Here is a 288,358-nt window from a genome sequence, read left to right as displayed (position 1 = left end):
AAGCCACTTCATGATAATGTTTTCATTGGCATACACGCCAAGTCTGATAAACCGCTTTTATGTATCTGTCACAAGGATAAAGTGCTATGTTGAAGTCAAAGCAGGCTAACACGCTGCCACTGGGCCTTGTGTGGGAACAGCTTTCTCGAACACAACCGGTGGAACATGATTCATGCTTTGGGTCCCTATATAAGCTGGGATTCTTCTAAATGCAATCTCAATAAAATCAGATCATTTTTCTCGCTTTCGCTGAACAAAGATCTGAGGACATCCCATTACGGGTCACGTCAGAACGACCTTTCATCCGACCAATCAAAGCGTCGCTTACCAGATCATGAAAGTGACAGTCGGAATGTGTTTTCTAATCATGCAAACTCGAAAACGATATTCCAAACGACAGTTACTGCCCGTACGACTGATTCCGTCAAAATTATCCTCTATCTCTCGCTTCCGTGGGATAAACAATTGAACGGAGGAGGCGTTGCACAGTATGTGGGAAGCATTGCTATACAATCTCAACCCTATATTAGACATTCCGGAATGTTCGTTTGTTCAGTTTTAATTGAGAACTGGGTCAACATATTTTTCAAGCGTAGTCTGAAATGGAAGTCGCCAGGTTGAAACGAGTGCCGTAAAGCTCGAGAAAGCTGCTTTCTAATTGGCTGATGTCGACTTCTTGTTAGACATTTCAGTGGTCGGTCAAAGTTTGCGAAAGGTCGTTCTGACGTGACGCGTATAGGGATGTCCTCAGATCTTTGTATAGCGGCAGCGAGAACTCAGATATGATTTTAATGAAGTTGGTTCTAAATGTTGGTTGATGTTCATAGTCTCATAGTCTCTATTTTGAGCCATAAGTAATACTATTGTTTGTGTTAAACTGTTTGTTTGGCAAGAATGTTTTGTATATTTTGTGAATATAATTGCAAAGTACATGGTGTAAGAGTACCTGTCCAGACGGTTCAATATCTTCTGCACAGATGGCATGTGCATGCTCGTGCACGTGTAATCCCGCAACTTACTGCACGTCATTTGAATCAGAGTGAGTGAGTGAGTTAGGTTTTACGCCGCTTTTAACAGTATTCCAGTTACATCACGGCGTGTCAGCTTAATGTGGGAGGAAAGCCCGAAGTGATGCAGGTCTCAGACGTTTACCACTTCGGTGAAACCCACGAGCACGGGTATGGTGCTGACAAACCTAGAAACATAATTGGGGCGAATCGGGATTCGAACCCACAATCATAGGTTTCTGGCTTGTCCAAGGGACGCAACTCTGCACAACAAATCGCGGCGCCTTAGACGACTGGGCCACCCGTGCCCCCCATTTGAATCAGAGGCTAGTGTAATGTTTTGTGACGAATTGAGACAACGCTCGACTTCCGTGCCCGAAGGAATGGAGTTTGAAGACGTCCTAATGGCCGTTTCATGGACGTTGACGTCGCACAGTATGATCGCCTTGGGAGTGGGTCCATAAGGGTATAGGATGGTATCACAATGACTGTCAGAACTGCACTTCATATTGTCTATGGCAGAGTCACAGTCAATACTATCGGAACAACATCATTGCACCTCTCGTGGTGGCATTTGTACAACGTGTCGAGCAACGTTTCATCTTTCAAGATGATAATGCACGTTTTTATCGTGCCAGGATTGTGACCCAATTCCTACAACAGCAAAACATCCATGTCATGCCATGGCCAGCACTCAGTCCTCACGCCTTTCCCCCACTGAACACTGATGAGTGGAAATCATGAGTCAAGCTGACATTGGTCCACTCATCAGAAGGATGCCTCGCGCATGTCTGCACAACAGAGGTGGTTTAATTCAGTGTTAGCAACGTTGGCTGCCAAATGCAAATTTCGAATTTGACCCCCAACCTCTTTAACGACTAAATGCGCCATCATCTCACCACGGCAGCCATTAGAACCAATTAATTCTGATCGCCTACTCCCTGGCAGATATGGCCATCTCATTTCCATTTTCCAATACCATATAGATCAGAAGATGTCTTGATGATCATCCAGACTAGCCCCTACGTTTTACCATAGTATATTATTGTCACAGTAAACTACGGTTATAACGAACGTAAGGGACCACTGATATTAGTTCGATATAACCGTAGTTCGTTATAAGCACATATACAGCATAAATACAGCAAATTGCCTGGACAAAAATATTCGTTATATCCGTCAGTTCGTTATAAACGTAGTTTACTGTATATATCCAAGGGAAATATAATTCCAGCAATATCTAGCAGGTGACTCGTGGTGTTATCTGACCCCCATTGACAGTGTCAATCAATTTGAGATCGTTTCATACCCTATTTACATTACTGTTGGTTCATATATATTTAAGTTATTATTCGTATTTAAGTGCATAAAGAAAAAGGTTAATAAACACCAATCAGGATGTTATATTATATATTATGAGTTGAAGCGTGTGCATTATCAATACCAACATTATCTTGTGCGACACCGTCTCGGTCGGTGTCGGCCGTCAATTAAAGCAACGACGTGACACATCTTTACAACATTGTCACAATGGCTCTAAACAGAAAATAAAGTATTCTTGCTTTTTGTTATGATCGACAAAAATGTAACGCGCTAATGTTTGTTAAATATTTAGATCGGAGATGGCTATGGATTTGGGAAATCAATAGCTGTTCATTAGTGGTGTTTATCTTGCATTTCAAAGTCGGCCGAGTGATGCTTAAAAACTGACTTCATGAAAGACACACACAGTAGAGTGACACGTTCATGTCCTTAGTCTCAATCAGAGGACATTTGAGATGTGAGTACGTTTCGTGTCGGTGCAGATTGAATATCGTGGCAAAGAAATGAACAAATATAACTGTTGTGTAAGACATTCGGTTGAAATGTATCAATGCTTTCAAGGCATTGTTACTTCTACTTACGCGGTAAAGCTTTGAGACAAGAAGTCGTCGGGACCGGAAAAATATGTTGTCTTGATATATACTCTTCAAAAAAAGAAACTTGACATAGATGTAAGACCACTTTTTGCCAAATATCTAAAATAATGACATTAAATGAGAACCAAATAAATCAAACAGAAAGATGATGTGTCTATAATTCACGAAAACACATGCAAAGCACATAAACGTAGCGTTTGGGGATCAATTTTACAGCTTCATCCAAACGCAACCGCCTGTAAAAAACGTGCAGCACAGCATACTGCATTTGGGCATGCAGGCTCCCCTGCTGAATGGGTTTAAAAATCCACATCAACGGCTGTTCATACTGTCCTTATAACGGCAGTAGAGGCGGTGTCAGAATGCCAAGACTGAATGCAGCTCAACGGAACAACGCCATTGGGAGATTACAAGCTGGAGCAACTCAGCAAGGAGTGGCCAGGCGGCGTATCCAGACAGACAATCTCCGCACTGTGGACCCGATACAACAACACCAACAGTGTTGACGACAGACCAAGGGTGACAACCCAAGCACAAGATCAATACATCCGGCTGCGACACCTCCGAGACCGCACTACCACAGCCACGTCTACAACCACACAGATCCCTGGGGTACGCAGAATATCAGATCAAACGGTACGCAACAGACTGAGGGAGGCTGGACTTTTTGCACGAAAACTTGTTCGACGTCATGTATTGACCCCACGTCATCAGGCGGACCGTCTGCTTTGGTGCCAACAGAGGGGTTAGATGGGCACGTGCAAGGTGGAGAAATGTACTGTTTACTGACGAGTCCCGTTTCCCTACTCACACGTGCTGATGGGCGCGCACGTGTCTACAGATGTCGGGGTGAACGTTACGCCCCAACTGTGTGCAGCAGGTTGTCCCATTTGGCGGCGGGAGTGTCATGGTATGGGCCGGAAATCATCACGGTGGTAGAAGGCCTCTCGTGCATGTGGCAGGTGGATTGACAGGTGTGCGTTACAGAGACTTGATCCTACAGCCTTACGTTCTTCCTCACGTCAACGTTCATGGCGGACAGTGCCAGCAGGACAACGCTCGACCGCATATTGCACGTGTTTGTCAGGACTTCTTACAGCACAACAACATCCAGACATTACCTTGGCCAGCCCGGTCACCAGATTTGTCCCCGATTGAGTATCTGTGGGACGAGTTGGATCGACGCGTTCGCAGAAGGAATCCAACGCCCCACACACTTCCGGCGCTTCTTGATGAACTTCAGCATGAATGGCAGCACATCCAACAGCGTGTTATTGACAACTTGATTGCATCTACGGGTCGTCGGTGTCAAGCGGTGATTGATGCACGTGGTGGGCACAACCGATACTGACATTTTCTGTACCCCTGTGACATTAACTGTATCGTGCACGTGTGTCTGTCTAGGTGACACGATTAATGTTTTGAACATTGTGCACATTGATCTTCAAACAGTGTTTCAGTTATGGTTTCTGTGTCCTATTTTGAAACAGTCGCATTATTTTACATTTTGAAAGTCAGTGTCAAGTTTCTTTTTTTTTGAAGAGTATACATATATACCGAGTCCAAGTTCGACATTTGTATGTTTCAGGAATGAAGTGAACATATAATTTTGTTAGTGTAGTATGGTAAAATTACCATATTGTACTATTGGGACCAGTGAGTGAGTATGGTTTTACGCCGCTTTTAGCAATATTCCAGCAATATCACGGCGGGGGACTCCTGAAATGGGCCTCACACATTGTACCCATGTTGGGAATCGAACCCGGGTCTTCGGCATGACGAGCGAACGCTTTAACCACTAGGCTACCCGACCGGCCCACCATCAATCTCATCAAAATCATATCTTTGTTCTCGCTAAACAAAGATCTGAGGACATCCCATTTCGGGTCACGTCAGACCGACCTTTCGCGAACTTTGACCGACTCATGGAATGACTAACATGAAGTAGACAATAGGCAATCAGAAGGTAGCTTAATCGAGCTTTACGGCACGAGTTTCAAACTGGCGTCTACGCTTTGAAACATATTTTGACACATAATCGATTAAAATATTAAAAACTGAACAAAAGAAAATTCTGGAATGGCTAATAGATGGTCTAGGTTGTATGAATACAGACATAAAGCCCATAACTGTCGTTCGGAATACCCTGTGGGGTTTTTTCGAGGTTGCACGATCGAAAATCAGATTCCAACTGTCTCTTTCATGATCTGATAAGTGATGCTCTGATTGGTTAGATGAAAGGTCGTTCTGACATGACCCGCAATGGGATATCCTCAGATCTTTGTTGAGCGGTAGCGAGAACTGAGATCTGATTTTAATGAGATTACGCCACTATTGAGACCAGTACAACACAACGATTTAAACACGACATGAACCTACCCTAATTTACGAGGGTCTTTATATCTGTCAAAGGCCTAGACGTTTTAACTGGTACCAAAGGTGAAATGTAGTGCACTATTTTTTATAATGAGAACAATAAAATGAGAGACACAACAGATTATATGTTAGCAAAGTGAATTTTAAAAGTTTTACATGGACGGCCAAGTTGATCAATAAAGGATTCTGTCGTTCCCATCGCCTCAAATGATTGCTGTTGAGACTTGGTAGTATTTATTGTTTATTTGTTGTTTAACGCTGCATTCAGCAATATTCAAGCTATGTGACGGCGGTCTGTAAATAATCGAGTCTGGACAAGACAATCCAGTGATTGACATCATGAACATCGATCTACGCAATTGGGATACCATGACATGCACCAACCAAGTTAGTCCTGCACCATGACCGTGGAATATATTTATTTTATGAACAAAAATAATCTAGAAATGCATACAAAAGCAAGTCTAGCCAGCTCAAGCTAGCTCTATTCTGAAATCAGCATAGGGAATTTTTTTTTTTTTTTTAAGAGTCAAGAAGGATATTGTGTAATATAAGATTTCAGAAAATAAATGTTAGTCTACAACCAAGTCAGCAGGCCTGACCACCTGATCCCGTTAGTCGCCTCTTACTACAAGCACAGGCGCCTTTAATGGCAAACATGGGTTGCTGAAGACCTATTCTACCCGGGATCTTCACGGGCCACTTGGTAGTAACGGCAGGCGATTCCCAGCCTCCATTAAACCCACTGCACTCTTTCTCCTGTGTTATGACAAGTACCATGGACCTATTCGCCACCATGGCTTCGTTCTTAAAATGGCGTCACCATCCCAATCCCTCCTGTCTCAACTTACGCAGCAGTTATGTCGCCATTGAGAGTAATTTCATTGCATGGGTATTGTTATCTTTGGTAGGTGTTCTAGGTTCACACCCTTTACATATTATAAGATGGTGATGTCTTCCCTAATCCATCAGTAGATTAAACTATCAATCGAGAACAGAACTTTCGTTTTGTAGTTTAGACAAGTCATTGATCATGGCCAGTCGGCTAAGAATGTTTGACCAATACAACAGCGGGTGAAGCGCTTCGGGGCAATGGATTGATGATCGGTAGCTTTTAACTTCTTCTTCTTATTATTGATTCTTAATTATGACGCTGGTGGTGAGGGTTGTTTCCCTTGTAACTGGCAATGGTTGCGAAATCTGGTTACGATAATACTTCTCAAGCTATGTCTGGTGTGACTGCAACATAACACTTTCCGGGATGTCGTAAGTCGAATGAGAGTGAATATAAAATATCAATATTGCAGTTTAATGTCGGCGGGAGATGCCAATAACAGATTAAACACATTACCCTTATGAGGGGAATCGAAAGCAGGTCTTATATATGTCAACCATTAGTCTCCCCGACAACCGTAAGTGTAGGCTGATTGAGTAAGCTAGTTTTGAGGCAGTCTTGAATAGGAGTTCATTTGTATCACTTAAGCCCAAAATGATGCAGGTCTACAACCACTTTGGTGAAGGACATATGTACTACTATAAACACGTTAAGAATCGCCTATTCTTTCTTATTACCATCGGTGACCACTAAATGGATCCTTTGGTTTGTAGTGATGACCCACCACACCATTACACTCCCACCACTACAGAACTGAACAACACAGCAACATTCCCCCCAGCGCTGAAGGGCATCACTATTGTCAAGAAGAAACCATAGCCAAACATCAATGGCTTATTTTAAATGTGATTCTGATTTGTGCACAGTAATTCTTTTCTATTGGTATATTTTATCACCATGCTTATCATGTATGGCAACTTGAAAACAAACAGGAAAGTAGATGCGTAGAGTTTGTCTTGCACCATATTTCCAGGTGAGACATGTTTGTAGATACGCTCTGTTAAGCTTAACTAAAAGTTCTCACACATTATGGGAGCAGTTTACCTGCAAGGAGCTTGAATTGCACATATTGCCATGAGGGCAGAGAATATTCATAACAAACAAGCATTTCATTGAATCAAATTTAATGAATCTTACAGTTTCAAATTTTGCTACAAGCACTGAATTGTTCAGAATATATAACAGTGAATAGGAAAATAAATATACAAAGTTCAGTAACCAGGCATTATCATCTGCAAAATGGAGAACTACAAACAGGCAGCAAAATAGGAGGAGAGCGTGGAAGAAAGAAAGAGTTTGATGGCTAAATTAGTCACAAGTGTAGCAGCTTGTCTCGTGTAGATTGAGACCATTCAAATGTCAATGGTAAAGATACCCACACAAATCACATACATTAAAATATACAGCTCATTCTCCCAGCACTGACGGAGTAAAATCAACAGGACGGGCTGCTGAAGCAACTAAAACAGCTTACAATAGAATTGTCATACGAGTGGGTTACGAAAGTTGGCAGCTCTCCCGCCGTCTCCATTCCATCCAACTGCCCTGTATAAACATTGTTTAGATGCAGTATCTACTTCCAGTTTAAAGCAGGTTATGCCATTCCCTTTCTAAAATGTTTTATACACTGTATATAAACCACAGATACATTCCATAGGACAAGTGAAATACACACAAATACAGGTAACAGATAGTGATATAGTCCTCATGTCACACGAGTGTGGGCGTGTCACAGAGAATCAGGACCAGATGGCAAGACTGCAACCCAATGACCACACTCAACTTCCACCAAACATCTATAATGGGATTAGTTACGAACTTTATTGATAATTGATTACCAGTTACATTTCTTTAACCCATAGACACTATTACATACCTTGCCAAACATGGTTAATATGACATCCCTAATTGTTCCATCTGGTCTGTTTGGTGGAAAGATTAATTGTCCTCCAGCTAGCCCTGATAATGTTTGCTTTTATCACTCAGAGAATGAAGCATTAACAGTTTCGAAAGTCAATAGTATCAATGACACTTCAGTTTTACATTTTCAGGAGACAAATATCCAAATAGGATTCAACCTGAGAAAAAAATCCATACTAAATGCATTTTGTTGTAGTTTGGTATTTTTGAGTGAGGCTCATGTGTTGAGAGACGGAAAAGAAAAGTATCATCCACAGAGTAAAAAAAACTAGTCGGTGAACTACAGTACCTGAATGAGGCCAGGACACACTATGAGCAAGAGTTGGTATACAAAAATTTTATACAACTTTGGTTGAATGCAACATTGATTTGTCACTGAATTCAGCAATACAAGCAGCCAACTACTGTTGAGTGGAACCGGCTTCACAACGCAGACTGGATACCGTCTCCAACACTGCCAGGTGGGTACACACTGCTTAGTCTTCACACTGAAGATGAGGTACAAAACACACCAGCCGGGGCTGGTACCTTGTGACACAAACTACAGCACAAGCACCCATTTGAAGAAGCACTGGTGACTATCTATCTCAGACAGCTGTTTGAAGTATCTAGTACTGACTAGCCTTTATTTTGGTACAGGTGCTTACAGTGACCATGTCCCTAATGATGAACAGCGCAAGCAAGGGATCCCTTGCCATTACACAGGATAGATGAAGATGTGTTCAACTGCTAGACAAGCTGCGTACATATCAGGATTACATTAAAAATGATTGTGTTTGGGAAGGTTAGCCTCAGCATGATACTAGTTAAAGAGGTTAATTAATCTCTTAAAGTAATTTCTTCTTACATTTTATTGTACACATGACTCATGTTACTTAAAAATAATATGAAAATACGCCAAGCAATCCTTGAACAACGACTGAAGGCAGTTGAATGACAGTATCTGGGCATCAGCACAAGAGTTTGTTGTCATTTTCAGCCATAAGAACATCATCAAGAAAGGCTTGTCGAATTTCCTTAACAAGTGCAAGGTGTAACAATAACATATGTAACAGTAAGCACTGGGATCACAAAGAAAGAATTGTGTTACAGCAGGCCAATCTAACCAGTCTAGTCTTTAAGGCTTTAAGGCTGTAAGCTCTTTACTTGAACATGCAAACCAGGTCAACCTATTTACATGCAGACAATGACACTCAATAGCCGTCCCACACTGGAGCACTCCATGTGAAGTGCCTATGGACATGCTACCACACCTACACCTACTCAAGCACTGAGATCACAGTTCTTCTCTTCCATATCTTCTGTCAGCAGAAAGTATCCAGTAACGCATTTGTGAAATTTGCGTACAGGTTAGTGTCCAACACAAAAACAGTATTAATCTGTCCATAGATACAATTTGCAGGATGAAGGCAAAGGTTGGCATCAGGCCATCGGGCGTCCAGGCCAACACAGGCTGCTGTCTAGATGACACAGCAGCATCAGCATTGAGCACTATAGAAAGCAGGTCATGTGTTGCCCTGGTAAAGCAGCCCAGGTATCTGTGAGTAGCAAGTTTGTTCGTCAGCCTGTCAGTGTAATAGTTCAATAGATTGGCGACTGGGAGGAAATAGTCAGTTTGTGTGTCACAGACGTGTGGGTGTGTGTATGTATCATCATCTTGCTTCAGTACTCTTCATCTTCAGGGTCAACCAAGCCATCATCCTGACCCTCCTCTGGGGGTGCAAAGCCGTCCTACAAGATACATCAAGGCATCAATTGAAAAATTTATTAACAAGTGTAACACAACTTATATGTATAGGACTACAGGAAAAAGTGATGCAACATACAAACACAAATGCAACACAAGAATATGACATACTGATTTCAGGAAACAAGTTTCAGAATTCTTGTATTTCCTGAGCAAGATCGAGGGGGATACATGTAATTTCTCTAATACCCATTACTTCTTAATCTTTTCAAGCTCCCCTAGAGATAATTGCACTGATGAAGACCGCATTCAAAGTAAACCACAATTGTCGAAAGACGTCAACAATCTTCAGCAATGTGCAGCTATGACTTCGTCTCTAGTGTAACGTCAATTCGACGTTACGTCACAATAAGATTCGAATGAGGTCAACAATGCCATGCAGATGACTGAAACAATAAACTGGTGCGCGTGAAGTGATATTCGCACTAGAGCACACAAGAGTTTTAGGAACTCGGTTGTTTCCAACCCTATGGGTAATAAAGGAGCATATGATTGAGACAAGTGATACATAGGTAGAATAAGACTAGGTGTTTTTATTCAGTGGTTTACGGATTCCTTACTACCAGATAGCCTTAGGGAGGTCAAAATTAATATAAATATGTGTACATGAAGATGTTTTAATCTAAATGTTTGGATATATTGTTCATATTGTGAGTTGTTGTAAAGTGAGAAAAAAAAAAGAATTATCTACAGATCAACAAAATTCCTTCAATAGGGTAGGAATACGTCAATAATATTACATCTTGTTATATCACAGCAGTCTGTGAACAATCAATTAGATTCAGCCACTGACAGGTTCCACAGAAAGAAAGTTTCCTGGCCATTTTAAACATTTTATAAATTTATCAACACATCATACCATGTCATACTTTGTCCTCTGCAGAATTTAATGTTATTTTCTTCCAACAGAATCTGCTTCTTACACTTAATAAAGTCGTTTCAATGTGTCATTGGACATGTTAGATGAAGTAATATTTTACAGCAATGTCTGTCAACAAGAGGACACCTTGTTTGGGCTACCAGAAATGTATAGACTAAATATCTGATAGGCGAGTTGAACTACCTAGTTTACTCCTCGAACGCTGCATGTGTGTATGTGTGTATGCATGTATGTATGTATGTGTGTATGTATGTGTGTGTGTGTGTGTGTGTGTATGCATGTGTGTGTGTGTGTGTGTGTGTGTGTGTGTGTGTGTGTGTGCGTGCGTGTGTGTGTGTGTGTGTGCGTGCGTATGTATTTATTTATGTATGCATGTGTGTATGCATGTCTGTATGTATTTATGCATGTATGTATGTATGTATGTATGTATGTATGCATGTGTGTGTGCATGCCTGTATGTATGCAGGTGTGTATGCATGCATGTATGTATGCATGTATGTATGCATGTGTGTATGCATGCAGGTGTGAATGCATGCATGTATGTGTGTATGTCTGTCTGTATGTATGCAGGTGTGTATGCATGCATGTATGTCTGTCTGTCTGTATGCATGTGTGTGTGCATGTCTGTATGTATGCAGGTGTGTATGCATGCATGTATGAAAGTATGTCTGTCTGTATGTATGTCTGTATGTATGCATGTGTGTATACATGTGTGTATGCATGCCTGTATGTGTATGCATGCCTGTATGTATGTGTATACATGCCTGTATGTATGCATGTCTGTATGTATGCATGTCTGTGTGTACGCATGCCTGTATGTATGTACGCATGCCTGTATGTGTGTATGCATGCCTGTATGTGTGTATGCATGCCTGTATGTGTGTATGCATGCCTGTATGTGTGTATGCATGTCTGTATGTGTGTATGCATGCCTGTATGTGTGTATGCATGTCTGTATGTGTGTATGCATGTCTGTATGTGTGTATGCATGCCTGTATGTGTGTATGCATGTCTGTATGTGTGTATGCATGTCTGTATGTGTGTATGCATGCCTGTATGTGTGTATGCATGCCTGTATGTGTATGCATGCCTGTATGTATGCATGCCTGTATGTATGCATGTATGTATGCATGACTGTGTGTATGCATGCCTGTATGTGTGTATGCATGCCTGTGTGTATGTATGTGTGTATGCATGCCTGTATGTGTGTATGCATGCCTGTATGTGTGTATGCATACCTGTGTGTATGCATGCCTGTGTGTATGCATGCCTGTATGTATGCATGTGTGTATGCATGCCTGCATGTGTGTATGCATGCCTGTATGTGTGTATGCATGATGTACAAAACTAAAGACAAAGTTTCAGATAGTAAGATGTACTTAATAATATGTTTGTTTGATGTTATTATTTATTATTTATGACACTTATGTTTACATACATTATTCATCCAGGGTTTCTTGCATGGACATGACACTAGCAGTCCTTGTAATCAGATGATGACCAATGTTGTACATAGTCTTTAAAGTTCATAAACATTCTCAAACAAATTGTTTCATGATAAACTTTTCCCATTAACTTCCTTAGAGCAACATAAACACAACATAACAATAAGCAATATATGCAAGAATTTCAATTTTATAATTGATTTGTCGGTTGAAAACATTTCATTTTGTACAAATACTGTGATGTCTACGCAATCCTGTTGGGAAACATTCACTTTCTCATGCAGTGCCCAAACATCAGGATTCTATATCAAGAATGAAAACTGTAGGTCATGGCATTACTTGGATGTAATTCTTTAAGCATGGTTCATACAGAAATTCAATAACCTTTTTATGGCTTTCTAAAAACCAAAATATGTATTTCCAAGGGTAAACATTGCTAAAATGGCAGCTTTTTTTAAAAGAAATGTTTCTGTCGTGATAAGAACGGAACGCTATATGCTATACATCCGAGGTTCCTAACTGCTTGTAACATTGTGTGTTCTATCCGAATGTTAAGGCTGAAACCTTTGATATGGAAATATTAATCACGCAACTTTCATTGTAAATTCTTGAAACGAAACCTTACATACAAAATTCAAGGACTCATTTTACATTCGTGGCTAATGAAGAATTTTTTAAAACCATTTCAAGGTATTGTCACAGTTAAGGCCTTTTCAAGATGAAGTATCTAAATTAAGGACCTATTTGAGTCTGTATGAACCTTGTTAAGAATAACTGTGACTGGCTGCAGTGCAACAGAGCAGCCTGTCAAGCTGGCTCTAGGAGCTGTCTACGGTCAAGCCTTATCAAAAGTTTAACACATTAGCGAGGATCAACTCACCGCTTCCTACACCAGCAACTTCTCACTTCCGACAGGTGTATGGTGTTAGTAAACAGAAACGGCTATTAATATGGGTGGCAACAAAGTATGTTTATGTATTTATGCAGGAGTAGTATCATACTTGTTGTTTTGGTAGAGACTAATGTTTCAAGGAATAACGACAGCTGACCACCTGGAATATTTTACTGGTACAAACTTTGACTAGGGTGTCCCGTGTTGTTGAATCTTTGACTAGACATACAGTAACAATTATTACTTCTTGTTCCTCTAAGCTGGTTTCTTTTCGCACATTCTATTTGTTTTCCCCCTTTCTTTTTGTCCCAAATAGAAATAATATATTCATTTTTGGTTAGTGTTTTTTTTACTGAAATTGGTCTATCCGTAAACCAAGAAATAAAACATCCGTCTCCTAATACAGCAATAGTTCACTTCTACATGGTGTAATAAAGGGTCATGTAGAGCTTCTAGTGAGTGAATATTCACACCGCAGGCAGCAATATTCCAGCTATCTTACGTCGGTCTGTAAATAATAATAGGGGTTGACAAGGCATCTAAGCTGATGGGGTGAAATGACACACAATCAACTAGATGACTAGATCCTCACTACACTTGGCCCTTACAACAAGTATGGGGTGATGGGGACTTATTCTGGGCTGGAATCCGTACAGTGTTATCACTTCAGTATAAGAGTACAGTGTAGTACAGAAATAAATGACTACAAAGTGTAACGGTATATATAGGAATATATGACGTCTTCAAAGTGTCTACAGGATTATATGACTTCTACAAAGTGTCTACAGGAATATATGTATAATCATGGTACCTGGTAATACAGGAATATATGACATCTGTGCAGAGTAGTGTATAGATATATGTGATAAGGGATGATATCAGTTGAATACAGGTGTATACTGATGATTTCAGGAACATAGGTCTCCAAGTAAACATGAAGCATAAATGAATATGAGATTGAGCAACTTTCAATGATCATGAAGGTATGAGAACTTAACATAACAGTTATAGAAGAATAAGTCATACACATGATTCATGATTTAACCGTATGGAAATTGTAAACATTAACAAGAACCTAATCGAGTTATAAAACAATGGATCAGGCATTACTACTTACCCACTTGCCTACTGCAATGCCTTACTAGACAATAGGTAGCCTTTGGGCAAGAACATAATTCAAACTTTGTGACACATATCATTTAACATTTATCATCTGCTGAAAAATTACTTATTACTTGTTATATGACAAGAGAAATTGTCAACGCTCCCTGATTTCTCACCTCTGTTGCATACAAGATCTCAGAAATTGACTTAATAACTGGATCATCATCAATATGGTCTTGGCAGATGATCTCAATGTCGCGCAGCTTGGCGAAATAGAAGTCCCTCTCCTTCTCAAGACCTTCCACAGTGAGTCGGAGTTCCGAAATCTGAAGTCGAATGTATATCATCAAGCATACATGGTGACACTGGACAAGCTGGATGTGAGTGAGTGAGTGATTGAACAGTATTCCAGCTTCGTGTGGAAGGAAGCCCAAAGTGTCACTGATGATAGATGTTCACCACTTTGGTGAAAGCTACTTCCACAGGTATGGTGCCGACAAACCAAGGATCATAATCCAGGCAAATGCTGGATTTGTACTCAAGACCATTACATTCTGGCAGCCGAGGGACACAACTCTATACAGCGAGTTGAAGCTCCTTTGGAGACTGTTCAGTACAGTAGACTGTCTAAATCATCACCATACAAGACGGGCCAAAAATCCCGGTTAAGACAGTGGACTTTGTCAATTTAACCGTGGCAATTAAGCAGGCAGACAGACAGACAGTCAGATAGAGAAAGAGAGAGAGAGAGAGAGAGAGAGAGAGAGAGAGAGAGAGATATGACATACATTTGCCTCCAAATCAGCAATCTTGTTATCTTTGTTGTCTTTGCTGCTAGCATGATTGTTCGCAGAGGGCCTGGCTGCAGGTGGAGCCACCCTTTTTGTTGTTTCCGTCACTACAAGGCAAGTGGAAGAAGCCATTTACACACAACTACCACAATGCTACAACTTGAACATTACAATAGTCACAGCTCTAAGATTGGTGAGTAAGTGAGTAAGAGTTGCGTTTAGCGCCGCTTTTAACAGTATTCCAGTTATATCACGGCGTGTCAGCTTAATGTAGGAGGAAAGCCCGAAGTGATGCAGGTCTCAGACGTATACCCCTTCGGTAAAACCCACGAGCACGGGTATGGTGCTGACGAACCTAGATACATAATCGGGGCGAACCGGGATTCGAACCCACAATCATAGGTTTCTGGCGTGGCCAAATGACGCAACTCTGCACAATGAAGACGACTGGGCCACCCGTGCCCCTGCACTAAGATTGATTGTCAACAGGGCCCGGAACTGAGATCAAGATCCAGAGATCCACATTACTTCGCTTTTATTAGAATCTGGCCACACTCAAATGAAGGTTTCAATTTGTACATAATGTAAAACATGTTAAACATGTTCTGGGAAAATGATATCGATAAGTTCAGTACTTTTAAAAAATAATTGATTTAGTTCAGGGATGGATGGACAGAGAATAAATATACAATGACAAAAGATAGAAGTAGAACTAATTAAAATCTTTGTCACTTTACTAATTAAAGCGAGTAAGGGACTCTTACATTTAGCACATGAATCTAGATAATGATTTAAAGTAATTGTGAAGTCTTCACTACTCACTTGGCTTGGCTGTCTTGACTGTTGGGGACTGTTTGGTAACCCGGGGTTTGTTAAAGGCACTGCCCTTTGGCCCACTTCCAAGAGATTCACCGCCTCTAGCGTGGACGGGATCGTAATCACGCATGTCAAAATTTGCATCAAAAAACTTTTTGAACCATTGAACAAATTCAAAGTTATCCTGGAATTTTCCTTTCACCAATCGATCTACAGGAACAATCTGAGAGAAAAACACAAAAAGGTCATAAAGGAATAGGCCAACAAAAACAAGGTATTCAGTTGTACCCTAACTGACATGGTAAATACAGAATGAGTGAGTGAGTATGGTTTTACACCGCTTTTGGCAATATTCCAGCAATATCACGGCGGGGGACACCAGAAATGGGCTTCACTCATTGTACCCATGACGGGAATTGAACCCGGGTCTTCGGCGTGACGAGCCAACGCTTTAACCACTAAGCTACCCGACCGCCCCCAAATACAGAATGAAAAGTAGATGGCTCGTTCAACAGAACTACAGATACAATCTAAATAATAGCAATATTTTAAACTCATCTTTTCATAATCATTACAATAAGCCATGTTACAAGAGGCATTAAATACATTACAGTGTGAAAAGACTGAATTGTTCTAAACAAAGCAGTATATCATTGTTGATTTCATGTGATATATTATGTATAACATGCCATCAGGACCAACTTTTAAGATGCTTTATATTATTGCCGACATGCCTGAAACAATGCACAACCAATGAATGATATACATAACATATACAATGTACAGTCTGCAATGAAGATGATGAGAGTTAATGTAATACACAGGAAGCAAAGAGCACAGACGAGATGACAAACAATACATGAGTGAACATGACCTCCAATGAGTGGAACACAAAGCAAGGCTAGCAAATAAGTGTCATTTTGAAACCACATAAAGTACGTCAAAAGCAGAGAAACATGGACGGAGATTGTAATTATTACTGTTAAATAACTTCATTAGACAATGCAGCTCACACTATTATCTTCAATGATGCCATATTTCAGCAGTTTAGTTACTATCATATCAGGCCAAGATGGCCAAACTGTCACAACCTCCAGATACTTTCATGGGATTTTACTGTTCTTCATTCACTTTCAATAATCATGAAAAGTTGACAGGTGAAAATCCTTTGAAATCAGATCTACAATTTCATACAATTTCCCAGAAAACAAAACCTTTAACTGTAATTCTTACATTTGGAATATGAAGATGACAACACACTGTGGACTGTGAACCATAAACAAACTATCTATCACACACACACCCAGAACTATTGGTTTCCAATCAAGTGGTCCAGTTACCCGAACTCACATCTGCAGGGTCAATGATGAGACAAGATGGGGCTCTGAGGCTCACCTTGCAGTCACATTCATCTCATTACTGCTCATGTTCTTACAAACTCTTACAAACCTATAGCCTTTTGTAATGTAGGCATCCTTCTATCTCGTAATGACCTCTTGGGAGGTTTTACTCTTTCCTAGAAAGACCTCATCCCGGATATGAGGTTTTACTTTTTGCTAGTAAGACCAGATGATGTGAGTAGAAGATGGAATTTGGGCTGAGTGTTTCAAAAAATGTTCTAGAATCGAAGAAAAGAAATGAAACTTTTCACTGTGGATGACGGGAATCCAACCTGCAACCTAACATATCGTGTATAGTTTTGTAACCCACTGTTCTCCCACTGAGCCACCGGGGCAGGTGTTGTGCATTGTTGTGAGAATGTTCACTTTGAGATGTCATGACTTAGTTTTGTCTATGGTGCAAGTTTCTCTCGCAAGTTTTGATCGCATTCCTTTTTTACAATATTGTTTCCCCATAAGATGTTTCCTCTTTTTTTTACTGTTATTTCTTGCATTTGGACGGTTTATAAATGAGATAAAGCACTCCTCAGTCATGGCCAAGGAAGTATTGCCGATACTCTCTTGCCTCGGTCTTACTTCCCCGACCTCAACCTCAGAGTCGTGCATTAATCCATCACATACATCTTACATCTTTTGCACATGATAGCACATTATTACTTTTTAAACTTACAATTAAATCATCATCAAAACATTAGCAAAGTTTATGACTGAATAAAAGTTGGGTGTTTTTTTTATATATTTGTATGACATAAATGTATGTTTGGGTCTGACACAAGTTCTTAATATTTAATTTACAGATGGATATTTCAAACAACATTCCATGGCTTATGCTCACGACAACCTCTGGCCGAAGTGAACAAACTGTTGACAGGAGGCAGAGATTCAGGGGTCAAAACTGCCATCCATTACCCAGCACAGTATCCTGCATCAGCTAGCTGGACAAGCAACTCCACCACAGGAACTGGACTGTCATACAGTTCCCTATGTCAGCAGTCAACTTCTCACTCAAGGTTTGAAACTTCCAGTGAGAGGTCTCTGGTCCTGGACCAAAATTTCAAATTTTTTCCTGTCATCACGGTCCCCAAATTTTAAAACTCTGTCTTAACCTTTATTTTTTTTTGTACTCTTAGACAATGAATGAAATTAGTGTGTTATTGAGAAGATCCAGTGGTCTTTTCAGACAGTCTCTATGATGAACTTGCAGAGGTAAGTCCTCTGGTTTGTGTTTGAAATGAAACAATCTTGTCATTGGTTGGAAAGGTACACACACAAAATAATTTAATAAAATAACAGGTTTGTGCATGTTGATTCAATATTGAGCAGCTGTTTTAACCCCTGACTCACTGACATTACAGGTGACAAGATGCAAAAACTTGATGAATCATTACACCATGTTAACTGATCAAACATCAAAACATTTCTCAAAACTGACCAATTGAAAAAGATCCTCCCAGAGACACCAATAACTAACTGACTCTTCACAATGATCCACAAAGATGATCCACAATGATAAAAAGCTTAAATTTCAAAATGTGCATTGACTGAGGTGTGAACTATGTCAGAATCAAAACATGTGAGGGTGGGGGTGATCTGCGAGAGAGGTGCAAAAAATGTTCAAAACATGCAAGAAACAACTCACTCTTGGACTTGTACTACAAGACACTGACACAAGCAGTCTACCGACAGTGACAAGACAAACAGCCAGCTTACCAGCTTCACTTACCTTGTCTACATTCATCTTTGTGAACGACTGTTGCAAACACTTGAAATTGTTTATGTATTCATGTTCTAATTTTGTATTGAATTTTATCCTTTTCATCTGAACTGACCCTGCAAGAGGAAAGACAATTCCTCCTTTAGCAAAATATCAAACCTCTAAGTTGCTGTCACAAACATCACGTCCTCAAACTGGTCTGTCCATAGCTGACATACAGATGTGCACATGGTAGTTCTCAGTGGACAAGGAAGTATCTGGGGGACCAGGGGACCAGGGCAGCAGGTACTGACAACCAACACGTACACCTGCAGTCAGCTATATCCTCCCATGCTTCATGTGGCACAGTATTTCAAACATGAGGGACAAAGAGACAATTTCTGGCTTTATCATGACAGTGGAATAGTTTCTGATCTGGTGTCCAGATGTATCATGCGCAGGCGGTCATCCCAGCAGGCTAACCAATACATGTTAGTATGGACAAGTCGTGGCCCTATGAAACTGGAGGAGTGTTTGAGGTCATGTGGTTTGAGAGAGCATACATCATACACACTATATCTGCGTCAAAGATTAGTAGTGGTGTTAGTTCCTGCATGCATCAGAGAAGTGGGTAGAGGAGGTAGGAGGAGTTGTTGGGACCAGCACCCACTTGCACAAAGTGATCTTTAGCACAGTTTGTCAGTCTATGTTAAAGTAAGGGATTAACCATCATTGTAATGCTAAGATTGCTTTGTGCAAGTTGGCCCAGTACCATTGACGGAGAGACACTAATATGCACAGACATTGAAAATATCAGCAACGAATCTCATACAGTGCCACTAAATAGTGATACTGTTGAAATATTTTTGAGACATTAAATTACGAAAGCAGTTTATCACAACAATCTATAAGCAACATGTTGCCATTCAGTATGTTCAGTGCTATGCATGTCCAGTCCCTGCCAACAGGTATCTGGTCATCCCAGCGTTAAGAGGGACCTAAGCATTCAGTGGATCATGCAGTAAGCTGCAAATAAAACAACAGTTAAGGCCCACTGCAAAATGTGCCAGTCGTAGTCACATCCGACCCGTGTGCAAGGCAGTTAAGGAGTCTCATGAGGCAACTTGAGTTGCCTCCCCTGACCATCAGGTCAGACATCGTGTAAGTCACCTTGTCGACACCATTCTTCTTAAAACTCCCTTGCAGCAGCTTGAAATTCTGAATGGCTTCATGTTCTAATTTGGTGTTGTATTTGACTTTCTTCAAGAGAATAGTGCCTGCAATAGGGAATTCAGTCACAAACAATGTCACAAGCAGGACGGGGACACACAACATCACCTGTATATATGGGCTTACACCTCTGTATTATACATATATTGAATACACCATATAGTACACCTCTTACCCATTCAATAAATACAGTAATATAAAGGAATATAGTACAATACTTCCAAGTCTTACCTCCATATATGAACATGAGAAACCTATCACAGACATTTTCTTACATCATGTACATTGTCTCGGCTGTTCACATAAGTTAGTGACTATTCAAGTTATGTTACAAACACTTCCTTCATAGAGTTGCAGTAATATTTTCCAAAAGATCTTATTACTATGAACACTACCCCAACATATTCTCCACTTCCTTACATGTAAATCAATACTGTATTCGTGTTCCGGTTAATAACTGTAATACTTTAAAGGGCAAGTAAAGTGAAAATTGCGATTTTGCTGCGAATATCAATTTCACTTGATGCATTCAGAAAGTGAAAAATTCATCATATTCGTAGAAAGTATTTAAATGTTCAGGTGAAAGTGCCGAGATCACATGCTCTCTAATTGGCTTACAAAAAAACTTATTTGGGGACATGGCCTAAAGCTACTGGCGCAGCGGAGACAACTATTTTCATTGGCTGATATGTTTGCTGCATTCATCTATTATGCAATTTTTATCCATTATACATATACTGTAGTAAAACACCAGCTGACCTCGGCCCTATTCCACACAATAAATGCATGTCAGGGATTAATCCCCTGCGAAAACAACTGAAGGCATCTTCAGTGTTGTTACTAAGGTGACATAAATAGTGGACAAAGTAATCAAATAGATGAGCAGACAAAAAACCTGTGATGTATTAAAAATCTGAAGCAGAAACAGGCAGACTGGGTGTCAGCCCAATCGTCATGATCACGTCAAACACCAGAAACCCCAGTAAGGAGAATCCCATCAGTGGCAGAATTTTTCGTTTGGGGGACACCAATTTGCCTGTCGTTTTTTATTGACTGTTGTACGCTATTTCCATTTTTCATATTTAATTTTGGTCAAGCCTTTGTGATTCAATATGTGTTAATGTTATAAAATCTGCAATGTTGCCATGTAGACTAAACATGCCCTGTAATATTGGAGACAAATCTCAAATAATCCAAATGATAAGAAAGCGACATCAATAAGATGCAAAATTGTTTAAGGCCGATGGAGATGTCAATGTGCATACACACAATGCAAGGAGCATATAGGAAGAACAAACATCAACAAGACACAATCACAGATGCAGCTTAACTGGGAAACAAAATGCTTGTCAGATGTTGATCTACATGGTAATTTATTCATAGCTTAAGAAATCCTAAAGAAAACTTAACGTAACAAATCCCACTGGTTCACAATTCATTTCTGAACATATCCTTACATTAATCATAATTTTAATTGTTACATTAGCAGCATCAGTAAATGACAAAACACACAATGTATTGATAAAATTATTTGATATATATTTATCCTCATTTTGAAGTTCATAAACTAAATACAAAAAATGTGATATTACAGTGCTGTTTCCCTGGCAATACATTCAGCTACTGTCACATTTTGTTTTTAATTAATTGAAATCTTGTAAAACCAAACAGAAAAATACATTCAGTAGAATGAAAGACAAACGAGTCTTTTTCATAACTCCATTATTTAAGATTTAGGATTCAATAGACAAATATACTATGGCAAAAAATGTCAAATTCTGGAATCCCTCATAATTTCTGACATGATAAATACAAATGGTTAATCTGTGTTTAACACACTTCCAGTTGTTAAAATAACATAAGGTTGGAGGAGCTAACAGTAAACCAGATCACTGCCCTTGTCTAACTCTTTAAAATTATGATTGATATAGGCACAATACGCATAATGAGGATGAGGACAAAAAAATATATTAATAAATGTAAACTTTATCCACAATAATAAAATATTTTGGGTTATAACTTTTTTAAATTTTAATAGCATTTAGTCATTTTGGTGGTTTCATCTAAGCCGAAAATGCATAACTTTGTGCAGTGAGCAATGAGACACATGGGCTAACCTAATCTTTCAGTGAATGTAGCGGACAAGTGGTTAACTTCTTCCTGCTACACGACCAAGATAACCTGCTGATACTGAAGGTTTGAGTTGCAGCTTTGATGAGGTAGTGAGTTACACTAATGAGTTTGAGATAGCAACTCCCTTGCTTGCTGTGGCAGGGATTGGTCGGCCACTGAAGTTCAGACAGCCCCAGTGGGAATGGGTGGAACTGCCATGCTATATAATGACCGGCCCCACTAGGGGGCAGTTTACACACTATCACAACTTCCTGCCATCCACTGGCAGTCGGACTTACTACATACTTCCTGATATTACTGACGGAACCAAGGCAAAAATGTTTCACTCATAAAGGTGGTTTTGTACTTTGGGCATTATTATTATGTACAGATTAAAATAAAAAATGCAGCAAAGAGGGTTTGGGTGATCCTGGCACAGTCAGGATGGTTAGGCTTTATCATCAGCTCAGGGCCCTTGCCCCCTCTACACGCAGCCCAGAGAGCAAATGGGACTTCTCCCAGGAAGCGCTGCCAAGTCAAACCCACCCAGAACTTTTCGGAGAATGTGAAGACTCCCCAACACTTCAGCCTTCTGCATTACCCATTTGTCAGAGGGGCTGTATTCCTGGTAGCAAACCTGGGTATTATGATCATGATGATGATGATGATTATTATTAATGTTATTGATTTATAATATATATCCAGCATTTATGTTCATTAATCATGTTAATACTAATTCCAACAGAGTTGATAATGGGTAAAACTTTCTGTATTGCCCACTGGTTCGAAAGAGAAGTCAACCATTAAATTGGGATTGATCATGATTAAGCATAGACTGCATTTGTTATCACTCAGTATCCCACAAAGGAATAATAATAAGATTTGCAAATGATACTTCCCTTGAATCAGCAATACAGACTGTCACATACCGGATCATAAAAGAAACACCATTGAGAACATTTTTTATTCAATTTCTTGGTTTTAACTGAAATAAACTAATCATGCTAATAATCAATTAAACTGAACACTACTAAGAGTGAGTGAGTGAGTTGGGTTTAACACCGCTTTTAACAGTATTCCAGTTATATCACGGCGTGTCAGCTTAATGTGGGAGGAAAGCCCTAAGTGATGCAGGTCTCAGACGTTTACCACTTCGTCGAAACCCACGAGCACTGGTTTGGTGCGGACAAACCTAGAAACATAATCGGGGCTAACCAGGATTCGAACCCACAATCATAGGTTTCTGGCGTGCCCAAGGGGCGCAACTCTGCACAGCAAATCGCGGCGCCTTAGACGACTGGGCCACCCGTGCCCCCGAACACTACTAAGAGTAAGAACAACATGCAGATGAAGTAGCTTAAACTGAATTGTGACCTGGTAACTTCCATACAGTGTACAGTACTGTCTGCCCCATATATCATGTTTATTACAGTGCCCCTGCCAGACTTCATACCAATGACTCTTTGACATCTCTAAGGAAACTGCCAAGCAGCCAGTATCTTGCTGATGTTTATGGTAGCAGCCTGTCATGTTATGAGTGTTAGTCAGCTATACTCTACCCAGGAAGTGCAGTGAGTAACTAGTGGCTGTCAAACTGACTCCATCTAACCTGATCACCCCTGTAATTCACTAACTATTAATAGGTCAAGGAGGATTCTACTCTTAATGGAATCACTATTTTGGCCATACATCATTTTTTTGTTGGATTTAAAAAGTTGTGGGGGGGGGGAAGAAGAAGATAAGGGAGGAGAGAAAATCATGATGACAAGGTTTTTAATACCGCTGATGGTAGATGGTAAAAATAATTTCTATAATAAAAATCATTCAAGGGATTCTTAATGAATAAAACTGAATTTTTTTCACCAATTAATTAAATCACCTTTTCAATCCAAATCAAACTTTAAACATGTTAAAGATGACAAAAAAATCAAGTCTTTGAATGGCATTTAGAAGTGATGCACAAAAGGAAGAGATTTATGGATGTTGACATTCTCTTCCTTATGATTAAAATATCCTGTTCAATTCATTCACTAACAAAATCCATAAACAGCAAAAACAAACGTCCGGCCGTAGTCTGGGCTATAAGTGACCTGACACAAGGGTGTGAGTCATGCTCCTGTTTTACCTGGTACCTGACAGCAAATACAGAATCCATCTAATTATCCAATTAACTCCCAGAACGTTAAAACCATAAACAATGTTTCATTCACATGTCTTCATGTTTAACTTTTCCCTTGCTCCTTGTATTCACCTCAGACAACCTGATTTTTTTTTACTAGGCTTCCCATGAATGTTATTTGTCATGCTGAATGATTAATCATGCACTTTCAGGCAGTTGTGCAAGATACCTCAGGCAAAAATAATCACAGACATTACAAAAGATCATAACCATGATAACAAATTAATAAAATAATTGTTTTAACAATATTATACTAACACTCTAAAAATATACAAATTGTTGTGTACCTCTAACATGTTAAAAATTGTCAAATGTCTTCTTGTGTTTCTTCAGTTTATTTAAGAATTGATGTCACTATTTTTAGTGTTTTAATATGGTGGAATAAAAGTTTAAAAAAATGAAATTTTTATTAACTGTTATTCAATATGATTGGGAGTCTATTCATTTACATCCCTGCCAGCATGTATGAACCTCATACCTGCACATGGTGAATACAACAGCCTCAAAATGGTGAGTGAGTGAGTGAGGTTTTACGCCGTTTTTAGCAATATTCCAGCAATATCACAGCTGGGGACGGACACCAGAAATGGCTTCACACATTGCACCCATGTCGGGAATCGAACCCAGGTCTTCAGCTTGACTAGCTAACGCTTTAACCTCTAGGCTACCTGACCGTCCCGCCTCAAAATGGACCTTCCTTGGACGCATATACATAGCATGCAATCCGGAGTAGAATAGGTCTTCAACAACCCATGCTTGCCATAAAAGGCGACACTGCTGGTCGTCAGAGGTGACTAATGGGGTCGGGTGGTCAGGCTCACTGACTTAGTTGATGCATGTCATCATATTCCAATGGTGTGGATTGATGCTCATGATATCAATCACTAGATTGTCTGGCCCAGACTCAATTATTTACAGACTGCCGTCAAATAGATGGAATATTGATGAGTTGGGTCTTAAACAACAAACAAACATCCACTAGCCTATCCAATGCAAAGGTTTCTTCTTAAAAATACTTCATTGAGAGCAAGGCCCTGAAGTAGCACCAAGATTGGTCAGTGACCAGGGCAAAATAGCACTGTATGTTCAATACTACAGGATTTCACTGTGAACAGCAGCTGATGTAACCTCTGGCAGCCGAGAAGCTATGTAACTTGACAACACTACATGAGATATCACTACAGATATAGTCTGGAAGGTAATTTCAGGTACTGACGTTTACTACAATATCTGAAAAACTATCTGACCTCCTCCAGTCAAAGTTGGTATGAGATTATTAAACAGTCATACATAACTGGATATTACATTTAAAGACAACCGGTGCATGAATAAAAAATCTGTCTATTTGGCTATCACTATATTTCATTAACAACCAGACCTGTTCGTCATGGGTGGAACGAGCATTCATTGAAACAGCCATCTGTATATTGCTACCCCTACTCACAGGGCCATATGACACAGTTGAACCAATCAATTCAACTCGAAAGGGTGCACTGGCAAAACACACGTTGAGACGCCCAACGCTAACACCGTATTCGTGCGTGCATGATTCCTGTGCACCCATCGAGTTGAGTTGATTGGTTCAACTGTGTCATATGGCCTAGTTTTTCAGATATTGTAGTAAACGTCGGTATCTTAAATTAACTTCCAGACTATAGGTATTGTTGATTTTGTCCTGTAATGCAATAAATACAACTACATGTAGTGTGCAACTACATGTGGCAAAAATTCATCCAAACTTGTTCCATATTTATTATTTAAGTTACCTTGTAGATGATGAATAGGAACTGATTTTCTTGTTCATAAGTAAATCTTATACATGATAAAGGGTGGTTAAAAGATATTCATGTTATGTGTGTCAATTCCTAAACTATTATTACTGCTTTCATAAAATTTGCAATATTCAATTATGTCCACCAGCATAAAATACATAACACTGTAATCTAGCGTAACACTCTGAACCTCTCCATATTACATCAATAGTAAGTCACAGGTTTTAATGAGCATCAACAAAATGTTGACACTTAGAGAGCATCAAAGGGGCCTTGAGGTTTTCTTCTGATATCTTAATGTTAATCTCCATCATCTTTCCTTTTAACATGAGAGTGTATCCATTGACTTCTATTATTAATTGTCACATTGTAACTGAGTGGAATCGTTATTTCTGCATTCTGAATTAAATTTAAGGTAGACTGCCACACCCTTGGTTTTCATTTAAGTTTACAAGGCGATCGGTAAATAAACTTGATAACAAGTATATGTACTATATACCCGAAGGAAATATACTCTACTGAATATGTCTCTACACAGACTAAACAGAGGCAATACATACATGTGTAATCTGGGACAAGATGGCTCAGGAACATCAATGACATGCAGCTTACCTTTCTCATAAGTTACATAGACAACAAACACAATACTCACAATGACAGTACACATACGTAATAAATGTGATGCGGTGTATCATTAGTTGTAAATCTCAGAGTCTAAACACATTTATCAAGGTTCATACAGATATGGAACAATTCAAGGCATTTCAAGGATTTTTAGTTGGTTTATTACCCTTGGTCTGTCAATATATGTTTTTAAATCAAGCACACTATATATTAATCGTAAGACCTGAAAAGCAGTATGAACATCACAAATTTTCCAATAAGACTTATTTTCACAACCAATAATAAAATGCATTAAGTCAGTGAAGAATTTTGAATACATATACTTATATTAACAGGTATATCATGTATATATGTACAGTCCTTTTGTACAAATTTTTAGGCTTTTCAAGCTATTTGTGATTTTCAAGGCTTTTCATGGCTGATATTAAAAAATAATCAAGGCTTTTCAAGAGGGGCCTCAAAATACAAGGGCTTTCGAAGCCTGTATGAACCTTGTTTATACATGGAAGAATGAGTGAAAAAAAATCAATTAAATGATTTTCATACATTGATATTTGTAGAACATGTAGAAAGACAACTATATATGACAACCACATGGTATAAATCTATCTGCACACAGAATGTACAATAAATTGATACTTTGGTCAAAGCTTACTAGAGGCGTTTATATTTATGACAGTGTGTTGCACTTATCAATGAAGACGATATGCCCTTGGATCCAGCTGTCTCATGACTCATCCATGTCTAGGCCACATTCTTCACTGCATAGAGATGTCTAAGCCATATATTCATAAACATTCAGGACCAACATTCATTTATCTGCCAAGCAACTATAAACAACATTATCATATTTATAAAGACACTTCAGCTCAGAATGGTCCTCCATGGTATATCAACCTGGACAAAATACATTCTTCTTTGCTACTAGATTGAGGTGATTTTTCAGGCACTCATCATGGCTTCGTCATGTTTATACATATTAATAATATCCTGACAGTTAAGAGGTCAAAGGAAAGCCTAGAGCTACTACAGTGTCATTGTGTGACGATAACTCACCTGGAAACATCATGTCCATAAACTGGCAATATGAACTACCTGAAAGGAAAGAAAGCATTCAGTTAAGCATCTACTGTTTGTATAGAAACACATGCACAAAGGTTTGCATTGCCTATTTAACCCAAACTGTCAACAGCCATTCACTACTAAAGGAGGTGAAGTAATGTCATGTTTGCACTGCAAACAAATGTTACCCATGGTCTTACAAACAGACAAATGACAGCTTTGATTAGAATGGATTCATTGAAAGTGTTTGTAATGTGATACTGTCATCTACACCATGCATGTCCTTTTCTGAAGGCTTGTAAATGCATCGACATAAATGACACATACATATGTGATATTAGGTAGTCTTGTAATGTTTAACGGAGGTTTAGTTGGTCGGTCGGTTGGTTTGTTGTTTAACGCCGCACTCAGCAATATTCCAGCTATATGACAGCAGTCTGTAAATAATCGAGTCTTGATCAGACAATCCAGTGATTAATATCATGAGCATCGATCCACGCAATTGGGATCGATGTCATGCATCAACTAAGTCAGCGAGCCTGACCACCCGATCCCATTAGTTGCCTTTTACGACAAGCATAGTCACCTTTTACGGCAAGCATGGGTTGCTGAAGACCTATACTACCCCGGAATCTTCACGGGTCAACAGAGGTTTGGAACCAGACTGTGTGATACATCATGTTTCATAGCTGGCCAATGGATAGCATGACAACATAAACCATTGAATACAGATACAGTTTGGGTACAATTGAAAAATAAGTGGTTTTCAGTTTAACATGTTTAATAGATCATTATTATTCTAGATGCTGTGATGCCAGTATCACATAGGTGTTTCAAGTGGAAAAAATATTTAGGGTTGTCCTCTCATAAACATTCCCGTTCACTGCTCCAACTGGCATGTTGTGGCCATGGGTATGTTGGGAGTCGCTTAGCAAAATATTTAGTGTCAGTCTATCGCCAATATGAAATGGACCATTCAAACACCATGGCCATATTGGGAGTCGCTTAGCAACATATTTAGAGTCAGTCTATCGCCAATATGAAATGGACCATTCAAACACCATGTCCATATTGGGAGTCGCTTAGCAACATATTTAGTGTCAGTCTATCGCCAATATGAAATGGACCATTCAAACACCATGGCCATATTGGGATTCGCTTAGCAACATATTTAGTGTCAGTCTATCGCCAATATGAAATGGACCATTCAGACACCATGGCCATATTGGGATTCGCTTGGCAACATATTTAGAGTCAGTCTATCCCCAATATGAAATGGACCATTCAAACACCATGTCCATATTGGGAGTCGCTTAGCAACATATTTAGTGTCAGTCTATCGCCAATATGAAATGGACCATTCAAACACCATGGCCATATTCGGAGTCGCTTAGCAACATATTTAGTGTCAGTCTATCGCCAATATGAAATGGACCATTCAAACACCATGGCCATATTGGGATTCGCTTAGCAACATATTTAGTGTCAGTCTATCGCCAATATGAAATGGACCATTCAGACACCATGGCCATATTGGGATTCGCTTGGCAACATATTTAGAGTCAGTCTATCGCCAATGTGAAATGGACCATTAAAAAAACCAAACTCTATACGTCAAATTTTCAAAGACATGACAGATATGATGACATATCATGCAAAATTTGAAGCAATATTTGTTTTACGCCAGGTCACATACCTCTTTCAGTAAAAGTGAATTGAGAAGCACCACAAACCATGCCACTGCTTTGAAACCTTGTTGTATGATCAAGTTTGGTTTAACATCGCTGATAACAGTGTTTCAGTATGGCATTGCCTGTCAGGTTAAAGAATGTCCAAAGTGATGCAGCTCTTAAACATTTACACATTGGGAAAAATAATTATCTTGTTGAACTTCATATTTTTCTCTTTGTCATTATCATAAAATTAGTTATAATTATTTTGACATAACTTGGTCATGTTTTAATTTGCTGCAGACCTGCAGACATCAGTTTCTTGGCAGACCAAGAAAAATCCCACATACCCGAGATAACTGACTGAAACACAATTATCATTTCATTAAGCCTAAACAAAAATAGACGTCACAACTGAAAATAATTTCAGTACATGGAACATGAATGAAAAGACACACATGATAGACAGTGCCAGTGTCCGAAATAACTGCCTGTCTTCTGCATGAATTTTCTTCTACCTGCCCGATTGACAGATATTGTTTTGACTCCTCGTGTATTCAATTTTAGCTTAACTCCTTGTAGATTCTCAAGTGAGTGAGTGAATATGGTTTTACGCCGCTTTTAGCAATATTTCAGCAATATCACGGCGGGGGACACCAGAAATGGGCTTCACACATTGTACCCATGTCGGGAATCGAACCCGGGTCTTCGGCGTGACGAGCAAACGCTTTAACCACTAGGCTACCCGACCGCCCCAGATTCTCAAGTAATTGTTTGCATTATTTCAACTGAATCAAGATGCTATTTGTCTCTTATATTTTGCGATTTTTCAATATTTAAACTGTCTGAAACTGGGCAGGTTACTTTGACAATGGGCAGCAACACTTATGGGTCACTTGCCCAACTGTCTTGTCATGCTTGTTGGGTATTAAAATTATTTCAAACACTGGACAGTGCTCATAGTAATTGTCACAAACATTTTCAACTGGGAACATTCAGCATTATGATATTGATAATGGGTTGCTATGCACATTTACACTGTATCATTATATAATCAATGCATATGATGTTGAGGCCACTGCAGCAGACCCAGTTTCAAACCCAGAGTACAAACAATAATGTATCCTGAATGTAATAGAAACTTCCTTCTGTTTTGCATACTGCCTGGAGAAGTACAAAGAGAGAGCAGTTGGTTGCCGGGGACAACCTAAGCCACACATGGACACTGCCAGTGTTACTGTGACAAGGACAGAAACAGAAACAAACACTGGGCAGCATGGGTGTGGCTGTCTGTAAAAGGAGTCTTCCAAAGAGACAATCAGTGAGATCCAGCAAACACTCATCCCACACAAATCAATACCGTCTGCTGCATTCATTACGTCAGACAGAATGCCTTAAATGGGGCTTCTCAAAGACGTCCATATTAAACTATCACACTTGTATTTGTGTGTGCTTATATGATGTCGGCATGGCCAGGGAGAGGTAAGGCAGTGGTTTTGCAGAGACATATGGTATTCATGATTTCATCAAATTTATATCTTTAACAAATTTGAAAATATATCTGTAGACATTTTAGGTGATAATCAGTCAATGTCCTAAAAAAAAAAACAGATCTGAAACCATATCTAAAGTGAGTGAGTGAATGTTGTTTTACACAAAATCAGCAACGTATAAGCTGGAACAAAAGAGCCTTTTACATCAAATTGGGACAAGGTAAACCAATGGTTGATAGTAGAAGTAACACCCATCACATTGGAACATGGTGACACACAATCAGTCAGGCCACATATCTTATTCAGCTCTATCGAGCACACTATACCTTTTCCTGTTGAAATTCCGGGTTAGAACAACAACCATGCTTGTCCATGAGGCTACTAGATGGATCATGGTTGGTTGGTTGGTCGGTTATTTTACGCTGCAATCGTGTCTGGACCAGACAATCCAGTGATTGATATCATGAGCATCAATCCATGCAATTGGGATCGATGACATGCATCAACCAAGTCAGCGAGCCTGACCACCCGATCCCATTAGTCGCCTTTTACGACAAGCATGGGTTGCAGAAGACCTATTCTACCCCGGATCTTCACGGGTGAGATCATGGTCAGGATGGTAACTTGGTTGATTGTGTGTAGCGTGCAATGTTGCCCATCATTTCAATCACTTGTTTGTCTAGTCCAGACTGAATTATATACAGGTTTCCTTCCTACAGGTCCAATAGCTAGAATATCGCTGAGTGTGGTATTAAACTACAAACAACTATACCCTATATTGATCAAGAACCTAAGATGGAAAATAAAACCAACCTGAACAGAGTTCCTCAATTTTTGTGTAGTTAGCTTGTAAAGTGTCATTGACCCAACCAATGATGTCATGCCGGCTCAAATTTTCCGCTGTGGCACTTGTGTTGTACACATTTACAGCCATGTTGAAAGCTTTATTGTCTGCAAACATAGAATCAAGAACATGAAAAAAACAGTACAAACATTAATACATTCAAACATTGAGCTATTACCTGACTACCATGGTTACCGGCACCTGATCATCCTGATAGCCACAGAATGGGATCAGATCAAGCTAGATTATTAACTACCCGAATTTAACACAAACTGGGTGATAGCAACAGCCTCATGTTAGTAGTGGCTAGACTCACATGTAATAAATGAAAATACTGGGAAAATTCTTGTTCATTTCTAAATCAACAGCTGTTTTTCCTTCAAAAACAACACAATTTGAGCTCACTGCGAATCAAAACTTTCAACTTTGGTACATAATGACATTTCACACTGTGGGTACAACACTGAATATTCAGACATAAAATATTCTGACATTAGTGATAAGAGCAAGTGTGGCTAAACTCCACAACACAGTATTGCATCAAAACCAATCTCTTAACAATGGGAACCGTTAAGATCTGGGGTAGAATAGGTTTTCAGCAACAAGCTATTCTTGCAGTAAAAGACAACTATGCTTGTCAAAAGTCCTTGGACGCACATACATAGCACGCAATTCGGAATAGAATAGGTCTTCAACAACCCCTGCCTTCCCTAAAAGGCGACTATGCTGGTCTTAAGAGGCCACTAATGGGATTGGGTGGTCAGACTCGCTGACTTGGTTGTTGCATGTCATCATTTCCGAATTATGTAGATGAATGTTCATGATATCAATCACTGGATTGTCTGGTCCCGACTCAATTATTTACAGGTCGCTGTCATAAAGCTAGAATATTGCTGAGTGCAGCGTTAAACAACAAACAAACAAATCTTAACAATGATCAATGTTGAAGAACAGCCCGAAGTGATGAGTGTAAGCATCTACCAATTTGGTGAAACCCATGAGGGCTAACAGCAAGGACCTTATTCCTGTGATATGCTACAATGTGCACTTGATGTGAGGGTGAGGTGACATTGGGTTTAAAGATTATTGCAAGTCTGGACTAATTCTGGCTTTACAGTGTGAGTTTTGTTTCAACAGAGAGGCCTGCAAAGTATCCAGATTAGAATATCTTTGATAATAGCTGGTTGCACACTTTGCAATACTTTGCTCATAATCCAATATGTATCACGATAACTGCATGTGCAATCTTTCTCATAGACAGGATGGCCAAATACCTGGCATACTGACATGGCTCATTGAATGAAATATTTCCGTTTTCACAACTAATATTCACTGCTAATTAGTGTTTGGTGTAACAGTTAATAAAAGAAACATTTAAGGTAGGAACCGATATGTTTTACTTAGGGACCAGTCCAAAAGTTTGATCTTAATTCTCAGAAAAGTTGAATTCATAAGTTTAGTGGTCTCTTTTGTCAAGCATTCTTATGTTTGCACCACTTTATCAGAACTTTCATCGACTGAAATTTATTTACTTAGTGTTGAAAATCACTTGTAGAGTTTTTAAAGATCAAATCGGCAAGTCTATATTACTCACTGCACTAGAAAGACTTACTACCAGTATTGGCGATGACAAAACTCATGAAAAGACTGGATGTACTTAATGACAACTCCTAAAAGCATATGAATAGAAATGGGATCTGTGAAATATGATCAGAATTTTTGCTAAGTTTAGTATACAAAATAGAAATGAGGTCAGTTCATTTTGTCAGATGGAAAACTTACACAGCCATTAAACCTCAAACCCTTAAACTTCAAGAGAATTTTTTTTCCCAGCATCAAACTTTTGAAGTGGTCCCTTAGTGTGCGACTGTGATCAATACTTGTATCATGTGTATCGATACAATAGTTATACAGATGACAATCATTTGGCCACTATTTGCCATGTCTTGGAAAATATCCTGCCGGAACTTACCGGTGGATTGTATGCTCAGATTCCAGGACAAATTCAAATGTAATTTAATAAATTAATACATGGCTCAATTTAGCCATATAAAACATGCGCCAATGCAACCTATTATCAAGAAATGCAACCTAATATTGATGTCTACTTGCGTCAAGTACATGTAAACAAAACTTAAATTTGTGTCTGATCAACCCTTACTTTTCACACATCGATCTTTGAACACATTCAATAGCGCTTAGCTTTTATTAACTATAATTTGTCACGCTTTCTTTGGTGTAACATCAAACTGTGAATACTTCCAAGAATATGTGCACATGTTCCTATAATGTTTGACAGCAATACCCAATTTATGTAAAATCATGACAGTCATCAGAGATCTCAGATTGTATGTATTTAGATTAGTTTATGCATCTGTTTTTCAATTTTGATAAACTTCTGAGACCGGGTGCAACCTGGTTTTGTCTGGTGCAACTATGTTTTAATGTCAACATGCACCTGGTGCAAGTTAAATCAATTTCCTCAAGTCGAGCCCTGGCTATAGCAAATAAATGTCAGCATTAGTCTCCAAAATTAATGAAAAATACAATGTCATTAAAATCGTCTTAGTGCTTGCTACCGCTACACGAAGATCAGACGATGACAACATCCCATTACAGGTCATGACAAAACAACTTTTATCCAACCAATCAAAGCATTGCTTACAAGATTGTGAAAGTGAACGTCTGAATGTGTTTTTAATCATGCAACCTCGAAAAGGTTATTCTCATTCCTAATGACAATCAGATACTGTATGGCTGATTCCATCAAAATCAGATAATACTTCAACATTTGAAACAGAAGAGAAGGAAAGTACGGCCATGGCCATCTCTTAAACATTATACAAGATAGCACAATTTTCATTTTATGTGCTGTACAAAAAAATAAACTGCTGCCATTCAGCAACTTACAAAATAGGCTACAAAATCGATGCTAATTTATACACCCAGTCTATAAAGCGTATCGGAATGAAGCACGCCACCAGCGCATACACAATCCCTACATTTGCAATAAAAACGTGTTTGTCTTCTGCAGAATTTTGTTACATTGTTTCCCTTCAGCGAATTCAGGGAAAGGAACAGATCATAACAATTAAACTTGGTCAATACAAATTAAAAATATGAGGTAAAAAAACACTAGACATGATCATTTACCAATTACATTGTATTTCCCGTTCTGATAGGCATTGGTTTATATGCAGAGATTAAGATTACCGTGTGTATTTTCTCGTAAACTAAGCCAGAAGTAGCAATCAGCTGTACACACGTTTCTCGGAATCTATCAGTGATTTGGTTAATAACAACCCATAATAGATATATAACTTTAAAGAATTTTGATACAATAATCGAAAGAATTGAATCTGAAACTATTATTTTATTTGGAATAATTTATTCCTATATCAGTGTTCCCGCTGGCTTTGGAAATTGCCAGTCCCCACTCATTTTTGTCAGTCCCAACTTTCAACAAATAAAAAACATATGAACATGATGAAAATTACCTGGTTTTAATTCCCTCAACATCATTCACACAAAGTCCAGTCACAAATTTCTCCTTTTTAAAAATATTTTTACACTAAGTTGCTAAAAATGTATATTTAACCTCAAAGCAAGACAAAAAGTTATTTCCTTGCACTAAATTTGACTTCATTTGAAAAATATACTTATATGAATATTGCCGATGTTTTGTTCAACAAGAGAGATATATAAGGTACTCTATTTGCCGGTCCATAGGGACTGGCAGTCACATGAATTGGTCCAAGCCTAATTTACCGGTTACAAACTGGTAATTACTGGTAAACCGTAACACTGCTATATCATACAATTTTACTGTACACATTTGAAATAAATTAATAACCATAAGCGTAGCACTTTGGTAGAGCTGAATGCAGTTGCCGGATATTTTTTTGGTATGGAATAATTTGACCTATCAACGTTGATGCGCCCACTCTCGCGATAGTGAAAACTAAGTTGACATATAATTGTCAAACTACAACAAATATGACTTTCAGCGAGTCAAGGTATGGCATTTATGATAGATATATTTATTCTCTATCCACTAAAGTTCGTTTCAAGGCGTCAAAAGCGGTAATCTGACCATGGTTGCTGGAAATAACGGCGAGTTGTGCAATCTGTACAGAAACCTCCAAACCGGCTACCGCTTCTTCAGCTGTACGTCTGGGGACACAGAGAGATGGCTGTAGAGTTTCGTCATCTTCATCTTCCTCATCATCATCACCACTTGATTGGGCGTCATTGATCAGCTGATCATCAGTTTTGTTTTCAGTGATCGGAAGGTCGTCGTCACAGGTGGCCCAAAGTTCAACTGAAGTCTTATCGACCCCGAGGGCTTCTTTGCTGGCATATTCTCTGCATTTCGCAACAGCTTCGGTGATGTCTGTTTTGGTGAAGCCAATGAAATCGTCATCAAAGGCATTGCCCAGTCCTTTTCGCCAGCAATTGTCGATAGTGCTCGTTGCACTCTGATTCCAGACGTAATGCGTTGTGAAGAGTATGTCTTCCATCGTGACTGTCTTAATGTAATCCGTTTGGGGCATAGCAGAATCTAGCAAATTGCTGATCAGTTTCCTCTTGCAGTGTGATTTAAACGCTTTTATTATTCCTTGATCCAAGGGCTGTATGATTGAGGTTGTATTTTTCGGCAGTAGAAAGGCCTTGATTTTGCCGTCGTGTGAAGTCAACGTTGTGGCAGGGGGGAGGGCTGGGCATTTATCCAAAAGCAGGATTGCTTTTTCTTTAAGTTTTTGTTGTCTGAGGTAATCTCTTACGGCAGGGATGAAATTCTTAAAAAAAACAGTCTTTGAAAATGTATGCCATCATCCACGCATTCTTGTAGCTTTTGTAGACCACTGACAACGTGGAGCGGTTCACGTGGTGGAGGGCACGGTGGTTCTTCGATGTTCCTATAAGTGGCTTCAACTTATGATTCTCGGTCTTGTTACAAACAAGGAGCACTGTAACACGTTGCTTGGCCTTCTTGAAACCTGTCTTCTGCCTGGGGTCTTTTTCTCGGCGAGAGTCTTGTCAGGGAGCATCCGATAGTACAGGCCAGTCAAGCCAGATTAATTGGTTAGATACGGTTACTTGATCCGAATCAAAAGGAATGACCATCGTGTTGTGACAGCAACTACATGTGAGTTAACAGTGTCGCCTCAAATTGGACTGCCCACTAATTAAGAATATGAACTTCGCTTTTGGTTCTCTTTTATTGCATGCATGCGCTTCTAAGATCAAAGGATGTATTGTGTGAAAAGTTAACTAGGAGAACAATCGTATTTCCGGGACTTGCCGCGAATGTTTTCAAACAGATTATTAGAACTCCATTCAGCAATAAACGGTTGATTATGCAATGAGAAGCGTTATGTGCAAATGAACAACGAACAACAATACAATCATGTCTGTGTAAAACTCTCAGTATTAAAAGTTTACATAAATTTTGGGAGCCATGCGTTACCATGCGAAACAACCAAGTTAGCACTATAATGAGGGGTGCAATAACGAGGGTACACTGTATCTCTGATTCTCAATACTGTAGATGTAACAATTTTACTGAATTTATTAGCTTGATTTTGGGCAAGTACATTTTAATATAGGGCAAGTAAGAATGTTGGTCATACTTGCCCTTGGTCAAGTAACATTTTTCATAAATTTTCAACCCCTGGTTTAGGCAATCTGTTTTATTGAGGCCCAATGCGGACTCGGGTCATACGCTTTGACCTACTTGTAATGACTTTTCAAGTGGGAAGAAGAGTTTGAAGAGCAAATCTGTCAACATACGACCAAGTTGCAAGTACACGAAGGACAGGGCCACTCCTAGTCGACTTAACACATTCCTCTCAACTGTGACAAAAACATGTGATATTTGGCAACTCGGCTGTCATTCACGATGATTCTGTATCTCTCCAACTGACAATTCTACAAATCCAGAACAATTTTTTATACTGCGGTAATGATTTCACACCATACCCTACTCACGAATGTGTGATGAAATAATCATGTTACCAAGGCAATAATAAATTCATTTATTTGGTCGAAAAAGAAGTCTAAATATTCCTGCTGCAATCCCGCCGGCATGACTGAGACGCGCAGTCTGCAACTTCACTGAAGTAATTTCGATCTAATGGGATAATAAACATCAAAGGAGACATTTGTAACTTCCAAAAGGTACAGGAAAATATCAAACGGGTATTGAATGGTCACCGAAATCACATTACCACAGAATGAATCATATAATCAAATTACGTACCCGCTTTCACGTCAGTACCAGCTAAACTTCTAGTCTGTCTGTGTGTCGTCGGTTTTAAAATTTAGGTCAATCCTAAATTTAGGAGTGATAGAAATACGGAACTAGAATTTATGCGGACCTCAATTTAGTGTTGCGCCTGAGTCAAATATATGAGGCCACAAAAAGTTAAGAAATGTTCAACACTAACACATATCAATTATTACAATTGACATTTACCAAGGAAAATGAAACATGTTTACGTTAGGCAAAATAAACGACTGCCGCAGCCTTACAGAATAATCATGACGTGAGAGTGAGTGAATATTGTGTTTAAACCCGCTGTGTGTACAATGGGATGAAAGTCTAAAGTGAAGCAGGTTTTGGAAGTTTACTACTCCCTTGATGATGATGATGATGATGATGATGATGATGATGATGATGATGATGATGGGACACGTCATAATATTTGCTGCAGCAAAGTGTACATTGTCACAGCTGCGGTCTCAGACACCCCGGTATATATGATCTCTACACGAATACGTTCCACTCTCGATATAATGTTAATTTGGAGCACTGATAACACTGATTCTTGAAAAAAAAAAGTTTATTTTGTTTTGTCTTCGGGGCTAAGATGAAATGATGCGCCAGCAGTTGCCAGTTAGGGTATATTATGTTGTGCGATGTTTTTTCAGTAACTTGAAAAAAAAAGAAGAAGAAATAATCGTTTGAAATGTTGGTGAATTTAAATTAATTTTAACGCTATAGCAAAAGATACGCATCAAACAATATCTTGTCCATTATCTGATAAAAGCAAAATGTACAGACGGTTATGGGGTTCTTGATAAGCCTTTGATCTAGCTTATATAGCATTCATAATTTTCTTCTGGTCTAACAAAAAATGTTCAAACAAAGGAAAATATGAAACCAAATGAAAAATGTTTACTCTAATGAAAATGGAGATAAATAACTGTAGAAGTGAGGGTAATATGCACAGGCTGTGGTTGGTTCTTTTTTTCCATTATTTCTTAATTTGGATACATATCTGCACGTGTACTGGTAGAACCATATGTATGTAAATATATTTTCTCAACGAATGGTGATGTGTATTACACTGGATAATCGGGGGTGATAGTGCCTTGCCAATATGGTCGAACGCCGATTGTGACTGAAGCCACTCAAAAAGCAAACGACTAACTCAAATGTACGATGCATCAAAATGTTACTTGTGTTTAGTCTTATATTTCGTTTCGTTTTTGAGTTAAGATTTTGTTAAATAGGCTGACTCATATTTGTTAAAAACACGTTCATATAAATTGTATTATACGTATACATATTAGAATATCGTGATATACTCTGAAAACGCAAATACCGGCGTATGAATTGTTAATTTTTTTTAATAATGTTAACACCGACACCGGTAATTTTGTTGCGGGATTACACCGGAAGTATCAAGAGTGCTGTCTCACTTCAACATTTTGCATTTTGATTCACTACGGTGCCCCGATAAAAGTGAGAATGGAGTTTTTGATAGGGATCCAAGGGAAGGATTTCATTCTGACAGCCTGTGACATGGTTTCTGGAAGAAGTGTCATTGCCATGAAGCAAGGTATATTTGTTTGTGAAAGCATCAACCGGGGGATCTGCGTTTGCTTTTTCCTCCAGGGTCCATACCACATTTTGTCTTATGCATCAATTTTCTATTTTGCATGGTTTCTCCACATACAATCACGGCAGTTTAACAATAACGTGGACGAGGTCAGGTGAAATAGAAAACGGTGTTGGTCCAAAACGTTAGAAACGGTTTGAAGTGTATACATTACATCGTACGGATACTAAACGATCCGTACCCACGGAGATTCTCACCCAGCGAAAATGGCTAACCCGTCTCTAAAATTCTCCTTCTTACCTGTTTTGGAGCATTCGTATATGGCAGACCATTACCCAAGACAACAATGCAGTTTACCGGGCGCAGCCCAAGCTCTACCATCCACTCAACTACCACACTACAGTGCTACCGCTGTCTCACTATAGATGCTACCGCTATGCCTCATGCTCCGGTGACTCTCGCTTCACGATCCACCACCCGTTTTCCGTCTTAGGGAAACTTACACGCCTTTACAATCAAACCCCCCTTTTCAGTCTTATGGAAACTTACACATCTTTACGATCCAACACCCCTTTTCGGTCCCTAGGGTTAGCTTTTTTTGGGCAAGGGTTAGCCATAATTTCTTACCTTTTCAAGCGGTAATCCGATTGGTCGGTCATGTTTGACATAAACAATGTCGGGTGTGGTTTTAAGAAAAGATTAATGGGACAGTGGACAGTGACGTCACACGCATGCACAATTCATTGTTTTCTGAATTACGCATGCTTGTGAATGGGGTGCTAATGACCCGTTAAACGAGTACTGATTATGTGTGATAGCGCTCGTGGTCCAGTGGTAGAGTGTCGGCTAATCATGCTAATTAACGCATTAATTAGCCAAGGCGGTGAGCCGGTGAAGCACGTTCAAGTCCCCACAGTGTTCATTGGATATGAAAAAGTGCACCCAGTAAAGTGCACTACTCCCTGTTTTGAAGCAAGATGTTGGAAACCGGATTGCTTTATTAGGTTTAGACTATGAAAACGTGTTTCTAATCATTTATTCAACACAAAATTCTCATTAATTCTTACTGGTGAATTGGTGAATGAACAATCAACCATTTAACTCAATCAGTGTCTGTTATTTGTCATTTTAGTCCTTAATTTGGCTTGTCACTGGAGATCATAGCTTCCGTTAGCTGAAATCTCCCTCGCTGGTATTTTGACCAGGTTCTGAACTGTTTGCCTTGGTATGACAAATCATGTATATTTTCATTGGATACTTATTCCCTTTTCGGGGTACGAGTCATCCAGTTGATCAGGTACGAGTGGGTATGGGTTATCCAATATTTGGGTTTGAGTTCGTCCAAAACGCTTGTGTACAGATCTCCGTGGGTACGGATTTTCCCATCGAACTTATGTTGAGACTGGATACATTAAAACATCTAAACTACATGAAAAGGGCATCAACATATCTGCACATTTGCTGGTTAAGTGGAAGGTTTTGATAACACTGCAGTTGGCAACAATGCTGTTAACTTGGAACAGCCTATATATATCGCTATTTGAGGTTGCGGACTGTGACACTTGTTTCATAGATTAACTCATTAGCCTAGGTTTACTTCAAGCTGACAATGTAACGGTTTCCAATCAAGCAACCCTTCACGATCCTTGGGGAGACTAGATGTTCCATACTAACTGATACAGTTAAGTCCCGTTAATCTGACATCGATGGTTGCATATGATTATGTCGGATTAACGAGTATGTTGGATAAACGAAATTTAGTAGTATTAACTACATGATAGATAAGGATAGATAAGGATTCAAACACGTTATAAAAAATATATAATAAATATTCATATTGTTATGTTTCACTGTTGGCGAAATATGTTTTCTAATCATGCAACCTCTAAAGTTTAACACAAAACAACTGTTACAGACTGTCTGACCGATTCAAAATACTTTAAAAAGCATAGTCTGGAAGCTTAAGCATAGCTTAAGAAAGCTGCTTTCTAAGTGGCTAACCTCGACTTCCTGTTGGTCATTTCATTGGTAGGTCATACTTTCTGGTAATGGGATGTCCTCGTCGATAGCGAGAGCTTGTATCTGATTTTAATAAGATTGTGGTAATCTTATCATGGGAATTATCCTGTTTTCTTTATTTAAAGCATTAATTGTTTATTGTTAAGCAAGTTTATCTCTGCAGCCGTTGTAATATGCACCTACCAGCCGATTCGTCTGGCATCAAAACACGGGCTGTGTACTCGCGGGCAGATGACCACGGAGTACGCTGATCACTGTTTGGGATTAACGAGACTGATTAATGAGTGATTTTGTTAAATCGTTGCAAATTAGGTGTGTCGGGATCGGAGTGCGAGACTGTCGGATTAACGGGTCTAAATAGCACTGATTTAATCGGTTCCCATCATTAGTGTCGGATAAAGCTGATTGTTGGATTAACGAGTGTCGGATTAACGAGACTTGACTGTATTTGCACCAAATGGAGATTGCCAACATGTATCTGAATTTCCCCGTCTCTGCCATCCCAGGTTTTGAGCATTCGTAATTTGTTTACTCGTTGACAAATTTGAATGACCCGCACACAAAAGAGTCAGTTTAAATCATTAAAAATGATTTTGCTGATAATAAAGTCTGAAAAAGTATAGGTATATTTGAAGCATATACATTATATATCTGTCCATTGCTCATTTATTAGAAGTAATTACGAATCTCAGTGTAATCATTGTAATCTGTCATATTCTACAACTTGTTACTATGTTGTTTTTCCAAATCTTTAACAGGTCAAGGTTGTGATAATCACAAGTATTGAATGGAGTAGTCTTTCTCCTCAACCTCCATTGATGTTGTTTGAGTACCATGGTTATAAACTGGTTTACAAACAACATGAATGAAATTCGCAGACTTCCACATGTTACAGGCAGATGGCTTCATCATGCTCATGGATTCAGTGAAATAATTTTGATATCTTGACACAACTTTTAAATTGCATTTTCAGAGCTACAGATAAACAACGTATTTGCATAAAATACACCCCCCCCCCAAAAAAAAAACTCAACCCAATTACTCTCAATTAACCAGCGTACAGAAACGCATGCAGTAAACAGGTAAAGGAAAAACTCAAATGTATGAAAACAGCCAGTGTAAATACCCAGTAAAGCTTTTTCAGCATGCATACAAAGGAGCCAATTTCCGAAACACAATTTCCAGCTAATTTACTTTCCGAGTGAAGCCGTCATCATGGTTATGTACATCTAAAATATCATTTCATTTTCTTGAAATCTAAAAATGTTCACTCTTTGGGGCAAATACCCTATAGAGTCATGAATAGATGAGTGAAAAATATTGCTTACCCAATGAAAAATGTAATAACCCAATTAAAATAGAAATATTAGAGTAAAAACGAAATTGCTCAAAAGTTATCTGGAGCTCTGATTATGGAGCTGTAGCATCCAATGAAGATGGAACTGACTTGTGGGTTGCAACTGTTTTCGATGCAACATTTTGGTACAGCGATTTCTGTTTTGGTCTGATGGCTTCCACTGCTTTCAGCAATTCTTGACCAAGGATACAAGTTTGTAGTGCAACTCACTCTCTGTAAGCCCACACTATATCAACTGATTATTTTTCTAGTACTACTTTGTACATGTTTAATCGGTCAAATGTTTCAGATCATGACAAGATGCACAAGTTGAGTGACAAACTCCTCATGCTGGTGACTGGAGAGTCTGGGGACACAGTGCAGTTTGCAGAATACATATCCAAAAATATTCAGTTGTACAAAATGAGAAATGGTATGTTTTTCATGTTTGCATGGAATGATACTTTAATAACAATGCCAATGTCATATTAATGGCAGCTTTGTCAAATAGGATTCGGATCAGGTTTTCATTGTTATACTTATATTATGCATACCATATTTCAAATATATCGTTGACAGCGTTGTCTCAATTTTGACTGCGCAGTCAGCAATGATTTATATAAGGTACATGGTATGTTTTCAGGCAGTCAGTATGTTACAATGACTTGAAAAGTGTCTTTTTGCTTTTGAACACAAAGGCATTGGTGTGCATATAGGTCTTATTAAATCTGTTTATGACACAGTGTTGCTGTAATACTTCTTGTCCCATAAGTCAATACATTATTTTGATCATGTTTAGACGTCAGCAAATTATTGTTACAAGCCAAAGGCACATTGATGACAGCATGAATTGAAAATAAACAAATTGAAATGACTGAGGTCAGGGAGTAGGGCCTACTTACTGAATTTACAATTTGCTAACAATGGTTTTCAGACCAAACCAATGAACAGTTGGTACAACATATTTAGGATGTTCCTTGATTTAAAACCATAGCAAATCACATTGACATGATTAACATGAGGTCTCAGCAAGCTACAGGGATGGAAAATAATAAGGGAATGCATATTTCAATGATGTTTGTTTGTTTGTTGTTTAACGCCGCACCCAGCATGTGAACATGTGCATCATCAGACTTTACAAAATTGCAAGTTAATTGGTAGCGTTACGTCCAGAACATCTATACAACAGGTCCCAGCAAACATGTCAGTATGGCAGCCAAGATTTACATCAGTGGTGTCATATGATGTTCAGCCGGCCAGGTTCTTTCTGGACCATTCACATGGTCGGAGTTGCCTTTGGTAGCCAGTGTTTGAATCTTAAAAACTGCTAGACAGGTACGGTTGGAAATTACCAAAATCTACAGAAAGTAATGCTAAAATTAGTAGAAAGTATTTAGCACATTGAGTATGTCAAGTCTGGATTTTGATTTAGTTTACACCCAACATTAAAGTAACAACTTTGATGGGTTTTTTTTTGCAGGATATGAATTATCTCCACATGCGGCGGCCAACTTTACTCGCAAGAACCTGGCAGACTACCTAAGAAGTTCTGTAAGTAACCCTGGTATCAGATGCTCTATAGTAAAGTAGTTTGTATAGTGCTGTATAAGGCAACTGTGATGATGTAAATGACTGATTGCTATGATAATTAGAAAATATTACAGCAAAACAATGGCTAATGATGAAAGTGTACAATCTCTACCTATTGTTCTTGGGTTTCTACCTTCCTATGCACATTCATTGCCATTGCTTCTTCAATATATTGGTGTGGCTCAGTCGTCCAATGCATCGTAATTCGCTGTGAATCCCAAACAGAAACCTACCTCACTCACTCACTCACTCACTCACTCACTCTTCAATATATCGGGGTGGCCAAGTCCAAGGCATCGTAATTCGCTGTGAATCCCAAACAGAAACCACTCACTCACTCACTCACTCACTCACTCACTCACTCACTCACTCAATATATCGGGGTGGCCAAGTCCAAGGCATCGTAATTCGCTGTGAATCCCAAACAGAAACCACTCACTCACTCACTCACTCACTCACTCACTCTCTCAATATATCGGGGTGGCCAAGTCCAAGGCATCGTAATTCGCTGTGAATCCCAAACAGAAACCACTCACTCACTCACTCACTCACTCACTCACTCACTCACTCACTCACTCACTCACTCTTCAATATATAACCAGCTGATTATAGTCTTTGGGCACTATTTTTCACAAACACATTCTTTGTCTCTGCCTAAGCATTGACTATGAATAATAAGATCTTTTATTCCACAATATTCCTGCCCAGACTCCGTACATGGTGAACATGCTGATTGCTGGGCATGATGAGGACGAGGGACCTGTGCTGTACTTCATGGACTATCTGGCGTCTCTCAACAAACTGCCATTCGCTGTCCATGGTTACGGCAGCCTCTTCACCATGAGCATCATGGACAGATACTACAAGAAAGGTACTGTCTCTCCAACTAAACTTCTTTTGATTAGAACTAGAAAGTCTGTGCTGTCAGTTTACGGAAAGCTTTTTGCGGTGAGTGTTTTTGTGTGTGTTTTCATCCATGGAATATGTACAATCCACAGGAATAACTACATTATGCACAGGGGATTTATGGCAGAATCAGATGTTAATTGGAGCTACAGTCTGTTAATGAGCAATGATATAAGCAACATATCATAATATCATTATGTTTTTTGTTTCAGAATTGTAGGCCATCTAGCCCATAATTCACAAACAATTACAAAAAATATATTAATGAAAGTCCCACCTTTATGCATTCAATGCATTACTATCAATGTAAGCATGATAAATTATCAACAAAGGCTAATAATTCACATAGTGTTTTTCAATTCGTGTTTTTCTCACATTGAAAGCGTAAAATATGTATGCACCTTGTTTCCATGCATGTTAGCTATTACAAATTTAAATGATAGTGATGACGTTAAAATGTCCTTTCACATCGCTAAAATACTGACTCTTCAAATTGTCATACAAAGAAGGATAGATCAATAAAAAATGTTCTTCCTCTTTAATATCTTTCTTTAAACAAACATTCTACAAGATGAACAATCTTTCTTCTTACAAATTTTATTCCCATTGTCCAGACTCATTACGTTAATTATGATTTCCACAATAGAATTTACGAAAGCATTTGTGGAATAACCCAACCAATATTTATTAGATACTGTTCTGGTTGTAACACACATTTATACTATTCATAAAATCTTAATTTTACTTTTACTTTTTATTAAGCCAATTTGGACATGATGCATATTTCAATCGTTTAGAAAAAGAAACGAAGTAATGGCCATGATTTCTTCATATGCCTTTGACCCATCATATGTTATTAATACTTAGGAACAGTATCAAGCCTATTGTAAGGGCTCAATAATTTCATTTCTTCCAAGATTGGCATCAGTTGATCTCAGTAACAGGATTTTGAGATGACGTTTATGCTTGTGTATGTTTACAGACATGAACCAGGAAGAGGCGATGACCCTGTTGCAGCAGTGTATTGATGAGGTGAGAATGGTGTTATTTCAAAAGCCTTCCTTGTACAGTGTCACATGCTTCATTAGACTCGGCCAATGAATAGCCAAGCTCCTCACAGTGATACTACCAATGCCACCAGTCAAAACTCCAGACTGTGGTGGGTGGCCACAACCATGCTTGGAGTAAACTCGCAACCAACTGACCGTTATGTTTTCAAGCAAGTGGTGACTGTCGTGACGCCGAATACTCTTAGCCCAGCTTAATAATTTTCTTTTGTTTGTCAATTTGAATTTTGCCCCACACTGGTGGCGGTGATGTTACCGAGAGGGTAACAAAGGTGTCGTGTGCTGTGATAACTTGATGAATAGCATGTAAAGGGGGGTAACTATTGTCATTCCTCTTGGTTATCTCCCTTATTTTAAACCAAGATGACTATTTCAATCTGACTCCACAATTCAGGTAATGTCAGTCATTGTTAACTAAAGTTTGTTATCCCCCGCCCCAACAAAGTTCCGATGTCCGTGCATCTGTGTGTGCGTGTCCCGAAATCGTTTCCGGAGCATAGCTCAAACCGTTTAATATTTTATAAATTTTTATTTTTGATGTTTCCATGGCAACAAGTTAAATACTTTCTTACAAAACTTTTTTTACTTAGTGATAAGTGTCTTCAATGGGGACAAGTTTTCTCAAAAACTACTGATGTTACATGAATTAAACTTTGCAAGCTTATCTAAGAGAATCTTTACATATCAAGACTGAGTTCGAAAATTGGTGCCATAATTTATTTATTCCAGCTAAGGGACCTTTCGTTTGTATTAATTTGTAATCTGAACAGATTTTCTCAAATGTTCAGATAACATATGAAGCCATCCTAGTGCTTATGACTTCTTAAGGCTTAATGGGACACAGAGCTCTGTCCCTTGAGCACACCTGAAATCTCTGATTTTGTTTCTAGGTTTCTCAGCACCATACCCGTGCTCATGGATTGCAGCACATAAAGGTTACACGCCATGGTATAACGGGAATATTGTTCAAAGAGGTGTTAAGCCAATCTCACTCAGTCATGGCAGGGGATAGTGATAACGCTGTTTTCTTGTTCCAATTTACGTTACCATTAGCATTTAAGTTAAAGTCATTCTTCTTTCTGTTTAGGTCCAGAAGCGATTCATCGTCAACTTACCTAACTTCAGAGTACGACTTGTGACAAAGGAAGGTATCAAGGATCTACCCATCATCAAACCCAAGCCCCTTGTTGTGTCAAGTTGATCTCCTTCACTATCTGCATCATTATTCTGTGTTTCACCGGCCAACTCCCAGATGACTTGCTCCTTCAACATGACAGTGTATCTTTATTTGTTGACTCGCCTTGTTGCTGTGTCGAGATTTAGAAGTGCTCATCTCCTGCTACAGTTATGCTTGGACATAACGTGGCTTGTAATTTCTCACCAAGGCAGGGAGGTTCTGTGGGAGTTGGCTTTAAGCATCACGGTCAATGTCAAATGTCAGAGACCAACCTATTTACATATTCAATGTACATTCATAGTTATGTCACAAGACGTAAGTTGTGAACTGACTTGTTCATTGACAGAAATAAAATGTGAAAACTAATTACTAGTGTTTATTTTGTGTTAAGCTAGACAGACTCTAATAGGAATTCCAGTGGTGATACAAAGTTTTGAGTGCATGTATAGTTTGTGTATTGTGATGTGTACCTGATGACGTGAGCTTATGTCATGGACTACTTGTCTGGTGTCAGTCAGTGTTGGTGTCTGTAAACATCTTCCCCCCTCAGAACCGCCTCCGTGGTGTAGTGGTAGAGCGGAAGGTCCGGGGTTTGATCCCAGGCCGTGTCATACCAAAAGACATTAAAAGATGGTACTTGTTGTTACCCTGTCTGGTACTCGGCATGAAGAGGTGGCTAACGAGATCAGGTGGTTAGGCTCTATGGCAAGCTGTTTTCACATTCATAACGGAATTACTGATATCTTCAATTGTTTAAAAGATATTTTGAATGGAATTGAAGATATCTTAAATACAGATAATTGTAGATATCTGCAATAAAATTTAGGATATCAAGAAATGAATTAAGGATATCATGAAATGAATTAAGGATATCATGAAATGAATTAAGAATATCACAAAAGGATATGGTGAAGCTTATTACTGGTATCTTAAATTCAGTTAATGATATCAAAATATGATTTAAAGATTCCAAGAAGTCGTTATGATATCAGTTATTCAATTCCTGATATCTTAAAACTAAATACAGATATCAATAATTAATCATTTATATCTTCAATTGTTGCCATTATTAAAGACTTCAAAATTAAAGTTATCTTCAAATACTTCCATCTGTTAAGTACTGTGGGTTATGTTTCTAACCATGGTGGAAAATTTCTTCACACAACCACTTTTTCAAATTGATCACAGTAGACATAGTCAACACCTTAACTCCGCGAATTGCTTGGCATGCTGTTACAAGTTCCTGCACAAGTTGGGCATGGTTTGCCGCCATTTTGGAACCCGAAGAATTTATGGATATGTAGCCAGATCGGAAGTATTTGAAGATATCTGTAAATAATTTTCTGCACTTTTGGAGACCAGAATAATTCTTTTGCCGTTCCTTCATGTTTCTTAAATTATATTACAGATATCAACAATTGATATAAGGATATCTTCAAAATTATTAATGATATCTTTAATTTGAATTTTTATATCAGTAATGGTCAGAATGGCCAACATTCCTCAGTTATGCCCCTTTACTACTTCGCCAATAGATGGCGCCAAACGCTACGGTCCTGCGCGTACTTCCGGTATATTACGCGGTTCATAGATATTTGCACGACCAACAACTATAACGAAGTATTTACGATGCCTTCGACGTGCTGCTGTGTCCCGGGATGCTGCAATCGAGGTGGTTTGTCGTTCCCGAGAGAACCCATGTTGCAGAAACGATGGTTGATTGCTGTTCGGAGGAGCGACGAATCAAACCAAGGCAAGATGTGGAAACCGTCACCTCACAGTGTTGTGTGTCATTCTCACTTCAGACCGTCTGATTTCATTGCTGTAACTAGTTATGGTAAGATATTTGGGTAACTTGTTATGTTTCTATTCGTTGGCAGATTTAATTAACGTGCATGCCAATTATATTTGTTATATTTTCTTGCATTGAAACTACGAAGAGGGTTTTACGTGACTCAGAAATGTGTATCCAGTATGCAGAAATGTGAAGAATGGACGCAGACAAAATAGAATATGTTCCGTCCCGCGGGACACACGTATTTCCACAGATAGTTTGATATTGTCATTGAGTTAAATTGAGTAAAGATTCTTAAAACTTCGAAGTGTGGGATTTTTTTCACAATAATTTTAGTTCAGAGTAGGCGAGTAAATTGGAGTATTGGCTAATTCTAATGAAATCACGGTTATGTGTGTTTGCATGTGAACCTATGAGTATATTTCATTGTTTTTTAAAACCCAGATAGAAATAATGTGTCTTTTTTGCCTTACTATAGTAGCCATTTTTTTGCCAGTCAGTGCTCATGGTGATGTATAGGTTTGACCCTCATATATTTCATGCAAGGGCCTTTGAAATCAATTACTGGGGGTCTAGTGCATACCCAGTTAATTGAGGTAAAACCCTGTTTACCACCATTATATTCCTGTTTATGAAGTTATTGATGTTTGATCATAACCCATCTTAGTTTTCTTCTTTAATTTGTTGAATTGATGTTTACCAGGAATGTCAACACATATTTGACGTTTTTGCCTTTAATGCATCATGTTACATTTTCCTGCAGGTGCTTGTTTTCCACAGAGATGAGGCACAGATGATTCAAGAATACAGGTTCATGTTTGTTCACTTTTGATATGTATTTGTCAGAACAGTGTCATGTGTACGTGTTGAACTTGAAGACACTTCTCTGTATCAGGCATTATATGTATGTAATGTTGAGACTATATCAGCTAAATTGTCAGCTAATTTATATCATAATTTTCCTTAATTTAAAAGTTTGTTTACTTTTCTAATGTATTGATGTGTATCACTATTATGTTCATAATGTGACAAAACATAGCGTGCCCATAGAAATTTTTTTCTTTCCCTGCAAATTAACTTAAATCTTATCATAAAAAGTTATCTCACAACTGGTAGTCAAAAGATTACACAATATCTGTTTGGAAAATAATAAACTACTGCTGTTTTTCCCAGGGTGTACACCTCTGAGGAAACAGAGAAAACCAGATGCTGTACCATCAATCTTCCCCTGGACTGAATCAGCCAACGCACTTGAGGCCGATGGAGGCTTAAGGAAATCCCGCATTGAAAGGCGTGAGAACAAAAAGAGGACATTTAAAGCAATGGATACAGATTGTGATATTGAATGTGATATCAGTGAGGTAGCTGGGGAGGAAATAATTGACAATGTTGAGTTTGATGACATGAATACCGACCTAAACATTTGTTCTGCAGATAGTGCAGAGGTTGAATATGAAAGTACATCAGCTCAGACAGACAAATTTCCAATGCTTTCAATACAAAGTATTATGTTTAATGCTGCAGCAATTTTGTTTTATACAGGACTGTCAAACTATACAGACTTCACCTTTGTACTTGCAAGTTTGGGTCCGTGTGCATATCACCTAAATTATTTGTACAGCAAAGTTGACAGTATAACTATCAGTGTGGAAAATCAATTGCTTTTAACACTTATGAAACTGCGCCGACATAAGACTAACTTTGAACTTGGTCTTCATTTTGGAATTTCAGAGAAAACTGTATTAAATGTATGGATCACCTGGGTAAATTTTATGTATAGACAGTGGAGTGAGCTTGATAACTGGCCAGAACGAGACTTAGTGCACTATTTTTGTCCTTCTGATTTCAAATCCAAATTTCCATCCACACGAATTATCATTGATGGTACTGAATGCCCTATCCAGAAACCAAAACGCCCCATAGCTCAGCAGTCTACCTACTCAACGTATAAAAATCGAAATACTATCAAAATACTTGTTGGATCCACACCAGGTGGTCTTGTGTCATATGTGTCTCCTGCATATGGTGGCTCCACAAGTGATCGTCAAATAGTAGAGCGTAGTGGTTTGACAGTGATGTGCGACCCAGGAGATAGTATTATGGCCGATAAGGGTTTCAACGTACAAGATATTTTTGCACCAAAAGATGTTACCATTAATATGCCAACATTCTTCTCAAAGAAAAACCGTATGTCTGGCAAGACTGTTATGCGTGATAGGAAAATATCAAGCAAAAGAGTTCACATTGAACGTATTATTGGTCTGGCAAAAACATTCAAAATACTTACTGAACCTCTTAACAGTTCAGAAACCAAATTAGCCACAGAAATAACCACTGTTTGCTTCATGCTTTGTTCTTTCAAGAAGTGCATTGTTCCCTCTACTTGCTAATCATATTGGTTAGAAAATCATTAAAAATATCTTTCATTCCAGTCAGACGTAGGGTATGGAGATTTGTTTCTAATTCTTTCAAAAGGGCCTGTTATTTGCGTTTGCTACATGATTAAAATTAATTGTTGCTAAATATTCATGAGGATAAAGTTAAATGTAACATGTTATAGATTATGTATCATGTTGAGACTAGAATGGGAAACTGTGGTCAAAAAGCAAGTTTGAAGCAAACTTACCATTTATGCAGCCACAAACAATCAGAGCTTTTGTTAATATAATGCTAAACTTCCTGTTCAGTGTGGTGTTAAACCCATCTCACTTACTGAATTTGTTTTAAATTTATGACATCAGTAACATGAATTTAAGAATGTTGACAGTATTGTGCGTATTGTTACATTTTGCGTACTGTTACATTATCCCCTGCCACAAAGTGGGAGAGACACATTATTTGTCCGAGCATAATTCGGAAACTGTTTCATATGTTATTATGAAACTTTGCACATGTATCAAACACAAGTCGAACTGGTGCCTTTTCCTGTTTTCCATGGCAGCAATTTGGATTAAACCCAAATACTGGTTGCTTCTATTTCACAAACTTAAAATCTGTATAAGTTGAAGTGTATATTTCTGGATCATATATCCATCCTTCAATGGATACATGTTTACTGAGAAACAAATTGTAATTAATTGTCCTAAGTTGTGTTTAAGTCTGTTACTTTGTGCATTGTGGCTGTAATGAGGACAAAATTCTAATGCGTCCCATGGCTGTGTATTCTTGTTTCATATGATACTGGCAGCAGCTAGACCGGTCCAGATATCTGGCACATCTTAGTGTTGTTGCTTCAGCTCTCTCAGATGTTATAAAAGGCAATCATGACAAGCAAGAAGTCAATGACAATGTTTTTTTATCATTCCCTCAAACAGTTCAGCTGCAGATAATAATCACATGACAGTTGTAATTCTTCAGATACAGAGCTGAAGGAGTATGCTTCAAGCAGTGATGATATTTATGAGTATGGACACTGAATTGTGATTATGTATTGCACTGTAGCTTCATCTATATTTAAATATTGTGATTATCCAACTATTAACTACTGGAGTAATTAACAGATGGTTGCCATCGTCACAAAGTGAGTTAAAAGTTAATGTCACATCAATACTATTTCAGCCATATAGCGACGAGACCAAGTTGATGTACACAATTTACTCATGAATGCAAAGGTATATTTAAAAACAATTTTAAATACACATTTGGACATAACAATATCATTTATACAGTTTTAAAACATGGGTTATAGGCCACCAGAAACCAAAGCTAGGCCACCTCGCTGGGGATCATGGGGACTTACAGCACCTCTGCTTCCTGCACGATACACCAGCAGGATTTATGTCATTAACTAAGCCACTGGTGGTTGTGCTCAATACTAGCCAGTCAGCAATGAGCTGGCTTAAAACACTGGTTGAGGATAGTTACATTGATTATTATAGGATTATGTGTCACACGGTGGGGGTGACTTCAACCTCTTGGACAGAGCCTTCATTAATGTCAGTTGATTATAGCATCACATCAAATTTGAAAACAGGCAATTAATGATTCACATACATATTTAGATTAATTTTTTTTACAGACCATTTATTCTTTCAAGTAGTTGATAATGAGGTGCCTGGTCATATAGTACTGTAACAGTAGGTACTAACTGTGACATCAGAGATTGTATTTATTTAGACTAGTGAATGCATCCATGTATGGGACCAGTGTGTATGTTGTGATATTTAGATTATCCAACTATTAACTACTGGAGTGATTAAAAGATGGTTGCCATTGTCACATAGTACTGTAACAGTAAGTACTAAATGTCTTAATAGACATCTGAGATTGTCATGGTTGTATTTATTTACACAAGTGAATGCATCAGAGTTCAACCTGGTTTTGTCTGATGCAACTCTTTTCATGTCAACATGCATCTGTTGAAATTTCATCCTTAAATGGAACCCTGCAAGTCTTTTCATAACTATTTGTTTGTGAATGTCCATATATGCAGTATATAATATGTTCAGCATAAAACATTGAGACTACAATTCTGTCGTTCTTGTTTATAGGGCTCATGACCATTGACACATGAGTATCAGCATCTGAAATTTACCAGGAATACCTGTCATAATCTCTGAAATAGAATTTGTCAAGAAGTGCCTTTTTGAAAAAGGTGTCATAAAATGCCACAAGTTTTTCAACCATAGATTCAATGAAATGATCATCTCGGGATACAGTAAAATATTTCAAATCCTTCATCGTGTATACAATAAAAATGCACTGTTTTCTACCAGTACAGTAGAGCTGCCCTTGCACTTGAAAGAAATATGGCTTGCTTTTGTCAAGGGTAAGTTTTCCCTCAGATACCTTCAAATAGGGAACAGTTATCTCTGAGATTAGGCGGTCTTTAGATGCAAATGGACATTTCACTTCAATGGTAGTATCATCACCGAGAAGTGAATCTGGTGAAGCTGCGAGAAATGGATGAACATCTGACGCAAACATGCCACATGGTGAGGTTTTGAAACCACTTGACCTTTCAAAAGCTTTTATTGCCACCTTTTCATATTTTCTGCCATGTCTAAGTGGTGGACTTTGAATGTCCTCGAAAGGCTTAGTCATTGATCTAGCAAGTTTATGAAAATCAGTTTTGTCTGTTGCCAAACAAATTTTTCCAAAATTGGAAGAAGAAATTCTCTTTGTGTGTTCAGTTTTCCATTCCTCGCTCTTAGACTGTTTACGGGTTATTATTTCAAGGTTGGTTTTATCCATATCTGATATTTCTGATATATTCTGGGATTTCAGGTATTGGTCAGCTAAAGATAACTTAAGATAATCATGATCATGATTAACAGCAAATGGATTTGCTGGAGGAAACATTTGAGAAACTGGAAATGTATTGACACTAGGGTGGTTTAACCAAACATTGCGAAAAAAGTCAGGGTAATTTGGCACTTTGCGATACTGAACTGGTCGTGGGTCAAATATAACATTCAGTTCACTGTTGCATAAATCAAGGTCAGTCGCCTTTATGGGACTGCCTTTATAGGGTTTACTTTTATGAAAGGTTTGCAATCTTTGAGTACATGTTTCTTCAGTTAAAACATCGCCAGTTGTTGAAAACTTGTGCATAGCATATAACACTGCACAAATATGTTTGCAATGTCCTGATGGACCCTGGCCTGCAGCACACTCACACTGCCCCTCCACAACAGAACCATCGTCATCAATTGCAATATCGACTTTGTAAGTCACATGCTTCTTCATTTCAGCACGGCACTCAGACTTCAGGAAACACATGTTACCTGGTTTTGAATACCGAAAAAAATTCAAAAACCTACTAGTGTACAGATTTTTTGAACTTGAACCAAGTTTCTTCTGAAAAGGCTGTAAGTAATAATTTATAGCTTCATATGCTAAAAAAGGAAGATGACTGTCACCATTTACATCCCTATAAGTTTCGACTGGGGGCAGTGTCATTTCGAACTCGGCTTCAAGTTCTGTTTCTTTCCCAAAATTGCAGTTTCGGTCATAGCTCTCGAGTCTGAAAAACATTTGAAATAAACAACTGTAAAAGAAAGAACCTGATTGAAAAAAAATGACTGTAAAATATATGGACTATTAAATTATTTTTGGAGTACACAAATGTCATAGTGTCCATTTTGTCAAAAAGTACAATTATTTTAAGAACAGATCCCTGTAACTCCAAAGTCAACAAATCAGTATTTCTGTCAGTAAGGAAGCTTAAGCCATCTCTGCATTATCAGTACTAAAACAGTAATAATATCTTTACTTGCACTTCAGTAATTGTATATAATTTTTTGTTAGAAAACAAACAACATATAATAATATGGATATTAATGTTAACACAAGAATAAGACATTGTGTCACAAAATATAAATACATGCAGTGAATAAGGACTCTCGATGTGTTTGCCTTCGACCGGAATCGAACCGATGTCTAAAGATTACTCTGTTAGACTACCATTCAAAAGCTTCATTACATCTAATTTTAATATTAGAATTAAAAACGTTGTTATGCACATCAAAGTATGGACCCATCATACTTGTGAAGAAATAATAAATGTGTGAACCTTTCACACTTGTGGATGAAATAATAAATGTGTGAAACCTTTCACACTTGTGAAGAAATAATAAATGTGTGAACCTTTCACACTTGAGGATGAAATAATAAATGTGTGAAACCTTTCACACTTGTGGATGAAATGATAAATGTGTGAAACCTTTCACACTTGTGGATGAAATGATAAATGTGTGAACCTTTCACACTTGTGGATGAAATAAATGTTCTAGGTGAAACGATACAGGGAGATCACATCACAGTACATAAGGTCACCTTTTTATGTCAAATTGTGTGGAAACTTCTTGACTAAATATTTCAGAGCAGGTTCAAAAGGAAATTTCTAGTTGTGAATTTGAAATGCTAATTACATAATATTTGCAGTATTTGACTGACACTTGGGTGTCATAAAACAAGTAGTAAGAAACTTAATTTAGCAAGTGTAAAAAAGTACTGTGTATCATGCATGAAAACTTGATGCACCAGTGCACCAATGTATCGTTTCAGTCCTAATAAATGTGTGAACCTTTCAAACTTCTGGCTTAAATAATTAAATGTGTGTACCTTTCACACTGAGGAAATAAGAAATGTGTGAACCCATCACACTTGCTAAAATGAATAAAAATATATGAAAATCTAAACACACTCACTGTAAAGGACGATGAACGTGATAGCCCTCAGTCTTTCTTCAGCCATCGGATGGTGCAGAGCTCAAGCAATTTTTAATGTTTTACAAATATTTCAGAACCTACCTCACGCTTTGTTACATCATGTTTTGGCCACAGATGAATCACAATTCCAAATATGTGTATAGAAACGAAGAAAGGGACGGGGGCATTATGATTATTTAAGATACATATTTGGGGACTTGTCATTTATTCGGGGGGGGGGGGGGGGGGGGGGGTGGATGTTAAGTAAAATGCGATGCAGTCCTTAGACCGCTTCCAAGATAGTATCTGCTTAAATTCACTATGTATATTTATATGTATCGAAGAACGATGTATTATTGAATAATTGCCCAAATAATTATAGAATCTATGAAACCGGAAGTTATCCCAACCTCATGTAAAAGGGTGTTATATTTTGTACACTGCCAGTGAGTCATTAATTCGAAGAATAAATTATTGTGACTGACACTTACCTTCCGTACAAGATCCGTGGTTACCGCTCTTTCCCTTGTCAGTGCATCGCAAAGCGTCCTTAAACGGGGACATTTTGTTTACGTGAACGAAAACTGAAGCACTTATGTTGTCGGCACTATCGCCTCGATGCTTACGTTATTTGTTTAGCGATCTCAGTTGTCTAAACTAAACATATGTTCTACCAATGACGATGATACCAATATTGCACTGTGTATTGTGACAAAATGGGGAATAATTACTGTTACAATCTTATAAAATAAATGCTCAGTAAGAAATGACGAGGAATAGCAATATTAGAAACTTACCGTTCTATCAGATCAATTTTTCGTCCTGACACTCGAGCACCTCGTGCTTTGAGCTCAGTCTTCAGTTCGGGCAACTTCCAGCTTCCGTAATTCATGATAGAAATAGGCCTTCAAGTACTACCGGCTGTTTACAGAAACGCAAGTGGGTCAATGTCGACTGAAGTTTATATATTCCCGCGGATACAACGATGAATGTGGGACCGTAACTACCGCAGCGCCGCCAAGCGGGCAAGGGGGCGCAACTCCAGGAATGTTTGCCATTAATGATATCTTAATTGAATTCAAGATATCTAAAAATAAGATATACATATCCACAAACACAGATATCATTAATTTGTTTTTGATATCTTTAATTCAATATAAGATATCTGTATTTGTGGATATGTATAACTTATTTTTAGATATCTTGAATTTATTTCTAATATGATTATGTACAGTAGGATGGTAATTGTTTAATGATATCTTAAATACATATAGAGATATCACAAAATATTTTGTTGATATCACAGTAACACTTTAAGATATCAGTAATTGTATTTTTGATATCAGAAATGAATTCAAGATATCTTTATATATTTTTTGTACCCATGGTATCGCATGTCACATTCGTTCTCATACACTGCACATGTTTATTTGCCACACTGTGTAGAAACGCTACCACCCTAGCTTGACTGCTCAGGAAGACACCATTTTGGGCTATTCTTTTTGTTACTTTTGTATTTTCACCCATTATGTGTCTATCTCTCTATAATATTGTATTATGCTTGTCGTAAGTCACGATCAACGGGATTGGGTGGTCAGGCTCGCTGACTTGGCTGAAACATGTCATCGATCCCAATTAGTACAGTAGTACAGACCACCGTCATGTAGCTGGAATATTGCTGAGTGCGGCGTTAAACAACAAACCAACCAACCAACTCTATGATATTGACACATTGTGCATAGCACTGACACTCGGGTGCATAGCATTGACACTCTGGTGTATAAAAGGCATATGCTATTGAGACTGGGGTGCATCCAATTGAGACTTGTGTGGTGTCAGCCCTCGTAAATATAGTCTCACCGCCTTGGTCTGTTGTGCTGTCCATGGAATATCTTATTAAAAAATACCATTGAAGAAGCATTTTCAATCATATAAAAATTTATAATTAATCATTTTATGAAAATACAATATAAAATGAAAAGGTTAGAAATAAGCTTCGACTTTTACATTAAAGACACAGGACATGCTGGCCTTGGGGCCACTATGTGCAAAAACACACACAGGTATGTGACATACGAAACACACACAGGTATGTGACATACAAAACACACACAGGTATGTGACATACAAAACACACACACAGGTATGTGACATACAAAACACACACAGGTATGTGACATACAAAACACACACAGGTATGTGACATACAAAACACACAGGTATGTGACATACAAAACACACACAGGTATGTGACATACAAAACACACAGGTATGTGACATACAAAACACACAGGTATGTGACATACAAAACACAGGTATGTGACATACAAAACACACACAGGTATGTGACATACAAAACACACACAGGTATGTGACATACAAAACACAAGTATGTGACATACAAAACACAGGTATGTGACATACAAAACACACAGGTATGTGACATACAAAACACAAGTATGTGACATACAAAACACACAGGTATGTGACGTACAAAACACACAGGTATGTGACATACAAAACACACAGGTATGTGACATACAAAACACACAGGTATGTGACGTACAAAACACACACAGGTATGTGACATACAAAACACACACAGGTATGTGACATACAAAACACACAGGTATGTGACATACAAAACACACAGGTATGTGACATACAAAACACACAGGTATGTGACATACAAAACACACAGGCAAACAAATGATAAAATCAGTAACAAACAATAATCTCTCTCTCTCTCTGATATTCAAAACTGATTACCCACACAAAAATACAATACTGTATGAAGTTTCACAGTATCCCTATCCACAGTTGATTAGCATATATTATAAGTACTCTGCATTGCGACTACAAGGCTAAAATATGAATTGTATATCATGGTTAATTATGTGGATGAGAAAAGAGGAAACGATACTACCTACACCATACAACAACTTATAATGTAGGTATGCGACATACAAAAACACATGTATATATGCCACATATGAAAACAATGATAAAATCAGTAACAAACAACAGTATGCTACTCAATATATATATATATATATATATATACTTTCGAAAGGAATATTCTGAGTCAATGACATACGAAACTGATTACTCACACATAAATACAACATTGTATGAATTTGCTCAGCATCCCTATCAAAATTTGATTAGCATATATTACAAGTACCCTGCACAGCGACAGCAAGGCTAAAATATGAATTGTACATCGGATGGTTAATCATGTGGACGAGCAAAGAGGAAACGAAACTAACTGCGTCATGCTGCCTAATCCATTAACTCATTTGTAAAGTGACCCGGTAAAGTCTATGTTGTGCACATGCATACATGTGTCTATATGTGATGGCATCACTTTCTGAAGACTATATGGATGCTTAGGCCATGGAACAAAATTCTAGGCTACATTCTCTCATTAACTCAAAGACCATAAAGAATGTATAAAAGTATCAATTATTTGGCGCCAGCACAGTGTGTCAATACTAAAGCCATGTGACTAACAAGATACATGGTTTTTATCCCCCGCCGGGCCAGAATGGCCGAAGGGGGATTATGTCTTGGCGCAGTCCGTCCGTCAGTCCGTCAGTCCCACAGAGGGTACTACGCTTGTGAAATCAACTCCTACAGTTTCCTGAGAATATCCCTGAAACTCTACACACAAGATATCGACATGTTGATGATACACATATCACAGTCCCGTTTCATTTCGACTTATTTTGACAGAGTTACTGCCCCTGTTTTACGGAGCTTCATGAAATCTACTCCTCCTCCAGTTTCCAGAGAATATCACAATATCTAACTATAACTATAACTACAGTTAGTTTCCTTGTATAAGGCTTTTGTAGGTGAGCTACATCCTTATGGCGTTAGCATTCAGACTGGATTACTCCCAACAAAATGTTCTGCACGATTTGTTTCAAATGCAGTGCCATCTACTGTTGTTATTTCATAAAATAAAAAGAAAATATAAACTTGTTTAAAAAATTCATGTGGGGGATGTTGTGCTGTCAGAGCACTCTTGTTAACAATAAATATTGTGAACGGAGTCCACAAGGTTTCGCTGCATTTGTGAACAGTTTCACAGACGTATGTAAAAACTAACATGAAGATACGAGGACCACCACATACGATATTGCACAGAGACATTATATAATCAATAAAACTGAATTGACATATATATTAAACGCTGATGACAAGAAGTAGGATTAATTGTGACATTGTGTTAATCAGATACTGTTTCTTTCAGATCAAGAGCTTGTGTAAATATTTATAGATGCTTCAAAATCACGAAAATATTTTTACATCCGGAAAGCACACATTTTTGACATACTGTATTCCCTATTAAGGCACATCATCCATAATGACTTTATTTAATTACTTGGCAGAAACATAATTATCCCAACTATATTCAGGCAACAGGAATAAAGACTAAGGATATCAGGTGAAGCCACTTTGCCATCTACACAATTGGCTAATGTGTGGGAAAATAGAATTTTTCAATATGGCTGCTAAGAACACATGAACTCAGTTGTTTTAAATGGGAAGATATTTACAAATGTAGATGGATTATCAAAAAAAGTTTTTGTGTAAAATTAGAAATTCAATATTTGTGATCTGCGATATTGTGACCTTACAAGAAAAATGAGACAAGAACCACTCCTGATGATATTATATTAATGTGATGCCCTACAAGTCCCAGAACAATTCTGCGATTCCACAATCGCGGAAAGGTTTCGCAGAGAATTTATGCAATATTGCAGAAACATCAAATACAAGTTTCACGATATATGAAACGGTTTAGGAATTCTGCTCATGAAATGAACCCTACCCTCATTAGAACAACCCCACTAAATGATAAAACATTTGCTGCTCACTAAACTGTACATCACAACAGGAAGTCAAAAGTTTCAGCGTCAAAATTATTTTACAATCTACCATTACAACCAATCTAATTAAAATCAGATCTTAGTTCTCGCTACCACTCAACAAAGATCTGAGGACATCCCATTAGGGGTCACGTCAGAACGACCTTTCATCCAACCAATCAGAGCATCGTTTACCAGATCATGAAAGTGACAGTCGGAATGTGATTTCTAAACATGCAACCTCGATAACTTGAACACGGGGTATTCTGAACGATAGTTACGGGTTTAACAACTAAATCCATACAATCTTCACCATCTATTAGCCATTCCAGAATGTTCTTTAATTCAGGTTTGAAATTTTTAATCCAGAATGTGTCAAGATATGTTTCGAAGCGCAGTCGCCAATTTGAAATTAGTGCCGTAAAACATGAGAAAGCTACCTTCTGATTGGCTAATGTCGACTTCTAGTCAGTCCTTCCACTGGTTGGTCAAAGTTTATGAAAGGTTGGTCTGACGTGACCCGTAATGGGGTGTTCTCAGATCTTTGTTTAGCGGGAGCAAGAACTAAGATCTGATTTTAAGGAGATTGATGTAGAACATACTTGTAAAGAACAAGGCATCTATATAGACCTATCCATTTTTCAAACTATCAGGGTGTGGTAGCCTAGTGGTTGAAGCGTTCGCTCATCACGCCGAAGATCCGGGTTCGATTCCCCACATGTGTGAAGGCCATTTCTGGTGTTCCTTGCCATTATAAAGCTAGAATATTGCTAAAAGGGGCATAAAAACAAATTCACTCACTCACTCTATCAGCTGATATTTTCACATCAAAATGGTGAAAGGGTGACACTGCCTAAACCCAGAAACCATACAACTGCTCCCTAAATATATTTAGATACTGTGTATCACTACACAGACAGCAACAAGTCAAAATCAAAATCATTTACAGGGAGCAGTTATATGGTTACAGCAGCAATGTCTAACCATATGTCAAAACATAGATTTATGATATCACACCTGAAACATTTCACTTGTGAAGGTCCTGGTTAGAGTAGGTCTTTAGCAAACCATGCTTGCCTCAAGAGGTGACTGCTTGTTGTAAGAGGCAAATAAAGGGATTGGGTGGTCAGATTGCTGATTTGGTTGATGCTAGTCATTGTATCCCAATTGCATGGATTGATGCTCATGATATCAATCACTTGATTGTCTGCCCCAGATTCCAATTATTTACAGACTGCCGTCATATAGCTGGAATATTGCTGAGTGCGGCATTAAACAACAAACAAACGCTAAACATTTGGCCTTGTAAATCAGTTGTAACTACATTATGCTTTGACTGACTGAGTATGATTTTACACCGCTTTTAGCAATATTCCAGCAATATTCCAGCAATATCACAGCGGGGGACACCAGAAATGGGCTTCACACATTGTACCCATGTCGGGAATCGAACCCGGGTCTTCGGCGTGACGAGCGAACGCTTTAACCACTAGGCTACCCGACCGCCCCCCATTATGCTTTGAACATGTTCGGCATCAGATTCCTGTGCCCCCTAAGCACTCTCTAGGTCTGTGGCTGCTCTCAGTGACTCTCTTCTGGCAATGCTGTGTATACATCAACATCGGTCGAATACAACGGCACATACCTCGGTATCAAACTGAAAAAGTAAAGCAGGTTCATAATGCCAAGGCACTGAAGCTCACCTGCATCATGGAACATACATGTTGACAGACCAGTTCCACTTTCAAAGTAGACACAATTTACGTTTCAGTGTATGTCCTTATACCATTGTCTAACAACGATAATGGTATTAGGATCTATACAGAAATGTTGCCTTTGCAGTCAAAAAGAAGTTGTTATCCATATATTGTGTCTACGTTGTCATACATCAACTTCCAAGTAATGCCTATCAAACAATTCAGTTTCACTTTGCCATCTACAAAAATGGCTTATATGTGGGAAAGTAAGAGTTTTCAGTATGGCTGCCAAGAACACATAATGAAATCAGTTGTTTTAAATGGGAAGATATTTACAAATGAAGATGGATTATCAAAAAACAAATGTTTGTGTAAAATTACAAGTTCAATATTTGTGATCTGCGATTTTGTGACCTTACAAGAAAAGATGAGACAAGAACCACTCCTGATGACACTTATGTGATGCCCTACTAGTCCCAGACAAATTCTGACATCCTGCAATGGTGGAAAGATTTACAGAAAATGTCATCTTGCTGCAAAAATTCTTTTTTCAATCAATCCAAACACTAATTTTCATTATTTTCAAGCTTTTCTGTTGAAATTTGCACTTGAATGATACATGTGATTCATATATAGAAAATATGAATCCTGCAAAGAAATGAAATTTGAAATAAATATTTCCCACAATAAACGTCCCTGCAGTATTATGATTACATAAACTGTGTTTACATCTAACCATAAATAAATATCACAATGCATATACACTTAGTTTTACGTCTTATCCAATGATAACTGACAGTTTGTGGAATGAATTGGTTCGTTTCAGACTTGGATCATAGTTTTTCGAAAAATGAGTTTGTCTTAATTTTCGAGGGTGAAATGGGAATAATTTTGCCACAGAAAGTTGATAATTCTACCGTAGAATTTCTCTGAGACTGCACTGTGCATATTTGCTCAATGTTATCTCACATCCCATGATAACTGTTTATCCTGACAGTTTGTCGAATTAATTAGTTTGTTTCGGATTTGGATTTGAATTTTCAAAAATTGAATTTTTATTAATTTTTTGGGGGGGGGTAATGGTTATGTTTTTACTGCAGAATGTTGATAATTTTACAGCAGAATTCATCTGGGACTGCTATACTGACCGAATGTCAACTTCTCCAGATTCAACCTTGTACAACTCCCCATCAATGTTGAGCAGACGTCCAACCATCTTCTCTTTCTCGGAGAGTGATGGGTTCTCGTCGATGTTGAACTTGACCTTTATTGCTGTCAGATCCTGGTGTACTACCAACTGGGGAGCCTTCAGCTGGAACACCACGGCACACTTTCCTGAACTCATTAGAGGACTTGCATCATCCATTCCCCACCCTCAACCCATGTGACTTTAAGAAAGGACATATAATTTTTTGTAAATAATTTGAATTGAATTTTAAGGGAGGGGGTTGGTGGGGGTGGGGGAGTTAAGTTGTGAAACATCCATACAGATATAAAGCCATTTCTCTTTCATTTCTAAGCCTGATTAAATCTGCTATATGGGAATGTTTTAATTTAACATTAATATTTTTCTTTAACAAGTTGGACGTTCACTTACAAATGGTTTATTTTTCTAAGTTGAAACTTTGTATACACATATAGTGCTGAACTAGCGACTTTTTTTTAATCAGGATTATTTCATTTTTTTTTAAATCTTGCATTTACAAGCAGTGCTTGATATAATTTTAAAACACAGCAAGACAGTCGTGCAGGTGACCCATAACTGTTGCCTGCCTATTTCAAAGTTACCTGCCCACATTCAGAGATTATGAATATTGGAAAATCGCAACAAAAAAGAAGAGACAAATCACGTCTTGATTCAGTTGAAATAAGGCAAACAATTACTTGAGAATCTACAAGGAGTTTTTATAAAACTAAATATGTAAATTGGCTTAAAATTTGCTGCCAGACTTTAGTTGAAATAAAGGTAGTGTTAGTTTCTGTAGTGTAACTCAATAACTGTCCAGTGTGTTTTTTAAACTATGTATGTCCATCAAGTGTTTAATCTTTACATATTGCTGACATCCCTGTTGGGATTCCCATGTTTATTTTGAGAGGTTGTTAAAAGATAGACTTTTATGACTTTGTACTCTGACAGAGTGGGATGGTGCTCACAAAGCCATGGTAATTAACAAACAAACAAACAAAGCAGCCAACATCAGTTCAGGAAATGTTTAATTATTTTGCTATCTTGTAAATAAAAAACAAAGGATAATTATCATACAATAAAACATGGCAGGAGAATACACTATGATGGGTGCAGGATCTGTTGTATGCAAGTTGGATTCCCAGATCTACCCCATCGCCTGGATATCCAATGCCTACAACCCAGTACCTAGGTATTGTGAGCCTACAACCCAGTACCTAGGTATTGTGGGCCTACAACCCAGTACCTAGGTATTGTGAGCCTACAACCCAGTACCTAGGTATCATTGGCCTACAACCCAGTACCTAGGTATCATTGGCTTACAACCCAGTACCTAGGTATAGTGAGCCTACAACCCAGTACCTAGGTATCATTGGCCTACAACCCAGTACCTAAGTATCATTCCCAGTACCTAGGTAAAGTGAGTCTACAACCCAGTACCTAGGTATAGTGAGTCTACAACCGAGTACCTAGGTATTGTGGGCCTACAACCCTGTTCCTAGGTATAGTGAGCCTACAACCCTGTACCTAGGTATTGTGGGCCTACAACCCAGTACCTAGGTATTGTGAGCCTACAACCCAGTACCTAGGTATCATTGGCCTACAACCCAGTACCTAGGTATTGTGGGCCTACAACCCAGTACCTAGGTATAGTGAGTCTACAACCCAGTACCTAGGTATTGTGAGCCTACAACCCAGTACCTAGGTATCATTGGCCTACAACCCAGTACCTATGTATAGTGAGCCTACAACCCAGTACCTAGGTATCATGGGCCTACAACCCAGTACCTAGGTATAGTGAGTCTACAACCCAGTACCTAGGTAAAGTGAGTCTACAACCCAGTACCTAGGTATTGTGAGCCTACAACCCAGTACCTAGGTATCATTGGCCTACAACCCAGTACCTAGGTATAGTGAGCCTACAACCCAGTACCTAGGTATTGTGGGCCTACAACCCAGTACCTAGGTATTGTGAGCCTACAACCCTGTACCTAGGTATCATTGGCCTACAACCCAGTACCTAGGTATTGTGGGCCTACAACCCAGTACCTAGGTATAGTGAGCCTACAACCCTGTACCTAGGTATAGTGGGCCTACAACCCAGTACCTAGGTATAGTGGGCCTACAACCCAGTACCTAGGTATAGTGAGTCTAAAACCCCGTACCTAGGTATAGTGAGTCTACAACCCAGTACCTAGGTATCATTGGCCTACAACCCAGTACCTAGGTATAGTGAGTCTACAACCCAGTACCTAGGTATAGTGAATCTACAACCCAGTACCTAGGTATTGTGAGCCTACAACCCAGTACCTAGGTATCATTGGTCTACAACCCAGTACCTAGGTATAGTGAGCCTACAACCCAGTACCTAGGTATTGTGGGCCTACAACCCAGTACCTAGGTATTGTGGGCCTACAATCCAGTACCTAGGTATTGTGAGCCTACAACCCAGTACCTAGGTATCATTGGCCTACAACCCAGTACCTAGGTATAGTGAGTCTACAACCCAGTACCTAGGTATTGTGAGCCTACAACCCAGTACCTAGGTATCATTGGCCTACAACCCAGTACCTAGGTATAGTGAGCCTACAACCCAGTACCTAGGTATTGTGGGCCTACAACCCAGTACCTAGGTATTGTGGGCCTACAATCCAGTACCTAGGTATTGTGAGCCTACAACCCAGTACCTAGGTATCATTGGCCTACAACCCAGTACCTAGGTATAGTGAGCCTACAACCCAGTACCTAGGTATAGTGAGTCTACAACCCAGTACCTAGGTATTGTGGGCCTACAACCCAGTACCTAGGTATCATTGGCCTACAACCCAGTACCTAGGCATTGTGGGCCTACAACCCAGTACCTAGGCATTGTGGGCCTACAACCCAGTACCTAGGTATCATTGGCTTACAACCCAGTACCTAGGTATCATTGGCTTACACTAATATTTGTTGTTTGTAAGCATTAGTTGTGGGAATGGTTTTTACGTTGTCACTGAACAACAGTATCATACTAAAGAGTGAGTGAGTTGGTGAGTGAGTATCGTTTTACGCGGCTTGTAGCAATGTTCCAGCAACACTCGGCGTGAAGAGTGAATGCACAAACCACGAGGTGACCCAACCGCCCCAACAAAAGACAGACTCATACGATACAGCAAAGTGTTCTTACCGCACTACTCTCCTGTGTCATTAATCCATACATTAATTTCAGTTGGGCCCAGCCTCCACAATGTTTGGTGAAGAAAACCGTAAAACTGTCCGTAGAAGGGCGCATCACCATCTTGTCATGAGTAGTGTCTAATTTGCATATAAACATCATCATGTCCATATACTCCATGGCTTCCAGTCTCCGCCAGCCTGCAACACCGACACATACTTTGTCAGGAGCAAGTCACTTCAACTTAACAGAATACCTACATGATGACATGTCATAACAGCAATACACTTTAACTTAACAGAATACCTACATGATGTCATAACAGCAATACACTTCAACTGTAACAGAATACCTACATGATCACATAACAGCTATACACTTCAACTGTAACAGAATACCTACATGATCATATAACAGCTATACACTTCAAACTGTAGCAGAATACCTACATGATGTCATAACAGCAATACACTTCAACTGTAGCAGAATACGTACATGATCACATAACAGCAATACACTTCAACTGTAGCAGAATACCTACATGATCACATAACAGCAATACACTTCAACTGTAGCAGAATACGTACATGATCACATAACAGCAATACACTTCAACTGTAGCAGAATACGTACATGATCACATAACAGCAATACACTTCAACTGTAGCAGAATACGTACATGATCACATAACAGCAATACACTTCAACTGTAGCAGAATACCTACATGATCACATAACAGCAATACACTTCAACTGTAGCAGAATACCTACATGATCACATAACAGCAATACACTTCAACTGTAGCAGAATACGTACATGATCACATAACAGCAATACACTTCAACTGTAGCAGAATACGTACATGATCACATAACAGCAATACACTTCAACTGTAGCAGAATACGTACATGATCACATAACAGCAATACACTTCAACTGTAGCAGAATACGTACATGATCACATAACAGCAATACACTTCAACTGTAGCAGAATACGTACATGATGTCATAACAGCAATACACTTCAACTGTAGCAGAATACCTACATGATCACATAACAGCAATACACTTCAACTGTAGCAGAATACCTACATGATCACATAACAGCTATACACTTCAACTGTAGCAGAATACGTACATGATCACATAACAGCTATACACTTCAACTGTAGCAGAATACCTACATGATCACATAACAGCAATACACTTCAACTATAGCAGAATACCTACATGATCACATAACAGCTATACACTTCAACTGTAGCAGAATACGTACATGATCACATAACAGCTATACATTTCAACTGTAGCAGAATACGTACATGATCACATAACAGCTATATGCTTCAACTGTAGCAGAATACCTACATGATCACATAACAGCAATACACTTCAACTGTAGCAGAATACCTACATGACAAACATGTCATAACAGCAATACACTTCAACTGTAGCAGAATACCTACATGACAAACATGTCATAACAGCTATACACTTCAACTGTAGCAGAATACCTACTGCACAATGCCTAGTTCGGCAAGGGTGGAAACTGGACTTAAGTCAGTTAACTCCCTTGCCTTGGGAAGATGAGGGTCCCCTATCTGACGGGTATTGGTGGGTGTAGGGTCCCCTGTCAGATGGGTATTGGTGGGTGTAGGGTCCCCTGTCTGATGGGTATTGGTGGGTGTAGGGTCCCCTGTCTGGTAGATGGGTATTGGTGGGTGTAGGGTCCCCTGTCTGATGGGTATCGGTGGGTGTAGGGTCCCCAGTCTGATAGATGGGTATTGGTGGGTGTAGGGTCCCCTGCCCAATGGGTATTGGTGGGTGTAGGGTCCCCTGTCTGATAGATGGGTATTGGTGGGTGTAGGGTCCCCTTTCTGATAGATGGATATTGGTGGGTGTAGGGTCCCCTGTCTGATAGATGGATATTGGTGGGTGTAGGGTCCCCTTTCTGATAGATGGATATTGGTGGGTGTAGGGTCCCTTGTCAGATGGGTATTGGTGGGTGTAGGGTCCCCTGTCTGATAGATGGGTATTGGTGGGTGTAGGGTCCCCTTTCTGATAGATGGATATTGGTGGGTGTAGGGTCCCTTGTCAGATGGGTATTGGTGGGTGTAGGGTCCCCTGTCTGATAGATGGGTATTGGTGGGTGTAGGGTCCCCTTTCTGATAGATGGATATTGGTGGGTGTAGGGTCCCCTGTCTGATAGATGGGTATTGGTGGGTGTAGGGTCCCCTTTCTGATAGATGGATATTGGTGGGTGTAGGGTCCCCTGTCTGATGGGTATTGGTGGGTGTAGGGTCCCTTGTCAGATGGGTATTGGTGGGTGTAGGGTCCCCTGTCTGATGGGTATTGGTGGGTGTAGAGTCCCCTGTCTGATAGATGGGTATTGGTGGATGTTGGGTCCCCTTTCTGATAGATGGATATTGGTGGGTGTAGGGTCCCCTGTCTGATAGATGGGTATTGGTGGGTGTAGGGTCCCCTGTCTGATAGATGGGTATTGGTGGGTGTAGGGTCCCCTGTCTGATAGATGGGTATTGGTGGGTGTAGGGTCCCCTGTCAGAAGGTATTGGTGGGTGTAGGGTCCCCTGTCTGATAGATGGGTATTGGTGGGTGTAGGGTCCCCTGTCTGATGGGTATTGGTGGGTGTAGGGTCCCATGTCTGATAGATGGGTATTGGTGGGTGTAGGGTCCCCTGTCTGATAGATGGGTATTGGTGGGTGTTGGGTCCCCTGTCTGATGGCATAGTCATCTTTTATGGCAAGCATGGGTTGCTGAAGACCTATTCTAACCCAGGTCTTCACGGGTATACTGCAAAATGTAGGACACTTGATCAATGCTTCATCTAACACTAAGAAACGGAAGGTTTCTTGCTGGCTGTTCACAGCACCTTTCTCAGTGGGGGAGGCAGCTGCTCCTTCTGAATCAGCTCTGAAACATACAATGTTGCAGCGTGAAGCATTAAACACAGTGTCATACAATGTTTATAATTTTATACAAAATGTTACAATAAGAGGCAAGAAATGCAAACTGTTATCTAAAATGTTGCACTATGAGGTCTGAAACACAGTGTCATACAAAGTTGCAATAAGAGGCTGTTCAGAAGAAGAGTAGCTCACCAACACTCTGTCTTGTCAGAACTTACATTGACACAATGATGATTTAGTGGTCATTGTTTACTGCGACATGGCTGTTTTGCATTTCACATTTCCTCAATAATATTGATACCTGATCATGCATTTTACCTCCAATTTATTGGTCCAGACTCGATTATTTACTGTAAATCGTGAAATTAATGCGTCTCAAAAAGAATGCGACCGCTGGCCACTAGTCAATAATGCGACTCAATATGAATGCGACACCCGCCCTCCTCTCAAGCATCAGTTGCTAATCTAAAGAAAATGTCCTCTGTCAGGTTTACAGGAGAATCCTCACCATCATCCAAATTTACATTAATCCAATCACACACCAAATAGCACTGATTAGAGTACTTCCACTAAAACAATACATGCACGCTGGCTCGTGTCAGCCTTTGACGCAGTCGCAAAGAACAAAGACACCATGTTGCGTGGGTGGCGTCTGTCTGGACTTGCAGGTGTGATCACTGATGACCTAAGTGTGTAGAACCCTTGTCTTGACCCCAGCAGTGACAATTCACAGGATGTAATTAGTGTTTGAATGGCATTGTTTATATACTTGTAACAAGTGCTGCTCAATAGACGGTGATGTGGAATACATAGTTGTTCATTTTCGGCGTATGTCTAAGTTGGTATTTCTGCTATCCAAAATGTCTCATTGTTGATATAAATGCGTTGTTTAATAATGCGAGCAAAGACAACTCGCATTTTTCGCATTTAATTCACGCTCGTGTCAATTTCAAGATTTACAGTACATGCAGCCTTGATATCACTGGGATATCGCTGACTTGCATTTTGACAACAATCACTCACTCACACCAAATAATCTGGTCCTTCATGCCAGGTGAGCTAAACAACCAATGCCTTGATCTTTGATATTTCGACATTATTACACATCACTTACTTCTCTTGGGCGTCATCTCCAACTGTCTTTTCCATCACATGGATTTCTGGTTCATAAACTGACTTCTTGCTGAACGAATGAGTCAATATCGCATCTGGAAATGTTTAACACAGAAGTATCAGCTCATTTTCTCTTCTGTACCAGGAGACTTTTCTCTCAAGCTGATTTGTTTAGTGCCATGGTTACTGCTCTGCAAGTCAGAGAACAGTCAATATCTCTACAGGCTAGTATCATGGTTACAGAATATAAATATGGCATTCACATCACTGGACAAGACATCTTCCCGAGGCAAAGGAGTTAACTGACTTTAGAAGTCCAGTTTCCACCCTTGCCGAACTAGACTGGACTCGATGGTAGTGCCACCAGTGGTAATTACCAGTTATGTCCCTTTCCTATGGACCAATCAGATTCCACCTCTTGTATAACTTCCACTTGTTTCAAACAAAACGACGGCGCCTAGTCAAGACGATCTGATCGATAATCAAGATCTATATTGTGTATCAAATCACGTGAGCACCTTGATCAAAAACATGAAAAGATTTGGAAAATATCTGTTGAAGAGTTGGCAGTGCACATGCTTTGCAAATCATGCAATCAACCTGAATCTGCATGACAGTTTACTAACCGGATTTCGATGTCGTTGCGTAATTTTGATTGGACTATGCATAGACTAGTTAGTCTAGCCAAAATGTAACTCCATAATACCAGCCTAGTTCGGCAAGGGTGGAAACTGGACTTTTGTAGTCAGTTAACTGTCTTGCCTCGGGAAGATGGTGGACAAGCAGGATGTGACTGACGGTGTCTGGTTATTAATAGTAAGTACCGTATTCGACGTAATAAGCGCCCCGCTCTAATAAGCGCCCACAGCGATATTTGCTAATATATTGGCCAGTGAACAATCCCAATTAGCACCTCTTCCAAATGATCAATGTACACAAGACTTATTTATTTGTGTATAATACGCACTCGTGTGTTATATGCACCCCATATCATGGGCAATAAAATTCTGGAAAAATATATCTGTCGTGTCTAATACAAACAGACTTTTCTTTTGTATCATTTCAGTCTGTCAGCATAAACCACGAAATTTACGATCTTTTAACTATTTTTTTCACCAAAATTTCATTCTAATAAGAGCCCCCTATTTCTAATTTTGAGAGCGCCCTGGGCGCTTATTATGTTGAATACGGTAATGCAGAAAACTGGAACCTCAAAGCCCGTTTTAATGTTGGGAAGTTGGCTTGCCACATTCCAGATAGACTCACTAGCAGAGAAAATGTAAAACAGTAGCAGTGTCACGAGGCATCACAAAGTTTCATCTAAAAAGTTACCTGATTAACTTTATGCGTATCATTCAAATAATGAATCTGTATCCAAATTCAAACAAAGTATTTACAAGGTGTTCATAATCAAGACATGCTACAGATATGACTATTACAGAGTCACAGACATCAAACAGACATCAGACATGACTCAGAGACCTTAAATATGACTTCCAGATACCAGACATGACTGCAAACACCAGACACGACTCACATACACAAGATATGACTCACATACACAAGATATGACTCACATACACAAGATATGACTCACATACACAAGACATGACTCACATACACAAGACATGACTCACATACACAAGATATGACTCACATACACAAGATATGACTCACATACACAAGATATGACTCACATACACAAGATATGACTCACATACACAAGACACGACTCACATACACAAGATATGACTCACATACACAAGATATGACTCACATACACAAGATATGACTCACATACACAAGATATGACTCACATACACAAGATATGACTCACATACACCAGATATGACTCACATACACAAGATATGACTCACATACACCAGATATGACTCACATACACAAGATATGACTCACATACACCAGATATGACTCACATACACAAGATATGACTCACATACACAAGATATGACTCACATACACAAGATATGACTCACAGATACAAGATATGACTCACATACACAAGATATGACTCACATACACAAGACATGACTCACATACACAAGACATGACTCACATACACAAGATATGACTCACATACACAAGATATGACTCACATACACAAGATATGACTCACATACACAAGATATGACTCACAGATACAAGATATGACTCACATACACAAGATATGACTCACATACACAAGACATGACTCACATACACAAGACATGACTCACATACACAAGATATGACTCACATACACAAGATATGACTCACATACACAAGATATGACTCACATACACAAGATATGACTCACATACACAAGATATGACTCACAGATACAAGATATGACTCACATACACAAGATATGACTCACATACACAAGACATGACTCACATACACAAGACATGACTCACATACACAAGATATGACTCACATACACAAGATATGACTCACATACACAAGATATGACTCACATACACAAGATATGACTCACATACACAAGATATGACTCACATACACAAGATATGACTCACATACACAAGATATGACTCACATACACAAGATATGACTCACATACACAAGATATGACTCACATACACAAGATATGACTCAAAGACAGCAGGCACGACTCACAGACGTTAAATATGACTCACAGATACAAGACATGACTGCAAACACCAGGAATGACATAGCTATGACTCAGAAATCAGATTTGATTACAGACATTACTCACAGACACAGGAATAGCATCAGACATCAGACATGACTACAGACCTCATGACTCAGACATCAGACATGACTCACAGACACCAGACACGACACACAGACACCAGACACAACACAGACATCAGACATGTCTGACAGACACCAGACATGACACAGACACCAGACATGACTACTGCTGTGTATCAGATATCAGGTAACTGATCATCACTCACATGGATATCGGAAAGTTTTCATCCATCTTTTCTCCTCCGTCTTCTTAATCACTGCAGAAGTGAAGCCATGAGCAAACAGTAGGCCGCTGTAAGACAGCAACTTGCCGGGCTCGTAGATACCAAATATATTGAAACCAGTTGTCTCCCCTGAAGAAGACGTTTTTCTTAAAGTATCGATAAAATCAAGGAGAAAGGAAATGACAATGATTTGTTTTGTTTTGTTTGTTAACTTGTTTAACGCCGCACTCAGCAATATTCCAGCTATATGACGGCGGTCTGTACATAATCAAGTCTGGAACAGACAATCCAGTGATTGACATCATCAGCATCGATCCACGCAATTGGGACAAGATGACGTGCATCAACCAAGTCTGCAATCTTAAACACCCGATCCTGTTTTTAGCCTCTAACGACAAGTATGGGTTGCTGAAGACCTATTCTAATCTGGATATTCACGGGTCAAATGAGGTAGTGATATCAAGGCATATCAGCTTCATGAGGAAGGACAGCCCATGTTGGTTACATCCATGAGTAAGGTACAACGTATCTATCATCTTCCCGAGGCAAGTGAGTTAACTAACTATAAAAGTCCAGTTTCCACCCTTGCCGAACTAGGCTGGTATTATGGAGTTACGTTTTGGCTGGGCTAACGAATCTATGCATAGTCCAATCAAAATTGTGCATCGAAATCCGATTTGTAAAATGTCGTGCAGATTTCTGTCGATTGCAGGATTTGCAAAGCATGTGCACCGCCAACTCATTGTCAACAGATATTTTCCAAGTCTTTTCATGTTTTTAATCAAGGGGCTCATGGGATTTGATGCACTACGCTTTGTAAGACCCGTTTTATCACAACATAGATCTTGATTATCAATCAGATCGTTTTGACTGGGTGCCACCATTTTGTTTGAAACAAATGCAAGTGATACGAGAGGTGGAATCTGATTGGTCCATAGGAGAGGTTTAGAAGGAACATAACTCGGAATAACCACTGGTGGCGCTACGGTCAAGCCCAGGAATTCCAGCCTAGTTCGGCAAGGGTGGAAACTGGACTTTTATAGTCAGTTAACTCCCTTGCCTTGGGAAAATGGGTATCTATTAATCAAAGATAACACAGAAGAATGTTGGATTTGTTTTTTGTTAAACATGCCCTCAACAATATTCCAGCTATGTGACTGGACCAGACAATCCAGTGACTGACATCACAAGCATATAATGACATGCACTCATCCAAGTTGCCGATGCTGACTTGATTATTTCCCAGATAGCTGAATACTGCCGAGTGCAGTGTTAAACACCAAATAAATACATAAATAAACACTGGCAGTCACTGTTGAATTGCACTGGGGAAGAAGGATGCTTGTTTAGTTTCATCACGTACCTCTGATAACATGTAATATTGCTGTCTCTATGTCTATCACGCCTGTCGCCATACCACAAAGTCCATTGCCAGTGCCTGAAGATATCAGAAAAAACATGTTCACCACATCACCCCCTTGAGTTAAACTCTCCAGCACTCTAGTATTGACCACATCTTACTCATTTAACACCTACAGTTCTCATTGTAACACTCTCCAGTAACAACATACAGCAAAGGCATCAAGTCTTGTAACCACTGTAACATACAAGACCTGAAAATATATGCATTGAAGTTTTGATTTCTGGTTAAAAACTATTTTTAGACATATTTTTATTGAAAATCAGGTCCCATTACACAAAGCAATCGAAAGCCTATCTTAAAGTGTGGGTGTCACGATCATCTTAGCGCTAAGATTGCATCATGGAATGGGGTCAAGTGTATTTATTAATTGATGACAATGTCAACAAGCATGAAATACTCACATCCCCTGCCATAATGACATGTCCGGTTGTGTGCAAGGCATTAGACCTCCGGAAACAAACACTACCGCCATTTTAGTCTAAGTCAAAGTCATTGCTCTTAAACTCGAAAAATAAATTTTTCAAACATCCCAAACAACCCAAAGGCACCAATTGACCACTAGGCCAATCAATGTGCCAAGTTTGGTGAAGAAATATTGTACGTTTTTCAAGATCTGCTCCAGAAAGGAGCACTACCACGATTTTCAGTCTAAGTCAAAGTCGTTGCCGTGGAAACTCAAAAAATACATTTTTAAAAAATCCTAAACTATCAAAAGGCATCAATTCTCCACTAGACCTATCTATGTGCCAAGTTTGGTAAAGTTATTTCTCATGGTTTTTGAGTTCTGCTCCGGAAACGAAACTTGACGGACACATGGATGGATGGAAAGACGGACGGACTGAAAGACAGAAGGACGGAAGGATGGATGGACTGCACCCATTCCCATATCCCCCTTCCACTTTATGGCGGGAGATAATAATATTTTTATTTATCACAAGAGAACTTGCTCTGACTTAACAATATAATATATTACGTGTTCCATACTGTACCAAAGAGAACATGATGTACACTCTTTTAACAAGACACAAGGTAATACATCTCAGTCACACTAAACCTGTCATTGTTTCCGTGTAATACAAGCAACAAGCACCTGCTGGGATGATGCCAAACTTGATATCTAGCGGTTTGAGGACAGACTCTGGATTATTGACGTCGATGCCAGCCTCTTTCTGGTTCCGTTGGATGAATGTGTTGAGTGCCTCCTGGTACATCCCGTCTCCTCCCACTGTCACGATGCTGGAGACACACAAAACTTCTGACAGGAGAAATCAACCTCTGGACACCTCCTCGACACAGGCTCTCGTGTACATGTGTCAAATTGAAACTTGAAAAAAAAAATTCAAAATATGTATTTCCCATATACATGTACATACACAGCAATAAGTATACAGCATCGCAGAGTATTCATACCCCATAACCATTTTCATGTAGATTAGAGGGTATTCATATCTATTTTCGTATATCCAACATACCAATAGTGTTCATATCCACATACAAGATTACTAGAAACTTGTTTAAGTCAAGATATTCCATTTACACATATACATTGTGTAACTCTCAGTGTAGATCCCAACTTTGAATAATTATTGTTATAAAGTTCGTATTTCTTCTATCTTTATATGGTAACACCATGAACATTTGTCAAACTCTCACCCTTCCACTTTAGAGAAGTCAAAGTTATTTATGATTTCCTCTGTATGTTTTGCCCTCTCTGTTACTGCAATAGAGAATGTTTTTTGTTAAAATAATGTACTCTCTAGCAAAGTCAAGACAGTAAACGGAAGTTTAATAATCCCTCCAGAAAAACATTATAATTACTGCAATTTCTGAAATTGTTACACATTTCCTTATTATGCATGACGAGAAATCCAATCTTTTATCTCTTAAATAAACACCTTTATAAATAACAATTATAGTAACATTCTCTGCCTTGACCAACCAGTACTACTACTGAGATATATGTGTCACCTTGTCAACTATTCAACCTAAAGATCACCCAGAGTTACACACTGATATGTGTTTGTTACAAGTATTGTTCAGATATTTTCCCATTCACAAAGATTGCATATATCCATGACACCCCCTATCCAGATTTTTCATAGGGCCAATCATTACTTCAGTTGTCTACACATTGGTATAATACCCAGCTATTCAACACACTATATGCTTCACAATTAAAGTAAGTAAGGATAAGAATCTATGGATGAACAACTTCTTTATTACAATAATAATTGTAATAAAGAAGTTGTTCATCAATAAATCTTATCCTTACTTAGTACTCCAACTTCTAAATGCCTATCAAAGAAGTTACAATGAAAGTATATTATTTACAAAAAACTATGTAGCTTCATATATTAAAATGACATCCTAATTCTGTAATTGGGAACATGAATATCTTCATAAACTTGTTTGTTTAAATTAAAAGGAATGAAAATTTCTTAATTCTGTTTAAAATAAAACATGGTACTGACTGAAAACATGAGTATCAATCCCTGCCGTCTTGAAGAAGCCTGCCACCTTCTTCTCGTAGACCTGTTGACCTTGACCCTTGCCCCCGATTGGGTTCACTATCACAAGCAGGCTTTTAGGGGTCGCTGCACAAAACAGAACAAACAACAAATAATATTGGAAGTGTTGGTATTCATCTTTCATCAAACTCTCTCATGACACACAAAGGGCAATGTCCCCCTTCCACCACAAGCAGAGAAACCCACCTGGTCGATACTTGGCTTGTATCTGGACAACCCATGCACTGACGTCACCTTCCTTCACATCAAACTTCTTCTCAGCTGCCCTCCACTTCTTATCCTTTCTGCGGGATATAAAGTGGATGGTGAAGCTCTTGCCCTCACCATTCCCCTGAGTTGTCTCCCCCTGGCCATCTGTCACCAGGCCGTAGATGTCACTCCAAGGGAGGCTGACCTCTACAATAAAACAGTGAGCAAAGGGTTCAACACATCTCCTTAAAGTTAGATAAATACTGACCAACTACATCTCTATATTGAAGCAGGGTATATGATGATTCATTGAATGAATGTTTGTTTAAATTAGGAAATTGCATGTGAATTATGTGAGCCAGGTGTTTAGGACACACAAATACTGGGATGATCAATATGATATACACATTATTTCTTTATACACCAAGGTAATGCTGAAACTACAGAACATACCGTACTTCCTCAATTAAATGCTGGACTGCGAATAAATATCGGGATCTCGAATAAACACCAGGCCTTTATGAAGTTAGTTTTTATACACACAATTCTCCAATTATTATCTTGCGATTAAATGCTGGCGGTAAAGAGTGTCTAAAAGATATATGCACCTGGGCGTTTAATTGAGGAAATACGGCAGTAATAAGGTTTGTTGTTTAATGCTGCACTCAGCAATGTTCAAGCTGTACGACGGCAGTTTGTAATTAGTCAAGTCTGAATCAGAAATTTCAATGATTAACATCATGAGCATCAGTCCACACATTTAGGATTAGCTCCCTTGATCTGCTAGTGTCTGGCATGAAGGGGAAAATATACCATCTAGGAGGCAGCAGCTACCTGTGGGTTCCCTCTTCTGATTGGTCAGCTGCCAGCGCAGGCCTTCATGTGACAGGTGTACACAGTATTCCTGTCCACCGCTCAGCAGATCCCCACTCAACAACACAGATGCCTCCGCCATTACCACACAAGTCGGCTGCTGTCTTCCTGGGCTGGAGGAGAAACATATCCATGTAGCTACAGCCTATTATATGTGACGCTTCCTTCCTGGGGGGCAATACATGGTGCTCATGCCATCAACCACTAGTTTGTCTGATTCAAACTTTTAGACCAACATTGTCCATGACCCAGCTGTAACATTGACGACTGTGTACAGAACAATATTCTCCCAATCAGAGCTTCTTTTTTTGTTTATCACTTTATTTCTCTTTTCTTGGGTACAGATACCGGTAGGCCATTTTATTTCTTTAATATATTACATTGTTGTTCAATATGAGAATATGAAGTTAATCTATTGTGATACATAATAAATACACATAGGATAGGCAAATTTGTCAATTCAGGATGGTTATGCGAAATGGTTGTTGCATGATAATTTATAGTATTCACATTTCGTCTATGAGACATATTTTTGCTTATGATATAAGCTTTAGAGATATTTTTAGTTCGGTAATATTAGGGACAGAGTTTCAGAATTTCTTTTAGTGTATATATATTGCTTTGTTGCCATATAAATTAAATTCAAGGTTATGGATTGTCCAGATCTCTGGATCGTAGTGTCGGTGCAAGCACAATACAAAGCAGGCTACCTAAACACTTACCAGTTACCACTTTGGTGAAACACATCACCATGGGTATGTATCTGACAAACCAATTCAGAGAGAAACTGGGATTCAACCCAATGTTCAGCAGATCCTAGCACGGTAAGGGGAGGCAACTCTGCACAGCAAGTTTTGGCTGGTTAAGCCACTGGGCTACCTATGTCCTACACAAGTCCCAAGCATTTCTTCAATAGTATCTAGATTTCTTCAGATTTCAGAAAATACTCTTTAGTCTCCTTTCTATCATATGAGACCCACCAGGATTGGTTTGTTTGTTTGTTGTTTAACGCCACACTCACCAATATTCCAGCTATATGATGGCGGTCTGTAAATAATCGAGTCCAGTGATGGACATCATGAGCATCGATCCACACAATTGGGACATGATGACATGCATCATCCAAGTCAGCGAGCCTGACCACCCAATCCCGATAGTCGCCTCTTACGACAAGAATTGTCGCCTTTTGCAGCAAGCATGGGTTGCTGAAGATCTATCTAGGATACGATTGTGCTATGACATCATAAAGATGCTTGACGGCAACTTACTTCCTTGAAGATTGATATGTGTGATATCATGCATCTCTGTAAAAAATATTAATTGAAGGTTGTGAATTGCATATTTGTTTTCCAAAGATGCGTAGTTCTAAAATATAACGAAAAGTCAAAATGTGATTTTTCACCCATAAAGTCCCTTATCAAATGGTTGGTCACATATATTAAAAGACAATTCAACAAAACAATATTGAAATATGTTATAATTTCAGAGACTAAATACAAGTCTACATTAAGTTCTGAGGCTGTTATTGTACAGCGTTGCTTAAGTCAGTCATATAGCAACAATGGTGACCAGAGTAAATAGTTGGTTGGTTTGTTGTTTTACGCCGCACTCAGCAATATTCAAGCTGTATGACAGCGGTCTGTAAATAATCGAGTCTGGACCAGACAATCCAGTGATTAATATCATGAGCATCGATCCACACAATTGGGATCGTTGACCTGCATCAACCAAGTCAGTGAGTCTGACCACCCGATCCTGTTAGTCGCCTTTTACGACAAGCATAGTCGCCTTTTACGGCAAGCATGGGTTGCTGAAGACCTATTCTACCCCGGATCTTCACGGGTCTATATATGTGTATTGGATATCATTATCATTAATTTGTGAATCCTACAGCTCCCTTCGTAATGCACTTTTAGATAAATATATTACCTCTAACCTTCAGTATAACTTTATCTCTATTATTTCCGAAGATGCATATGATACCTTAAATAAAATATCTATTTTTCTTACCAAAGCTCATCAACTTAAGGTAAATAGTAAATAATCCACTGCAAATAAGTAAATAAAATAAATTGAAAAAATTTAAAAAAATAAATAATGTAAATTTTCCCAGTTTGTAAATATGTCATTTTGCACAGGCTTTATTTATTCCTGCATATGTATGTATTTTGGGCCAGTGGCCTTTTATTGAATAAATTGTCTGTCTGTATTGAATATCAAGGACATATTCTGCCTGTGAATTGCTAGAAGGTTACTCAACTTATATTAATTACATCCAAACCACAAATTCCCACTACGGTGAGTCTTACTTCAGGTAAGGGGTACATTAAGGACCTATTCTGTCTCTGAAATACTAGAATGCCAAGACTATGCCCACCAAAATCAGGAAATCTCTTATGTATGATTGTCTGAATAATCCATCCTTAGGGCTGGGACGAGTCCAAATTTACTACCTGGGTACCCAGCCCCCTATTACCCGACCCTACCCGGGTACCCGCTGTAGGTCTCAGCAGTTAGGTACAAAATGTCTGATTGGGAATAATTTGACCATAGCCCTTGCAAAATGTATTCAGATGCATGAATAAAACGATGTGGTCATGCATGCAATGAAGTTGACTGAAGCATTATCATTATTCAAACACATGAAAGTCAGAAGGAATGTGTGCATAGTCAGAAAGAAATGTGACCATTAGTGACTTGTAGTGTAACCTTGGAGTTCTAGATACTTTCTGTCATTAAACAATATATTACTTGACTAACCATGGTCGGGGTAGTGCTCTAGGCACTGGGGTGCTAGTCAGTACCCTGAGTACCCGAGTTACATGTCCCAGCCCTACTATCCTTGTACAAAGTCTACCACAAGCAAAACCCAGACCTCTCAAATCGAAACCAGTCATAATCCTGAAGCACAGCAAAATCATGTCCATTTTGGACTGAGGTAGGTAGGGCAGAATTCTTGAATAAGGTGACAAGTTGAAATAGCACCTAAACACACCCACTTTATAAGAATGTGACATCTACATATCACCCTGAGATTAACGCTTAGTCTCTGAAAATATATAATTTTGATAGAAACAAGCAACTACATTTAAATTTAAAAGGAGCCCCAGTGAGATGGGAACCTATGGAAATATCTAGACTTGCTGCATCTAATGCTGTGGCATTACAGGCTGGACGAAATTGAAAATAAAATGGTCAAGGGACTGTTAGACAGACTAACATCTCCTTACCCCAGTGCCACGGTAGGGTCTGACAATTGGGTTTTATGCCCTGACTGTCAGCTAACATCACAGCTAACAACCCTGTTACCAATTGACACGGAACCGTCCCAGGCAGGGCCAGTGAGGTCTGTCGATGAGGTTGAATGAGGGGCCATACCGATCGGTATATGGTCTCTGGTTGAAAGCAGGAGTATAAGGGTTTTAGCACTGTAACTTGACAGCTGCTTCAATACATCTATCTGGGCGAAAACTGTGACATTCTGTATTAATACTGTAGTGTCCAGGGTATTCAGGGAATAGGATTTTAAGTGTCATTAGACAAGACTAGTGTACGGCGTATACTTACTATTTGAAGACTCTTATCGCGTGTTAGTCTTTCCTGTCAAGCAGTTGAAGATCGTGGGAAAGTGCCAACCAGCACCCCGCTGCGCCCTTTGAACGATGTTCTGGACTCCCCACCCAGTCTAGCTGCACTCCGATGTTTTCCTCTCGAACGGGGTCAGAACAAAAAAAACCTGCCCCACAAACTACAGCACAAGCTCAATGAGTCAACGGTATAAGCATTCACTCTCCGTCTGACAGATAGGCAACAGTGGCTCTGTAAACAGCGTTATAGCGAGGTTTCTAGGCCCGTGAAGCTGTCCGGGGGTAGTGGTCGGGGAATACCTGTTGGACACCCGTAACATTGGGGCACTCGGTTCCTGGCTACCGTGACAGCTGGAGCATTCAATCATTCGACTGCATGTCTTGTCACATGATAATACGTGCATGACTGCCCAGATATGGCATATTCGTAATCATTAGCAATTACGGGGAGTTGCGTACCTTGCGAGTGACAGGATCCTAAGATCGTGAATCGGAATCTCAGATTTTCACCACTGCTAAAGATCTTAATCACTTAATACTTTTCAAGGCCGCGTTACACCTAGCCGAGAGCCCCAATGGGGGAACCCACTTGACTCAACCAGCCACACATATCAAGGTTCACCTGAGATAATTATTTCAAGTGGTTAATGCAGATATTATTACATTCGTCTTCATGTGTATCTTACCTATTTACAAAACCTCGGTCAGTACTGATGTAGTTCCATCGCTCTCACTGACACGCGTGCGTTGTCATGGAAACTAGTTTATATCAGAATCCTTTGATATGACATACAGTAAACTACGGTTATAACGAACACGCTTATAACGAACTTACGGATATAACGAACTTACTGTTTTGGTCCCGACTTTTTGATGTAGTTATGCTGTATATGTGTATGTATAACGAACCACGGTTATAACGAACTAAAATTAGTAGTCCCTTTGAGTTCGTTATAACCGTACTTTACTGTATATCTTTAGAAGCAGAGGAGGAGGAGGAGGAGGAGCCGTTTACTATTAAATTATATTTCCGTGGTGCACTGGTCTGTTTTACTGTTTATTGCATTTCCTAAGATGTCAACTTTACAATTTGTAATTGTGGCATGAAATATTGATGTTCCTGACAGGGCGTGGCTCATCTGACACAAAGATACACCCACTGCATGCACACTGTCATCACAAAGCTCCCTCCCAGAAGAGTAATGCCTTCCATTATAGCCTTATGTCGAAGGCCGAGGCGATTCCCCTTATTGGCGTGATAAAAGCGTAAACCCAACTCACTCACTAACTCACGGTGAGCGAACACCGGGGCCTCTCATACGCGAAACGTGTCTGTGCCCTCCTGGAATTCATGTACATGTAGTCCAGTCTACAGCAGGTGACCAGTCCGTGACACCCTGGCAGAATGGTGCTAACCTGCATTCGGACCCTCAGCTATTCAAAGATCCCGTCTTATCAAATATGAGGTCTCTCCGTCTCTTCACAGAAATATTCTAACACGGTTAGAAACAGCAGAGACCATATAATAGAAAACAGACACCAACATTTCTAAGAACCGTGATATTTGGTCATATGCATATTAGGTGATACCAGAGACCATATAATAGAGGGACGGCCCTCCCCAACAGTTTATCATTACCGTGGCCCTGTCTCTGGTGATACATTTTAACACAACAAGAAAGAAATATAATATATTTGTATGAGAAGCTCTATCTTTGGATTTGAAAAAGTATAACTTTCGACAAGACAAATAAAAAAAGTAGCCACTGTTAGCTCTTGAAATAACTGATCACATGCATTAGCATTATATAAGCTTTGGTTACCGCATACACCAAATAAGTGAACCAATTACCCCGGGGATGGGCGTAAATACAGGGGCATTTTGCTGTAAAACTTTAAACATCCTTCACTTTAAAAGGAATTTATATTTTCAGCCATTAATCTGACCTGCCAAAGAAATAAATCTTGATTGAATAAGAAATGTCAATGTGTTATTTACTAAACACAACTGTATGCTGATTTCATATTGGGATGATGCATATATTTTTTTCCAATTGGACAGACACCAACCGTTTTTGTTTGTCAGCTTGTTGTTTAACGCCGCACTCAGCAATATTCCAGCTACATGATGGCGATCTGTAAATAATCGAGACTGGACTAGACAATCTAGTGATTGACATCATGAGCATCGATTCACACAATTTGGATACAATGCATCAACATGCATCAACCAAGTCAGCGAGTCTGACCACCCGATCCCGTTAGTGGCCTCTTAATCACAGAAATATAAAAAAACTTTATTACTTGCCCGCAGATACCATATCGTGAAGAGATCACGACGTTTAATAAACACACAGCTGTATTGCACATTGTGTAATACCAAAGCGCGTGTTGATGTTCAAGTTTCACGAACAAATATTGAAAACTCTCAACATCCCTGGACTTATTCAAAGACATTGCATATAGAGATGATAAATCACTGAAAGGAGCTTATGCACACACGATGACCCTAACAACCCTGTTGCTAGGCTGACGTCACATGGCATTGTTTCGCCGGTGGATCTTGCAAATTACGTCATCGGGTATTGTGATCAGCAGAGACCATGTACCGATGGTCTCTGTGATCAGGCTTTCACTCGTCAGATACCAAACTATTCACTCGTTTCATAAAACTGGCACTACACGGGAGCTCGTTTAGTATTCTATATTATATCCGCTGCAAAGATTACATTGATTACAGCGTCTTTCAATTTTGTAAGACTAGCTGTATTTATGATGATGTTAGACAAGATTATCGTTTCGTACGCTCTGGTAGGAGCTACTGCACGAGCCTGTTCGTAACTGACTGGTCCTTGATAGCAAGCCATACGTAGTTGCCTCCCTTGGAATAGTTATCGCCACTTAGCCTGTTCGGTAAGTTTCTCAGTTCAAAGCACAATATATGTCAATCATGATCTGATTATGTTTACGAAGTTTAAAATTAAGGTTACTGACTGTTTTTAAAGATCTGGATTTCCTCAGATGCATGCATACTATCCAATCAACAACGGTATGGGCGCATCTGCCTCTGATATGAACGACAGGTTATAGTGACACCTTCAGGAACTCGATATACCGCTTCTGTCGACGTGACGTCGGACTCGTAATTTATAACTTTTTTGCCAATGCTTTTTTCACGAAATTGACATTGAAATTGCCGTGATGTCGGGTACGTCATTGTTTTTCTGACCCCAGCGAGGTGACATTTCCACACCATTTCGTACACATTGAGGTGTCATTGCCAGAGACAGATTACGAGACACACACACCCTCACTCACAGGGCCACGGATAGCCATACCAAACTGACTGTACTGATTACATTAAAAAAAGCTCTTTTTTAAATGTAATCAGTACAGTCAGTATAGTATGGCAATCCGTGGCCCTGTGGCCCTGTGCCCTCACTAACTTCCTATATATACCTGAGTGATATCAGGTGTTACACAGCACAGGTAGTTAATTAATCCAGGTAGCACTAATCAATTAACTGACACTCACTGAGCAGATGTAGTATGAATGATGTCTGTCTTGTATACAACAGATTGTTAAAGCTGGGTATAGATCTAGTACACAAGACTTTTGCAGACATTTTGTTGTGTTATCTCAATCATACTTGTGTAGGACATAGGTAGCCCAGTGGCTTAACCAGCCACAACTTGCTGTGTAGAGTTGTCTCCCCTTCCCTTGCTAGGATCTGCTGATCATTGGGTTGAATCCCAGATTCTCCCTGAATTGGTAACTGGTAAGTGTTTAGGTAGCCTGCTTTGTATTGTGCTTCCGCCGACACTACGATCCAGAAATCTGGACAATCCATAACCTTGAATCTAATTTATATTGCAACAAAGCAATATATATACACTAAAAGAAATGCTGAAACTCTGTCCCTTATATTAACGAACCAAAAATATCTCTAAAGCGTATATCATAAGCAAAAATATGTCTCATACACGAAATGTGAATACGATAAATTATCATGCATAACCATCCTGAATTGACAAATTTGCCTATCCTACGTGTATTTATTATGTATCACAATAGATTAACTTCATATTCTCATATTGAACAACAATGTAATATATTAAAGAAATAAAATGGCCTACCAGTATCTGTACCCAAGAAAAGAGAAATAAAGTGATAAACAAAAAAAGAAGTTCTGATTGGGAGAATATTGTTCTGTACACAGTCGTCAATGTTACAGCTGGGTCATGGACAATGTTGGTCAAAAAGTTTGAATCAGACAAACTAGTGGTTGATGGCATGAGCACCATGTATTGCCTCCCCAGGAAGGAAGCGTCACATATAATAGGCTGTAGCTACATGGATATGTTTCTCCTCCAGCCCAGGAAGACAGCAGCAGACTTGTGTGGAGGTAAGTGTCACATATAATAGGCTGTAGATACATGGATATGTTTCTCCTCCAGCCCAGGAAGACAGCAGCAGACTTGTGTGGAGGTAAGAGTCACATATAATAGGCTGTAGATACATGGATATGTTTCTCCTCCAGCCCAGGAAGACAGCAGCAGACTTGTGTGGAGGTAAGTGTCACATATAATAGGCTGTAGATACATGGATATGTTTCTCCTCCAGCCCAGGAAGACAGCAGCAGACTTGTGTGGAGGTAAGAGTCACATATAATAGGCTGTAGCTACATGGATATGTTCTCCTCCAGCCCAGGAAGACAGCAGCAGACTTGTGTGGAGGTAAGTGTCACATATAATAGGCTGTAGCTACATGGATATGTTCTCCTCCAGCCCAGGAAGACAGCAGCAGACTTGTGTGGAGGTAAGAGTCACATATAATAGGCTGTTGCTACATGGATATGTTTCTCCTCCAGCCCAGGAAGACAGCAGCAGACTTGTGTGGAGGTAAGAGTCACATATAATAGGCTGTAGATACATGGATATGTTTCTCCTCCAGCCCAGGAAGACAGCAGCAGACTTGTGTGGAGGTAAGAGTCACATATAATAGGCTGTAGATACATGGATATGTGTCTCCTCCAGCCCAGGAAGACAGCAGCAGACTTGTGTGGAGGTAAGAGTCACATATAATAGGCTGTAGATACATGGATATGTTTCTCCTCCAGCCCCTGAAGACAGCAGCAGACTTGTGTGGAGGTAAGCATTACATATAATAGGCTGTAGATACATGGATATGTTTCTCCTCCAGCCCAGGAAGACAGCAGCCGACTTGTGTGGAGGTAAGAGTCACATATAATAGGCTGTTGCTACATGGATATGTTTCTCCTCCAGCCCAGGAAAACAGCAGCCGACTTGTGTGGAGGTAAGAGTCACATATAATAGGCTGTTGCTACATGGATATGTTTCTCCTCCAGCCCAGGAAGACAGCAGCAGACTTGTGTGGAGGTAAGAGTCACATATAATAGGCTGTAGATACGTGGATATGTTTCTCCTCCAGCCCAGGAAGACAGCAGCCGACTTGTGTGGAGGTAAGAGTCACATATAATAGGCTGTAGCTACATGGATATGTTTCTCCTCCAGCCCAGGAAGACAGCAGCCGACTTGTGTGGAGGTAAGAGTCACATATAATAGGCTGTTGCTACATGGATATGTTTCTCCTCCAGCCCAGGAAGACAGCAGCAGACTTGTGTGGAGGTAAGTGTCACATATAATAGGCTGTAGCTACATGGATATGTTCTCCTCCAGCCCAGGAAGACAGCAGCAGACTTGTGTGGAGGTAAGAGTCACATATAATAGGCTGTAGCTACATGGATATGTTTCTCCTCCAGCCCAGGAAGACAGCAGCCGACTTGTGTGGAGGTAAGAGTCACATATAATAGGCTGTTGCTACATGGATATGTTTCTCCTCCAGCCAAGGAAGACAGCAGCCGACTTGTGTGGAGGTAAGAGTCACATATAATAGGCTGTTGCTACATGGATATGTTTCTCCTCCAGCCCAGGAAGACAGCAGCAGACTTGTGTGGAGGTAAGAGTCACATATAATAGGCTGTAGATACGTGGATATGTTTCTCCTCCAGCCCAGGAAGACAGCAGCCGACTTGTGTGGAGGTAAGAGTCACATATAATAGGCTGTAGCTACATGGATATGTTTCTCCTCCAGCCCAGGAAGACAGCAGCCGACTTGTGTGGAGGTAAGAGTCACATATAATAGGCTGTTGCTACATGGATATGTTTCTCCTCCAGCCCAGGAAGACAGCAGCAGACTTGTGTGGAGGTAAGCGTCACATATAATAGGCTGTTGCTACATGGATATGTTTCTCCTCCAGCCCAGGAAGACAGCAGCCGACTTGTGTGGTAATGGCGGAGGCATCTGTGTTGTTGAGTGGGGATCTGCTGAGCGGTGGACAGGAATACCGTGTACACCTGTCACCTGACGGCCTGCGCTGGCAGCTGACCAATCAGAAGAAGGAACCCGCAGGTAGATTACATCTGGATTCATATGTTAATCATTTTTTAATTTGAAGTTTACATGATGTACAGCTTTTTAATGGACGAGAGGTCCATCACATGACTGCAAAATTGACGGTCATAAGTGTATGAACAACACAATTTGATGTCAGATGTTTTTGAAGAGTAATTTGTGCATACATATGCTCATGTCAGCTTTTGAGCAACTATTTTATTCTGCCATACAGCTGGTTGTTGTATGGCTGTCAGTGTAAACATGAAGTCACAGGAACTAAATAAAATAGTGTATAGATTTAGGCCTCCATCCTTTGAGGTAAAATATTGTGAGAATTTTTTTATAAGAATTGGCTTTATAGAGTGAGGGCCAAACATTGTGTGAACGTCGTCGCAAGCTCTGATGTTCATATAGTTTGACCATCACTCTATGAAGGTTCATTCTCCAATGAACTCACACAAAGTGAAAGTCAGTTCTTAATTGTATTTCACCCAATGGCACCAAATCTTTGATTTAAATATTGCAATTTGAAAATAAGACAAAAATCAGGTGCACTGCAGTGGCATTAATTTCTTTGAATATGACATTTCAGCCGAACTCCAACGTCAAACAACTCATTTTACGCTTTCCCTTCTTAATAGCTGAAAATACCACCGAATATAGTTCCACCACACTGTATCTAAGGGTGGTCGGGTAACCTAGTGGTTAAAACCTTCACTCGTCACATAGACCAAAAGAATGTGTTAAAAGTATATGCATTTACTGTTTTACACGTCAACATGTTATACAGCTTTTTACTGTTAAGATAAGATAACATGGTTACAATTCAGTATCTGGCTGGATTTGTTATGGTGTCTTTAGTTGCCATATATGGTGTCATATTAGGCTGACGCCTCGCCCAATATTTTTCTACTAACCTAATATGACACCGTATATGGCAACTAAAGACACCAAAACGAATTTATTATGCCAATAAGTTTACGCTCTCTGGCATCCATATCGCACATTTTGCCTTTTATCAGAGATTTCCTCATTGGTGTGACTTGTAAAGCAATTGACAGCCATTGCTGATGTCAAAGGGAGACCACTCTTTAAACCTTAGCGGCCAAACCTTGTTGAAAATTTAAACTATAATTTTTATCAATAAGGTCACGAACGTGATTTAAAAACAGATTAACGTCCTTGCACGTCACAATTAATTAAAGTAAAACACAAAAGAGTGTCAAATAAAGAATATCTGTAAAGCATTTCCATGTGAAATATGTGAAGTGGGTGTTGGAAAATCCAAGATGGCCGTTACGGATGGAATACGGTTTCATATTAGGTCAGTATCAACCATCTTGTTTTTTTACGGACGGTATACAGGCTAATGTGGGGTCAGTAGTTCTGCTCTCTGATTGGTCAATCTCACTTTGAGGCATAATAAAGGCTCCTATGGGGTTAATAGTTCTGCGCTCTGATTGGTCAATCTTTGAGGCATAATAATTGCCAATATTTCACTTGAGTGTAGAAATAGTTGAGCCCGACATGTGACTGTTTGTTTGCAGCTATTTGAACTGAATGTGGATTAGAAATGCAATTGATCAAATTCAAAACTCCCACCATGATGCAAACTGGACCTTGTTGTTTTAGAAATCTCTGACAACTCGGATGTCATTCTAAAGAGAATGTTTGTATGATCAGATTAGTTTTTTAAATCAGAACAAAGATCAATGCATCAGTGTTGCTTTCAATTTGTTCAAAATGATATTCTCAATCTGTTGTTTCTTTAAGCACAAGGCTAAAGGGGGAGGCTGGGTAACCTAGTGGTTAAAGCAGTTGATCATCACGCCGAAGGCCTGGGTTCTCCATATGGGTACAATGTGTGAAGCCCATGTCTGGTGTTCCCTGCTGGTGTTCCCTGTCGCGACATTGGTTGAATATTGCCAAAAGTGGCGTACTCTCTTGTAGCGTGATCATAGTGCTATGACTGTCGTAAGTCTATGTTAAAGTATTGGAGTTACAATCATCTTACCGCTACGATCGCTTTGTCGAACAGGGTCCAGACCTGATGGTACGTAAGTCACAAGTTCCATTTTGAAAACAATTAGATACATCCAATGTTAACATTGTGTTGAATACACCATCTTGTTAGTTACGACTGTATAGGTGGGAAATGTGAGACTTTGCCCAGGTTTGGATGGTGGGAAACGATTAGGATTACAGGGTTGGACACAGACACAAGTCCACTTGTCTATTAGGCCTAGATGAGTGACAATCCAGGACTTATAGTTTTCTAGCCAAATGTTTTATTCAAACCACTTGTCTGAAGTGAGCTGCAGACTATTTGGATTTGACCAGTGTTATCTGATGCTGGATTCAGTGTTCCCGCTTACCGGTAATTGCCAGTTTTGTACTGGTAAAATAAGGCTTGGACCAGTAATTCATGTGACTGCAAATAGAGTACCTTATATATCTTTGTTGTTGAATAAAACATTGGCTCTCGGTTTTTCAAAAGTCAGCTTGTCTGTTTCCATCCGGGTTTCCTGTTGTCTGTTGTCAGTGCAAATAACAACATTTCGCTTTGCTTTGAGGTTAAATATGTATTTATAGTGACTTCGTCTCGAAATATTCAAAAAAGGGAGAAAATTGTGACTTACCTTTGTGGGAATGATGTGCAGATGTAAGTTACTTCAGAGATGATGTCTGTGCAATCAAACATGTTAAAAGAATTTAAGCCAGGTCATTTTCATGCATTTTTTTATTTGTTGAAAGTTGGGACTGACAAAAATTAGGGGGGACTGGTCATTTTTACAGTTGCCCACTCCCAACTATGAAATGGTCAGTCCCACGGACCCTTGGTTCGTTGGGAGTAGTCCCTAGTTTTCCACATTATAAATTGGTTATCACATTTAGTTTCCTAAGTTGACAGGCAAGATTTTGTTGGTCAGTATTTATCTAACTTTGAGGAGATATGTTGAACCCTTTGCTCACTGTTTTATTGTAGAGGTCAGCCTCCCTTGGAGTGACATCTATGGCCTTGTGACAGATGGCCAGGGGGAGACAACTCAGGTGAATGGTGCAGGCAAGAGCTTCACCATCCACTTTATATCCCGCAGAAAGGATAAGAAGTGGAGGGCAGCTGAGAAGAAGTTTGATGTGAAGGAAGGTGACGTCAGTGCATGGGTTGTCCAGATACAAGCCAAGTATCGACCAGGTGGGTTTCTCTGCTTGTGGTGGACGTCATGACAGAATTTGATGAAATGAATTCCAACACTTCCAATATAATTTGTTGTTTGTTCTGTTTTGTGCAGCAACCCCTAAAAGCCTGCTTGTGATAGTGAACCCAATCGGGGGCAAGGGTCAAGGTCAAAAGATCTACGAGAAGAAGGTGGCAGGTCTCTTCAAGACGGCAGGGATTAACACTCATGTTTTCAGTCAGTACCACATTTTCCAGTATTGTGCACACTATTTCCCCAATAATACAGCCGAGTAGAGGGGTGTGATTATAATACATGCAGACAGTGAATTTTGATTTTATTCCCCAATGCAAAGTTATGACCTTGAGCATGCACCACTGGATCCATACTGAGGAATGTAAATTAGTTCTGGATCCGTGAAGATCCGGGGTAGAATATGTCTTCAGTAACCCATGCTTTCTGTGAAAGGTGACTATGCTTGTCGTAAGAGGCCACTAACGGGATCGGGTGGTCAGACTCGCTGACTTGGTTGATCTATGTCATTGATCCTAATTGTGTGGATCGATGCCCATGATATCAATCACTTGATTGTCTAGTCCAGACTCAATTTTTTACACAGACCGCCGTCATATAGCTGGAATATTGCTGAGGGAGGCATTAAACAACAAACAAACAAACAAGAAACATTAGTTCTGTTGTTACACTGTCTGGGTATAAAAGTTCATTGTATATCTGGACAAAGTAGACACAATATATGAAAAAGCAACTTCTTCTTTGTATATATGAGGACTTAAGTTTGTAATCCAGCTGTGGAGGCTGATTCATAATGAAGCACAAGTAGGTCTGCGATCTACTTCACTGCAGTCTACTGTGCAGAGTTGCCTCCCCTAGCTGTGTCAGGATCCACCTGATCCAGTAAGTGGTGAATGGAAGATGACAAGGTTATGTCCAGAAGGTTCACCCATTTTTCTTGGAACTGTAATAATTGTCTATAGTCTCCGTTTTGCAGTAAACGTGAACATGAACATATTGAAGCGGAATAGGTCATGTTTGTATGACGCGGTGACTTAGCTCACTCACTCACTCACTCACTCACTCTCTCTCTCTCACTCTCTCACTCACTCACTCACTCACTCACTCTAACTCACTCCTTCACTCACTCACTCACTCACTCACTCTAACTCACTCCTTCACTCACTCACTCACTCACTCACTCACACTCACTCACTCACTCACTCACTCACTCACTCCTCTCTCTCTCACTCACTCACTCACTCACTCACTCACTCACTCCTCTCTCTCACTCACTCACTCACTCACTCACTCACTCTCACTCACTCACTCTCCCTCCCTTACTCACTCACTCCCTCCCTCACTCTCTCTCTCTCTCCCTCACTCACTCACTCTCTCCCTCACTCACTCACTCACTCACTCACTCACTCACTCACTCACTGTTGCAGTTACAGAAAGGGCCAGACATGCAGAAGAAATTATCAACAACTTTGACTTCTCCAATGTGGAAGGGTTAGTAATCACAATGATTTCTACAAAAAAGGTTGTTCTAATACGAAGGAACATGCATGCTGATTTTCAGATATCTAAAGCACAAAGGTCATTTCACTGCAAAGGTCGTTTTCAAGGTTATTGTTGTCACAGGATGATTTGCTTTTAGGAAGTCTGTTACGAGGAAGTGAGCCCTGAACAACTGGCCAACAGATGTTTGGGCTTGAAGCAGGAACTGACACACTTCTAAAAGAAGTGAAAATGCTGTCTTGTTGCTCTGCACATCTTAGACCTGCTTGAATTTATACCACAACATTAATGATGGAGTAACTTGGCCTGCACCTTCCTTTTGATAGCCTCTCCTAAAGCTGCGTAACTGTTTCTGTTCGATGTTTAGTTTCCATTGTAAACAATTTGTATTGTGGGTCTAAGATATCTTTTCCAGTTTTGAAGATACTTTGATTTTTATTGCCCATGCAATTTCACTTTGGTGACACATATTTAAGTGTCTGTAAAGCATAGCTTTTGACCCGCGAAGACCGGGTTAGAATAAGTCTTCAGCAACCCATGCTTGTAAAAGGCAACTATGCTTGACGTAAGAGGCAAATAACGGGATCTGGTGGTCAGGCTCGCTGATGCATGTCATCATATCTCAATTGCGTTGATCGATGCTCATATCAATCACTGGATTGTCTAGTCCAGACTCGATTATTTACAGACCACCGTCATAAAGCTGGAATATTGCTGAGTGCAGTGTTAAACAACAAACAAACAATTGGAACAGTGCCATGGCGTCCGTCAATTATAACGTATAGTGTACTTTATCCCCGCATAGTTGATGCCTTTGATCTTTTTCGCGAAGCATGTTAGAATGCATTGTCAGGTGAGCTAACAAACATACGGCCAGTGGTGACTGGTGGGTGTCCTGTTGGGGAGGTATCCAGAGGTTGATTTCTCGTGTCAGCAGTCTTGTGTGTCTCCAGCATCGTGACAGTGGGAGGAGACGGAATGTACCAGGAGGCACTCAACACACTCATCCAACGGAACCAGAAAGAGGCTGGCATCAACGTCAATAATCCAGAGTCTGTCCTCAAGCCGCTAGATATCAAGTTTGGCATTATCCCAGCAGGTGCTTATTGCTGTGTACAAATTAGTTTCGCAAATTTGTAATATCTGTACAAGATGTAAGACATTTGTATTATTAGTTTTGTTTGATTTTACTGTAGGAAAATTAAGGTTCTGGCCTTATGGTGTCTGTAATGGTCTCTGATCTTACTCTATCAAGGTACAGTCAATGGTGCCTTTGACCCGTGAAGATCCAGAGTGGAACAGGTCTACAGCAACCTATGCTTGCCGTAAAAGGCGACGACGCTTGTCTGCGAGGCGACTAACAGGATCGGGTGGTCATGCTCAGTGACTTTGTTGATGCATGTCATCGATCCCAATTCCGTGGATCGATGCTCGTGATGTCATTCACTGGCTTGTCTGGCCCAGATTCGATTGTTTACAGTCTGCCGTCATACAGCTGGATTATTGCTGAGTTCAGCGTTAAACAACAAACAAACAAACAATGGTGTCTTTAATGCTCTCTCATCTTCACTATCAAGGTACAGGCAATGGTGTTACAAGTTGGGCGTGTGGTGTTAACGATGTTGAGACTGCAGCCCTACATGTAATCAGAGGTAAGCTTTGATTGGACGTTTGCCGCTATCACATTGTTGTTTAACATTTAAAGAATATAACAATGATATCTTCCTCACACACGCCATTTATTATAAACATCATGTAACTAAAATATAGGCAAACATGCATTCCTTACATAACAGCTATTTCTTAGTATACATGCAGTTAGAATGTCTGTTGTGTGGAAACAGTAAGAATGTCTGTTGTGTGGAAACAGTAAGAATGTCTGTTGTGTGGAAACAGTAAGAATGTCTGTTGTGTGGAAACAGTAAGAATGTCTGTTGTGTGGAAACAGTTGGAATGTCTGTTGTGTGGAAACAGTTGGAATGTCTGTTGTGTGGAAACAGTAAGAATGTCTGTTGTGTGGAAACACTAAGAATGTCTTTTGTGTGGAAACAGTTGGAATGTCTGTTGTGTGGAAACAGTTAGAATGTCTGTTGTGTGGAAACAGTAAGAATGTCTGTTGTGTGGAAACAGTAAGAATGTCTGTTGTGTGGAAACAGTTAGAATGTCTGTTGTGTGGAAACAGTTAGAATGTCTGTTGTGTGGAAACAGTTGGAATGTCTGTTGTGTGGAAACAGTAAGAATGTCTGTTGTGTGGAAACAGTAAGAATGTCTGTTGTGTGGAAACAGTAAGAATGTCTGTTGTGTGGAAACAGTTAGAATGTCTGTTGTGTGGAAACAGTTGGAATGTCTGTTGTGTGGAAACAGTAAGAATGTCTGTTGTGTGGAAACAGTAAGAATGTCTTTTGTGTGGAAACAGTTGGAATGTCTGTTGTGTGGAAACAGTTAGAATGTCTGTTGTGTGGAAACAGTAAGAATGTCTGTTGTGTGGAAACAGTAAGAATGTCTGTTGTGTGGAAACAGTTAGAATGTCTGTTGTGTGGAAACAGTTAGAATGTCTGTTGTGTGGAAACAGTTGGAATGTCTGTTGTGTGGAAACAGTTGGAATGTCTGTTGTGTGGAAACAGTAAGAATGTCTGTTGTGTGGAAACAGTAAGAATGTCTGTTGTGTGGAAACAGTTAGAATGTCTGTTGTGTGGAAACAGTAAGAATGTCTGTGGTGTGGAAACAGTTAGAATGTCTGTTGTGTGGAAACAGTAAGAATGTCCGTTGTGTGGAAACAGTTAGAATGTCTGTTGTGTGGAAACAGTAAGAATGTCTGTTGTGTGGAAACAGTTAGAATGTCTGTTGTGTGGAAACAGTTAGAATGTCTGTTGTGTGGAAACAGTTAGAATGTCTGTTGTGTGGAAACAGTAAGAATGTCTGTTGTGTGGAAACAGTTGGAATGTCTGTTGTGTGGAAACAGTAAGAATGTCTGTTGTGTGGAAACAGTTGGAATGTCTGTTGTGTGGAAACAGTAAGAATGTCTGTTGTGTGGAAACAGTAAGAATGTCTGTTGTGTGGAAACAGTAAGAATGTCTGTTGTGTGGAAACAGTAAGAATGTCTGTTGTGTGGAAACAGTTAGAATGTCTGTTGTGTGGAAACAGTTAGAATGTCTGTTGTGTGGAAACAGTAAGAATGTCTGTTGTGTGGAAACAGTAAGAATGTCTGTTGTGTGGAAACAGTTAGAATGTATGTTGTGTGGAAACAGTAAGAATGTCTGTTGTGTGGAAACAGTTAGAATGTCTGTTGTGTGGAAACAGTTGGAATGTCTGTTGTGTGGAAACAGTAAGAATGTCTGTTGTGTGGAAACAGTAAGAATGTCTGTTGTGTGGAAACAGTAAGAATGTCTGTTGTGTGGAAACAGTTAGAATGTCTGTTGTGTGGAAAAGTGCTACTTATTTTCATGTACCTGTATATTCTTGTATGACATTAAAATGAAGGTCGAGTCTGTGTTTTTGTGTTTTGGCAGGGGAGGTGAACAATTTCAACATATTCGGTATCTATGAACCAGGCAAGCTGGTGTGCTTCAGCGGTCTTCTCTTTGCCTATGGATTCTTCAGCGACGTGATTAAAAAGACGGATGAGAAGCGATGGATGAAGACATTTAGATATCCTTGTAGGTTGCCATTCTTTCTCCTGTATCTCTCAAGAATGTTAGTGTCCGGTATTTCACACTATGAATCAATACACATTTTAAGATTTTCACCCATCAGTGGCATAGTTTCAATGGTTTCTGTGGGTGTACAGAGTTGCCTCCCTTGGTTGTGCCAGGATCCTGGATCAGTATCCTGGTCTCTTGGCATAACATCCATGCTCATTGGCTTCATCAAAGCACAAACATCTGAACCACTTTTCAAGTTAAGCTGACATGACCTATGAGTAAAATATTGTGAAACAAAACTCTCTCACTCACTCCAAGCATCTGGTTGTCCCAGGGCATTTATTGAAATCGGCGTTAGTTCAGGCTAGTTCAAGCAGTCACACACAAACACACACGCTATATAAGAGCAATAACCTTGGACGCAGAGTTAAACTCCATTTCACCTCACCTCACCTCACCTCACCTCACCTCACCTCACCACAGGGGCGGTCGGGTAGCCTAGTGGTTAAAGCGTTCGCTCGTCACGCCGAAGACCCGGGTTTAATTCCCGACATGGGTACAATGTGTGAAGCCCATTTCTGGTGTCCCCCGCCGTGATATTGCTGGGTTATTGCTAAAAGCGGGGTAAAACCATACTCAGTCAGTCAGTCACCTCAGCACACCTCACCTCATCTCACTTCACTTCACCTCACCTCATCTCACTTCACTTCACCTCACCTCACCTCAGCACACCTCACCTCACCTCACCTCACCTAACTTCACCTCACCTCAGCACACCTCACCTAATTTCACCTCACCTCAGCACACCTCACCTCACCTCACCTAATTTCACCTCACCTAATTTCACCTCACCTCACCTCACCTCACCTCACCTCACCTCACCAGTGTAGGCTAGATATCTTTGTTGCCCACTTGGAGAGCTGCTCGTCACCTGACCCGTTGCCGGAGAGACCTATGACAAACACTGTCCGAGGGTAACACAGCCAGTGGAATACCTATAGCAACAGTGTGTTGGTGGATGATGGGTAACACTTGTGGTGGGTGACATTTTGGTTTACATTTCCAGATGTGTTGCTAACCAGTATGTTTGGCAGCAGGCGTGTGTATGAGGCGGACATCCAGGTGCTCGAGGCACCGAGTCTTGAGAACAACACACAGGACAAGCGTGGGTAATAATGCTTTGTGTAGACATAGGCTGTCAGATAGTGGGATAAAGAGTGCCCGATGTAGATGTAGAGTGCCAGATGTAGTGTGCCAGATGTAGAGCATCAGGTGTAGAGTGCCAGATGTAGAGTGTCAGATGTAGAGTGCCAGATGTAGAGTGCCAGGTGTAGAGTGTCAGGTGTAGAGCGCCAGATGTAGAGTGCCAGGTGTAGAGTGCCAGATGTAGAGAGCCAGATGTAAAGTGTCAGGTGTAGAGTGTCAGGTGTAGAGTGCCAGATGTAGAGTGCCAGATGTAGAGTGCCAGATGTAGAGTGCCAGATGTAGAGTAGAGTGCCAGATGTAGAGTAGAGTGCCAGATGTAGAGTGTCAGATGTAGAGTGCCAGATGTAGAGTGCCAGATGTAGAGTAGAGTGCCAGATGTAGAGGTAGAGAGGTGTATCTGCTCCAGATGTTGGGGTATCGACTTACTCATGCTGCAATTGTGTTTGACACTGTGTGTTTCAGGGCGGAGTCAGAAGGAGCTGCCGCCTCTCCCACAGAGCTAGGTATGCAGTCACAAGGCTTGTTACCAAATGAATGATATTTGGTAGTATAGAACCTTCATAGAGACTGTGTTGTACCAGTCCATGCTATCACTGCATTGTATCATGGTACAGAACCTTCATAGAGACTGTGTTGTACCAGTCCATGCTATCAGTGCATTGTATCATGGTACAGAACCTTCATAGAGACTGTGTTGTACCAGTCCATGCTATCAGTGCATTGTATCATGGTACAGAACCTTCATAGAGACTGTGTTGTACCAGTCCATGCTATCAGTGCATTGTATCATGGTACAGAACTTTCATAGAGACTGTGTTGTACCAGTCCATGCTATCACTGCATTGTATCATGGTACAGAACCTTCATAGAGACTGTGTTATACCAGTCCATGCTATCAGTGCATTGTATCATGGTACAGAACCTTCATAGAGACTGTGTTGTACCAGTCCATGCTATCACTGCATTGTATCATGGTACAGAACCTTCATAGAGACTGTGTTGTACCAGTCCATGCTATCAGTGCATTGTATCACGGTACAGAACCTTCATAGAGACTGTGTTGTACCAGTCCATGCTATCACTGCATTGTATCATGGTATAGAACCTTCATAGAGACTTTGTTGTACCAGTCTATGCTGTCTACAGGAGCGTTGTACCATTTATGACAAAGTCACTTATAACAAACTGACGGATATAATTAACTGGGTTTTTTTTGTCCCGACCATTTGCTGTATATATGATGTATATACAGTAAACTACATTTATAATGAACACGCTTATAACGAACTGACACATATGAACTTATTTTTGGGTCCCAGCCACTGCTGTATATATATGCTATACATATGCATATAACAAACTAATGCTAAAATAAACTAAAATTAGTGGTCCCTTTGAGTTCGTTATAACCGTAGTTTACTGTAAGCTTATTACGAACTACGGTTACAACAAACTAAAATTAGTAGTCCCATGAGTTCATTATAACCCTAGTTTACTGTATATGATGGTGGTCTGTAAATAATCGATTCCGGACCATACAAACCAGATATTGTGAGCAACGATGCACTTAAACTGACAGACAGATTGCTTCGGCATGTAGCCTTGTTCTTGTGTCGCAGGATGGCGGAGACTGGAGACGAGGGAGTACATGGATGTCTCCATGTTTGTCTGTGATCTCAACACTGCCGGGGAGCAGCTCGTAATGGACCCCTCGTCACAGACCATCACCGTTCTGCTGTCTCAGCACTGTGGAGGAATCAGCCACCTCAAGGTCATTCTGGGGGCGCTGACTGGGAAGAAAGAGAGTGTAAGTCTGGTTACATTATATTCCATGCATTGGTGACTGTATACTCCATGCATTGGTTACTGTATATTCCATGCATTGGTTACTGTATACTCCATGCTTTGGTTACTGTATATTCCATGCATTGGTTACATTATATTCCATGCATTGGTGACTGTATATTCCATGCATTGGTGACTGTATATTCCATGCATTGGTTACATTATATTCCATGCATTGGTGACTGTATATTCCATGCATTGGTGACTGTATATTCCATGCATTGGTGACTGTATACTCCATGCATTGGTTACTGTATACTCCATGCATTGGTGACTGTATATTCCATGCATTGGTGACTGTATACTCCATGCATTGGTTACTGTATACTCCATGCATTGGTTACTGTATACTCCATGCATTGGTGACTGTATACTCCATGCATTGGTTACTGTATACTCCATGCATTGGTTACTGTATAGTCCATGCATTGGTTACTGTATACACCATGCATTGGTTACTGTATACACCATGCATTGGTTACTGTATAGTCCATGCATTGGTTACTGTATACACCATGCATTGGTTACTGTATACTCCATGCATTGGTTACTGTATACTCCATGCATTGGTGACTGTATACTCCATGCATTGGTTACTGTATACTCCATGCATTGGTTACTGTATAGTCCATGCATTGGTTACTGTATACACCATGCATTGGTTACTGTATACACCATGCATTGGTTACTGTATACTCCATGCATTGGTTACTGTATACTCCATGCATTGGTTACTGTATATTCCATGCATTGGTGACTGTATACTCCATGCATTGGTTACTGTATACTCCATGCATTGGTTACTGTATACTCCATGCATTGGTTACTGTATACTCCATGCATTGGTTACTGTATACTCCATGCATTGGTTACTGTATACTCCATGCATTGGTTACTGTATACTCCATGCATTGGTTACTGTATACTCCATGCATTGGTTACTGTATACTCCATGCATTGGTGACTGTATATTCCATGCATTGGTGACTGTATACTCCATGCATTGGTTACTGTATACTCCATGCATTGGTTACTGTATAGTCCATGCATTGGTTACTGTATACACCATGCATTGGTTACTGTATACACCATGCATTGGTTACTGTATACTCCATGCATTGGTTACTGTATACTCCATGCATTGGTTACTGTATATTCCATGCATTGGTGACTGTATACTCCATGCATTGGTTACTGTATACTCCATGCATTGGTTACTGTATACTCCATGCATTGGTTACTGTATACTCCATGCATTGGTGACTGTATAGTCCATGCATTGGTTACTGTATACACCATGCATTGGTTACTGTATACACCATGCATTGGTTACTGTATACTCCATGCATTGGTTACTGTATACTCCATGCATTGGTTACTGTATATTCCATGCATTGGTAACTGTATAGTCCATGCATTGGTTACTGTATACTCCATGCATTGGTTACTGTATAGTCCATGCATTGGTGACTGTATACTCCATGCATTGGTGACTGTATATTCCATGCATTGGTTACTGTATACTCCATGCATTGGTTACTGTATACACCATGCATTGGTTACTGTATACTCCATGCATTGGTTACTGTATATTCCATGCATTGGTTACTGTATACACCATGCATTGGTTACTGTATAGTCCATGCATTGGTTACTGTATACACCATGCATTGGTTACTGTATACTCCATGCATTGGTTACTGTATATTCCATGCATTGGTTACTGTATACTCCATGCATTGGTTACTGTATACACCATGCATTGGTTACTGTATATTCCATGCATTGGTTACTGTATACACCATGCATTGGTTACTGTATACACCATGCATTGGTTACTGTATACTCCATGCATTGGTTACTGTGTACACCATGCATTGGTTACTGTATACACCATGCATTGGTTACTGTATACACCATGCTTTGGTTACTGTATACTCCATGCATTGGTTACTGTATACACCATGCATTGGTTACTGTATATTCCATGCATTGGTTACTGTATACACCATGCATTGGTTACTGTATACACCATGCATTGGTTACTGTATACTCCATGCATTGGTTACTGTGTACACCATGCATTGGTTACTGTATACACCATGCATTGGTTACTGTATACACCATGCTTTGGTTACTGTATACACCATGCATTGGTTACTGTATACACCATGCATTGGTTACTGTATACACCATGCATTGGTTACTGTATACACCATGCATTGGTTACTGTATACACCATGCATTGGTTACTGTATACACCATGCATTGGTTACTGTATACACCATGCATTGGTTACTGTATACTCCATGCATTGGTTACTGTATACACCATGCATTGGTTACTGTATATTCCATGCATTGGTAACTGTATACACCATGCATTGGTTACTGTATACACCATGCATTGGTTACTGTATACTCCATGCATTGGTTACTGTGTACACCATGCATTGGTTACTGTATACACCATGCATTGGTTACTGTATACACCATGCTTTGGTTACTGTATACACCATGCATTGGTTACTGTATACTCCATGCATTGGTTACTGTATATTCCATGCATTGGTTACTGTATACTCCATGCATTGGTTACTGTATACACCATGCATTATTTAGTATATACCATGCATTGGTTTCTGTATATTCCATGCATTGGTTACTGTATATTCCATGCATTGGTTACTGTGTACACCATGCATTGGTTACTGTATACACCATGCATTGGTTACTGTATACTCCATGCATTGGTTACTGTATACACCATGCATTGGTTACTGTATACTCCATGCATTGGTTACTGTATACACCATGCATTGGTTACTGTATATTCCATGCATTGGTTACATTATATTCCATGCATTGGTTACTGTATACTCCATGCATTGGTTACTGTATACTCCATGCATTATTTAGTATATACCATGCATTGGTTTCTGTATATTCCATGCATTGGTTACTGTATACTCCATGCATTGGTTACTGTGTACACCATGCATTAGTTACTGTATACACCATGCATTGGTTACTGTATACACCATGCATTGGTTACTGTATACTCCATGCATTGGTTACTGTATAGTCCATGCATTGGTTACTGTATACTCCATGCATTGGTTACTGTATACTCCATGCATTGGTTACTGTATACTCCATGCATTGGTTACTGTGTACACCATGCATTGGTTACTGTATACTCCATGCATTGGTTACTGTATACACCATGCATTGGTTACTGTATACTCCATGCATTGGTTACTGTATACTCCATGCATTGGTTACTGTATACACCATGCATTGGTTACTGTATACTCCATGCTTTGGTTACTGTATATTCCATGCATTGGTTACTGTATACACCATGCATTGGTTACTGTATACACCATGCATTGGTTACTGTATACACCATGCATTGGTTACTGTATACTCCATGCATAGGTTTCTGTATACCATACTCACTCACTCACTCACTCACTCACTCACTCACTCACTCCTCAATGTGAAAATTACAGCCTACCTAATAAATATTTTCATTGGAGCTCACAAAACTTTGTGCTGACAATCTTTCCGTGCTATTCCAGCTGCAGGCTCCACAGTTGACTGTCCTGAAAAATGTCACAGCGTTTAAGATCAAGGTCAAGGTCAGTGATGAGAACTCCTCGAAGTCTGAAAAACAGAAGGAACTGGAACACATACTGGACATCGACGGGGAGGTGTACCGAGCACAGACCATGGATCTCGAGATACGGTATGCAAACTTTTTAGTTTGAACTGTGACAATGTATACAGTATGCAAACTTTTTAGTTCGAACTGTGACAATGTATACAGTATGCAAACTTTTTAGTTTGCACTGTGACAATGTATACAGTATGCAAACATTTTAGTTTGAACTGTGACAATGTATACAGTATGCAAACATTTTAGTTCGAACTGTGACAATGTATACAGTATGCAAACTTTTTAGTTTGAACTGTGACAATGTATACAGTATGCAAACTTTTTAGTTCGAACTGTGACAATGTATACAGTATGCAAACTTTTTAGTTCAAACTGTGACAATGTATACAGTATGCAAACATTTTAGTTCGAACTGTGACAATGTATACAGTATGCAAACTTTTTAGTTTGAACTGTGACAATGTATACAGTATGCAAACTTTTTAGTTCGAACTGTGACAATGTATACAGTATGCAAACTTTTTAGTTTGAACTGTGACAATGTATACAGTATGCAAACTTTTTAGTTCGAACTGTGACAATGTATACAGTATGCAAACTTTTTAGTTCGAACTGTGACAATGTATACAGTATGCAAACATTTTAGTTCGAACTGTCACAATGTATACAGTATGCAAACTTTTTAGTTTGAACTGTCACAATGTATACAGTATGCAAACTTTTTAGTTCGAACTGTCACAATGTATACAGTATGCAAACTTTTTAGTTCGAACTGTGACAATGTATACAGTATGCAAACATTTTAGTTCGAACTTTCACAATGTATACAGTATGCAAACTTTTTAGTTCGAACTGTGACAATGTATACAGTATGCAAACTTTTTAGTTCGAACTGTTACAATGTATACAGTATGCAAACATTTTAGTTCGAACTGTGACAATGTATACAGTATGCAAACTTTTTAGTTCGAACTGTGACAATGTATACAGTATGGAAACTTTTTAGTTCAAACTGTGACAATGTTTGTTTCAAAACCGTTAACTTTTTAAAGAGTATATTGTGTCATTCTGTGCAATCAAGTCACACGAACATCTCAATTCCTTGGAAATAGGAAAATGCAATAGCATATCTTATGCAGTGAAGCCTTGTAGTCCTGTTGACCATCAAAGGAGTATGAAGTTGTGCATAAGTCAATACAATCAGACCAGCATGTGGATAAGGATTCCGCAGGGCCATGAAGCTACATTGTCTTCAGCGGTATAGCGAGCTCAGAGTTAAAAAACTTTAACTGAGTAATTTTCAACCTCTAACATATCAGGGGCAATCGGGTAGCCCAGTGGTTAAAGCGCTTGCTCCTCGCGCCGAAGACCCAGGTTCCATTCCTGACATAGGTACAATGTGTGAAGCCCATTTCTGGCGTATATTGCTGGAATATTGCTAAAAGCAGCGTAAAACCATACTCACTCACTCACACTAACATATCAATTATTAATATATGATGTTTTATCTTATGTCGCTACACAGTGCTTTATCTTCCCTACATTTTACAAACAGACAGTACTGGAACAGAGAGACAGTTGAAACAGACTATAGCACGTGCACCGATACCCACGAGTTATCCACCTGGGCCTCTAATTCCTTATATTCTTCTCGGTCTGCCTTACAGACAGACGAGTGTCTTGGAGCAGTCATCTTACCTCAGGTTTTCAAGTTTTCTGGTGGTGTTCCAGCCCTATGTCCTTTCCCTGATATATGTATCCACTTATATGAGGTATCTTTCTTGTTTTATTATATTTTATCCAGGCAACAGCGTAACTTTTCGCACCTTGGTTGCAATCTTGCTTCATGTATCTCGTGTTTACGAGTTCTCGTGCTAATGTCATTTCTGCTATAGTTTCATAAATTATTGGTAAATGTCATCACCTGACATATGTTTTTGTTGTCTCCCAGGCACTCTCCACGCCGTGGTTGTGTTAGGGTGCATGGTTCACCCTTTTGCCAGTAACATTTTATGCTTTAACTGGTAATCTTTTACGCTGTTTATATTCTTTGCAGAATGTATTCTATGCATTGTACTGCATTGTGTAAACGTTCCAAGTCGGGGAAATACATACTTCTTCTTCCTGTCAGCAATGCTCTCGTTGCTCTGTTTGCTCTTTTATATCGATTGGAGAATTTGCATCTTACAGAAAGGCTCTTGTTAAACGCACAAGACAACTTGCAAAACAGAAGATAATGCCAGGTCCTCCTACTCTGGTGCCAACCCATCCTCTGCCTCTATGCCTTTGGAAACTTCCTCTATGTTAACACCAGCACCCCCGGGTCTTCCTCCCAAGTCGATGTCCTCCACCTCTATGCCTTTGGAAACTTCCTCTATGTCTTCGCCGGCACCCCCAGGTCTTCCTCCCAAGTCGATGTCCTCCACCTCTATGCCTTCAGAGACTTCCTCTATGTCATCGCCGGCACCCCCAGGTCTTCCTCCCAAGTCGATGTCCTCCACCTCTATGCCTTCAGAGACTTCCTCTATGTCATCGCCGGCACCCCCGGGTCTTCCTCCCAAGTCGATGTCCTCCACCTCTATGCCTTCGTAGACTTCCTCTATGTCTTCGCCGGCACCCCCGGGTCTTCCTCCCAAGTCGATGTCCTCCACCTCTATGCCTTCGTAGACTTCCTCTATGTCATCACCGGCACCCACGGGTCTTCCTCCGAAGCCGATGTCCTCCACCTCTATGCCTTCGGAGTCTTCCTCTAAGTCATCGCCGGCACCCCTGGGTCTTCCTCCCAAGTCGATGTCCTCCACCTCTATGCCTTCAGAGACTTCCTCTATGTCATTGCCGGCACCCCGGGTCTTCCTCCCAAGTCGATGTCCTCCACCTCTATGTCTTCGGAGACTTCCTCTATGTCATCGCCGGCACCCCCGGGTCTTCCTCCCAAGTCGATGTCATCCACCTCTATGCCTTCAGAGACTTCCTCTATGTCATCGCTGGGACCCCGGGTCTTCCTCCCAAGTCGATGTCCTCCACCTCTATGCCTTCAGAGACTTCCTCTATGTCATCGCCGGCACCCCCGGGTCTTCCTCCCAAGTCGATGTCCTCCACCTCTATGCCTTCAGAGACTTCCTCTATGTCATCGCCGGCACCCACGGGTCTTCCTCCGAAGCCGATGTCCTCCACCTCTATGCCTTCGGAGTCTTCCTCTATGTCATCGCCGGCACCCCCGGGTCTTCCTCCCAAGTCGATGTCCTCCACCTCTATGCCTTCAGAGACTTCCTCTATGTCATCGCCGGGACCCCGGGTCTTCCTCCCAAGTCGATGTCCTCCACCTCTATGCCTTTGGAGACTTCCTCTATGTCATCGCCGGCGCCCCCGGGCCTTCCTCCCAAGTCGATGTCCTCTGGTCCAGTGGATTTTTTTAATCCAGCATGCTTTTTTAGAACAACTGCTTCAATTGATGCGACAACCTTGGTCTGGCACCACCCTCCATCAGCTTCCCCTGTCCAGCCATCTTCTGTAGGAAGGAGGCTTTAAACTAACTGGAGGATTTGGGAGTTCCTGCAGGATCTGTGACTGGGATCCTCCGTCGCGGGTTCCGACCTGCAGTTTCGTGCCATTCCTCCTCTCACTACCAATCAGTTGGAACCTAGATACTGGCCTCTAGATCTTTTGGGCTCTGCAGGCCAATGTCAACATTCTGATTGCCAATGATGCGGTGGAAGCCCTGGACGCCTCCACCATCATGCCAGGATTTTACACCCCGTCTTCGTGGTACCCAAGAAAAGTTCAAAGATGCGAATGATTCACAATCTGGCGCTATTCAATTAACACAACCTCGCTCCTCCGCTGCATCACCCTCCATACACTTCGCCACATGATCCAGCCGATGGACCACCTCATCAGTCTGGACCTGCAGGATGTCTACTTGCATGTTCCCATTCATGCAGCGCATCGTCGATTCCTCTGTTTCATCTTCAGGGGCTGGCACTTTTGGTGGAAAATGCGTCCATTTCCACAGCCCCGTGGTTGTTCACTTGTACCATCAAGCCCATCATTGTGTTCAACGCATTCATCGATGACTGCATCCTCAGCCACATCAGGTCCTGACACGTCAAAGGGACTTAACTTGGAGAAATCAGATCTTACTCCATCTCACACCTCACTTTCATCTGCAGCCTTTTTCTAACAGAATGCAACTTGATACAAGTTCCACCAGATCGGTTCAAAGCCATCCAGTCCGGATCCCGCTAGCACTCTGTCAACCCTTCAACCTCCAACAGTCGCAGACTTTACTAAGTCTGTTGCCTTCGGCTCAAGATCTTACCTCAAGGGGTCACCCTCAAGTACATCCCCTTCAGAGGTTTCTCCTACCGTTTCTGCGCTTCGACCTGACAGGTACCTCCCACTCTGCCTGTAGAGTTACGGCCGTTTTTTGAGTCGTGGTTAGTCCCATCCAATTTCATGAGTGGTACCTCTATATTTAGCGTCAAGGCCACCCACCATGTATTTGTAGACACGTCTCTCCACAGAAACAACATGCATTCTTTGGACGCTAACTTGTCAACAACCTAGAGTTGGAATCAGTCACGCCAGACGTTCTCTGACATGTCTCCAAAAGTCCCCGAGGCTCATTGTTCCTCTAATTGGGACCATATTCCCTCTCTCAATCCCTAGGGTGGTGGGGAAACCTAGTGGTTTAAGCGTTCTGTCGTCACGCCAAAGACCCGGGTTCGATTCCCGACATGGATACAATGTGTGAAGCCCATTTCCCCACGGTGATAATGCTGGAATATTGCTAAAAGCAGTGTAAAACCATATTCACTCATTCACTCAGTCACGCTATCAAGCCGAATGTAGAACACCTTGCTTTTGTCCATTGTCAAGCATTGTTCTCTCTACCTTCGGACCACTGTTCTGTTCCAGGATGGCAGGACCTGAGTCATATCCTCTAGCCTGACGAGGATGGAGCTGCTCCTGGAGGGAACCTTGGATGACGCTGTTGCTGTGCTTCTTCAGCTTGACTGGCACTTATCACAGTAAGCCCACCTTCCATGTCAGTCGAATATGCCACTGTGTAGTGCCAGGTGGGGTAAAACATGAGCATTTCGGGATAAATGCAATGTTTTTATACTTACCTGATGCTACACCTGTAGTCCCACCCAGACTTTGTCCGCCTCCTCTGCTTACCGTCTACGCTGTGCCTGCTGCCATGCAGTGAAGAATATGAGGGAGTACAGACCAAGGTAGATAATTCAAGGCACAGACATGTTATAGTCTGTTTCAACTGTCTCTCTATTCAAGTACTGTCTGTTTGTAAAAGGTAGGGAAGTTAAAGTACTGTGTTGCATTGGGTAAGTACAAGAACACTGCATTTATACAGAAATATTATTTATTTCTATTTCAGTTTACAGTCACAGTTTGTTCCCATGTTTTCCTCCCCTGTTGAAGTGCCCTGTGTGCCAACGACAGATATATGAACCCCCAGGACAAGCCAGCTGTTTCAGGGGGACCAGGGGTCTCTCTAGGGAACACCTGTTTCAGGGGGACCAGGAGTCTCCCAGGGGAACACCTGTTTCAGGGGGAGCAATAGATTCCCTGGGGAACACCTGTTTCAGGAGGGACCAGTGGTCTCCCTAGGGAACACCTGTTTCAGGGGGACCAGGAGTCTCCCTTGGGAACACCTGTTTCAGGGGGAGCAGGAGTCTCCCTAGGGAACACCTGTTTCAGGGGGACCAGGAGTCTCCCTTGGGAACACCTGTTTCAGGGGGACCAGGAGTCTCCCTTGGGAACACCTGTTTCAGGGGGACCAGGAGTCTCCCTTGGGAACACCTGTTTCAGGGGGAGCAGTAGATTCCCTGGGGAACACCTGTTTCAGGAGGGACCAGGGGTCAAGGAGTACCCAGCATTCAACACTCAGATCAAGAAATTTGCTTCCCTCCATCACCCAGCTGTGCCTTTATCCTGTGGAACTGTGTTGCCACAAGCTGAGCACGAGCACCAGCTTGTGGTCTGAGGAAACATATGGCAGCTACTCCTCTGTAACAAGGAACAGGGCATGTCTTGCATGGCGGAGATGACTTTCAAAACGTATGCTATGTATGTTTTTACCTGTTGACTTAAAGATGTTGTACAACTTCTTAGTTTGAACTCTCCTAGTCTGTGGATGTATATGTGCCTGTAACTGAACTTATATACCCAGATGAATATGTCCTGTATCGACCTACCTTAAACCCGTGAAGATCCAGGTTAGAATTGGTCTTCGGCAACCCATGTTTGTTGCAAGAGGCGACTAACGGGATCGGGTGGTCAGGCTCGCTGACTTAGTGGATGCACATCATTGTATACCAATTTCTTAGATCGATGCTCGTGATCACTGGATTGTCTGTGTTCTTCCCAGTTGATTGATATTGCCTGTTTGCTGATGTCACAGACAGCTCTATATATACCAATTGGTCCATATTGCCTGTTTGCTGATGTCACAGACAGCTCTATTTTTGCCAGTTGGTCCATATTGCCTGTTTGCTGATGTCACAGACAGCTCTATATATACCAATTGGTCCATATTGCCTGTTTGCTGATGTCACAGACAGCTCTATATATACCAATTGGTCCATATTGTCTGTTTGCTGATGTCACAGACAGCTCTATATTTACCAATTAGTCCATATTGCCTGTTTGCTGATGTCACAAACATTTCTATATATACCAATTGGTCCATATTGCCTGTTTGCTGATGTCACAGACAGCTCTATTTTTGCCAGTTGGTCCATATTGCCTGTTTGCTGATGTCACAGACAGCTCTATATATACCAATTGGTCCATATTGCCTGTTTGCTGATGTGACAGACAGCTCTATAGTTACCAATTGGTCCATATTGCCTGTTTGCTGATGTCACAGACAGCTCTATATATATACCAATTGGTCCATATTGCCTGTTTGCTGATGTGACAGACAGCTCTATATATACCAATTGGTCCATATTGCCTGTTTGCTGATGTGACAGACAGCTCTATATATACCAATTGGTCCATATTGCCTGTTTGCTGATGTGACAGACAGCTCTATAAATACCAATTGGTCCATATTGCCTGTTTGCTGATGTGACAGACAGTTCTATATATACCAATTGGTCCATAGTGTAATGATAATGTGGTATAAAGGCTATAAAGGCTTTTTCATAATCATATAGTATAGTTCAGTAAAGGGGTACACCATATAGTCCATTTGTATAACATGATCTGTGGGCTGGAATCTCTTTCCTTTGCAACTGCACCAGTTACCTGCTGGGGTGACTTGAAGGGTCTGCTGTTTATATTCAGGGAGCATCGTAGCCTTTGAATTGTTCACATTACCAGACTATTTCAAACGTCATTCACCGACATCAATTCCTTTCCAAATGTGGCCACTGACATGCAACATCTAGAGTAGGGAGAGGATAACGATTTGCTGGTATCATCTCCCCGGTGTGTTCATCTGGCAGAGATACCTTCAATGAGCTGCTGAAGGCTCTCACTTCAAGTCCATTACCTTATTTTTTTGAGTATAGTGCGCACCCATGTATAATGCACACCCCCCTCTAGCGGATTCAATATTTTGGAGAAAAAATAAATTTGAATATTATGCGCAGTAAAAAATTACACTGTACCCCTTCAGCGAAGTCCGGCAAACGAACGGGTGATGAGAAACTTTGTCAGTACAAATTTGAAATTTGAGATAAAAAATCACTAGACATGTTGATTTACCGTTTAAATTGTATTTTTTGTTCAGCTAGGCATTGTTTTAGATCAAGAAATTAAGATTACTTTGTGTATTTTCTCAGCTGTGTTTTTTTGGAAAAAAAGTGTGCACTATACACAAGAAAATACGGTAATCTTCTTGCTGATAACTGAAGCTTTCATGGTTGACAGTGTTGGTTTCATGCTGGGCCAATCAACATTCGGGGCTTAGCAATACTGTCTGTCACAAACATTGTCAGATTGTGCATTGAGGAGTGTATACAAGCCTTGCAGAGTTAGGGTTGGCCCAATGAGACACACAGACTGGTACTATCATGGAGCACTTGCACAATGCCGTTGACCCAAGGAGATGACTAATACCTTATAATGTGTTTGATGATTTTGTCGCTCATTTTTTCTTTTAGTCTTGATTCTTGGTTAGACACATTAAAGTTGTCAATGTGCATGGAGTGAGTTGGGTTTAACGCCGCTTTTAACATTATTCCAGTTATATCGCGGCGTCTCAGCTTAATGTGGGAGGAAAGCCCGAAGTGATGCAGGTCTCAGACGTTTACCACTTCGGTGAAACCCACGAGCACGGGTATGGTGCGGACAAACCTAGAAACATAATCGGGGTGAACCGGGATTCGAACCCACAATCATAGGTTTCTGGCATGTCCAGGAGACGCAACTCTGCACAACGAATCGCGGCGCCTTAGACGACTGGGCCACCCGTGCCCCCCCAATGTGCATGGAGGTTGGATGACACTTCGTACACTTCCTACATGTCCATCATTTTTGGCAATCCTTGCAAATGTCCTTGTTCCAAACATCCAATGCAGAGACTTCCTTTCATGACAATATCCCTAAACTGTTGTCTTTAGCAAACTGACAATCACATATATTACATGAAATATGGAATAAAATGTCACTTTCCTACACACCTACATACAAGTTGTATGTATAAATGTATAAAAGACAATCTGTCAACAACCTAAATTATTCATTAATCCAAAACCCTTATAATGATCATAAGGGGCGGTCGGGTAGCCTAGTGGTTAAAGTGTTCGCTCGTCACGCTGAAGACCTGGGTTCAATTCCTGACATGGGTACAATGTGTGAAGCCCATTTCTGGTGTCCCCCGCCGTGATATTGCTGGAATATTGCTAAAAGTGGCTTAAAACTATACTCACTATAATGATCATCTAGTGTTCCTCCAACTGGTTTTAGAAATCGATATTTGTGACCAACCATGAGATAAAGGTCCTTGTGGGTTCTCATTATATTTTAAAACTACAGTATATTACGGACACAGGAACACAATGCTCAAGCTTCAATTCATGTTTGTTTAAAAGATGTACGACATGAAACATTTTGAACTCACTTTCTGCAAAGTCCCATTTTTAGACTTGTGATACATTTAATAATTAAAGGAAAACATGTATACTGAAATATTTTAAAATGTTTTGATTATATTGAGAGTGAACAAGAAATATGTTATATTTGTTGTTCAATCTATACACAGGTGAATTTTACCGAAGTATGTTGAACGTCTTTCATTAGGACGTCGCAACACAATATTGTATCCTGGCACCCCTAAGGTCCTCTATCTCATGGCGAGTCACTTGTTTTGTTTAGTTTAGTCTTTCTTGTGACATTGTCATGGTATGCTACAGAGGTGTGTGACCAGAATAAGGGAGTACATTAGAAAAAAACTAGAATGTGTTTTTACTCTTTTACTCAAAAACATGACTCCCCCCACCTTATTTGGATACATTAGTTCCAGTTGTTACTGTTAATCTGTTGTTTCCATGGAAACAAAAAACTTAAAATTTAGAAAGTTTTGAAAATAGCAAAAGGCATCAGTGAAGCTGATGAGCAATGCATATGCCAAGTTTCATTGAAATCTGTCAAACAGTTTTCAAGTAAAGACCCGGAAACAAACCCTACCCCTGTTTGAGACTAAGTTGAACATGTTCCATGGAAACATAAGAAAATATAATTTGGAAATATTTCAAAATAGCAAAAGGCACCAGTTTAACTGATGAGCGATGCATATGCCAAGTTTCATTGAAATCTGTTGAAAAGTTTTCAAGTTATGGCTTCATTACAGTGCCTGTATAATATGTGATAATGTCAACACTCTAAATACTTAAGCATTTTATCAATGTCATGTCTTCAAGAGATCTACCTGTATATACATCTACTCCCCTCACCATTGGGGAGTTGTTCAACACTTAATTACATATGTGATAATGTGCACACTCTAAATATTTATTTATATAAAACATGAACGCCAGAGAAGAAACAGTCTTGATTATCCACCCAAACAGATTCCATTGGGCGTTAACGGCAAAATGCCAGGGAGTGGTAAAAATGGATCACTGGTGAAAATGGATCACTGAACATCAGTGATGACACCAGGTGTTCGTGACAAAGTAAGCCTATCCTGCTCTACTGGTAGCACCCGCCATTCACACAATTTACATAAAAAAAGGTAAATATTTGTTGCCTGATGCCGACAAGGAGTAATCCTGCGATGTGGCGGCAACCTAATAACAAACCAGACAATCAACTGATCAATAGACCAGAAAATATAGTGACACGATAGCACCTTTCTTGTTTAATAACTAAAATTGATGTTAATGAAATACGTCTGATGTGTACAAGTGCAGAGATTCCAGCAATATATCAGTCATTTTTTCAAGAGCAGGAGATGTGATCTTTAATCTGCCTGTATGTACATCTGGTCCACGTGTAACAATATTGTCAGATAAATAGAGGTTATCACGCGAGTGTGTTTTGGGATGGTAAATATCCTGCATTAGGAATAAACATTGTATTTAGTGAGCCTTGGCGAGCTAAATACATAGTGTTTATTCCTAATACAGGATATTTACCATCCCCAAACACTCAAGCGTGATAACCTCTTTATCATATAATGACATTCTTTAATTCTGTGCTTCAAAATCGCTTTCCCTCTCTCAAAAACATTACCGAAACATTGCGAGTTTTCCTGGAATGCATGCATTAATATTTATTACGACACAGGGTAAGTGATGTGTCAGTCGGACAGTGACAGTAGCCAATATAGTTCCAACTGAAATCTCTTTCTTATACAGTGGCGAAGCAACATATACGCTAAACAACAATTGTTTTTAATTGCCTTTCGCGGCAATCCATCGGTCTGTCTGCTAGAGTAACTGCCCTTTGTCAAAGGGAAGCTACTCTAACCCTAGTAGACGGTCTGTCCTGTCATAACGCTAAGAAGTGTAGTCAGATGTACACAAAGCGACAAAACAAAACAAAAATTCAAACATATTTCATCCAAATGCAACTAATTTGATTTGTGGAGAAGGTTTCAAGCTGCAGAGGTCTACAAGCACAGATATGGCTACTGATCCCACTTGGCTAGGCCTCGTGTCCTCACACAATTGTGTCCAAATTTTTATCTCCAAAGATGCAAATACTTATAAAATGCCTTAGCTACGTCACAGTTAGACACTGATTTTCAGTATATTAGTCTGTTCTTTTGATAATGAAAGCAATTATCTCTGTAGTTTATCCAGATTGCCGATGGTTAAATCTGACTTGATCTGCGAATGACGAGGACGACGCCATGTTTGTTTATAAACAGTGAAAGTAGTCCCTACTTGACCTTTGATATTTGCATCTCTATCCGCATATGTCCCCAATGGATATCGTTTTTATCCGTTGGCTTTATCCTGCCATGAAACCTACCCATTATATGATAAACCGTCTTATTCCTGAACAGAGCCATCATTGTCCATCAGGGGCCACTTGCACAAAGCGATCATAGCGCTAAGATTATCTTAAGCCTATGTTAAAGTATGGGAGTTACGATCATCTTAGCGCTAAGACCGCTTTGTGCAAGTGGGCCCTGAACAGTGAATGACTGATACGGAGAACGCTGTGCAGTGTGCTGTGCCAGGAATCTGCTGTGTGCATGTTGTATGTAATACCTACATGTGCAGTATTTTGTGATCATTAAAAATTCAATGTCAAATGCATTTGTATTTATGATCTTGTTGGTTCAAATCAGCATCAATAAACTGCAATAGAGAAATGTGAAACCACCCTGTGTATGCCTTTGTGTTTTAGAGCTATCTTTGTGGGGCTTTTTCCACCTGAAATAGTTTTGTTATCTTTTACATTGTGCTTGTTCATGTGTATATATATTGTCAATTGTGGTTTAATATTTTGTTCACATTGGGCTTGATATAACTTTAACTTTATGAACTATTTTTGATTTTGTAACATATTTATGATTTATGGAAAGTACAATTATATATCTTATGAAAATTACTTCTGTGATTTCTAAGTGAGTGGCCCGTAAACAACACCGACCCATGACTTCAAACAGAAGAAACACCAACGACGTTAGATGATGACACTCAGTCAGCCACATCACAGAGCCTGACCAGCTCATCCTACGAACCAAAGCACTGTCCAGCATGCAACAAATGAGGTGGTTTGCCATCATAGTATTTCTTCTTTGTTTAATGATGCATTCAGCAATATTCCAGATGTCGCTGCAGCCTTAATCTATCACACAGTCCCTTGACCATATTATTTTCCAGCCCTTACTGAAATGCTATAGCCCTAAACAAAGTGTAGCAAAGTGTAGTCATCCTACAAATGACATCCTTACCTTGTCAGCCTGCTGACGGGGTTAAGCTCTTTGGTCATGTGGACAAGGCGTCCGACCTCAGATCAGAAGGTCCGTGGTTCGAATCCCATCATGGGACTCGGAAATATTATGGTGGGGCTGAGCATGTTCATATTAAATTTGAGCAAAATAAGCCTCAGTACCCTACTATCGGCCCGGGAGGTGCATTCTGTTGACGGGGGTGTATGTAGCAGGACGTGGAGTCATCCTACAGATGACATCCTTACCATGTCTGCTTGCTGACGGGGTTAACCCTTTGGTCATGTGGACAAGGCGTCCGACCTCAGATCAGAAGGTCCTTGGTTCGAATCCCATCATGGGACTTGGAAATTTTATGGCCGCTACACAAGCAAGTCTACATGTTCCACAGGTTCATCTCACTGCCACTTCTTTTCAATTCAAATGTAGCTGATTGGTATTAGCATATATTTTCAGAGACTAAGTTTGAGTCTTATGCAGCCTGTAAGTAATTGAGTCTGTCCAGACAAACCAGTGACTGAGTGACAGCGGTCTGTAAATAATCGTGTCTGGACCAGACAATGCAGTGATTAATATCATGAGCATCAATCCATGCAATTGGGATCAATGACATGCATCAACCAAGTCAGCGAGTCTGACCACTCGATCCCATTAGTCGCCTCTTACGACAAGCATTGTCGCCTCTTACGACAAGTATAGTCACCTTTTACGGCAAGCATGGGTTGCTGAAGACCTATGATCCAGTCCGTGAAGATCCAGAGTAGAAGAGGGCTTCAGCAACCCATGCTTGCTGTAAAAGGTGACTATGCTTCTCGTAAGAGACTAACAGGATCGGGTGGACAGGTTCGCTGACTTGGTTGATACATGTCATTGTATCGCAATTGTGTAGATTGATGCTCATGATATCATTCACTGGATTGTCTGGTCCAGACATGATTATTTACAGACAGCCATCATATAGCTGGAATATTGCTGAGTGCAGTATTAAACAACAAAACAAACAAAGTCCTTGGACCCCCTATAATACATGACAAGTCCTATATGACAAACATAGGTTACTAGGCTCCTATTCTCCCCTCGGGACCTAGGACAACAAACAGCGACTATGTGGAGTCGCATTAATATTGAGTCGCATTTTTGGCTAGGGGTTAGTAGTCACATTAATTTGGAGACCCATTAATTTCAAGATTTACAGTAGACATTTCTTATTTTAATTACATTGTAATAAAGAATGTTATGCATGCACACATCAAACCAGATAGTACAGGTCTGTACGACATCTTGGCCACCTGTTGTAAAAGTGCCGAGCTTGCTGTGCAAACCACCACCAAAATTAGATCAGACCCAGGACTCCCTCCCAGGTAATAACAATACCTTCACAGAGTAGTATTTATACCATAAGCAAACAAGAAAAAGAAATTGTTCATGATATTTTATTAAAAAGAACAAACATTTAAATAAAATAATCATTTTGTAAAAGCCTGAATAAAACATGCCATGCGTATAGATCATAACATAACTGACAATGCACACACATAAAATTGTTTCAATTTAAATCGAAAAGGACAAAGTGAGTCCTGACCAAACATCATTCCAACTATCACACACTGTTCAGCTGTCTAAATCTCAGCTAGAGTCCCAGGTCATTCAAACTATCTCATACTGTTCAGCTGTCTAAATCTCAGCTAGAGTCCCGGATCATTTAAACTATCACACACTGTTCAGCTGTCTAAATCTCAGCTAGAGTCCCGGATCATTCAAACTATCACACACTGTTCAGCTGTCTAAATCTCAGCTCGAGTCCCGGATCATTCAAACTATCACACACTGTTCAGCTGTCTAAATCTCAGCTAGAGTCTATCTTCACCAACAACAGCTACACCGGCACCATCAGTGTTACTCTCGGCTACACTCAGCCTTTACATGTAATGGAGACCCAGGTGTGTCGCTGTTGTAGATAAACCATGCACAACCCAGCTGAACACCACTGTACTTCTTTCTCTTTCTGAGCAATTATTCCACGCACACACCTATACTCACAAATTAGTTTCTGACAGGGAATTCTCACATACTTCATACACACACACAATATCATTTCTGAAATGTCTTCACAAATTCTTCCACAGGCATTTCTCTGGCTTTAACTTTGTTTTTCACCTCTTCTTTATTCCTGAGAGTGAAGACTACCGTCCGCATTGTCCTTCGGTAGTGGACGTTGATCAGCCTCTTGCTCACATAGAACACTTCTCTCTCTATTGCCTCGGGAAGACTGTGGGACAGCTGAGAATCAATCAGAACGACATATTTAACAGCCATCAGCCTAACTCACAAGCTGCAATCCTAATACTAAAATGCTCCACTAAAGATCAAAGGCGCTGACTGTACTTCATCTTGGGATTGTGGGTTACGTCATAATAGACCTGCAACCAACGAGGTGGCGCTACCTCCCCCATGATCTAACATATCCTTGGTAACATCGTTCTTTCATTATTGAGAGGCAAGATGGCCGACCACATCAAATTTCGGAGAAATAGTTTGTTTAAACTCGTCAAATATTTTAATATTTCTTGGAGAGAAATAATGGCAATATTCTAAACAGGACCAAAATGGGGTGTCCTGAGATCTTGTTTAGCAGTAGTGAGAGGGAAGATCTAATTTCAATGAGATTGATACTCTAAGCATGTGATGATGGCTCAGATTTGCGTCCTGTTCCACATTGATCTTGTATAACATTGTTTATGAATGGAATTTTACAACAGATCAAACGATAAGAATCATTAATGTGGAAAAGAAAATCATTCTTTCTAAATATAATTGGACGTGTGAAATTTTTTTATGGACCAAGAGCTAAACCCCCCCCCCAACTTCCCAAGATGTTTATCCTTGAAAAAGTCTTGAAGATATACAGAAATATTCTTGTAGGTTGGAAATAATTTCTTTACTTTCTAATCCCACATTGGGATGAATAATGGGAGCAATTAAAGATATAATCCTCGAAACTTGAAATTTATAGTTATTTTGTTTTCTTAAGTACTTTCTCAGTGAGTAAATTATCAAGGACGTCATAATAGACCTGCAACCAACGAGGTGGCGCTACCTCCCCCATGATCTAACATATCCTTGGTAACATCGTTCTTTCATTACTGAGAGGCAAGATGGCCGACCACATCAAATTTCGGAGAAATAGTTTGTTTAAACTCGTCAAATATTTTAATATTTCCTGGAGAGAATTAATTGCAATATTCTAAACAGGACCCATAATGGGGTGTCCTGAGATCCTGTTTAGCAGTAGTGAGAGTGAAGATCTAATTTCAATGAGATTGATACTCTAAGCATCTGATGATGCTGAAGATGTTTGTTGTTTAACGCCGCACTCAGCAATATTCCAGCTATATGACGGCAGTCTGTAAATAATCCAGTCTGGACCGAACAATCCAGTGATTGACATCAGGAGCATCTGAGCACAATCAGTTACCTCTAGAGAAAGGGCGTCTGCAATGAAACGTTTTCCTGATGCTCTCATTTTTTCGGTCTTTGCATCACATTTCACTTCAATTTGTGGTCGGTCAAGATGATCCTTGAAGTGACGCCTCCACTTGAGGTACACCCGTCGCGCTTCACTCGAAACTTGGTTATCTTCATGTTTGCGGAATCGATTTACAACTTTTCCTTAAAAAGTAAGAACAAACAGAAAAATAATTGATATACAACAATAATAACACAAAATTGAACACGCAAAATCGTTTCCGCGAGATAGTTTGATTGCTTTAGCAAATTGCTAAAGACACAAGCTTGATTAAAACAAAGTCATTTGTCCCTGACCTCATTTATGCCATGTATGCAGACAATACATATAATGACAAAAAGGAGAAGCTACAATCAAATGGTTAAAAACATTGATATTTCATCTATTTCCAAAAGATAGTTTGAAAGGTTTAGCAAAGTGTTACAGACAAATGCTTTAATAATTTGATTGGTTTAGCAAAATACGAAAGACTAAAACAAAGTCATTTGTCCCTGACCTCATTTATGCAGACAATACATATAATGACAAAAAGAAGAAGCTTCAATCAAATGGTTAAAAACATTGATATTTCATCTATTTCTGAAGATAGTTTGAAAGGTTTGCAAAAGTGTTACAGACAAATGCTTGAATAAAACAAAGTCATTTGTCCCTGCACTCGTCTATGCAGTCAATACATATAATGACAAAAACAATTAAGCTTCAATCAAATGGTGAAAAACATTAATATTTCATCTATTTTGGTAGACAACATGACTAGATCCTCACCTATTTTGGGGGACAACATGACTAGATCCTCACCTATTTTGGATGACAACACGACTAGATCCTCACCTATTTTGGTGGATATCATGACTAGATCCTCACCTATTCTGGGGGACAACATGACCAGATCCTCACCTATTTTACTATATAACATGACTAGATGCTCACTTATTTTGGGGGACAACATGACTAGATCCTCACCTATTTTGGGGGACAACATGACTAGATCCTCACCTATTTTGGTAGACAACATGACGTGTCTAGGGGGTATCTTCTTCCCAAGTTCCTTCAAACAGTCCACCAGAACATCCTTGGACTGATTTTCTAGTTTCAGCTTGTTCTTGAGACGCTGGATTTCCTCGATGACCACGACCCCCTGGAACAACAACAGGTTCAAGATGCAATAACTTGTCATGTTATTCAACACTGTTTGATTAACTGCTGGGTTGGACTGCTGGTTAAAACTGATGGTGCATTGTGACACTTTCTGCCAAGATATGAGAAGCTAAGATATCAAGATATGTTTTGATCATCACTTGACATGTATCAAAATTAAAATAAAACAAATACGTTATATGAAAATGTATTGTAAAATACTACGTTCAAATAGTACCTGCATTTGCACCACTGATACCAAGTTGATATACCGACACAAGATAACACTCGGAATCCTCAGGCCGATAAGTGCATGTTGAGATTTCATTATATTGAAACAATAAAGTGTAATACAGGAACATAGATGATAAATAACTGTACTTATCCACTCAGTAATGCCGAGTTGTTGTCGACACAGGCACTACAGACATCTACCCCATTCTAGAGAAAATGTAAAGAAAAAACCCATTCACAATCACAAGGTCTCAAATACGTTCTCATCATCTCGAGACCGACTTCTACCTTTCACTAGTTCCACAAAATATTGCTCACGTGTAGCATCTATTATTCACGTGTAATCAATTATATGACGTGAATTTGGGCCATGGCCTAGATTCTTGCGAAACACACTACATATTAGTCCAGTGTAATATGTCTAATGAGGCTAATGGCTTTGTTCAGTTTGTCTCATTCTCAAGATGCATAAGGTGATGTGTTTGTGTGACTCGATCGTTTCCGTTTTTACCTGCAAAGATTCAATTGTCGCCTGTCTAAACTGTTTTTTCTTCCCTGGGGTAGATTGTCCACCCTGTTTTCTCGTTCTAGTCACAAATTTGTCCATTATGAAAACCGTCCAATTTTATAAGCTGACTTGTCAGTTGCAACTGTAACTTTGTTTACTGAGGGGAGGGAACTCCGGTTAACAACTTTTTAAACCGGTATCCTGTCTTTCTGGCGACTGCACTGTACTGCGGCGATGAGCGCATGCGCTCTAGGCCATGCAAACCAGTCTACATCTATTTCGGAGTACTTCGGGTAATTTCGGGATTACCGAGTATTTTCAAAAGAGGGTTACTTCCCTTTCACCGCTGGCCACTCTTTGAAAGTGCAATAGATTTGTCTTTTTTTTAGCCATACGGTCGATGGTCATATTACAATTGTATTTTGAATGAAATATATTTGAATATAAAACATGATTCTTTGAGTGATCCTTGGCTCAGATTTGAGTCCTGTTCCACATTGATCTTGTATAACATTGTTTATGAATGGAATTTTACAACAGATCAAACGATAAGAATCATTAATGTGGAAAAGAAAATCATTCTTTCTAAATATAATTGGAGGTGTGAAATTTTTTTATGGACCAAGAGCTAACCCCCCCCCCCCCCCCCCCCCCCCACACACACACACACACACACACACACACCCCACCCACCCCTCAACTTCCCAAGATGTTTATCCTTGAAAACGTCTTGAAGATATACAGAAATATTCTTATAGTTTGGAAATAATTTGTTTACTTTCTAATCCCACATTGGGATGAATAATGGGAGCAATTAAAGATATAATCCTCGAAACTTGAAATTTATAGTTATTTTGTTTTCTTAAGTACTTTCTCAGTGAGTAAATTATCAAGGACGTGAAAACATGTAATCTGTAAAGACTAGTTAATTTGTTACCATTGCATTTAAGAGAGATTTTCTGGAGTTGGTTGTTGAGGGAAATATTTTTGTCAAAAGAAGATGTATGCATGAAAGTTCAGACCAGTCCCCTCACTTATATGAAAACAATTATCAACAATTATGAGTGTTTCTCAGAAGTGTTAACATCACTATGTTCTCAAACTAGTGAAAGAATTTACCAAGATTTTAGGTGCAAATAATTGAAGTTCCCTGATTTGTATCTTACCAAATAATAAATCTGTTTGGACCTTAATATCAATTCTGGGTTGGTCTCTGCTCTTTTTAGAGCAAGTTACAGGTAACAGAACGACTCCTTGGAAGTCTGTCATCTAGGTGACATTTTAAGTTCCATATCGCAGACACTTCTTGACCTGAACTAAATTTTATCGGAGTCTTTCCCTTATTTTGTTTGCACCCAGTGTCCATGGTTTCCAATAGATACATGATGATGAGTTGCTGAGAGACACAACAGAATGTGATTTAGCGTCACCATCTGATGCCCCAAACCCCAGCCTTGAGTGCCAATACTATTTTGTGATATGAAAATATTTGAAACAGTCTAGGGGTCTACAAAATATTCTTTTCCATAATTGTTAGAAAACTTGGTATGGGTGCCACGATTTTATCGGTGAGTGTATCGATGGGTTAATGTGAGGTGTGGCAGGTATATATATATGAAAATGTACCAGCTATGGTCTCTATGTACATACTGAGTGTGTTATGGTATAGAATAGGTCTTCAGCAACCCATGCTTGCCATAAAAGGTGACTAAGCTTGTCGTAAAAGGCGACTAACGGGATCGGGTGGTCAGGCTCGCTGACTTGGTTGATGCATGTCATCAATACAAATTGCGTGGATCGATGCTCATGATGTCAATCACTGGATTGTCTGGTCCAGACACGATTATTTACAGACCGCCGTCATATAGCTGGAATATTGCTGAGTGCGGCGTTAAACAACAAACCAATTTGGTATAGAAAGGACAAAGTATTTCAGTCTCCATCTATTCACTTAATCCATATCCTGACTGCCAAAACACCTTAAAATGTTCCAGAGTTATTTTAGTGTGGCCGCTAGTCTGGAATCAGTAGCTTAATGAGCTACACCAGTGAGGCCCAAATGAATTCCTGACTAATCATCAAACACCAGATTAACTAACAATATCTCATTGACATCCTGGCATGACCTGCCAAACATTTTGTGAAGTCTCAAATCAACTGTGACCACTCACAAGTGAATCCTCCATGCATGAATAACTTGTTAATCATGCATTTCTCAAATTGCAACAATTACATACCCTCAGTTAGCCATAAATCACTGTATAGTGGTATTGTCATCTTGAATTTTGAAAAATATAGAATAGCATTCTAATTCCTTCACTTTTTCAAAAATGATTTTAGATAGAAATGAGTGAGTGAGTATGGTTTTATGCCACTTTTAGCAATATTCCAGCAATATCACAGCTGGGGACACCAGAAATAGGCTTCACACATTGTACCCACGTCGGGAATCGAACCCGGGTCTTCGGCATGACGAACTAATGCTTTAACTACTAGGCTACCCAACTGCCCCTTTTAGGCTTTAGATAGGAAAAAATTCCAATGTGGAAATAACCATTTTATGTACGAGCACAATTTAAACAAACCTCTCATTCATCTCATGACTCTAACATTGTTCAGCCCCTGTGGTGAGGTGAAATGGGGTTAACCTCGCATTCAAGGTTATTGTACTCACATGGTGACGCACATGCACATGTGTGTGTTTGTGTAGCTGCTTTTACTACTCTGAAATAATGCTGATTTTATAGTGCTAGCCCACCGAGATACCAAGCCACAGTTTAACATGAATACCCCACTAAGACACAGTATACGGATACTGAGCCAACCAGTCCTTGTTTTAGCCCCTTAAAGCCGAGTGCCAGACAGGGTAACAACAAGTACCATCTTTAAACGTCTTTTGGTATGACACGGCCAGGGATCGAAACCCGGACCTTCCCCTCTCCAGGCGGACGCTCTACCACTAGACCACGGAGGCGGTCAGAAATGTAATCAACTGGTGGTGGCCAGTATTTGAGGATATGTCCTGAACAGCTTCTTTGTTAGCTTGGAATAAGCCCCTTAATGCCGGATAACAACAAGTACCATATCTTAATGTCCTTCTGCACTCTGGGCAGACGCTCTACCAAAAGACCTCAGAGCAGTATAAGCCCCTCTGTAACGATAAACCAGTCCAAACAAAAAAATAACACACACAAATTTCAAAGCAACATTTTTAAATATCTGAAATATACCACAGTAACAATACATTAAATTGAATGGCTACATACTCATAGGATTCCTGTCCCTTTTTTTTATTCTTCCTTGTTCTTAACACCTTGAAGGAAAAATTGACAGATAAAGGTTGTCCACAACGACAGCACTGCACACAAACTGAGTACAAACCGTAGTCCTTTAAACCATGGTGGATACCCAGGCACTACAGTGTCGAAATATGCAGACCCAGCAATACCAGCCATCACAGTGAACACAGACACAGGGTCTGGGAGCAGAAGTCCCACCCAAGCCACCAGAGAGGGGGTGACGCTGTAGCCCAGGTTGAACCAGTCAGGTTTATGATAGCTCTCATCAGGTACCACAAAGCCCCATCGCACCCCTCCGAGAAAAGACAAAATGACAGCGCCATAGGCCAGCTGAGCAAAAGCAATCTGGGGCATGTACAGTTGTGACATGGTCATATACACTGGTACTGACACAAAGGGAATTAAACCAGAAAATCCAAGAACTAAGGCCGGTACTGGGGATGATCTTAGTTCTTTTAAATTTGTCCACACGGTGAGAGCGCGGGTTTCTCTGTCTTCTGAAATGAATCGTTTCTGGATGCCAATTTCATATGATTGTGTGTGCACCTGGCTCCACGCTGGAACACAGAATTTAGACAAAAGGAATACACTTCTGTTGCAGAAAACAGCAGGATTGCGTTGAAAACTCTTCAATCTTTGATGATGTTGAAAGACATTTGTGTGATGTGAGGACAGTTTGTGTGTTCTTGAAGCATATTCTGGGTCTGCTCTAACCAATCCATGAAAACGTCTTGCTGCTATATATCTGCGGCAGGCTAACTGGGTGACAGCAGGGAGTTCCCGGGAAGCTCTTTGTAAAGATGTCAACAGGAGGTTCATGATTGGTTGTATATGTAGGAACAGTTGCTTCCCTGAAATTTTGAGACAGGCATTAAATAACAATATTTGCATATATAGCCAATGAAAACCAGTAAGATGAATGCATGTACCAGAAAATTTAGGAAATAACATAATTCTTCATAAAATTATTTGCTTGATTGTATAATACTAATTGTTTCAATGGGTTTTTTATCTATTCTTGCTAACAGTTTCCAAAGTATCTTTACTTGCTAATATTAATTTTATTATATACTATCTGCTATCTTTGTTATGCAAAAATCAATAGTTCTAGCTGCCTTACAGGCTCCACATACCAAGTGCAAATTTGAATGAAGATTAAACTTCACATGGCGAAGTTGCACTGCAATGACAATGCATTGATTACAGTTAGAAATGTTACACACGAAATAATTAAATGATATCATTCAATACAGTCTTTACTGAAAGTGACAGGCCTATAAATAAGATATAACTTTCAACAACCTTATCGGAGACTACCTCTCGGGAAACTTTCCCGTTGATACTGTTGGTTATCTCCCTTTAATATTTGACCTGAACGTTAACCTTTTGCCCTACATTGAATTGACCAATGATTGCCACGATAACAACAGCAGTGTAAAGATAAACCAATCACATGCCTTGTTACACACAAAAAAGTACGTCATTTGCATAGTCTCGCGCGAGATTGTTCGCTAACGAGAATCCGCTCGCAGTTTCGTTACTTGACGTCATTGGCAGTCGAGAGTTTCTACCCAGATGTCAGTGCGTGTTCCGATCCCGTACAATGTATGGACGTCCGCCATTCTGGTGGCACAGTCTACGAAGCTCTGCTGGCGCAACTCCCCTCACATAGGAGATTCTGGCCGGCCCCATGCAGTTCACTCCTCTTCAGATAAAAGAGAAACTTCTGAAGGCACTTGATGATCAAAATAATGTAAGATTTTTCACCTTTTCGAAGGTGAAAACAGATCACCATTTCGTACCTATGACCGACTTCGCTCAACAACGATGTCTGGTGCGAAGGAAATGGGTGATCAGTAAACAACGTTCAGCCTTGCAGTTTCGCGAAATGTTTCATAACGTACATAAATCTATCTATCCTAGTGGTATGAATATGAATATTATTTCATATATCACATCTTATTTCAGTATTTGATCTCATTTAGCCGTTATAAAGTCCTGCTGAGTTCGCATTTCGGAGACGCAATCTCCCAAATTTGGCCTGATTGAGTCCCTGTGAGTCTCTGTAACAGATTGTTTTTATGCGAAGCACGGTATTTGTACCCAAATAGTCTCTCAATTATATATTTTCTTTGCAAATTGCATTCATTTTTCAAAGTTGAAGTTTGTATTTCCCATCTGGGACTCTTTTGGGTAGTTGGACATGCAGGTTTTACGAGATTCATAAACCCTGACTACCACGTCTGTGAACATGTGTTGCACGATGGTTGCTTGAGTAGCGTTAGTTTGCCCATTTCATTCTCACTCCGTGATACTTGATCGCATATTTTTTAGGGAAATGTAGGATTTAGAATTAAAAATGAATATGTTACATAAAATGGGGAATTTTTTTTAATTCTATATGGAGAACATTGATTTGGGGGGGAGGGGGGGATATTTTGTGATGGTCTGGTATTTACCTAACAATTTTTAAGTTTTCAACTCTGAATTTATGATTGATAAAGGTCTGACTAATATGCACACACTTAGTTTAGTTTATTTATCTTCAATACATGTAATATAGTGGATTTTGTGAATATTTTTTGCTTTCAATTACAATGTAATAATAAGATGGAAGTTATAAACACTTGACAGAAAAATTGAAAGAATAATATTGCTTATTCATAGACTTAGGTGGATGAATCAGTCCATGAAATGAAAAAAGATCATTTGCTTTTTGCTGTGTTAAGGGAGACTTGCTAGGTGTAAGGAAGTTTACATTAGCAACTAGAATTATTGAAACTGTCTCATCAAATAGCAAGACATGACAACATGGATCAAGGCATTACAAGAATGAAATGCCTCAACCAAGTCGGAAGCCTGACCACCTGATCCTCTTGGTCGCCAATTACGACAAGCATAGTCACCTCTTATGGCAAGCATCGGTTGTTGAAGACCTATTTTCTATCCAGATCTTCATGGGTCTCATATCTCAGAGCTCCAGATAAGCTGTGTATCTGTGTAAAATAGGCATCAGAAATGCAGAAATACGCAGTAAAATAAAATCCAAGCGTATCAAATACGCAACGAACATTACAGATACACTACAAAAATAAAAAATTGTGCGTATCATTGAAATATTGTGAAGTAACCCTGCGTATTCGATTAGCAAATCAGCAACTTATTTTGAAATTATAAACAGGCATTCCATCAACCTTGCCAAACTCCACGATGACAGTTACATCATGATCATTTGCCATCACACTTTCTTGTGGAAGTATCGTGTTAATTTTTAGTCCTATAAAGCTCTCGAACCTACACAACACCAGTTTGCAGGGACTAGATGAATAGTGTTTCTAAATATTTAACTTAAATACCAGTGGGTAACAGAATACCCAGATAGAATTACTGATACCCAATGATTTTCAAATGCATGGGTAAAATAACAACACCAAAAGCTTAACTGGAGCTCTGTATCTACAGCAATTCTCAAACATCCTCAGTTTTTTAAGTTTCAAAATAAATAAGGTAGTCATCACAGAAGTAAGATGAGTAAGGTAGAATGACTAAGCTATTGTCAATGTTTTTATAGACTACAAAAATACCTTGTCAAATGCTAACAAAATGGTGCAGAAAAGACAGACTTGTTGGAGCCAGTAGTAAACAAGAGATGTTATTACTTTTCATTCAATATATATTTGAACAATAGTTATTTGTAAAATTTTGATTAAATTTTCTTCTTGTTTAAGATTGTACTAACATAATCCAATCACAGATAAGATAAGCTGTGACCACTGCCAGCAGTGGTGACTGACTATATTGGGCAGTTTGACTATTGCAATAGTATGTTGAGTACTGTGTGTAATGGATTTAAACACTGATGAGACAAGTTTTTTAAACCATCATAATTTCTAGACCATGCAAGATCTTGTTTCACTATCCAGTGTATTCAAATGTTTTTAGGTTCTTTAAATATGTGTGGTTGATTATGACATTGACACAATATTTTATCAGTGATTTTTGTTTTTTTCTGGTGACAAAATGGCATTTGGATATTTTGCTGGTTTTTGTCACTTTTTAGTTGGACATAGTGTTACATGTTCTATAAATTACCAAATTTGATTCAAAGAATGTTAGGAAATGTTGTGTGATAGTCAATGTTCTAGGAAATTAACCAAGAGCATGAAAGGCGAAAAAGTTACATTTCGCTGTGCAGAGTTAGCATGCCAGACCAATTTGTGGGTTCAAATTCTTATTCGTCCCTATTTTGTTTCTAGATTTGTCAGCACCATGCCCATGCTCGTGTGTTTCCCCAAACTGGTAAATATCTGAGACCTGCAACACTTCGGCTTTCCTCCAACATTAAGCTGACACGCCGCGATATAACTGGAATACTGTTCAAGGCGGCATGAAATCCAACTCGTTTGAAAATGAACAAACCTGTAACCAACATATCATTTATGATAACATTGACAAACAGGATTCATATCAACATGATTAAGATGTAAAGAGCCAGTGTGAATAATTCAAGTGGCCTAAGTGTTCTTGTTCAAGCTTGTAGATATGAATCAAACAGATTGGAACTGTTGTCGGTCTCATGATGGGTAAAGTGTCAAATCTCTCGCCAGCTTCGATAGTCGCAGTGTGACAGATATTGAGTTGATTCCATTGGTTTACGACCCTTTAGTTTAATTGTGAACTACCTCCTTTCAAATTTCACAGGCTGCATGATACATTCTGTTATCGTGGTCTGCTGTCAAAAGCAACATTCTCTCTGATATAGCGTGCATCATATTGATTATAGATGTTGATGTGTCAGTGATTGTCAACACTAACTGCACTAGTATTACCAATAGTTGTACCAGTTCTACAATGGTGTTTCCGTGGCATTATCAGCACAGTCATACATGACTATTTACTAGGTTGAGTCAGCTGCTAAGAAGAATGTTATGATTATTGGGTTTGTCTAGGCTTAAAGGTGGAGTGGTCGGGTAGCTGAGTGGTTACGCTGAAGACTCAAGTTCGATTCCCGGCATGGGTGCAATGTGTGAAGCCCATTCCTTGTGTTGCGCCGTGATATTTCTGGAATATTGATAATACCATACTCACTCTCTCAAAGCTTAAGGATACATCATATGATATATGTATCGTATTGAAAGGAATAAAAAATGTCCAAAAAGAAGAAGAATATGGATACATCATATGTTCATAAAAGTTTCTTTGGATACATGTTACGGAGATTGCTGTTTGAAGTTTTGAAACTATATTTACAAATATTTGTGCAACTGTAGCTTTTAACTTCTACTGGTGTTACATCAGCTACTTGTGGCTCAGTCGGCGAAATTGGCCATTTGTCCAAAGCCTGAGTCTTGTTAAATTCAGTTCAGTCTTGCAAGCTGATCTAATAATAGTCCTCATGAGAACCATTAAACTCTCAACTGAGAATGATGCCAAAAGCTATGTTCGGGCAAGTAGTCTTAAAAGCTTATGGATTTCTGGTGTTCGCCCTCCGTGATATTGCTAAAAAGCGGAGTAAAGCCATGCTCACTCACTAAAAGATTGTAGCATAGGCTGTGGCATGAAACATGTGCTCTGTGTATTATGTTCCCCACAAAATTTGTCATGACTGGTGTATATTGTTTCAGGGGTAGTCAAGGTTACCAACTTTGGAAACATGTCCTCATTTAATTAGACGATTCCTGTTTACTATTCAATCAATTTGTTTTTGTGAATTGGTCACTTTACTTGCCATCATGTCTTCTAAACCTATGTGTTAATGGCCAATGCTGAAGGAATGTTGGGTGTGTTTTAGCTTTTAGATTGTTTGATATACTCATAATCTAGAATTATGATTTGATAGTAACACATGTTATTGACATATGTACTATTCTTCCATACTATTCAATATTTAATAAGAAGACCAGTAGTAGAAACAAACATTTTTAGTCCACTAGTCCGTATAATGATAGCATTTAGCAAAAGGTGTAAAAATGGGAAATTTAACTATTGGGCACTTTGGCAAGGACAACAGGTCTAGTGCCAGTTTCTAATACTGAATACTAAAATGGGATGTGTGAAGCCCATTTCTGGTGTCCCCCGCCGTGATGTTACTGGAATATTGCTTAAAGCGGCATAAAGCCCAACTCACTCACTGAAAATGGGAAGCAGTTTAATCCCATCAGCCAAATTATTACTTGGCATGTAGTTTATATCCATGACTACCACACACTGTCCATATTAAAAAGTAATCTAGTTATCAGATGTTGTGAGACAAATGTCATTAGCACATTTTCATGTCTCAAGCAAATTGATAGGCCTTTCCTCAGTATCATCACCACATAAAAATATCTTGCCTTTCCATTTTTCCTAGAAAGTGAACCAGAGAGAATATCTGATGATACTAGTGTCTGTCATTTCTGGTCAACTGTATTATGCCTATTTTTCAGGTACGTGATGCAGCGGCAGTGTTGGAGGTCATCTCCATACTGGAGCAATATCCCATCACTAGGGAGGCCTTGGAGGTAAGGGTATCACAGTGAAGGGGTATTCCAAGCTAACAAAGAAGATGTTCAGGACATATCCTCTAATACTGGCCACCATCAGTTGATTTCTGACCGCCTCTGTGGTCTAGTGGTAGAGCGTCCGCCAGGAAAGCGGGAGGTCCGGGTTTCGATCCCTGGTCGCGTCACACCAAAAGACGTTTAAAGATGGTACTTGTTGTTACCCTGTCTGGCACTCGGCATTAAGGGGCTAAAACAAGGACTGGTTGGTTCAGTCAGTATACTGTGTCTGAGTGGGGTATTCATGCTAAACTGCGGCATGGTATCTCAGTGAACTAGCACTATAAATCGGCATCAGTCCGGACTAGTACAAGCAGCCACACAAACACACACACGCACCTGCACATCGCTATATAAGTGCAATAATCTTGGACGTGACGTTAAACCCCATTTCACCTCACCTGATTACATTTCTCTCGCTTTAAGACAACTTTAGTAGCTTGTTTAGTAAATAAATTGCTTTTTGAAAGATATTTGCTGTTTTATAAAATGCACTATAATGATTTATGCACAAATATTTGCTATTTGCTATTTTTCAGCAAACAAGAATTGGAAAGCATATTAATGAACTTAGGAAGAAAACAACAAATGAACAGTTGGCAAAGAGGGCCAAGAAGCTGGTGCGCAACTGGCAGAAACTCCTTAACCCTGATCCTGATGTTAAACAAGCAGTTAATGGAGATCGGGTAGTGACCCCACCCCAGCATAGGGGCGTGGCGGCTTTACAGGGGACAGGTCGGCAAGGTGGCATCTCCTCTCCTGCACTCTCTCACAGTGACTCTAATGCAGGCAGAAAGTGCATGTCTCCAGCTCTGGCTGGGGGCAAGCCTCTCACACCACAGATAGCTAAAGGGAGCCCCCGTGCTTGCAATTCCCCTGCCCTCAGGGGAGGCAAACCTGCCACCCCAACATTACAGGCCTCTCGTCTCAGTCCAGGCCTAAAAAGCACTCCCTCCAGTGGTAAGCCATCCACTCCATCCCTACAAACTGCTCGCAGTAGCCCGGGACTAATGGGCAGGACATCTCAAGCTTTAAGTGGTGGGAGATCCACTACACCCACCCTCTCCCACCTTACCCTAGGGTCCCGAGCATCTCCAGTACTTGGCAACAACTCCCGCAGCAACAGCCCAGCACTCAAGCATGCCTCTATGGACTCTCCACACTCTAGCCTCAACACCAAGAACACTAACAGTCCAAAAACTCGTTCACCAAAACCAGAACGATCCTCAGCATCATTGGGAGGCCGTCCAGCAACCCCAAGTAGTCGTGCCCATACTCCTTGTTTAGGTTCTCGCCCTGTAACACCAAGTAATAACGAGGACTCAAACTCAAGTTGGCCAAACACGCCATTGTCAGGAGTGCAGTATGATCAAGAGAAGAATAATTCAAATTCTAAATTCAAGGGCAAAGGAAAGAGTGAATCGGACAAGGACAGTTCAGAAGTGTTCGCACGTAAATCAAATCATTCCACTGAGTTTTCAGTTTCGAATTCTAGTGATAAAGGCTCAAGAAAGGATCAAAGTGACATTTCAAAAACAAATGTTGCAAATAGAAAAAGGACACGAACCAAAAGCCCACAAAGTGTGCCTAAGAAACAGCCAAAAACTGACAATTCAAGTCTTTCAAAAGATAAGAGGGATCCTACAATAAATGGGGTTGTAGGCTTTCATAAACATCACAAGGGCGATAAAGTGGACCCTGATAGATCAAATAGTGCTACATCGTTAACTTATTCCAGGGGCTGCAGGGAGTTGTCACCTGTTTCCCCAGTTGATACAACTGATGCATCTCGTCATCATATATCAAAGAAACATTTAAATTCAAAATCTGACTCTGCAAAGGCTTCAAAACCTCCTAAGGTCAAAACCACCGCTGAGTTGATTGATGAGCTTCAAAAAAGGACTGGTAGTACCAGCTATGGTAATGATATCATGAATAAACTTAAGAGCAATCAGATAGAAAAAGAGGTGGATGCACCTCGTTCTGTGTTGCCACCTGGTGTGAAACGACCCAAGAAACGTGTCAGTATGAGTAGTGAGAACCTGGCTCTTCTAGATGCTCCATCATCAATGTCACTCAGTGAGACAAAGAATGAGATGGTTCAAAAGTTCCTCCAATCCTCAGTCAACCAATCATCTGACCAACTCAGTCCATTTAAAGATGATCGTTTGAATAAGTATGAATCTCCAATGAATTCCTCGCATTCATTTGGAGAAGCCCATCATGATAGCTTGGGTGACTCCTTCAGTGTTAATGCAGATAATCATACACGTTTCTCGAACAGCGAGGTTAAAACTGAAAATGGTATTGAAGCCAAAATGGCAGAGAAGCAATTAAGTGTTGAAGAAATACTAAGACTGTTGCCTCCCCTTGATGCAGAGAGCATTGATTGGGAGTCTCATGAATATTCATTAGGTGAAGCCACAGCAGGAAAAGAATGTGAAGTGGAACGTTTGCACTCCCAGGAGTGGGACAATGTGAATGGATGTTATGATGTGGATGGGGTGTGGCATGATTGGTCACAGACTTTGTCTCGTTCAGCATATGATGGTACTCTACTGCACATCTTGCCCTATGTCAATATAGATGACTGATTATGTAACAGTGCTGCCTTTTTATATCCCCTCACCTCTCCGACTTGAAACCCGTTGACTTTGTTGTACTTGTTTGTGTGGATTGTTGGCCAAAATCATGCATATCAGTTTAGGGTGACTTTTTGTTCATCTTCATAGGTAGGTTCTCTTTTTGGTATGACCATGGACAAAAAATAACCTTCCCTAATGCATTCCATGTTTGTTTCAAGGGAGGATAATGATGCATGATGCGAGTCACAACCAAACAGTATCTGTTCTGTGCACAGCTGTCTACTTTTCACCATTTTCTTTTCAATAATATGACACCACTGTTGTAAACTGTTCAAGAATATGTTCATGTTGATCTGCAAATGAAAACTCAGGATTGTCACAGGTACGAATACAGATCAAGTCTGATCCTTTGTTCCCGTGTTATAGAAGGAAGGTTCACAAGTTATTGTTATTTTTTAATTTTATGTGAATATAGCGATCTTTGAGAGTAATTATAGCCAAAGACATAAGAAATTGAAATCCGTTATGATCTTTAACTTACTGACTCTTGCTTTTGACTTGTCCAGTGATACTATGAGTGGACATGGCACAGAACTTTTGTACCTATAAATAATTTTTAGTCCTCATTGTACAAACAACTTCAGAACAGGATATTTTCAAGTAGTAGCATTCAAATTTCAAATTTGATTCAGACTAGTAGTAGTCACTAAAAATAAGTCTGGAAGAGTTTTGTACCGGGAAAATATAACAGGGTGCTTTGTGGGGGGGAATGAGTGTGTACTGAACAAAACAAAAATGTTGGGGTTTGTGAATATTTTGCGGCATTTTGGGACATTGTGTGCTCAGTCTTCACCACACAGAAGTATAACCAAATATGTTCATGATCCCTTATTTTATTTTTTTATTTTTTTTTTAGAATTTTTTTAAGCAATGTTATGTTTTGCATGTGGAACACAGGTTGATTTCTGGAGATTGCATTGAAACATAAAACTATTTAAAGCAAATAGGTTACATGTCAAGTTTTGCATTTTGCCTTCTGATTTCTGCAAGGCTTTGTTTTACACACAGTATATGTTGTGATTTCAGCTGGTCATTTCCCCCCCGACTATCTTCTCCAGCTCAGTCATATGCCATATTTTTTATGTCTTTAGTTTTGGTCTAGATACGGGGAGAAATAGGGTAAGTTACAATTTACAAAGTCTTCAGAAAGGTATACTGATACAATCATTTGTCAAAAAAGAATTTATTTGTGATACAAAAAAATAGCTAGAAGTGGGACTATAACAACAATGGGCTTAAAAATACAATACAGTACTGGGAAATGTGCACCAGTTTATCCGATGTCTGCAAAGTTTGAGAGTTTTCTAATCTTGCCAGCATGCAGCTATTGGTGCTGAGTTTCGGTTGACAACTGAAGTGTATTTTTTGGGTCATATTTGTTGAATATTTTCACTTTCATTGACATCAGTGCGTACATTGTGTTGTCATACTTCCAGTGGCCAAAACATGAGATTTCATCAAGTTAGATTTCAAGAATTATCACCTGTCAGATGCTCATCCAAATTAGTGGTATGATATTGATCATGTTGACAAATCCCTGTTTACACTGTCAACTAAACTTTGTATGAATGCATTCTTCTGGTTCTTTTTTTTCTATTTGTAAAAGCAGAATATCAAAATGACAGTACAATAGGAAGATCCTTACACAACTTGAATACACAGAGTACACCTAGGTGTAGTGATCGTTTACAGTTGGATCTAGTGGGACTTATGGGAGAAGTAGAGACTGTAGTCGTATTCCTTGTGTTTAATTAGTGGACCTGTAACTGCTGGTTATGTGAAAACAAAATACTACTTGTTTAATATCTATGCAACATGATCTACGGAACTTGAGGTTTAGATTGGGGTGCAAGCCAGCTAGAATGTAACATGAATCGTGCAATGACAACTGTTTCATACCACAAGTGGAAAATGTGCAACATATTACTGTTTTCTGAAAATATGCATATTGAATTATTTTGTTTACACTTAGCCATGCTAGCTTGGCACTTTCTAGTTTCTGAAAATGTGTTTGCAAATAATTCTCTGTGATTTTTTAGCTGTACATGTTGACTGGATTGCAAAGGCATATTGTATGCTGCTGTTTTTTTTGTAATGACAAAACATGCACCTTTTTATGTGGGAATCATAAATCAAAAACTTATTTTGTTAACAAATTGGCCATTGCCATGAATTATTGAAGATATTTTTGCAGTCTTGGAATAGCGTGTTGGTAGTTTGTCCTATGTTCATATTTATTTCTTACTTTCAAAGGTTTCTAATATATTTTCAAAATATGTAAGTGTATGTACATTTACCTATTTTTGCATAATTTAGATAATGCTTAACTCAAGCAATATTTTACATGTAATTATGTTTGTTTCTTGTCACAATTTCTACGCACTTCCTGATGAGAGAATTGCAGAGTGACCTAGATTATGGTAAAAAGGTAGCACTGTGCATCTAGTCATGTGACCTGTCACTGGGCCACGGTGTAAGAGTTGTGCAAGCGATGATGAATGGAAGAGTGAAGTGGTGACGTCCCTTTAACACCTCTTGGTATTTGGGAGGCAGAAATGTACTATTTGAAGAGTCATTCATATTACTATGATTGTAACTGTCCTCATCATTTCATCTATCAGCCTGTGTATAATTTGCATTAAATTTCTATAAAATTCTATAAATGTTGATTATTTTGTGGAGTGATGACACAATTTGTTTTGTTCTTGTGAAATGCAGGAACAATAAAGGTATTATTACTGATACTTGTTGTGTGTGTTATGTGTTGCATGTCCTCTGATGTCGTATTAGCAGATATTTGTTGCAAACAAATGTCATTTTCTCTCGCAGAGAAAGTGCACAGATGCTCCCCGACCACTCGCAGAGAAAGTGCACAGATGCTCCCCGACCATATGCCTTTTTCAGCACCATAATAGTTCTTGTGAATTTGATAAGTGACAATGTTGGCTTTTTTCCCCAGATATTTTTTAAACTATGATATAACTGAAATACTGTCGGGTGGTCAGGCTTGCTGACTTTGTTGATGCATGTCATCGATCCTAATTGCATGGATCCATGCTCTTGATGTTAATCGCTTGATTGTCTGGTCCTGACTTGATTATTTACAGACCGCCGTCATATAGCTGGAATATTGCTGAGTGCGGCATTAAACAACAACAAACAAATCCCATTTGCTCTATCAATAGTTGTGTGGAGGGATGACCCAAGTCCTCAAGTCCCGGTCGCTAATTTGCTGGCTACTACCAGGTAGCTTTGGTAAGCGTGTCCTATTCAATATTTAGGGGGCACTGTCGGCCCCGATTATGTTTCTAGGCTTGTCAGCACCATACCCGTGCTCGTGGGTTTCACCGAAGTGGTAAACGTCTGAAACCTGCATCACTTCGGGCTTTCCTCCCACATTAAGCTGACACGCCGTGATATAACTGGAATACTGTTAAAAGCGGCGTTAAACTTAACTCACTCACTCTTCATGATTTCTCCATTCTGGAAAACACCAGGTCTTAGATAAACATTTAAGCTGGTAGTTGATCCAAGTGACATTAGTGCTGGTGGTGTGGAAGATACAAAATGGCATTGACCACTAAGTGGGCTACTTCTCAAAGAAGGCCCAGGAAAAATTACTCTTCAAATGATAGAGAAACCCTTGCCTTTGTGTTGTCTCCACAACATTTTGAGTTGTATTTGGGTACAACATAGGATAGTACAACATAGGATCCTATTGAAGGGTTCGCTGATGACAATCGAATGACTTTACTTTTTAAGTTGAGGAACAATCATCATAGATTGTTGAGGTGGAGTTTGTCTTTCTTAGAATTTACCTTGAGATCAATTAAACATATGTGGGGCAAAGATGTATCTGAAGCTCTTTCAGTTTTGCTATTTACGCATGTATAATGGAAGCATGTCTACATGTTTAATAGAATGTGACATGTCCATTTGTAAAAGTTTTCAGTGTATGTGCAAACTTTGTTCAATTGCTCCTAAAATGTTGTGGCTAGGTTTTTCTTTACTGGCATCCCAAAAATATGCAAAAATTCTGTCAGATTTGCCGGATGCTTGTTTTGATTATTCTTTCATGCTGCTGGCAAATTAGAGGTTATGAGAGATTAACATCAAGGCTTAAAAGCTCTGACAGAAAAACACGAATTGGGGCAGTTCTGTTAATCTCGCATTAGTCCACAGTGCTACAGAGCTTGGGGCACATAGGTTCACAGCAGCCAAAGCTTGTACCAACTAGAATGAGCTTGTGTGTCCTGACAGATCAGTGTCCCGGGGAGGTCGGGTAGCCTTGTGGTCAATACCCCCATTCCACTGACCATTGGTACCTGATCTGAAGCCCAACTGATCCCAATTTTGCAAACATTTCAGCGTTCCCATGAGTTCTGATGAAAGTTCGCCCGACATCCTCTTTATTGGGTCCCCGTTTTCCATAAAATCCGATAGAGATCCAACATTGATCGAGGTAATCGGATGATAGACTGGTGGCGGCCCCATGTCTGTATGCCATTTTCATCGGCGGTGGCCAAACGATCCGATTGCGGTCGGATTGTAATTCGAGGGTGACCTTACACTAATCTGACAGTTCCAACACTCTCCAGACACCAATCGTAGAGTAATCGAACACTGACCCAATACCGGGTTTGTCGCCAAAATCAACAGTCGAGTATAAAAGCGGGCTGCACCCCCTGACAGTACTAGACATGGATCAACTTCTTCGCAACGCTGCAGCCCTGGGCTGTATTTTTATGCTCCAGCAACAAACTGTGCAACAAGATGCAGGGAGAGCCGTGTGGCTGAGCAGTGATTGGGGCCTGAATAGGCCTATCCTCCGCCTCTGCATCTTCAGGAGGAGGCACAGAGGAGTCTTCTGGCAGTCGAGATTGAGGAGTGCTGGGAGGCCTCTCATTTGCCTTCTGTCCTCCAACATTCCTGTTCTTTCTTGGAGCCATCTTCAGGATCTTGGTGCTGTAGTGTCCGATGAAAATCTGCGAAGTGAGTGTCGGCTGACCCTCCTTTCGTAGTACGATATGTGTCACATGGCAGTTGAGTTAATGAGCGATTACCCTTCAATGTCCCAACGATTTCTCCGATGAGAATTGAATTGATGGGCTGCTATCAGGCGCGTAGGGCAGACCGAAGATTGCAATCAGATGAGCGTCAGATGACTGTTAATTATCGGACACTCATCCGATTGCTGTCAGACGTCTGTTAGACACGTCCGATAGTTGCACACCACGATTCTGACACACACACATCGGACTGACACGACATTCATCCGACACTGACTCGATTTGCGACCGGAAATGGCGTCCGATGGCGAACTAAGCTTTGAGCTTAGTTCCTTCATCGATCGATTTCGCCTCATTGGATCACGCCCGACACTGACCCGATTGTCGACAAACACAAATCAGATTCATCGGAGTGTGATACAATACTCTTTGGTTTTTGCTGCAAGGATAGGTTGACCAGCCAGTTACCTCCTCACTGACCACTCTCTCCACCCCAAGAGTGCTAAAGCGTATTTTGGATAACAATGAATTGTATGCTAAATAGGGGTTACTATTTGGGGGATGTTAGTGACATGTGGCAGTAGTCACTCTCATGTAAGAATACATTCACCTTCCCACAATGTAAACTTCCTGGGACCATTCAAGTTCAGTAACTCATTGAGCAGGCCTGACTTGATCAACAGTTAGAATTCTGACCTATGAAATTAAAGCTTTAGTGGTGTAGAACAATGGTTAGGAATACTCCAGCACACAAAATCTTCACCAACAGAATTTCCACTTAAAATCTCTGGAAAAGAGAAATAAAAGACAAGGTAATATTAAAATAATTTATTAAATTAGGATGTTATGTACATAACAAAACTATAAAACATTTAAAAACAAATCTACATATATCTGGCCTGTGAGTCATGGAGGAAATCGCTGACATTCGTTGAACATGTGAGAACCATCTCAAAACTATGAACATACTTTATCAAAATTGTCAATGTGGCAGTTCAAAAACAAACATTCTTCAGTGAATTATGACTTAAACATTCATATTTTCTGGACGTGCAACAATACAGAAAGTCCTGATACTTGCTATCTGACGCGATGTAATACTAATTGTAATACTTATCTCAACATACATCAATAATGAAGCCTTTCAAAACACCTTTCCCTTATTTGAGAGTATTACTTACGTTAAATGACAAACTCAAGGCCTTCCATAGAGTGGCAGCAGGCAGAGCTGGGACAGAAGTACTAAAGGCCTGCTTGTTAATATCATTTCAGATATCAGATGTAGTGTATCATGAGTAATCCTTATTCCATTTGTATAATTTCATGAAAGAAGGGACTTCAACTGCCGTAACTACTGAACACACAAAGACACTCAAAGTACCAATGCACATAATATCTGAATAGAAAAATATCACAGTCAAGGAAAATATACAATTAAAACATCCTTTCTGTCACACATCTTCCATATTGATCACATGCACACCTACCTCCGACAAAGAGTGAGAATATCAATTTATGTCAAAAGTCTGAGGAACACTTGCATCCAACAAGCACACAAACTCCTAAACGTGATTATCAACCGTGTTTGCATTTAGTCTACAAGCAGTTTTGGAAGCCCATATTTTATCTTTGGAAAATGGCCTTTTCAGAAAATGCTTACAAATACATTTATCATTCGATACTTTGACGAAGACTTCGAACCATATGCTGAAAGGAGTGTTCTTCGTACAGTCTACCTAGTATTTAAGTGATTCTATTCATATAGATAATATCCTAAGACAAAATATCTATGTAATCATAATATTGTGCCAATAAAAACATTAACTATAATAGATATCACAGTTATATTTGAGTATGAGAAATATATTTTTCTAATCTAAATAATTTATTTATTGAACCTAAAAAAAGCCATTACTATAACAGCTTTGGCATTTGCCTAAGTTTATCTATGTCTAGAATATTGTCTGTTGTCTCTGTTGTATTAAACACTTGAAATTCACTAGTGTTCGTGCTAGGGTATCTATGCTGGTTCAGAGGCTCCTCATACCGCCTGCAATGATTGGGTAACCCTGGTGAGGAATCCTCTTCTCTGTGGACCGTATGTTGAGGCGATACATGGCGCTTTATTGGAGATGTTGGATAATGCCTTCTTGGGTCTCGAGGTGACGGCGAGTATGCCACAAAGTCTTTCTTGATAGGACTCTTTGACCCATTACTGCTACTGGAATACCCTGAGTAGTTGTCAACTCTGTTTGTCCTTTCACATAATGGACTTCTTACATCTGTGCTGTGGTCCCTTGAGCGGCCTGCTAGGGAAGCTACATTGAGTTGACTGTCCCCTCTTAATCGATCTGGGGAAGCTGCTATACTGTAGTCTACCTTTAACTGAAGCGTTTCATCAGTTACAGTTTCATCTGTACCATTAGTGGAGTTCAACAAGCCATATTTCTCTAAATACCTCCGTGTTCCCATGGTAACGTTGTTGGAGGACATACCATATTGTGACACATCTGGGGACATGGTGGTGTCCGACATGAGGACTCTTCGCAGCAGTGCATTCTGGGATACCGGTTTGGGAAGGTTGAGGGAGTTCTTTCTCAGTTTGCCCAGCTGTGTGAGTTGTTCATCATTCAGGTACTTGAGAGCCATGGCGTTGATCTCCATGGATGTGTCGGAGTCAGAGTCCAGCATCATGGACAGATAGTTGATGCGGGGGATGAAGGTTGTGTCGGCTCCATTTCTCAACCTGGAAACAAATATGAGATTGGTCATATTTGTGACTCATCAGTTTTACTCTAGATATTTTTAAGTACTTCCAAAAACAAAAGTGGCCCCATCACCGCCTTTTGCTCAGAGTTCCTAAAGTCCGACAAAATGCTTCCAGTATAAAAAACATTACTTTATATTCTTGAGTACAGTGCGCACCCAAGTATAATGCGCACGCCCCTCTAGCGGATTCAGTATTTTTAAAAATAAATATTTGTATATTATGCGCAGAAAAAAATTACACCAGACCCCTTCAGTGAATTACGATAAACGAACAGGTGATAAGAAACTTGGTCAGTACAAATTTGAAATTTGACATACAAAATCACCAGACATGTTGATCTACCGTTTAAATTGTATTTTTGTTCTGCTAGGCATTGTTTCACATCCAGGGATTAGGATTATCTTGTGTATTTTCTCGTAAGCTAAGACGGAAACAACAAACATCTGTACACGTTTTCTTGGATTCTGCTGGTGATTCGGTTAAAACTTACCCAATGATATATCTTTAAAGGATTTAATGCAAGGATCGGGAAAATTGTACCTGCAACTATTTTTTTATTAGGAATAATATATTCCAATATCATGTTATTTTAGTGTCAGCTTTAATTAAATATATTCAAAATAATAAGAACCCTACGCGTAGCACTATGGTGCAGCTGATTATAATTGCCGTTATCTGACCAATCACCATCGAGGCTCCCGCTCACATGATCTCATGTTGAAATAGAATCGTCAAACAACAACAAATATGACTTTTAACGGTTCAAAGTATGGCATTTATGATATATGTATCCATTCTCTGTCAACTAAAGTTTGTTTCAAGACGTCAATAGCGGTAATCTGATCGTGGTTGCTGTTAATAACGATGAGGTGTGCAATCTTCCGATTGCTTCACACCCGATTTTGCCTTAATTAACTAAAACAATATTAAAAGGAATTTTGTATTAAATTAACGAAATAAGATACAAACATAAGTCCAGATATAAAATGGACACTTTTTATAAACAGACAGTGTAATTACATAATAAATGTGCATACTTTAGTGCGGATTTGTTGACATCGTATTTCCGATGTTACATGATCACGGTAATGTCCTTGCGTTGGGGAGAAAAAACATCAAAACTCATTATTGCATGCTTTATGTGCACCACCTTCTACATAGCTGTGTTTTTTGGGGGAAAAAGGGTGCACTATACCCAAGAAAATATGGTACTTCCATGACTGGAAATTTATCAGGACAACGTTTTCAGATGCAGCAACGACCAGTCTCAGAGTTGTACAAGTAAAGATGCAGCAGTAACTGGCACTGAATGATACAACCACTCGTCACAAAAAACATGACCTTAGGAGACATGCCAACAAGATGTACATGGTGCAGGCAGACTAAGAATCATAATCAGGTCCACCTGAAGGTAATGCCATGACCAGCAGATTCTTGGAGCAAAGAGTTGACAAGTACCAGTACACCATGACTCAAATCATACTACAAACAACAACCAAGCTCTGTAGTTGTATCTGATATTCACTTACTGTAAGTGAGACAGAAGTGCGTGTGCAGGTCCGCCAGACCCTGAGGCCTTGCTACTGGGTGTGGCAGGGAGACTGGGCAGGATTGTGTCCCCTTGAGTGGAGTCAGGCAGCTTCATCTGCAGATCTGTTGTCTCACTGGCGGTCTCTGTCATATCACTGTGCTTACCCAACAACTGTCGGATATTGCCCTGGAGGAGGGAGGGAGGAATAGTTAATCAGTGCCTTTGAAATCTCTTCATTAATCCTAACAGGTACAAAAAGATAAAGACGTACGCATCATGCTAAACACTGTTATACTAATAAATCCAAGCACAATAATGCAAAATAGGATGATCATCAGTATCAGCAGACAGGAGTAAGAAATTCACATGATATGAAGCAACAATAACTTCTTCAACGAAGTCATTGGATTTTCTACAAAGGATCTAATATAGATATAGACATAATGAGCTCAAAGGGAACACGGAAATCAACTTATCGTATCATTAATTTTAGGAATAAAAATGTTTAATACCATTGCTTAGGGATTTCATTCACTTGTGGTATTTCACTTCATAATATCCAGATTTAACCTTACGCACTATTTAATATACATTTTGTATGCATTTATATGCAGGAGGTTCTCATTTGCAAAATGTATATTGATCACAAATGTGTTTCTGTTCCCATCACTTTAAACAGACTTTGTATAATAAACTATTTGTTTGACAACCAATTTTAGAAACACAAGTGAGTGAGTGAGTGAGTGAGGGAGGGAGTGAGGGAGTTTGGTTTAACGCCGCTTTTAACAATATTCCAGTTATATTTTGGCGTGTCAGCTTAACGTGGGAGGAAAGCCCAAAGTGATGCAGGTCTCTGACGTTTACCACATCCATGAAACCCACGAGCACGGGTATGGTGCTGACAAACCTAGAAACATAATCAGGGCGAACCGGGATTCAAACCCACAATCATAGGTTTCTGGCATGCCAAAGGGACACAACTTGGCACAGCTAATCGCGGCGCCTTAGACGACTGCGCCACCCGTGCCCCCAAACACAAGCGAGTACATGAGAACACATGTGGTAAATAGTTGGTGTTGCTTCAATTCATCTTCACATCTCAATGATCTTACCAGCAAGTGTTCATAGTAAGCTTCATCCAGAACCTCACTCTCTCCTTCCTCCCCCTGGGAAGACGATTCCTGTAGAATTAAAGTGCATATGTGCAACTTCATGATATCTAGGACAACAAGTTTAATGTCTGCAATTGTTCGTCTTCTTTAATATTTGAAGTCCTCGCCTTCCGCCTCTAGTAAAACACACTGCAACTATTCTATTTCTTCTTTAAGACCCAAACTGACTTCTTGGGGGTACTCTTTCCCACAACCTTAAGGCTACAAAAACTAAAAGACTTGGTAATCAGGCAATGACTTTTGAAAATATAGTCTCGGCAGGTGGCCCCACTTTTTTTTTTTGTTCAACCTAGTATGTAACCAAATAAACAGTTGTGTACAATCAACCTGGGAAATGGCCTCCCTACATAAATGTATTCCTTGATCTGTTGATGAGTAAAATACTAATAGATTTGTCTCTTGGTCCAATCTGAAGCAGCTAGTGGTGGTCAGGAAGACCAAGCTTTGTTGCTACATGTATTGCAAAGCACAGAACTCAACTTCTTTGAATCTTCATCTTATCGAATGTATGCTATCAAGAGCACACAACAAAATCTGCCCTGTTTACCAGCTTTGTGTGATTAATAGCTGATGCATATATGTTTTCATGGTCACCTGTGTCTTATTTTCAAAACAAAATCCAGTGAATTAGTATTAATTTTCTTGACACAATTTTACAATCTCATTATAATACAATTATTTTAAAACTTGTGATCATGGAAAAGTCTTACAATACCACAATATACATACATTGCTTTTAATATCAAACAGATTGAAAATAACAAAAATAATAGGGTACACTAGAATACAGTACTTGACTACCGTATGACTACCAATGTGTGCATAATACACGCATACAATGAGCTGCAATTTTATTTCAAAACGTCACCATGAGCACATAACACCAGAAGTAGGATGTCAATAAATCTGTACTGAAATACATAAGTTACTCCTGATATTACACTACCTGGCTATAAACATGTTCATTGTGTATTGTTTGTGATCTAATATATTATGTTTATCCAAGATTTCATTCAATTTTGTTTACATTAATTTTGGTGAAATCATGTATGAACTGATCGGCAAATCACTTCAACTCACCATGAACTCGCCTTGAAATATACATTAGTCATTAGAGATACAAAGTCTTCGGTCTTCCTATCACTGTGTTGAAATTTCTTTTCATGATATTTGCCATGATATTAAGTATTCTAAAACTACATCACCAATAGATGAAGGAGAAAATGTGTGGACAGCTGACACACACATAATCTTAATCTCTGCGTATCAAACATTGTCTGGCATACTGTACACAAACACCATTGAATTTGTAAATCATCATGCTATGTGATATTTTATCTTAATTTTCATGTCTTAAAGTACCAAATTTGTAAACGCCAAAACAAGCTTCTACGGTTGACATGACCATCACACACAGTGCACATATAAAGGGAAGTAACTGCACGCTATATTGGATCATGTTGTTTTTACTAATGCAGCATTTCACTGCCCAGGTGAAAATGGAACTAAAATGATACATACAGCAGACTTTATGATGATGCGGCAGTGCCTGAGAACCAAGACATTTTTAGCCGAACAATGCTTTCTGACATGATAGTTAAATAAGACTGTTTGAAGGCTCACCTTGCTGTTGCCACACATGCTGGCACTGATGGGGCTTGTCTGATAGCTGCCGTCAAGAGACCCAGACTCTTTTGGCGAACGACTGGAAATGTCAACAAATATTAAAGCACAAGGCAACCAAACATTCACATCTGCCAAACATGAACCTGACCAACAACTACACACATACAAGAATACATAGAACACTTACTGCAGCAGATACTATTATAACACCAGCATGAACCACAGGTGAGCAGTATTCTGTTGTTACAAGACATGTCAGCTAAATGGGAGGTAAGCCCAAAGTGATGCAGGTCTTGAATATTTAGTACCTTCCTGAATCCAGGGGCATGGTGCTGACAACAAGGGTCATAATCACGACAAATCTAGATTGGAACCCACAATAACAGGATCCAGACATGCCTATTGGACATTACTTGGCATAGTAAATTGTGATGGCTTAGACAAAGTAGCCACCTGTTCCAAACCTCAGATAAGAAAGAGCTTATTTGAGTAGCATACTGTAACATAGCCCTGCTGCTTAGGTCTGCCTGCACTATTTATTGCATGATTGTGTTGTTAGTGTTACCCACCTGGTAGGTGAAGACTGGTAGCTAGGCATGTCCAGGATGAGCTCAGACTGGACACTATCAACTGTCTGATTGTGTAGACCGATGTTGTCCACCACAGCTGTCAGGTCGCCCTGTGTGATGTCATGCTGGTCATTGTCATCTCGCTGTGTGCTGTTGAGGGGTAGGGCTCCCTTGTGCCGGATCTCCACGGGGGTTTGTGTGGAGCTGCTGGGCTGGGATTCTGGTCCTTGTTGATGGTGGACCGTCGTTGAAGACTGTGGTGATTTTGTCTTTACTGGACTGGTCTGCATGGACACTGATTGGACACCATGGCGAAGCGTGGTTTCTCCAGGGCTGGGGAAGAACAGTGTTGTGTTGACAGCTGTTTCACATGTCTCTCTTGTACTTGGTGACACCCCAATCCCAGATTCCGTTTGAACTGTGCGTGGTGTTGGTGTAGTCTCGACAGGCGACTGTTGCTTCAAGAGCTGCTGCATCTGAGTTTGTAGTTGCTGAAGTTGAGCATTCTGGGCCAAGATTAACTGATAGATCTCAGGGGGAACCTGTTCCCAGTTTATAGTGTCTATCCCAGATGGGAGATTAGAGTTGGTCTTGTCTGGTGTGTTGGGGCTGCCTGTTTTAGGAGATGGGTTGGACCTGTCTGGTGTGACACTAAGACCACTGTCATCACTAGATTTACCACTACAAGTGCTTTCTGTGTGAACTCGACTAGATGAATAGGAAGTCTGGAGCTGAGGTACAAAACCAAGCAGATTCTGCTGGGGAGGATACCCTGTCACTTGCTGGGGGTGGTGAGGTATAAGCCCTCCTTGGTGAGGGTTAGGAGTAAAAGCACTATTGAGTTGTGTGTATTGAGTGGGTACACTGGAAGCCGAGGTAGGTGCTGAGAGTGGAGCAGATGGAGGCTGTGTTGGCTGGGGGTGATACCCCTGGGGTACAGGCACGCTCTGGTGGGGTAGGTGAGGCCCAGAAGGTGGAATGCTGGTTTGCTGGGCTGTAGGTTGGGGCTTGTGAGAGGGCTGCTGTACATGTGGGAGGGGAAGAGCACTATTTAACTGATGAGGAGGTATAACAGAATGCTGTGGAGCATTTCCATTCAAATGTCTTGTTTGATTGTGTGGATAACAGTTCTGGTTAATGTTTAAATCCTGGACACTTTGGTTAACATATGCATTCTGAACATGTTGAGTCATTCTGGCATCAACCACACCCTGTTTGGTACACTGCCTATACTGCTCAGCTTGATTGTAACCCTGAACATTATTTTCACATCCACTTGGCACAGAATTCTGCTGCTGATGTCCATTTTGCATGTAGGGACCCTGATAGTATTGTCCATGCATTACACCACCCATATTAACACTGTGACCTCCATTCATCATTCTGTGACCCTGAGAAGGTGGAATAGAGTTTGGCTGAGACTCTTCATCCACCCTGGTAAATGCAACATGTTTGTGTGGTCGGGGTATCCCACTGTGTGACATCTCTGGAAGGCTCCTGGGAGTGGAGGGATCAGCATCAACACCATTTCTTGGTGTCACAGGAGGACTGAACGTCATATGCCTGACCAAGTCTTGTGGCACTTGTGAGTGCTTGTTAGGACCCTGACCATGAGATTTCCCAGCCTCTGATCGAAGAGTGGATGGCATATTTTGTGATGGAGAATCAGGAAAATACAAAGAAACCTCGGGTACCATTGGCTGTGCTGAAAACATCTGAAAATGTAAACATTGTTACCATTAATTTTGAAAAACATTAATTAACATCAAGTAAACAATTTATGAAAAACATTTTCTTTTATATACCATCTATTACTTTATCATGTTTATATTAATCTACTATACAAATTTAGTAAAATTTAAATATTTTTCTTTTGACAGAAAAACAAAGCTGTGTGAGGTCCAGCTGAAGAAAAAGCCCAGACCTCATCGTACAGCGCCAACGGAAGTGAGGACGTCACGTAACTTCACATTGCTTCTTGAATCATAACATCTGCAGACATTGTGGGGTGGCAGATCTGCGAAGGGTGGGGCGGCAGATCTGCGAAGGGTGGGCCCTTAGACGTAGTAATGCAGGATAAATATACAAATGTGAAAAATATATTTAGATTTTACTTAAATTGTTTCTAACTTATCCTGCATTACTCTGTACGGTGGTGGGCATATTTTCAGATGTGGTCCAGGGAACGTCTAGACAGCTGTCCAGTACATGACTTATGAAGATTGGCAGCCACTTTTCCAATCCTGTCCGCGGAAAGAACAATAGTTTAAGGAGGTCCAGGTAAAATGCAGCAATAGAAAACAGCTTGCCCTCGAGTATGAAAACTGACTTACTGGGCCAGTGCTGGCTCTGGACAGATGGAGATGTTATTGGCATATAGGATTGGTGACCTGCCGGAGGACCCGAGGACCAAAACTGTGTACACCTTTGACGTCTTTCAAGGCCATGTCCCTCAGGTCAGATCTCCAAAAGCATCCTTCCATGATGGTTCTGATGTAGCAATTACAGTGGAGAGCCATCATAGAGGCGACTGCCAGATCTCATGATTGTTGACTCAAGAGGATGAAGGCCAGCGGCCTCATACGACTGAAGGATGATGGCACGTAACCATAGGGATATGATATTGTGGCTGACTTCAGTCATTGATGTCTAGAAGACGTGAACGAACAGCCGTTTTCGGGCACCACATAGAGTCCTGGCGCAATGGATAAAAACACTTAGTTCTTCATCTTCAAAGCCCACAATTGAGGAGAGAGGTCGTATGGTGAAGGACCTGTCAGGTTGTCCGAGGTGAATTGCTCCCTGCTCTGTGCTAAAAGCGAACACTGGTAATGTTGAGTGCATGTAGCTCGCTGACCCTTCCCACTGTAGCCAACACTAAGAGGAAGATCGTTTTCTTGGTGAGGTTAAAGAAGGAAGTTACATGGAGAGGCTTGAAATGCAGAAACCGAAGTACCACGTTCAGATCCCATGCGGGTGGATGAAACTTGGCCTTCTGATGCTGATGGAACAGACACCTGATAAATCCTGGCGAAGGAGCAGGGTCACCAACCCAGATGGCTCAGTAGACAATCGTCTATGTAGAATTGGAACCGAATGTTCATCAGGTGGAGGTAGGAGGCCACTGGCTTGGTGTTGCAAGTAAATAGCCACAGGGCCCCTGAAATGCCAATTGTGACAACTGCGTATTGGTAGTGGACACCTTTGAATTGGAACCCGAGGAATCGGCAGTCGCTGGGATGGATAGATACATGCAGGTACACATCCTGCAAATCAAGAGTGATCAGGTAATCGTTGGCCTTGATTCTAGTCCTGAGCAGTCTTAAAGTTGTCATTTGGAAGTATGGAGGACGTTCTAGGTATAGCTTGTTGAATATGGTTAGATTGTGTATCATTCACATCTTGTCCGAGTCCTTCTAGAGAATCAAAACAAAGATCGACAGCTGGGACACAACAAAAGGGGTCTCTGGCGTCTCCTGAACAACAGATTCATGTGAGTCCAACATCATCTTTTTGTGCCGTAGGGGCTGCTGTGCAAGGCGCTTTCTGGATACCTGGATATACTTGGTAAAGCAGGTAAAGCGGGGATAATGCAGAACAAAAGTGACACTTCTGTCCCATCAAACAGATACCAGTACAATCAAGACACAGTGGGTGATGGTCCTCAAATGACTTTTTTCCACAACAATGGACGCAACAGGCAAACATAAATCTGCAATCAAAGCAGAAGTTGCAACGACCAAATGAACTCAAATATAAGGGATAATAATCCAATGTTTGAACCCAATTTGTAGGGTTTAAGGATTACAGTGATGCTGTTTAACATGTAAACACAAGTTAGAAGCTAAGGAGAGGCTTTAGGTAAGCAATACCAATCCATAAATAAGCACAGAAAACACGTGCCTCCATGTACAATACCACGCAAAATGGCTGACAGGAACAACAAACCACATAAGAATTACGATGACAAGTCACCCTCACATTAAAAATATTAATGCTCTGGCAAAAATACATGGTAGAACATGAAAACACCAACTCGATGATAGGAGATATTCACATATATTCATAAACAATGTAAAAAACAGGTAACACAAATTTGCTGGACAAATTTGTTGAACAGTCAGTCTGGTGACAACCAGTAATATGAACATAGTGATGTCATCACTTCCGTGGTCATGTGGGCGCTGTGCGAACGGGTCTGCATTGTAACTGGTTCGAACAATTATTTCTTCAGCTGGACCTGACACAACTTCATTTTAGGGGGTCTTTGGACTGACATACTACAACAAAACCAAACTCAAAGACCCTAGAACATCGCTTAGTCTCTAACACTGTCTAGGCTTACCCTGGCCTGATGTGGAGCTGGCATTGATCTGGGCACAATATCTTCTGAACCTGTACCACGCTCTTCTTTCTGGGTCTGAGGACACACTTCACTCCTGCTTCAACATAAACACTCATCTATACTAGTTTTCACAACATGACAAAATAATAAGAATGTAAATCTTAACATCAAGGTGGACAAGCTTAGGACTATTAAGAACTACATCAACATGTCTTCTTTAAGTGGCATTTAGAAGTTGGTGTGATGAAGTAAGACGAGTTCTATGGATGAACAACTTCTTTATTACAATTAGTGCGACGTTTCGGTATAGATCCTAACACCTTTATCAAGCAAGTGACTTGATAAAGGTGTTAGGATCTACACCGAAACGTCGCACTAATTGTCATAAAGAAGTTGTTCATCCATAGAAATCGTCTTGCTACATCAACATGATCAAGGCTGAAAACATGAAATGTTTCATCTTTAAACAAAACTTGGAAGCAGTGACCCAGTTAAACCCTTTATTTTTGTTAAAAACATTAGTAGATACCTAGTCGTGATGGTTTTCTTAATTTTCTCACTCTGACTGGACTGATATGAACACAAACCAATAACCAAGGATTGTTCCATATTTTCAACACAGGGATCTAGGTATTATGTATAAGAGCAACTCCAACTCACATTGGCTGTTTACAGTGGGTGAGGGCAGCATCAAACAATTCCCGCTTCTTCCCCTGCTGGACACTGGTCAGCTCACACTCCAGCAGGCCATTCTGTAGACTCACGGAACTCTACAAGGCAACACACTGACCATCAGTCTCTTGTCCCCAGTGTATCCAGTCTAATCTCTATCATACCATGATTACTGGATATCAATTTGCGGACTCAAGTCAGCTCTATTTTTTATTCATTCTTTTGTCATATATCTTAGCAGGGACAACATTTACCAATGTGAGGAATCAAACCCAGTTTTGTGCATGTTCAGCTGGACTAACAGTCTGACCAATGGGATGAGGTAGGTACCTAACTGGTTTGACGTTTTCTATCAGAAAGTGATCATGAAAGAAGATAACTACAAATCACTGATAACAAAACAGCTATGATTCATGATTGTTTGTTGTTGTTTAATGCCTCACTCTGGACATTCCAGTGATCTATGTTGTGATAAACGGTCGACTATCAGGGTACCATGACATGCAATCACAGAAGTCACCGAGTCTGACAACCCAATCCACTTGGTCACCAGCACAGGTTGTTAGGTACCTAGTCTAACCCAGGGTTGCCACAGGGTATATAATTCATGAAAGAAATGTCTTACTGTGTTGAGGTTTGTTGCTTCATATCCACCATACAGGTCAAAGCTGAGCTTGTTGTTTCCAGTGGTAGTGTTGCAATCATAGAACTCTGGACGAGAATGGAGTGGGCTGTAAAGCACCACTAAGAACCCTTCCGGCGGACTACACACCCTACAAGGCAGATCAAATCAATGTCAGCCCAAAACCACACAGGTAGGCATTAAATACTTTGCCTACACCATAAATATAACTTAAAGATATGAAAATGTTCTCATTTATATTAGCTAGTAGAATTGCCAGGTTATAGTCCAGAACATGTAGCCAGAAATGCTGTTAACACTTATAAAATTAAAAAAAAATTGTACGAGTAAATAACCATTTGCAGAATCAGATGCATGAAAATGTCTCCCCCCCCCCCCCCCCCCCCCCCAACATAAATGAAGGAAGAGCAACTACTTTCTTCATATCGTATTTGTAATCCACATTTATCTGATAATGACAACACATTGTTGGATGTTTTATCTCTAGTCCGACTTTAATAAGCAATGTGACCTACCTGTCTTGCAGGACCTTGTTATGGAGGTAGCGAACACAGCTAGCCCACACAAACGGATGGTGAATCATCGCAACACCGGACACCCAGCTGAAAATTTAACAACAGAACATACTTTACAGATCAGTAGGAATTTTCCTTACAGACCTAAACCAATTTCCATAATGAATTATTAGTCCACACAAATGAAATAGTATTGGTCAGTAATTATCAGGCCCTTTTAATTTCTTACAATGCATGCAAGAACACACATTCTTGTAGTGATAGTGTTTGGTCTTGTCCATTTCGGATTTTCGAGGGTGAGAGAAGAGGACAGTTCAATGGATGCCAGTCTTTGCTGTGAAGAGCACAGTAAATGGAAACAAACAAAGAATTTGACTTACATGCCAACAACTGGAAGATTAAGCACTTTGGGATCCGATTCGAGGACCAGTAACAGTTTCCGAGTGTGGTCCATTGTAAGGTAGCTGGCACAATCAAACATAAAGCATCAATAGCAGGCAAACAACAGTCACTGATTGTACAGCCACAAATACATAGAGGTTTACCAATATCATGAACTAGATATTGTTTCCAGCACAAGATATTACCTTCATCAGTAAGACATTGATACAATTTGTATCTGGTCATCTATGTTGTACTGTCAAGCTATGCTAGTTGGACAAAGAGACTAAATGGATCAGGTTGTCAGGCTTGGTCGACTGCCAGCCATCACCTGCTTGATGCAAGTTGCCAACATACAGCTGGAATATTGCCGAGTACAGCATTTAACAACAAACCAAACAAATCTGATATCTCTTCTAGAAAGGTTTTTGCTGATCATTGCCATACAATTCTTACACCGACATCTCACAATATGTACCTTGTCAAAAGTACAGTAGAACAAGAAAGATCAAGTTGATGAAGGAAAAGTACATCCAACTTACCCACTCTTGGGAGTTCCCTGCACATGGCTGATACTCCTGGGTCCTGAAAGGTTCTTAGACAGGGCTGTAGGTACAATGGGCACTGGTACTATGGGAGATGCCTTGATGACTGTGTTTAATGTGACAACATCAAAGTCAAGGTGAGCGATGGACTGGTCCCCTCGACTATAGAAGTTACACCAGCCCTTGGTGAGTAGGAAGTTACACACATCCACAGTCTCTTTGCTCTCACAGCGCTGTTTTAGTAACTGAAACAAACAAGAATGATAGATTAAATACTGAGTCTTTCCAAACAAACAATATGAAGATTTGATTTTGTATGAGATGAGGTCTTATAGGACTTGCATTCTTTCACTGCAATAACATGAGATCACAAATGAGACTCTCTTAAAAGGAGTGAGTGAGTGAGTTTGGTTTAACACCGCTTTTCAGGGTATTCCAGTTATATCACGGCGTGTCAGCTTAATGTGGGAGGAAAGCCCGAAGTGATGCAGGTCTCAGACGTTTACCACTGCGGTGAAACCCACGAGCACGGGTATGGTGCTGACAAACCTAGAAACATAATCAGGGCGAACCAGGATTTGAACCCACAATCATAGGTTTCTGGCGTGCCCAAGGTACGCAACTCTGCACAGCGAATCGCGGTGCCTTAGACGACTGGGCCACCCGTGCCCCCCCTCTTAAAAGGAAATAAGTTGTTCAGATCGGAAATGCTGTCTCCATGTACCTACCTTGAGTGCATTAGTATAGTCTTCCACTGAGCTGCCACCTCTAGAACCGCCATTAACACTCATCTGCCACAACACAGGGGAGAATTAATATTAATGAAATCCACAATAAGACAATTTTACACACACAAAAATAAGAACATAAAATATGAAATATGACAATACAAGTGCAGGAGTCGATTTAACTGCTGGCCCATGGGCCCGTGTCCAGGTAATATTACAAAGGGCTTGCTGAAATCTTATGTACATGGCCCGTCTGGCTAGTCAAAATTTCGATGCTTCTCCATATTGTGTCATGAATGATGCAATTTTGATGAGAAAATATTTAGGGGGGATGAGGTCTCATTAACTCAAAGAAAGATATATGTTGATCATCTCGGTGAAATGACAACCAGCCACCATTTTGTAAGGTTGTGTACAACATCATTATTTGCTCATAAATCCCCATGAAATGAGTCAACTGGAAGCCAAGATTTAATCTCAGAGTGCAGGAAAAGGTGTATCAGTGGTGAGGAGTTCTAAAGATTTCAGAGCCCCGCTAGGTGGCAACGCGACCACAGGTTGGTCTACTTCGCCCCCACCATAAAGTTGTAGGCCAGTTAGTTTGGAGAAGGGCCAGTAATTTTTAAAAGGAGCAAGCCCTGCTGGCTACATACATATTTGTTGTTAAATCTACAGCAGAAATTTACATAAAACTAACCTACACATTTTCAAAATTATGATTGGCAGATCAAGAATATACCATGAACAACTGAACAGAATTAGTTGTAAATATTTGCATGTACTGAACAGGTGTGACTTTGGCACAGTAAATTAGGTTCCTGGTCGGATATTGTAGTAACATCTCCATCCAAGGACATTACTCTGCAAAAATTATTCATTAATCCTGAAATGTGAAATCCGGATGATATCACTAAACAGCACTGTATGGAGTAAAAAGATATCGCCATATTCCATTGCTTACCAGTATGGGAATCATCACATCACCAGGTGCCAGGTTCTTCAGGGTGGAAGCACTACTAGGTCGATTGTCTAATCGGTCGATACTGAACATCATACCATCTCCATCTACAAAACACATTTACAGATTTAACCTTTTGGTACAATTCATTATTAGAGACCACCAAAGAGTAGAACACGTTGAAAATGCAAAGAAAATATGTAACATTAAAAAATCCATTCCGGAAATCACAGACAATAAAAACATATTCAATTTTCAGGATATATCCAGTGGACAACCGGCACTTTTTAAAATATCAAAACACTCAAAGTAAAATTAATTGCAGCTGTTCTAACTTGGACAGGCTTTGTATACAATGCTACAATGTAGGGGTGTCATGATAAATCAAAATATTGATATCTTGCTATTGGTAAGCACTTAAAGTCAATAAATCGATCGTTAAATCAGTTTCCGATCAATAGATTCGTTTTCACTTAGGAATATCAATAGTTTTGATTGTATTTACCGTAGTTTTACAGTTTCAATAAAATAAATGCAATGCTGTCCAAATTTGTCCTTCTTTTGATCATGAGTGGAGTCATTTACACATGGTAATGTGGAAGTTTCTTTTTCTTAAATAATTAGGGTAAAGAAAAAACAAATCAGACATATCTCAAACTTTACTTTTATTTGTTGTTATGGTAATCACATTCTAAGGAAATTTAAGTTCCAAGGTTTATTCCAACTCTAAAATCCATCTAAGATGATACACTGAAAACTATCAATATTTATTGCAATAGTTGCTTGCAATATCAATAGTTATCGCAATAGTGATTTCCAGACCAATAGTCACCCCTCCTACAATGCTTAGAGTTAGACCTACCATCATCTACATTGAGGCTTCCAATCAGGACACAGTCCCGAGACTGACCACAGCTGATACACTGGCGGTGAGCAATTCGCAACACTTTTTCTGATAGACATATCCGGGGTTTCCTACAAATACAGAATGTATGTTATATATACATTTCCACAGTACATGTAAGAAACAAACTATTAAACTTCAATTTCCTCGTTCTGAGGCATGATGTGTCTCCTTGCTTCAACTTAGTCTCTCAAACTTACTATTTAACGATAAGGTTGCTATGTTAACTAAAGTACATCAGAGCTCCAGATAACTTTTGGTGTTGTGGGTATTTTACCCATGCATTTTAAAATCATTGGGTATCAGTAATTCTATCTGGGTATTCAAATTTCTGTTACCCACTAGTTTTTACACATGTGGGTATTTAAGTTAAATATTTAAAAACACTATTCATCTAGTCCCTGCAAACTGATGTCGTGTCCGTTCGAGAGCTTTATAGGACTCAAAAATACCATGACACTTCCACAAGAAAGTGTGACGGCAAATGATCATGATGTAACTGTCATCGTGCAGTTTGGCAAGGTTGACAGAATGCACCTTTATAATTTCAAAATAAGTTGCTGATTTGCTAATCGAATACGCAGGGTTTCTTCACAATATTTTGATGATACGCACAATTTTTAGTTTTATATCTGTAATGTTCGTTGCGTATTTGATACACTTGGATTTTATTTTACTGCATATTTCTGCATTTCTGATGCCTATTTTACGCAGATACTCAGTTTATCTGGAACTCTGTACATGCATGCAATATCAAGGTTCTATCCAGAGAAACACTACAATAGCATTACACCAAATACTGGACTTTATATTCAAAATGAAAGACTGCACCACATGCTCCATATTCAATTCAGTGTCACCTATTTTACTGTTGGTGGCTCTAGATGCAACATTAATGTGATAGTTGCCTTCTATTACAAAAGCATATTTTACCTGCCACATGGTGTCTTTCACACTGAAAGTCATTCATCCATCACATATACTCTAAAACAGTAGGGGATCATGAAATATAAATGTCTTTATCAGCTGTCAGAAGGAATATCGGCTTTGAAAAACGACTGCCACAAAGGTCTCAGAACCAAAACCCAATGCCCAAAAAACACTGCAACTGGACCTTGCAATTCCTCCATGCATGTGAGTAGGAGACATTCTTGATATTGGCACTGCAGTGAAAGGCCATGAAATCACTCTGAGCCATAAACATCGTTGATTTTCATTTTCCACATTAACACATAAGCTCTCTATTCTTTAATGCAGTATTTGTTCAGGGTCTGTAATGATATAGCGTGGGATCACTATGACTGCCAGAATGCCACTGCATATTGTCCTTGGAAGTGTCAGTGGACAACTACTACTGAGACAACATACTGGTGCCAATAGTTGTGTCGTTTATCATAAACGAATATTTGACCAATCATGGCAGTAAGTTATAAACATACTGGTGCCAATAGTTGTGCCGTTTATCATAAACAAATATTTGACCAATCGTGGCAGTAAGTCATAAACATACTGGTGCCAATAGTTGTGCCATTTATCATCAACAAATATTTGATCAATCGTGGCAGCAAGTCATAAACAGTTCTTGGTTGTCTGCACTCTTACAATACATGGCCAACATGTTCTGTTGATTGTCACGTTACACCAAGACCATCCTTTTTCTTATCAATACCATCATTTGACACCTCTTTGAATTTCTGTAATCATCTGTTATTTTCGACTATTTTCAATTACCTTTTTTGGAGAGTATATGTCAATGCATGTACTAGTATATGTATCACTGTACATGAATCTCCCAAAATGTGAAAAAAACACAACATACCTGTACTGGGCAAAGTGAAGGTACACCGGTGGCCCAGTGACTGTGTGATCCCAAAGGATCACCTTCGTCTTTGGAAATTGTAACATTTGTAAATCTTCACATAATCTGCAATAATAACACTGGTTCAATCAGAACATATACTTCAAAATTCACAACAAATCAGGAATTTGATAACACATTAACTGAACATGTTTATGCATACTTTGACATCAATGAAAAAGTGCATTCAATAAAAATTTCATACCCTATATTAGTATTCAACAGTGCTTGACACTGGCCAAAATTTGTCTGTGGTCCAAAGGACCAGCATAAAAAAATCAACTTGTCCTTGTCTCTACAGGACACAATGGTGCCTAGAGTTTAGACTTGATCTTTTGTTGATTTCAAAAGTTGTACAAACGTACGTTACTTTCTTCATCCCCAAAACAACACTAAACCACCATTTATTTAATGTTACTGGTCCTTCTAAAAAAAAATAGACTCGGACCAGCGGACCAGTGTTAATGTCAAGCACTGATTTAAGCCATTCTAATTTCACTTATCTCCTTCCCAATAAATGTTCCCCATAATTCTATATAACAGTGTTCTTGAGCTTGATGTTCATAAACCAGATATGAAGTCAATAAAGAGTGACAGGGACAATTGGGGCACTGCTACTTACTCTTGACTACCATCCATACATTGCTGTCTCTGAGACCGGGGCTCCACTTGAGGGTAAGGGAAGCCATATTGTGCCCGGATGTGTTCGGGCATGTTCTTCAAGCGGACAGGGACAGCCATTGACAGAAAAGGCTGAAACAGATCACAACAATTGTCAGCACTTAAATGTGAGTTAGCACCACACCTTTCCCTAATGGTCTGATGGAATGGAAGGTGTGATACACAGAGGCTTGTATCCAGGACCAGATAACACATTGCACTAACTTCAGGTGAAAATGTAATATTTGTAACACTGTTGTTAGCATGGTTATTTAGGACATGTAAAGGCATAATTAGATACAGTTTTAGTCTACTAGTCCTTATAATGATAACATATCGCAAAACCCTTAAAAAGGATAATTTCTACTAGTCCTTATGATACCTTAACTATTAGGCAGTTTGGCAAGGACGATCATGACGATAGGACTGGTGCCAATTACTAACGCTGTTAAAAGTGTATAAATGTTTAAGTTTATATTAACATAATGGTCCTGAAGAACTGCTTCATAAGTCATTGATAAATCATAGACTTCATGGTTTGGTTCCTTAAAAACAGTGGAAAAGTTTAAAATGCTTATTTTATTATAATAACAAATGATCGATTTATCCTGAATGATATCAATGTTTTAGATCTTAAATATAATCCTGCACAAATAGGATTTCTTTCAGAAATCACAAAATATCTTTATTACATATGTACATGATATAGCTTATGGGGATATATGCTACAAGATTACTGTTCAAGGCGAAACCTTTGGCAGTTACTGGTGAAAAACAGCAAAGATATGCCCATATATGAGAACTGGATGACACTGGGGCTGGTTGTAGAATGTTGTGGGCATGGGCTCTTGACTTCATTGACATTCAGACTATCTGAAATTATTTGTGAGTTGAAATCTTCACAGACACATATCATCGAGGAATGAATGGAGTCAATTAACAAGAAATTTACCTGTCATGAAAATCGACTTTCATAGAATTGGTAAATCATCTTTATGATTTCTTGATGAGGTCCTTGGAAGGAACCAGGCACCAACCAATCATTAATTGTTTAACAAGAACAACACTGACAGACATTAGCTAACTTTTCATTAGATTTAAGTGTTGTTATTATAGGGACTATTATTGACAGACCTTACTAAACCAAACAGAATTTTACATGACTTTAGCTTTGGACTACTGGTTCAAGTCACAGACTGCGAAGGTCATAATTTCATGTTTCTTATACTCAAGCTCAAATCCTTATACACAGCGAAGGGTACAAAAGGTGGCTACCTTGCCACACATTCATACTGCCACCTCCTATGTGGCCAGTAGCCTAACATAGCATATCTCAAACCATACTGACTGCTGGGCACCCTTTGATTCAATAGTCATTTATTCAACTACAAATAGTTCTTTCAGCGGGATAAAAGACGTTTACACAATTATGTCCATGAATGCTGGCTCACTTAATGTGTCCACATGCTAGTCATTCGACTGCATGAAATACATATAAGCATGTTGGAACAAGCACATACTAAATTCATAAAAGATAATTTGTCTTAAAATGATAGGACTACTTAACAACACAATCAAGCAGCATACAGAGCTTAAATAACTACAATTGAATTCTCATGGGTTGAGTGAATTATTAACCACGAAATGACAGGTCAGGTTCAGAAATGACCAGGTGATCTTTTTATTTTTGTCTGGGGTTAAGGACTGGCCCTATTAAACTGGGCATAACTTCGTAAAATCATAAATTATCAATGAAGTAAACTGACAAACAGCAGTACCAAGTATAAATTACATGATGAAATACACATTAACTTACATTTGCAACTGCTTTTAGTATACCTTTTCATCATTCAGATTCCCCATCTTTTTCAGCAGATTTTATGTACTTCTTTGGTATGAGCTGTGACTGTCAGAAGCTATGGATATATCTTGGATTTACAAGTACGTGCTGATGCCATTGGTGGGAGCTAGGTGCTATTTTTTTCAAAATTTTGGGGAAAAGTACTCCAATGTTCCTTTGTTTTATCCTTACACTGATATTGCCTTTTTATCATTGTCTTTCTTGCGCCAGGTCTCAGAAGAAGAAAAAATAAGTGAAAAAAATTAAAAGAATTATTTGGGAATTTCCAAATTACAATTTGGATTCTCTTAAAACTGACATCTGCTTCTGAGGTTTCTAAATTACCAAACAACCTGAGCTTACTAAAACCATTTTTCTTGACAGGCATTGTACTAGTGGCTGAAGACACAAACTGCTTTCACAGAATATCATTTTTCTATCTAAAAACACCTAATATATGTCTGCTATTTTTCAGTCTGAAAGTAGGTACCATTATCCTTTTTTTAATATAAAATGATACTTACCACATATTTACCTTTCAACCCAAAATACTTGAGTGCTAGCAAGGGTTTTCACAGAAAAAAACTGCACAAAAGTCCAATCATAATCAGATTGCCTTTGAAAGAACAGAATTAACAGACCATGCAACAAGTCTTGATAGTGAATTAAAGCAGGCCATGAAAAACACAGTAGGCTAGTTAACTACATATCAAGGGCTTTACGTAGGAGTACTAATCTTGTCTGAAAAGACAGAGAAAATCTGTGTAGGTTCAATAGGTCTCTGATTGTCCTTAATCTGATTACAGGATTATGTTCCACTGCTATTGTAAATGTTCTATTCATAAGCAGATAAAGCCTGGTGCTAGCAACTTAGTTAGATGTATACTACTCTATAGGCCTCTCAACTAATTACATCAAGCTTCCAGCACAGGATGATAGCCCACATATTTTGGCATGTTTAGATCATGTTGACTTACTGCATTCCAGAACGTTTAGTATATTTTTTGTGCCATTGTATAATTGTAACCAAAGGTATAGGCAAACGTGAAGATTTGTTTTAATGACATAACATGATAAAGGCCTGTCCTATCATATTATAAACATTTCACATTTCTATTTACAAGATTTTAGATGTTCAGCACATTAGAAACATGTCTCAGGAATGTCATTTCTACTCTATCCATACAGGGTCATGATGCAGAAACATAAGAGAATGTTATCTTAAATTACAACTTGTAATAATTTACCAGGAATAAATGATCACAATTTGAAATACTGTTAATCATGATGAAAGACGTAGCATTGAAACAGCATCTAAAAAAATAATATCAAAAAGTCACTCCATGTCTAACAGTCTTCTATATGCCAATCTAAAGACATGAAATACCAGTACATTAACTTACTATATTGTTGACGAATAGAAACTGAAGTATGACAGTGCTCCAGATAGATACCATATCAGTGTATTATACGGATAAAAACAAGTCAAATAACAACGGATTACAAATTACAACCATATCAAATATGGGACAAACAACATGATACGCTCTCATGATTAAGTGTTACCATACCTTGTCTATTTATTCTCAAAAACGTTCTTCAAAACATTGTTAATGTTATCATAATATACCTTCCACTTAAACAGGAATACATCATTTTGTGTCAGCAGCATATGGATTCCCTCCCATTCATGCATTTTTCCTCCCAATCATGCATTGTCATTGGCTAATAATAATGCACACTAGAATTCTCTCGTCTCGGTTATGTTTACATTAGTTTGGCACCAGAATCTGAATGTACAACTGATAGTCTTTGAATGCTGATGGTGCAATATCATATCAGCATTCGTCAATTCTACAAACGAGCAGTATTGTTCTTATTGGCATGAAAAAAAAAGCCCGGTTCTCAGTTCTGATAATGACCAGTACTGTGGGTATGGTTGAAACATTATCTGGAGCACTGTATGAACATAATCATATCTGTATATCCTTGTCCCATCTTTCCATGCATAAACAGGTCAAATATGTATGCTACTGAATACTTTGAATTATTCCATCCTGCAAGTTTTGTTTTTAACTAAAGTATTTTGCATAATTCAATGTTTTCATACACTTCTTCAATCACTGGACATTCTATTACATGTTGAACATGTTGAAGGCAACAGTACTGATGATCAAACAGTTGTCTTGAGTTTCGGACAATATTGACCTTGCTCAACAGACTGCACATTACACTGCATCTTGCCCATCTTTTAACAGAACAAGTATAAAGAAACATCTTTGATAACTACTTTTCACCTAGCATGCGTAGTCAACAATCTTTATCAACAATGCTGAAGATACATGTTTTTTAAGCAAAGCAGACCATAAACTGTTGTGATATGTTTACAAATACTGATAAAAAGAAAGGTTTGTTTTTCATTGCCTGGATAGGTCAAGCATGATGTGGTGTTTGACATAACTTTCTTGACAATTATAAAGAACAGTATGATTGGCAAGAAGTATTTTGCAGCTGCTTTTTTGTAAAGAGACTTTTATTTGTCATGATAGATATATCAATGGAAGATCAGCAAATTTAATCTTTAATATCAAGTTTCAAAGTGCTTCTTTATGGGATTGTGATATGCAGGTGCAAAGTGTTTCATGATATAATATCCTGCTAAATGTTAACCATATAAACTTGCATGCTAGTCTTGGTTAGTCATAATGGCAGAGGGACCTACTGAGTTTTGAGATGAGAGACATACCACCTTCAGTAAACAAAAAAATATACTAAGCTAGTACATTTTCCAACAAGCAGTTCTGATCATGCTTATGACAAGTGCACTTTTCAATTTCAATGCCAACATCAAGTTCAACAATACTAATATTAGTATTTAATTCATAGGTTTGTGTATTTCTACTTGTTTAAAATGTTAACAAAATAGAACTGTAACTTCTTTTGTTGAATCATTGACTTTACTGTATATAACACAGGATGAAAGACCTATGTTAAAATGAATCTGCATTTGTAATATTTTTATTGTTTAATCTGAAAAACTATTAACATGATTAATGAATTTATCCCTGTTCCACAGTCAACAGTATGATTCTCATATGTCCATGTTAAACGAGTATCGGACTGGCATTATGGAATAGGATCATTGTGATTAGACAATAATTATTCAGTTTACTACTACAATCAATGATGACAAGAAACAACTAAAAAACAGAAGTTTCATATTGAACTTCAAATGTTGCATACTGGTGTAGCCAGCTGAGCCTTAAAAAAATTCACACTTGTCTGAGCCCAAAACTACTACATTGTGCCCAGGACAATAGGAATTCCAGTGATCGTAGTCCATAATGACCATTATTATTTGGGGTCTTTCAATCTTCACCAATCCTCCATACTTTAAACTTAATACAAATTGGTGGAATAGCTTATGCACTAGTTCTCTGAACTCGTCTTTCAAAACATTTATTTGTGAAACATGATCAAATATAACAGTACATATTTGAATTTGGTAATTAATCTAATGTTTTTATGCATTTTAGCAAGGGTATAATAATCTTCATTAGATAAAGGACAACATAAATTCACTTTCAGTTGTGTTGGGAAAAGCAAATCACTCGAAGGTCTGAGGCAGTGAGTGTGATAATGTGAACTGACGAACATAATAGAAATACTTAAATTCAGTTCCTCAAATGGATCAACCCCTTTGGTACGGTAGCCCCTTGGTAAGGATTCGTAACTAATCATATATACAAGTCCTTGTCAACTTACCTTTCATAGTATTTGTAATGTAATCCAAAGCCACTGATGGACTCCTAGCTTGTAATTACGCATCCATGATCCTCCCTAGTGGAATGATGCACACCAAACACACTTAATTGGTTTAACATGATCATTGATGACTGTTGATGAGTAACTTTGACATAAATGAGACTTGAACATAAACTATTCACCCAGAGCCATTCAGTATATCCAAATGTATTATGCACAATACTAGTATTTCAGACTTACTTCATAGAGCATTTTGTCAGTTGATTGAGTGTTGTACAATCATAAGAAAACAAACGTGATTGAATAACCAAAAAATGTCAACAATAGACATAAAACAATATCAAGTTCCTCACATGCCGATGTCAATCTCACGCCGGCCAATACCACTCATGGAAACAGAACACGCCCCTACATGTTTTGACAGCGTCCCGCGAATGACTTTACAACTAACATGTGATTACTTGATCTTGACATATGTAGGGTCATTCAACTGGTGCAATTTCACATGAATTCTTAGATCAGTAAATCAAACATCATTCAATATCGGAGTGTAAAATACGACAGATGTAGAACACTATCGATTGCAGTCGCTGGACCTTTTGAAGTTCCCACGCGTTGACAGGTTTCTGTACGTTTGCAGTCCGAACAGACGATTATTTTATGCCAGTGATTAATCGGAGCAGCCACCAAAACGTATTTCAAAGTAACATGATTCTTTATCACATCCTTAACTGCACACATTTCATGATAAGGAAGAGTTAATGCATAAGTGTTCTCTATGATTAACAACGCATTGCCTGCACTCACCTGTAAACATCAACATTGGCGCTTAGCAGTCAAACCATTTCCTCACTGCGCATGTCGGCCACTTGCCTCGTTGTAGATTTCAAATCAAAACTTAGGATTTCCAAACGAAAAGAACATAGGGATTTATGTTTTTAACCACATCAATAATATTAAGTATATACCGAGTTGAATTACCAACAAAAAAATATTGTTATAAATTATGAAAGTGTCACAACTGGTTTCTAACGATAATTGTTTAAAACATTATCAGCGTTGCACATTCAGTTTGTATGTAAATACAACTCCGTGGTGTCCATTATTGCCAGCGCTAATCCGATCAACAACAATGCTGAATTAGCAATTACACTTACGTACGGTACTCCCAATAAGATATACATGTATTTTGTGGATTAACGAATAAGACGCCTGGTATGTTCATTAAGCTTAACAGATAAACAGAGAAGCATATTGTTTGTTTTTTTCAAATTCGACCGACATGATTGTTTGAAAACTAAAGCATGAACGTAAAATATGTTCTTTTAGAAACGTCGTCCGAATGTAAATAAAAGAGTTTCCAAAAATATTAAAGTGTTTGAAAGGCATTTAGAAGTGATACACAAAAGGAAGAGAATATATGGATGTCAACTTCTTTATTATGAGGAACACAACGTTTCGGAGTACATGCTTATCGACAAGGAAGTAAGCATATACAATGTAATCCAAAACCCTCCTAATAAACAAGTTAACATCCATAAATTCTCTTCCTTGATATGAAAGTGATTAAATATATGGGCATATATTATACACGTACACTATTACTGGACAACTGTGCAGGATAAACAGGTATACTGCACAAGAGAACACTCAATGAAACGTATTATCTAAACCGAGTCATCCCTTCAACTGCAGGCATTAGGCAGAAGAATATGATATCTAAGAAAACGTGCAACTTTATGGATAACAAGTTCTGGTTTATTACATATAGCGACGTTTCGATGTAGATTCGTACACCGTTATCAACTGGAGCGACAACAGCTAAGTGATGAGATGTATAAGTCTGTCTTACAGACCCTGATACAAATATATCCAATACAGCCCATGCAAGTCTATAATGTTTGGCAAGTCTAGATTACTGCAGTGAAAACGAAGAGAGTCTCTGGGCTCCTTTTTATTATATTTTTATTAAGATAATTTAACAACTGTTTTTTTCTGTATGACTGGATGTTAGTCCAGAGAGGTATTGCCATGAAGTGTGATAAGCAGCAGAGTAACAGGTATTAAAGGTATTAACACTAGCATACATATAATTGGATCAATCCAAATGTACAGTAAGAATAACAAATAACACACAGGTAATGAAACTCGCGGATAAAGAATGCCAATGAAACAGTGAATATGATATCGATAGTAGATTTCCCAGGAAACAATTTAGAAATTTTAGATAAGATCATTTGAATTACCATATCTAAACTTAAAGTTTAAAACTATTTCATACCTCATCCGTGATTAATATTTTGCCGTGTTTATTTCTCTTGGTTTATCATGATGAAACATATTTCATTATTTTACTAGCCATACAAGTGTAATTTTCTTGGTTGAAAATCGTAAGATGTACAAATTCGCGTGTAAATCCATTTCGTCTTTTAGTAACAACCGCATATATGCCCTGCCACATGGAGGTGTCGAGAGTTTAAACATATCAGTGTGTATTTATTGTTCGTGATATGTTTAGGAATTATTTACTGAGTCTATGAACCTTGCAGAAAATCAACGTTACTTTAATTTGGTATATTTGACCTAGTTTTATTGGTTGGTATAGTTTAAATCCTGTGTCAATACTTGCTCGAAGTACAGAGGGACACCTCACCATTCTGCGATTTTATTTGTCATTTGTTTATATATTTGTCATCACCTGATCAGAGTTGTCAGAAAGGCTCATTTTATCTTTTGACTCAGAGTGCTGTATAGAGCAATAATTTTTCGAACTTTGTTTCGTTTACGCCATTTGGGGAGCGGGCTTCTCGGTGGCAAAATAATATCAAACTCGAAGTACCTGAACACGTTTAGTATTCCGCAACATTCCATCATGTCAGAAACGAAGTATGGTGTTGTGTTTGTACTCGGTGGACCCGGGGCTGGAAAAGGGACGCAGTGTGAGAGAATAGATAAGGTACTGTACATGTTTCAATACTGATGACATCATATTCAATGTTTTAAAGCTTTAGTTCTAATTTATCTGAACAGATAAGTTGCAAGCCCTGTGCATTTTGGAAAAAGTTTGAATAGGTAATTTTAATAACACTTTATTTTTGTCTGTTTACTTAAGTTTGATCTATTTAGAAATATATCATAAAATGATTATCCTAATAACATCACATAAAGTAGATAGCTCAATTTCTTGAAGGACAATAATGTACGTTGTCCTAGATGGGAAAAGGGCATCAGACCATGTTGTCTCATCTCAATAGATCTTGCTAGGAGACTAATCTGAAAAAGATATTTTGTTGATGATCCAAATTTAAAGTACTTTAATAAGTCTTTTAATGTTGTTGACATTGTTCTGTCCTCATGATTGTTGCGAATAATTGACAGTTTTCGACTTTTCGTGTGAAATACTGTGTTTTTATATCCCAACAACACCTGAATTAGGCGATCATATTTCTCATGTTATTGTCTGAGAGTATGTGCTGTGTCAGAGGTAATCAGATGAAATATGACATGAACATACAACTCCTAGTTATCCTGGGTGTGGCACATGTCCACGAAAAGTTATGCACAACCTGTACACAGTTTAATGAAATGATTCTATTAACATGATAATTTGGGACTATTAACTTCTAAAGAGGAAATGGTAATGGGATGTGTGTGATGAGAATAGCATAGGGTGATTGTAAATTATATGTGCTAAGATATGAGATTATAGTGAGATGCGAGATGCTCCAATTAATCTGTCCACTATCCAGATTGCTGCTACATTCCAAGGGGGTACACTATCCAGATTACTGGTACATGAACTCCAGGGGGGGACACTATCCAGATTACTGGTACATGAACTCTAAGGGGGTACACTATCCAGAATACTGGTACATGAACTCCAGGGGGGGGACACTATCCAGATTACTGGTACATGAACTCCAGGGGGGTACACTATCCAGATTACTGGTACATGAACTCCAGGGGGGTACGCTATCCAGACTGCTGGTACATGAACTCCAGGGGGTACACTATCCAGATTACAGGTACATGAACTCCAGGGGGGTACACTATCCAGATTACTGGTACATGAACTCCAGGGGGGTACGCTATCCAGACTGCTGGTACATGAACTCCAAGGGGGTACACTATCCAGATAGCCGGTACATGAACTCCAGGGGGTACACTATCCAGATTACTGCTACATGAACTCCAAGGGGGTACATTATCCAGATTGATGCTACATGAACTCCAGGGGTTACACTATCCAGACTGCCAGTACATGAACTCAAAGGGGGTACACTATCCAGATTGCCAGTACATGAACTCCAAGGGGGTACACTATCCAGATTACAGGTACATTAACTCCAAGGGGGTACACTATCCAGATTGCTGGTACATTAACTCCAAGGGGGTACACTATCCAGATTACTGGTACATGAACTCCAAGGGGTACACTATCCAGATTGCTGGTACATGAACTCCAAGGGGTACACTATCCAGATTACTGGTACTTGAACTCCAAGGGGTACACAATCCAGATTACAGGTACATGAACTCCAAGGGGTACACAATCCAGATTACTGGTACATTCCAAGGGGCTGCAGGAACTATGGGTGTAAGGAAGATTCCAATTCAATATTTAAGCTGAAGGACCAGGAACACACATAACATGGGCAACTTAAGTTTTCTTGTTTGCAAATGAGTTTTCAATCTTAATCTGATCTCATTAAAATCATATCTCAGTTCTCGCTACCACTAAACAAAGATCTGAGGACATCTCATTACTGGTCCCACCAGAACAACCTTTCGCAAACTTTGACTGACCAAGACAATGACTAACAAGTTGACATTAGCCAATCAGAAAGCAGCTTTCTCAAGCTTTATGGCGCTAGTTTCAAACTAGTTTCAAACTAGTTTCCAGACAATGCGTTGAAAGATATGGATTGGAACTTTGAAAACTGGACAAATGAAAATTCTGGAATATCAAATAGGTGGCCGGGATTGTATGGCAGTGCTATGGAACGTCTCTTCCGTTTCATATGTTTATCCTATAGAAACAAGAAATAGAAAATTGCTTTAACAGAATCTATTGTTCAGCCTGTAATTGTTGTTCGGTATACCCTGTGTTAACCATTTTTGAGGTTTCATGATTAGGAAAGACATTCTGATTGTCATTTTCCTGATCTGGCATGCGACACTCTCATTAGTCGGATGAAAGGTCGTTTTGACCTGACACTCTAATGGGATGTCCTCAGTTCTTTAACGAGAACTAAGATCTGATTTTAATGAGATTGATCTTTACCATTATCTGATGTATACACATATATAAATTGTTATGTATCTGATAAGAATATGTTGTCAACTTAATGTAGCTAACACTGTACATGTTGTTTGTTTTAGGAATTTGGATTTCTTCATCTTTCTGCTGGTGATTTACTTCGAGAAGAACGCCAGAACAAGGATTCCACGTTTGGCAATGAGATTGAAAAGCATATTCGCAATGGAACCATCGTGCCCGTAGAAATCACCTGCTCCCTGCTGCACAGGGTGTGTACATGGCCATTGCTGGTTCTCCAGTAGTGGCCCAGTTGTCATAGTGGGCTGCAATTCACTCTAAAGAGTGACCACCTCCGTGGTCTAGTGGTAGAGGGGAAGGTCCGGGGTTCTATCCCTGGCCGCGTCATACCAAAAGACGTTAAAAGATGGTACTTGTTGTTGCCCTGTCTGGCGCTGGGCTTTAAGGGGCTAAAATAAGGACTGGTCGGCTTGGAGTCGTTAAACTGCGGCATGGTATCTCAGTGAGCTAGCACTATAAATCGGCACCAGTCCGGACTAGTACAAGCAGCCACACAAACACACACACGTACATGCACGTCGCTATATATGTGCTATAATCTTGGACGCGACGTTAAACCCCATTTCACCTCACTCTAAAGAGTTACATCCCCTTGCCACCCCAGGATCATGGGCTGAGATCCTTGATTTTTTCCCACTTACGATGCTTGCTTCTTCTTAAAGGGCAAATGTCTATAACCTGCTTCTCTCTGGACTTGACACTAACATTGTGCTGACAACATGTCCTATGTTTATCCCAACTCAGTCACATTACTACCTGTAAAACCTTGGTTGGCAAGATGGCACAGAGTTCGTTATATATACACATTTTATATGATTATATAGGAGATAAATCGTGATTTTAACAGTTCGTTGTATCCATTTGCACTTGCTATCCGCGTTTGTTATACAGTTGTGCGAGCTTACGATCACTTCGCATACGATTTCGCAGAAATTATTGTAAACATTATTGAATGAAATTTTGTAATTAATTAAAACATTTTTATTGCAAACATTAGTCCAGATAAACAATGAACCTTTTTTTATATTACCAGATATTATTATAATAGGATTAAATTGGGTACTTCAGTTCAGATTTGTTGACTGGTATTTCCGGTGTTACGTGATCGCGGTTATCAGCTGATAATGTTTTCTGATATGGGGAAAACATCGTGTCATTGGAAAACTTGAGTTTATTGAAAATGTTCTTAAATTTTGGGAGCTATGCTTTACCGCGCTCTATAACCGAATTAGCACTATATCGAAGGGCGCAATAACGAGGGAACACTGTATCCGTGTTTTATTGTATTTCAATAATCTTAGTTTCAAATTGACTCTGAAGCACAGATATTGTTCGTCAAATCAAGTCTTGGAATGTTTTTGTGAGTTTCTATCAGTGATTGCTGAGAAAATATTTGACCTGGGGCCAGTAAACCAAGGACTCATTTTGTCTTCTTGATCAGCAGAAAATGCTTGTGTCAAGTGTTTCACAGAGGAATTGCGACTTAATCATTTGGGAGTTGTACTGTGTCAAAAATGCTGCTCAGAGAAATTCTTTTTGTCTTATTTTTCTTCTTTGAGGTATCGTATTAGAGTAAAAGATTTGATTTTTCTGAGACTGTTGATGTTTGAACAAACATGTGAATCTACTAATTAGGTTTCGACGTAACCAGAAACTAGTTCTAGAGGGGAACACTATTTTGTCTTCCAGGCCATGGAGAAGAGTGGTAGACAAAACTTTCTGATCGATGGATTTCCTCGGAACCAGGATAACCTTGATGGATGGAACCGAGCCATGTCTGAACTGACCGAGATAAAGAGGGTGTTGTTCTTCAACTGTTCAGATGGCGTAAGTCCATGTTTACTCCTTCATGCATGTTAATTGAGTGTCACAAAATGTATATGCATAAGCACTCAGATGGCAGCATGGACATGTGAGCTGTGGATTCTCTATATGATTCATGATTGCATATGAGCCCTCTTTATTTTGCAGTAATATGCAGTCAATCAGTCATTGAATAATGAATATGTTGTCTCCATTCTATTATGTGAATTTTTTGTATACATTAACCTCAGTCGGGGCTTGCATGGGAAGTATATGAGCCTCAAAGTGAATTATCAACACAACTTCCTGATATGATTAGTGTCTGCGTCCGTGGTCTAGAGTGTCTCCTCAGGGAGCAGAAGGTTGGTTGGTCGATCCCTGGCTACGTCATACCAAAAGAAAATAATGATGGTACTTGTTGTTACCCTGACTGGCACTTGGCATTATGGGGATTTACAAGCACTCGTCGGCTCAGTATATTGTGTCTGAGAGGGGCATATCCATGTTAAAGCTGTTGCATGGTATCTCCGTGGACTAGCACTATAGTGCATGTCACTATATAAGTGCACTAATCTTGAACGCAATTTAATCCACTATGGTGCCTATTTTCCGACCCCATGTGTTAAATGTTCAAAGTTTCAGTTTATTTGTTGCAGGTTTGTATTGAACGTTGTTTAAACAGAGGCAAAACTAGCGGCAGATCAGATGACAATGAAGAAAGTTTAAAGAAAAGGTAAATAAATTGTAATTGTAAGAACACATTCTTTGACATACTTTAGAAAAATGCTAAAAGGCTTTGAAACTGCAGTTGTCTCTGGAAAAATAATGAAGTATTCATCAATTAATTCTTAATTATGAATTCATTTAAGTATTGACTGTGTTGGGTATTTTTGTTCATTGAGGATGTGCAAACTGTGAATCCGCATAAAAGTTGTGAAAGGCGAGTGGGAAAAAAACAACAGGCAAGCAGGGAAGAAACAGGCGAGGGGGGGAAAAATCAGGCGAGCTAGCCTGCATGTTTGCTGTTTCATTCCTTCTCGGCCTTTGGTTTCACAGGGAAGTTTAGACAATGAATATGCATGAATGTCGCTAAATGTGCATGACAATACAGAAAGCAGAATGTGAGCAGAAAGGAAATTCTCTTGACTGTAATATTGGAATTCCCCCAAATTCCGCAGTAATAAAAGTAGTGTGCCTCGGTGGGCGTGGCTTAATTTTTTAAATTCATTGGGAAATGAATGCAATAAAACATGACCAATTCAGCTAATCAGAATACAGGAATTTCAATGAACACAACAAAAATTAATTATTGATTATTATTAAATGAGTTCAAGAGAAAAGTAAAAAATCATGATGTTGTTGAATGTTATACTTGTATAAACATAAAAGTGTGTTTGTAGTTTTAGTAAACAAAGAATGATAAAAAGTGAATAATTTTGCTTTTCTGTGAGCTGTAACATGTGATGAATTTAAAATATTCTTATAAACCAACCTTATGTTTATAGTCCTAACAAGTTGATATGTTCAGGCTTAACTGTATTTCTTTTAAACACAGCATAGATATATTATACATTTATTTATTTCATTCAACTGACAGCTTTAATCTTGAAGTTTTCACGTTTTGATATCCTTATTTGTTTGTACTCCAGGATTGTCACATACAGAGACTCAACACTGCCTGTGATTGAACATTACCGCAATCTGAATCTTGTGTCAGAAATACAAGCCGACAAGACGCTGGATGATGTAAGTCCTTGAGGGAATGGAGGCAATAATAATATAATATGCTAAACATCTTTTTCTTTTTTTGTGTGTGTGTGTGTGTTTTGTGTGTGTGTGTGTTGTGTGTGTGTGTGTGTGTGTGTGTGTGTTTTGTGTGTGTGTGTTTGTGTGTGTGTGTGTGTGTGTGTGTGTGTGTGTGTGTGTGTGTGTGTGTGTGTGTGTGTGTGTGTGTGTGTGTGTGTGTGTGTGTGTTAGGGCTGGGACGTTTAAAAAATTTAATGGGCTGGGACGAGTCCAAATTTAATACCCGGGTACCTACCCCCCTATCACCCGACCCTACCCGGGTACCCACCGAAAGTCTCAGCTTTCTCAAAATGTCCGATTGGGAATAGCCCTGGCAAAACGTATTTAGATACATATATAAAAAATCACATGGAATGGGTGCATAGTCAGAAAGAAATTCTGACTTGTAGTTTAACCATAGAGTTCTAGGTAACTTTAGTCAATCATCAACATATCACGTGACTAACCACCGGTCCGAGTAGTCCTGGGTACCCGAGTTACCCGTCCCAGCCCTAGTGTGTGTTAGTGTGTGTATTTTTTGTTTGCATGTGTGTTGGTTCTTTGTGTATGTGTTGATTGTTTGTCTGTGTGTTTTTTTATCTGCATATGTGTTTCTATGGATGAGGCAGTCGAACTCTGCTGGCATTTAGATTTGCTCATGCTGTCAACCACTGATATGACTGGTCTAGGCTTGGTTATTTACAGTCCGGTGATATATCTGGAACAGTGTTGACCCTGGTGTTAAAAAACATTCACTCGCCAACTCACAAGCTGCCTCAATGGGATATGCTAAGTGGGCAACATGTTGCGGGACCTGTCAGAAGTACCATGAACATCCGGGGTAGAAAAGGTCTTCAGCAACCAATGCTTGCTATGAAAGGCAACTATTCTTGTCTTAAGAGGCGACTAACGGGATCCGGTGGTCAGTCTCGCTGACTTGGTTGAAGCATGTCATCGATCCCAATTGCTTGGATCGATGCTCATGATGTCAATCACTGGGTTGTCAGGTCCAGACTTGATGATTTACAGACCACCGTCATATAGCTGGAATATTGCTGAGTGCGGCATTAAACTTCAAACAAACAAATATATTAGTCAACTCGTGGTACTGATAGTCAAATATGTAACTCTATTTAAACAAACTCTCAGACATATTATGAGAGTCAGTTTTGTGTATTAAAAGCCAAAAGTGGAGTAGTATTTTTACATCAGTGTGGACATGACACCTGGTTTCAAGCAGTTTAATATGATTATGTTTTTTATTTACTTACAGGTGTGGGAAGAGGTAAAAGGTATTTTTGAGAAGATCCGCAGTTAATGTTGGCCTCCCACTGCTGTAGAATATATATATATCAAATGTTGGGAATCTGAAACAGACAGCTATAGAGGGTGCACTGTGAGAGATAGTTTTGTCTTCTAAGGTGGATTCATACTGGATCGCAGTGAATTGTGACAGTTTTAAGATGTACTGTAGAGGGTTCTGAACAGTTTTAATACAAATCAATCTCATTAAAATCGGATCTTAGTTCTCGCTACCGCTAAACAAGGATCTGAGGACATGCCATTAGGGGTCACGTCAGAACGACCTTTCATCCGAACAATCAGAGCGTTGCTTACCAGATCATGAAAGTCACAGTCGGAATGTGATTTCTAATCATGCAGCCTCGAAAACTTTAAAACAGTGTATTCCAAATGATAGTTACGGGCTTAACGACTGAATCTATACAATCTAGACCATATATTAGCCATTCAAGAATGTTCTTTTGTTCAGGTTTCAAATTTTTAAGCGAGAATTTGTCAAAATATGTTTCAAAGCAAAGTCGCCAATTTGAAATTAGTGCCGTAAATCACGAGAAAGCTGCCGTCTGATTGGCTAATATCGACTTCTTGTCTTCTTGTAATACCATTGGTCGGTCAGAGTTTGCGAAAGGTCGGTCTGACGTGACCCGTAATGGGATGTCCTCAGATATTTGTTTAGCGACAGCGAGAACTAAGATCTGATTTTAAGGAGATTGAATACAAATTGAAGACATTTCATTATTATGACACAACTGATCATAGTGATAGGAGTAGGAACATTTATGGCCAATGATATTGTTGACTTTCCCTGGGCATTGTGGGCTACAGATTCGTTAATTCACTGAAGGTAATCTGCACACACTGCTGTACTATACTCAACGCCAAAAGAAACCCAATCATTAAAACATATATAGAATTAGGTACATTGAGGAGAGATGTTTCCAATGTGAACCACTAAATGACAAAACTAACAAACAGTCAAGTGTTACCATAGCGTGTCTTTATTCTTACCACAATATGCTGCACGCAATTTCCAAACTTTACACACTAATCCTGCACGAGACAAACAGTGGATCTTGAGTCATGGATCTATGACGTCACATGTGATGCGTTATGAGTGTCGTTCACGCAACATAACAGTATGTTCGTTTGTATGTCAAACCAATCTAATATCTCTATAGTCTGAGTAGTTCTTCATATAATAGCCAACATGTATGGAATTTGTGTTTCTTTTGATGGTGAGCATATTTCTCATGTAAAATGTTGATAGTTGTGTGTGGAACATCAACATTGTGTGGGAAGCTGATGTGTTATTAGACGTGTTCAGTGATACTCTTTTGGGGACTTTGTGAGTCTTTGTTTGCATTCCTTCATCTTTGATCGGGGGGCACGGGTGGCCCAGTCATCGACGGCGCCGCAATTCGCTGTGCAGAGTTGCGTCCCTTGGGCACGCCAGAAACCAATGATTGTGGGTTCGAAACCCGGTTCACCCCGATTATGTTTCTAGGTTTGTCAGCACCATACCCGTGCTCGTGGGTTTCATCGAAGTGGTAAATGTCTGAGACCTGCATCACTTCGGGCTTTCCTCCCACATTAAGCTGACACGCCGCAATATAACTGGAATACTGTTAAAAGCGGCGTTAAACCCAACTCACTCACTCACTCATCTTTGATAGTTTAGTTGCACACAACAGATCATGAACATATTACTTGTACTTTGTACAGTGGAAGACTCTTTATTTGAACTCTTGCATGTGAAGCCTCAGGCCTATTTTAATGCCTAGTCCTTGAGGCGTTGATGGTCAGTTTGGGTAATAACCATTGTTTCCTGTGAAGACTTTTGGTTCATATACCTCCAGATAGCTAAAAGTACAAGAAATAGTGTGTAAATAGTGAGATATATTTGCAATTGTTTCAAACCTTGACAAGAAGCTGCTGTAATTTTATATTCAAAATATGTATAGACAAAAATGTTGCCAAACAAGCATCAGTCTGTTTTGTCTTAGGTAATCATTTAGGCCAGGCTTTTTTTTTAATACATGTACAGTCGTGCCTCGTTTATACGGACACTTGCATCAATTCTCAATTCGTCCGCATAAACGAATTTCCGTATAACTGAAACCAGCTTCTTACTGGAAGTCTGTCATGGAAGTTTGAACTTTACCACATTTTGAGGTTGAATTTTAAACAATAATTCCAAATTGTCCAGATCGCCTGTGTTCTCGATATATTTCATCAAGGTCTCTATACAAGCCACAAACTTGTGCTTGGGGATTACATGTACAATAAACAAGCTCGTAGCTCAAACGTAACTCAGTGTCACTTGGTTAATTGACTTCTCACGAGTCAAAGGATTACCATCAGCGGAAGGATTATATGTATTGTCCGGAGAAGTGAGACAATTTTGTGTGCATTTCAGTGTTTTGTGTATGAAAATGACCGTCCGGTTCCGGAAACTGAATTTCCGCATATACGGGTAAATTTATATAGTCATTATTTCGTTTTGAATGAAAATCGTCCTGGAACCGAGGTTTCCGGATATCCGAAGTCCGTATAAGCGGGGCACGACTGTATTTAGGATTACAGATTTTTCAGCCCAAATTCCAGGGTTGGAGGTGGGGGGGGGGGGGGGGGGGGGGAAGCCAGATGTATTATTTTTTTCATGTTTTTTATCAAAAGGTGATGATAACAAATAAAATAACTGACTACGCGGCTATTGGCGGGGAAAAAAAAGGGAAATCTGATTTTTTATTTTTTACATTTTCTCAAGAGTCAGCGGATCCGTAATCGAAAAAATATAAAACGCCTGGCCTTACTTTACTTTCTGACCAAGGTGAGGCAAGTCACTGTGCACACACTGTCCATCATGGCCTTCTAAAGCCCTGGTTAGTCCGTACATGCCGCTGAACATGGGTTTTTCCAAAGTGGTAATTGTCTGCGCCCTGTGTCTCCATTATGCCAATATGCTGTGATATTACTGAAACTTTGTTTAGAGTGTTCGCTGTGCAGAGTTGCGTTCCTTGAGCATGCCTGAAATCTAAGATTGTGGGTTCGAATCCTGGTTCGCCCTGATTGTTTCTAGGTTTGTCAGCACCATACCCATGTTTGTGGGTTTCACCGAAGTGGTAAACGTCTGAGACCTGCATCGCCACATTAGGCTGACACGTAGTGATATAACTGGAATACTGTTAAAAGCGGCGTAAACCCAACCCACTTACTCACAATGTTCAGAGTGGCGTTAAATCCAAACTCACTTCAGGTTCAAGAGACTGTTCCACTGTACCTGCCTTTTGTAAAGCTTATCTTTCCACAGGAATGTAATTTCTTCAAGTTTGTTTTTAATTAATCTTTTGGTTGTCAGGATTAGGCAAAGTGTTGACCTTTTTGTTGAAGTAAGGATTGTGATACCGGTAGTTGGAATCGGGTTATTGATTGTGGTGATATCAATTATGAAGTAAATACTTTGTTCCTGAACTGACAATGCTAGTGCAGTTTTCTCATAACAGTTTTTTTATGATTTTTTTTTTATGATTTGTGTGTCATTTGTATTTTGCCAGTATTAAATGTTCACCTGATAAGAGATGAGTATTGCACTGTGGAGGTTAGTTTGTGGGGATAGATTTTGGTGTTTATGTGTGAAAGCAGGGTGTTTTTATTCAGAGCACTTGGTAATGAACCAACCAGGATTTCACAATATATATATAGTAATAATTAAATAAGTGGAGTAAGATTGAACACAGTTTTAATAGGCTAGCACTTTCAACTTGTACCACGTACGAGTCTCATCAGGCCATAACTGAATAACGGACATGAAGTAGTAACATATAGTTACGTGAAGTCATAACATTTAGGAAACTATGACGTCACAATACCAAGGTGACAATGGACAAATACATTACGCCTTTACATTTAACTTAGGCAAGTATTTATGAATGAAATGTTGCTCTTTTTGAAACAATGTAGGTTCATATATAATGTTCACTTTTAAATCTTTTAAGTCCTAACTTAAATTGACAGATAAAGAGACCAGTTTTTCACTTCATTTCACCCTTCTTTAAAAAGGTCACTTTCCAAGTTTACGGAAAACTGTTTTGGAACCTTTTATAATTTCTGCCACTGACCAGAAAAAAACTCACCAAGTATTACAAGAAATAACACATAGCTTTATTAGTGCTTGGCTCAAGCTGAATCTATATGTTGTTTACTCTTTGTCTGTGCAGTATTTATCAGGCATATCACCTTTATAGGATGTTTTGATGTTTACAGCTCTACACTTGTAAGGAGTCAAGTCAAACATGTGTAAAGATATCTGGTCCCTGAACATGGACAAGTGCATATGTTATTATTTACGCTTTGTTTGTTGTTTAACAACGCACTCAGCAATATTCCAGCTACATGATGGCGGTCTGTAAATAATCGAATCTCTACCAGAAAATCAAGAAATTGACATCATGAGTGTCGATATACGCAATTGTGATGTGATGACATGCATCAACCAAGTCAGCGAGCCTGACCACCCGATCCTGTTAGTCACAAGACCAGTCTAACCCGGAATCTTCACAAGACAATTATTTATGCTGTCAAAGTTTAACATTTAGCTTGGGACACAAGTGTAATGAACCACTTTTGTGGTTTTGTATTGTTATGATAACTAACCCATTGTTATCATGGTTGCTTTAAGTTGACACCATCTTATCAAGATGTCTCAAAATAGATATTACATCACATACCCATTTCACTTTATCTTGGTGTAATTTGCATTACAAAAGCATTTTTTCCAATTGATCCAAACTGTTTTGATCAAGCCAGTTCCTTTATGAATGGATGCTGATTGTTGAAGGATGCTAGTTTTACAGTACTAATGATACATCACTTTCAGCAAGACAAAACATAATTGCAAAAATCAAAAATGAATTACAAGAAACAGCAATTCATTCTTAGTATGCCGAGCAGGGTTAGAAATTGGCACTAGTCCTGCAGTCCTTGCCAAACTGCCCAGTAGTTAAGGTATCATAAGGACTAGTAGACATTTGCCATTTTTTAGGGCTTTGCTATATATTATCATTATAAGGACTAGTGGACCAAAAACGTTTGTTTCTACCGCTGCCTAGACTTCTTTTGCATTATGTTTATCACCCAAAACCTTAATATAAAAAAGTCGTCAGTCCCATCAGATACTGAAGGTGAGGTTGAGTTGTATAAAGCAAGGAAAATACAATGGATCTAGTTTAGAGTGTAGACAATGTGATTTTTGTAACAATTTGTTATACATTTCACTTAAGATATTACATGTATCAGAATGATTTGAAAACATTGTAATGGTGTTGGTCTGGTCTGTCAGAATATATTTTATGGATGTCTGAATGTTTACTCATGATCATGCATACCATGACAGTGAATTACGATGTAGAAACATACCACATGGAAGTATTTGAAACAAAATAAATAAAAGGTATCAAAGTATACTGCTGTTGCTCATTTTTGGGAAAAGATTATTTTGTTGATTGGATTCACCTGGTATAAAGGATGTTCTATGAATTGCCCTCCCTTGACAAATAGACTGGACCTGTGATTGATATCATGAGCATCTATCTACACAATTGGGCTACAATGACAAGCGTCAACCGCGTCAGTGGGCCTGACCACCAAATCCCATTTGTCTCCTCTTACGGCAGCATGGGTTGCTGAAGACCTATTTCTAGAAAATAAAATAAACATCCATTCACAATACTCTTGGACAGGAAGGAACAAGATGGGTCCAGGGTATTTATCACAATAGGTGGCATTACCCATGTGGTTAGCATGGTTAGAAATATCCAATTTTATTGAAAAAAATGTTTCTGCACTAGCAACAATGTCTTGATGTGCACAGGTGTATCGTTTCCATTGGTGGAATGACAAACTAGAATCGACTTCACTGAACTTTGTCAACATTCGACTATTGTAAGGTGCTGAGATGAGTCATGATCAGTGCATTTTTCCAAGGGGAGCTCGCAAGGATTGGTTGGTTTTGTTGTTTAACGTCGCACTCTGCAATATTCCAGCTATATGACGGGACTCTGTAAATAGAGTCTGGACCAGACAATCCAGTGATTGACATCATGAGCATATATCCACGCAATTGGGATCAATGACATGCATCAACCAAGTCAGCAAGTCTGACCACCCGATCCCATCAGTCGCCTTTTACAGCTAGCATGGGTTGCCAAGACCTATTCTTACCCAGATCTCAAAAGGATGACAAAACAATGGGTAATAAAAGAAAATAAACTTGCATGTCCTACTGACTTTACAAAAGTTGTGTAAGAATTCATGTACTCATCTTGTTATAAAATACAAGAACATACACCAGTATGTCCATATAACATTAAAGAGTACTGAAACTGCTTGTGTACATCATGTGCCCAGGTGTAGCTGCAATTCTATAAGTATATCAGTGTACTACTGATAAGAGAGATAATACTGCACGTGTACCATACTGATATTTACAAAACAAGTTTTGAACTTGAATGGATATTTGTTCTGGTGTGGACTAATTTGTAGTGCTAGCCAACTGATATCCATGTTGCACTCACAGTATGCCAATAGGTCTTCAGCAACCCATGCTTGCCATATAAGGTGACTATGCTTGTCATAAGAGGTGACCAAGAGGATCGGGTAGTCAGGCTCGCTGACTTGGATGATGCATGTCAACATATCCCAATTGCATGGATTGATGCGTCAATCACTGTATTGTGTGCTCAAGACACAATTATTTACAGACTATTGTCATATAGCTGGAATATTGCAGAATGCGGCGTAAAACAACAAACCAACATGGAGCTGACCAGTTTTATCCCCTTAACGAGTTCCAAGCAGGGTAACAAGTACCAATTTTAATGCATTTTGGTATGACACAGCCAGGGACTGTACCCCATACCTTTCAGATGCTCTACACGCCATGGAGCAGCGACCCAAGAGTGCTTTGAACCATATTACAAAACACAAAAATGCAACCCACATCACAGCAGATATAAAAGACAAAACAAGAATGTGTACATGAAAATTTATGTCATATATATCACATGCATGTTTGGTCCAACAAATGAGATGAATGTAAATGATGTCCTAGAACAGGTTTGTTGAAATGTTATGTTCTGTGCAACAAGACCATTATCAATGAAGTCAATAGAAAGGTTAAAGATACAGAATGGTAAATTCTAAAAGAAATATTCAGAAATGATGAAGTATGAAGTAAGATGAACAGGATGCGTTAAAAATGTTTGATTTTACAACACATTGCCCCTCAACGGATATGACCTGGTATTACACACTTGGCGGGAAACACAAAAATGTCTGCCATACTGGTACAACGCATCGTGCATTCAGGTTGCACCGGTTATCCAGTGAAATGTTCAGTGTCCTGGCTAAAAATGTCAGCAGCACAATATTCACGTCTCACATTTTAGTATTCTTGTGACTGGGATGACTTCTTTCCTTTGGCGGCGGCAGCTGCGGATTTCTTAGGCAACAACACGGCTTGGATGTTCGGCAACACGCCTCCCTGTGCGATGGTCACTCCAGAAAGAAGTTTGTTCAACTCCTCGTCATTTCGGATGGCCAGTTGAAGATGTCTCGGAATAATTCTGGATTTCTTGTTGTCACGAGCTGCATTTCCCGCCAATTCGAGAACTTCTGCCGCCAAATATTCAAGCACAGCAGACAGGTAAACTGGAGCACCAGCGCCAACACGTTCTGCATAATTTCCTTTTCTGAGCAATCTGTGGATTCTACCGACTGGAAACTGCAGTCCAGCCCTTGATGAACGGCTCTTTGCCTTTGCCTTCGTTTTTCCACCTATGCCACGGCCTGACATTTTTGTTTCAGAAAATATTTACGCTGCTGTCACTGTCACGAATGGAGAGAGAATGATAGTAATATGGCGGGCGAATGTTGTATATATAGACCGGAAGTGGATCGAAATTTCACTTCCCCGCCGAAAAAACAGCCAATCATTTGCGAGAACGGCTTCTAGCGCCATCTGGTGGTTACCGTTCAGGGGCGACAACACATCACCAATTCATCTGACCTGTCCGGGGACTCAAAAAATACTTAAAAACATTGAATTGCATGCTGTTGCGAAACATATGTTACATATTGTTGAAAACAATGTACACAAAGTTTTTGTCTCTTATACTAAAGACGGATTCAACTTACGCGCCTACCTAGGATATATATATATTATATAATTTTCTAAATATAGATCTATTTATATGTAAATCCAGTACATACACATACATCCGCGTCTTTGCTGGGACCTTACATTGCAAAAGCGTGATACGATATAGATAGCTATGATGAAAACAATATATGTATCATACAGTGAGCTTTGTTAGTACGTTTAGGAATCCAATGATTAAGATAAGACCGCGTCATTCTTTAACCACTTCTATTCTCCAAACAGCTTTTGATGGTGTTGCGTAAACATAGTAATGACGAAATTCGATCTCCGTAGATGACATAGCCGGAAATTACATAACTACCTACATCCAACGTGGCGTGATCTTATTGTTTTGCATAACACGACACGCATCTGTAGAAACTCACGGAGGAGACACGGACTGAAAACAGGACCAGTCTTTTTGTATAGTCTCCTTGCTGAGAGCTTCGACCTTTTTTTATACAGTTGGCTGTTGGCTTTTTTTGGTCCAGGAGTTTCTTTAGTGTTTGTTACAAACTAGAGAAGAATCCATCCAGTGTATTATATAGCAGTGTATATAAAATGCTATGTATCAACATAGAAAAGCTAGATAAGGGTTGTGGTTGTGCGAGAGGGATTTCTCGCATGGAAGGGATAATTCGGAAATGGGCTATGTTCAACAGGAAAACAAACTAATATAGATATATTTTGAGTTAGAATATTATGTGTGACAGAGATCTCCACGTGGCAGAGACCCTAAACCGATGTAATTACGGTCTCTGCGCGTCGCGCCAGTCGATCTCTATCCTCAAATTCATGATAATGGCTGAACGATTTTTCGTTTGTTTGTTTGTTTTGGTTTTTGTTGTTTTGTTTTGTTTTTTTTGAGCGGGGGTGGGAGGGGGGCGGAGGCGTATTGTAGTATGTTGTAGGCTGCAAACGTATCTGAGAGAGGGTTGTGGAAGTTTGGACCTTTCTAGTCTTTTAAAATTGCTGGACCCGCCCTTGTACTGTGATATTGGGGCAGTTGGTTGTTTGCATGTTTGTTTGTTTTGTTATTTTTTTATGTGGTGTGTGTGTGCGTGTGTGTGTGTGTGTGTGTGAAGCACGTGAAACTGCAAGTTAACATTTAATTTCGATCCTTTGTTGGTCGTCTGGCACGGAGTGTGTTCTCATCTTGGCCGTGGCCAGTTGGCTCACTAAATGATGTTGAGTACTAAATAGCTAGATGCCTGCTGCCCATCTCCAACAGTTTTGTGCCCCACTGTATAGTAATCCGCCACGTCACTTTTACCATGGTTGAATTGCAATTCGTATGACCAAGCGTTTGTTTATGAAATCGATTGGGAACTGAGGAAAACATTACAAACTACTGTCTATAGGTAGAAGTGAATCTTAAATTATTTCTCCTGCGGGTAACTGATCGCTGTATAAATGTTGGTAGTGTGTTGACTCCATACCTATTACAAGCACATCCATTGCATTTTACAAATTGCAAGTGGCATTTGACATGTTTTACTTGCCAATTACGCCTAGTGAAGATCCGGACCATAGTACCGGTCTTCAGAAGGCCAGCTCGACTATAAAGTGATCGGGTGGTCAGGATCGCTGACGTAGTTGATGTATGTCTTCGTATCCATGCTCGAGATATCCCCCCCCCCCATCCCCCCCCCGGATTGTCAGGTCCAGTAATTACAGACCGCGGCGTTAAACAACAAACAAGCAAAACTTTGCAATTACAAATGTACTATCTATTTATATCCTGGCGCCTACGTACTGCAGCAAATCTGTTCAAAGCAAACCAAATTGACGAGGGATGAAACAACGACACTGGGTTGGGACACGAGGAGTGAGTGAGCGAGTTTGGTTTTACGCCGCTTTTAGCAATATTCCAGCAATATCACGGCGGGGGACACCAGAAATGTGCTGCACGGGTTTTCTGCGTGACGAGCGAACGCTTTAACCACCACGCTACCCGACCGCCCCTTGGGACACGAGGACAATCACCTGGACATTGTAACCACCCAGTCATTGCAGGAGTCGTGGATAGGATGCATGGGGACCTATTATACCCGGGATCCCATACATGGGAACATTTTGTGTTAGTTCACCTATTCTACCCGGAATCTCATTCACGGGGACATTGTATATTAGTTCACCTATTCTACTCGGGATCCCATACACGGGGACATTGAATATTAGTTCACCTATTCTACCCGGGATCTCATACACGGGGACATTGAATATTAGTTCACCTATTCACCCGGGATCCCATACACGGGGACATTGAATATTTGTTCACCTATTCACCCGGGATCCCATACACGGGGACATTGAATATTTGTTCACCTATTCACCCGGGATTCCATACATGGGGGCATTGAATATTAGTTCACCTATTCACCCGGGATTCCATACATGGGAACATTTTGTGTTAGTTCACCTATTCTATACTCGGGATCCCATACACGGGGACATTGAATATTAGTTCACCTATTCTACCCGGGATTCCATACATGGGGGCATTGAATATTAGTTCACCTATTCTACTCGGGTTCCCATACACGGGGACATTGTATATTAGTTCACCTATTCTATACTCGGGATCCCATACACGGGGACATTGAATATTAGTTCACCTATTCTACCCGGGATTCCATACATGGGGGCATTGAATATTAGTTCACCTATTCTACTCGGGTTCCCATACACGGGGACATTGTATATTAGTTCACCTATTCTACTCGGGATCCCATACACGGGGACATTGTATATTAGTTCACCTATTCCACACCGGGATCCTATTCATGGGGGCATTGAATATAAGTTCACCTATTCCACACCGGGATCCTATTCATGGGGGCATTGAATATAAGTTCACCTATTCCACACCGGGATCCTATTCAATGGGGCATTGAATATAAGTTCACCTATTTCACACCGGGATCCCATACATGGGGGGCATTGAATATTAGTTCACCTATTCTACCCGGGATCCCATACACGGGGACATTGTATATTAGTTCACCTATTCCACACCGGGATCCTATTCATGGGGGCATTGAATATAAGTTCACCTATTCCACACCAGGATCCTATTCATGGGGGCATTGAATATAAGTTCACCTATTCCACACCGGGATCCTATTCAATGGGGCATTGAATATAAGTTCACCTATTTCACACCGGGATCCCATACATGGGGGCATTGAATATTAGTTCACCTATTCCACACCGGGATCCTATTCAATGGGGCATTGAATATAAGTTCACCTATTTCACACCGGGATCCCATACATGGGGGGCATTGAATATAAGTTCACCTATTCCACACCGGGATCCTATTCATGGGGGCATTGAATATAAGTTCACCTATTTCACACCGGGATCCCATACATGGGGGCATTGAATATTAGTTCACCTATTCCACACCGGGATCCTATTCATGGGGGCATTGAATATAAGTTCACCTATTCCACACCGGGATCCTATTCATGGGGGCATTGAATATAAGTTCACCTATTCCACACCGGGATCCTATTCATGGGGGCATTGAATATAAGTTCACCTATTCCACACCGGGATCCTATTCAATGGGGCATTGAATATAAGTTCACCTATTTCACACCGGGATCCCATACACGGGGACATTGTATATTAGTTCACCTATTCTACCCGGGATCCCATACACGGGGACATTGTATATTAGTTCACCTATTCTACTCGGGTCCCAATACATGGGGACATTGAATATAAGTTCACCTATTTCACACTGGGATCCCATACACGGGGACATTGTATGTTAGTTCACCTATTCTACCCGGGATCCCATACACGGGGACATTGAATATTAGTTCACCTATTCTACTCGGGTCCCAATACATGGGGACATTGAATTTAAGTTCACCTATTCTACTCAGGTTCCCATACACGGGGACATTGTATATTAGTTCACCTATTCCACACCGGGATCCTATTCATGGGGGCATTGAATATAAGTTCACCTATTCCACACACGGCAAGCATGGGTTACTGAAGTCCTATTCTACCCCGGATCTCCACGGGTCATGTGTACATGTGAACCTGCTTCAAATATTAACTGTCATGTATCAAGACCATACCCCAAGCACCGGATGCTAGTGGTGGGAACTGTAACTATAATCCACGTCCTGATTGCCTGGATCCTGAAGATGGTGAACACCTCTTTGCCTGTGATTACTTGTGACTACTATGTCATAACTGATTAATGTTGAAGGCTCAGAGCAACCATGTCGCTGCCGATCACAGCCTAGGGCAACCATGTCACTGCCGATCACAGCCTGGAGCAACCATGTCGCTGCCGATCACAGCCTGGAGCAACCATGTCGCTGCCGATCACAGCCTGGAGCAACCATGTCGCTGCCGATCACAGCCTGGAGCAACCATGTCGCTGCCGTTTACAGCTCAGGACAAACATGTCACCATCGATTACAGTTCAGGGTAACCATGTCACCACCGATCACAGCTGAGGGCTACCATGTCACCATCAATTACAGCTCAGGGAAACCATTTCAGCACTGATCACAGCTGAGGGCTACCATATCACCATCGATTACAGCTAAGGGAAACCATTTCACAGCAGATTACAGCTCAGGGCAACCATGTCGCCGCCGATCACAGCTCAGGGCAACCATGTCACCATCAATCACAGCTCAGGGCAACCATGTCACCATTGATTACTGCTCAGGGCAAGCATGTCAACACCGATCACAGCTCAGGCGACCATGTCATCATCCATCACAGCTCAGGACAACCATGTTACCATCGATTACAGCTCAGGGCAACCCTGTCACCATCTATCACAGTTCAGGACAAACATGTTGCTGTTGATAACAGCTCAGGGCAAACATTTTGCTGTTGATAACAGCTCAGGGCAACCATGTCGCTGTCGTTCACAGCTCAGGACAACCATTTTGCCGCCGATCACAGCTCAGGGCAACCATGTCACCATCAATCACAGCTCAGGGCAACCATGTCACCATCAATCACAGCTCAGGGCAACCCTGTCACGATCTATCACAGTTCAGGGCAACCATGTCACCATCGACTACAGCTCAGGGCAACCATGTCACCATCAATCACAGCTCAGGGCAACCCTGTCACCATTGATTACAGTGTGTTCTCTCTACCACTGCCTGCTTCAGCTCACTTCAGTACATGGTATAGCCAAATAACTGTACTAATTTTCTCTGTGTTTGGTTGAAGGTATAACCACCTTTCATAAAAAAAATGAAAACAAAATCCAATCATTAAGTTGCAAGTTTTTATAACACTTATAATCAACAACACACAATTCTTTCCCATCTACTCACACAAATATCCCACACTAAATTAATTCATTCTGATAATGGGGACCCACTTGTTTAATTTGTTCTCACATTTCTTCAAGCAGGCTACAAAAATAGCAATCCTGCTGCACTGAGCTCACAGCCAACCCTTGCTCATTATAAAAACAGTAAGTGATGACATCTCAAGTTTTCTTACTTTAAATATAAAACAAACACATGCTGCTTTGAACAGTATTCCAGTTACATCAAGGCTTGACAGCTTAACATCAGGAAAGCCTGAAATAGATGTCAGTCTCAGGCATTTACCACTTTGGTAAAAGCCCAAAGGCATGGGTATGATGCTGACAAACCTAGAAACCTAATTGGGCAAGCTGGGTGAGTGAGTGAGTTGGGTTTAATGCTGCTTTTAACAGTATTCCAGTTATATCACTCCGTGTCAGCTTAATGTGGGAGAAAAGCCCGAAGTGATGCAGGTCTCAGACAGTTACCACTTCGGTGAAACCCACGAGCACGGGTATGGTGCTGACAAACCTAGAAACATAATCGGGGCGAACCGGGATTCGAACCCACAATCACAGGTTTCTGGCGTGCCTAAGGGACACAACTCTGCACAGCGAATCGCGGCGCCTTAGACAACTGGCCCACTCGTGCCCCCTGGGCATCTCGGATTCGAACCCACAATCATAAGTTTCTGGCATACCCAAGGGACACAACTCTGCACAGTGAATCGTGGCGTCTTAGACGACTGAGCCACACATGCCCCCACCTAGTTGTGACGGACATAATCTTGCACAGTGAACAGCAGCACCTTAGACAACCAGGCCTGTCAAGCATATAAAAGTGACTTGAAACATGACAATGGAAACTGTTGCCAAACATACATGAAACACCTAGATGTTGCTGACCGACAGCCTTGGCAACCATGCCGCCTACAGCTCATTTTGTTCCATAAACCTTCTGGGGTAGATTTCACACAAACTATTACTACAATCACGCCATTAGATATCAGATACAAACAAGTTGCATGGAAAGCAACCCTTTGTCTCACTGGTCAGCAACGTTAAATATAACCTCACTCAATCACTGAATAAACAACCTTTCACAACTCTATTCATATGAAACAAATGTTCACATTTGATAGATTTCGATATTTTCCATGACGTGATTATAACAAACCTTATCAAATATATATGTAAATGATCATAGGAGACCAAATACCTATAAACATCTGATTATTCTTCCATATTAAAAAATATTGCTGACAATTGGTCATAATAGAACACAAACAAATCCACCAAATTCTGCAGAATATTCCAACTGTTCATTTTACAATTACTTGTACATTTATATAATTATCACATCTCACACTATGCATTTCTTCCGTTCTTCTATCGATCTTTACGTGGAAACGTGCTTGAACAAAGTTTTCAGCTTCAAAAAACAATTCATGCAAACACATCTCAGCATCACCATGGTCACCACCCTGCGAAACATGGAAACCTAGACGACCTGATCACATGAATACTCCCGCCACATCATTCTCTTTCTCACTGCCACCTTCACTCTCTCATTGTTCAAGCATGTCTCCAAGTAAGGATTGAAAGAAAAAGGAGGTGAGGTGAAATTATTTAACATCACGTCCACAATTACTGCACTTAAATAGCTATGTGCATTCATGTGTGTGTGTGGCTGCTTGTACTAGTTATAGTGCTAGCTCACTGAGGTACCATGCCGCACTTTAACAAAGAAAAAGGAAGAAATTCATAATGAGAGATAGGAATAAGTTCAAAAATGCACGTTATCCATCATCAACTATGTCTAATAAAAACTATGCTCCTATTCACCGAATTTTATAGTTCTTTCCTTTCGTGTCCTACCATCCCGTATTTCCTGCGCCTTCTTCTCGAACTTGTCCGCCAAGCTAGTGCTCTTCTCCACACCCTCCCCCCTCCTGTACATCTGACTCAAGTTGGAACATGCGTACAAATGCCCCATTTCACATGCCTTCTTGGAGAACTCGGACGCCTTCTTCATATCCCTGGGCACCTGGTCACTGCCCCTGATGTACATGCCGCTGATGTAGTAGCAGCTGGGAAGGAAGTCCTTGTCACACGCCTTCGTGAACATCTTCAAGGCTGCCCCCATGTCATCGGGAGGACAGACCTTCTTGCTCCCATGAATCAGGCCCACACTGTGACATGCTGGCATATGGTCGAGGGCACAAGCTTTACTGTAATACTTCAATGCCTCTTTTTCGTTCTTTTCCATACCTGCAATGTTAAAGAGATGGGATCATTATATTTGTATATGACAGCCTGTTAGAAAGGATAAAATGTTTTTTCATAAGGAACAATTTTGATGGTTTTTTTCTCAACTAATTAGCATCTGTACAGCTTGAATGAGTAACATTTCCATGAAGCGTTCACAACATGCCTCTTACATTAACAAAAGCCGTTCTATTTACATTGAAGTAATTCAAAATTTGGTTGCCATGGTGAAAGGGAGATAATTCATCAGGCAAAAGTAGTTGTGGTCATTTTGTTGAGATTAGATTAACAGATCAAAACTCATCTTTTATTCTTTGAAGATTTAAAGTGCCCTGGTGTTATAAATAGGGCTAAACTTGACTAAACAATTTTCGTGGTCCTTGCACAAGTCTTGGTGAAATGGATGGCTATTTTCAAGTGTGGATACAGCCTTTAGGTAATTGAGTTGGGGGGGTCCAGCCTTTTTTAGGGATAGTCAATTTAAATACAAGGCATTTGTTAATAAAAATTTAGTCAATTAAATTATTTTTGTTGGGAGAAATGTCACCAAATGGTTTAGATAAATGGTGTGTATCAACATGATCAGTATGCTTCTAAAAGGGGAGAAGCTCATACACTCCCACTCCAAATCCATGTTGGATTTTGATTTCCCATTAAAGATTATTGCCCTTATTATGGTGCCAGCCCACTGAGATGCTATGCCGCAGGTGAACATGGATACCCCACTAGGACACATTACTGACTCCAAGTTGATCAGTCCTTGTTTTAGTCCCTCAATGCAGAACGCCAGGCAGGGAATCAACAAGTACATTTATTGAGTGAGTGAGTCTGGTTTTACGCCGCTTTTAACAATATTCCAGCAATATCACGGCGGGGGACACCAGAAATTGGCTTCACACATTGTACTCATGTCGGGAATCGAACCCAGGTCTTCGGCGTGACGAGCGAACACTTTAACCACTAGGCTACCAGACCGCCCCACAAGTACATTTATTTAATATCTTTTGGTATGACTTTACCAGGGATCGAACCCGGACCTTCTGTCCAGTAAATATTATGATCAGTTACTTTTCCCTAATTAACGTGGCAGCACAAATACCAGAACTATCTATGTCTGAAATGTGAAATGCCTGATTCTATGACCACGGTCTGGTATGTCAGAGGGCTAACTGAATGATATGTTTCCCATTTATGATAGGGCTGGGACGATACACCAGCTGTGAGATCTGATACGTATCACGATACCTTACTCCTGATCCGATATGTATCACGATACTCGCATGTGCTCTTATCTGTGCGTAAGCCATCTTCTTCATAGACAGCATGGCAAAATACCTGGCACACTGACGATTTACAGTTGGCAGTGTCAAGTAAGGCACAACAAATGAAAATATTTACGCTTCCACTATTAACATACACTACTGATTTGTGTTTAGTGGAACAGTTATTAAATCAAACATATGAAGGTTAGAATTGATATTTTTTACTTAGTGTGCAACTGTGATCGTTACTTGTATCGAAAAGTAAAGAATCGCAATCCATCGATGCATCGTCACACCTTTAATATATAACCACACAGGTTATTGATCTTTGATTTAGTGACAATAGTATTGAAATGTCTTTCCAATTCTTTTGTAAATTCGAATCATGGTTTGTCATGTAAAAAATATGATAATGACAAAGAGGAGGAACAGAGTGCCACTATTTCATATCCCACAATACCACAGAGTGGAAGTCATGAGAGACAGTATATGGATGCATAGTAGGTATAATCTGAGACATCTGTAGCAACAAGACAGAGGGACTGACGACCGCCATTTCATATACCTCTTCCCATGATGTTATAGTTGGCGTACTTGTAACAGCTGACGCCATAGTTGCTCTCCTCACAGTTCGTCTTGTATACAGCGGCTGCCTGCTTGAAGTCCTTCCTGATGCTGTCCAGGAAATCAGCAAGACGCTGGCATCCTACAAAATTAGAGGAAGTTTATTTACAGAGGTGCACGGTAATACCGGTATAACACAATTTGAATTATGGTGGTGGCGAAATGGGGTTTAACGTCGCGTCCAACATTATTGGTTATATATATCGACGGGCATGTACGTGTGTGTGTTTGTGTGGCTGCTTGTACTAGTCCGGACTGATGCCGATTTATAGTGCTAGCTCACTGAGATACCATGCCTCAGTGAGGTGAAGTGAAATGGGGTTTAACGTCGCGTCCAAGATTATTGCACTTATATAGCGACGTGCATGCACGTGTGTGTGGCTGCTTGTACTAGTCCGGACTGATGCCGATTTATAGTGCTAGCTCACTGATATACCATGCCTCAGTTTAACATGAATACCCACTCAGACACAGTATACTGACTCCGAGCCGACCAGTCCTTGTTTTAGCCCCTTAATGCCAAGCGCCAGAGAGGGTAACCACAAGTACCATCTTTTAACGTCTTTTGGTATGACACGGCTGGGGATCAAACCCTGGACCTTCCGCTCTCCGGGCGGACGCTCTACCACGGAGGCGGTCAATTTGAAATACTAATGAGTGAGTGAGTAAGGGAGTTGGGTTTAATGCCGACACAGACTTTATGATTTAGAGCATTAATTGCTTACAATTGCATGGCAAACCATGATTAAAATTTACAAAACTGGTTTTAGTAATAATTTTTATCAAAGCTGAATGATATGTTTTCCACATATATGCACACAGATTATTGATCTTTGATTTAGTGTCAAAAGTTTTTATATGACTTTTCAACTCCTTTGATTCAATCAGGTTTTGTACTGACAATTTTTAATGGTGCATTCTTTGTCCTTGATCTAACCTGACTGGGTAAAATATTGGACTAGAGTCTTTTCACTGTACAAACACACTTGATCATTGTTGATTACTTCAATGAATAATTTTTTAAACTCAAGAGAAATAATTATTGGCATTTAATGTACATTTGTTTAGGTTTAAATATTAAGAAATAAATTATTACAGTATACCGTAAGGGATTTATTCTCCCGCTCAGACATTTATTTCCCTTGCAGGCAGGATACATTGTATTTTATCAAGATCACATGAACCAATCAGACAAGGGCTTTTAACCAGTTGTCTATATTTTTGTTTAAGTTGTCCTTGCCTTACATCATAGTGACACAGGTCACACAGCAAGTGAACTGTATTGGTCACTTGTTTGTATCTGTAGGAGAAATGACACACTTATTAAATCATGTAAGTTTAATGGATAATTGCAAATTATATAGTAGAACCGATTGACGCGAAAACGCTTTTTTGTTTCCATTTGTTGTACCTAAGTGGACATTGTTTAGTCTCTTCAAGGCAGCCACTACACGTTCTATTTTTTGTCTGGGCAAAGATTTCATTAAAAATAACATGATATATAGTTTGAAATAGAACATATTTGAACTCAAAGCCTGATATATCTGTACATGTCATTATGTGCATTTTATTTGCTTAGGCAGTGGTACTACCATGTTGCTCTCTCACTGTTGATGTTGGGATATAAATACCTCCACTAGTGAAAACTAGTACAAAAAGACACAGAAATCATTGTACACAAATGCATATGTTCACTTAGGAAGTACTAAAACATAGCGTCGCACGTGGAGCACGGAGACAACTTGTTTCCAATCTGTTTTAGTTCTACCGCTCTAATTATTTTTAAATATTGGTAACACTACAACAAATTCTCTGGAACTTTAGAAATAGCCGCTTAGTAGGCCTAGACCTTCGGGTTTCTTTTCCTTGTAACACTGAAATCTGTATTCAATGTCGAGGGTTTTGAGGTACTCTTGAGCTTGCTTCTCGTCTTTGAAATCGTACTGCATTTTGAATTATCATGGGTCAGGGAAGGTCCCTTTTCGTTTTTTTCTTGCAGCGAAGGGCACCTGTGAACATGCCGCGAGTTACCGAACCTGATCGAAGGAAGTTACGTCACAAACTGGTGCAAGCCGGAAGAAGAAGTAGCCGCTAGGTGGCAGTTCGCGCCTTCTAAACGATTGAGAAGCGGCTGCCATAGGACTAAAATTTCACCGTTTCATCAATTTTCTCTTAGAGACTGCAAGTTGTACGGACATATTTCCTTATATGTGAGTATTAATACCTAAAACAGAAATAGAATCAACTGTCGCTGATAATTTAGTCTATTTTGCCGTCTCAAATTCTGATGGGATATGTTTACATTTTCACTTGACATTCATTTTCCATTTTGGCAGGTGATCGCTTTACTAATATAGAACAGACGAAACAACTTAAATAGTGTCTATCCGAGGCTAAACTAGTGTGGTATTCCATTTGACATCAACTCCTATGATTGATTAAATATGAATAATGCCACATTTGATGTTCTTGGATTGTTCAGAATATATGTCGCATTAAATGACATTTCACTTTAGCAAAACTCCATTTCTGTATTATTATACAGAGGAAACTACATCACCAACATGCCTTCTCAACGTGCATTATATTATGCAAAAATACTCATTTTAGCAGTTTTTCATTTATGATAAGAAATTGTGGGGCCGAAATCGCATATGGTAAGAGTACTAGAATTAGGTTAAGCTTTCACTTTCCCTGTCTTTGACATGTTTTATGTTCTTTCTAATTGATGACATTCATATAGTTGTGAAACGTTACATCGTGCACTGGTGCAGCAGTTACATCATGCACTGGTGCTGCAGCAACAGTCACATTTGCTTTTGTCTATATCAAATATTGCAAAATGTGTTGTAATTAGAGTTTCCAGTTCACTACATAGAATAGCCGCTACAAACATGTGTCTACTGCTAGGTTTTTCTTTTGAACCTGCTCAAATACATGTAGTCAAGTAGTTTCCTCATAATTTCATATAAACATGCGTATTGTGATTCGTATCATGATATGTGTCGTAATCTGATTTTGCTGAATCGTTTCACCCCTACATTTAACTAGAATATTGAGCATTTGTCTCATCTGCCAGTTATGTGACATTGGACGTGGTGGATGCCCAAATGAGGTATTCTTTGGATCATGATAAAATGGTTAAGTTAATGTTTTTTGAAAAATATATAAATACTATGCATTTTCTCTGCTTATTAAGTGATGTCATGTCTGTCTCAAGGCTGTGAAAGTTTGCAGAATATTACTAGTGACATACATTTTGCAGTGTTGATAATGTTGATGCTTAGAAATTTTGATCGTCACATGAAATTTCTTTTACACTAATAGAAACTGAAACTGAAAATGTATCATGTAGATCTCCCAACTGATCCCCATTGTCTTTCCGACCAGTAGGGATGCCCAGGGTCATTAGTTTAATATTTTCGACAGCTGTTTGTTGCTTGACCTTTGATTGATATCAAGTAATAGTTGCACTGCCATGACAGAAATCTCAACTACATCATACTTATGTAGCATTTGCAATTAACTGTATCATGTATTTTATGATCTAAAAACCTGACAGGTAACTTCAAGTCAAATACAGACTTTCTGTTTATAAATGAACAACTACTGTCCTTACAAGTGCTATCGCTAGTATGTATAATTTTTTTCCAGCGTTATTGGTTTCTTATGTAAACAAACTGATTTTATCACCAAAGGTAATAAGCGGTTAGTTATTACCACTGATTGTAGTATGAAATATTTCATAAAGTAATGTTGTCAGGTATGTTTTGGCATATGATTGAACATGATGTGAAAGAAATATTTGTATAAACCCCTGAATTGTAAGTCAATGTGTTCAGTGTTGAAATATGGGGTATACATGGACAGGATTATGGTTAGATGTAAGCATAGTTTATGTTGTCATTACACCACAAGAACATTTATGAATGAGATTTAGTTATTTCAAATAGTATTTTATTGTAGAATTCATATTTGGAGTTGAAAGTTAAATGTTTGTGCATCATTCGAGTGCAAAATGCGATAGAAATGTTTATGAATAATGAAAATTGGTGTATTGATTGTTGAAAAAGAGAAGCAAATTCAGTGATGTTCCTGCAATTCTGTGGTGAGTTACTTACATTCTCTGGAAACCTTTCAGTGGAATTGTAGATTTAAGTTTAACCGTAAAACTCCCTAACCATACAAAAATATAATGTTACAAACAAATGCGACTGAAGCGTTATTGCCATGGTATACATGATTTATGTCATTGACTTTATTGATGGGCAAATAATACATATTAGCAATATTGAATTTAACTTCAAACGATTATTATTAGTAAATCTTTGAAATCGAACATCAGTTTGTATGTTTTTCAAATGGCTATGAATTCTCATTAAACCGTAACCAGTTATCTGAGTAATTGTGGCAGATATACTTGTGACAGAATGGTATTCATTAAATTGTCAAAATAGGTTATGATAACAATGGTTTGTCAAAGGTTAATGTTCTTGTACCATTAATCTCTTGTAAAAACCACTGCCATAATATCACTATTGCCTTGTGTTGGTAGTAGGTCGATATACCAGTTTATGTTGTCAATCCATACACAGGCATATTCTTGCTTCTTTGGGAAAATGAAAATCATGAAAAATATGATTTGATGTTATTGAACAGTGATACACGATGACTGTTGTTCTTATTCCAGTTTAGGTTTAAGATGTGGAATGTCTGGACCAAGAAGTAATCATTTCAGAGGAACCCAGTTGATGTGAAGAGTCTTGTTTTCAACCAAAATGCTCATTATAGTGAATTGTCTGGACTACTGGGACAAGTGTCTCGGTGAAGAGATGCTACTATAATTAGCTGTATGTTGCAACCAGAATATATGATACCAGTCAAGATAGATACAAATTAATTAAATTGATATAAAAAGTAAAATACAGCAACATGGGCTTTGGCAGTTATTAATTCTTTGTCAACGGCTTGGTAATTTTACTTAACTGTGACAATGCCATGTTGTCTTGTGGTGATGTTTTGATAGCTTATAGCAGGATGTTGGCATGGTTAGAGCTAGTTTTATCATTAATTGGAAAATTAGTATCGATATATATTGACCCAGAAGCCCACCATATCAATTTATCAATTAATAATAATTCTGTATGTGTATAGACACTAGTTACCTATGTCGACCTGCAATTGTGAACTAGGCCGATCCTTTCATGTTTAAATTTTCTGTATTTTCAGTATTTTCATGTACGATGTAATCAGTAGTTGAGTCAGTATTTGATTGTCTTTAGCCAACCCTTTCCCATCCAAATTTAGCGATTCTCAAACCTTATAGTAAATTCACTTTCTGCCCCTGTGACAATTTATGTTCTAACAAGACAACTCACCACAATTGGAAAGAGTAACGTCCAGATTATTGGAGTCCTGTCTTACAGGATATGAATTCATTGCAGTTCAAATGATACGTGAATGAGTACACTGTATTTTACTGGAATCACTACTGGACACGATGCACAATTTTGTATCCATTGTTTACAGGAGAAAGATGTCTCTGATAAATATGCATCACAGTTGTTGCCTTCAGTGTGAGTTGTGTGAGTGTGACAATCGCCAGGAAACATATCATGATAAAAGGAAGCTGCAACTGTTCAGTGATGAGCTGAAAACAAATGTTTCTGTGTGCAGCTGTAGAAAAATTGCCAGTCATCATCAGGACCCACAGACTTTTGAAGCTACATGCCCTGACTGAACTCTTCAAGCCCCCATTTAATAAAACTGCAGCTTATTGTGACAAATGAATAGACACACTAATTTGCTGTGGGCCATAAGGACTTGCTCAAGTTTGAAACTATGGCCCCAGCAAAATATCTACAAGCCATGGGGACCTACAGGCAGGCATATTGATCTTGATCATGAATCAGGGTGCGAAATTAACACACCAAAGAATAGTTAAATTCAGGGTGGACTAGTGACATTTTCTTGTGAACTTTTACCATCCACAGATAGAACCCTGTAGCAAACAATTATGTGCAAGGTGTAAAAAATCATTTTCCGACAGTGTCATACACTTAACAACATGATAGAAATATTTTACGCCATCAATCAGTGAAGTCTCCCAGTCATCCTGGGTCTTACATGATTTATGAATCTGTGTCCAGTACGCACATTTGTATAGAATGCACACAGAAAAACAAACAAATGTTTCATCCTTAGGGCATGTAGGGATGCACATTAATATTCATTGTACCAAATTCTTGTCAAGAAAACTAAAGGCCTTTTAATATATTTAAGTAATTATCAAATCTTACAATACTGTGCATTACAATATTCCATTACAATATTCCATTATCTTACAGGACCCTGAAATGAATTATTTGGGACCCCTGGTTTTGTGGGTAAGGGTAAAACCTTGCAGTCATTAATTCCTATATGTTGGCATCATTTTCAGAATTTAGACTAGAAATATTACTAGGCCCTGGTCGTGTTGGGAATTGGTTGTAAACTGTTCTGTTTAGTAAAACAAAACCACGCCTGACAACACTCATGTGCTTACCCATAGGCCTGTGGCAGGTAGATCTTGTGTCGGGCCGTAGTTGCAAATTTGTTTGGGTCCTTATGTCCTGCAGTAAATTTATGTGTCGATTTATTTGTCACAATAAGCTGCTGTTTTTTTTGTTTTGTTTTTTAAAATAAGGGGCATGTAAGGTTTAGTCAGTGCCTGCAGCTTCTAAAGTCTGTGGGTCTTGATGATAGCCTGCCAGTATATTTTATTTCAAACACTGCCTGACAAACACAGATGTATCTTTCTTCACCATGTGAATGGATGTACAAAGTTGTATAATTTGTTTTTTGTTTTTATTTGCAGTGGCAAGGTGATACATCCAGGACATCTACCATTTCTACCAACTTCTTCTCACACACCCTTTCAATATGTGAAAATTGTCAGCTTTACCCGCTCCAAAATCATGTGAACTCTACATCCAAATCAAGTTTCCATCATATGAACGGTAGTACTGAGAATACATAGGAAATGTGAAAACTAAACTTCTAAAGTGAACATAATGAGTTTGCCATCAGAATCTGGTGCTTTTGAACAGGCGTTTGAAGCCTGGCTGAACCAGTCCAAGGATGGGGACGGAGACAGTGACACTGAAGATGAGGTGATGTTGGTAGATACTAACAACAACAGCGATACCGACACTGAGTTGTCTCCCTTCTCGTCCTATCCATCTCCACTGTCAACTCAGATGAACCCAGCAAATCTAGTCAGCAGGCGTATGAAGTCCACCACCCGACAGAGATTTCATGCATATAAGGCAGTCTTGAAGAAATACTCCCGCAAACGATGGGTCCGCTGTAAGAAGAGCCTCAGCCCTGGCAGCCAGACAGATGACAGCGGAGTTGTGTCCCCTGGATGTGATGCTTCTGTGGGGATGGGAAAGGACATGATGTTGGAAGAAGAGAGTGAAGGATGCCTTAGTGGTGATGACTCGCCACCCAACATCCAAGATGACTTCTCCAGCAGTAACTGTTGGCCCCCAGACATGCCCTACTCTCAACACCTGGATGGTAATTTCCATGAACATCCCCCAGAACTCACCCCTAGCCTACAGCTCCCAGATACCACCACTGCCTCTGTGCATGGAGGGCATGCTTCACTCAGTCACCAATCAAAATCAGTAGGGGATTCTCATCAATCATCAGTGAAATTCAAGAAACAATCATATCCTAAATCAAATACAGTCGGTGATAAAATGTGCAATTCCTTATTGGAGACATATGTTTTCACTCCCAAAGACAATCATAGATCCAAGAAAACAAGCAGCAAGCACTGCCTGGCTTCGCTTTCTGCCTCAGAGCGGGAAAAGTCGGTCAGAAGTAATGGCTGCCATCAGTTGGAATCTGCCAGCGGGGAACTGGTCACAAGCAAGATTGATTCATGTTCAGGTATTGGTTTGGACAAAAAGCGAGATGGTGGAAATCTGTGTATTGAGCGGACTTTGTCTGCTGGTGTTGACTGTGACAGCACTGGTTATGTGTCTCGGAATGGCTGTGAAATAGGTGCCAGTGACTCAGGCGCTGGTTCACAGAGTGAGAGTTGTTGTGAGGAAAGTCCACGTCATGAACACGACAATCATGTCTCTGGTCATACAAAAAGTCCGCAATTTTCTTGTGATAGTCATCGTTTTACTGTAATTCCCAGTGACCTCACGAATAAGACGAACAGTAATGGTAGTCCACCCCTTGTGTTGAAGCTGAAAAAGTGTGAGCGGAAATCAAGCATTAAAAATTCTCCACCAAAATATTTTGCTGAGGTGATTGATAAAAGGGAAGCACAGCCACAGATCAAGCAGCCTGAAACAGAAATTGTTGAAAGCAAAGTGTTTCAAAGTCATTCCCAGGACACTCACAAGTGCCACGAAAAGGGTGGCTCATCTAGAAGCAAACGTTTAAAGGCAGGCAGAAAAAATAGTTCCTCCTGTCAATGTTGTGTCAGATCAAAGAGCCCTGCCAGAAGGAAACGCCACTCCAGGTCTCATAGCGAGTGCAGTGTGGTATCAGTCAGTGGCAAAAACTCACTACAAGCTCATGAACGAAGATTCGTGCGTCATTGTCTGTACCTGTCCAACCTGCAGACGAAACTCCACACCCTGTTCTGCCACCTGTTTCCAAGGTTACAACCAGTGCTATCAAAGATTGCCCCCGAGGGGCGACACTTTTCCAGAATTGTTGATGACATTATCCTGCTGTTGCAGCAGGCTGAGGCAGAGGATGATGTGAAAGACTCCGAAGAGCTGAGCATGGAGTTGGAGAGTTTGACTTTATTGGGGGTTAACTCTGGGGTGCCTGTATTTGAAACTTGTGTTAGTCTGTGTCGGTCTCCCGATGTGTGCTTGGAGGAGTTCAGAGAGAAGGTGTTTCTCCTGATTCAACTACTGCTGCCAGAGCTGACCCTGAGCATCGAGAACAACTGCTACAGATCACACCGGGACCTAGAAAAGTTCCTTGACAAAGTCATAGCCCAAAATAAGAACAAGACATGATTATTTGTGCTGTTTTGATGCATGTTTCAGGATTTCATCATGGTCAAAATAGCTACATAGTCCTTGACAGGGTTGGAACTAAACACAAAACCTTACTAGTCTGGGTAAAGATAAAATGAATGCCCTTGAAATGTTAAAACAATGGGGAAATTTGTTCTATCCCACAGGAATTTGTACCATCCCACAGGAATTTGTACCATCCCACAGGTATTTGTACCATCCCACAGGAATTTGTACCATCCCACAGGTATTTGTACCATACCACAGGAATTTGTACAATCCCACGGGAATTTGTACTAGCCCAGACTGGCGGTCTAATGTTATGTTCTAACCCTGTTTAGATATATTTTTGTTAGAAAAAAATAGACTGAACATGTTAACAACAACAAGGCTCCAGACATAATTTTGATACTTATCCTTACTCTTGTCTCTAATATTTCTTTGTATTATGTAGAGGCTATACTTGTTTGTAACAATAGCCCTACATCTCGGCATCTTCTATTTACAATTAAACTTCTTGACTGAAAGCTGCAAATACCAAATGATTTTCCTGTTAGCATTTCAAGTTTAAATTTATTTGTTAATCTATAAATATTTCTTTTCAGAAAGAGAAATGCCTTCACCATGTTTGGTAGATATTGCATCTGATTGTTACTACCATGATCAGTAGACATTGTTATGAAGCGTCTATGACAGTGCTGATGACAGCCCTTGTTCCCGTTAAAGTGTTTTATCTGGTTATATCTCCATGCAACTGTTTGTAAATCTGTGTTGTGTGTCAGTGTATTTATAATTAGCATCCTAAGCACTTGCCTTCAACTTGTTAACCTGTTAATTTGACTTCTGAACATAATGACGATGCCTGGTCTGTCCGATGTTTACAAGTCATCCTGGCTTGCCATACTGTATATATTTGAACTTTGGTACACCATTACTGTTTGAAAATGACTACATTATAAACATAGAGACAAACTAATTTTTTTACCTGTTGCTGTAGATTAGGGTAGTAAACTATTTGCTGTTATATTCATATTTGATGCTGTAGATTTTTACCATTATGTGTTGTAGCTCACCTGAATGCAAGTCAAGTGAGCTTATGTCATGGCCTGTTCGTCTGTCGTGTGTCGCCCATTGTCTGTCCTAAACATAATCTCAGGAACCACCTGAAGCTGATACTCCACAGGCATTTCCCACCAAGGATACATATGTGAAGGCGGAAATCCCTTTTACACTATGCCTCCACTGCAGCCTTATTGAAAGCCCTGTTAAACTCACTCTCATTTCAAATTTGGTAATTAGATACAAATGGGACTCACACTGTGTTCCATAATTTGTAATATGCTTTGGTTTGACCTTCACTTTAACATACTGAAAAATACTCTCAAATTGCATGTTTTTTCTTTAGGGGTGAAACGATACAGAAAGGTTATGACACGGTATGTATCATGATACATAGGTTGCGATTTGCATATTCGCGTCAAATCGTGTGGAAACTTCTTGACTATTAACATTTCAGAGCAGGTTCAAAAGGAAAAGCTAGCTGTAGACACATTTGTAGGGGCTATTTTTAGTGGTGAACTTGAAACACTATTTACAACACATTTTGAAAAAAATGCTGGGGTGGGGGGGTCATTAAATGAGTGGTAAATAATGTACTTTATAAAGTGTATGGTATTGATACAGTAAAATATGTATCTCGTATAGTTTCATCGCATGAAAACATGCTGCACAGATGTATCGTTTCACCCCTTTTGTGCTTTTTTGGCACCTAAATGATTATCACGATGAATGTGTGCATTTGACCCTCTACATAGCATGTTACTCATGTATAAGGTGATGTAAGGTTGTCAGTTGTGTAGAAAGGTTTGTTGTTTCTGTTGATCCTCGTTAACTTTGACTGATTGTATGTCATCGTATCCTGATGGAGTGATCGTTGCTGACAAGATCGATTGTCTGACAGGCCCAAATATTTACAGGACATCGGCATATGGCTGGAATATTGCCGAGTGTTGTGTTAAACAAGAAACAAACATTACCCTTGATTTCCGTCGTGTCCTTGCAGCATGTCAATAACATCCTTATACAGAAAGATAAAGAACTAACAAGACAAATTTGAACAGAGCAAGAATTAATTATGTGACGTCACAGTATATTTTCGCCACCATTGTTACACCACAGTTGAATTGTGAGCTGCAGAACCTATTGTTTTTGTTAATTTGGCATAGAGTTGCCAGGGTTGGTCAACCCATTTTTCACTGATGTTGTTTTACAAGGTTATGTATGTAAAGGTCCAGCAAAACATTTCCCCTTAGTCCCAGTGTTAATACATCTGCAGATTTATGCTTTGTCTGTGTTGCAATTGAATCATGTCGGAATGCATACCCAGATTATTAGCAGCACACAAGTATGATCAAAATACTATCATTTATTTATTTCAACCTCTACATGTAGTTGATATATTGTAATTACCAAGGAAACAAATCACGATTCATTTTTGGTACATGTTGCCCAATAACTTGACAAGGGGCACAGAGAAAGGAAGTGTGTTGTTCTTATTTTTAGTCCATTATGTTTTTTAAGAACTGTTTCATATCAGATCTCTTGTTTCATGTGAATTTAAGAAACATGGCAAATGATATTGTGATATAAACTGTCTGCTGTTGTGTTGTGTCAGTACAGCACATTGACCTGAGCTCACAATGAGTTCCCATAATGCTTTTTGTACATCACACTTGCTTCATACTTGGATGCTTTTAGGACGCTCAGCCCACCCACTCCGCAAGTTTCATACCCTCATTCAAAACATTACAGCCGTGGTTCGCTTTTAATTTGATTTCCTCTGCACCCTGTTTACAAACTTTTAAGATCCTTTTCTTAAAATAAAATGGATTTGTTTGAATGTTGAAAGTATTCATGGGTAGAATGGGCAAGAGGCAACGTTTTCCTGGTAATAAAAGATTTGGATAATCTGTCCTTTGATAATGCAATCATGTTGTATCACATGCAGGGCAAAGAATATGATGTCCTATGCACTAACATCTCTGGATGACATTGTTTTCTTCAACATGCTAAGACTGAATGCTGAAATCATGATAATTATAACAAAGTTACTAAATGTGAGCTACTTATATTACTTCATCTGAATGCAGCCTTTCTTGTTACATTGCCAACTTGGAGGTTGATTTCTGGATGTCCATGACAATTTACAAATTTGGTGTGTTATTTACAGGTAGATAGATACACCACCCCATGGGGGCTCACGGTAGAATTGGTAACCTAGAGACCTATGCTGCTTGCAAGAGGCAGCCAAATAGACTGGGTGGTCTGCCTCAGTGACTTGGCTGATAGTCCTCTTGCCCCATCGTGACTCCTTCACAGTATCAATCACTGGATTGTCTGGTGCATGGGTGGCCCAGTCATCTAACGTGCCACGATTCGCTGTGCAGAGTTGGGTCACTTGGGCATACCAGAAACCTATGATTGTGGGTTCGACTCGCGGGTTGCCTCGATTATGTTTCTAGGTTTGTCAGCACCATACCCGTGCTCGTGGGTTTTAACCAAAGTGATAAACGTCTGAGACCTGCATCACTTCGTGCTTTCCACCCAAATTAAGCTGACACGCCGCGATATAACTAGAATACTGTTAAGAAGTGGCTTAAACACAACTCACTCACTCACTGGATTGTCTGGTACAGATTTGATTATTTACAGGCCACTGGAATAATTCTGAGTGCAGTGTTAAACAACCAACAAGCAAAAAGATAATTTCACTATAGACATCAATGTATCTACATTCTGTTAAACGTATGAAGGTCACTTATATTGAGAGATTTTGTTTCACTTTGAATTTAACCAAGACAACCTTACATGTAATTGCTTCATCTGATCAATGTGTGCTTTGCATGTTGTTTGTACTGAGTAGTCAGTTCATGAACTCTGGAGAGCATCTGAATTGTCAGTTCAACACATCCTCACTGGATAGACCTCTACTTAATTGATAAGAAGTTTTGTTATCTTCGTGATCTAGATTTGGTTTTGATATTGACCTACCAGCCATGATCAAATTACCCTACCCTTTGTTATTCATGTTGCTGATAACTGATAACAGCCATTAGCAATTCATTTGTTTGAATCTCAACATTTGTTACGTGAATGTACATTGTCATGGGTTTACTTGACTTGCAGCAGGAAGGGGTACATTGTCCATGACACCTGTCCGTGTGTTGGACATTTATGGAATCATGATAGTGAATGTATTTCTTAGTTCATAATCAAAAACAGAATTGAAGGATATTTTTCTCAGATGAAACTTGGTTTGTGGGTATGTTTTACCTTGTTACTGTGTGAATGTATAGAGTGTGAATGGCAGACATAAATACAAGTCCACTACACTACGTATTCCATCATTTCATATCAAAATAGTGCTATGATTAACCCCGACGGTTTCTCTCCTGTCATTTCTGTGTTCAAGGGAATATATAAACTTCTTGTTTTCTGTTTCCCCTGGAAACAATAAAAACATATTTGCTATTATTTTGTAAACTTTAATGGGACGCTCATAATTTGATACAGTTCCTTGGTATAAATCTTTAATTTAGATTTTCTCTTAAAATAATGTAATCAACAAAGTTTTCACAAATTATTGTCCAATGTCAGTATCTATACAATATGTTGTCACCATGGTTACGCAATGTTTGTTTCATAATGGCAGATGTATGGATGTTTCAGTCCAAGAGTCTGTCTTGGCCTTTATTGAAGATACATTCAGGCCACAGCTGTTAATGACTTTAAACTTGCTTGTACCACCAGCTTCATGCAATGTTATTTTTGTGTAAAGCAGTTGCTTCAGAGTCGTTACTAGATTCACTTGTTTACCCGACGTTAAATATAAACATTATATCTGTGTAAATACCATTTTACTTCATCATCTGCATTAATTTTGGCAGTCATTGCCTTCATTGACTTTTATAAAAAAATATACAAAATTTATGTATAAACCTATTGATTGTCATTATGATGTAATGTCTATCAGAGTAGCTTATACAAATTTGGAAGACCTATAGTTATTGTTAATTTCCATGTTAAATATCTGGTGTAGATATTGTAATGAAATAACTACACTGAGATCCACATGCAATGTTTAGGAGGAAAGTGTAGTAAATAAAACATAATTTAATTGTTTAAAGGGGAAAATGGACATTTTCTTTGTTTCATTTTTTTAGTGTTTTGGGTTTTTTAAATCTACAGTATGTGGTGTTACTCTGTTGCTAAGAAACCAAAGTTACAAGAGCCAATGGTTGAGATTGCAAACGTATAGTGCTGGGAGCCTGTCTGCATTCAGACGAGAGCCTTGGTCATGTTGGTTGTATCGGCATGAGTGTCTGAATTACTCTAACCTTTTGCCTAATTCCATACAGAGGTTCCTGAAAGAAAAACATGATCTGGCCTTGTAACAAACATTCAAGATTCGACTAAGAGGTCTGTAATAAGCTGATTTTGATATTGGGTAAACCCTGACCTATTAACATTGTAGAACCTTTACCTCCAAAAAGTAGTATGTTTTTGGTTTGGAGTATAATGAAGAGACTACGTAACCTTTTGTAGTTGTTATTATTCTCTTTTTGGGGGAGGGGACGCATCATTTTAATTACATTATTTTTAAAAAATATATGCAACACTTTCCCAAATGGTAAAATCGCATACTTGCAAATTTTTTAAAGCATGTAAAGTTACCTACCCTAAGTAAAAAATATAAATAATGGAAAATTAAAAAGGTCCATGTGGATGGTTTAAATTGGCGTAGTTGGGGACGATAAACTTAAGCTTTCTCCTTTTCTTTTACACTCTAAAACTGGTCACATAAATTGAGTCACAATGTGTAGTTTCTACTGTCCCTTGGGATATACCAATGGTTCTTTGTGTGAAAGGGAAAGCCACTACAGCCTCTAGAAACGACACATTGCCATTGGGGAATAACATATATTTCATATATGTGGTAGATATGAAGCTTATGATTATTCATTATCAAAGTTTGCAAGGCCCATGTTAATGATCCAGTGCTGGGTACTGTTAGGCAGATTGGTTTGTAGATAATACTGACTGGTTCGAGGGTGTACATTGTTGTACAGTGTGGTTGGAGGTTGTACGTTGTTTTACAGTGCAGTTGATGATGTCAGTTTGACTAGAGGTGCAGTGTACATAAAATAAATTATGGTAAGCTTGTTGACATGCCCTCATTGGCTCAGGCCGACATGCTTGGCGCAATTGGATACATTCAACAAGAAGGGTGTTCCATAGAGGCAAGGTCATCCTGACTAGTTCTATGTATTGTTAGCAATCTGGTATATTTTGGAAGTTATTGCTTTGATCTTGCAGATCACCCTTCATGACTCAAGTATCTAATTGTGCCATGCATGGTGTTGATATTGTTACCATGGTTACAGTTGCTTTGCCCCTGCCTTGGTCGCCAGTCTCCCTTCTCCTTCTGGGCCCACATGCACAAAACGATCTTAGATTATCGTAACTCCCATGCTTTAACCTAGGCTTACGATAGTCATAACGCTAAGCTGGCTTTGTGCAAGTGGGCCCTGGAGTACCCTGTGATATGACCAATATAACCCGACTATGTGATATGAACCCGTATAACACCCTTCCTTCCCATCTGAGCATGCTACATTAAATGTGACTCACTCTGGCTGTACAAACTGTTTCCTGTTGATCATGTTACTGTACTGGTGGATTATATCCAAGAGACTAATGTATGTTAAATTTATCTCGATGTACATTGGGTGTTTTTCCTTATGTGTTGAAATGTGAAAATTCTTAGCTCTCATTCTGTGTAAATATTCAACATGATGTAAGTAGTAAATCATTGGAAAACCTACGGATGTGTTTTGTCTCTGTATTTCTGTTTCTTCAGCATTGGTCTTGAAACTGCCTTACTCAGAGGGATGTATGCTTGTTTTTTTTGAGGGCTGCATTCCCATGTATTTTTGCTCCATCGTGGTGGCCTGTAAACAATCAATTCTGGACCAGGCAAACCAGTGATGGAAAGCTTTGGTAATTACACAGTGAACCAATTCACAGAGCCTGAGCACCCGATCCCCTTTTTAGTCAGCTCTCACAGGAAGCTTGGCATACTGACCAGCATCTCCATGGGTTTGCTTGTGTAATGATCAGACACATTTGGAACAGCAGCTGTGTACATCAGGGAAACTGCAAACAACATGCTGAATAACACCACTACATTATGCACAAGACCCAACTTCCCACACAGTGTAAATACTAAAAGTGCAAGATGGATAATTTCTCAAAATTCTTCCTTATTTCGAGAAAGTATTTTTGTGTGATCTGAACTTGGCAGTCCCAATTGTAAAACAGGACTGTATGATGTCCAACATCAATTCAATACAATCCGAAGTTGAAAGCTAAATTGTTATGCATAAACCATTGCAGGGATACGTGAATGCAATTTGAATTTGATAGGGCTGTGGGGAGAGTGTGTTGTAAACGTTAGTACTATTACCTATTACTATTACACTGACAAGACCAGTGATGTCCAGGCTCATGATTTGGTTCATGGGACCTGTGTGAACTATAGGGAGTTTCCCATTGTTTCTATTCCAAATATAAGTCAAACCACCTTCTCGGTCTAATGGTAGAGCCTCCATCTGGAGAGTGGAAGATTCTCGAATCCCGATCATGTCATACCAAAAGACCATAACCGTGCTTGTGGGTTTCACCGAAGTGGTTAACGTCTGAGACCTGCATCACTTCAGGCTTTCCTCCCACATTAAGCTGACACGCTGTGATATAACTGGAATACAGTTAAAAGCAGTGTTAAACAGCTGATGAAGTATGCTGGGAAAGGTAGGGTAGACAATACAGACATTGCAAAGTGAACAAACACAATGCTTAGCCTGACACAGGCTGACAAGGAAGAAGCCAGAGGATTGTTGTTTACTGCCACACTTGGCAATATTCCATCTATATAATGGTGGTCTGTAAATAATTAAGTTTGGGCCAAACGATCAAGTCACTGACATGAGCATCAATCTACATTATTGAGATACAATGGCTTAACCAAAGTAGAGATCACTTATGGATAACAACTTCTTTATTTACAGTAAATGAAGAAGTTGTTATCCATAAATTATCTCTACTCTGTCATCCGTCAACTTCTAAGTAATGCCTATTAAACAATTTCATTAACCAAACCTGACCACCTGATCCTGTTAGTCACCTCTTAAAAAGGAAAACAAACATTGCGGGTGGCAAACACAGGTTACTGAAGACAAACTCTGACCTGGATCTTCACTGAGGGCGGCAAACACAGGTTACTGAAGACAAACTCTGACCTGGATCTTCACTGAGGGTGGCAAACATGGGCTGCTAAAGACAAATTCTGACCTGGATCTTCACTTGGTGGCAAACACAGGTTACTGAAGACAAACTCTGACCTGGATCTTCACTGAGGGTGGCAAACACAGGTTACTGAAGACAAACTCTGACCTGGATCTTCACTGAGGGTGGCAAACACAGGTTACTGAAGACAAACTCTGACCTGGATCTTCACTGAGGGTGGCAAACATGGGCTGCTAAAGACAAATTCTGACCTGGATCTTCACTGAGGGTGGCAAACATGGGCTGCTAAAGACCAATTCTGACCTGGATCTTCACTGAGGGTGGCAAACATGGGCTGCTAAAGACAAACTCTGACCTGGATCTTCACTGGGTGGCAAACATGGGCTGCTAAAGACAAATTCTGACCTGGATCTTCACTGAGGGTGGCAAACATGGGCTGCTAAAGACAAATTCTGACCTGGATCTTCACTGAGGGTGGCAAACATGGGCTGCTAAAGACCAATTCTGACCTGGATCTTCACTGAGGGTGGCAAACATGGGCTGCTAAAGACAAACTCTGACCTGGATCTTCACTGGGTGGCAAACATGGGCTGCTAAAGACAAACTCTGACCTGGATCTTCACTGAGGGTGGCAAACATGGGCTGCTAAAGACAAATTCTGACCTGGATCTTCATTGTGGGTGGCAAACATGGGTTACTGAAGACAAACTCTGACCTGGATCTTCACTGAGGGTGGCAAACATGGGCTGCTAAAGACAAATTCTGACCTGGATCTTCACTGGGTGGCAAACATGGGCTGCTAAAGACAAATTCTGAACTGGATCTTCACTGTGGGTGGCAAACATGGGCTGCTAAGACCAATTCTGACCTGGATCTTCACTGTGGGTGGCAACCATGGGTTACTGAAGACAAATTCTGACCTAGATCTTCACTGAGGGTGGCAAACATGGGCTGCTAAGACCAATTCTGACCTGGATCTTCACTGTGGGTGGCAACCATGGGTTACTGAAGACAAATTCTGACCTGGATCTTCACTGTAGGTGGCAAACATGGGTTGCTGAACACCAACTCTAATCCAGGTCTTCCTTCAAGAAGGTGCCTGAAGACAAGGGTATGTGGGCAGACACCAGACCACCTGCACCACCTACTCTATACCTAGTGGAATTTCTGTATAATTCTACGGAAGATGTGGCCCTGCATTTGTACACTGTATGATAGTGTAGAATCTGTTGATAACAATCCAATCAATGGGCAATAAAGGAACACCTCCAAGGAAATTTCAGTTGATCCTACACAAGCTTTATTTCTGGTATTAAAGTATTGTATAACCAAGGAAAACTTGGCGGTAACAACTACATGGACATCTGTATGATATGATGTTGGAAATCTGTAAGCACTACATGTATTATTTAAACCTAAGAAAATACTCAATTGCTCGGAGTCTAGAATACTGGCTTATGCAGAACATGCATCGCTGACAAAACAACTATCGAATTTGACGTAATAAGCGGCTAGGGCGCTCTCAAAATTAGAAATAGGGGGCTCTTATTAGAATATTATTATGGCGAAGAAAACGGAGTGAAAAAGAGGGATTTTGTGGTTTATGCTGACAGCCTGAAATGTTTATGTAAGAAAGATATATTTTTCCAGAATTTAATTGCCCACTATTAAGGGAGCATATAACACACGAGTGTGTATTATACGCGAATAAATAGGTCTTGAGTACATTGATCAATCGGAAGGATTAGCAAGTATCACTGGGGTGAGCGGGGTGCTTATTACGTCAACTACGGTAACACTACAACAGTACAATCAAAATACAGAAATGAACTCCTTTTTTTTTATAAAATAATCTTTTATATACACAAAAATAAAAAAGCTGACAAGCAAATAATTCATATGTTGTGACCCAATAAAAATTATTCTTGTTTACACATCTGTATTACATATCTATGGATAACATACAAAGGACTTGTATTCACATCAGTTCTGAGTGTTTGTTTTCTTCCTACATTATATGTTTTTGTTTGTTTGTTAAAAGCCACACTCAGCAATATTCCAGCTATATGACGGCAGTCTGTAAATAATCAAGTCTGAACCAGACAATCCAGTGATTGACATCATTAGCATCAATCTACGCAATTGGGATATGATGACATCAACCAAGTCAGCGAGCCTGACCACCCGATCCCTTTAGTCACCTCTAATGACAAGCATAATTCATCTTTTATGGCAAGAAAGGGTTGCTGAACACCTATTCTACACCCGATCTTCACGGGTCTCCTACATTATAGGGACAGTGGTCAAGGGGTGTTGAAAAACAATAATATGAATAGTAATCATAAATTATTATTTTTTATTGATGTCTTAAAATACTGTTACTTGGCTTCGATAACAGATGGAAGGAAAAGTGCCAAGTTGAAAGGACACACCCTTCCCAAAAAGGTTAATGTTTCGATCCCCTGGCCGTGTCATACCAAAAGACGTGGTATTTTTTGTTTCCCTGCCTAGCTCTGGCCATAAAGGGGATAAAACAAGAACTAGTCACTATACTGTGTCTTGGTTTGGTGAATCCATTTTGAACTGCGGCATGGAATCTCTGTGGGCTAGCACTATCAAACAAGCATAAATCTAGACTACCACAAGCAGCCAGACAGACAGACAGACAGACAGCCAGACAGACAGACAGACAGACAGACAGACTGCCTCATCCCACACACTCCTCACCCTTCCAAAACTCACTTACATCAAAGATTTGAAGATGAATGACATTGGTAAACAGACTAGGTTGGAAGGAAAACAAAACTTGTCACAATGATAATTCTATTCCGCATTAAATGCTTTTTGTGCCAATAAATACACAAACTTGGTAATTGGAAGTATACACCAAAAACAATCAAAGATGCAGAAGCCCAAATATATTCAGACAAAGACAAAAAAAGAAGGAAACTGGAAATTTAAGATGGCCTGACACAAATATAGTGCAACATACTGTGCAAGACCACAAACCTGAGCATCACATACAGCAAGACTTCATGGTTGACAGAATTTGAAGTGAACTGGAAAACACTTTCAAAATTTAATTATGGATGTAAAAATGTAAAACATGACAACTGTCAGCATATTTAACTTCATAGGTACAGGCAGAGACCATATATTTCATTTAATAAAACTTACGACCAAAGATGTTGATGCCGCCTGCCATGTTTGCCCAGCTGGGTTTTGTGCATCTTCCCGAGGCAAGAGAATTAACTGACTTAAAAAGTCCAGTTTCCACCCTTCCCGAACTAGGCTGGAATTCCTCGGCTCGATCGTATTCCACCTCTCGTATCACATGCATTTCTTTCAAACAAAACGGTGGCACCCAGTCAAGACGATCTGATCGATAATCAAGATATATATTGTGATAAAACGAGTCTTACATCGCGAAGTGCATCAAATCATGTGAGCACCTTTATTAAAAACATGAAAAGATTTAGAAAATATCTGTTGACAACGAGTTAGTGGTGCACATGCCTTGCAAATCTTGCAATCGACCGAATTCTGCATGACAATTTACGAACCAGATTTTGATTTCGGAGCGCGATTTTGATTGGACTATGCATAGACTGGTCAGTCCAGCCAAAATGTAACTCCATAATACCAGCCTAGTTCGGCAAGGGTGGATACTTGACTTTTATAGTCAGTTTACTCACTTGCTTTGGGAAGATGGGTTTTGTGATGATTCAATGAGTATTATGATGATGATTATGACGATGATCATGTCACACGGTCCTGTGCACAGCGCAGAAATCAGGTGAAGTTAAGCAGTGTTGGTTGCAGAGGGTAGCTGGATGGGTGACCTGATTCGTCAGCTTGGCTCCTGATCGAGTTTCTAGAACTTCAGTCCTGCTACACACTGAAGCACATGTTACATGCGGTGTCTCCTGAGGCAAGTGACTTTGGTCAACATGTGCCTCTGTTAGCCCAGCAGTGAATGGTAATGTGACTGTTAACCTTCTAGCCCCTCACAAGCAGCTTGGGTTGTATACCCCCCAGGGAGCTGAGAATGAAAATCAAGCCGACACTGATCCATTGACTGGATTAATAATGTAGTGCTTTGAGCACACTGTCGGATGTGGATTGGCGCATTATTAATATGCACATTATTATTGTTGTTATTATTATTATTATTATTATTGCACCTGCTGTGATTCTGATTAACTGATGTCTAAATCTAGATGTAGTTCTGTTGACTCCAGACAGTAATTCATATATTTATCAACATCTGATTAAATGGGAATGTTTTACTTATTAAATACTAACACACAATTGAATATATCACAAAACTGCACACTGTTCAAATTAACCAAAGGTTATAAGTAAAATGATAGTTATATCTTTTTCAAAGATGAGATTTTTAATATGTATTTAAATCCATGGATACAGTATTATTTAATAATGAATTTCTGAAAAATGAACGACCACAAATAAGTTGTTTATCCAGAATACAATATCAAATTAATCATCCAAATTTAAAATCCTTGTGTTTTCGGTTCAGTGAGCATGGCTGCGCCTATTTTATAACCCATGGGCGTGTACAAGATTCAACTTGTTAACCGGATTACCTCCCCTTTGTAACTCTCGCTACCTTCACGACAAGCATCACAATGGCTATCCTGCCAGCAACTTGGGACATGTATGACCTCATACAAGGTTTTATACAGGTGAGAAATAGAATGTAGAAGATGTATTACTATTTTTTAACACTATAGAATATGAGTATTTACATATCCTTCATGAAACTGATGACTGATTTTCACGTTTGTGTTTCTTTCGGTAAGGTGCACCTGCTCTGTTTTCGTGATGGGAGCCGGCCTAACAGTATATTTGGCTCATATTGTCATCAGAATGGAATGTATTTGTTTTTGTGCCATAAATCATGTAATTTCGTTTACAAGCATGTCGTTATGATAGTTTAATTTGCTTAGTTGATTTTATAATACAAATCAAACTTTGTTTTCTAACTTATTACATAAGTTATTAGATCTAGTTTACAGAAAACAATGAACGTGTTTTATGAAATATATATTGCGTAGAACACACAATCATTCCACAATGAGCCCATGTATCTCAACTAGAATTATTAAAATTTAGGTATTTCAGAATATCATATGTAGGAAACAGGCGTTAGACATAACAGGAATAATTATATATTGCAGGCGCCAGCTTACCACTTGGTGTTTGAAGCTCTGTTGATAGTATGGATCTTCAAGCTTCTCTTATTCTCCAAGAGCTATGCTCCAGAAAGAACAGTCTTAACAGAAAAGGTTTGTACACTTTAGGAGTGGTGACCAAGCAAATCCTATTGTACAATGTTTATTAGGTGTGCAATCTATTTGGAAACATTTGTTTACCCTGATGACCATCTACTGAAAGTTGCTGTTGAGTAGCATCTTGCACTATGTTATTGCGGTAGTTCATTTTTAATGGACCATAATGGCTCACGCTTACTAACCTATATAAATATGTCATACGCAAAATGTTTCTTATTCTTTGTTCAACTTTATGACACATCAATTGATCGCTGCTGATTTTCTTGAACATGTTTGGTAAACAAAGTACCTGTCATTAGTGACTCAAGGGCAGGCAACTCTATTTGATCATGGTGTCACTATTTTGTATTTTGTGGTGTGATACATGTGGATTATGCGCTTTACATCACTTCCTGTTTTGAATTATGCATAATCAGTATGCATACAACCCAGTTTGGGACACAGGACATTGTCCAAACCAGTGGGTTTTATTCTAACCACTTTTGAATGGATGTAGGGGTAAAAAAAACATTACAGAAACTGTATACTTACAAGTAGCCGTGACATACCGCAATGAGTCCTGTATTCGATCAAGCGATGAAATATTGTGGTTAGATTCATGTAAGTAAACAGTCGATAGGGTGTGTGGATTACGATATTTGCCAATACCGCGATAATATAGAGCCAGCAATAATGTAGAGTCATAGTATACCCTGTTTTTGACACCCATATTGATTGTGATTTGTTGCGTTATAAAGAGAGGTCTGATGTCATCAAAACTGCTGATTTGACATAACACACATCCGACCTTTCAACATTGGATACATATGAAGCTAGTGATGGGACGATACACCAATGCATCGGTGGATCGCAAGTATTGATCACAGTTGCACACTAAGTAAAACATTTCGATTCTTACCTTAAATGTATTCTTTAATAAATGTTAGTCCAAACACTAGTAGTGAAAATTAGTAGTGAAAAAGTTAATATTTTCATCCATGTGCACCACTGCCAACTGTACATCATCAGTGTGCCAGGTAGTTGAATATCCTGTCTAAGAAAACTATGGGTTATGCAATACAGATACGAGCTCATACAAATATCTTGATTATGTATCGGATCGTGAGCTATGATGCCAATGTGCAGAAACCTATGATTGTGGGTTCCAATCCCGGTTCACCCCGATTATGTTTCTAGGTATGTCAGCACCATACCCGTGCTCGTGGGTTTCACCGAAGTGGTAAATGTCTGAGACCTGCATCACTTCGGGCTTTCCTCCCACATTAAGCTGACACGCCGCGAAATAACTGGAATACTGTTAAAAGCAGTGTTAAGCCCAACTCACTCACTCAAAGTGGCACATGGTTAGGGAAATGCACAAAGTCACAAGGCTGAACCTAATTAGCCAATCAGAATCAATAAAAAAATAGTCACCTGATGGACAAGTTTTACACCTGATCCAGAATGAGCCAAACCGATTTTAGTGTGAACAAACCAGAATGAGTCGCTAGGCAAGAACAAAGGCATATGGCAACCGGCTGATTAGGCCCATTGTTTGCTTGTAGAATGGGAGGTTCAGCCTTGCTGCTCATGTAACAGCTTGAGTTTTCGTGCAGTGGTTCACATTAATTGTGATTATACAATAGGTCTATAGTACAAACCATGTCTGGATGTAATATTAACTTGGAGTCTGTTTAGTGCAGGACATTCCAACTGAGCCTTTAAGTGACGGACAAAAATAAAAATGATATAATTCAATTAGCATGATTAGCAAAAATAAAAGTTGTAAATGTTTGTTATTTAGTTTATACTTAATCATTAGTAAACAATATTCAAATCAACATGTCGTGTTTTTTGCCATTGTTAGCTAGTTTGCAAATCACTAGTCTGTGGAGTGTCATAACATGAAATAAAAGACCAGATGGTGACCTTGTCTTTTTCAACACTATTATCATTCTAACATTCTATACAATAAATAATAGGAAAGGTGACCTACCCACAATACTTGAATAAAAATTATGTACCGTAATATATCATTTGAGCAATCACACATCATTTAGTGTAAAATAAAAGTATTCAAAATGTATTCTTAAAGTAATTATAAATACAGGGGTTTGGAAGAGAGTATTTAAAGACACAGAGCTACACAAAGCTGTGTATTTGCGTAAAATACTCCCCCAAAATGTTCAAAACCCAATTGCTTTCAATTATCTTGCATACAAAAACGCATGCATTAAATAAAAAACTCAAATGTATAAAAACAGGTTGCGTAATTACCCAATGAAGCTTTTTCAGCATGCGTACAAAGGAGCTAATTTCCGAAACACAATTATGAGCTAATTTACTTTCTGAGTCAAGCCTATATATTTTGAACAGTTATATACATCTAAAACATTAGTTCATTTTTTTTTAAATCTTATATGTTCACTAATTTTGGGAAAAACCCAATAGAGTTATGAATGGATGAGTGAAATAATATTGGTTACCCAATTAAAAATGTTATAACCCAATTAAAATAGAAACCCTAGAGTAAAAACTCAATTGCTCAAAAAGTTATCTGGAGCTCTGAATACAGTATGAATATGTGTATTCATGACCTTGCTTGACAACAGTATAAGGATACGTATTGAAACATCGCCTTTACAGTAAATAAAGAAGTTGTCATCCATAAATTGTGTTTACTTTGTAAACTTTGAGTTGTTAAGAAAAATGAATACATCTGAAAACTCAATTTTTCCTCATTAATAATATCTGAATACAAATACCCAGCTCTGGTTTCAAAATTGTGACTTACATTCCAGACTGCGCTTTGAAAAATATTTTGACAAAGTTCCCGATTCAAAATTTGAAAGCTGAACAAAACATTCTGGAATGTTAACAGACGACTAAGATTGAATAGCAGTACTTCCCATGGGCGATGGAATATCTCCAGTCTCATTACAATCAGATCTTAGTTCTCGGTATGGCTAAACAAAGATCTGAGGACATCCCATTATGGGTCACGTCAGACCGACATTTCATCCGACCAATCAAAGTGTCGCTTACCAGATCATGAAAGTGACAGTCGGAATGTGTTTTCTAATCATGCAACCTCAAAAACGTTAACACAGGGTATTCCGAACGACAGTTACGGAATGATTCCTTCAAAAATATTGTCTACCTCTCGCTTCTGTGGTATAAACGTTTGAATGGAGGAGGCGTTGCACTGTACGTCAGAAGTTCTGAAATACAATTGCAACAATATATTAGACATTCTGGAATGTTCGTTTGTTCATTTTTGAAAATTTTAATCGAAAACTGTCAACATATTTTTCAAGCATTGTCTGAAATGGAAGTCGCCAGGTTGAAATGAGTGCCATAAAACTCGAGAAAGCTGCTATCTCCTTGGCTGATATCGACTTCTTGTTATTCATTTCAGTGGTCGGTCAATGTTAGCGAAAGGTCGTTCTGACGTGATCCGTAATGGGATGTCCTCAGATCTTTGTTAAGCGATACCGAGAACTAAGATCTGATTTTAATGAGATTGGTTTTGCGGAAGCGAGAACTTAGATTCTTAATTTATTGAGATTGGGAATATCTCTTTTGTACAAATGGTCCCATTGAAGCAAGAGGGACATGGTGATTGTGACAGATTCAGTCGTACACCCCGTAATTGTCATTCAGAATACCTGTGTTAACCATTACAACACATGTACAAGGTTGCATGATGAGATGTCCTCAGATCTTTGTTAGCATTAGCGAGAACTAAAATCTGATTTTAAAGAGAATGGTGACAAATACGCTCCCAATATACATGATACGCTGTGTTGGGAAACAATGTAAATGCAAGAATTAAATATTGTATTACCCTTAACTGAAGAGGTAAAATGTAGTTTTTACATCAATTTTGAACTAAGAGTTAGTGGTCTTCTATGTACCATTTGCCATGCTAATCCTTTGCAGATGTCGATAGTCACATGACAGCGTTAATATACATCACCAGTTACATTACATCCCCAGTGGAGGTCACATTTTGATGGACCATAATATATTTCTTAATCGTTACTGTCATTCTCAGTGTAGAATATCAATATTGTTTTGTTGATGTTATAACATAAAAACAATTCTGATGCATCACAAAGTATCACATCTTCTGAGTCTACAAGCTCGAGCATGTCCCTTAACATAATTTTGAGTAGATTTTAGTGTTATTTTGTGGAATATGTAAGTTGGCCAATCTCACTATCGCTAAACAAGGATCTGAGGACATCCTATAACGGGTCACGTCAGAACGACCTTTCATCCGACCACTGAAAGTGTCGCTTACCAGATCATGAAATCGACAGTCGGAATGTGTATTCTAATCATGCAACTATCATGGTACAACATTTATACTAAGTTATCTTATAATAATTAGATCTACATCAAGTGCTTTTATGAGTTATCATGGTGTAATATTTATACACCATTTCATATAATTATAGTTTAGCAAGTAATAATTATCATCAAGTAAAATGCATATATAAAATATCAGTAGTTTCAGTTATAGCTTTTTAGATGGCTGCTAGCCTAAGGTATCAAGATCCCATCTCCCAGACAAAGGATATTTATTTAAGTATATCTGTCATCACCTACCGGGGTATATTAGAATAACATTACTTCAATTAAGACTCATTAAGGATTAGCCCCCATACAAGCTCGTCTATAGTGCATTAAGGATTAGCCCCCATACAAGCTCATCTATAGTGACACCCTAATCTCTTTCAAAGCATCCAGTAAATATGTCAACAAGATTAGTGCCAGTCCAACAGGATAAACAGGATTTAGTATTCCCCTCTGTCTAGCCATCCATTTAGCTTAGGACACAACCAATCGTGTATCAACCAATCACATTCCTTTCTATTGTTCAAACTTTCATTAAATACATACTGTAGCCAAGTTCTAGCAGAGAAGGGGTTTGACTCTCTTACCAAGCAGACCTCTCTCCCACTGCCCAGAGTGTGTACCGACTCTCTGTGGCACCCTCAGTTATTATCTAAGTATAAATTGTAAATTGTTAATTGTTCTTGTAAATAAAATTGTGATTAGTCTCCTGTGACTCTGGCTCTTTGCTGACTAATTCCCCAAGAAAACCAGCACGTCATTTGGAAGGTATTGTTCACCTAGAACAGTTCCATGATAAATTGGCGGAGAATCATCGTTTTCGGAACCACGGAGTCCAGGAACTAACTACAACCAACTACAAGAACCCATTGGAGGACATGTCCAACCGTGATCATCTGATGGAATAACAAGCAAGCTGCATCTACCTCTGACCTCAACACTGGATTAAAGACAACCAACTCCTCCAAAGACACCAACAAAGGAAGAAAAAGTCTTCAAATATTGTAAGTACTACATTGTTGATTACTTGTCTTCCTTTAATTTAGTACGGTACATACTAATAGGTGTCATGGCAAATATGGAGTCTGGTATGGAAAGTAACTTCGAAAGTGAAATTCCAACAGTGTCTTTAGTTACGCCCCTTGCCAAAAGTGTAATTCAGGCAAAATTTGGCACAAAAACAACAAATTGTTTAGTAGATACAGGGGCATCCATTTCTTGTATTTCGTCTGCTTTTCTGAGCACAGCTTTTGAAAACCTTACTCTTGGAAACTCACCCTTTCCACAGGTTAAAGGTGTTGGCGGCGAATTGCATAAAGTGTTAGGTTCAGTTGTGTTAGATTTTGTCATTGAGGATCAGGAATTTTCTCAAAGATTCTATGTTCTGCCTACACTGCCAGAAGCAGTGATACTAGGTGAGAACTTCCTTGATGACAATGATGCAGTCTTAGATTATAGCTGTCATTCCTTGATACTTAACAACAGCACCTCAGATAGGCAATATATCAATTTCATAGCCAATTCAGTGCAAGAGATTAGTGGATTAGCAAAAACAATAGATCAGATTTACATCCCCCCTCAGAGTGAAATTCATTTCAAGGTTAGACTATCAGAGGTCAAAGAGGATTCCCTCATCCTGATTGAACCCATTGCTTCCCTTACTGCTCATTCTGAAGTAGCAGGTGGTAGAACTCTTTCCAAAGTGAAAAGCAAAACTGCTACATTTAGGCTTATGAATCCCTCCCAAGAAGAAAAAGTTCTTGACAAGGGAACAGTTGTAGGCAAATTTAGTTACATTGACCAAGACTCTGTTTATGCAATCGACTGTGACCAACCATTCATCAGTACCGTTAACACTGACAATGAGAAGAGAGACAATGACACCAGGGATTATGTTAAAATTGCACAAGAATTAGGATTTGATTTGACCAATACACAACTGACTCCAGACCAACGACACAGACTACTTAGATTCTTGGGACAAAATAGAGACATGTTTTCAACGAGTCTTGCAGATTTAGGAAAGACTGACATGCACCAACATATCATTGACACTGGCGACCACCCACCCGTTAAGAGTAGACCATATCGCCAATCTCCTCATCTCCAAAAAGTCACTGAAGAACTTATAGATGATTTTCTGAAGTATGATTTAATCGAGGAGTCTACTTCTATGTATTCAGCTCCCATTATCCTAGTCAAGAAACGTGATAGCTCATTTAGATTTGTTTGTGACTACAGAAAGTTGAATTCTGTCACTTTACCAATGTCATGGCCTCTTCCAGTTTTTGATGATGTTGTTGATAACATAGCCAATGCACAAGCTAAGATCTTCTCAACTTTAGACCTTGCTAATGGCTTCTTCCAAGTGCCATTACATGAAGATTCAAAGCATAAAACTGCTTTCGTCACCCATCAAGGCCTTTATCAATTCAAACGTTTGCCCCAAGGTTTGACAAATTCCCCACTTTGTTTTCAACAGCTCATGAGCAAAGTGCTAAGAAAATTGCTTTTTAAGGTTGCGCTGATCTACATTGATGATTTGATAATTTACAGCAAAAACTTTGAAGAGCATCTCCAACATCTGGAGCAAGTATTTTACTATCTGAAACAGGCAAAATTGACACTAAAGCCATCCAAATGCAATTTTGCAACGGACAAAGTTTCTTTTCTGGGTCATGTTTTATCATGTGGAGGTGTTCAAGTTGATGACAAAAAGATTGAAGCAATTAGAACCTTTCCAGTGCCCAAATCACAAAAGCAGATCCGCTCCTTCTTAGGTCTCACAAACTTCTACAGGAAGTATGTGAAAAATTACGCTCACATAGCGCTTCCACTGAATGCCTTGCTAAAGAAGCATTCAGAGGCAGAAGTAGGAAAGAAACCAAAGTTCCAATGGTCACTTGAGTGTGATCAGGCATTCAACACCCTCAAACATGCTATGAGTAATACACCTGTTCTGGCTTATCCAAATTTTGACAAAGAATTTCTTCTCGCAACTGATGCCAGTGATATGAGCATAGGTTTTGTTTTGAGTCAAAAAGATGAGAAAAATAATGAACATCCAATAGCTTTTGGTGGTAGAGCTCTACATGGCAGCGAAAAGAACTGGAGCATTACAGAAAAGGAAGGCTTAGCTCTAGTTGAAGCCATTAGATCCTTTCGTCCATACCTTGCAAATTCCAAATTCACAGTCTACACTGATCATATAGCATTGAAATGGCTGAAATCCATCAAGGATGCCACAGGTAGGTTAGGGCGATGGTCTTTGGAACTTTCTACCTACACTTTTGACATTGTTCACCGCAGCGGCAAAGCCAATGGGAATGCCGATGCTCTCTCACGTAGGGAATATGAGAAAAATATTAACTGTAATGATCAGACAGAAGAAGATGCTGAGAAAACAGTCTTCTCAGTAACTTCAACTCAGCAAAGCAAATCAACTAGCAGTACCACAATCTTGCCAAACACCCATTCATCCACACAAGTCACACAGACAACCCAGACTGAGGATATTTGCACACCTATTGTCAATCACTTAGAATCAGACACACAGACAACACATTGGTCAGTCACCTTTGAATATGAAGAGGATTATCAGTCAGTACCAGTTAATGTTGTCGCAGCATTACATGCTACAAATGCTGATGTTACCCAAGACACATTGGTTGAAGTAAGTATAAAAGAACATCCAAATTTACGTCACCTACAAAGGATTTGTCCAGATTTCATCCAAATCTTTGACTACAAAGAGGATGATGTCCTTCCACAAAATGAAAAGGATCGTCAAAAGATTCTTATTGAAGCCAATACTTTTGAAATTGATGAAGGCATCCTATACAGATTTGTTCCACAAAGACAGAAAGGCCATGCAGACAAGTTCATTAAACAGCTGGCAGTCCCAAGAACCCTCAGAAATCAAGTCCTGCAATCCTATCATGACTCAGAGTTTGGCGGTTGCCACCATGGGAAAGAAAGGATGCACAACACCATGAGACCTAAGTACTACTGGCCCAAAATGTACAGCGATATTGCCACTTATGTCCAGACATGTGAGGTATGTCAACAGACCAAGAGGCACTACCATGGCAAGAAGGCACCACTTCGTCCACTACCTGTAGAAGAGGTCTTCACCCGATGGCACGTTGACATTCTCGGTCCCCTGCCAACAACACCAGATAAGTACAAGTACATTTTGGTCATCACAGATGCATCATCTAGATGGTGTGAAGCTTTTCCACTTCGGACCCAAGAAGCCAAAGAAGTAGCAGATGTTCTCGTCAGAGAAATATTTTGTCGGTATGGCGCACCACGGACCTTAATTTCAGACAGAGGTCAGAACTTCATGTCCAAACTTATCAAAGCAATTTGTGAACTTTTGGCAATTAAATTTACCCATACCAGCCCATACCATCCTCAAACAAACAGCTGTGTAGAAAGGCTCAATTCCTATATCAATCAGTCACTAAGAGCCTATTGTAACAAGTCTCAAAATGATTGGCCCCGTTTCATTCCTGGCATCATGATGGCCTATCGGATGGCCCCAAATTCATCAACACAAAAATCCCCATATGTCATGCTTTTTGGCCGAGAAATGAGAGCTCCACAAGATGTAGCATTAATTCCAAAAGAAAATTTAGGCCACAATAACAAAAGTTATCTTTCCAATTTGCTTGAGGAGCTTGAAATCACTAGAACAATCGCAGCTGAAAACACTGCTCGGGCTAAGGAGGTGTATTCAGAACAATATAATAGAAAAGCTAAAGAACCAGAATTCGCCCCAGGTCAAAGAGTTTGGCTTTACTGTCAAAAAGTTGAAAAAGGCCTTTCCAACAAATTAACCAAAAAGTGGTATGGTAGCTATTATATCGTCCATACAGGTCCAAATTATACCTACAAACTACGCCGAAGTTCTGACGACAAAATACACAAACCACTGGTCCATGCCAACCGTCTGAAGCCATATTTTGATCCTGCTGATCGTCCACAGTATCCTCCAGAACCATACCTCAATAACCCCAGTGACATAGATTCAGGAGTCATGGATGACAACGAGGAACCAGTCAATGATACTCAGTTTGACAGCAACAATTCCCCATCAACAAGTTCAACTTACCAGGCTACTGATCAATCACCTCCACAACAGAGAGGTAAGAAGGTCAATTCCAAAACAAAGGCAGGTACTTCCAGCAACAAGAGTCCGAAGCAAAAGACCCCAACAAAGAAGAAAAACCCTGCTTCAACTTCAAGTACAACAGAAAAACCTACCAGTCCCACGGCAACAATGAAGGAAAATCATGCCACACCAGGTCCTAGTGCTCCAACCAAGGTAAATGAAAAGGTAAACAAAGGGAAAAGAGGAGTGAATAGTAAGCATCACCAGCCCAAATCCAGAAAACAACCCGACGACAGCCAGGTACAACCTCCAAGTCCAACATCAGGTAATCAAACCAAGGATATCCCTCAAGTCTTCAATCCAGAGGACATCCACTCAATTGTTAGTTCCAAGAGAGCAAATGGCAAAATGTACTACAGAGTAAAATGGAAGGATCCAGAAAGAGGAAATACATGGGAGTATGGCAGCAGCATTCCAGACTCCATTCGGAGAGAATTTCACCTCAAAAGAAGTATGTCAGGAAAACGTCGAAAACGTCCACTGAAGAATCATAAGTTTTTCGACCAAAAGGAAACAGCAGAAGACAATAAATCAGTCAATGTTCTGTCAGGTAATTCAATGCCAAGGAATGTCCAGCAAGTCAACACCAAACCATGCATAGAATTAGATGTCAAACCATATCTGTTTTTTCCAAAACACCTACGAAAAATAGATCATAAAATAGAAAGAGTTCTGGGCATTGAAATTATTCAAGGAGACTGCTATGTCAAGGTCTTATATAAAGGATTTCCTGATACTGACTTCACATGCTATTTTGAAAGTGTTCCTCCCCACCTCATACAGCGCTACCTTGATGATAGCTGGGAGGATCTCCGTAATTGGTCCTGTCTAGAAGATAATCCTCGATATGATCCAGAGGAAGCTCCAATTTATAAATCCAAAAGGGTTATTTTTCCACATGAAGACTTTGGAAACATCAACACCTTTTACTACCGTATTTCACTCACAGACATTAGTCCCCATGGACCATACCAGGATCAACTCGCCGTACATACCGAACAATGCCAATTGAACATATTCTTGATCAAAATACAAAATCTCCTGAAGAAACGGTGCAAATCACGAAACAACTATTAGCTGTATCTTGTTATGTTTACTTGTGTCCAGTCTTTTCACTATGGGTTGCCAGTTGAGAACAAATGGCATCAGCCTGATCATCTGAGTTATTTGTATCACAGCAAATTTTGAGCATTGACCTGATCAACCAATCTCAAAAGCGAAGTGAAATGACACAAAGCAAACCATACTGCGAATCGAAACCCAAACCGCACCGAAGCGAAGCAAACCTTACTGCGAATCGAAACCCAAACCGCACCGAAGCGAAGCAAACCGTACTGCGAATCGAAACCCAAACCGCACCGAAGCGAAGCAAACCATACTGCGAATCGAAACCCAAACCGCACCGAAGCGAAGCAAACCTTACTGCGAATCGAAACCCAAACCGCACCGAAGCGAAGCAAACCGTACTGCGAATCGAAACCCAAACCGCACCGAAGCGAAGCAAACCATACTGCGAATCGAACCCAAACCGTACCGAAGCGAAGCAAACCATACTGCGAATCGAACCCAAACCATACCGAAGCGAAGCAAACCGTACCGAAGCAAAATAAACCAAACCCTATCACATTGAACCGAACGAAAATCAAAGCGAAACAAACCAAATTGAAATAAAGCAAACTTAACAACCGAAATGAACCAAAACAAAGAAAAGGCAAACCAAATAGTTACGAAAACTAACAAAGAATTCTAAAAAGGATATACACCTTTCTAACACCTTTTGTATACCGTATTAGTGTAATAAATCGATGCACTTGTTATATGCACATGCACATATATGTATATATAATTCGTCTAATGATTGTATCCAAAAATAGAAGGATATTACTATTTTTCTCATGATATACTTTTGTAATTTGCCGCCAATACATTCTTCCTGGCCATGACACTGTTTAGTAATAATTATGTACTGATCTTTTACATCATAATTATCATATTTGTTTTATTTTCTAGTTAATACAGACAAACTGAGGAAGTATTTATATATGACATATTATTTGAACATGCTAACTCTCTTTTCTTTGTTTCCATGTAAAACCTCCATGGACACAGCCTACTATCTTACAACCCCAATCCAGGATGTGGAACTCAAGGCCTCCTACATCACCCATAAAACTACCAGTACAGAGTGCCAAGACAAGCCAGCTCCACATCCAGATTCCCTGATGACAGCATTTTTATATCATGTTTCCTTATATCAAAGAAACGCTATAATAATTGTTATTTACTATACTACCAGTTTAACTTAATACATTGTCCATCTAAGCCATAATTATTTTAATTTTTACACGTTTGGGGTCCAAACTTTTTCAGACGGAGGGGAAGTTATCATGGTACAACATTTATACTAAGTTATCTTATAATAATTAGATCTACATCAAGTGCTTTTATGAGTTATCATGGTGTAATATTTATACACCATTTCATATAATTATAGTTTAGCAAGTAATAATTATCATCAAGTAAAATGCATATATAAAATATCAGTAGTTTCAGTTATAGCTTTTTAGATGGCTGCTAGCCTAAGGTATCAAGATCCCATCTCCCAGACAAAGGATATTTATTTAAGTATATCTGTCATCACCTACCGGGGTATATTAGAATAACATTACTTCAATTAAGACTCATTAAGGATTAGCCCCCATACAAGCTCGTCTATAGTGCATTAAGGATTAGCCCCCATACAAGCTCATCTATAGTGACACCCTAATCTCTTTCAAAGCATCCAGTAAATATGTCAACAAGATTAGTGCCAGTCCAACAGGATAAACAGGATTTAGTATTCCCCTCTGTCTAGCCATCCATTTAGCTTAGGACACAACCAATCGTGTATCAACCAATCACATTCCTTTCTATTGTTCAAACTTTCATTAAATACATACTGTAGCCAAGTTCTAGCAGAGAAGGGGTTTGACTCTCTTACCAAGCAGACCTCTCTCCCACTGCCCAGAGTGTGTACCGACTCTCTGTGGCACCCTCAGTTATTATCTAAGTATAAATTGTAAATTGTTAATTGTTCTTGTAAATAAAATTGTGATTAGTCTCCTGTGACTCTGGCTCTTTGCTGACTAATTCCCCAAGAAAACCAGCACGTCATTTGGAAGGTATTGTTCACCTAGAACAGTTCCATGATACAACCATGAAAACGGGATATTCCGAACGACAGTTACGGCCTGTACGACTGATTCCATCTAATTTATTGTCTATCTCTTGCTTCCGTGGGATAAACATTTGAACGGAGGGGGCATTGCACAGTACGTGGGAAGCACTGCTATACAATCTCAACCATATATTAGACATTCCGGAATGTTCATTTGTTCAGTTTTCAAAATAAAAAGCTAGAGAAAGCTGCTTTCTAATTGGCTGATATCGGCTTCTTGTTAGTAATTTCAGTGGTCGGTCAAAGTTCGCGAAAGGTCGTGACCCGTAGTGGGATGTCCTCAGATCTTTTTTTAGCGGCAGCGAGAACTTATATATCTGATTATAATGAGATTGGTATGTTGGCATGTTTTGTAGCAAGCAAACATTCCAGGTCTGCAGAATGTGCAGATATAAGAACTAAATTGAAGTGTTCCTGATCAATACTAACCACTTTTGTATTTAATGGATGCGATGTTCATGTTACAACAGTCTGTGCCCAAAACAGGCCTCCACTTTGCTCTTAGCATCATTCTCAGTACATTTTAGTGTCATCATATGGCGTTTCTGTTAGCTGAGCTTACTAGACCTAACAGAACTTTACTAGACTCAGACTTCGGACTAGTGGCTTAAGTTGCAGACTGTGACTATATATGTAATTACTAAACTATGGTGAGCATTTGTTTCTGTCCAAAATGTCCCTTGTTTGTATGCAAATGGTGTATTATTAAAAAGTATTATTTAAAATATATAACTGTGTGAGAAATAATAAATGATGTATTTGTTTACAGGAAAAGGCAGACCTTATTGCTGACTGGCAACCAGAGCCCTTGGCCCCTGATGTGCCAGACGACCACCCAGTTCTGCAGAGCATGGAGCAAAACATGATATCTGGGTATGGGGTGACGGCACACCGTCTGTCTATAAGCAACTCCATCATAGTTCACAGAAAGCATTCTGAATTTCAATGTACTGTTCATGAAAATGTATTGAGTCTATATGTCAGTCTCCTGTAGTGGTCTTGTGTCAGAGGCACGGTCTAGTAGCTTAGTGGTTAAAGCGTTTACTCATCGACCTGAAGACCTGGGTTCGATTCCCAACATGGTACAATGTATGAAGCCCATTTCTGTTGTCCTGCTGTGATATTGCTGGAATATTGCTAAAAGCAGCGTAAAACCATACTCACTCACTCACTCACTCTATCACTCACTCACTCACTCTGGCCTCCCACAGTAAGTTTTCCACGCTGTGACATAACTGGAATATTGATCAAAGTTGTGTTAAGACTCACTCAATCACTGTGGTCATGGTAATTTTCGACCTGTTTGCGGAACAATCACTTTTCTGATTTCAGCCGTCCAGACAAGTATGTTAACATCAATGGCAAGCGGTGTATCAACATGGCCACTCTCGACTTCCTTGGCATGATCAATGATAAAAGCATTGAGGTTTGATATTTAATAGTTTACATGGTTCGACCAGTTTCTTATGTGACTGCCATTTGAACCCTACTCTTTCTGTTTTATGGTTCACAGATTTGTAGTCATCCAATGAGTTTGGTAGGTCAAAATAATGATGGAGCAGTTTCGCAAATTATACTAACTTAGGCTATTGTCATTTTGTCATTGTGGCTTTCATCCCAGTCGGCTGAATGCTTAAACGAAGACACAGTGTTGCTGTGTTTGTTTGTTTGTTTAACGCCACACTCAGCAATATTCCAGCTATATGATGGCGGTCTGTAAATAATCAGGTCTGGACCAGACAATCCAGTGAATGACATCATGAACATCGATCAATTGGGATATGATGACATGCATCAACCAAGTCAGTGAGCCTGACCACCTGATCCCGTTAGTCGCCTCTTACAACAAGCATAGTCACCTTTTACGGCAAGCGTGGTTTGCTGAAGACCTATTCTACCCCGGATCTTCACGGGCCGTGTTGCTGTGTAAGTTAACAGAAGAATGTCTTCCATAGTTCATGTTTTGTCTCAGGCACGCTGTGCAAACCACCAGCAGAAGTTGTCATCAATTGTTCATACAATACATTATACATACGGTACATGTCATGATACAGGAAGGGGCGGTCGGGTAGCCTAGTGGTTAAAGCATTCGCTCGTCACGCCGAAGACCCGGGTTCGATTCCTGACATGGGTACAATGTGTGAAGCCCATTTCTGGTGTCCCCCGCCGTGATATTGCTGGACTATTGCTAAAAGCGGCATAAAACCATACTCACTCACTCACTCATGATACAGGATGGTACAGTATATTTATATTTGACTTCTTGTACGAAAGAATAAAGCCATCTAGATATGGATGAACGTGTCCTGCAGATCAACTGTGTGGGATCACTTTGTCTTCCTGGTTACATTTTGTGAAGGACAAGGAAAAAACAGCCTTCATTCGCCATCATGTCACTCCCATGTAATTCACAAGTGTTTAAGTCCCTGGCCTTTGTGTTGTAAATGTGGCCCGTTGAGCCACATATTGTATCAGTATGCAAATCGTATATTGGTCTTTTGTATCATTGCACCTCTAGTTATAATTTGGTTGTAATGGTACACTCTGTTCTGCTACACCATGGAGATAACTTGTTATCTCATACAGGATAACAGTTCCTTGGTGAAAAACAATGATTTGGGAACTGACCTAAACAATCTAAATAAGTCAATTAATTTAACAACAGTGTCTGAAATGTTGTACGTATGTTTACCCAAAAAGTTATATTTCACAATTTATTTTGTAAACCCGTGGAACTCTGGGTGAGAATACAGACCCCTAGTAGCCTATGCTTGTTGTGAGAGGCAGCTACATGGATTGGGTGGTCGGACCCGGTGACTTGGTTAACTGCATGTCATTGTATCCCAGTCTCGTGGATCATAGCTCCTCATATCAATCACTGTATTGTCTGTCCCAGACTCGGTCATTTACAGACCGCTGTCATCTTGCTGTCATGTTGCTGGAATGTTGCTGTCATGTTGCTGGAATGTTGCCGAGTGTGGTATAAACAACAAAGAAATAATAGTAACATTTACATCCCCAACAGTACAATGCTAGTATTGTACAGACTTTGTTATGATGTATCGATGTCCGGGTGAATCCTTGTTGCCAAAGTTTCAGGGGTAGGCTTGGGCAGCAAATGTCTGGATGTTGCAGCTGATTGGTTGATTGTGGTTGTCAGGATTTACTCATCTTCTCGAGGCAAGGGAGTTAACTGACTTAAAAAGTCTAGTTTCCACTCTTGCCGAACTAGGCTGGAATTCCTGGGCTTGATCGTAGCGCCACCAGTGGTTATTACCAGTTATGTCCCTTCTAAGCCTCTCCTATGGACCAATCAGATTCCACCCCTCGTATCACTTGCATTTGTTTCAAACAAAATGGCGGTGCCGAGTCAAAACGATCTGATCTATAATCAAGATCTATATTATGATAAAACCAGTCTTACATCACGAAGTGCATCAAATCCCATGAGCACCATGATTAAAAACTTGAAAAGACTTGGAAAATATCTGTTGACAACGAGTTGGCGGTGCAAATGCTTTGCTAATCCTGCAATCGACAGAAATCTGCATGACATTTTACAAACCAGATTTCAATTTCGGTGCACGATTTTGATTGGACTATGCATAGACTCGTTAGTCCAGCCAAAATGTAACTCCATAATACCAGCCTAGTTCGGCAAGGGTGGAAACTTGACTTTTATAGTCATTTAACTCACTTGCCTCGGGAAGATGGGTTTTACTAGGCATGAAGGGATGGTTATGTTCGCTTGCATTTTGTGAACAAAATGCATTATATTTGTTATCACTGTTATGAAGGAGTCCATAAAAACATGTCAAAAGAACATTTTGTAATAGAAATGAGACGTTTCACAGTTGAAATATTTTTTTAATGTAACTTGAAGGGATGTGACGGTTAATAATCCTTTGCATTTTGTAGGCGAAGGCCATAGCAGCACTGAAAGTCTATGGGGTAGGCTCATGTGGACCGAGAGGCTTTTACGGAACCATGGGTAAGAAACTGAGCAACTGTAAACCATTTCTTATACTGGGAATTTGTTGATATGTGATTGATATTTATTTTTTATTCTTATATCAAATCAAACTTTCATAAGGTACTATGTGTAATAAAAGATAAATATAAAAAATATGTTATATCTATGGGGAGGGTGTGTGTGAGAAAACCACCCCCTATATTAAATGACCAGTCTGGGGCACGGGTGGCCCAGTCGTCTAAGGCGCCGCGTATTCGCTGTGCAGAGTTGCGTCCCTTGGGCACGCCAGAAACCTATGAGTGTGGGTTCGAATCCCGGTTCGCCCTGATTATGTTTCTAGGTTTGTCAGCACCATACCCGTGCTCGTGGGTTTCACCGAAGTGGTAAACGTCTGAGACCTGCATCACTTCGGGCTTTCCTCCCACATTAAGCTGACACGCCGTGATATAACTGGAATACTGTTAAAAGCGGCTTTAAACCCAACTCACTCACTCACTCACTAAATGACCAGTCCCAAAGATTAACATTTAGTTTGAGGTCAGTAAGAAAGAATATATTTCCAGTTGCTTTTCAAACCATCACATGTTTGAATGATTATTGACATGTGTTAGTGACAAGACCCGACCTATTTCCACCATTGATTTCCTTCTCAGACGTTCACCTGGAACTGGAAGAGAAACTGGCCAAGTTCATGAATTGTGAGGAAGCCATCTTGTATTCTTACGGGTTTGCCACCATTGCCAGCGCTATCCCAGCCTATTCGAAGAGGGGGGACATAGTGTTCTGGTAAGTTTCACATCAACATCAGATGCCAGTTCCAGTTTCTTTCACATACAGCATGGATTCTAAGCATGTCATAGAAGTGTCCCTAGATTTAGTGTAGGATTAATATATAAAGGTTTTCATGTAAGCATGGTAAGCAGTTAGGGTGGCCTCTTGCCGACGCGGCAATACAATTCCCATAACTCTGTGTAGAAATTCAGTTTGGCCTGTTTTTACATTTTTTCCCCCTTTTTGTTATCAAAAAAGTATTAACTTGGATGAAGAAAGACACAAATAGTAACATACATTCATAATGTTTGTATTAATGTACTTTTGAATTTTTTTTAACAGTAATCTTGACTTAGAAAGGGAAAATTTTAAAAAAAATGATGCAAAACAGTAGGGTAATTTCAATTGGCAACTGCAAACTTCATGTGGTAAGCACAATGTGGGTTGAAGTAAGAATATTACGAAGACATGTTATCACATGAAAGTTGAAACATCTATATTGTGTTTTGTGAAGTCAGGGGACAGAGATGTGGCAAACAGATATGCAGTGTTGCTTCCCTTAGCTACCCAGTCTGCTTGGTTCTAGATTCATCATCAAGTGGTAAATGTCTACAGCCGGCATTCCTTTAAGCTTCCCCGAAAACATTTTGCTGAGATAGGACAACATGAAATACTGTTTAAAGGGGCATAACACTGAACTCACACCCTGTGAAGATCTGGGGTAGAATGGGTCCTCAGCAACCTATGCGTGCCGTAAGAGGCGTCTATGATAGTCGTAGGAGGCGACTAACAGGATCGGGTGGTCGGGCTTGCTGACTTGGTTGATGCATATCTTCATATCCCAATTGTATGGAATGATGCTCATTATTTAAATCGCTGGATTGTCTGGTCCAGACTCGATTATTTACAGACCATCGTCATGATGGTTGAGTTTGGCATTTAACAACAAACAAAGAAATTCAATGAACACTGACACGTACCAAATGAACAATGAAGTAGTTTGTAGTGTGCAACCAAAACTGTTTTCTTCTAACATATTTTCTGTTGTTGTTTGTACAGTGATGAGGGAGTCTGCTTCTCCATCCAGAAAGGTCTGGTGGCATCTCGTAGCATTGTCAAGTTCTTCAAGCACAATGACATGGCCGACTTGGAGCGACTTCTTATTGAGCAACAACAAAACGATAAGAAGGTATATTTTGAGATCAGTCCAGAGTAATATTTGTTGTTTTCAATTTTCCCATGGTGAGTTTACAGAGCACAAAACCTTTCAAAAACGAGACCGTGAAATATATCTGCAACCGTTTTTGTATTTGGATAATTTACTGTAATTATCCCCCGCCCCAATGTGCGTGCGTGCGTGCGCACAAACTTTGCATGTCTATCAGACTCATGCTGAACTGGTGCCTTTTGCTATTTAGGAGTTTTATAGATTTATATTTTTGTCGTTTCCATGGCAACAAGTTGGACTTAGGTTCTATAAGGGTAGAGTTTGTTTCCGGAGCATAACTCAAAACCCATTCAATACTTTCCAACAAAAACTTTGCATGTTTACCAGAGACATACTGAACTGGTGCCTTTTGCTATTTGGGAGTTTTATAAATTTCTATTTTTTACGTTTCCATGGCAACAAGTTGGACTTAGGTTCTACAGGGGTGGTGTTTGTTTCCAAATTGTAACTCAAAAACCGTTAAATACTTTCTTACAAAACTTTGCATGTCTACCAGGCACATACTGAACTGGTGCCTTTTGATATATAGCACTTTTAGAAATTTTTATGGTTTATGTTTCCATGACAACAAGCTGGATTTAAGTTTTAATATAGGATTGGTTTACTTAAGGAGAATAACAAATAAACTGTTAAATATTTCCTTGCCAAACATTGCATCTCTATATATAAAGCGTATACTGAATGATATTAAGGAGTTTTAGAAATGTTTATTTTAGAATTTCCATTGCAGCTATTTTGACATGGGCTAAGAGAAATGTTGGGTCAGTTACCTGGGACCATAACATGTTAAAATGGTGCGGGGGATATAGATGACTTTGTCAACTATACACTTGTTGTCATTAAGAGTGAATCAAAATTGTCTGAAATATTTAGTTTGTCTTCAGTGCATCCGTTATTGCTGATTTCAACATGGCTGCACACTTATTTGGTCACCTGACACCGCTTGTTAAAATCTTGATGGCTCTGATCCAGAACCAGACTGGAAGAATTATATACACGACCTTCAGTATACCAGTGTCCTTCTGTGTGCTCATGGTCACCCGAATCTCCCGGACACACTCTGACCAGCATGCTTCTGTACTACTCGTCCCCTTTTCCTTCATAGTCCGTATGTTTTTGCTTCGCTCCCAGTTTATGGACCGCCTCCATGGTCTAGTGGTAGAGCCTCTGCCCGGATAGTGGAAGGTCCAGGATTCGATCCCTGGACGCGTCATACCAAAAGACGTTAAAAGATGGTACTTGTTGTTACCCTGTCTGGCGCTCGGCATTAAGGGGCTAAAACAAGGACTGGTCGGCTCGGAGTCAGTATACTGTGTCTGAGTGGGGTATTTATGTTAAACTGTGGCATGGTATCTCAGTGAGCTAGCACTATAAATCTGCATCAGTCCGACTAGTACAAGCAGACACACATGTGCATGCACGTCGCTATATAAGTGCAATAATCTTGGACGCGACATTAAACCCCATTTCACCTCACCTCACCTCACCTCACCTCACCTCACCTCACCACCTGTGTGCTCATGCACTTTACCATTCAGTAGTATCAAAAGGGGCAGCTGACATCTGTTGACTGACCGAAATGTCTTCATAACAAAACTTTGGCCAACACATGTATGTTGAGCATGTTTATCATTATAGATTTGAATCTTTGAATGGCGTTTTGAATTTATACACATTAAACAGAGATAATTTATGGAGGCCAACTTCTTTATTAGGAGGAACACAATTCCAAGTGTTGATTTCACTCAACAGACCTTACTATCTTTGTAAGCCATAATGGGAATTACACCAAACCCCATCTTGTACCTAATGTCAGAGGAAATGAACCTGAAGCAGGTGAACTGATTATGTCCGGATGTGTTGATTTGACACCTGATATTCCCGTATCTACCCCCTGCCCATTGTTTTGTTTTGTTTTGTTACAGAATCCCAAGAAAGCCAAAGTGACGAGACGTTTCATAGTTACAGAAGGATTGTTTGTCAACTATGGAGACATCTGCCCTCTACCTCAACTTGTGAGTACCTAAAATGGATGTTGCTATGGTTACACTGTGACGGTGTGTGACCTGGCTGATTCCCTGTTGCAATACTTGCTGTGTCTGGTTCAGACTGTTTACAGTCGGTGGTGATGCAGCAGGAGTGTTCCTGTACCTGACACTCTGAGCCTCACTGTCCAGGTGTGAACTGCAGGTGTGAACTGCAGGTGTGCCCCATAGAATTGTCCAGGTGTGAACTGCAGGTGTGCCCCATAGAATTGTCCGCGTGTGAACTGCAGGTGTGCCCCATAGAATTGTCCAGGTGTGAACTGCAGGTGTGCCTTGCAGGTGTGCCCCATAGAATTTTCCACGTGTGAACTGCAGGTGTGCCCCATAGAATTGTCCACGTGTGAACTGCAGGTGTGCCCCATAGAATTGTCCACGTGTGAACTGCAGGTGTGCCCCATAGATTTGTCCACGTGTGAACTGCAGGTGTGCCCCGTAGAATTGTCCACGTGTGAACTGCAGGTGTGCCCCATAGAATTGTCCACGTGTGAACTGCAGGTGTGCCCCGTAGATTTGTCCAGGTGACAACTGCAGGTGTGCCCCAAAACATTGTCCAGGTGCGAACTGCAGGTGTGCCCTGTAGAATTGTCCACATGTGAACTGCAGGTGTGCCCCGTAGAATTGTTCAGGTGTGAACTGCAGGTGTGTTCCGTAGAATTGTCCACGTGTGAACTGCAGGTGTGCCCTGCAGGTGTGCCCCGTAGATTTGTCCAGGTGACAACTGCAGGTGTGCCCCCAAAAATTGTCCAGGTGCGAACTGCAGGTGTGCCCTGTAGAATTGTCCAGGTGTGAACTGCAGGTGTGCCCTGTAGAATTGTCCAGGTGTGAACTGAAAGGTGTGCCCCGTAGAATTGTCCAGGTGTGAACTGCAGGTGTGTTCCGTAGAATTGTCCACGTGTGAACTGCAGGTGTGCCCTGAAAAATTGTTCAGGTGTGAACTGAAGGTGTCCCCCGAAAAATTGTTTAGGTGTGCACTTTGCAGGTCAGACTAGGGGGATTCCGGGTCAGAATAGGTCCCCAGCAACCTGATAGTGTTGTCTCATACCTCAACACCATGGATTGTTGCTCACAGTACCAATCACTTGATTGTCTGGTCCAGACTTGACCATGTTCAGGCTGCACCTTTTAGCTGGAACATTGCTGAGCTGGAACATTGCATTTTTTTAGACAACAAACAAACTGTATGACGTCATCTTTCGGTCACCAGGTGGAGCTCAAGTGGAAGTACAAGGTTCGCATTTTCCTGGAAGAGAGTCTCTCATTTGGTGTCCTGGGGAAGACGGGCCGAGGCGTCACTGAATATTTCAATGTGAATGTAAGATATCTGAGTCATAATTTGTCTAATTGTCTGTATTTTCCTTAACTTTACTTGTAGTTACTTACAGATATTTTAAATACAAAAAATATTTTTTAACTTATATGTCCACAACAGTATGCAATATGTCTTCTTTCTTTGATCATATGACAGTGTAGAACAGTGTCAAACAATCTCCCGGACACACTCTGACCACCTGGCTCCCAGCATGCTTCTGTACTACTCGTCACCTTTTCCTTCATAGTCTGTATTGGACAGACATGTTTTTGCTTCGCTCCCAGTTTATGGACCGTCTCCATGGTCTAGTGGTAGAGCGTCCGCCCTGAGAGCGGAAGGTCCGGGGTTCGATCCCAGGTCCCGTCATACCAAAAGATGTTAAAAGATGGTACTTGTTGTTACCCTGTCTGGCGCTCGGCATTAAGGGGCTTAAAACAAGGACTGGTCGGCTCAGAGTCAGTAAACTGTCTGAGTGGGGTACTAATGTTAAACTGCGGCATGGTATCTCATTGAACCAGCACTATAAATCGGCATCAGTCCGGACTAGTACAAGCAGCCACACACACACGTGCATGCACGTCGTTATATAAGTGCAATAATCTTGGACGCGTCGTTAAACCCAATTTCACCTCACCTCACCCCACCTCACCTCACCTCACCTCACCCAGTTTATGATTGGAATAGACTAAGTTTGTCGTTTGGGTTTGCTGATCTATTTCAACCCTTGTGTAACATTATTCAGGGTCTCAATAAGGAACAAAACGGCAACTTGTCTTCCTGTGTTCATTGCACAATACATGTCTTGTACCATCCACTAACGGGGTGGTCCTTTGTGTCTTTGTTATTGTTAATTTCTCATATTAATCTACAGTCAAACACTGTGGTGTCAGAGTTGAAGGGAACTTCAACACAACCGAAATGGCTAATAAAGAAGGAATACGCAGGGACCACGCTTTTACTTTGAGACAACCGTAAGTTTGACACATCAAAGTGTTTGACTTTAGGTTTCATGTTGTCATACGACTTTCTCCTGCCTTTGTACAATTCTGCATGTGAAGGGTTTCCTTTCTGGTTTCCGCTCTTGGGTTTCCACCTCCCATGTTTTAACATGGGATAGGTTGGGTTTGGTTTAACGTTTGTGGCTTTCATCCATACTTATTTCTCTTTTTATGTTGTAGAATTTTAGAAATTATGGATGCTGTGGTCATATCTGAGCTAGTGTCTGGGGTCGGTGATGACCACCTGCGTCCTCTGCGTAGACTGTCATGACAAGAAGGTAGCCCAGGATCCCCACGGATCCCTTGCTGCCCGCATTGCTCTGAGTGTTGTGTGTGACTGTGTGCCTCAGGACCCCTTGCGTGCATGTCATCTGATGGGTCAGCCCTTGGAGTTACTACTCCTGGTTCGTCAGACGTGGGCAGTGCCTCACACCTCAGTCATCACCCCGGCTATTAGATTACTCAGGCACCTTTACGACAAGTACTACGATGGCGCCTGTGACCACGGCCTGAGCTTCTTCGGCAGCGATGGCGCCATGGCTACTATCGTCTGCCTCAGAAGATTATTGGCAACTCCACCTCACATCCCATTGAGTTCACTTGTCTAGAGTCTCCAAGCGCCTGCGCCTCAACAGGCACTACCTCCTCTACATCATCAGGCGTCACCCCATCAGGCGCCGTCTCTTCAGGCGCCACACTTACAGGCACAGTTCCAGGGTATTATTACTCACAGCGAGTGCAGCCTCTTCAGATGCTACTGCCTCTTCCGCCTCGGGGCAGCCTGTTCAGGTGTCATCACAACAGGCGCCGTTCTCAGAGGCCTTGAATTTGCTGGCCTCCTTCAGGGGGAGATCACCTCTAGTAGTCTCTCCTCAGGCTACTCATACTCACATGGATGTCAGTTCGGCGTTGCAGTTTCACTTTCATTGCCGCATGGTACACCTCTACTTCACCAAGGGCTTCCTCTTGTGCATCGGCGATATAAAGTGCATATGATTTTGTTTCCCATCTTGACGCCTCCACTTCATGCAGACGACACCAAGATTTTGGGTCGTTTACTTCTTTGTGACTCAAGATTGATGACATATCACTGATGTCCATAGACATGAGTTCCGCTTGTCCCTCTTGCCATTGTCTCTCATTATCACCTTCGTGCAGGTTTGGTGACAAGAATTGGCCTGCTGTTGACAGACTTCATGAGGGAACTGCCCTCGGCTTTGGTTGAGATTATTTGCGGACTTGGCTCAACTTCTCATGCATGCCACTGCCTCCATCCTGCTTATATTGAGGATCCTGGGTAGCGGAGGATCCTGGGTAGCGGAGGATCCTGGGTAGTGGAGGAAACCCTATCAGCCCTGTGCGAAGCAACTGATTGGGGTCCAGCCTTTGACGCAGGCCACATCTTCTTGGGCACTCAGCCCTCCTATTCAGCATGGTTGGCAGTGATGCTCCTTCCCTCTTCATGACTATCCTGTTGGCAGACACCTCCAGTTGTTCTGGCAAAACTAGAACCAACTCTTCCCGGACTGCTGGGTCATTCAGACTCTCCGCTACGGGTACCGCTTACCCTTTATAGCACTGTATCGCCTCTCCAACTGATGTACCTTGCCTAACCTTGGAGTCATTATAGGACAACATCCGGCTTCTCCTGGCCAAGGAGGTAATAGAACTCCTGACTCCAGAGGCCATTACACAAGGATTTTACAGCTGCACCTTCCTGGTTCTGAAGAAATATTCATTGAAACTGCCTATGATTCACAGTCTGTGTGCAATTTCATAGACAAACCTCCATTGTTTTGGAGTATTTTTTCTTCACTAGCCGAGATTACAAATGGCAAGTCCTACCGTCTGGCATCTCTATGGCCCTGTGTTTTTTCACTTGTATTACCTTCAGCGTACATCAACTGTTTCCTGGGATCCCTCGTTTCAACTGGAATTGAATCTCTCCCAGACCCTACAATTCATCAGGGGGACACGAGTTGAGGACTCCTCCTTGATCCACAGGCATGGTGGAATTTGTTTCATCCTCTGGTCCATGCAGGCCTGTTGTCAGTGTTCCACGGGCATGATGGAATATGTTTCACCCTCTGGTCCATGCAGGCCTGTCGTCAGTGTTCCACGGGCATGATGGAATATGTTTCACCCTCTGGTCCATGCAGGCCTGTCGTCAGTGTTCCACGGGCATGATGGAATATGTTTCACCCTCTGGTCCATGCAGGCCTGTCGTCAGTGACTGAAGTTTAACCTGCCTGGTCTGGCAGCTTGGTCACCAGTATGCGGGCAATCATAGGAAAAGGTGGGTTACGAGTAGTACAGGAGCATGCTGGAGTGAGGTGGTTGGAGGGTGTGTTTGGGCGATTGTTCTACACTGTTCTACACTGTTATTTGATTGAAGCAAGAAGGACTATTGCTTACTGTTGTGTTAGGATGTAAATAAGGGAAATGCTCTGATACCCATTTTCCTTCAACTAGCTGAATCAAAACATCTTAATTATAAAATGTCTGTTAGACTGTAGAACAATTATTTATATATGGCATTACTGTTATCTTGTGTTTATATTGTTTTTACAGATAGAAGAAATTGATCTGATTGCTGCATCTCTAGAGAACTCCATTGCCTCCATCGGGGGATTCTGTTGTGGGCGGAAATACGTCATTGATCACCAGGTAAGCATAAGAAGGATTTTTTTCAAGCCTAACGATCAAAACAATAATGTTTTTTTTCAAAACTTCTTAATCGTCTGAGTAACCAAGGTTCTCAGTCATCTAAGGCGCCACTGTTCGCTGTTTCTAGGTTTGTCAGCACAATACCCATATTTGTGGGTTGTGGGTTCACTCACTCACTCACTCACTCACTCAACCACTCAACCACTCACTCAACCACTCACTCAACCATCACTCACTCAGTCAACCACTCAGTCAACCACTTAGTCAACCACTCAACCACTCACTCAGTCAACCACTCAGTCAACCACTTAGTCAACCACTCAACCACTCACTCAACCACTCACTCAGTCAACCACTCAGTCAACCACTTAGTCAACCACTCAACCACTCACTCAACCACTCAGGTCAACCACTCAGGTCAACCACTCAACCACGGTACAAGAGATATTGATATATGGTATTCTTGTTTCCCTACCTGGGACTCGACATTAAGGATATAAAACAAGGACTTGTTAGCTCGGAGTCAGTATATGCTGTGACTGAGGAGGGTAATCATACTAAACTGCTGCATGGTATCTCATTTAGCTAGCACCATAACACCAGCATAAGCCCTTCCTAGTACAAGCAGCCACACACGCATGGGAATATAACTGCCACCTCATTTCACCTCATCGGGTCTTTTTTATACAAAACCATCTTTGAATTTATTGGGGGAAAAGAATTCAATTATGTCTGATATCAAGGGTGAAGGTGATATGCAGTTTTGTCAGAATGGCTTCTTTGGTGCCTGTTGATGGTGACATCGTCTGTCTGTGTTCCAGCGTCTGTCAGGACTCGGCTACTGTTTCTCGGCCTCCTTGCCCCCCATGCTGGCCTCAGCTGCCACACAAGCCATCAGCATCCTGGAGAATCAGCCTGGTGAGTAGTCTTCAGTAACAGCGACCCCTTCGCGTACAAGGGACTTAGTGGATCGAGTGGTCACTGTGACTTGGTTGGGTGCCTGTCATTGTACCCTAATACCAGGAATTGTTGCGCATCTCACTTGTTTTGTCTGGTTCAAGCTTGATTAGTTACATACAGCTGAGATATTGCTGAATGTGACTTAAACAACAAACACATCTTCCTATTCATCATCATCATCATCATCATCATCATCATCATCATCACCACCATTCGGAGTCATCAGATCACTCAGCCAGTACATACAACGCATACCTAAAGTATAATGAACATCTCCCTACTTCTGTTGGGAGAAACATATTATCTGGGAGATGTGATATTATTATTATGTGGGTTGAGAAAATGGTAATCTGTTCCTAACAACTCAAATGTCTTCATGACCTGACAGCTTTACAAGTATTAGCATAACAATTTCCTTTCTTACCAAATGATGAATGTGACGTTATAAGGTGACTCCGGGGAGAATGCAAATGTTCGTCTACCAATGATGATAAATGTAGAAGGACGCAATTAGGCCCCCACAAAAGATCCATAGTTCTAGATGTCATGTTTCTACTTACTGGACTTGACTGTACATGTACTGTTAAGTGTGACTTAGGCCTTTGTTCCTTTGCTGGAATAATGATGATGGACTTGTTTGTTTTCAGTTTTATTGACACAACTGGAAGAGAACTGTAAGCTGATGCATGAGGGCCTCTCAAAGTGAGTAGAAGGAAAGCAGTTTCTTTGACCTTCAGTGCCCTGTGTGGGTAACCTCTGGGGATTCCCCAGTACCTCATGCTTGTCATGATTGGACACAGTGGTTGGTTGGTGTGACAGGTGATTGGATGGACACCTGGGGATTCCCCAGTACCTCATGCTTGTCATGATTGGATACAGTGGTGGGTTGGTGTGACAGGTGATTGGATGGACACCTGGGGATTCCCCAGTACCTCATGCTTGTCATGATTGGATACAGTGGTGGGTTGGTGTGACAGGTGATTGGATGGACACCTGGGGATTCCCCAGTACCTCATGCTTGTCATGAGTGGATACAGTGGTGGGTTGGTGTGACAGGTGATTGGATGGACACCTGGGGATTCCCCAGTACCTCATGCTTGTCATGATTGGATACAGTGGTGGGTTGGTGTGACAGGTGATTGGATGGACACCTGGGGATTCCCCAGTACCTCATGCTTGTCATGATTGGACACAGTGGTTGGTTGGTGTGGCTGGTGATTGGATGGACACCTGGGGATTCCCCAGTACCTCATGCTTGTCATGATTGGACACAGTGGTTGGATGGTGTGACAGGTGATTGGATGGACACCTGGGGATTCCCCAGTACCTCATGCTTGTCATGAGTGGACACAATGGTTGGTTGGTGTGACAGGTGATTGGATGGACACCTGGGGATTCCCCAGTACCTCATGCTTGTCATGAGTGGATACAGTGGTGGGTTGGTGTGACAGGTGATTGGATGGACACCTGGGGATTACCCAGTACCTCATGCTTGTCATGAGTGGATTAAATGGTTGGTTGGTGTGACAGGTGATTGGATGGACACCTGGGGATTACCCAGTACCTCATGCTTGTCATGAGTGGATTAAATGGTTGGTTGGTGTGACAGGTGATTGGATGGACACCTGGGGATTACCCAGTACCTCATGCTTGTCATGAGTGGATTAAATGGTTGGTTGGTGTGACAGGTGATTGGATGGACACCTGGGAATTGCTTGTAAAGAGTGGACACAATGGTTGGTTGGTGTGACAGGTGATTGGATTGACACCTGGGGATTCCCCAGTATCTCATGCTTGTCAAGATTGGACACAATGGTTGGTTGGTGTGACAGGTGATTGGATGGACACCTGGGGATTCCCCAGTACCTCATGCTTGTCATGAGTGGATACAGTGGTTGGTTGGTGTGACAGGTGATTGTGACCTTGTGATTGTGTGTGTGATTGTGTGTGTGCTCACACCATCACACATAAGTGTGCTAGTTCAGGTGTAGATTGCAGTCTGAATCTAATCGTGTTATACAACACCTTAAATAACTTTAAGCTATATGTTTATTTGGTTTGATGTAAGAAACCTTCTGTCTCAGCAAATGCTTTGAATATGCCAGGACAGATATGACATAACTAGCATGTTGAGTCTAGTCTTGATGTGATGTTTTCCAGACTTGAGGGTTTCTGTGTCTTGGGGGATCCTGTCGCTCCTATCAAGCATGTCCGCCTGTCTGAGCCATCTGATGACCGTGATCTGGACATGAAGACCCTGCAGATGATTGTGGATCATGTGAGTTACACTGTCGTCATTATAAATAGTGCAGTCACCCCCAACAGTTTTTCCTTCAACTGGTTTTCTGTAATATCTTTTCAAGATAATGTGCTTAGAAGTGTTACATGAGGACAGTCAGTTTGACTTTCTAGTTACAAGGCAAGGGGTTCCTGTGGCCATTAAACTCATTCAAGTCTAAGTGGAACTTTAAGCAATGAACTTTAAATATTGTTTGTCATATATAAATGTGTTTCAACTTGCCAGAAAGAATAATTTTCTCTAAAATTTAATTGTCTTGTGGATTCAGGATGTTCAATCTGAGAGTTATCTCCCTTGAACTTCAGGGGATTCATACATTTCCTTATTGAAACTGAACTGTTATCACAATGAAAATTCAAAATGATGCTTAAAGTATGAATATTGTTGTTACAGTCGATGCAGCAGGGCGTTGCACTGACTCTGGCTCGCTACCTGGAGAAGGAGGAGCATGTCCTTCCATGCCCCAGGTGACTGTTACCTTGTTAGTTGCTCTGTAGAACAAGCACCTGCTGCTACTCCAAGGGATGGAGTGGCCAGGTGGTCTCAAGCGTTAGGCCAGCAAGCCCCAGATGCTGAGATTGTATCCCACTAGAGACCTGGGCCCACTTGCACAAAGAGATCTTAGCGCTAAGATGATCGTAACTCCCATACTTTAACATAGGCTTATGATAGTCTTAGCGCTAAGATCGCTTTGTGCAAGTGGGCCCAGGTGGTTATTCAGCCTATGGACCAACAATGTTTACAGGTCTTTACGGTGTCGACCCGTGAAGATTCCAGTGTAGAATAGGTCTTCAGCAACCCATGCTTGCCGTACAAGGGGACTATGCTTGTCGTAAGAGGCGACTAACGGGATCGGATGGTCAGGCTCGCTGACTTGGTTGATACATGTCATCGATCCCAATTGCGTGGATCGATGCTCATGCTATTAATCACAGGATTGTCTGGTCCAGATTCGATTATTTACAGACCGCCGTCATATAGCTGCAATATTGCTGAGTGTGGCGTTAAACAACAAACCAACCAACCAACGAACCAGGTGGTTATTCAACCTATGGACCAACAATATTTACAGGTCTTTACGGTGTTGTCACTACCCCTAGTGTACAGCCTGTAGTGTACATCTAACAGAACCCAGTCATTCAGTGGTAGATGACCAGATCGTGGAAACACAAATACGTTCATCCACCCAAAATGTGTGGTGTCACCCTGGGCAAGTGACTTAGTTCAAATGTGCCTTTGTCCAGCCAGCAGGGAATGAGTACCTGATGCGTGAGGTGATTGTAAAATTCCTCTACCCTTAAGTCAGCTTGGGCTGTATGATCCCCAGGGATTGGAGAAGGATAGCTGGAATGAATACGGATCCACTGGTTGGGGAACAAATATACTGCTTTTGATCAGATAGTAGTACCTCTATAAGTGGGGGATGTATATGTAGCATAAAACTTATATCGCAAAACTGATGTAGCTATTGACAGATGTACCACCATAACACATAGCATCTAGCGGTTTCCTGCCTCCGTGGTCTAGAGGTAGAGCGTCCGCCTGGAGAGCGGAAGGTCCTGGGTTCGATCCCCGGTTTGCGTTATAACAAAAGATGTTAAAAGATGGTACTTGTTGTTACCCTGTCTGGCGCTAGGCATTTAGGGGCTAAAACAAGGACTGGTCGGCTCAGAGTCAGTATACTGTGTCTGAGTGAGGTATTCATGTTAAACTGCGGCATGGTATCTCAGTGTGCTAGCACTATAAATCGGCATCAGTCCGGACTAGTACAAGCAGCCACACACACGTGCATCCACGTCGCAATATAAGTGCAATAATCTTGGACGCAACGTTAAACCCAATTTCACCTCACCTCACCTCTAGCAGTTAAATATAACTACTTTGAAACATGACATTTATGTTATATTTCTGTCTATGTAATAATACCTTAGTGACTAAATGTAAGGTAAAAATTTGTGCTTATTTTCAGATGTTAATTACACTGTTTTTATTTCAGTATACGAGTGTCTGTGAACTGCAAATTGGAAAAAGATGAGATTGATCGTGTGTTGAGTTCAATGACTGCTAGTGTAAACAAGGTTATGTCTGCGTGAGTATAACACAGGTCGCTGAAAATCCCCCATCGTATTTCTGATGACTCATGTATGAATTAAGCCCCAAATCAGGAGGCACTGGGGTACATTTTTAAGTTGTTTTCATTATCACTAAGTAGTAAATATAGAAAAAGATATTACCGTATTCGATGTAATAAGCGCCCACAGCAATATTTGCTAATATATTTGCTAGAGAACAATCCCAATTAGCACCCCTTCCGATTGATCAATGTACACAAGACTTATTTATTCATGTATATTTATTCTTATTTATTTATTCATTATTCATTCGTGTGTTATATGCACCCTTAATTATGGGCAATTAACATCTGGTTGTACATAAACATTTCAGGCTGTCAGCATAAACCACGAAAAATATCTTTCAACTCTGTTTTTTTTTCACCAAAATAATATCTAATAAGAGCTCCCTATTTCTAATTTTGTTAGTGCCATGGGCGCTTATTACATCGAATATGGTAGGCATAGTAAAAATGGGTGAAGCCCTCTTCTGGTGTCTTCTGCCATGATTTGGTAAAAGGGGCATAAAAGCATAGTTAGTCACTAACTCCAAAACTTGAAAGATCAACAAGAGTATATCTGTAAGAAACTCGCCAGCCGATGACCACAATATGTCTGTGTTCCTTTCCAGCACCTCATAGCAGCTGGAGAGTTTGATGGCAAAGCAGTCTACCTTACTCCACGGACACCAGATACTTGACGACCATCACTACACATTATACATATCATGACTCTCACTTACACAGTCACACGTGGAGACGTGGGATAGCACAGTTTGAAATAAGTGGGAAATGTTTTGTTCATGTTTCCATAAACTTCTGAATGTCACTGGCTATGAACACACAATGCCATTTAGAAAGTGGTCAGATGTTTCAAATGTTATACTTGGGATAACACTTCTCTTAGTAAAGTACAGATTCTAGTACATTTTGGGGCTGAGTCCGTCCGGGATTCGAACCCTAACAGGACTCCACACAAAAAATGTACCGGAATCTGTACTTTACAAAGAAAGTGTTATCTCAAATATAACATTTGTCTCTAACTATGTTTTTGAAATAAATCAGTTATCAGAGTTATTTTGAGAGTTTACAGGATGAAGGTAGAATTTTAATGCTGACATTCAATGAAATTACCGTAATGGTTACATTAAATGAGATATAATGGGATAGGGTGAAATTTGGGGAGTGTGAAGTACATCCCCAATAAGACACTTACTTCTGACATTTGTTTTTTTTTAAATGTGTCTGTAAATGATGTAACAGTTTTGTTCTGAGATTGTAGTTTCCAGAAAGCCTGAAAGTTAATAGTGGAATGTGAATGTTTCCTAGGCTGAACTTCTCTGAATATTTCTTGTATTCACATGACCACTGTGTAGTGGTGGGGTGTGTGTGTTGACCAGTGTCCAGCTGGTCCAGGGTACCAAGCTGCCTGACTGCTCGGGCTTGTAGGGTGAGGACTGTGATGAATGTAGTGTGTCAGTATGCACCACAAGTGATAGTTTGTGGGAACACATCAGCATTGATCGTTATGCATGTTACAGAACTTGACACATTTTACTTCCACAACACTTTACAGCCAACCTTTGTTGACTGCTGATTGCCGCATCTTATTTCAAACCTTTTTTAGCAGCTTAGAATATCTCAAACTTGTTTATGTGTCGTGTCAATGGATTCCATCTTGACCAGCACAGAAATCATCCTGAAGATGGGGAACTCTCTATAAGTCAATAGAGGTGAGATGACATTCAAGGCAATGTCACCGTGGTTCTCTAAGCTGATTTTCTTTCACACACCTTTTTTTTTTTTTTCAGTTTTTATTCCATTTTAATAGTATACAGAGAATATATTAAGGAAGGTATTGCATAACAGCATGTGATAATATTTAAATTGTACATGGTGGGAGGCTGTATTTTTAAACTGGGGATATGTGGGTATAAAGTCTTTCACAGACTTGGTGGTGGTTGAAATCAATAACAGTGACGAGATAACATTCTGGTTTTAATTTTTGAAAACTTTCCTGATATTTCAGATCATTTTCGGAATTTGATTTTTCTTTGCCTACAGTCCTTGAGTGTCAATTTTTGATACTGAAATAAGCAAATTGGTGTTTGGTTGCAAATTCGTACCTGTCTATAAAAGACTTTTAAGGTCTTAAATTTTTTTATAATCCCTCTATGAGATAGGAAATTCAACTGTGTTTACCAGTTGTTTCAGTGGAACTGTTTGTTGTTTCATCATGGAGTACACTCACACCTTGATGAAGGAGTTGGGAATGTTACAAACATGTGTACCGCCTCTGTATCATGTTAGTGTGCAGTATGAGCAGTGGTAGACAGGAGACCTCAACAAGCCCCAGCTGAGACATCCTCTTGTTACATTAGGAGGCCAAATGTGTCTTGTTTATTAGGGCTGGGACGGGTAACTCGGGTACTCGGGCCGGGTGGGTACTGAGTAGGATCCCAGGACCCACATGACTAACCGGACCCGTGGTTAGTCATTTGATATATTGTTTATTGCCAAAAATTATCTAGAACTGCATAGTGACACTACAAATCGCTAATATTGGCATTTCTTTCTGACAATGCACGCATAGCTTCTGACTTTTATATGTTTGAAAAAAGATAAAGCTTAAGTCAACTTCAGTGTATGTGTGACCAGAGCGCTTTATAGTGTAGGGGAGTGTATCTAAATACTTTTTGCCAGAGCACCGTTCAAACAATTCTCGATCGGACATTTTGTACCCATCTCTTGAGACCTACAGCGGGTACCCGAGTAGGGTGGGGTAATGGGGGTGGGGTACCCGGGTAGTAAATTTGGACTCCTCCCAGCCCTATTGTTTATGACTGTATATAATGATGAGGTGGATATATTTATAGATATGTGTGTTTCTGTTGTATGTGAGCACCTTTCATCACCTCCCTGTTAAACCATGAATATATTTTTAATGACATATCATATATTAATTATTAACTTCTATATATATATAGCTTCTCTGTACTGGCCTCAGTGGTGAAAGACCCTGGCGTGACATCACATTACTGCCAACGTCATATGCTATGTATTATCGCGCTCCTCATGGTTTATTCTCCCTGCAGTGTTTTATTGTACGATAAACAACTCCCACTCGTTTATTTCTTATGAGATATCAACATTATATACAGCTTCTTTGAAGATGATAAGATGTAAACCTTTAAAAATATTTACCCGTTTATTAATAATGATGACTCCCTCAATAGAATCTGACCTCGGCAATCTTGTACAAGTCTATTTTCGAAAGGGGGATATTTCCTGTATTCTCACAATCTCACAATCCTCATGTTGATTACCTGTACCTTTTCTCCCAATACTGATACGCGATATAACTGGAATACTGTTAAAAGCGGCGTTAAACTAAACTCACTCACTCACTCTCACTCTTGGATGCGATCGTTCATCCATTGTGTTTATCTACATACCCCAACTACATCTAATGACTGAAGTAACAATCAGTCAAGTGGTACCACAGAGGGACTATATTCTTATCACAATAAACTGGGGGGCACGGGTGGCCCAGTCGTCTAAGGCACTGCGATTCGCTGTGCAGAATTGCATCCCTTGGGCATGCAAGAAACCTCTGATTGTGGGTTTGAATCCCGGTTCGCCCCAATTATGTTTCTAGGTTTGTCAGCACCATACCCGTGCTCGTGGGTTTCACCAAAGTGGTAAACGTCTAAGACCTGCATCACTTCGGGCTTTCCTCCCACATTAAGCTGACTCGCCGTGATATAACTGGAATACTGTTAAAAGCAGCGTTAAACCCAACTCACTCACTCACTCACGATAAACTGCACGTGATTTCCAAACGTTACATGCTAATCCTGCACAAGACAAATGGTGCATCTTGAGTCAAGGATCTATGACGTCACGTGTGATGTGTTCATGAGCGTCGATTTACACAACATAACATTTTGCTTTTTCTGCGTCTAACCAATCTAGTTATCTCTTGAATATGAGTAATTCCTCATATAGTAACCAACATATATGGTAGACATGTTTCTTTTGGTGGTGAGTATACTAACTGCTCACTGGTATCCTGGGTACAGATGCACTAAGAGGAAAGTGAGGGCATGTTTGGTGTAAGGGTATTTCACATTAAATAGAGGATGTGTTGAATGTGGCACTAAATAATACTTGCATCTTTGGACAGTAGTGGGTAAACTTACAGAATCTATTTGTCTGTAATTCAGAAAACTGAATTCTAAAATTCTTCTCATTTTTCATAACATGTTCACAGTAGATGTTTTTAGTTCTTCTGTCTAGTTTTGCACTTCTGTAGACTGTTTTCCTGTGCCAGCTTGTTTGTTTCGGGGCATTTGGGAGTGGAATAGAATATTGTCACATCGGAAAAGCACCGCTAGTAGACCGTGTGACATGACTGACTGTACATAAAAAAGCATACAATATGCCACTTGTGAGACCTGGACAGAAATAATGCTTGATGCCCGTGGCAGGTACTCGAGTACCTGTTTATGGCCCGGGTATAGATGTACCTGAGTTCCCGATATTGAGTCGGGTATAGATGGACTAGTGTGTCTCCCAGACCCTAGAGAATAAATAAAAAAGGAGTCCAACTTAAGTCTAGAATGATTTTGCCAGTCTAGATTGCCCCAGCTTAACAATTAAGGATTTTTCTGGGCTCTATTTGGGTACTTTGTTTTTGTAGATATATATTTATAGATAAGATAAATTCATTTTGGAACTAATGTTCTGTGAATAATGGACTTGAGTACCAAATAAGGGATCATGGCCAACTTGCACAAAGAGATCTTAGCGATACGACTATCGCTAGCCTATGTTAAAGTATGGGAGTTACAGTCATCTTAGTGCTGAGATCGCTTCGTGCAAGTGGACCAGGTTTTGATGTACTTGCACCGATAGCGGGTCGGTTATTAGTGGCCTCAAGTAAGGCGGGGTATAGGGTCGGGTCGAGATAGAATTGAGTCTTATGATCCTATGTTGATATAGACTGTGATCTCTATGTGCACAGGGCATGTTGGTTACCTACAATGTTCCTCTTGTCATTACCTGTCCCTATGTTACATCATGTGTGTAAGGAGGCACCGGTGGCCCAGTCGTCTAAGGCGCTGCGATTCGCTGTGCAGAGTTGCGTCCCCTGGACACGCCAGAAACCTATGATTGTGGGTTCGAATCCCAGTTCACCTCGATTATGTTTCTAGGTTTGTCAGCACCATACCCGTGCTCATGGTTTCACCGAAGTGGTAAACGTCTGAGACCTGCATCACTTCGGGCTTTCACGCCGCGATATAACTGGAATACTGTTAAAAGCAGCGTTAAACCCAACTCACGCACTCATGTGTGTAATATGCCCCAACGTGAGTAAAATGAATTGTCGTGTGGGACACAGTCCGGTTGTCAAAAAATGTCAATTGAGATTTGAGCCAGGAAAACCTCTGGACTTTCCAGTGTGTAGGAAGAATTTTCTTGATAAGTATCATGCCCCAAATTTGAAAGAAAATGCTACAACCATTATATATAATGTGATAAATATTTATCGGAAAAACTTCAATTTAGTTCATTTCCACATCAGTCTGATAGCATGGCAGGTTAAGTTGTCCAGAAAGGCCGTGACAACATCCACAGTGTGATGTCATTGGAAGTCCAGAGTGGCGTCATGTCCGTCTCTCACCTGGTTGAGTAGTGGTGCTAAGTACGGGTCAAAACCAAGATCCTCCTCAGCCCCCTTGTATTGTCATTGTCACTAAATGTTTTGTGTTTGCATTTGTGTTGCAATTTTGTAGGTGTTATTATTCTGTCTTTTTCAAATGAAGAATGCTCAACCTGCCTTCAAATCTTAAGAGACATTATTTTGATCTCCTGATTCACAAGCACCTATTTATTTCTTATGATGTTCAACGTATAACGTAAGGTTGTCACTCTATGAAGCATAATAAGTATGTCAGAGGTCATGTGTACTGTTGTGTTAATGAGTGTACGAAGACTGAGATATGTTTGCTCTAAGCACGTGTGCATGAACATTGGGTGACCTTATTATGTTTTAAGCTGTTTTATACTTTTCTATGATTTTTGTCCATCTTCTGAAATCAATGATTTGCAAGTTGTAAATATTTCCTCAAACATATATCATATGCAATGATGAATAAAGTGTATTTGAAGTTGAAGTGACCTGTGTTGTGTGGCCAGGAGCCCTCATCATGGGTCAGTGTAACATGAGTGAGTGAGTGAGTACTCATCATGGGTCAGTGTAACATGAGTTAGTGAGTGAGTGAGTGCTCATCATGGGTCAGTGTAACATGAATGAGTGAGTGAGTGAGTGCATATCATGGGTCAGTGTAACATGAGTGAGTGCGTGAGTGCTCATCATGGGTCAGTGTAACATGAGCGAGTGAGTGAGTGCTCATCATGGGTCAGTGTAACATGAGTGAGTGAGTGGGTGGGTGGGTATTGCTTGTACTAGGACAGACTTCTGTTAGCCCACTGAGATACCATGCTGCAGTTTAACATGAATATCCCACTCAGACACAGTATGTACCGACTCTGAGCCGACCAGTGCTTGTTTTATCTCCTTAATGTGAGTGACAGACAAGGAAACAACAAGTACCATCTTTCAACGTCTTTGGGATGACTCTCCCAGGGGAACGAACAACCAACCTTCTGCTCTCAGGTACATGCTTTATCCACTTGACCATGGACTACGAGTGTTCGAATCCTGGTTCGCCCCGATTATGTTTCTAGGTTTGTCAGCACCATGCCCATGCTTGTGGGTTTCACCAAAGTGGTAAACGTCTGAGACCTGCATCACTTCAGGCTTTCATTAAGCTAACACGCCGCGATATAACTGGAATAGTGTTAAAGCGGCGTTAAACTCAACTCACTCACTCACCCTTCCTCGTCAGACGACAGACGCGGTGTGTGATTCATTGCCAGATTGGTGCTGATGTGCAAAGCCCACCTGTACAGTGACAGTAGCCATTGTTGGAAACGTCAGTAAGCAAGAAACCCACAACACGGAAGTGGAGCACCCTAACATATGTATCATACTCCTCAATCTCATTACAATCAGATCTTTGTTCTCACTACTGCTAAACAAAAATCTGAGGACATCCCATTACGGGTCACGTCAGACCGACCTTGCGCGAACTTTGACCGACCAATGGAATGACGAATCAGAAGGCAGCTTTCTCGTGCTTTACGGCGCTATTTTCAAATTAGCGATACCCCGTGTTAAAGTTTTCGAGGATGCATGATTAGAAATCACATTCCGACTGTCACCTTCATGATCTGGTAAGCGACGCTCTGATTGGTCGGATGAAAGGTCGTTCTGACGTGACCTCAACTGGGATGTCCTCAGATCTTTGTTTAGCGGTAGCGAGAACTAAGGTCTGATTTTAATGAGATTGCATACTCCCTGACAACTGCCGGACATATGGACGTGTCAAAATGAAGTTTAAGACGTGTGTGTACGTGTCCAGGCCTAGCATCTATTCAACAGACCTGCTCTGCCAGAAGTAGGGGCTCCTTGGTGCTGACACACTTCACAGTGACGAAAGGGTACACGCTTACTTCACAATACTGAACGTAGAGTACTGAAAGTACAGCTTCTGTCTCTGATTGCGCCATGTAATCGGTAGTCATGTAAAATAGACGAACTTGACATGCAGCCTTTAGAATCATCCCGTAAAGCTTATTAATGCCACGCCCTCTTTCAACAGCTGAACGAACTTAAGCATTGCTAGCTTCGTATGTTTCATCAGCTCCAGACTTTGGTGTTACCTTTCACGACTCTTGTTGTAAAACTGCGCATTCTCTTTCTACAAATATTCTAACTTCCAATGACTCTTGCTCAAAAGTTGTTTGATCAGGGTTACAACATTCATAGACATAGTGAGGCGGTGGGGTAGCCTAGTGGTTAAAGCGCTCACTCGTCACGATGAAAAGACCTGGGTTCGAATCCCGACATGGGTACAATGTGTAAAGCCCATTTCTGGTGCCCCCCGACCCCGGCGTAATATTGCTAAAAGCGGCGTAAAACCATACTCACTCACTCATAGACATAGTAAAGCTTTCACACGGTTTTATGGTAAACATATTTGACGCATCAGTGACAAGAATGATGTCCGATGCAATTCCCTAGTTTGACTTGTACCATATGCTCTCGTTTTTTTCCAGCTGAACAATTGACTTGCCTTTACATGTATTTGTGACGGGTGTCACGGGTGGGGCACTGGCGCAGGATACGCTCACCTTTTCGTGAACACCTGGTGTTGTCACTACTTGATACTGATTCATAAACACATGATTATAATATAGTCGAAATCGTACAATCGACCCTTTTCACTTTTATTTATGAGCATTGCACATTGTGGTCCAGTGGGAATTCAGCTGTAATACCATGGTTCATAATGGGAGAAGTGTGCGACTGTAGGATTTCATCACCGTAGCACTGGGCTGTTAAGTTTCCTTGCACTTACACCCGTCTTGCTCTACCAGTGTGGGTAAATACAGCCCACATCATTACGTTACCACCGACAAATATGTAGACTTACAGTCTACAAAACGTTCATGATAACGTCGGTACAACCTGGCTGTTCCATTAGCTCGGTGCAGCATAAATCTTGACCGGTCGTCGAACCAAACAGTTGCCCATAGCCGATGAGGTCATACGCTGTGTGATTGCACCACCAACGCAACTGAGGATGCGTCAAGACAACACCTCTGTCTGTCTGACTCTTAGACCTGTCTCACGATGGCGGTTCCGCACTCTCTGATCAGATATAATCGAAGTCCTGGAAGCATTCGTCACCACTGGCATGTTTTCGTAACCTTCTGCTTGTCCCGGAATGGGACGAGTTGGTCACGAATGGTTCTGGAAGTATCGCTATTGTACACTTTCGGCGCAGATGACGTGATCGTGGTGTTTATGTATCAGCGAAGGATAAAACATGGCTGAAATGTCGCATTGTAGTGACCAGATTTCTGCAGTATGAGTAATTTAAAGTGAGTGAGTGAGTGCATGGATGAGTATGGTTTTAAGTCGCATTTAGCAATATTCCAGCAATGTCACGACGGGGGACACCGGAAAATGGGCTTCACACATTGTACCCATGTCGGGAATCGAACCCGGCTCTTCGGAGGGCCGAGCCAACGCTTTAACCACTAGGCTACCCGACCGCCCCTCTCCTGGACGTCCCAGTGCACACCTTCTGTCGCTGGATTGTCTGGTTCAGACTCGATTATTTACAGACCGCCGTCATATAGCTGGAATATTGCTGAGTGCGGCGTTAAACAACAAACCAACAACCAACAACAACATTCTGTATGCAGTCCCATGATCTTCCAAGCACTTGGTCCGGTCTGTGAACCTCTACTGAGCCAGCATCTCCACAGAGACGCACCTCTACATGTGAAACGAAGACCATTGCTAACTATATTGTTTATATCTTCATCTTATCCCATTACAGATCCTGTGGACTATCATGTAGCCTTGCTATATTGTGAACTCGTATTTGATGATGGTGTGACTTCGCTCACCTAACCATGATTCAGACAATAAGAAGTATCCTACCAACAGCTCGTTCTCTCTGTTGTAAGGTTAATCTTAGCATGCTACTGTCCAACGGGTTGGGTGAGAGTGAGTGAGTGAGTGAGTTGGGTTTAACGCGTGGCAGTTCTCTCTTTATAGACGTGTGATTTGCTGCTTTGGCAAAGTTAGATGTATGGTATGTCTAACTCGACTAACTGCATGTGTTTGTGTAGACTAACATTTAGTCTCTGAAATCTTATATTACACAATATCCTTCTTGACTCTAAAAATAATAAAAAAATCCCTACGCTGATTTCAGAGTGTGGAATAGAGCTAGTTTGAGCTGGCTAGACTTTCTTTTGTATGCATTTCTAGTTTATTTTTTTTCATAAAATAAATATATTCCACGGTCATGGTGCAGGACAAGTGTTTGTGCAAAGATTCCGAGAAAGATATTTGTTCTGATAATAAGAGATGTACAGTAAACTACGGTTATAACGAACCCAAATGGACCACTAATTTTAATTCGTTATAAGCATATATACAACATCTATACAGCAAATGGCCGGGACCAAAATTTAAGTTCGTAATATCCGTCAGTTCGTTATAAGCGTGTTCGTTATAAACGTATTTTACTGTATATGTAAACATTGGTTAAGCAACAAACACTCATGAACATAAGGATAACAATTTTATTAAGGATAGTATATTTAACAGTAATATGGAAGTATAGATTTGACACTTTACCACAATAAACGAGATTCATCGAGTAGAATGAGGTACAGGCATAATATTACAGTTACGTGATAGACACTTGAGTCAATGCAAATGGACGGCAAGCATAGTTTTACAATGTATACTGTTATAAAAATGCATCCCTCGGAGCTCATTACAGAATCTCCGATATTCCAATGTGTTTTCAGTCCAATGACATTGAATGCGATAAAATTATAAGAGGAACATTTGTTTCTGTCAGACTCGCAAACATTTGAGTATTTAAACTGAGGTGATTAGTGTTTATCATCCGGAAAATTTTCAAGGTTAGTGCTAGAACTCGTTGGCTGCTTCCCGTGTATACAAACACACTCGACCATCTTACTCTACACTAAGTGACACTTTTCGAAGCGTACGCGCCTTTCTGATTTTACCGCTCAATCATACACACTGTCAAGTAATATCCTTTTCGCCACAGGAAAACATTTGTTCAGACCACGCAGAACACATACTCATTGTGTCAGCCTCCTACAAATCAATCATATATCTATATATCTATCTATATATATATATACTAGTGTAATCAGTGATTAAGTCTAATGACTGAAAATTTTCCTGTAACATATATACATTCTTTACAAGGAATGAGTAAACTTCAGCGGAAAAAATAAATACTCATGAAAATAAAACAGGGAACACTTAGCAATGTAGCAGAAAGAAACAAATACATAACGTCATCATTATTGTCATATATTGCAACTTTGTTGCTAAGCAACCACAGGTCATCACGAGACTACTTATGGGATGTTATCACATACACATGAGATGTTATCACATACACATGGGATGTTATCACATACACATGAGATGTTATCACATACACATGAGATGTTATCAACAACACATGAGATATTATCACATACACATGAGATGTTATCATATACACATGGGATGTTATCACATACACATGGGATGTTATCACATACACATGGGATGTTATCAACAACACATGAGATATTATCACATACACATGAGATGTTATCACATACACATGGGATGTTGTCAACAACACATGAGATATTATCACATACACATGAGATGTTATCACATACACATGGGATGTTATCAACAACACATGAGATGTTATCACATACACATGAGATGTTATCAACAACACATGAGATATTATCACATACACATGAGATGTTATCACATACACATGAGATGTTATCAACAACACATGAGATATTATCACATACACATGAGATGTTATCACATACACATGGGATGTTATCACATACACATGGGATGTTATCACATACACATGGGATGTTATCAACAACACATGAGATATTATCACATACACATGAGATGTTATCACATACACATGAGATGTTATCACATACACATGGGATGTTATCACATACACATGGGATGTTATCACATACTCATGGGATGTTATCAACAACACATGAGATATTATCACATACACATGAGATGTTATCACATACACATGGGATGTTGTCAACAACACATGAGATATTATCACATACACATGAGATGTTATCACATACACATGGGATGTTATCAACAACACATGAGATGTTATCACATACACATGAGATGTTATCAACAACACATGAGATATTATCACATACACATGAGATGTTATCACATACACATGAGATGTTATCAACAACACATGAGATATTATCACATACACATGAGATGTTATCACATACACATGGGATGTTATCACATACACATGGGATGTTATCACATACACATGGGATGTTATCAACAACACATGAGATATTATCACATACACATGAGATGTTATCACATACACATGAGATGTTATCACATACACATGGGATGTTATCACATACACATGGGATGTTATCACATACTCATGGGATGTTATCAACAACACATGAGATATTATCACATACACATGAGATGTTATCACATACACATGGGATGTTATCAACAACACATGAGATATTATCACATACACATGAGATGTTATCACATACACATGGGATGTTGTCAACAACACATGAGATATTATCACATACACATGAGATGTTATCACATACACATGGGATGTTATCAACAACACATGAGATATTTATCACCTACGTTTCCCTTTGAAATTGTTCATTTGTTTAGTATAGATATCACCTTCTAGCACCTCACAGACACCTTGGGGTGTATACTCCCCAGAGAGCTGAGAATGAAAATAAGGTGGCCACCCATCCATTGACCGGTTTAATAATTTAAAAAAATTATGTTTTAACTTTTGTTACGTTTTGGTTGCCTTTTTTCAGGTTGCAGGGGTAATAATAGTATAGCCCTATGGCATCCACGGCGATGGCATCTGGCGCATTATAAATGCACATATTTTTAGTTGAAATTGTTATATACCATGAAAGACGTTGGTAAATACAACAAAAATATATACAAGAAGCTGGTATTACACGTTCAGTGTACTCCCTGACCCAAACATACAATAACATGCATACATATAACACACATTCACGTGTTCACAAATTCAACACTACAATACATGTAAGGCCACAACAAACTGTTTACTTGTTCTTCAGGTTGTTTTTTTAAAGTGAGGAACGGAAGAGACATTGCAACGTCAGCCGTGACAGCAGTGACATCAGTGACAAATATTTTGATATGTTCTCTTGCGAGATGTATAATTCTCCCAAACATACGGAACATTCATTATTTGTTGTGACCTCATGTGTCTCAACCGCTTCAGTGCCAGGCCAGGAGAGTCTAGGTCCACGGTGTTCCATGGTGTTTCACTGGCGTTCACGGTGTTCTATGGTGTTCCTCGGTGTCCCATCGGCGTTCACGGTGTTCTATGGTGTTCCTCGGTGTCCCATCGGCGTTCACTGTGTTCCTTGGTGTTCCACTGGGGTTCGTGGTGTTCTGTGGTGTTCCACTGGGGTTCGCGGTGTTCTGTGGTGTTCCACTGGGGTTAACTGTGTTCCTTGGTGTTCCACTGGGGTTCGCGGTGTTCTGTGGTGTTCCACTGGGGTTAACTGTGTTCCCTGGTGTTCCACTGGGGTTCGCAGTGTTCCATGGTGTTCCACTTGGGTTCACGGTGTTCCACGGTATTTCACTGGTATTCACGGTGTTCTAATGTAGTCTACTCTGTTCCATAGTATTGCATAATGTACCACACACTAAAATTCAATGATGATGAAAGTGCTGACCTTGACAGAAGGCGAGGCAACATTTTATGGTTAGAAGTGAGTGAGTGAGTTGGGTTTAACGCCGCTTTTAACATCATTCCAGTTATATCACGGCGTGTCACTTCGGTGAAACCCACGAGCACGGGTATGGTGCTGACAAACCTAGAAACATAACTGGGGCGAACCGGGATTCAAACCCACAATCAAAGGTTTCTGGCGTGCCCAAGGGACGCAACTCTGCACAGCGAATCGCGGCGCCTTAAACTACTGGGCCACCCGTGCCCCCTCACAGTTAGTAACATCCGATAGAGTTAGCGAGTAACTACACACAGCGAGTTACAAATTATATATCGCCGACTTATACAAAGCAACCATACACATATAAATTCATCTACAATCAGACTCACCAACGCACTATCAATGTAAAGAGTACAGGTTTTCCTATGCGCTGATGCATAATTTGATTCAAGTCTCTTTGGCCTTGTCTGTAGACTTTGGTATGTAGGATGGTTGGAGAATGAGCGGCCTTCATTGGCGTCCTTTTTTGCCTACAGTGCCCTGAGCCTGGGTTTTTCTCTGAATAGAAAAGCTTGTTGGCCACCGATAGTCAAGCACGGGTAGCAGGTCCTTTCGCAAGCGTAAATAATGTCGAATTCAATCGTAGATATGGCCTTCCTGACTAGCACCGTCGTTGATAAAACACACATGTCCATTGGTAGCTTTCGGATCTTACTGTTTGTTATACAACACCTTGATTGGTTGGTCCAGTCACGTGACTATACCATATCCGATTTTGAATGACTGTCCTGCAGCTGACTGGGGTTGACGCTGTAGAGGAATGTCGCCGATATCACAATGGCCGCCCCGAGGAGGAATACACTAGCGATGGGAAAGACGGAGAGTATTAAAGTATTAAGACTGATACAAATCCTTGTCCATGTCAAGACTGTGTAAAAATAATAATCCCATATGAGGACAAAGACTATGGTCTCTGATGAGGGTGAAAACCGTTCTTTGACAAATGACAAATATTAATCTAATTGCTAATGGTAAATTCATAAGACATAAGCATGTATAAGACATAGCTTCATCATTATGCGTGTATGTGTTTGTTGTTTAACATGGCACTCAACAATATTCCAGCTCTATGACAGCGGCCTGTAAATAATCGAGTCTCAAATCTCATTAAAATCAGACCTAAGTCCTCGCTACCGAACAAAGATCTGAAGACATCCCATTAGGGGTCACGTCAGAACGACTTTTCATCCGACCAATCAGAGCGTCGCTTACCAGATTATGAAAGTGACAGTCGGATGTGATTTCTAATCATGCAACCTCGAAAACTATATTCCGAACGATAGTTACGGGTTTAACGACCGAATCCCCTACAATCTAGCCCATCTATTAGCCATTCCATAATGCTGTTTTGTTCAGGTTTCAAAATTGTAATCGAGAATTTGTCAAAATATGTTTCGAAGCGTAGTCGCCAATTTGAAATTAGTGCCGTGAAGCACGAAAAAGCTGCATGCCTTCTGATTCCATTGGTCGGTCAAAGTTCGCGTAAGGTCGGTCTGACGTGACCCGTAATGGGATGTCCTCAGATCTTTGTTTAGCGGTAGCGAGAACTAAGATCTGATTTTAATGAGATTGAATCAAGTCTTAACCAGGCAATCCAGTGATTGATATTGTGAGCAACGATCCAGTCGGCCCATTTGGTCGCTGGGTCCTATTTTATCTCGGACTCCCCACAGGGCCCGGTAGGTATGTAACGTCACTTACAAGTTGATGGTGAGGTCGCCAATGATGAGGTAGGAGACGAGACAGGAGAGGACGATGGAGAGGGCTGAGGCGAACCCCTTCACGATGTTGTCGGCGTACTTGATGACGAGCGACACCACCAGTCCCAACGCCGCCTGCAACAACAACGTCAGTTCCATGGTTCCAGACAAAACAACTCTACGTATACTTGCACCCACTCCCCTCCGTTGTTGTGAGGGGCACGGGTGGCCCAGTCGTCTAAGGCGCCGCGATTCGCTGTGCAGAGTTGCGTCCCTTGGCCACGCCAGAAACCTATGATTGTGGGTTCGAATTTCGGTTCTCCCCAATTATGGTTCTAGGTTTGTCAGCACCATATCCGCGCTCGTGGGTTTCACCGAAGTGGTAAACGTCTGAGACATGCATCACAAGCTGACACGCCGCGATAAAACATGAATACTGTTAAAAGAAGCGTTAAACCCAATTTACTCACTCACTCACTCCGTTGTGTTATTTCGACATCGAGCGACCAGACATGCCGTGTTGTTAGGATATATTTACGCTTTTGAGAGAAAATAACATCTTATTCGAATCGAGTAACTGCAAGGAAGATATATTTATGCAGGTATTTGCGTAAGTAAGGTAAGTGAGTAAACAGTATTTCAGTTATCGTCAGATCATAGGTTTTCGGACGGCCATGTTGATCGCGATTACTCGCGCTATAACGGAAAGTGTAGCACCACTAAGACATTGTAAATACTCCGATGATGGCTTGCTTTTAAGAGGAAGTTGTCTTTTATAAGTGAATGAGATGTTTTACAGTTGTTCATATGCTTAGAGAGAAAACTACGAATGTTTCCTAAGCGTCCGAAAACCCATAATACGGGAATATATCAGACATGCCAGCTTAACTTTGGAAGAAAGCCGGAAACGACGCAGGTGGACATTTACCACTGAAACAGCAGGATCTGGTGGTGGCAGCCCAAGGATCAGAAACAGCAAAGGCGTGAACTTACGGAAGCCTTTTAGGGACATTTATTTTTTTGGGTTTTTTTTGCCTTGAAATTTCAAGATACAAGATACAAGACACTCGTTGAAATTTCAAGATACTAGGTTGAAATTCAAACAAGATACTGACTTGAAATTTCAAGATACTTAGTTGAAATTTCAAGATATATACTCTGTTGAAATTTCAAGATAATGATCTTGAAGTGTCAAGATAATAAGTTGAAATTTCAAGTTAATATCTTCAAATTTAAACTTAAATACTTGAAATTTCAACTTAATATGTATTTTGAAATTTCACTTATTATCTTGAAATTTCAAGAAAAATAAACAAGAAAAAAACAAAACAAATGTCCCTAAAAGGCTTCCGTATGATCCTTCCCACACCCTGTGCCTAATCGCACTGGGCCACCGTGCAACCTGTATAGACTGTGAATACTTAAAATTATAGTCTAGGGATTGCACACGCCCAATATTCACCAACGTGAACCATTCACTCCAGTCATATGTTGACGGATGTATATGATATGTATTACTATTAGACATGGAGTGGGCGTGGTTAAGGTGTACAATGCCCAACATCGTCTCTTACCTGTTGTATGACTATCAACCACGTCAATACATTGTAACCTTGGAAGAACCCGTGTTGTAGAATTGCGTCAGTGTCGGAGAGTGCTGCACACATGACACCAAATATGATCCCTGATACGGCTGAAAGAAACCCAGATATTATAATAAAAGCGACAAAACCCTTTCATATGGATATAAAGACATTTCTGCCGATTGTACTACATGTATATCATGAGCATGTGTCTATGAATCACGATAAAAACAGTGATGATACCAAGTGTTCACGAAAAGGTGAAGGTCACACTCGTCAGAAACACATGCAAAGGCAAGTCAATTGTTCACATGAAAACACGGAACCTTTTGTCAAAATAGGGAATCGTATCGGACATCATTCTTGTAACTAATGCTTCAAATTTGGAAATGACCTCCACGTCTACCATAAAAGCTTTTGAAAGCTCTACTGAGACCTTGAATGCTGTATACCTGATTAAAGAGCTTCTGAGCAAGAGTCGTATGGTGCTATTTGAAATATTCGTAGAAAGAGCATGCTAGGTTGTACCTCAAAAGTTGTGATTGACACCAAAGGCTGGAGCCGCTGGAATATTGCGGCATAAAGGGAAAGTTGAAATAGGCGAGGTGGTCTCACTGGTCTCCTTTAGTTCTCGTCCAGGTGGGTAAATCAGTGGAAGGGAATTGGCTATTTAATGGTTCTTTAACGATATCAGTGAGTGAGTGAGTATGGTTTAACGCCACTTTTAGCAATATTCCAGCGATATCACGGCGGGGGACACCTGAAATGGGCTTCACACATTGTACCCATGTCGGGAATCGAACCACGGTCTTCGGCGTGAAGAGCAAACGCTTTAACCACTAGGCTACCCGACCGCCCCTTAACGATATCAGATTATCGATATACCTATATAGCTTAAGTTAAACTTCTTGGACAAATTTGTTTTTACTTTGCCAATCCGAGCATAAAGTCTGATTCATATACATGACAAAACAGATCAGCAAGAAAGTGAGCACAATTGGTGCCCAAGGGAATCCGACTTCTTGCCTAACTGTCAAATTTTACATTTGTGTTATAAGTGAGTAAGTCCAGCATTTCACATATTGTTATCTCAGTAAACTTCAGATGAAAAGAAAACAACAAAACATTAACCCGAAATACACCATTTAAAGGCTTCGGAGTGAAACTGACGTTGTTTTTATGCACAGAAAAGTAATGCAATTATCGTTGCACTGAAGTTTGATACCGTAGATATTACCTAACTGAACGTTCCGGACCCAGAGCGACTGTTGGGACGACTTCAAGACCTTCTCGAAGTAGACACCAGCAAAGCCGCTACTGAGACACATAGCGATCACAGCTGACAGACCCATCATCCAGGAAGCTCTGCCCGCGCTCTCATCAGTATCCACACACTCGTCTCCGTGACAACTGCGGGTCACCGGGAGCTGTCAGAAGATGTCACATTCAGAAGCAGGAAACACAAAGAACCGTAGGCAATGTGGCTCATCTAACTCTAACTAACACTACTTACTGAGGTAAACAGATACGATCGACTATAAAAATTAATAAGAGGGAAATGTGTTAAGTAAACTACGGTTATAACGAACACTCTTATAACGAACTGACCGATATAACGAACTTATTTTTTGGTCCCGGCCATTTGTTGTAAATATGCTGTATATATGCTTATAACGAACTACGGTTATAACCAACTAAAATTAGTGGTCCCTTTGAGTTCGTTATAACCGTAGTTTACTGTATTATTGAAACGTAGTTGTGATTCTCCCATGATAAACATCAATGTATTATCTGGATAAATGGAAGTCATGGGACCAAATTAGCTTTTTTATAAGGTTGCCAGGGAAACAAACAAAAAACCGATACGAACTTCAGCTCTTTGCGTCTTTCGTTTCTTTAAATATGGTTAACCATTACTGACAAATAACAAAATCTCTTCTCATCCTTTGGAAAAAAAACACTCATTGGTGACTACGAGCCCATCTCAGAAAATCTCACCTCTGTTCATCAAGCGGTTCTAGAGAAACTACTTTTTTAAAATGACGACATTCAATTTTGATGAGGGGAAGATCTTAAACATTTTTGGTCAGAAGCATTTACAAAAGTCAACTGCAACGGACTAACAGGTGTAGCATCCATATCAAATAACCTTACAGTTGTCACTGGTCCTGTCAACGACCTTCGGACTGAGGTGAACATTGGCAACACGGGGGACATACACCAACGCTGTGTTATAACCTACATTCTGACAGTGAAAGTCGTGTAGCATCAAATCAATAGAGAACACAGTAAGAGAAAGTGACGAAGTTTTGTTTGTTTGTTGTTTAACGCCGCACTCCGCAATATTCCAGCTATAGGACGGCGGTCTGTAAATAATCGAGTCTGGACCAGACAATCCAGTGATTGACATTATGCACATCGATCCACGCAATTGGGATGCGATGACATGCGAGTCCGACCACCCGATCCCGTTAGTCGCCTCTTACAACAAGCATAGACGCTTTTTACGACAAACATTGGTTGCTGAAGACCTATTCTACCCCGGATCTTCACGGTTCAGTTTTACTTAAAAGCTGACAGATGACAAAATAGACACAATTGATGGATAACAGCTTCTTTATTTACTTAGAAGGCGACGTTTCGGTATAAATATTTATACGCTATAAGAATCTATACCGAAACGTCGCCTTTTACAGTAATATCATTTCTCAGATGGTGGATACCCATGTAGCGTTTCCTTGGTGATGATGACAGGAGCTCTGCCATTCCAAGACTTGACAACGGTATAAGAATCTATACCGATAAGTTATTATCAATAAATTGTGTCTACTGTGTTGGTGACGAAGTGACCGGAAGTTCTTACCTGCACCAGAGCAACGCCTACTGTGAGAAGCACCAACGACACCCACTTCAAATTCGTCAATTGCCGTTTGAGGAACATTACTGAGAACATGGCTGTCGTAAGGATCTTGAGCTGGTAGGTGACCTGGAAGGTTGCTGCGTCCAGACTGGACATGGCCACAAACTGCAGGTTGTTCTGGAGGGTGTACAGCCCCGACGGCACGGCCAGACGGAGGGTCTCCCTGACCTGCTCCCTCACGTTGCTGGTGGGCAGAGATCTGCGGACAGATACAGGTATGAGATAGACAATTAGCCACCTGTGAAAATATCTCCCCGACACTCGATAGTGAGATACATCATATTTCATTAGACACATGGAAAAAACTGTTCTATTTATTGTGTACTTCATTTGTTGTTGACAGTGTTTTTTGGAAACATTTCCCCCAAATAATTTAGACGCAAACATTAAGTTCTTCCCCCTCATATTCAGTGACCTTTTCACACACGGCTTCCTGCATTCAAACAAAATATAGTGCCAATTTTACAAAAAAAATAATTAAAAATAATAATAAACTCCATAAAATGCTTGATTTTTTTAAAATTTACGTACTGCTGAGATTTTATTTCACACCTTCTGAATTAATGAATACCCATTTTCTGTTTGAGATATTTAATCTGACTTACACGCGCATTAAAGTTACAATATTTTGAACAAACATGGCAATTTCTAGAAGGCTGGATGTACCCTTATAAGCGCGACAAGAGGTACAGCAGAAGCATTATTTATTTCCAGGCTTTCCTCTGAACTTTCATCACTATTTGGGATTCAAGAAGGGAGACAGATCTGCTTCAAGACATTAGACAGTGACATTAGACAGGTATGGACATTTGTGAGTGCACAGAAATATATTATGGGGCCTATTGTTGCTTATTCTATAATTTGACCCCTTGAAATGCCTTTTGTGGTTGTTAACCTAAAATTAAATTCTTTGATAGGCATTACCTGGAAAGTTGAAGGCATTTACAGTAAATAAAGAAATTGTTATCCATAAATTGTGTCCACTATGTCAACCTAAAAATGTTTGTTTAAATATAATGTATTGGTGATTCATCAATCTTGTGTGATTTACTGGTCATAATTTAGTTCTGTACCTACCGACTTCTGGGTTTACCTTTGCGTTTCAATTCCGAAATCACTTAGTAACAGTGAGTGAGTTGGGTTTAACGCCGCTTTTAACATTATTCCAGTTATATCACGGTGTGTCCCGAAGTGATGCATATCTCAGACGTTTACCACTTCGGTGAAACCCATGAGGACGGGTAAGGTGCTGACAAACCTAAAAACATAATCGGGGCGAACCGGGATTCGAACCCTCAATCATAGGTTCCTGGCGTGCCCAAGGGACGCAACTCTGCACAGCGAATCGAGGAGCCTTAGACGACTGGGCCACCCGTGCCCCCCTTAGTAACAATATATACATATAAACTGGACGTTAACATACCGTATCCTTTATCTCATCTTGTATTCCAGGGAACGTATGACAAAAACTTGCATGATCTATGTTGTGTTTAGAGAGACCCGTTGTGTTTATTCACTGATAACGATATGGATTCAAGTTTAATGTTAACAGAATGAATTACTGAATACGATACAATTAATTTTTCTTACAACATTTCGTATTCTGTTGAAATAACAATGTCTTATGATTTATAGGACTTAACAAACTGTGTCGAATTCCATCTTTTCTATAGACCGCCTCCGTGGTCTAGTGGTAGAGCGTCCGCCCGGAGAACGGAAGGTCCGGGGTTCGATCCCCGACCGCGTCATACCAAAAGACGTTAAAAGTTGGTTCTTGTTGTTACCCTGTCTGGCGCTCGGCATTAAGGGGCTAAAACAAGGACTGGTCGGCTCGGAGTCAGTATGCTGTGTCTTAGTGGGTTATTTATGTTAAACTGCGGCATGGTATCTCGGTGAGCTAGCACTATAAATCGGCATCAGTCCGGCCTAGTACAAGCACCCACACAAACACACACACGTACACGCACGTCGCTATATAAGTGCAATAATGTTGGACGCGACGTTAAACCCCATTTCACCTCACATTTCACTACCATCTTCTCTATCATACAGTCGGTCGTTTAATGGGATAATGGAGGGAAGGTAAACTCACTTGTCCCCAGTGAGCGCCACCATGACGATACATGTGAAGAGTTTGATGACCTCGGAGAGGATGACGGCCGTCGACGTCAGGTACCGTGGCCCGCTGACATGCGCAATGCGGGAGTAACGTATTGTCAGAACGAGGCAAGTAGTCTGTATCACGAGTGTGGCAAGACTAATCGCCTTCTTCTTCTCCATCGACAGCAGTCGTCTCTGAAACAGCAACGTTACTTTACAACACCATCTGTACACACCTGCCAGATGGTTATGCACACCATTCAACGATTACATTCAGGCCAGGACGTTAGATAACAGTGTCCACTACCCCTCTACGTGAACTTATATAAGACACAAGTCTTCCCGAGGCAAGTGAGTTAACTGACTATAAAAGTCCAGTTTCCACCCTTGCCGAACTAGGCTGGTATTATGGAGTTACATTTTGGCTAGACTAACGAGTCTATGCATAGTCCAATCAAAATCGCGCACCGAAACGGAAATCCTGTTCGTAAAGTGTCATGCAGATTTCGGTCGATTTTGGTGGCGCTACGGTCGAGCCCAGGAATTCCAGCTAAGTTCGGCAAGGGTGGAAACTTGTCTTTTAAAGTCAGTTAACTCTCTTGCCTCGGGAAGATGATATTAACAAAGCAGACCATGTGCCGGGGTGGAGGTGAATGAGAGTGAGTGAGTAAGTGTGGTTTTACGCAGCATTTAGCAATATTCCAGCAATATCACGGTGGGGGACACCAGAAATGGGCTTCACACATTGTACCCATGTGGGGAATCGAACCCGGGTCCTTCGCCCTGAGGTGAACGAGAACTGATGGCCCTCAGAACAGACACATGGTACACTCTCTAATTTGTCAGTAGTAAAAAAAACAGAAATAATGATAAATTGTCTACAAATACATTTAAATAATGCTTTGAGGTCAACTGATCACCTTCACATGACGAGTGTCCCCTGTGGCTACGGCCTGTCTATGCCTCTCACGAAGTGTCATGGCGCTGTGCTTGAGTCTCAACAACTGTTTGTCGGAATGTCGATAGCACTACGGGAATATTCCCCTGGTATTAGAGCCACGCGTGACAGTACAGAGAACGAAGGGTAACATCTGTCTTCCCGTTCATATCAGTTCCGATTGAATTGTTAATTATTCAAAAGGACCAATTTATAAATTAACGTTTTTGACAATTAGCATTACACGGCCAATGTAACACGCTTATTGTTGTAGATGCTTCAGTGGTCAAATGTACAGATGCGTTGGTAACACACACGGCTTTACTCGTTTCAATGTTATTTTAAATTAATGTTGTGTTCAAATTATTTATGTTATTTAATCAATAAGCCAAGCGGTTTGTGTCTTTGATTTTATAGTACCGTGTGAATCTGTGATTCGAACCACGAGAACACTCACTACCTTATTCATAGCTGAAACATGCTTGCTGATACAAACTTAGCTACAGAGCGTGAATCCACATTGTGGATTCGGATCGCAGGCAGGACTCAACCTAAAAAGTACCAGAATTTGTACTTTACTAAGAAAGTGTTATCCCAAATATCACACGTGTTACATGCAACCACAGCCTCCCAGACCTAAGGAGGCACAAGAAGACCTTTGGACGAGGTGGGACCTGAGTAATGGGGTACTATGACCGATCCTAGTCCAGATGCCCCATTGTGGAACAACTAGTGGTTTTGAAAACCTATTCTCGTCCAGACGTCCCATGGGGAGAGAAGCATAGGGTACTGAAGACCTATTCTGATCCAGTTGTTCAGTGATGAAACAAGCACGGAGTACTGCTGACCTATTTTGGTCCAGACGCCCCATGGGGAAACGAGCATGGGGCACCGAAGGCTTGTTTTGGTCCAGATGTCCCGTTGGGAAACAAGCATAGGGTACTGAAGACCTATTCTGATCCAGTTGTTCAATGATGAAACAAGCACGGAGTACTGGTGACCTAATTTGGCCTAGTTGTCCAATGATGAAACAAGTATGGGGTACTTAAGGCCGGGTTTGGTCAATGATGTCCCGTTGGGAAACAACCACGGGGTACTGGAAGTCAGTTTTGGTCCAAATGTCCCGTTTGGAAACAAACATGGGATACTCAAGACCTATTCAGATCCAGTTGTCCAATGATGAAACAAGCATGGGGTACTGATGACCTGTTTTGGTCCAGATGTCCCGTTGAGAAACAAGTGTAGGCTACTGAAGGCCGGGTTTGGTCCAGATGTCCCGTTGAGAAACAAGAGTAGGGTACTGAAGACCTATGCTTGTCTCCCAGTGAAACTTCCGGACAAGAACAGGCCACGAGCACCCCATGCTTATTTCCCCGTGGGACATCTGGGCCAGAATTGAGTGGTATGGGGACGGCTGTCATCCTTGACAGTGCCCACATGACTACACCTGTTACAACCGTGTCATCATCCTATATAATGTGCACGGATTTACTAGCGAAATGGTAACTTGACGTTTAATGATGGAGAGTCAATATGTCATTACTATGACACTTATATTTAGTGCGGTGGACGTGGCTACAATAGAAGGATGGAGTTGCTGTAACAGTATCTCGGGGCTGCTTCCTATAAACAATTTCGATACACAGCTCCGAGACACGGTTATCGCAGCTAAGTTGGTTGGTTGTTTTGTTGTTTAACGCCGCACTCAGCAACATTCCAGCTATATGACGGCGGTCTGTAAATAATCGAGTCTGGACCAGACAATCCAGTGATTTTTTAAAATCATGAGCATCGATCCACGCAATTGGGATCGATGACATGCAACCAAATCAGTGAGCCTGACCCCTTTAGTCGCCTCTTACAACAAGCATAGTCGCCTTTGACGGCAAGAATGGGTTGCTGAAGACCTATGCTAACCCGGATCTTCACGGGTCCAGCAGCTAAGTCGAGTAAGGAGAGGCACATAGCGTGTTTCAAGGTAGAGTTAGGTTACCAGTAGGTTTGCCGGCGTTAAATTAAAATTGGAACCAAACGCGCTGCGGGAATACAAATAATGCAAACACGTAAATACAAATATATGTTGCGTTTTGCCCTGTAGTTTCTGTTAAACCTACTTCACTGCACGCTCTTGTTAGTTAGACATAGTTTGAGAGAAATAAACGAATGACAAAGACAGATTAGTTTAAACTGACCGTTTTTTTATGAATAACATTTTGGAAATGCTCATTTGTGAAATTTTGTCAGCGGATGTGTCTTGTTGTGTCGCCGCTACACCACAAATAATGGAAACTGGGAAACACCACGAAACACACATTGTACAGATCGATGTTACCGACAACAGACACATTCACTCACAGAGACACGGACAGACAACAGACACATTCACTCCCAGAGATACAACAGACAACAGACACATTCACTCCTAGAGACACGGACAGACAACAGACACATTCACTCCTAGAGACACGACAGACAACAGACACATTCACTCCCAGAGACACGGACAGACAATAGACACATTCACTCCCAGAGACACGGACAGACACCAGACACATTCACTCCCATGGACACGGACAGACACCAGACACATTCACTCCCAGAGACACGGACAGACAATAGACACATTCACTCCCAGAGACACGGACAGACACCAGACACATTCACTCCCATGGACACGGACAGACACCAGACACATTCACTCCCAGAGACTCGGACAGACACCAGACATTCACTCCCAGAGTCACGGACCGACAACGGACACAACGTGAGACACGGACAGACAACAGTCACATTCAACGTGAGACACGGACAGACACCAGACACATTCAACGTGAGACACGGACAGACACCAGACACATTCAACGTGAGACACGGACAGACAACAGACACAACGTGAGACACGGACAGACACCCGAATAGATATACAGTCTTTGGCGTACGGAGAGTCATCAGACCGATCGAATCACAGACAACACGACCGCCAGACATTTACACTATCTGCCTCAAGTTCGCCTTATTGTAAAAGTGATGCTCAAAGCTTACGTAATGTGATCACACATCAACCGCCTCGTCACATCGCATGACCTTCCTGAACACTACCATACAACATCAGGCGGTCCACGCAAGGATATTAATGAATCCCTTTATGGAGCTAAAAGGTTACAAATGACAAGGAAATTATTTCTGAAATGTCCCCTTTGACATAAGCCTATACACAAAGCGGAAAATAATGAGCCGCTGGAATTCCACTAAAGGCCACAAGAAGGAGGTCGGGCGTGTTTACAGGCTCTGTAATGAATACATGTGTGTGTTGGACAATGTCCGCGCCACAGTGAGACTAAAGTCAGCGTGTTGTTACAGTGGTCAGATCACACACCAACAAACGTTTTACAGACTCCAGTACATGATAGGCACGCGTACCCGCCAAATGGTCGCAACACTAGAGGCCCTTTAATACGAGGCATGGGTAGAACCGTGTTTACAAACCCTCGCGTGTACAGGGCTGAATGTAACCCGACATACGCACGAATGCTGACATACGATAAGCTCGTGGCTGGTCGGTCATTCCGAGGTTTGTTATAACCGAGAGTGGAGTATCTGAATGTTCATGTGTGCCTTTTGCACATGGTTGTAACAAATGTGTCACTCCTGTGGAATCCGTTATTGCAGTTCATCCAATATTCCTGTAAGAACATTTTCTATTTTTATTCAAACAACATAAAGTACACTCACCCACGTCATATTAAGAGAGAAATCGTGTCCTTGAGCAGTATTGTATAGTTAATGGATTCAGTCACTAAGGTATTCTACTAGGATTCTATTCTGTATATTCAGTCGACTCAGTCTACTCAGCGAAGGGGCGAGGCAGACGTGTCATGTTATACAGCAGAGATATAAACCTTACCTTACCGGTGCACAGAACAGCTGACGTACCTGTCGTCACTGAAGCATGACGAGCTGCGTCAACGAACACGCCGATCTCGTCCAGTGTATTCACGAGTGTTACCTGAGTGATACCTCACTGTGCTGACAGACGAGGGGGGTGATGAATTATGATATAGGTCTCAGATACGCTTCTAGAGACAGACAGCATCCATTGGTCGCCACGAGTCAATATGGGTTACAATATACGTCTTGGAGGTGAGGTTAAATGCGGTTTAACGTCGCGTCCAAGATTATTGCACTTATATAGCGACGTGCAGGCACGTGTGTGTGTGTGGCTGCTTGTACTAGTCCGGACTGATGCCGATTTATAGTGCCAGCTCACTGAGATATCGTGCCGCAGTTTAACATGAATACCCCACTCAGACACAGTATACTGACTCCGAACCGACCAGTCCTAGTTTTAGCCCCTTAATGCCGAGCGCGAGACAGGGTAACAACAAGTACCATCTTTTAACGTCTTTTGGTATGACGCGGCCGGGATCGAACCGCCGGGTCTCCATTAAACAGGAGCCGACATTTTGCAAAGGGTAAATTCAAGTAGGAGGCAGCAAGGCCAAATGGTCACAGGCCGCCATGATGATCTGGTTACATATAAAATTTAAACAACATGTTGCCTGGCTATGAATATATTACAAGTAGAGTTGTTTCCTGATTCCCTGCGAGTACGTCACGAACACAGCTGAAGCAATAACCATAGCTCACACTCGGAAGTGGGGTAAAAAGTACGTCACGTATACAGCTGACGCAATAACCATAGCTCACACTCGGAAGTGGGGTTAAAGAGTACGTCACGTATACAGCTGACGCAATAACCATAGCTCACACTCGGAAGTGGGGTTAAGAGTACGTCACGTATACAGCTGATGCAATAACTGTAGCTCACACTCGGAAGTGGGATCAAGAGTACGTCACGTACACAGCTGATGCAATAACCATAGCTCACACTCGGAAGTGGGGTAAAGAGTACGTCACGTACACAGCTGATGCAATAACTGTAGCTCACACTTGGAAGTGGGGTTAAGAGTACGTCACGTATACAGCTGGAGCAATAGCCATAACTCCCATCGGGAAGTGGGTTCAAGAATACGTCACATATACAGCTGAATCAATAACCGTAGCTAGCACCCGGAAGTGGGGTCAAGAATACGTCACGTTTACAGCTGAATCAATAACCGTAACTCCCATCCGTAAGTGGGGCCAAAAGTCGTCGTGTGCGCATGTTTCAAACATCATTTGCAATTAAAAAAACAAATCAGTAACTTCGAGGACATCATCAGCCATAACAGCATTGAATTTCAATAATATTCGTAAATAGCTGAGCATAGTTTCCATCACATACAATACCATTTAGAAAGTTATTGATCAAGAATAAAAAAAGGAAACGAGCTCAGTGTACAGCCTTGTCGCACGCCTACCGGGATAGTATTAATGGATACCAGTATCGTAATGATCACTTCGGGTAGAGGATCGCCCTGTCAGGTCTAATGACTGCAGTGTGTACCCACCACACTGAGGAAACAAACATGTGGCAGTCTGGCTGCCCTGACCTTACATCGAGGCATGTGTACGGGGCGATTCTTTGAAATTTCTGTTTTAATTCCCAGATACTGGTGTCAATTCTGGTGACAAAGAATAAAGTTAAATGAAAAACATTGATTAGGAATTTTCTTTAATTTCGTTACAGTGGGCATTTTGATTATTTGTAATCGTCTCCAGCTGGTCCCTTCTGCGAACACATGGCTTGACAATGGAGTTGGCTATGTTATACGGCGAACGTCTCATACCGCCATGAGAAATGTAGATTCTTCATTCATGTTTTGTTTGTTTGTTTGTTTTTTAACGGCGCACATTCACACAACATTCCAGGTATATGACGGCGGTCTGTTAATAATCGATGCATAGTGTGTGACCAGCTCAAGAGTATGAAATTCTAGAAGGGACGGACATTGTCGCGTTGTCAAGAGTGAGTATGGTTTTTCGCCGCTTTAAGCATTATTCCAGCAATAACACGGCGAGGGGCACCAGAAATGGGTTTCACACATTGTACCCATGTAGGGAATCGAACCCGGGTCCTTCGCCCTGAGGTGAACGAAAACTGATGGCCCTCAGAACAGACACATGGTACACTCTCTAATTTGTCAGTAGCGAACGCTTTTACCACTAGGCTACCCCACCGACCCCGACCCCACGTTGTCATTAGTGTTCACTGGACCCCCATACATCAGATCCGCTTGTGCAGTCAATTTATGAAACAGAATACACGATGGCCGATTCTGTGTCCTTGAAGGTAAAATCAATAAGTAATTACCCTCAATGAGCAGATGTGGACTCCGCGTTGGCGGCAAGCTGTTTGTAATTGTAATTATGAGTAATGTAACAGGTGAAAATATTTCAAAATATTTTTTAGATATTTATGGGGTTCGCGAATTATACATAAATTCATTTTACTCGTCGCAGTAGAATATCATGTATACGTCTTCTACCATTTTGTATTGAGCTACGTTGCCATATTACATCTTGAACCATTGATTCCCGCTGTCAAAATCCCCTTTCTACTATTATACTATGCATATACTTCTAGCCAAGATGAGGAGGCAGCCTGCATAAGGCAAGGCTCAGGCATTCATACAGCATGTACGAGGCTGAGCTGAGATAGATCATACAGCCTCAGAAATTCCTACAGTCTGTACGAGGTTAAACCAAAGCAGATCCTACAGTCTGCACGAGGCTAAGGTCAGGCATTCCTACAGCCTGTATGGGGCTAAGCTTAGCCATTCCTACAGCCTGTATGCGACTAAGGTCAGGCATTCCTACAGCCTGTATGAGACTAAGGTCAGGCATTCCGACAGCCTGTATGCGACTAAGGTGAGGCATTCCTACCTTCTGTATGATATGAGGTCAGGCATTCCTACAGCCTGTATGGTACTAAGGTCAGGCAGATCCTACAGCCTGTATGGTACTAAGGTCAGGCAGATCCTACAGCCTGTATGGTACTAAGGTCAGGCAGATCCTACAGCCTGTATGGTACTAAGGTCAGGCGGATCCTACAGCCTGTATGAGACTAAGGTCAGCGAGATCCTACAGCCTGTATGAGACTAAGGTCAGCGAGATCCTACAGCCTGTATGGGACTAAGGTCAGCCAGATCCTACAGCCTGTATGAGACTAATGTCAGCCAGATCCTACAACCTGTATGGGACTAAGGTCAGGCAGATCCTACAGCCTGTATGGGACTAAGGTCAGGCAGATCCTACAGCCTGTATGGTACTAAGGTCAGGCAGATCCTACAGCCTGTATGGTACTAAGGTCAGGCAGATCCTACAGCCTGTATGAGACTAAGGTCAGCGAGATCCTACAGCCTGTATGAGACTATGGTCAGCGAGATCCTACAGCCTGTATGGGACTAAGGTCAGCCAGATCCTACAGCCTGTATGAGACTAATGTCAGCCAGATCCTACAACCTGTATGGGACTAAGGTCAGGCAGATCCTACAGCCTGTATGGGACTAAGGTCAGGCAGATCCTACAGCCTGTATGAGACTAAGGTCAGCGAGATCCTACAGCCTGTATGCGACTAAGGTCAGGCAGATCCTACAGCCTGTATGGGACTAAGGTCAGGCTAGTGACAAAGGGACTTACCATCAACTTGTACAGCATCATAACCCAAGTGTCAGCCAAGCTAGAAGTCCCGTGTTGAACAGCTGACCGGACAAACATCAAGTTTACAGTAATGACTCGACCGGAGCTGTGAGCTCAATGTGCGATCTGTCCACGTCACGCAGGTGAAACATATGCCATGTGCACACACATACGTACATACAGGTATAACGTCGAGCGCATCTCCTGGGGAGAGAACCCTAGTGTAATCTTACGTCATTCGACATAGCTCCGGGACTTAAACCTTTTGGTGCCTTTTTTTCCTGAATGCAATTTATATCTGTTCAGTAATAGTATTAAGTAGGAATATTTAATACGGAAAGAGAGAGATAAACTGGCCTACATAATATAGCTTTTCAGACGTTCGTTTCATTCATCTCAATCTTCACAAAACATTATCTTGACAATTTGAGGATATACCCGGAAGCGACATTTAACGTGATTAAAGCGTCAAACAGAATGTTCTGCTTCAGCGAACATGGCTTGCTGGGTCGTATATGATTCGGAAAAATAAAATCTGCATTCTATTTTTTTGCGGCCACTAGACAAGCCCATATGTATATATTTAATAAAAATGCGTGTTAACTGGATATTTATACGATCATTTATCATTTAGAGAAATTGTAGTACTGTAATGACTTTCAACAGAACAATATGGCAAATGTTTAGATTAATGATACGACATATTTTATAGCAGTATATCGGGTTACGCCGGCTCGAGCGGGTTATTGGCCAAGGTAGATACATTATTCATAACTGGAATACCATTTCAGGTAAAATGAAAACCAATCCAGGTGTTTATGCTGCACTAAACGCGCTGTTGACTTAGAAACAGGTGGGCTGTCTACCTGTATACATTAAACAGCATGGCGACAGGGATGCAGCCGCCGTCCTGGTTTAATGATGAAAGTACCGTTATATTTATCAAGGCGATGAACAGGCTGAAATCCCCCCTTTGTAATCATCCAGGGACGATAGAAATATATCGACAATTCTCTATCTACAATAAAATATACACAGTCGTAAACAGGGCCGTCGATTCCATAAATGTTCTTATCATCTACCGCCTGACTTAGACTCGCTCAATGATGAGTTGCTGTGGTAACATTGTATATGATCGTATGTATTCGTTTTAGGCACAAACTACTATGTCCAATAGGTATACACAATGAATTATATATATTTAATAATCCTGCTTTTGTCTATGATACACAAGACGCAAAAAATAAAATAATAATGCAAAATGCCCCCGACTTAGTAAAATGTGTTTAAAAATGTATGCCTGGCGGAATAGCTTTTAAAACGTTGTTTAAACAAGTAATTTTTACCAAAGTTCTATTTTTTACACTTACTGTACATGTTATAATTATGTTAAAAATAGGAAATATGTAATAACTATTTTAGTGTATAGTGTCTCATCGGCCTATGTGGGCCTTGCATAAAAGTAAAAACATGTTTTTATGACGTAAATAACTCATGTATTTTTATGTGACACTTAAACAAACAATTCATTATAATGTACATGCAATTAACCGTCTTCGGGAAATTCATTCAAGATCTTTGAGGAAAGGAAATGAGAGGCATACTGCTTCTTCAACACGACAAAACGCAATACGCGAGTTATTGTAACAACATACTTTGTATAAACCTAGGTACAATCATCGACAAAATCAATAGGCAGTTGACGTACTATAGCCGTTAAGACTCTATCATCACGTGTGGGTATTCTAGCATTTTGAGTGCATCTGGTTGTGCGTGACCATCCATCGTCAAAGAACATGTAGACATCAGAGGAACTTACCAATGCCGATGACAGCATGAGTCGGGTCCGCCATATTGTAGGCTTCGTCAACCAGATGCTGTATGGACCGCGATGTTGGTTCGGCTTGCCTCGCGGGACGAGGTTGGATCCCAAGGCTGTGTGAGACACGGTTGTGAACAGACAAGTCTGGCGGCCCTCCTCCATACATGCACCGAGGCGTCAACGGCGATTTCAGTCGCCCTCAGCAGAGAGGAGGTTGAGTACAGGTGTACCTTCGCTTTTCCGGAGCTATGGTGTAGCTCACACCTGTCATACATTGCTGGCTAAGCCGTAAACCTTTCCCTGTCACTTTCTCTGCGTGAATACAATAACATGCATTTTATCTCCCCAGAGGCGTTGTTGATTCCTCGTGGAGAATATGTAAATGATTACTTTAATTGAAACCCTCCTACTATTTCGATCAGGGTAGAAATGAAAGAAAACGGTAACACAGTTAACAGTGTCTCGCTATATATGTGCTTATTCAATATACCTGCCTCGGTATTGTGAATGTTTTTTGACGCTTTAGAATTACCCACGCGTAGTAAGATGTAATTACGTCAATTTAGGTGAGTGTGGCATTGAGAACGGGAACAGTCGCTTGGCTTTTCTGTGCATATTTAGCCCGCGATTGTCGGAGCTGTTGTCAACAAGGCAGTGCACTCTTCTGATTCACCAGTAATGGCCCTGTCGCACTACAACGTACAGCAGTAACGTATGGCGACGTATGAGACACGCTGCGGATAAGTTAGGTGTAAGTTGTATGCGTTAAAAGCACGTTGCAGTACGCCGAGGCTTAAAAAACATTTTTGTGCATGCACAACATTTTCGGCGTATTGGAACGTATGAAGGTATGAATTAAACGTTAAGCATACGTTATAGGCACGCTCTACCATGGACGTCTTTGGCTCTACATACGTTCAGGCTGGCAATACGCTTTTATACGCTGTCAGAAGTTATGTATAAGTCCGTGATACGCTACTAATGATACGTAAGACATGCGTTAAATATACGGTAAACTCGTTATGTATACGCTATGGATACGTCAAAATCATGGTTTTTCGATGAAAGCTCGACGTATGACAGCTTACTAACTGTCTTTTACACGCTAGGTGCAAGTTACTCTAAAACGTGATGGTGCCAGCTGTGGCTGGCCTAGCAAGAGCCTGCATCACTTCGGGCTTTCCTCCCACATTAAGCTGACACGCCGTGATATGACTGGAATATTGTTAAAAACGGCGATAAACCCAACTCACTCACTGACTCTTCAAGGGTGGAACTTCAGTCTCAAAGTTATATGTCAGGCTGTTTATGAATACCTTTCAGATACTCGGAATAATGGAAGGTTTTCACCGACTTCACTTGACCAAACACCAAAAACAAAGGCATATGTGAGATTTATGACGATTAATTTATAAACAGAAATCATTTTCCATGAATTAGAATGAAAATGCATTTTAGTGCCAATATAGCATTCTCCGCAATACACAAAGAAAGAGTCAAGGGGTCCAAATTAAAAATTACACAAATCAGAGTTCATTGAAAAAGTGCATGAAGAGTCTATTAATGACACAGTAGTCAGGTAACACGTCATCAATAGCGAGTGTGACCACCCTGGGCATCCATGCACGCCAACACACGCCTCCTCATTGACTTCGTCAGTCGCCGGATAACGTCAACAGGAATCCTGTTCCATAAGTTCAATAGAGTCTGTTCAAGTTCCTGTCGGTTCGCTGGCGGTGGTACATGTTGTCTCAGCTGATGATCAAGATGATCCCAGAGATGTTCAATGGGGCTCATGTCTGGAGAACAAGGTGGCCAGGGCAATACGTTAACGTTAACGTTGTTCAGGTAGTCTTGAACAATCCGGGCGGTGTGAGGCCTTGTGTTGTCTTGTTGCAAAATTAATCCTCTTGGTTGAATTAAGGGCAGCACAACAGGTCTCAACACTTCATCCCTGTATCGCTGAGCATTCAGGTTTCCTCGGATGATAACCAGCCGTGTTGTAATCTGGCCACAAATGCCATCCCATACCATAACGCCTCCACCTCCAAACGGGTGAACTTCTCTAATGCAGTTTTCGCCAGTAGCTCCCCCCTTGGTCGAAAAACTCTGCCATCGTTCCTGAACAGACAGAACCGACTTTCATCTGTAAAGAACACTCTCACCCAGTCACGTCACTGCCACCGACATACAGACCGTGCCCATTGCAGTCTGCGTTCCATGGAAGGGTCTGTAGGCTTGTATACCAGCCGTACGAGGTCGAAGGACTGTTCGTCTGCTGATGGCATGTCCTAGTGCTGTTGTCGCCGTTGACGTCGCCGTCACACATCTGTTTCGGAGGTGAATCTGCCGGATGTAGCGGTCTTCGGCCGGTGTTGTCACTCTCGGTCTTCCCGATCTTGGTCGGACTTGAGTCTGTCCTGTCTGTTGGTAGCGGATTATAAACTTGCTGATGGTGGTCTGGGAGCAGTTGAAGGTTCTGGCTATCAATATGAGTAGCCCCCATATTGGCCATACCGATCGCTCTGTCTCGTTGCACTTGTGTAAGTCTGGGCAGATTCTTGGTGTTTTTCTGCTCACTGAATGCCTGCTCCGTCCAACGTCGGTATTTATGGCACAATCACGCACGTGCATTTGGACCAATGTCTCAAAATCACGTTTTGCACGTTTTCAACAATGCATGATTTGGAAAGCTGCGTTCGAAAATCTGCGTTGTGGTTGTGGTCATGTCTTATTGGGCGAATGTCTTCTGCGGGGGTTCAAACCTGTACCAGCTTTTTTGCTTTTTATACAACTATTTTTAAAGTGAAAACTTTCTTTTGCCCGGTAGTTTACATGAAAATATATGAAAAATAAAACATATATAAATAAATATTCGTGGATGTTAAATTAGAAATCTACTTCTCATTGGTCGTGATTAAGGGTTTCACTCATAAAATATCGACAGTGATAGCAGGACTATCAACTGCCCAGCTCCGGGCCCTCTCTGGGGGAGTAGCCTCGAGCTGTTGGCTGAAGGCAAGTATCAGCGCTATCTCAATCTTATCGCGATTATAACTCGCAGATCTCGGGGACTAAAGCATATATCACGGCCTGTATCACAGTGATGCTTCAGTAATAAGTAAGTGAGAGAGGGAGTGAGTTGTGGTGCGCGCTGCTTTGGAAACTGCTGCACGGCGTGGAAAAACGTACCTCATTTACCACTTTGGTGAAGCCTATACGAGTCCGCGCACAGCGCTGACAAACAAAAGTTAATAATCTGGGTATCTCAGAAAAAAATTTTTTTGCTTTACTATGTCTCAGCTACTGCTATGATTCAGGGTCTCGGCAACAACACTACTGCTATGATTCAGTGTCTCGGCAACAACTCTACTGTTATGATTCAGTGTCTCAGCAACAACACTACTGCTATGATTCAGTGTCTCAGCAACAACTCTACTGCTATGATTCAGTGTCTCAGCAACAACTCTTACTGCTATGATTCAGTGTCTCGGCAACAACTCTACTGCTACGATTCAGTGTCTCGGCAACAACTCTTACTGCTATGATTCAGTGTCTCAGCAACAACTCTACTGCTATGATTCTATGTCTCAGCAACAACTCTTACTGCTATGATTCAGTGTCTCAGCAACAACTCTACTGCTGTGATTCTATGTCTCAGCAACAACTCTACTGCTATGATTCAGTGTCTCAGCAACCACTGTACTGCTGTGATTCTATGTCTCAGCAACAACTCTACTGCTATGATTCTATGTCTCAGCAACAACTCTTACTGATATGATTCTATGTCTCAGCAACAACTCTACTGCTATGATTCTATGTCTCAGCAACAACTCTACTGCTATGATTCAGTGTCTCAGCAACCACTGTACTGCTGTGATTCTATGTCTCAGCAACAACTCTACTGCTATGATTCTATGTCTCAGCAACAACTCTTACTGATATGATTCTATGTCTCAGCAACAACTCTACTGCTATGATTCCATGTCTCAGCAACAACTCTACTGCTATGATTCCATGTCTCGTCAACAACTATATTGTTATGACGCTTGCCGTAAACAGGCGAGAGTGCTTGTCGTAAGAGGCAACACACGGAATCGGGTGGACAGGCTCGCCGACTTGGTTGGTGCAACAGATCCCAATTGTGTGGATCGATGCTCATGATGTCAATCACTGGATTGTCAGGTTCAGACTCGATGGCTTACAGACCGCCGTCATATAGCTGGAATATAGTGCGGCGTAAAACAACAAACTAACAAACAGAACCACGAACTTCACCTCACATACACCACAGATACATATACATACGGAGTCATGGGAACAACCATCTTCCCAAGGCAAGAGAGTTAACTGACTTTAAAAGTCCAGTTTCCACCCTTGCCGAACTAGGCTGGAATTACTGGGGTCGATCGTAGCGCCAGCAGTGGCTATTACCAGTTATGTCCCTTATAAGGTTCTCCTATGGACCAATCAGATTCCACCTCTAGTATCACTTGCGTTTCTTTCAAACAAAATGGCGGCGCCAAGTCAGGACGATCTGCTCTCGATAATCAAGATCTATATTTTGATAAAACGGGTCTTACATCGCGAAATGTATCAAATCACGTGAGCACCATGATTAAAAACATGAAAAGATTTAGAAAATATCTGTTGACAAAGAGTTGGCGGTGCACATGCTTTGCAAATCCTGCAATCGACCGAAAACTACATGACAGTTTACGAACCGGATTTCGATTTCGTTGCGCGATTTTGATTGGACTATGCATAGACTCGTTAATCCAGCCAAAATGTAACTCCATAATACCAGCCTAGTTCGGCAAGGGTGGAAACTTGACTTTTATAGTCAGTTAACACACTTGCCTCGGGAAGATGGGGAACAACTTACTGTAGAATCATTGACAGAAGGTATGTAGCATGTATAAATGAGGAGACATTCACACATTTCAAATTAAACACGTCACTTCAGAGATTTACAAACATCAGTTTATTAACGATGGGGGATAACCGCATCTTGTTTCCAAAGTACAAAATATTCCTTCTTGATTCATTTTCTTTTGTGCCCGTTGTTCTGCATTCCAGCAAAATGACAGCGGCTTGTAAATAATCGAGTCTCGGCCAGACAAATCAGTGGCTGATCTTATGAGCAACGCCAAACGTCGTTGGTACCAACTTCGGGTACGACGACATGCAGTGAAACACGTACCGATACCACCCGATTCAATTTAGTCCTCTTACGGCCAGCATCAGAACTCAATATCTCACCGATGTTCTTGATGCAGTTGCGAAAGGCGCACGCCATATACACGTTGAGTCAGTAAATAGTATTTCCTTATATCCATTGTCATTAGCCCTATTTTTTAAACTGTTAAATAATAGGGAAACATTATCCATGACACCATTGAGACGAAACACATCAAAATCAGAAAAACGGGGATGTAAAATAACCAAGTGACAGATACGGACTCGATCCTTATTAAATATTTCCTTATGGGCATCCCCATTAAAATATCTAAAACGTGTAATCGTAACTGAATTGAGAGTTACTTCCCTTTTCCCATCGCATTTCATCACGAAATGACATCAACATGGAGATGGACATGGAGTCTGCTGTTAGAGATTCAGCTCATTAGAACCCACCGTTAGACATCTAGGCCTCGTGGCGCAACGGTAGCGCGTCTGACTCCAGATCAGAAGGTTGCGTGTTCAAATCACGTCGGGGTCATAGCCATTTTGTCAAAATCTCCAGTGATCTGTTTTCAGCGCTGCATGGATTCAAAGAATACGTATTTGATAAATGGGCATTCTAATTGTCTGAGATTTACAAGTTAACATTCTCAAACAAAATGATAAGTATTACAATAGGCATTGTGGCAATATGTAGGCCTATATGGTTTGGCTTCAAGGTGAGGATAAGAGTTTGGTTCCGTTATTTCAGTTGTATCATGGCAGAAGGTGGGAAGACAACTTGGAGTAAAACACGTCTCAGACGTTTTCTATTTGGTTACACCAACGAGCACGGGTGTGGTGCAAACAAACCAAGACCAATATAACCGGGACGGATTTTGGATTCGAACCCACGACCAGTAGACCCTGACATGTATGGATTTCTCAACTCCTCAGAACAGGAAGCTAATCCGCTAGACCACTAGTGTACTCGAGGCATTGGCTGACAAACATATTTATTGACTAAAGACTACCCAATGGATTTGGAAAAAAACAACTCATGGAGCTTACTAGATCCTTTCCTTTTGGTGTGAAGCCCATTTTCCGGTGTCCCCTGCCGTGATATTGCTGGAATACTGCTAAAAGCGGCGTAAAACCATACTCACTCACTCACTCCTTTCCTTTTAAAAACTAATCTGATCAAAGGACAAATACCTGAATGATTATTTACAATAAAATATTTGAAGACAAAAACATGAATGAGCACTTTATTGTTTCACCTAATATTAATACAGTTTGAGTGAATGAGTGAGTATGGTTTTACGCCGCTTTTAACCAACTGTATCAGGATCGCACTTAACACCTATAGTTACTTCACAGACCATCAGCACCCTACATTAAAAATTGTTTAGTATTAATTCTCAAGGGTGGCCATGTCGTCTAATTTAAAAATTAGCTGAGCAGAAACACGGGAGAAACATGTGAATGCGGGTTCGAATCCCGGTTCGCCCCGATCACGTTTCTAGGTTTGTCAGCAACATACCCGTGCTCCTGTGTGTGACGAGGGTGGTAAACGTCTGAGACCTGCATCACTTCGGGTTTCATCTCACATTAGGCTGACATTCCATGATATAACGGAATACTGTTCAAAGCGGCGTTAAACCAGCTCATTCACTGTTGACCTAAAACGGGCTCCTGTTACCACCAAGACCTCGCATAAAGCGTCTAGTGTTGAGATTAGCGCACCGGCACCGATTTGACGCGTTTGAGTTAGAGTTGCCTCCCTTATTCCGTGTTGCACTGGATTTCATCGTAAAACCACGCTCATCCAGACTGCGCGGCTTGGAGCTTCAGCAGATATAGCTCATTAGAAGATCCCCGTAAAATCAGGTCGGCCCTGTGGCGCAACGGTAGCGCGTCTGACTCCAGATCAGAAGGTTGCGTGTTCAAATCACGTCGGGGTCACAATAGTTTTGTAATCCAAACTTCACATTATATGAACTTTCATACTAAGGAAACATTTATATACGACGCCATTAGAGCTACCAAGCATTCCTAAAACCTGCAGCTGTAAATGCTGAAGTATTAGCGTTTTCGCTATTTTTACACCAAACAAATTGAGACATGTTCAAACATTACCACATATCTACACAGGTAGATAAACGTAATCAGTTATTATGTTTAATACCCGACTCACACAGTTAATATACATAATAACTGACATTTTAAGGTATTATACATAAAATCTAAATGAAATTGCAATGTTAATGTATTGTAGTTAACTATTGTTTTATGCCTGATTCACTCAGTTATACATAACAGGTCTCGATAGGAAACCATCTGTGTGAAAGGTATTGTTGACTGAAAAATATAATAGTTGGCTTCTTAATTATATCAACTGAAAACACTCTTTCTGGTGTTTTGAACAACATGTACTCTTGGAATCAGTTCGATGTATGTGCGACATCACTCTAAACTGTGAACGATATCTCAATAGACTATCATCTATTCTCTGAAATGAATATATCGTACAGAAAACAATAGTTGTTACATTATTTTAATAACAATTTAATAAAAAGGAGCCCAGAGACTCTTCAGAAATCTAGACTTGCCAAACATTATAGACTTGCATGGGCTGTATTTGATATATTTGTATCAGGGTCTGTAAGACAGACAAGAAATGTCAACTGACAATGCCATTTGCTGAGTTGCTGTGCAGGGAGAATCCAGTTGTGGGGGTCAAGGTTTTATTAAATGCAATTGTGCTGCGCCAAGAGATGCCAATGCACAGGTGCAGATGCTTCAATGCACGATTGATGCGCAATTCAAGATGTCCCTCAAGCCTCTCCTGCACAAACAAAAACTGTTAAACTTTTCTAAAGGAAAACAAAGGCTGTTGAGAAATGTACATTTTGCTCTCTTGTAATAGCGATATGACAATATGATTGTGTTGATTGCATTAATAAAGATTCAAAGTTGACATCAAAGTCCTTTTTATTCCTCGTATTAAGACAGCAATGTACCATAACAGTTAGCTTCATAATATATTACACATTGTAAGTGATTCTACTTTAACTGTGAACAATGTTAGCGCACAATCAGTAATGACATATAATACCTGACAAAAAGATATATTCTGCCATAAACTTGGTAATTAGGTACTCATTTCTGATTGGTCAGTCAGAGGTTGTCAAATCACAATAAACTCCCTCTGAAACAGCCGATTTGACAGCTGCATGACCGCGGAAGTAATAATATTTTATATAACAGTACTTATTTTACAGTCAATGTCGGTAGGCATATTTAAATAATTATATGTACAATTATGTGCTGAGCGTTCTGTCCCAAATTCTAGTTAGCGCGGTTAAAGTAATCTACCTCTACATTGAAAACAGAGTATGACTATCACCTAATTATACATATAGAGAACCAGTTAGATTTTATTTATCGTCCAACATCATTCTTCCAACCCTTTCAGTTTGTAGACAGTGATTATCAGTGTCCTCAGTGTAAAAAGTACTGCTAACAGCTTGAGTAGCAGTGCCATTAGTGATGTCATTTGATTGTGACGTCATGGTAACCAGTGACGTCACAATGATCTGCAAGGCATTGTGATGCAATTTCATTGCAGCGATATCTACAGTGCAGACATCGCTTGATCTCATCCAAGCGATATCTCCTGTGGGAGCCAGTTTTAGATGATAAATAGAGAATCATACCCGAGTGTCTTTTGCTATCAAATATATCAACACGAGTTGATAAAAGTGGAAAAATTCCGAG

General features: G+C 40.2%; 16 protein-coding genes, 2 non-coding genes and 1 pseudogene across 24 annotated transcripts; 10 read left to right on the top strand and 9 right to left on the bottom strand.

The window, feature by feature from the left end:
• Positions 1–7,314: 7,314 nt before the first annotated feature.
• Positions 7,315–38,192, bottom strand: LOC139480272 (microtubule-associated protein RP/EB family member 1-like). 3 transcript variants are annotated; one of them, XM_071263326.1, is made up of 9 exons: positions 38,134–38,192; positions 31,841–31,978; positions 27,859–27,897; positions 20,056–20,162; positions 15,799–16,015; positions 14,974–15,083; positions 14,362–14,511; positions 13,070–13,094; positions 7,315–9,848 (listed from the first exon to the last, which is right to left on the bottom strand). In XM_071263326.1, exons 2-8 carry the CDS (start codon positions 31,959–31,961, stop codon positions 13,092–13,094), a joined length of 747 nt encoding a protein of 248 aa, XP_071119427.1. In that variant the 5' UTR covers positions 31,962–31,978; positions 38,134–38,192; the 3' UTR covers positions 7,315–9,848; positions 13,070–13,091. The 3 variants fall into 3 exon arrangements, with proteins under 3 accessions (XP_071119427.1, XP_071119425.1, XP_071119426.1); XM_071263324.1 differs by lacking the exon at positions 13,070–13,094; XM_071263325.1 differs by lacking the exons at positions 13,070–13,094; positions 20,056–20,162 and adding an exon at positions 18,916–19,022.
• Positions 38,193–39,531: 1,339 nt separating this feature from the next.
• On the top strand, positions 39,532–48,179 carry LOC139478927 (proteasome subunit beta type-2-like). The gene is made up of 6 exons (XM_071261620.1): positions 39,532–39,718; positions 43,384–43,506; positions 44,554–44,624; positions 45,372–45,534; positions 46,552–46,601; positions 47,724–48,179. Exons 1-6 carry the CDS (start codon positions 39,628–39,630, stop codon positions 47,835–47,837), a joined length of 612 nt encoding a protein of 203 aa, XP_071117721.1. The 5' UTR covers positions 39,532–39,627; the 3' UTR covers positions 47,838–48,179.
• A 1,183-nt stretch (positions 48,180–49,362) lies between these two features.
• Positions 49,363–52,036, top strand: LOC139480074 (uncharacterized). Its single transcript, XM_071263054.1, has 3 exons — positions 49,363–49,650; positions 50,372–50,418; positions 50,782–52,036. Exon 3 carries the CDS (start codon positions 50,931–50,933, stop codon positions 51,996–51,998), a length of 1,068 nt encoding a protein of 355 aa, XP_071119155.1. The 5' UTR covers positions 49,363–49,650; positions 50,372–50,418; positions 50,782–50,930; the 3' UTR covers positions 51,999–52,036.
• Positions 52,037–54,138: 2,102 nt separating this feature from the next.
• LOC139479853 (uncharacterized) lies at positions 54,139–57,713 on the bottom strand. Its single transcript, XM_071262752.1, has 2 exons — positions 57,557–57,713; positions 54,139–55,573 (listed from the first exon to the last, which is right to left on the bottom strand). Exons 1-2 carry the CDS (start codon positions 57,649–57,651, stop codon positions 54,139–54,141), a joined length of 1,530 nt encoding a protein of 509 aa, XP_071118853.1. The 5' UTR covers positions 57,652–57,713.
• Positions 57,714–62,247: 4,534 nt separating this feature from the next.
• Positions 62,248–79,769, bottom strand: LOC139479623 (ceramide kinase-like). The gene is made up of 12 exons (XM_071262463.1): positions 79,649–79,769; positions 78,812–79,021; positions 78,569–78,691; positions 77,751–77,814; positions 77,188–77,333; positions 76,038–76,112; positions 74,657–74,803; positions 71,716–71,809; positions 70,565–70,605; positions 67,686–67,873; positions 64,482–64,645; positions 62,248–63,293 (listed from the first exon to the last, which is right to left on the bottom strand). The coding sequence occupies exons 1-12, from the start codon at positions 79,767–79,769 to the stop codon at positions 63,218–63,220; spliced, it is 1,449 nt and encodes a 482-aa protein (XP_071118564.1). The 3' UTR covers positions 62,248–63,217.
• Positions 79,770–86,166: 6,397 nt separating this feature from the next.
• Positions 86,167–110,372, top strand: LOC139478869 (ceramide kinase-like). Its single transcript, XM_071261539.1, has 13 exons — positions 86,167–86,187; positions 89,556–89,707; positions 92,679–92,888; positions 92,986–93,108; positions 94,332–94,395; positions 95,358–95,503; positions 95,982–96,056; positions 97,914–98,060; positions 99,112–99,214; positions 99,714–99,754; positions 100,871–101,058; positions 104,680–104,846; positions 110,176–110,372. The coding sequence occupies exons 2-13, from the start codon at positions 89,587–89,589 to the stop codon at positions 110,246–110,248; spliced, it is 1,458 nt and encodes a 485-aa protein (XP_071117640.1). The 5' UTR covers positions 86,167–86,187; positions 89,556–89,586; the 3' UTR covers positions 110,249–110,372.
• Positions 106,761–108,291, top strand: LOC139478325 (uncharacterized; annotated as a pseudogene).
• An 8,270-nt stretch (positions 110,373–118,642) lies between the features above and the next one.
• LOC139479856 (transcription elongation factor A N-terminal and central domain-containing protein 2-like) lies at positions 118,643–122,719 on the bottom strand. Of its 2 annotated transcripts, none has more exons than XM_071262754.1 (4): positions 122,565–122,719; positions 121,679–121,820; positions 120,632–120,825; positions 118,643–119,436 (listed from the first exon to the last, which is right to left on the bottom strand). In XM_071262754.1, the coding sequence occupies exons 1-4, from the start codon at positions 122,658–122,660 to the stop codon at positions 119,248–119,250; spliced, it is 621 nt and encodes a 206-aa protein (XP_071118855.1). In that variant the 5' UTR covers positions 122,661–122,719; the 3' UTR covers positions 118,643–119,247. The 2 variants fall into 2 exon arrangements, with proteins under 2 accessions (XP_071118855.1, XP_071118856.1); XM_071262755.1 differs by having other exon boundaries at positions 121,679–122,260; positions 122,565–122,637.
• Positions 122,720–125,699: 2,980 nt separating this feature from the next.
• LOC139480070 (transmembrane protein 69-like) lies at positions 125,700–127,215 on the bottom strand. Of its 2 annotated transcripts, none has more exons than XM_071263050.1 (2): positions 127,163–127,215; positions 125,700–126,711 (listed from the first exon to the last, which is right to left on the bottom strand). In XM_071263050.1, the coding sequence occupies exon 2, from the start codon at positions 126,677–126,679 to the stop codon at positions 125,852–125,854; it is 828 nt and encodes a 275-aa protein (XP_071119151.1). In that variant the 5' UTR covers positions 126,680–126,711; positions 127,163–127,215; the 3' UTR covers positions 125,700–125,851. The 2 variants fall into 2 exon arrangements, with proteins under 2 accessions (XP_071119151.1, XP_071119152.1); XM_071263051.1 differs by lacking the exon at positions 127,163–127,215 and adding an exon at positions 126,994–127,118.
• Positions 127,216–127,427: 212 nt separating this feature from the next.
• LOC139478819 (mediator of RNA polymerase II transcription subunit 26-like) lies at positions 127,428–137,776 on the top strand. The gene is made up of 3 exons (XM_071261478.1): positions 127,428–127,613; positions 132,286–132,360; positions 132,939–137,776. The coding sequence occupies exons 1-3, from the start codon at positions 127,551–127,553 to the stop codon at positions 134,991–134,993; spliced, it is 2,193 nt and encodes a 730-aa protein (XP_071117579.1). The 5' UTR covers positions 127,428–127,550; the 3' UTR covers positions 134,994–137,776.
• A 3,167-nt stretch (positions 137,777–140,943) lies between these two features.
• Positions 140,944–166,404, bottom strand: LOC139479974 (SCL-interrupting locus protein homolog). 2 transcript variants are annotated; one of them, XM_071262927.1, is made up of 17 exons: positions 166,343–166,404; positions 159,893–160,023; positions 159,232–159,336; positions 157,371–157,483; positions 156,512–156,615; positions 155,551–155,613; positions 154,820–155,067; positions 154,277–154,360; positions 153,897–153,983; positions 153,364–153,511; positions 152,727–152,836; positions 152,067–152,160; positions 147,722–149,436; positions 147,150–147,231; positions 145,467–145,535; positions 144,353–144,540; positions 140,944–142,799 (listed from the first exon to the last, which is right to left on the bottom strand). In XM_071262927.1, the coding sequence occupies exons 2-17, from the start codon at positions 160,009–160,011 to the stop codon at positions 141,968–141,970; spliced, it is 4,161 nt and encodes a 1,386-aa protein (XP_071119028.1). In that variant the 5' UTR covers positions 160,012–160,023; positions 166,343–166,404; the 3' UTR covers positions 140,944–141,967. The 2 variants fall into 2 exon arrangements, with proteins under 2 accessions (XP_071119028.1, XP_071119027.1); XM_071262926.1 differs by lacking the exon at positions 166,343–166,404 and adding an exon at positions 165,536–166,085.
• Positions 166,405–167,990: 1,586 nt separating this feature from the next.
• LOC139479964 (UMP-CMP kinase-like) lies at positions 167,991–176,019 on the top strand. Its single transcript, XM_071262914.1, has 6 exons — positions 167,991–168,491; positions 170,918–171,064; positions 172,563–172,700; positions 173,333–173,409; positions 174,326–174,422; positions 175,735–176,019. Exons 1-6 carry the CDS (start codon positions 168,408–168,410, stop codon positions 175,777–175,779), a joined length of 588 nt encoding a protein of 195 aa, XP_071119015.1. The 5' UTR covers positions 167,991–168,407; the 3' UTR covers positions 175,780–176,019.
• Positions 176,020–183,204: 7,185 nt separating this feature from the next.
• Positions 183,205–183,615, bottom strand: LOC139479622 (histone H2A-like). The gene has a single exon (XM_071262462.1). It carries the CDS (start codon positions 183,613–183,615, stop codon positions 183,205–183,207), a length of 411 nt encoding a protein of 136 aa, XP_071118563.1.
• A 5,645-nt stretch (positions 183,616–189,260) lies between these two features.
• Positions 189,261–195,446, bottom strand: LOC139478777 (cytochrome c oxidase assembly factor 7 homolog). Its single transcript, XM_071261396.1, has 3 exons — positions 195,269–195,446; positions 193,361–193,501; positions 189,261–191,536 (listed from the first exon to the last, which is right to left on the bottom strand). The coding sequence occupies exons 1-3, from the start codon at positions 195,366–195,368 to the stop codon at positions 191,103–191,105; spliced, it is 675 nt and encodes a 224-aa protein (XP_071117497.1). The 5' UTR covers positions 195,369–195,446; the 3' UTR covers positions 189,261–191,102.
• Positions 195,447–195,519: 73 nt separating this feature from the next.
• LOC139478603 (uncharacterized) lies at positions 195,520–209,311 on the top strand. Its single transcript, XM_071261156.1, has 2 exons — positions 195,520–195,629; positions 200,276–209,311. Exon 2 carries the CDS (start codon positions 200,472–200,474, stop codon positions 202,452–202,454), a length of 1,983 nt encoding a protein of 660 aa, XP_071117257.1. The 5' UTR covers positions 195,520–195,629; positions 200,276–200,471; the 3' UTR covers positions 202,455–209,311.
• A 6,135-nt stretch (positions 209,312–215,446) lies between these two features.
• LOC139478409 (serine palmitoyltransferase 1-like) lies at positions 215,447–253,406 on the top strand. Its single transcript, XM_071260855.1, has 16 exons — positions 215,447–215,524; positions 216,020–216,127; positions 229,637–229,740; positions 230,200–230,293; positions 232,786–232,858; positions 233,494–233,626; positions 234,671–234,800; positions 236,765–236,854; positions 238,089–238,196; positions 241,763–241,858; positions 242,680–242,776; positions 243,466–243,520; positions 244,979–245,096; positions 245,511–245,584; positions 247,114–247,206; positions 247,860–253,406. The coding sequence occupies exons 1-16, from the start codon at positions 215,468–215,470 to the stop codon at positions 247,867–247,869; spliced, it is 1,440 nt and encodes a 479-aa protein (XP_071116956.1). The 5' UTR covers positions 215,447–215,467; the 3' UTR covers positions 247,870–253,406.
• A 6,360-nt stretch (positions 253,407–259,766) lies between these two features.
• Positions 259,767–279,577, bottom strand: LOC139478864 (UDP-N-acetylglucosamine transporter-like). Of its 2 annotated transcripts, none has more exons than XM_071261525.1 (7): positions 279,413–279,577; positions 269,068–269,270; positions 266,919–267,174; positions 265,293–265,482; positions 264,047–264,165; positions 262,474–262,607; positions 259,767–261,573 (listed from the first exon to the last, which is right to left on the bottom strand). In XM_071261525.1, the coding sequence occupies exons 1-7, from the start codon at positions 279,575–279,577 to the stop codon at positions 261,471–261,473; spliced, it is 1,170 nt and encodes a 389-aa protein (XP_071117626.1). In that variant the 3' UTR covers positions 259,767–261,470. The 2 variants fall into 2 exon arrangements, with proteins under 2 accessions (XP_071117626.1, XP_071117627.1); XM_071261526.1 differs by lacking the exon at positions 279,413–279,577 and adding an exon at positions 277,594–277,647.
• Positions 279,578–285,065: 5,488 nt separating this feature from the next.
• On the top strand, positions 285,066–285,137 carry Trnaw-cca (transfer RNA tryptophan (anticodon CCA)). Its single transcript has one exon. It is a non-coding gene; the product is annotated as a tRNA-Trp (tRNA).
• A 1,334-nt stretch (positions 285,138–286,471) lies between these two features.
• Trnaw-cca (transfer RNA tryptophan (anticodon CCA)) lies at positions 286,472–286,543 on the top strand. The gene has a single exon. It is a non-coding gene; the product is annotated as a tRNA-Trp (tRNA).
• Positions 286,544–288,358: the final 1,815 nt, after the last annotated feature.

Source organism: Haliotis cracherodii, unplaced genomic scaffold, assembly GCF_022045235.1.
Source record: "Haliotis cracherodii isolate W230 unplaced genomic scaffold, xgHalCrac1.p SCAF_4, whole genome shotgun sequence".
NCBI lineage: Eukaryota > Metazoa > Mollusca > Gastropoda > Lepetellida > Haliotidae > Haliotis > Haliotis cracherodii.
The sequence above is the reverse complement of the archived record's forward strand: the minus strand, read 5'-3'. Positions and strand labels throughout refer to the sequence as shown.

Excerpts from the sequence above, each read along its gene's own strand:
- LOC139480070 (XM_071263050.1), bottom strand. The coding sequence starts at position 126,679 with ATGAACCTCCTGTTGACATCTTTACAAAGAGCTTCCCGGGAACTCCCT.
- LOC139478864 (XM_071261525.1), bottom strand. The coding sequence starts at position 279,577 with ATGGAGGAGGGCCGCCAGACTTGTCTGTTCACAACCGTGTCTCACACA. Across the intron at positions 265,483-266,918 it reads TAGGCGTTGCTCTGGTGCAG|CTCCCGGTGACCCGCAGTTG; the intron begins GTAAGAACTTCC and ends ATCTTCTGACAG. Across the intron at positions 261,574-262,473 it reads GGCGACCTCACCATCAACTT|TGTATTCCTCCTCGGGGCGG; the intron begins GTAAGTGACGTT and ends TCCCATCGCTAG.
- LOC139478777 (XM_071261396.1), bottom strand. The coding sequence starts at position 195,368 with ATGCAGTACGATTTCAAAGACGAGAAGCAAGCTCAAGAGTACCTCAAA. Across the intron at positions 193,502-195,268 it reads CAAGGAAAAGAAACCCGAAG|GATGCCAGCGTCTTGCTGAT; the intron begins GTCTAGGCCTAC and ends CTAATTTTGTAG. Across the intron at positions 191,537-193,360 it reads CTATAACATCATGGGAAGAG|GTATGGAAAAGAACGAAAAA; the intron begins GTATATGAAATG and ends TTAACATTGCAG.
- LOC139479622 (XM_071262462.1), bottom strand. The coding sequence starts at position 183,615 with ATGTCAGGCCGTGGCATAGGTGGAAAAACGAAGGCAAAGGCAAAGAGC.
- LOC139478603 (XM_071261156.1), top strand. The coding sequence starts at position 200,472 with ATGAGTTTGCCATCAGAATCTGGTGCTTTTGAACAGGCGTTTGAAGCC.
- LOC139480074 (XM_071263054.1), top strand. The coding sequence starts at position 50,931 with ATGGATACAGATTGTGATATTGAATGTGATATCAGTGAGGTAGCTGGG.
- LOC139479974 (XM_071262927.1), bottom strand. The coding sequence starts at position 160,011 with ATGGCTGTCCCTGTCCGCTTGAAGAACATGCCCGAACACATCCGGGCA. Across the intron at positions 152,161-152,726 it reads ACCCACTGTAAACAGCCAAT|GAGTGAAGTGTGTCCTCAGA; the intron begins GTGAGTTGGAGT and ends ATGTTGAAGCAG. Across the intron at positions 145,536-147,149 it reads GCATGTGTGGCAACAGCAAG|GAATCGTCTTCCCAGGGGGA; the intron begins GTGAGCCTTCAA and ends TTAATTCTACAG.
- LOC139478927 (XM_071261620.1), top strand. The coding sequence starts at position 39,628 with ATGGAGTTTTTGATAGGGATCCAAGGGAAGGATTTCATTCTGACAGCC. Across the intron at positions 39,719-43,383 it reads TGTCATTGCCATGAAGCAAG|ATCATGACAAGATGCACAAG; the intron begins GTATATTTGTTT and ends CAAATGTTTCAG. Across the intron at positions 43,507-44,553 it reads GTTGTACAAAATGAGAAATG|GATATGAATTATCTCCACAT; the intron begins GTATGTTTTTCA and ends TTTTTTTTGCAG.
- LOC139479856 (XM_071262754.1), bottom strand. The coding sequence starts at position 122,660 with ATGGACAAATTTGTGACTAGAACGAGAAAACAGGGTGGACAATCTACC. Across the intron at positions 121,821-122,564 it reads CGACAATTGAATCTTTGCAG|GGGGTCGTGGTCATCGAGGA; the intron begins GTAAAAACGGAA and ends TTGTTGTTCCAG. Across the intron at positions 119,437-120,631 it reads CAGACGCCCTTTCTCTAGAG|CTGTCCCACAGTCTTCCCGA; the intron begins GTAACTGATTGT and ends ATTGATTCTCAG.
- LOC139479964 (XM_071262914.1), top strand. The coding sequence starts at position 168,408 with ATGTCAGAAACGAAGTATGGTGTTGTGTTTGTACTCGGTGGACCCGGG. Across the intron at positions 171,065-172,562 it reads CCTGCTCCCTGCTGCACAGG|GCCATGGAGAAGAGTGGTAG; the intron begins GTGTGTACATGG and ends TTTGTCTTCCAG. Across the intron at positions 173,410-174,325 it reads GAAGAAAGTTTAAAGAAAAG|GATTGTCACATACAGAGACT; the intron begins GTAAATAAATTG and ends TTTGTACTCCAG.
- LOC139480272 (XM_071263324.1), bottom strand. The coding sequence starts at position 31,961 with ATGGCTGTAAATGTGTACAACACAAGTGCCACAGCGGAAAATTTGAGC. Across the intron at positions 27,898-31,840 it reads AATTGAGGAACTCTGTTCAG|GTAGTTCATATTGCCAGTTT; the intron begins GTTGGTTTTATT and ends CTTTCCTTTCAG. Across the intron at positions 14,512-14,973 it reads TTGCTGATTTGGAGGCAAAT|ATTTCGGAACTCCGACTCAC; the intron begins GTATGTCATATC and ends ATTCGACTTCAG.
- LOC139478819 (XM_071261478.1), top strand. The coding sequence starts at position 127,551 with ATGCAGTTCACTCCTCTTCAGATAAAAGAGAAACTTCTGAAGGCACTT. Across the intron at positions 127,614-132,285 it reads CACTTGATGATCAAAATAAT|GTACGTGATGCAGCGGCAGT; the intron begins GTAAGATTTTTC and ends CCTATTTTTCAG. Across the intron at positions 132,361-132,938 it reads TCACTAGGGAGGCCTTGGAG|CAAACAAGAATTGGAAAGCA; the intron begins GTAAGGGTATCA and ends GCTATTTTTCAG.
- LOC139479623 (XM_071262463.1), bottom strand. The coding sequence starts at position 79,769 with ATGGCGGAGGCATCTGTGTTGTTGAGTGGGGATCTGCTGAGCGGTGGA. Across the intron at positions 77,334-77,750 it reads GACTTCTCTAAAGTGGAAGG|CATCGTGACAGTGGGAGGAG; the intron begins GTGAGAGTTTGA and ends GTGTGTCTCCAG. Across the intron at positions 70,606-71,715 it reads GGAGATGACGCCCAAGAGAA|AGCTGATTCAGAAGGAGCAG; the intron begins GTAAGTGATGTG and ends TGTATGTTTCAG.
- LOC139478409 (XM_071260855.1), top strand. The coding sequence starts at position 215,468 with ATGGCTATCCTGCCAGCAACTTGGGACATGTATGACCTCATACAAGGT. Across the intron at positions 229,741-230,199 it reads GAGCAAAACATGATATCTGG|CCGTCCAGACAAGTATGTTA; the intron begins GTATGGGGTGAC and ends TTCTGATTTCAG. Across the intron at positions 234,801-236,764 it reads AACAACAAAACGATAAGAAG|AATCCCAAGAAAGCCAAAGT; the intron begins GTATATTTTGAG and ends GTTTTGTTACAG.
- LOC139478869 (XM_071261539.1), top strand. The coding sequence starts at position 89,587 with ATGGCGGAGGCATCTGTGTTGTTGAGTGGGGATCTGCTGAGCGGTGGA. Across the intron at positions 89,708-92,678 it reads TCAGAAGAAGGAACCCGCAG|AGGTCAGCCTCCCTTGGAGT; the intron begins GTAGATTACATC and ends GTTTTATTGTAG. Across the intron at positions 95,504-95,981 it reads GTTTGGCATTATCCCAGCAG|GTACAGGCAATGGTGTTACA; the intron begins GTGCTTATTGCT and ends TTCACTATCAAG.
- LOC139479853 (XM_071262752.1), bottom strand. The coding sequence starts at position 57,651 with ATGAATTACGGAAGCTGGAAGTTGCCCGAACTGAAGACTGAGCTCAAA. Across the intron at positions 55,574-57,556 it reads AAAATTGATCTGATAGAACG|ACTCGAGAGCTATGACCGAA; the intron begins GTAAGTTTCTAA and ends AATGTTTTTCAG.